This window comes from Ambystoma mexicanum, chromosome 1q (genome assembly GCF_040938575.1).
Source record: "Ambystoma mexicanum isolate Mex_15411 chromosome 1q, UKY_AmexF1_1, whole genome shotgun sequence".
NCBI lineage: Eukaryota > Metazoa > Chordata > Amphibia > Caudata > Ambystomatidae > Ambystoma > Ambystoma mexicanum.
Window position 1 is genome coordinate 1006849058 of NC_090922.1, and position 288358 is coordinate 1007137415.

Consider the following 288358-nt stretch of genomic DNA (forward strand, 5'->3'; position numbering starts at 1 on the left):
GTCCCCTCATTGAACTGCAAATTGGTGCACCCAAGATCACCACTTAAAGGACTTTGGCACACAGATCCGAACAACTGGATCATCATTCATCATCCCCCCCAGTGACTTAAGCCCGACTCAGCCTGGCCCAAATGCAAAGTTATCTTGGGCCCACCCGACCTGCATCATTGGGAGTTCACCTTCCACTGCACAGAGCAGGCAGATTTGCTCCTACTCAACACCAACTTGTTGCTTTGGCCTACATGGTCCAACATGCCCAAACTGAGCTTGATCTGCTTGCATCAATGTGCTGGTAGCCCCTAGCCTGGAATCTTGCTGCTGTAATTTTTGCATTCTGTAAGTCTATTGCCGGTTCACTACAGTTGCGTTTCATCCGCAAGAAATCCCCAGAGGGTATGCTATTTTTCAGGCAAATTGGGTGGGCACTTCCAGCATGTAGCACTGCGTTGGTGCTCGCAGGTTTGTGATAGACTTCTGTAGAAATCGTTTCATTCAAGATTTGACTTTAATGTCCAAAAACACCACTTCAGTGCGGTCATGCTGTTGGGTAAATGTAAGACTTACACTGCGTGCATTAAGAATCATAAATAAGTCTGACCATTATTTTTCAGTACCTTCCCGAAGAACAAAAAGGTTGTCGATATATAGACGCCAAAGAACCACTTTGTTCGTGTGAACCTGCATGTTTTCTTCTGAAAAGACACTGGGCCTCATTACGACCCTGGCGGTAAGGGGTTAACACCAGCGTTAGCTGCGCCGACCCCTTACCGCCAATTACGAGGTCCCTTAGCGCCATGGCGCTTTTAACACCTGCTTTTAGCAGGTGTTAAAATCCATGGCGCTAAGGGACCATGGAGTTAATTACGCCACCGTAATTTACGGTGGCGTAATTAACGCCTTCCCCACTCCCATTATGCCCTATGGGGCAAAAATGGGAATGGGGAAGGGTAAATGGGGATTGGGGACTTACCGCCCCGCCTAGGTCGGAATGGGGCGGTAAGTCCGCCAACCACCATGGCGTAAACGTAGTTTACGCCATGGTGGTAAAGTCACGGCCCAGGCGGTAACTTACCGCCTGGGTCGTAATGAGGCCCACTCTCTTCCCAGGCTCCCATATATATAATTAGTTAGACAACCAAATCCCGATACGAGACACATGCTTATGATCTTGTGGAAAGAGTCTGCGCAGTGAACATGACAATCTGAGTAAAATCCTGGTAGCAAAATACTTGAGCAAGCTTGCAACCTACGACAAAAGGGGTTGTATCAGCCCTCTGAACAAAAATTACGCTGTCCACCCACACATGTCCTTTACTTGTGCCCTGAAAAGCAGCCACAATCAAGGGAAAATAATTGCACCAGTGTTCAGGATTGCAAACACTCTTGCCACATGCTGGGAAAACACTCATGACTTACTTGCCCTCTCATTTTATAGCCTCATCAACCCCATGTCTGGCTTTCAACAATACTCTGCTTTATAAAAAATAACTTGAAAAGTACACATACCATAGTGTCACTCAAATATACAAATACTTATAAAACTATGTTAGGCAAAACAATTGTGGCATTATTCCCCCCATATACACTAAGAGACTACAAATGGCATAATAGAATTGAGCAAAAGACAGAAAGAACCTAAGAAGCCTTGCTCTAAGTGTTCTTGTAACTTGTAGACATTTGTTAGACAACATGGCCTGAGGAGGCCAGCCGCTTGCTCACTTTGAAGCTAGGCCGGTCCAGTCCCGGATGCCTACCAGTTCACTGACCATGTCCTTTGGCTATGGCCAGTGACTTTTCACCCCGACATAACAATATCTGTAAAAAATATTTATTTCAAAATAAAAAACATTATAGCTGTGGGTACAGAACTACAGATACCCTTGGCTATCTGTACCCCTTTTGTACCCACAGCTATCGGAAAAAAAGATAGAAGAAGAAAATGCTTACTGGCCCCCACCGGCGTGCACTAAGAGTCCCCCTACTATGTGCCTGCTCCCCACACCCCCATTATGGCCTCCTCACCTCCCATGCCCTCTCAGATTCCTCCTACAGCACACGCAGTTCCTGTGACACAGTTTCCTATGAAATGTCGGCTATTCGCAGCTATAGCCAAGGCTACAGAAAAGCTTTGTTTTGCACACTCAGTCTCGGGTGGACTGGGAGCCAAAAGAGGCCCTGGAAATAATTGTTTAAGTTGCCCCATATTACACATTCTCACCAAGTCCAAACCTTTTCCTATGGGAACATTTGGAAATACCACACAAAAGAGGCCGAGGGTGCAGAGGCCTAACGGGAAATCTCCAGAGTTCCCTATAGGCCAGTCCACCCCTGCACTCAGTCCCTAGACCCCCCTCCAACTCCCAAATTTCACTTTGCGTCCTCTAGCCACCCCCCACCACCACCTCTAGCCTACAGGCATTTGCATGTTTTTGACCTACAAATGGCTTTTTTTCTGCATTTCATTTTGCAATCTCCTTTGCTAAAGCCACGGATATCTTTCTCATAGAGAGTAAAAAAAGGTGACAGCTGTTTCATTTCTAAAAACACCAGGTTTTGGCAATTTACCCAAAATATGGGCATCTATTTCGTAGAAGCGGGCACCGCCCTCTCCATCAAATATTAAAAACACCACTGGAAGGAACAACCCCAAACCACAAATAGGCTTCAAGTCAACGTTTCGTGCCCTAGTTGTTTCGGACCTTGGCCAAATCGCTCAGTTAAGATGATCATCACTTCCCACATCCACTCAATTTTTCTGGAGTTTGGTTGCTGTCAAGACCAGCTGCTTATCCAGATAACCCCTGTCTCCCAGATACAGGTGTCAGAGGTCTCCTAGCACAGGGAGAATGTTTCATCCTGAGAACGCAGCCTGCAGAATCCGGAGATAACCTGCTAGGCTAGGGGCTCAGGAGCAAAGGCCGGAGCACCAACAGCAGCAATGCTACAGGAGGAAGCAAAACACAAAACAAACAATAGTGTCAAACAGCAATGAAGGGCTAAAGATAGAATACTGCCTCCCCTTTCCTCCGTTGGTACCTCTGCTACCTGGAATTCAGTATAAGGTGCAGATAAACCTAAGATGTTGACATGCTCATACCAGTTGTGTGACAGTCCATAAGACAGGACACCCACCTGACGATAGACGCGAATGGGCGAAGGCGTTGCCACTGGCCATGTAAGAAGGCCATGGCTAGTGACCCCTTAATGTGGTAAAATATGCAGTGGGCATTGCTGAAGGCCTTTGCTAGTGTCCGGTTACTGGTGTAAAATATACAGTGGGCACAGCCGAAAGCTGTGGCCAGTGGCCCCTTAATCTGTTAAAGTATACAATGGACACGGCCTGAGGCAATGGCCACTGATCGTGGCTGAAGGCCATGGCTAGTGGCCTGTTAATGTGGTAAACTATACAGTGGACACAGCCCTCATTGTGGTCATAGTGCACACAACAGGTGGCACAAAGTTAAGGTGGTGGCACAAAGTTAAGGTGGGTTTAGCTGAATTTCAGGGGATGTGTTGCGTTGAGTTTTTACCTTAGCGTCCCTGCATCTAAAGTTTTTTCCTTGAAAATTGGAAGTTGATGCATGTGTGTGGACCAATAGCAAGATTCATGTAGGCAGGTAAATCCATTTTGCTATTTGTTTTTGGCATCTACTATATTTTGTGACTTCCAGGATAAAGCTGGAGACCACTTTTGTCTTTTGTTTATTTAAATACATTCCGAGTTTTGGGAAACATATCATCTGCTTTGGTGCCCAGAATTGCGAGGTTTGATTGTATACATTGGGGATGTTATATCTGTATTGCACTACGGATAATTTATGTCATTTAAACAAATAAAAATAGAAATAGTCCTACAGAAACTCTACCGCCACAATCAACTTACAAACCAACTCCATGCCCAGTACAACCTAGTGAAATGGGTACACAAGAATCACCTGTGCAAAGAAAACGGCTCAGTGCGGCAGACAAATAACAAAGAGAAGCAAACCTACACAAAAGTGTTTACGGTAGTTCTCATCTGCACTCTCCAATAAAACAGCAAAGCTGACTGGAATGTTGCCTTTACTCCCACTAGCCTAATGTACCCCTCTCTGTTTCAGATCTAACAGACCATCTGGAGACCACGCAAATGGCACCCGTCCTATGGATAAATCCCAGTAATACAAAATGAAGCAAATAAAAGAAGCACACATTTCTGCATATACGCAATTGTGTGTCGCAAAGCTTCTACATTCCTGTGTCAGTAACTGTGGTCTGTGCTACAAAATGCTGATGACAGATGACCTGTTTTATGGAGTGCAGGTGAACATTTATGCTGGGGCCTGTTTCAGAAAATACTGCTGCTAGCCTTACGCTGCAGGAGGAGGTTTATGGGCTGCTGCAGCAAAATCAATTCAGGGTCCACAGCTATAATATTTCTGAGCATTTCATTTGCGACTGTGTTCCAAAGTTATGACAAATACAGATTATCCCACAGTAGACATCTGATGAATTGGAAGTGTGACATTTAGAGGCAGCATCTGTTATGCATGCACCGGCCATTACTTGTTTAACAATAATGGTGCTGCCTGGTGGTATGTGCCAGGTCCAAGAAAAGGTAACGCTTACAAAACCGAGAACATTAGAGTGCAAAACTAATGGACAGGTAGGTTTAATAATGCCATTAATCTCACAGTACATAGACCTACGATTTCAGACTTAACAATAACAAGCCCAGGCGAAAGAAATGGTCGAATTAACCATCCCCAAGGCATCACACTGAACACACCAATGGAAGGCTAGCATTAACACATCTGTTTACACGAAACTGCACAAACCAAGAGAAGGTTAGATGTACCTGTCCATTGACACCATAATGCCCACACCAATGAAATGGTAGCCTTTGCAACCCTGATAATATCACGCTGCACCCACTATTGGAAGGCCAGCATTATCGCACATGGCAGTGCAGGCTATCAGGCGGAACACACGTTTCCACAGCACATGCAGGACAAGTGTGTTGAGAGTGACATGTGCAGGATGCAATTTGAGTGACCAAATGATGGCGCAACATAAAGCCGCAGGCATCTGCTCAATGGTCATTATTCCTCAACACAGAGATGTCGCATTGCTTGTTTTGCCAGGTGTTGTTGGGTGGTGGTCTAATTGTCCAGGTCATGCACACCAACCAGCCTCGCCTCGCCACCAGCGGAACACAGTAGGTGGGGGTCTTCCTGCAAGTTTAAGTCATGAAGGGCCCTGTGTTGACTGTACAGTGAAACCAGGATGACGCATCCTAGGTGTGGGATTAACCCACAAACCGATCTACTGCCTGCACAGCAACACATATAGCACATGTAGGTACCATTGTTTTGAGTCTGGCCTGAGAGAGCATGTATCACTCATTCAATAGTACACAGCCATCCCATTTCAGCCATCCACAAATCACACACATCATCTACCCATTCACACCCATCATCACACAAATAACCTTACATCCACCCATTCAATCAGGCTCATCAATCCATCTAATCCCATACACCAATTCCTCATATATCCCACACATACCTGTTTATACCCATACATGCACACATTCAGTCATTTAGTAATTATACCCATCCATCCTTCCACACAATCACACCTATTTATCTTGTTTTGCACATCCCCACACATACACTCACATGCCCATCCAATGACATGCATTCACACAATGGCATCCAGCAATCAACCATACCTGCATGTCACAATTAAACTCATTCTTCCCAATGTCTACCCACAAATAAACCCATCTATACAAGGCCTGACCTTTTGACTTTGTGCCACTTTGCCAATGCATGTTAATATGGTTAAGACCTCACTGCCAGGAATATTGCTATGCGCACATGTATTTCTTAGGGATTTTAAAATAATACTTAAAAGTGCCATTATTTGTTCAATTCGTTCATGTAGTGAACATTAAAATGTTGTTACCTAAAGGGTTGCTTTAATACTTTCCCCATAGTCTTGCCAAATGTTATAATGTATATAACTACTGTATGTAGATCCTGCCACAATTTATAACTAAAAACATTTCAATTATGTTTGGAATTGAATCCATTAGTTCCAAGGCAACTCAATTAAAAGCAAGAAAGACGTTATTTTTTTTTAACACTACTCAAATGAGAAGCTGCCATCCTCGCAAAACAGGTCTCTAGACAATCCACTGCATCTTATAAACATCCATCCTGACACTTTTCTTTCATACAGGATAGTAGAAGGCTGACAATAACTTTGCCAAGTATTTGCCAAATTGACAGCTTACTTGTTTGCTTGGGAACCTGAGGATCTAGCAACTGCTTCGAGAGTTGGATGGCCTGATCCCTGACTCATACTATGCAACCAGTGCGGTCTATTGCTTTGTTGTTGGATTTGTGAGAATGACCTGCTACTGGAGACTGCGTTCCTGTAAGCCTGATGAGCAGTGCTTTCAGATTGTGGTTCCACAGCCTCTAACTGAGAGGGAAACACAATTTAGTTTGAATGCTCAATCTCTGAAGGTCTCCATGGAGATTAACTGTCTACATATTTGAAGCTTGGAGTCACTGCCTGTTGGCTCTTCACTGACAATACTGCAAGATCAGGTAGTTGGCACCAACCTAGGATGCCTACATGTCATAGTCACCTTGGTGGCAAGGGGCTTTGGATTCAGTGTTGCGACTCAAGACTTTGGGACCACTGTGGCAGCCTAAAGCATCAGGATAAGCAGGTGATGCAGGGCACTGGTAAAGAATAGCCAGAAACTGTATTAAGGCTGAATAAAATACTGGATTGTGCACAAAGAGGAAAGGGAGCAGTCAAACTGATTTCAAGAGTTGAGAAATGTCTGTCACTCAAACTCCAGGCTTTGATTGGAGCTTTTCGTAACTAGTGCCTGAATCCTTGATTTATTTTATTTTAGTGATATTTTGAACTTAATGTGGCTGTGTTAGGCTTGTAAAACAATGGCCCTCAATCCGAGTATGGTGGTAGTCATGGCGCTATTTGCGCCTTGACTGCCTCCCATACCCATACCGACTCTGGTTTGGTTCAATGGGGATTTACCAGTCCATTCCCACCTTGAAGTGACCGGTAAATCCCCATTTACCAAACCATTCCCCATTCCCATTGAGCCCTATCGGGCTCAAATGGGAATGGGGGAGGGTGCAAATAACGGGCCGGCGTATGCCAAGCCCGTTATTTGCGCCCAGGTCCCTTAACGGGTCCCGTCCTTAACACCTGGTCAGACCAGGCATTAAGGAAGAGACCCGCTAAGGGACCTCATAGTAGGGTGGTAAGGGATTACTGGCACCGGTCTCCTTACCGGTGCCCAGTATCCCTTACCGCCCTACTCAGAATGAGGGTCAATGCATCAGTTTTCCTTGGAGAAATAGAAATAGAATTTCTGTCAACAGTTCTTCGAGACCATTGGAAGATAACTGACAGTTATTCAAAACCTATTCCAATATGATGCCAAACTCAGGCACGCCCTCTTACTGACATATGTTCTGTGAGCTGCATGCATACAGTCAGTGACAGACTTAAAGTTCTTCATAATCCTTCTTTTTTTGTACACAATGTGAGACCCGTTCTGGGTTTACTTCATGAATCCGAGAAGGCAGAGTTAAAACAAACGATGTTACAACAGTATTAAAGAGACTTTGAAGTCTATAGAGGGGTCGGCTTCCTTTATTACTAGCAAGAGGGACAGATCAATCTGGTTGTATGTGGATTTGGGATTCCTTAATGAAATAATTTGGATGGCTAGACATCTTCTCGAGACTGGATTTGTCTAGTATGTACCATTGGGTGTAGCTTTGTCTAGAGTCCAGGCCACTCAAGTCTTTCATTACCCCTGTGCGGTCGTCACAGTTTAAAAAGATGCTTTTCGACCTAACCCCAGTATTTACATATTGCTAGCATATCATGGAGGAGTTGTCCACTTGCATGCTCCAGTTGAGGTGATTCCTGGATTACATTTTGATATTTGTAGGAGATGGTCAACACCATGATTATGTTTTGATGCAGGTTCTTAACATTTTGAAAGGAGAGGGACTTAGGATAGAGATGAAAAGCGTATGTTTAGTGTCTCAGAGTTTACCTACCTTGGTTACGTGATCAGTGGGACCAGGATCTTGTGAAAGTTAAGTCTAGTTGAGACGGTTAAGGAAGAACTGGCCTCAAGAAACAAGGAAAAATGGTGGGCTCTCCACAGTCTTGCGGAGCACTACTGCAAATTTTCAAAGGATGTTGCCACTATGGATAGTATCAAGGAATCTGATGAAAAAGTGGTCACCATTTGTAAGGTTTGAAGAGCATGAAGTGGTTTTTGTTGCTCATAAAAGATGTGTCTTATGAGGCCCCACTGTGGACATGTTTGATCTGTGTGTCAAAACACTATTCACTTCTGATTCCAGTATTGTTGTAAGGAAGCTTAGTGGCTATTCACTTCTGATTCCAGTATTGTTGTAAGGAAGCTTAGTGGCTTTTGCATTGCATTGTTACATAGGTACACAGATGATTTCAACTGTTGAGAAGGAGGTCCTGGAGTGTAAAAGGGGTGGCAGATTATAGTACGTACTTCTTGTCCAGTTTATAAACAGGATGTCCATTGATTTTTTGAAACTTCATGTTTTATAATGTGTACTAAATAGCTTACAGAGAATAACATATATTGATTGATGTCCATTATGGATAGTCATTGCACCTTACACAGGATCAATAGGTGAGCTTTGGATCTCCAGGAGCACAATGTTCAATATATTCTGGGGTCTGGGAACGTTGTGGCAGACTACCTCTCGCGTCTGCATGTACAGTCACCCAAGGGTAAGGCAGAGGAGTACGGCTGAGCAGTGAAATCCCAGATGGCCGTCAATGCTGCGACGAGTGAAGCACCTTGAAAACAGGAAGGGTACACTGAAGAAGAATGGTAGGTAATGAAAATATGTTTTTTAAGTTTTGCCTGACTCAGATCAGATGTCCTGCGAGGAAAATCCCAAGTGGAGGATGAGCTGCCTGTGAGAAGTGAGCTTCTCTGTTTTGTTAAATACATTTTTATTGAACATTAGAGAAAGAATCACAAAAGATTGGTAAGATTGAAGATGATAAAAAGACCTATGTGTTAACTAATAGTGCAAGAATAGGGAAAATAAATTTAAATCTTGACAGGCAGCGAATAGTGAATGAATACAGACAGGTTAATGGAATAGTCCAGGTGAAGCGTGAAGAGAATAAAATGATCAATTACAGTCCAGTGATTCATATAAGAGTGGATAACCGATTGAATTTTGGACAGACTGGGGAATGAACAAGAGACAGACACAGTACACGAGGAACAGGGAGAAAGGAAGGAGGGGATACAGTTTGAAAGTTTGCTCATATACAATTAAGAATCTTGCCGTGCATATAGTCAATGGTAAGAAACTCATGTGTTACAGACATAAGAGACATTTCATGAACCATGTGCAGACATATTGTGATGATCCAAGCATATCATAAAGGGAGTCCATTTCAAGTTGTGTTTGGGGACAGTATCTTTAACATTGATGCTTACCAGAAACAAATTAGTAAGGGATAGCGGAGCATGTGCATCAAAGATTGCTGTCAGTTATTTCCAGATTTCTTGCCACATCCTGAACACAAACAGACATTCAAAAAACATATGCTTGTAAGAACATGGGGTGTTCCCGCAAGACCAACAGTTGCCATCTGATGGTATTTTAGCTTTTTTCAGTTTGAATGGGGGTGATAAAGGCTTTGTGTGTGAAGAAAAAGAGGCTTTGAGTGATGTTGGCCGAGGTAGAAACATTTCTGATTTTAGATCATAACTGAGACCATGTATGTTCGTCTAAGACAAGGCCACAGTCAGTTTCTCATTGGGATTGTATGAGGCATTTGATTGTAGGAGAGGCGGCTGTGGTCAACAGTTTGTAGAGTTTGGCAGCTCAAATGTCGGGATCATGGTCATGAGATGTAGTTTTGTGGTGTCAGGTGAAATAACTTTATCGCCATGAGCTTGAAGACCATTCAGACAAGCGTTGACCAGCTTGTTATAAAAGGTAAAAAGGGCCTCATTACACGGTAGGCGGTAAAAATCGGATTTTTATGGCATGGCGCCATTAGCGTGTCCACCCTCGCAAGAGACCGCTAATAGCGTCCCATCACGAGTACGCGGACACGAGCATAGCGCCATGCCGTAAATGACCGTTCCGCCCTGCCGCTAAATACCCCAAAAAGCCCCTTACCGGCGCCCGCAAAACCGCCGATAGCGCCTCCGCCCTCCCGCTACCCGTAAATAGCGGACTCCGCCATTACCGCACACCGTTAAAAAGCGGAACCGGAAATTACGTCGTCGCACAGGAACGGGAAAGAGCACAGCGGCCATCTTCAAAAACACAATCCATTGCCATCCTCTGCATCCAGGACATATATCCAGGCAACTCCGACCAGGAACCATACCGGGTAGCTCGAGGATGCCGAAGGCGCTTAAAAAAACTGCTGATCGCCAGCGCAAAGAAAAGTTCACTAATGAGAAACTAATGATGCTGACCACCACACTTGCTGCAAATGCAGGAGTAGTATTTGTGAACGATATGCGGCGGGAGGCCCTCCTTAAGAAGAAGGCCATCTGGGCCGAAGTCGCGCTAAAAGTCAGTGCGGTGGGCACCACCACCCGGAGTGTCAGGGAATGCCGCAAAAGGTGGGACGACCTCCGGGTGCGTGTGCGCAACATTCTATCTGTGAACCACAACACGGCAATGGCCACAGGAGGTGGCGCAGAGTCCCCCTTGAAGATGAAGGAGTGGGAGGAGATATGTGCCTCCAAATAGGAGTCGAGTCGATAGAGGGGGTCGGCGATATGGAGCATGGCGTGGCCGTTTCATCGGATGGAGGTGAGTGTATGCACCCAAAAATGCGCAGTGAAGGGTGAGGGGTCCCACAATCATGTGTCCATATGAATGCCGTGGATCCACCCACAAACAGACATGCATGCATCATCACATACCCACCAACACAGGGCCAATCATGCATGAGCCAGCCAACATCCCCATTCCATGCCTCCACAATGATGACCCCAAAATGCATCAAACTGCATGACGTATACATCTGCCATAATGCAGGTAGACCCATAGATGATGATTTACCCTTCTTATCACCCCTGCAGGATCACACACGGAAAATGAGGAGCCACGCACGTCAGCACCCACTCCCACACCCATGAAAAAAGCCAGGAGGGATGCCACCGGGGACCACGCAACATCCTCTAGGGGACCCAAGAGTAGTGACCGGGACAAAGGCAGCAGGAGCAGCAGTGCCACGCAGCCAGAGGCCATGCCTGGCGCTGTTGTGGTAACCACGGGAGTGTGTCTCCCATCAATTGAAGGCAGCATGGAGGGAGTGCACTCTGCTGCCACCAGCTCTACGGGTGAGGCAGCAGCCACTGGGCCACTTTCCGATGTGGAGGAAGCACCGGTGAATGAGGATCTGAGTCAGAGCCCCATCCCCACACGCCACTTACTCGCATCCCCAATGTTTTCACCAGGTCCGTTCAGCCAAGGCGGATCGCCCGCCCACACACATGATGTGTCATGGAGCCCCCTGGAACCTACGCCTGATGCCAGTGCTATTGATCCAGGCGCATCAGCCATTCCACCGGCAGACAACGAGGAACTTGACCTATCAGCCATCTACCAGAGGCAGACTGAAATGGTCGGTCTGGTAGGTCAACATGTGGCAGAGACAGGGCACCTGAGGGAGGACATTGGTGCATTCGCACGCCAGACGAGGGAGGCCATGGAGGCATGCACCAACCGCATATGCAATGAGATGGGGCAACTCAGGCAGGCCATGATCCGCATTGCGGAGGCGATTGAGCGCAGATGTCCACTCCCTACCCACGAGGAAACAGGCCCAGCCTCCTCTGGGAGTTCGCGGCAGACAAGCCCCCTACGCTGCTCTATGCGCAACCTCAGGCGCACACCATCGCAAACACCCGAAGAAGGAGCAAACAAATAGGGCCAACAAGGAATATCGGCCACATTTGGGGAAGGACATGTTCACGCCTTGGAACTCACGTGGGAGTGTTGTGGGGGAGGGCGGGGAGGGTGTATTCGGGGGTGTTGTGGGGGGAGGGGGGAGGGGGGAGGGGGAGAGGGTGTTTGCACAGTTGGGGTTATGCACTTTCTGTACACGTTATGTTCAAAATACACTCTTCTGCAGTTGAAAAACAGGCATGGTCTCCATCATTGTGTATGTGTGATTTTCTTTGGGAGAGGGCCCTCAAGACGGCCACAAGGGCAACAATGCACGTCTCTCCATGCATGATATTCCACCTTTGTTCCTGATGCTATTCCTGATTCCGATGCTGACGCGGATCCTGTCCCGCCATGCCATCGCCTCTTGCATGTCCGGGCTGGGCATTTCGACAATACTCATCCACATCCACATCATGCTCATCTGGTGTTTGCATGGTGCCATGGGCACATTCTATCAGATGCACATTTAGTTGTGCCTTACACACACCATGGTCATCTTCGCCTTGATTCCGGGGGTTTGTTGGCTGCCCTTGTGGTGTTTCTGGGTGCCCCGGTGGTGCTTGCTGCGCAGGTCTCGGCCTCCTCCTCCTCCTCCTACTCCTACATCTCTTCGGTGCTGCCTGTTGTTGTTGGTGCTGCACTGCAGTCATGTACGCAGGCCTATGTCATGCTGCTGGTGTTGGGACCATCTTGCTGTGGGAAGGGGTGTGGGAAGGGGTGTGGTGTGCTCTTTAGTGCTGGCTGTCTCCATTGACTCCACCTGTGCTGGTTGTGTCCACCTGGGGCAGATGGGCAGATGGGAACACTGCTCAGGACTCTTAACGTGTGGTTTTCGATGCTGTTATTAGCGCTATGCCGGTACATGCTTTTTGGGTCTTTGGGATGCCGGTATTGCCGTGTACGCATGGGTTGTGATTGCGTGCTATTTGCGCCATGGCGCTGTTTACGGTGTGGGGGTTGCGCGCAAGCGGCCACGACGCTATTGGTGGCGCCGTACTTTACGGGTCCACTAATAGCGGTGGGTCCGGGTCGTGATCGGCTTGGGAAAATACCGTTACCGGTATTTCGTTACCGGTAACGGTATTCCCTTACCGCCTACCGTGTAATGAGGCCCAAAGTCTGATAAATGTAGAGAAAATGAATTCTTGAGACCTAGGAATGATGTTATGGTGTGATCTTGTACTATCCTGTAGATACACCTGATACCCTTTGAGAGCCAAGACTTCCTATATAGTACTCTATTATTAATCATAATAGTTATGCAGCAAATACAAATAAGGGTAGCGTTCCTGAGACAGGGATTTGACGGATGAGAAGAGTATTGTTCTTAGGGTGGAAATGGAAGCTCTGATCGGGTCGGAAAGAGTAGTGGAAAAGCGATTAGATAGTATGTTAGCGATATTATGGTAGGAAACTAACGATTTTTCAATTATATAACAGGAGGGGGGTAATTTAGATCAGAAAGGGAAAACCAACACTGGGTTTGTTCAAGTATGAAAGCGTAGTGATCTAGTTTGAAGTCCGGAAATCTGACACCTCCTCTTTCTTAAAGGGGTTTTGAGTTTGTTGAGTGCAATTCGTTTACTTTTGCCTTCCCCCCATAGGAAATTTAGCAAAATAGAGCAGATGGATTTGAAAAATGTGGTAGGGAGAGGTATAGGGAGCATTTGTAAACAGTATAGTATAATTGGGGAAAACATCATCTTAATAGTATCCAGGTGACCGCAACAGGATAAACAGAGAGGGGACCATCTGGTGGATGGATCATTTATCCTGTTGCGTAAGTTGTCTAGATTTATTTTGATAGTGCTACTAACCATGGAATCATATCCTAAGCTTAAATATTTGAAGGAGTTGTTGCACCATTTAAAGCCAAAGACTTCTAATTCATGTTTAAGGCAGTACGACTTGAGAGGTGATAGCTCTGAATTATCTCTATTAAGCTTATAACCAGATACAGATGAAAAATCTTATAGAGTGGCTAGCGGATAGGGGAGGTGTTGTTTAGGATTGTTCATAAAAATGAGAATATCGTCTGCGTAGGCGGCTATCTTGGTTTCATGGATGCCGGATGCAATCCCGGGAATATTCTTCTCGGATCGAAGTGGTTCAAGGGATAGTAAATCTAGAATGGGGGAACAAGAGCATCCCTGCCTAGTTCCTCTTTGTAAGGAGAAAAAGGATGAGGACTGACCACTGATACATATCGAGGATTTGGGATCGAGTACAGAAGTTTAATAAGGTATATAAAACACTCATCAGAGCCATTCCATCACAGAGCTTGAAACATATAGTCCCAGTTGACCCAACCAAAGAATATTTCCACATCTAAAGAAATGGCGGCATAGCCCGATTTGTCTTTTTTGTCCTGTGAAATAATATGCTGGGGGTTAAGTAGGAGTATAGCACTGGCCGAAATGTTCCAACCTTTGACATAACCTACTTGATCTGATTTGATGAGATTGGGAAGGTAGCATTCCATTCTGTTGGCTATTATTTTTGCAAATATCTTACTTTCTGCATTATGAGGGATATGAGTCTATCATTTTTGGGAAGATCCGGATCCTTTTCTGCTTTAGGAAATAGTATAAGGAGGGCTTCAGAGAAAGTTCCAGATAAAGAGCCTTTTTTAGAATTTTATTTTCTATATATATAGTTGAAAAATCACTCTTTAAATATTTTGCACCAAAAAATTAGAACATGTTATACATCAAAACAGATTAAAATACACATTGTAATTAGACTTTGATTGAACAATATTATGTACATCTGTCAATCATTTCCTTTCAATAGTAGCTTTGTGAGAGAAATAAACATGCAATCTTGCTATTTACATGTTGAGTACATGGCTTTCCAATTTGATATATCACAAACAAATTGTTGTAGTTAGTTTAGATTCAGAACATTTAAGTTAGAAAGTTTGTGATTGCAATCCTGATGGAGGTCTGAGGGTTTCTCGCTGTTATTTAGACAAAATCTACATACGTTCCGTTCTGCCGAGATTAATCTCTGGTCTGCCAGGAGATCATTAGTATTCCACAGGTTGAGTCTAAATCTCAGAACATATTTCTATGTCTGGCCGACGGAAACTTTTCCAGATATGATTCTGTTGTATGAAGGCTTTTAAAGCAAGTTTGTGAATATTGGAAATTCTTGAATTTCATACACTGATTTCTGGTGGAGATCCAATAATGTCTCCAGAGTTTTTGTTTTGCTTTGTTAGGATATTGTTTCAGAAGTTCAGACAATATATCTGCCTGATTCATTAATGATATAATCTTTTGTTTCCAGATTGTCATCAACTTGCAAGCCTTGTAAGATGAAGAGCCTTTAGAAATAAAAGACTAGTAAACGGTCTTGTGCCTGTGGGTTACGGAGTTGCAGAACCGATTATAAAATTCAGTGAATACAACATCAGGACCTGGAGCTTTACCTTTTCCCAACCCCTTGATGGCCAGTATGATTTCCCGCGTAGTGAGATCATCATCCAAGCCATTAAGATCTGTTGATGGGTAACATTGTATATTAATGTTATTGAAGAAGGATTTAAGATTGTTCTCTGGGACCAAAGACTCTGGAGAATAGAGGTCGGTGTAGAAATCCTAAAATACCTTAATAATGTCAGAGGGATTGGTATCAATAGTACCAGAGGGATTTGTAATGTGGGGGATAAGTGTTTTCCCTTTCCCAGCTTTGAGATAGGAGACCAGAGCTTTGCCAGATTTGTTGGAGGTTTGGTAAATTTAGTATTTGCCTTTTAAGATAACACCAGCAGCTTGTTCAGTAAGTATTTAGCTAATTTCAAAAGCATAGGGACAGTACAGTATGAAGGTCTGTGTTCGAGGATGAGCGATAGTATTGCTTCTCTGCAGTGGTTAGCCAAAGCTATAGAGAATCAAGGTGTTATTGGTATTGCTTCATTTTAATTCTGGAGAAGGTGATTATATGACCTCTTCGGGCAGTTTTAAAGGCTTCCCTGTTAGTAGTTATGGAGGTATCTTCATCTAGATTTTCTGAAAAAAGATCTGTTGGAAGGACACTTATGACTGAATGAATTGTTGGTCCTGAAGAAGACTTTTATTGAATTTCTATTTAGGGGATGGTCTTTTTAATGCTAGAGAAATCAAAGGTAGTTATGACTGGGGCATGATCAGATATAATATTGTTCAAGATGAGGGAGTCAATAATGATGTTCGTGAGGGATTTAGAAGTGAAAATGTAATTGAGGCGCAATAGGGTATCGTGGGCATCTGAGTGAAATGTTTAATCTATGTCAACCGGATGGGCCAGTCTCCAAGTGTCAATAAGACCAGTTTCAGCTAAGAAATGTGTAAAAGCCTTATGGGACTTGGAATTCTTGAAGGAGCATTTGGACATTCTAAGAATGGGTCTAGAACTTGGTTCACATCACCATATAACATTAGATCAGAGCAATTTGAATTAAGTATGGTTTGTTTGATAAAGTCCCATAAATCGGAATCAGGTAAGACTGGAACATAAAAACACATAACAGTAATGATATCAGATCCAACCAGCAGTTTGACCCATGCCCACATCCCATTGCTCTCAACATCTTGACCAAGAAACTTATGTGAAAGCTTCCTATTAATTAGTATGGCCACACCATTTTTCATCCCAACCGCTGGACTGGCAATAACATCATTGACCTATAGGGTTTTGAGTTTCATGGCTTCTGTGAGAGAGAGGTCAGTTTCCTGTGTACAAGCCACAGATGGGTTCAACCTTTTGAGATGAGACAGATGAGAGATCATTTTGTACCTCTTAATTGGGTTATTACAACCCTTAATGTTCCAGGTGACACATCGAAAAACCATCGCACAAGAGCAGCATGGTTAAAACAGGGACATAAAAATACCTAAGGATGAAGGTTTCATCAAATGCGACACATAAATCAATAGTAGGAGTAGCATCAGTAAATAAATACCTGAATGAGCGTTGCATCTGAAACTGTGAGGGTGAACATAGAAGGAAGACATAAAAGGAAAGAGGGGGAGGAAGGGGATATTTGATCAAGTGAGGTAAGATAACACAAAACAGCATAACTCTGAATGAGATGACAGAAAAAGATATAAAATACATCGAAGGAGCAGATATGATCAAGTACATCAAGGAGAGTAAAAAAGCAAGAAAAAAGAAAGGAGTAGGTGACACCAACAGGGCAGAAAAAAAAGAAAAGCCTGGAAGAAGAGGGGTACTAAGCGATGCCCAGCCCACCATCATTGGGGCCAAATTGGAAAATGCAACACTACAGTAATGTAAAAAAAAGTCAAGACCCAGAAGAAGATGAGTTGGTAGGAAGTGACGTATCCATGCTGTCAGTCTTAAGGGAACGGATAAAAGTCTTGAGATCTGCCGGTTCATCAAATATTGAGGCGCAACCAACATACGTAACCTTGAAAGAACAGGGGTGGTAAAGGCCTTATCTGATGCTGAGCCGTTTTAGCGCAGGTCTATAAGAGAGGAATTCCTTCTTGCTTTGGGCAGTTTTCTGCCACATCTTGGGAAATATAGATCCTTTTCCCATGCCAGATGAAGGTAGTTTACTCTTTGACCTTTGAAAGAATGAGCACCAGTTGTGTGTATTCAAGTAGATAGAAAATCAGAGTGCGTGGTGGGTGGTGTGCCGATCGAGGGCATCTCGATGGGCCAATGCGATCTGTGCATTGAATATTGTGGGATATTTCTTTTGTGATGTGTAGCAGGGCTGGCAATAGATTCTGGAGTAAAAGGTATTGCATCGTTACCCTCAAATCCCTCGGGCAGGCCCGTAATGCGCAGGTTGTATGTTTTTGAAGGTCTTTCACCGTATTTTCTAGCTGGGACATCCTGGGTGAAATGTCTTCCGCAAGGCCTTTTCTATTTTGCATTTTGCTCATTCTATTTTCTAATACATTCCACCTTTCATCAAGCTGCTGCAGTATTTGGTTGGTGGTTTCAAGAAATGGTTTGAGCGACCTTATTTCTTGAAGAATGACTTGAATGGAAGGATCCTGTGAGAGTGATGGTGGCGGTAATCACTTTTGTGTCTTTTAAGTGTAACAGAGAATGATTGCGCATCTTTAGGAGCATTTGGCAATTTCTGGCTATTTTTGCTGGAGGCCATATTAACTGATTAAGTCTTCAATGATTTACCATTGATACAATGCACTCAGAAGTGTCCCACCGGCACCAAAGGAGGAGGGAGGCGCTAATAGTACCCACACTGAAGTGAATTAGGGGAAAGAAAATGTTAGCTCAGAACACAGCAGAAAATGTTGTGGGGTGAAGTAAAATAACTTTCACCTAATGTTCTTCTTTTGAGCTATCCTTTTAGTGCACTCTGTTCTCTTTGTGTGCACTTTTGTTAATTGTCCATTAGGTTGTGCTGTGTAGCATGTGAGAGCATATGAGAGGCCAGACTAGGCACAATCTGGGAAGTTGCATCACTGCCGCGGCTCAGGATCTCCTCACGGGTGATGGATGGCAGCTGTGCTCACCGCCACAGGGCTGTTAGGATAGAGAAAATGTCCAAATGATTGCCGGTGCCCACCGGAGTGTAAGTGGCCGCAGCCGTTGCTGCTATAAGGTGAGGAGAAGGGGGCGGGGTTGAAGAGATAGAACAAGTTGCATATAATTATTAAAATGCAGTGTGCTGGAGCTGCGCTTAAGCCGCCATCTTTATCAGAATCAGGGCACACACATATGTTTTTGTTTTTTATGGTTACTGTTGGAGTACTCTCTATTTTCTGTTTGAGGGTTTGAAAATACAGTCTTGTTCCTCTCATCATGATAATTATTAGCATTTTAAGGGTATTTATTGCACAAAGGCCTAGCTATCGAAGGCAACGGTGCATTTTACAATCATAGGGGGAAGAACACAGTGAGGAAGCAGAGAAACAATGGAGCGCATAAACAACATGGGAGGGGGAGGGGGGCAAATTGGCAGCAAGGGATCTACAAGGAAACAGTGGGGAGCAGATCACCCAGTCACAGGTAGGGTGGGGAGTGGATGGTGTGTGGACCTAGGTGTTATTGAGCAGCCGTTCCTTGAAGAGTAGGGTTTTGATGTCCTTCCAGAACTGTAGACGCGAGGGGGCAATTCTGTTGATGGGGAGAAGGTTCCAGAGTCTTAGGACATAGACAGAGAAGGGCTGTCCTCGGGTTCTTCCCTTCCTGCACCGGTGGAGCTCAAGTCTGCACATGTCCTTACTTCTGGTGGGTCATAGGCCTCTCAATACTACTTCATGTCAGTTTAATAACCGATGCACTGAGCTTTCACTTGTCTCAGGAGTGATGTCAGGAAAGGATGATCAATTCTCTGTGCTAAAAGGGAGCAGTGTATGCCTCATTATCTAGACTTTGATACAAATGTTCATACCTTGCAGGATTATGCAATTTAGCTGCATTGTCTGAAGATAAACAAAGTTAGAAAATGTGAAGTCCCTATGAGCCTCATTCAGAGCAATGTAACAAAGCCAATGTTAATACAGGGGGCTCCAGCCTTCCCTCCTCATCTCTCAGCACCAAAATATGATCCAACTTGTGAAATCCAGAGCTCCCATCGGTTAGCCACACATCCTGCTTTTACATTTTACAGCACATTTGCAGCCCGATTCATGGAATGAATGCGCGCTGAAAATTCCCGTGCAAGCGTGCGAAACCGTGCGAACCGCAGTGCAAGTGCGAAAATCGCAGCAAAACCCATGCACATCGATTCATGGAAGTCCGTGCGTGAGTAAAATGCGGGATGTGCGCTGAAAATCTGCGTGGCGCACGCCGGCGCACAGGTCATCTAACGGCGTGCACTACGGCCACAGCGAAAGCGCACATAGCGCGGCGCACATAACAAAAGTAGGCATAACACGGGGCGTGACACGCGGAATGGGAACAACGCGTGAAAATGTGGGCGTCACGGGGGAAGTACAGGAGGCAAGTGCGCGGAACGCCCACACGCTCGCCTACAACACGTATTCATGGAATTGAATAGGGCAAACCAGCGCACCGCGAAGACGTGCACAGGCCTAAACATGTACGCCACACGAAGGCAGGCGGAAGCGTCCCTGAGCATGAAAAAAATGTGCGCCAAAATGTGCGCTAACAAAAAGCATGTATATACAGCTCTGATGATTGTCCCATACTGTGGCCCTCTAGGACAAATGACGTGCAAAGGGGTACGCGACAAACACCAACAACCACTGTGTCAAAAATAGCGTGTGCGTGTATTTCGGGGGTGCGCGGAAGTTTCACACGCGGCTTGGCCATGGGCGAGCGGGGTGCGTGTAAATCTGGGGTTGCCGGAAGTTTCACACACGATAGGCCCTTTGCGAGGGAGGTGCGTGTATTCATGGGGTTCGCGTGAAGTTTCACCCGCGATTTCAGCAGGTTACGTGTATTACGGGGTTCGCGTGAAGTTTCACATGCTAAAGGGCCCTGTTCGAGGGAGTACGTGAATTTCAGGGGTGCGTGGCAAGTTTTACACACGAAAGGGCAACGCCCGTGCACAATACGTCACAGACGCGCTTACGCGCTAAGGGCCTTTGGTCCAATGATATCGTGTACGTGTGCTGATGCACTTACGTGCTAAGGGCCTTTCCTCGAATAACACGCTGACGTGCAAGATTTCCACGTGCCAAATCACTCTGTATCAAGCTGGCCACACGTACACACAGGGAAGACCACGCTCTTGCCCTGAATGCCATTTTCCTGCCCCCAAGAGCCCCGAGCACGCTCCCACCAGCCATCTGCTGCTGCCTGTCTGCCTGCTTCCCACGTGCCCTGCTATTTGGTGCCTGCACGTCAGCCATCTGCAGGGGTCCAGTTGCTGTGTCCACCCCTGCTGAAACAGAAGACTCCCGACTGGGATTCCATCACTCCACAGCCCAGCCCCAGGACCCAGTTGCCCACCCACTCCTACCTCAGGGGTTGCCATGTCGGCACATCTCCATCTGGTACCACTGGCAACTCCCAGCCAGAGAGGCAGAGGGCCACCAGCTTCACTGCCACCGAAGTTGGTGTCCTGGTGGAGCATGTCCTGGGGCATTATGATGCCCTCTTCGGAACAAGACGCGCCAACAAGGAAGGATGGACCAGGATCTGGACGGACATCGTGACTGCCATCAATGCAGAGGGGTTGGCAGTCCGCGAATTCCATCATCTCAAGAAGCGCTGGGAGGACTTCAGGTCCAGGACCCACAACAAGGCCTGGCGCCTCACGGAGGGGGGCCGGGTCAGCCTCAACATCCAGATGAGGGTCCTGGAACGCGTAGGCCCAGCGCTCCACGCCCAGATCCGTCGGAGGCAGACCCGTCTGGAGTTGAGCGGTAAGTGGCCAAGCATTGCTGTGTGAGACAGGGCATGTTGCAGTGTGCTGGTAGTCTGATACTTGCCTGTATGTGTGACATAGGCCATGTATGGATGTGTGTGTGCAGGGACATCATGGTCATGCATGTGGGACCAGTTATGTGTGAACCACATGGTAGGTGCATGTGTTTTAATGCAACATGGGGACCTCTACGCTTAATGCACACCTGAAAGCAAGGCAGTCTCTGTTCCTGGACATGGTGGGAGGGTGAGGAATGGGTGTTGATGTCATATACATGTATGGTGCACGTGTGTGTGTGTGTGTGTGTGTGTGTGTGTGTGTGTGTGTGCGCGCGCCAGAGAAGTGTGTGTTTGACTTTGAAACGCCATGGATGCATGTGACTTTGAAGGCAACATCTTGGTTTACAGGGGCCCTTGTACATGGGTGTTGATGTTGATTGCAGGCGCCGGGAGTGTTTCTGCATGTGTGTTGCATGCATTGACCCATGTGTTGTGGAAGGACAGGATGGAAGTGACATTTGACAGTGCCACACATGTGTTATTTCTTCCTGTCTAGGGTATTTTGTGCTGTACCCTGATGCTTGTGTTCTATGTCTCCCTCTACACAGCGTCAAGTGAAGAAGAGGGCAGAGATGGCGCTGTGGAGCCAAGCGGTGGGGATGCCTCCACTGGGCGGCGACGCATGGCCCAGCCACCCTCCCAGGAATTACCATCATCCGGGAGCGAGGGGGCTGGTGCCGCGTCTGCCACAATGCTGTGGCGGAAGGGCCGGGTGAGCACCCACAGGGGCTTCCAATGGCGGAAGACGGTGTGGAGACATCCAGGTTGGTGGTCTCCACAGAGGAGGAGGAGCCCGCTACTGAGCCGCACATGGGGCCTGGTGGGGGTAGTACCACTGGTGCAAGTGGTGCAGTCCAGGGCCAGGGTCAGGAGGCAGCCACAGGTCACCGCGGAGGGGCCTGTGCATGTCGCTGTCCTTGACCCTGTGACTGCACCATCATGCACCAGCAGGGAGTCCCGCGACTGTATGGGATCCGTCCTGGTGGGTGTCGCGTTGCGCACGCGTGACATTCGTGATGACGTGCATTCTTCCTGTGCAGGGAACGCACGCCATCATGAAGAGCAGCGTCGTGACGTGGCACTGCTGGGAGGGGCCCTGGTCGGTGGGTTCCTACATGTGACGCGCACTCTGGTGGACCTCTCCTTCTCTGTGGCGGTCATTCTCCACATCGTCTTCCAGCCCAGATTCAACCAGGACCCCCTGTGGACCTGGCCTGACCAACACAGCCAGCTTGGTGGAGATCCCATCCCTGCCACAGTCGGGAGTTGGCGGTCCAGCAGGGGTGGACACCACAACTGGAGACCAGCAGATGGAGGATGTGCAGGCACCATCAGGCAGGGCACATGGACAGCAGCAGCAGCAGCAGTAGCAGACTGTAGGTGGGAGCAATGATGGCTCGGGGCCATCAACATCGGAGGGGCAGGCATCGGCCATAGGGCAGGAGGACCCAGGAATGGGAGTGTCTTCCATCTGGCAGCGGTTGGGCCATGCGATAGATGCAGAGCGGCAGCGGGCGGAAGTGGCACGGCTCATGATGGTCAGGGTGGAGAACTCCATGCGTAGGGCCCTGAGGCGGGCCGAGTGCCTCGAGGCCATTCGCAGGGACCTGGATATCCAGATGTCATCGTCCCTGCGAACCCTCAGGGCCATGGAAGAGGACCACCTCCGGGACATCAAGCAGGGGTTCGATGATGCCCTGGCCCGGGACATCAACAAGTGAACCGTTGGACTTGCCCGCTGCCCTTGTAAATAGTTTGTTAGTTAGTATTAGGTTTCCTTTCGTTTTTTCTTTATTTTGGACCGCTTGGACAATGCACCACATTTTTGTATATAGTTTTTTTTTTATTAGATAGTAGTTTTTGGTAGGTTTCATTTCTTAAGTTGGGCACATGGACCCTGGATTCTTCAATTGTACATAGTTCTACATTGGATTCATCTTTTTTAATTTTTTTTTGTGTTCACCATGGAGCAATGGTTTTTGATTTTTTGAACTGTGACTTTGGACAACATTTCTTTTTGGATTTCTTTTGCTTATGTTTTCTTGATTTTCATTATTTATCGGACATGGACTATTTATTTTGTTATTCCCATTGTTGTGTGTTTAATTTGATTTACGTTCATGTTATCTTTAATATATATATTTTTTATACTTCCATTTGTGGTATTATCTCATTCGTTTCATGCATGTCATGATATGGGTTTTGACATTCACTTGCACCCATTGTGTGTGTGTGACGGACATGTGTTCATTTACATACTTGCCATTGGGGTTGTATCATGTAATTGGCATTTCTATGTGGGTGGATGCAATACTTGGGTAGGTCTTTGGCATGTGGAGGCTGGCCATAAGGGCCAGGGATCTAGATTGTGATGACGTGTTGGCTGGGGGACATGTGTCGGGGCCTGCTGGCAGGTGCCCTGCACTGCTGGGGTGTGGGGGTGCAGGGGACATGTGTGGGGGCCTGCTTGCAGGTGCCCTGCACTGCTGGGGGGTGGGGATGCAGGGGACATGTGTGGGGGCCTGCTGGCAGGTGCCCTGCACAGCTGGGGGGTGGGGGTGCAAGGGGACATGAGTGGGACATGAGTGGGGGCCTGCTGGCAGGTGCCCTGCACTGCTTGGGGGGTGGGTGTGCAAGGAGACATGAGTGGGGGCCTGTTGGCAGGTGCCCTGCACTGTTGGGAGTGGGGGTGCAAGGGGACATGAGTGGGACATGAGCGGGGGCCTGCTGGCAGGTGCCCTGCACTGCTGGGGGGTGGGGGTGCAAGGGGACATGAGTGGGGGCATGCTGGCAGGTGCCCTGCACTGCTGGGGGGAGGGGGTGCTGGGGGACATGAGTGGGGGCCTGCTGGCAGGTGCCCTGCACTGTTTGGGGGGTGGGGGTGCTGGGGGACATGAGTGGGGGCCTGCTGGCAGGTGCCCTGCACTGTTTGGGGGGTGGGGGTGCAAGGGGACATAAGTGGGGGCCTGCTGGCAGGTGCCCCTGCACTGCTGGGGGGTGGGTGTGCAAGGGGACATGAGTGGGGGCATGCTGGCAGGTGCCCTGCACTGCTGGGAGTGGGGGTGCAAGGGGACATGAGTGGGACATGAGCGGGGGCCTGCTGGCAGGTGCCCTGCACTGCTGGGGGGTGGGGGTGCAAGGGGACATGAGTGGGGGCATGCTGGCAGGTGCCCTGCACTGCTGGGGGGAGGGGGTGCTGGGGGACATGAGTGGGGGCCTGCTGGCAGGTGCCCTGCACTGTTTGGGGGGTGGGGGTGCAAGGGGACATGAGGGGGGGCCTGCTGGCAGGTGCCCTGCACTGCTGGGGGGTGGGGGTGCAAGGGGACATGAGTGGGGGCCTGCTGGCAGGTGCCCCTGCACTGCTGGGGGGTGGGGGTGCAAGGGGACATGAGTGGGGGCATGCTGGCAGGTGCCCTGCACTGCTGGGGGGAGGGGGTGCTGGGGGACATGAGTGGGGGCCTGCTGGCAGGTGCCCTGCACTGTTTGGGGGGTGGGGGTGCAAGGGGACATGAGTGGGGGCCTGCTGGCAGGTGCCCTGCACTGCTGGGGGGTGGGGGTGCAAGGGGACATGAGTGGGGGCCTGCTGGCAGGTCCCCCTGCACTGCTGGGGGGTGGGGGTGCAAGGGGACATGAGTGGGGGCATGCTGGCAGGTGCCCTGCACTGCTGGGGGGTGGGGGTGCTGGGGGACATGAGTGGGGGCCTGCTGGCAAGGTGCCCTGCACTGCTGGGGGGTGGGGGAGCAAGGGGGAGCAAGGGGACATGAGTGGGGGCCTGCTGGCAGGTGCCCCTCAGTGCTGGGGGGTGGGGGTGCAAGGGGACATGAGTGGGACATGAGTGGGGTCTGCTGCCAGGTGCCCCTGACTGCAGGGGGTGGGGGTGCTGGGGGACATGAGTGGGGGCCTGCTGGCAGGTGCCCTGCACTGCTTGGGGGTGGTGGTGCAAGGGGACATGAGTGGGGGCCTGCTGGCAGGTGCCCTGCACTGCTGGTGGGTGGGGGTGCAGGGGGTAATGTGTTGGTGATCACTAGTGCAAGGTGACATGTGGCTTGGCTGGGGGGGCATGCCCATGGTGGATGGGCTGCCTGCGGGATATGACCAGGGGTGCAGGGTAGTCCCCTGTGGTGTGGGCTGCCTGCAGGAGCCGTGGAGGGTGTAGAGGGAACACCTGGGAGGACCCACACTGGCAATTCACGTGTCGGACTCCCCCGAAATACACGTACCCCACTCGCACAGGGCCTATCGCGTGTGAAACTTCACACGCACCCCAGTAATACACGTACTCTGCTGAAATCGCATGTGGAACTTCCCGCTCACCCCGGTAATATACATACCCGGCTGAAATCGCGTGTTAAACTTCCCCGCACCCCCAAATACATGTACCCTGCTGAAATCACGTGTGGAACTTCCCGCGCACCCCAGTAATACACGAACACCTGCCAGCAGGCCCCCACTCATGTCCCACTCATGTCCCCTTGCACCCTGCTGAAATCACGTGTTAAACTTCCCCACACCCCAGAAATACACGTACCCTGCTGAAATCGCGTGTGGAACTTCCCACGCACCCCAGTAATAGACGTACCCTGCTGAAATCGTGTGCTAAACTTCCCCGCACCCCAGAAATACACATACCCTGCTGAAATCACGTGTGCAACTTCCCGCGCACCCCAGTAATACACATACCCTGCTGAAATCGCGTGTGGAACTTCCCGCGCACCCCAGTTATACACGTTCCCCGCTCGGCGTTTGCTGTTGGCAGCCCTGTATACTGGTCCAGGGTTAGCGCAGCCCTTTTTGCTGAATTGGGAATTTTGATGGCTTTTCCTTGCGCGAGGGCGTTCTTGGGGGCGTAACTGGCGCTGCTGCAGGGTCCCTGCGCCACTCTGCGCTGGTTTTGGAGGCTAAAATCCATGAATACGCTGTGCGCGGATATCGATTTTAGCGCACGCGGCTGGCGCAGACATTCGCACGCGCACACTTTGCACCAGCCGCGTGCGCCACTTTTGTGCGAAATTCTATGAATTACCCTGTTGATCTTTTTGTCAACATAACTTGTGTTTATGCTTCAAAGAATGTTTCTTCATACATTAGTGAAAGAACAGCCATGCAAACCATTCATGCTGCCCTGTCCGCTTGACATACAAATTTTCATTCCAGCCGGAAATTTTACTGGAGAAGGTGTTCTCTGCAACTCAAGATTACCCAACAGAGAGGTTCAGGTAAGCAGATCTGAGACTATGAAATATACTGTGGCGATGATCTAGTACCGTCCTCTACTAGAATGCACTGAGCAGCAGACATTTTTTACAGTCTAGAGGTGTGGGTGTATGGGACGAATTTAATTTACTTCTGCCCTGCAGGAGTACAAGGATGAGTGGAGACTAAAATGCCCACTCGGCCCTCACACTTCTACAAATCAAGAGCCTACATAATCATAAGGTAAAACAGGAACAGTTAAGAGATACACCTCCTTTGCCTGGTAATGTGGGCTGAGGAAAGGATATACTCTCAAGAGGGGTGTGGATGTGGTTCAGTAGCAACCCAAACAGTGAAGTATGACAGTGCAAAATGAGGTGTGCTCAATGAAGGTTCTATACAATGCATATTTTAAACAAATATACCATGTATAATAATAACTAACAAGAACACACTTACCTCTGTACCTGCTCTGTGCCAATGGTAACGTATGTGCTGCAAATCAGGATCTTGATGCAGCAGGACACAGATGCACACTATGCTTTTGGCATGGAGTTTATGAAAGGGGCATCTGATCAGCAGACCACCCTTTCACAAATGGAATTACCTGCATTATTTTATTATTTACTCAAAACAAATCCAGTGCTTTCACAACCTTGCCAGATAGCAATTCACCATCGTGGCCAAACTTCCATCTGATGCTGTTCTCATCGAAAAGTGGCATATCACAATTCCACATAATTTTTCATTTTCCCAATGACTTTAAGAACATCTGTAAAAACTGATCCTTAAAAGGCTCACTTACCCATTTAGATGGATTACTAAATTTGTATGTTTTTCTTTTGCTTCTGTTCTTGCAATCTGCCATACTGCTGAATGTAGTTAATGTATATATTGTGCTATATCAACTTTGCTACAACTGTAAGTTCAGGATAACTTTAACAGCCTAACACTGTTTTTCATACACACATCTAGTTGACAATTTGCCTGATAACCTAAGTTTCCCAGACATCTGAGTGAGTATTCTAAAACACAGAATCAATGTTATAACCTGTGGTTGGTCAGAAGGAGGAGACAGACAATTATGTGCCATGTTCACAAGGATTTTATTTAAATAATAAGAACATGCCTAACCTTTCTCATACTGAGGGTTTCCGTACCTAATGTAACTAAACTAGGATGCTAGTCATAAGTCATAAAGTACAAAGTAAATAGTCTGTCATCCATCGACAAAGTTAAGTTATTATCGCCCTACCACTAAGACAAAAACAACAAAAGACCCAGGAGAATGAATCCTTCTCCTGGAATGCTTTTCAGCAAAGTTCCTTTTAATAAGGTATTTTTAAATAGTCTATGGCTATTCCTCATAATATCCCTTTTAGTTCCATCAAGGTATCTTCCCAGGCCCTTATAGACTTGTTCTTGGCACAATTCAGACTATTTCTCTTGACATTGAGACATGTAGACACTTTACTCTTGGTCTTCACTATGAAAAACTATTATGAGCCACTCTGTGACTCCCCCACCTTTGATACTCTTGCCGATTTACTGGGATGAGTATGAAGGGCCCCTGAGTGACCTTCACATTTCGTATGCCTTGGCAATTCACTGAGATGAGTATGTAGGGTTTCAGAATTAATTTCACACTTCTTATGTCTTTGACACTCACTGGGATGAGTATGCAGGGTCCCTGAGTGGTCTTCGCTCTTTGTATATGTTTGCCCCTCACTGGGATGAGTATGCATGATTTTGGAGTGATGTTTACTCTTCTGATATCTTTTCCACTCACTCGGACGAGTATGTATGGTCCCTGAGTGATCTTCCCTTTCTTTATATCTGTGCCCCTCACTGGGATGAGTATGTCGTATAGCTAAGTGATTCTCTACACCTCGCTCCCCAGGTCACCCACTCTCCTCTTTACCCATAGTGTCAGGCTTTTGCATCACCGGGTCGGTGTTCTTTTCCTCTTTTCCGTCAGCATAGTCTCTGGGTTCTCTTTCTCACTTCTTCCGATGCGCTTAGCTGTGCCTCTGCGATATCAGCGAAGAAAAAGGGATTCTCCTAGTTTCCCTTATATGCCACCACCTCCTTCCTTCGGTTCTCGGATTGCGGTCCTCTTCCATGTCCAAACCACCTCGGTCTTCTCCTGGTGTGTGGCTTCTCTGGCACGCCGACAGGAGGGTCTTCCTTCTGCCCTTCTTGGATGTCCCGCCAGGGACTTTTAGCAACTCAGTCCTCACAGTTGGTTGACAGTGCATCGCTGTCACTTCTCCATAGCTGCTTTCAAGTGCATGAAGCAACGACTCCCTTGGTTTCCCAGCCTTCTCGTTCCAGCCAGTTTGACACTACCGGGCTTCACTTCCTGCCTCTCTGAGAACACTTCTTCTTATGACGCACTGCTGGGGCTTCCGCAGCTTCTTAGGAAAGTCCTTGTTTTGTGTTTTTGACACATTCATAATACCTCTTGTCAGCTTTTTCGTCCTAGACAAGCACTCCTTATTCCTCATACGCTCTTGCTCGTCACAGTACCAGATATGTCTGATGGTATAGCATTACAGCAATATATGTAAGAGGAGTCTGGATACAGTGGCGTAGCACAAAATGTGGGGGCCCCCCTGCGAGCCATGCTGAGGGGGCCCCCAACTCGGCAACAAATCACGGGTCGTGCCACACTCTGGGCCGGCCTAGATTGTCACGCTTGCGCAATACGCATGAACGTGCTGCTGAAGGGATATGCCGCACACTGCACTAGGAGAAAGATATAAATATGTGTTTTGATGCAATGTACAGCACACTTTCTGAGATAAATTGGCTATAAAGCCTGAGTGTTTGTAATTGTTTTGTAGGGTAACGCAATCCAATACATGCAAGTCACCAACAGTGCACAGGAACATTAATGCTTTGCTATTAAGAATGCCATGCCACAATGAAAACATGTCCAACTGGCTGCACAATGTAGACCAGTGTAAACACGTAATAACATTATAGTAAAGCATGCCAGGCCACATTTAGACATACCTAGACTGTGTAAGCGACTTCAATTCAACACCTCAGCTAAGTCAATGCCTAGTCTGGGATTCTGATGGAAGCCCTTATTGATGTATTTGTATGTCCAGTTTGTTTACTCTGGATGACAACCCTTATATAACACCCCTCTCTCAGAATCCCACTGACCCCGCTGAGCCAAGAAGTAGGTTTGTTTTGCAAATTTAAAAGGTTTATTTGAAAATTAAACAAAATATATATATAATCACACTTTTATAATAAATTAATATTTAATAGCACATTTGTGAAGATGATAGTGATCAACAATGGATAATTTACAGTGGTACACTCTCTTTGATGGCTTAGAAGTGATATAGCTTGAAAGACAATGCAATGATGAATGAATGCAGTACAGAAAATAAACTTGATATGATTTCAACCAAAACAATGTAATCACTTTTCCTCCTGGTAGCAATTCACCCCCCCCCCCTTTATGCAATGTAAAGAGATGGAATAAAGGCACCCAGTTCTCAGGAATGCAATCAAATATAATTCAGTCCCCCCCTAGCAAGCTTAGAGGAAAACAGGTAGGAGTTTTAAACACAGGCAAAATCCTTATAAATGTGGTGGCAATGAAGTGAAAAATATGCTAAAATGACTTGAATTCCCTCTAGAGGTTCAGGGTGGGTGACAGCTACTTTGTATTAGTTCAGGATCACTTTAGCAATGCTCTATGAATGATTGTCAGGTTGCAAATGAATTTCAGTAAAGGAAAGCAAGGGCAAATATTGTTACACGTGGCTGAAATTACGCAAAATGTCAAATCGCGGCAAATTTAGTGGTGTGCGTCGAGCGCAATTATGGAGGGAGTATAAGGAGTAGCAAGTCGGATTAGAGCTTGTTGGAAGGCTCAGCTTCAAAATAAAAGTTAGATCTCGCTTCTATCACAAACGGTTCCGGAGATACGGCCGATTTAGTAAAGGTAGTTTTTCAGATTTGAAATTTGAAAGCTCAGAATGACAGATGACAGTTTTCAGGTTTAAAGATGACAGAATGACACGATTCTAGGAGGCAGTTCTAAATAGTTTTAAATAGTTTGGATTAGATTATTTTAAACCAAGAGATTGGTTTTGGTACAGTGCTAGCTGGGTACTCACACTAGATTTTGGACAGGAATGGGCCTCGTCACGGATCTGGTCAACAGGTTGAATGGGACTTCTGGCGGTTCTGCTCACAGCGTCTGGTCTCTGGTTCTGGCAAAAGTTCTTGGCACTGCACGGATCTCTGGTTCTGGATACAGCGGTCTCTGGTTCTGTGGGTCTGGATCAAGTGGATTCTTAGCAAGCAGCAAACCGCACAGCCCGGCGGTTGAATAGTTTGCAAATGATTTTTTAAAACATTTTTTAGGCCTGCTGAAGAGAACTCAGCTTGTGGATTCAGGCCTCTCTGCTTTAAGTTCTGGTATGGTTTCAAAGTTCTGGTCTCTGGAGATTGATAGATTTGAAGTCTGGAGTCTCCCGGCAAAGCGTTCTGCAAGAAAGTGGAAAGTGAATGTCCTATCTGGCTTCCAGTGGCTCTTTTTATGTGTTTAGAAAGTGGGAGGGTCGGCTCATCTTCTATGCCCAACCCTCTCAACTTATCATTGGCCAGTTCCTCCTCTCTCCCTTGATTGGGGGAACTGGGTTGTGAGCCAGAGTGATGAGGTAGGTTTATGGTCAGAGGATCCTCCCCTTGTCAAATTGCACACAAATCTATTTCTGATTCAAATACATATTTATCTATGTACCATTTTTCTAATATTATACGTCCAGTTAACATATTTTCTGTAGCACCAAACCATCCGATCCCTGTCTTTGTAAGATGTCGTGTCCACTTATGACAGAATTCTGCCCTTTTCATCCAGATCACAACCTCTAAACCTTTCCAGATGTTACCCAAATGTGCACCAGGGATATGGGTTTCAAATGATAAAGTGTCAGATTTTTAACATGCATACATTTGGAGTAACAACCCTTTTTCTGCTACTATCCCCAAGAACATTCCATAGGGTCCTAACACCTCTTAAAATGTGCACAGAAAAATCACAAGAATGATGATGTTATTTATATAATTTTTACAAGTCCACACTATGAATTATCCATCTTTTTAAAATTATGCTCTGGCCCCAAAGGGGTGTGGTTTTCCAAAGCACATGGTGGAATTTCTGGTTTATCCACTTCCCCCAAGCTCAGCTTGCTCACATATGCAGTGCCCTCCCAGTTTCTCCCAAGAGGAAGCCATTTTATGACCCCCCCAATATAATATTTGCCTGAGTCCAGGACAGGGCTTTGTTTAATTTCCTGCAGTCTGCAGGTACCACTCCCCTAATTCAATCAGAGAGGTGTCATCTCCTTTTGGCAGGGGCAGCAGGATGCTGGGAACACAGCTGCTGAATTCCCTCTCCTGTCGGGGGTAGTTGTCAGGCAGAATCCAGTTTCATTAAGCCAGGCTTCAGCTAAATGTCACTTTTGTTTCCAGTTTTTCTTCATTCAAATCAAACTGACAATTTTTACACATGCAGCTAGAACGCTGATTCTAAGTACAAACTATGTGACACTCAAAAGTAGGTCACTCATTTAATTTAAACATTTCGATTTTAGTGGTTTTAAATCCAATTTCAGTTAAGCTGCTGACATCCACAGCTCAGCCCGTTTTGTTATAACATTGTTTTGGGCTCTTCATCTTTTCAGATTTTGTATGCATACAAAACTTCATTCTGCCAGATGTCTGCTGGTGTTCAGTAAGATTTTTGAATATCCTGCAATGTTTGAAATAGGCATTTTGAGCTTGCATTCAGGGAAACAAAGGTGATTTTAAAGCACTTTTTTAGCCAACCGGCACTGCTGTTTTTCCTTTTGGCACACATTTCACTCATGGCACTCCTGGCCCATCATGCTTGCACTGGTGGGTGGCAGGTTAGGCAACCATTTTGGTGTGCGCACAAACTGCGCGGTTTTCCTGGATTCTGGCGCAATTGGGGGCTTTTCCACCATCTTGGATTTTCTAAGCCCACAGCACCAAATGTTGCAGCTTAATAGTCCTTACGTGGGTCAGGACACCCAACAAGCCACCCACCCGACTGCACTTTGATTTCGAGTCGAGGAGGAGTCGGGTGCAAAGGATGTTTTGATCCACGCGCTGGTATGTCCGCATCATCTTCTTCCAATTCCGTAGATGGCACAGTTCAGCATCTTTTCTTCCATCCAGTTGGATCGATCGGTTCTCCTCGCCGGTCCTTATGGGAATATTGGGCGGTACCCCGGGCCCCTCGGATCTTTGCTCCCGGTCCCCGGGTCGTCCTCCTTGGTCAGTGTCCATGGTTTCATCTCTCCTATGATGATAAAGCAAAGCGGCAATACACATTCGTAGACATTTTTCCACCACTATTAATGGTGTGGCGAACATATATTCATTTTATACATCCGAATACATTTTGCAGTATTATTTTTAAAAAACAAGATATAACAGGAAATATTGACATTAGGTTACTATATTTTTGGTATGTGCAATATTTTAGGGTTGGAGCTTTTATTGATCTGGTGCGGCCCTCTCTGGGCTTCCAGAGGATTCCTCCAGTTGTTGCAGAGTGTGCCTAGGATGGCAACACTTTAGCTGATTTATATGGACCCACTTATCTTCCCCTCTGCCAAACTGCCTTTGGCGATGCGGATCTTGTAGGCTACAGGGGAGATTTTGTCTAAATTTCAAACGGTCCCTTCCATGTCGGCAAAACTTTTCGCTGTTTGGCCTGGTTCCTTTCAGGTCATAGTGGGTCTTCATGCTCTCGGCTGATCTTTCTAGATTCCGCTGAGCATAGGCAAAAGCATGCTGAAGGTGTTTCCTAAATTCTCCACATACTCATGAGTTGTGGAGGCATTTATCAATGTCTGCTCTTGGGTCCTGTAGAGCAAATGCTGGGAAAGCACCATCTTGCGTCCAGTCATCAGCTCAAACTGTGACATTTTAGTTGCAGATGAACGGGTAGATCTGATGGCCATTAGGACCAGAGATAATTGGATATCCCAACTTGGCCCAGAATCTGCCACAAACTTTTTTAATATGCTCACAATGGTTCGATTGTATCTCTCTACTGCTACAGAAGAAGCTGGCCTGTAAGCAATGTGTAACTTCCTTTTAACCCCCAGTATCTCCCACATCTTTGTCATTACCTCGCTGGTGAAATGGCTACCTGTGTCTGACTCAGTCCTTTGAGGTAGACCAAAACGGGAAAAGATGTGGTTAATCATCAGGGCAACTGCTGTTTCTGCCTTGCAATTTGGGGCCGGGAGACATTCCTCCCACTTGGTAAACAAGCATGTGACGGTCAACATGTACTTGTTTCCTCTAGACGAGCGAATTACAGGGCCTACGAAGTCGATTTGCAAATCTGACTATGGCAGTGTCATCCATCTCTTTTGGAGAGGTGCATGGTGTGAGGGATGATGGCTGAAATTGTGCACACACCAGACACCCCTTCAAGTATTGGTCGAGGTCCTGCCCCATATGTGGCCAGTATGCAACCTCTCTTAAGATCTCAAGTGTTGTGTGAAACCCCCTATGACCGGCGGTGGCTGCATCATGGGCGTGACTTAACATCAGGCTTCAGAATGAGGTAGGAACCACCCTCTGACCATGGCCAGCTTGGGATTTCCTTACCAACAAGCCGTCTTGGATTCAGAACCTTTTTGGACATTTCATCAACACTCTTAGGTCCTCTTTCCCAATGTAATCCGTATCCGTCAGGGGAAAGTTCTCAGGGTCCTCAATGTGTTGGTAAAACTTACCAATTATTGGGTCCCCCTTCTGAGCTGTAATCAAATCAGCATCAGGGGTCTCCTTACTCCATTGTGCAGTTGAAAGATCATTGTGAGCATTTGTCTGGGAACTAGTGATAGCAGTGACCTGGATTTCCCCCAACAGGGACTCTATTTCTATTAGATCCCTTTGGATGGCCCCGGTTTTGGCCAGCTGATCAGCTAAGTCATTTCCAGTTTTGTCTGGTCCCTCTACTTTGGAATGACCCTTGATCTTTTTCCAATAGATGGTCATCCCATTCAAGGTGACCAGATCATCAATGTTTTGAATTAACTTCCCATGTTTCAAAGGTTTGTTATTAGTACATTGCATGCCTCTGGTTTTCCAGTTAACCAGGTGCTCCACAAACCCATTCCGTACTTAATCCGAATTTGTGATTATGACCAGTTTGTGGAGTAGATGTTGGACAGCAGTGAGGATGGCTTGATGCACAGCCATCAATTCTGCCACCTGACTACTTCGGGGACCAATTTTGTACCCAGCGGAGGGCTCTGGGGACTCATTCACCCATGCATTCCCTTCGCCGGCCACCAGTTCTTTCTCCCCGTTGTTGTCAACATGGTAAGAGCATCCATCCACATAGAGAGTGGGCATTCCCTCACACTTGTCTTCTTCAAACACTTTGTGTGGGGAATTAAGGTATGCCTCTATGTTGTCTTTGAGTTTTAGACTTTCGTCCTCGAGACAGTTTTCTCTGGCACAATCATGCAAGTCAGCCAGACCTTGCACGAGGGGACTCTTCTTGTTTTGGCCATATCTGACCTCCACAGGAAAGCCTTGCATTGACAGAATCCAGGAAGTAATTCGGGAATTACTCACATTTCCGGCCTGGATTCTGTCACTTTGGAGATATTGCAGAGGCTGGTGTGGAGTTTCCACTATGATGTGTTCCCCCTGGATAAACGTGCGGTAATTCTTCAACGCCCACACCGTTGCCAGGAGTGCCTTCTCACAATCGCTGAATTTTTCCTCCACAGAGGATAAAGTTTTGCTCGCATAGGAGATTACTTTATTGACCTTGTCATGCTTTTGGTATAATACTGCCGTCAAGCACGTATTAGAGAACCCTGTCTCCAGGAAGAACTCCTTGTTCCTGACCGGGTAAGCTAGGCAAGGTGCTTGTGAGAGGCTTCTCTTGAGTTGTCTTACTGCCTCGATTGTTCTGGGCCCCATTCCCACTTGACCCCCCCCCTTCAAAAGATGGATCAGGGGTCTGGTGATCTCTGCGTAGCCCTCAATGAATTTTCTGCTGTAATTAGTCAGTCCAAGGAGGCTCCTTAGTTCCCGCAGGGTTGTGGGATCCTTCAGTTTCTGAAGTGCTTCCACTTTCTTTTCTTGGGGACAGAGACCCTGAGGGATAATCTCATGCCCCAAGAAATTAACAGGGGTTCTACACCACTGTGCTTTCTGAAAGGAAGGTTTTGCTCCAGCGGCCCTCAACTGTGTCAGAACATAACGGATCTCTGCTATTTGTTCCTCCACAGATGAACTTTTGATGAGGACATCATCTACATAAGGTTACCCCTCGCACCCAGTTCGGGCATGGCCTTATGTAGGAAAATGTTGAATTCATTGCCGGAGTTGAGGTATGCGAAGGGAGTCCGGGTCCATGTTTACTGATGGCCCCCAAAGGTAAAAGCCAGTTTGTATTGGTCCTCCCTACTGACAGGCACGGTCCAGTATCCATTGGTTAGGTCTATTGCAGTGAATACCTGTGACCCCTGAATCTGGGCCAGCCCTTGGTCAATGTAGGGCAGAGGCCATCGGGAAGTATGGACCCGTTTGTTGAGCTCCCTAAGGTCGGCGCAGAGTCTCCACTGGCCGTATGGCTTCAATATTCCCAGCACCGGATTATTGAAGGTGCTGTGTACTGGACGGATTATTCCCCGGGACTCAAGGTTCTTAATTATTTCAATAAGGGACTCCATGGATGCGAGAGGCAAGCGATATTGCTTCACAAACACTGAAGTCATGCCAGGGTCCATGGGAATTGTTGTTGTGTGGATGTCGGTGCGACCACAGTCATATGAGTCTACCGCAAAGAGATCTTGGAAATCCAAGAAAACTTGTTTCAACTTTTGCTTCTGTTCCAGAGTCACACAGGCATCAGCTAGGTTGACTCTCTCTTCCACCATCTGCCTGAAGCCTGGAAAGACTTCTGGTTTTGCTATCTCAGCGGCCTCCTCCAGCTGGGTGGAGAAGTCCCTGGTCAGAGTGCTGATTTGGACTGGAGGCTTCAGGTGGGAAAGGCAGCCCTCATGGACCTGGAAAATCACCTCATCCCTCCTGAAGTCACAAGTCACATTTTCCTTACCACAAGGGCAAGAAGTGTACACCAGGAAGTTCCCCCGATGTCGGGTGAAAATCCTGTCTGGTGTTGTATTGTCATCACTGTCACTGTCAAAACAGTCCTTGTGGATTTGTCCTAACAGTTCATTTCCTAAATCAATGGAGAAATGTCGGTCATCAACCGCCATTCCAATGATGGTGCCTGCGGCTAGAGTAATACTCTTTAAGTCGCTGTTATCCACCTCTATTGGAATGGTGTCATGTTCTATGTTGACTAATGGTGTTGGGTTTACCCCTAACCCTTGTTGTTGGAGAGAAGCATTTAGATGAATATAAGCATCAGGGTTTTTCAATTTTTGTCCTCTTTTAACTTACACTTCCAGGGAGAATTGTCGTGTCCTTTCTGGGATGGTGACTTCCTCTTTTATCTGAATTTCAACTGCATAAGGTAGCAATTGAGCTGACCTAAATGCCTTTTCTGAATCATCAAAGCCCATGGGATTATCCGCTAATCGGGACCAAGCTTTGAAGTTTATTAGGTCCAAATTCATGGCAAAGCGACTGAGAATGTCACAGCCTAAGTAAAAGGCGGCAGTGACGTCTCGCACGACCCAACAATTATGGACTATGCTCTTGTTGCTAATGGAGATTTTGAACATACACCTGCTTGACAGGAGATGTTTGGAATTGGGTGCTTCCAGGTCCATTTCCCATTTGTCTATCAGTTTAAATGTGGGAATGGCTGGATCTTTTGGGAGTTGGCGGATCATGGCTTCGCTGATGAAGCTCTTACCGTTGTTCACACACACTCGAGCGAGAACCAAGTCCTTCACATCATTTAACTGAACAAGGATGAACAACTGCTCTCCAATTTGCTGAATATCGGCCAGGCTCTGAGCTGATTTCACGTCTTTCTGGACTATAGGAGTGGGAGTGTCTGATTGTGGATTGGTAAAGAATTTCAGAGTGTTTCCTTCCAGTGTGGAATACCACCTTAAACTGGAAGGAAGGTTGATTTTCAGAAATAGAGAGGACCGCCCATCACCAGACTGTTGTCCTACTGCTATTACTGTCACGTCTGGAATTTGGTTGTTCTGGAAGTGAAATTCTACTTGGTCAGATTTTTGTTCAACCATGTGGCACGTGCCGTTTAAACTAACATGGTTGACACTTTGCTTTAATTTTATTGGTCGGCTAGTTTGGGTCCAGAGGACCTTGTTTACACAATCTATTAGGGGTGACAACCTTCTCAGGAGGTCATTCCCTAGTAAACAAGGGGTGCCATCTGGAGTTACTACAATGACAGGGTGTTTAACCTTGTGTCGCCCAATTTGAATGTCCAAATCTGCAGTCCCTTCGACGGGAATTTCCTTCCCATCAAAGTCCTGAAGTTATCCAGGAAGAGAGATGAGAGGAATTTGGTATTTCTCCCCCCTACCTGAATTTAATTAATCAAAGGCCCTTCTGGACAGAAGGGTAGCTTGAGATCCAGTGTCCACCAGCGCCAAAATTGTACCCTACCCCTGTACTTGTACTGGGGCATAGTATCTTCCCTCCTTCTCCTCAAGGGGGCATACATAATGCACATTTTTGGACAACTGGTGGGCTAATTTTCTGGTTTTGGACATTGCGAGAGAAGAGATTTGGGCAGAGTTCGACAGGGGATTTTGGGAATCTGAAAGAAAAAGTTGTCAACTTGAAATGGGTTCCCCTGGGTCCGGTTCTGGGCCGCCCCCCCCTTTTTGGAGACAGTCACCAGGATGGGTTTGAACCAGGGGTTTTCGGTATTGTTGGTTCTGGGATAGAGTTATGGGCGGCGACAGCTCAATCCCCACATCTACCCAGTCTAGATTGGAATCCCTTAAGACCCATTTTCCCTTTGGAGGAGTTCCCCCATCTCTGAAGGAGAAGATCCTTTTCCCAGGATCCTCTGAGGATCCCTCTCCCTCAAATTGGAAGATCTGTACCTCCTCCTCAAAGTGGGTCTGTTTGGGTACTTTGCTTCTCCTACCCCCCCTCTGCTCCTTAGGAAGCAGACTTTCAGGGGCAGGAGATTTTGTTTCCGGTTCCTGGGTTTCCAGGGGCTGTTTACAAGTGGGGAAGGAAGCTTCCTCCAAAGCTTTACACCCCCCTTCCCTTTGTGCCTCCTCCCTGGGAAGCGGTGGGTTATCGGGGTGCTGCCCCCAATATTGTTCTGGAGCACTAGGTCCAGAGTTTGGGGCATTCTGTGCCGGCATGCCCATCTGAGGGTTCTGTTGGGCCCTCAGCAGGTGGCCCAAATCCTGTGCCATGTTCTGAACCTGGCGCTCTAACTGGGAAACCCGCTCAGGCTGATACGGGGTCTGGTTTTCTCCCCTGGGCTGATCCCGGGAAGGGTAGCTATCCCTTCTCTGGTAATACCATGGGTTGGGAAGATTTGGGTACCCCTCCACCCTTGGCCTCCCCTCTCACGGATTAGGTTGTCTGGGCTCAGGGAATTGGGGAAAGCAGAATGGATGGTTTTGGGGTTGGAAACCTTTTGGATACCTGGGAAAAAAGTTCTTCCCAGTGTTTGGGGAATTTCTGCCCTCCTGTGGGAAGTTAGGAGGGAAGTTCCCTGGGTCAGGTGCTTGGCTGGATCCCCCCCGTGGGCTAGAGGAGTCCACACATAACCCAGGATTGGTCTGTTTCCCTTGTAGCGGGGACTTACATAGTCAGGGGAGCGGGGGACCCCATTTGTGGGACTACCTCCGCGACTCCCTGTCTGTGACTGGCCTGAGGGCCTTCTGGGCTGTGAATTATTTGACGCAGGCAGGTTTTTAGGCCCCCCCATCTCCAAATCTAAAACAGGGGCATCCTTTACCTCTGCCACCTTGGAAGCAGCAGGGGTGCTGTTGGTTTTTTTTTTTTTTGCACATTACTTTTATTTTCTATGGGCTTCTGCACCTCATAGATCCGGGTGGCTTGCTCAATGACCCAGTCTAAAGATCTTTTCTCATGAAAATCTCTCACCAGCTGGGTCATTATCTACTTGGGAAGAGCATGGAAAAATGTGTTGATGAATTATCTGCTGTCCGTGCGCACCCTTCTGGTGGTCTGCACAAAGGCACGCTTCAATTCTTGCACGAATTCTTGTGGGGCCTGATCCTCCCCACATTGCAAATTGTAGGCTGCCTTGCGAGCCTCTTGGGGATTTCTATGTACAGAAAAATGTTTCAAGATGGCTGCCCTATATGTGGACCATCTTGAATGGTTTTGGTCCTCCAGCCCCGCAAAGAAACAGGAGTATTCAGGGGAGAATGTCCATTTGATGTACTGGATGCAGCTACTGCTGTCCTTCAAATGGAAAGTCTCCATCATTTGCTCATAGAGCTCCAAGTGTTCCCAAACAGAATACTTGGCGTTCTTATGATAAGGCGTGATGACACTCCTGATTGCCTTAATCTGTTTTAAGGGGTCCTTAAGCAAGGCCCTTTTCACCTTGTTGGCCTTTTTGGTTCGGGTAACCCTGGTCCATTCATCCTCTGATTCAGAAACACTGATCCCAGAGGTGCCCGTCTGATCTTCCAGGTTTTCCCAGATTCTGCGAGCCTGGGAATAGCTGGCAGAATGTGGCGACCTGGTCTCCCGTGTCCTGTGACGCTCAGAGGAGTCTTCAGATCCCTCCTTGCTACCAGGATTTGATGGGTACCCCTCCCCACTGACCTAACTGGGCAGAGGTTTTCAGGATGCCCTTAGTGGGCCTACTCTCCTGGTGTTGCCCACTAAATTGCACTGTACTTAGGTGCCCATATCCGGATGCCCGCCCATCCATTCCTGGGTGGTACTGGCCTATGAGCCCCATCCTTTTGGCTGGATAGTAAACTGCCATCCCTGTGGCCCTGTGCTCATGTGCGCCAGGGGACATGGGGGTGGTAGACTCCAGGGACTGGGAGAGATGAAGGCCTCTGGTACTAGGGCTCCTGAGGTTATGCTCAGGCGTTTCCCTATCCCAGCGAACCTCATCTCTATCAGCCCCTGCTCCCTGTTGCAATGCAAGAGCCTGCGCTTTCAGTTCCTCAGTTAAGGCCTTACTAGACTCTATCAGTCTGTCCTGCATGGCTACCTGTTGCTGGAGCCTATCATTGTGCTGGCAGAGAGCCTCATTCTCTCTCTGTGCCTCCTGATTTGTCCTGGAGTACTGGGCCAGTCTTTGCTGCAGGAGGGTTACCTCCTGAGTCCCATCCCTACTGGCCTGCTCCTTTCTTGCCAGAGCCTCTTCCACCCTCCTGGTGTGCTCTAACAAGTTCTGATGCTATTTTTGGAGGTCACCCAGCCCCTGGAGGGCCAAGTGATTTTCTTCAGTTTTTCTTTTTAAATGGCAGACTTCCTGGCCTAAGGTGTCCCTTTCCTGACTAAGAGTCTGCATCTGTGCCGCCAGGTCGTCCCTTTGCCTTTGGAAGGCACCAGCTTTCTGGCGCTCCTGATCAAACTCTGCCTGGGTATCCAGGTCTTTCAGGATCAGTTTATTGCTCTCCGCCTTTTCCCTATCTAGGTGGCTTTGCAGGGTAACTACCTGCTCAGCACATGCCCTATTGAAATCTATTTGTTGCTCCAGCTTTTTCTGGCTCTGCAGTAGGGAGTCCAAACCTTCTTGGTACTCCTTCTGCAAGGCCAGAAATCTGGTATCCTGGTCAGACTTTTCCTGTTGCAGGATACACATGTGCTCTTTGATTTTAATGAGATGCTGTCTGCTCTCATTTTCTGACTCCTGGCTTCTGTGCATCCTCTGCTCAGAAGAGACCAGGTCAGATTAGGCCTTCTCTAATGCGATCTGTTGCCTATTTGCCAGATCTTGGCCTTCAGCACATTTGTCCTGCATGGCTCCCATATATAGATACAAATATGCCGCTATCCTAACCATCTTGTCGTGTTCATCTTTAGCTTTAGGAGCCATGTATAGTTCACTCAGGGCCACATGTAAGGGACCCTGATCTCTCCAGAAATCTAACCCGGTTGCAGTGACCTGTTGTGTGATTGCCTGCAACCACGCATCCTGGCCCTGCTCAGTCCATTCACCTCTCACAAATAGCTTATGTAAGAAGTGCTCTCTGGCTATTTTGATGTCTACCAGTGTCGTCATTCTGGAATTTGAGTTCCTTCCTGACTTACAGAAGTTTGTATTTTATTTTGCAAAACAGACCGTTTCCTTAGAGCGTTCCTTTGAGGACTGCTTTACAGCGTAACACAGCGTGGTGATCTAACCGGATATGTATCCTGTCAGCTGGCACACTGTATTAATCTGCACAAGTGATAGATCTAATCCAGAATCCCTGGCTACGAGCCCCCACTTTTTAAGTGACTTCAATTCAACACTACAGCTAAGTCAATGCCTAGTCTGGGATGCTGATGGAAGCCCTTATTGATGTATTTTTATGTCCAGTTTGTTTACTCTGGATGACAACCCTTATATAACACCCCTCTCTCAGAATCTCCCTGACCCCGCTGAGCCAAGAAGTAGGTTTGTTTTGCAAATTTAAAAGGTTTATTTGAAAATTAAACAAAATATATATATATATCACACTTTTATAATAAATTAATATTTGATAGCACACTTGTAAAGATGATAGTGATCAACAATGGATAATGTTACAGTGGCACACTCTCTTTGATGGCATAGAAGTGATATATAGAGAGGAAAAAGTAGCTGAGAATGCTTTGATGGCTTCAAAGACAATGCAATGATGAATGAAATGCAGTACAGAAAATAAACTTGATATGATTTCAACCAAAACAATGTAATCACTTTTCCCCCTGGTAGCAATTCACCCCCCCCCCCTTTATGCAATGTAAAGAGTTGGAAGGAAAGCACACAGTTCTCAGGAATGCAATTAAATATAATTCAGTTCCCCCCTAGCAAGCTTAGAGGAAAACAGGTAGGAGTTTTAAACACAGGCAAAATCCTTTTAAATGTGGTGGCAATGAAGTGAAAAATATGCTAAAATTATTTGAATTCCCTCTAGAGGTTCAGGATGGGTGACAGCTACTTTGCATTAGTTCAGGATCACTTTAGCAATGCTCTATGAATGAATGTCAGGTTGCAAACGAATTTCAGCAAAGGAAAGCAAGGACAAATATTGTTACACGTGGCTGAAATTATGCAAAATGTCAAATCGCTGCAAATGTAGTCGCGTGCGTCGAGCGCAATTACGGAGGGGTTATGAGGAGTAGCAAGTCGCATTGTTGGAAGGCTTAGAATCTCAGCTTCAAAATAAAAGTTAAATCTCGCTTCTATTTGAAAGCTCAGAATGACAGATGACAGTTTTCAGGATTAAAGATGACAGAAAGACACGATTCTAGGAGGCAGTTCTAAATAGGTTAAAATAGTTTGGATTAGATTATTTTAAACTAAGAGATTGGTTTTGGCACAGTGCTAGCTGGGTACTCACACTAGATTTTGGACAGGAATGGGCCTTGTCACGGATCTGGTCAACAGGTTGAACGGGACGTCTGGCGGTTCTGCTCCAAGCGTTTGGTCTCTGGTTCTGGCAAAAGTTCTTGGCACTGCACGGATCTCTGGTTCTGGATACAGCGGTCTCTGGTTCTCTGGGTCTGGATCAAGTGGATTCTTAGCAAGCAGCAAACCGCACAGTCCGGCGGTTGAATAGTTTGCAAATGATTTTTTTTTTAGGCCTGCTGAAGAGAACTCAGCTTGTGGATTCAGGCCTCTCTGCTTTAAGTTCTGGCTTGGTTTCAAAGTTCTGGTCTCTGTAGATTGATGGATTTGAAGTCTGGAGTCTCCCGGCAAAGCGTTCCGCAAGAAAGTGGAAAGTGAATGTCCTATCTGGCTTCCAGTGGCTCTTTTTATGTGTTTAGAAAGTGGGAGGGTCGGCTCATCTTCTATGCCCAACCCTCTCAACTTATCATTGGCCAGTTCCTCCTCTCTCCCTTGATTGGGGGAACTGGGTTGTGAGTCAGAGTGATGGGGTAGGTTTATGGTCAGAGGATTCTCCCCTTGTTAAATTGCACACAAATCTATTTCTGATCCAAATACATATTTATCTATGTACCATTTGTCTAATATTATACGTCCAGTTAACATATTTTCTGTAGCTCCAAACCATCCGATCCCTGTCTTTGTAAGATGTTGTGTCCACTTATGACAGAATTCTGCCCTTTTCAATCAGATCACAACCTCCAAACCTTTCCAGATTTTACCCAAATGTGCACGAGGGATATGGGTTTTAGATGATAAAGTGTCAGATTTTTAACATGCATACATTTGGAGTAACAACCCTTTTTCCGCTAATATCCCCAAGAACATACCACAGGGTCCTAACACCTCTTAAAATGTGCACAGAAAGATCAAAAGAATGATGATGTTATTTATATAATTTTTACAAGTCCGCACTATGACTTATCCATCTTTTTAAAATGATGCTCTGGCCCCAAAGGGGTGTGGGTTTTCCAAAGCACATGGTGGAATTTCTGGTTTATCCACTTCCCCCAAGCTCAGCTTGCTCACAGATGCAGTGCCCCTCCCAGTTTCTCCCAAGAGGAAGCCATTTTACGACCCCCCCAATATAACATTTGCCTGAGTCCAGGACAGGGCTTTGTTCAATTTCCTGCAGTCTGCAGGTACCACTCCCCTAATTCAATCAGAGAGGTGTCATCTCCTTTTGGCAGGTGCAGCAGGATGCAGCCAGGCCTGGGAACACAGCTGCTGAATTCCCTCTCCTGTTGGGGGTAGTTGTCAGGCAGAATCCAGTTTCATTAAGCCAGGTTTCAGCTAAATGTCACTTTTGTTCCCAGTTTTTCTTCATTCAAATCAAACTGACAATTTTTACACATGCAGCTAGAACGCTGATTCTAAGTTCAAAACTATGACATTTAACAGTACAAACTATATGACACTCAAAAGTAGGTCACTCATTTAATTTAAACATTTCGATTTTAGTGGTTTTAAATCCAATTTCAGTTAAGCTGCTGATCTCCACAGCTCAGCCAGTTTTGTTATAACATTGTTTTGGGCTCTTCATCTTTCCGGATTTTGTATGCACACAAAACTTCATTCTGCCAGATGTCTGCTGGTGTTCAGTAAGATTTTTGAATATCCTGCTATGTTTGAAATAGGCATTTTAAGCTTTCATTCAGGGAAACAAAGGTGATTTTAAAGCGCTTTTTTAGCCAACCGGCACTGCTGTTTTTCCTTTGGCACACATTTCACTCATGGCACTCCTGGCCCATCATGCATTCTGGCGCAACTGTGGGCTTTTCCACCATCTTGGATTTTCTAAGCCCACTGCACCAAATGTTGCAGCTTAATAGTCCAAACGTGGGTCAGGACACCCAACAAGCGGTTGCAGCAAAATGCTAGTCGAAGCAATAACACTCATCAAGAAGGGAGCACACATTAAAGCATGTGTCTCCGAGGCCTCTAACAACACGGCCAAACTCTTTAAAATCTGCAAGGAACTGGTCAATCCTGTTGTGGTCTATACCTCTCCTGTTCCCTCCCAGGCCCTCTGTACAGCTCTCGCCTCTCATTTCTCTGCTAAATCTCAGGACATCTTGTCCTCTATCTCCTCTTCCTCTCCCTCTCTCGGCCTCTTTTGGCCATCTCTACCTCTCCTCCTCCTCCTTTTTCCTCTTTCTCTCTGACAACACCTGATGAGGTTTCTAGACAAGTCTGATCTATGAAAATGTCGTCCAAACAGGTGCTCTGCTGCTCCTCCAGAACCATCAAAGCCCATATTGACACCCTCGCTCCAGCCTTGGCCGATTTATGGAATTACTCTTTCGCCACTGCAATGTTCCCCTCTCCCTTTAAGCACTCCCTTGTGCACCCACTCCTCAAGAAGCCGTCTGCTGATCCTACCTGCCTGGAAAACTATTGCTCAATCTCCATCACCCCTTTCCTGAGCAAACTCTTGGAAAAGCTTGCCGTCTACCAGCTCACTCTCCACACTGAATCTGTTGGTTGTCTCCATGACCATCAGTCTGGCTTCAGAGCTGCCAGAGGCATGGAAACTGCTCTCCTTAACACCTGTGCTGCTCTCTAACCTTGATTCCAGCATTCCTTCTGTTCTCTTCCTTCACCTTCCCTCTACTTTCGACAGGGTCAATGTCGCCATCCTGATCAATCGACTCTGTGAGAACTTGGGCATCACGGATCAGACCATAGAGTGACTGACCTACTTCCACTTGGACCGGCACTCCGCTCCCAGGTCCATCGTGGTCCCATTCTCTCTGCCACCACTCTCTACCTGTGGCATTCCCCAGGGTTCTATCCTCTCACGCTGGTTTTTCAACCTCTACTTGGCCACTTTGGCCTCCATGATCTCTACCTTCTCCTCTAACTTTCAGTGTTATGCGGATGACTCGGCTTTCCTTCAGTCTCCGCTGCTCAGCCTCCTCTCCTTCTTGCTCATTCCTGACTGTCTATCCACGATTCAGGATTGGTGCACCGCCAGCGATCTCTGCCTTAATGCCAGTAAAACAGAGATCCTTCTCATTGGCACCCTTGCCTCTGCGTTTCCTCTCTCACTATAGCAGACCGCCTTGGGCCCTCTTCCTTTGCCTTCCTGCGAGGCAAATAATCAAGAACAGGACTGCAAGACTTAGCCTTGGCCTCAAGCCCTGGGATTGTATTTCTCCAGCCCTGAAATCTATCCACTGGCTGCAAGGATCAAGTTCAAGAACGTTTGCATTGCCCACAAGGCTTTCTGGGGCCAGTGCCCACACTAAATCCAATGCTCTCTTCCAAAATACCTTTTTTCTCTAGCCCTTCACTCAGCTACCTCCAACTCTCTAAGGCTTAGACATTTCTCCAGGCAGAGAGTGGACGTAGACCTCTCTCCTATGCTGGTGCCTCCCTCTGGAATGGCCCCCTCCCCCTCTCAAACTTGAGGCGGAAAACTTGAAGTTTCGGAAGCAGCTAAAAACGTTCCTCTTCTCCGCTGCTTTCGCTCTCTCTCTCCCCCATGCTGACCTACCTGTCTGCTGTACCCACTGGCTGCTTGGCTACCCTCAGAGTCTTTCTGAGTCCAGGCTCTTACTTGATTGGTCACCCTTGCACTGCCTGCGGGCCAACCATGCACTTAGGGGCTGTAACTGTAACCCTGAAGTCCCTTGTTCTCATTGCACAACCAATAGCTGCTCTGCCTTTGCTGCACTTACTTGGAGCATTGCTGCCCTGTTTTCCCCTCCCCTCTCACTTGCACTTCCCCCCTCCCTTTTCCCTTGCACTTCTCGTTCTCGCAATGACACAAGGCCTAGTGAGATTGTTTGTCTTGTCCTCCCTCTATCATCCCTCCCTTGTGTACACTTGTGTACAGGCGCGTTATAAATGACTAGAATCATATCATATCATTTTATCACAGATGCCCAGAAAAATATACAATGCCGCAGTAAGAAATGGCTAGACTGACAGCACCCAAATGCCAATCTAGCCAGGTAATTAAAGTTAGCAGGACTGCTTTATCAGAAATGGCCAGTTAAAAGAAAGTCATACCAAACTGAGGAATTACTAGACTGGCTGCATCAAAATGCCTCTCTAACCACCAATACCACATATCATGCCTGCTAAGCCTGGACATGGACAACCATTATGATTTATCACACAATCCCGCCCCCCTACACATCCCCTCTCCCTCCCACCCACTACCCCAACCTCCACAATCAGCTCCTAGGCCCAGAATTACCTCTGCGTCCCTCTTCCTTGTCCCAGAGCTTACGTATGAGGCTCATTGTCTCATAGGTAAGTACTGGGATGAGGAACAGTGGGACTAGGAGTGATGAAGATTACAGGTAGCTAAATCAGGCATTACCTCCATGTACCTCTACCTCTTCCCAGTACTTGTATGTGAGGCAGAGTGCCTCACACACAAGTACTGCCTCATACATAAGTACTGGGACGAGGAAGAATAGGGCTAGGAGTAAGCAAGGCATTAAACACAAGTAGCAGAGCAACACCATTGAGTTGACTGGGCTTCAGCACTACCCCCCTGACATTTTGGGCTATATTGACTCAACCTGGCTAACCTTTAGAGCAGTTGCCAGACCGAACAGGACACAGATGTTAAACGGCACCTGGTTTTTGTGGTTAACAAGAAACCAGCAATTACCAACGTAAAGCATTTCACTGTTAGTACCTGCATTCAAATGCCACATTGTTTAGGCAATTGAAATTGTGATGTGGGTTTAGTACTTGCATGCCAGGGGAGTGATTGGAAGGGTAGAGAGGGAACAGGAGACTTATAGGAGAGAGTTAACTGCTTGTAACATTGAATCTGCACTATAATAGTCTCATTAAAATGCGTAAATAATTTGGATGCGCCCACACAAATAAATGTCCCCCTCCCCACCGCATGTGAAGTTAGCGCCTCTCCCAACATTTGAAGGGTTAGCCCCCCGAAATGAAGGTTTTGTTGTGCCCCTGTACACAAGCACACACACCATTCACCATATACACACCCAGTCATCCATACATTTAAGTGTGCACCCTTTCACCATACACTCACACAGGCAGCCAGCTATACATTTCAGTGGGCACCCTTTCACCATAGACTCACACACGCACTCGTCATGGAGTTGAGGGGAGCCCTATTACTTCAAAAATAAATTGGGGCTCATTACGGGTCCAGCGGTAACCGTGCCGGTGCTACCGGTGGGGTGCCGTCGGACCCGTAAATAATTACTAGCGCCTGACTTCCCGGTGCCACTGTGCTATTTCAAGTCTGGCGGCTGGGAAATTAGGTGCCGGTAATTTCGTTAATCCCCAGACTCCACGGGAATGGGGATACGGAAGCACCGGCACCGTTGTTAACGGTGCCGGTGCTTCCATGACGGGTTTGCCTACCGTGGCTGCTGTGCCTGGCAGGGTCAGACCTGTCAGGCACAGCAGCCCCACCAGGCAGACCTGTTATATGCCGGTCCGGAAACAACAGTGCCTGTAAGCTTACCAGCACCGTTGTTTCCGGACGGGCATGGTCAGAATGAGCCCCATTGTTTCTTTTTTAAGTCACTATAACTTCATTAAGAAATTATTTCAGTTAAGGACCGAACCATAACCAACATAATTTCTTTATGATGGCTGAGTGACTTCAAAAACAAACTATTTCTTTTTGAAGGCATAGGGCTCCCTGCCCCCACCCCATGACATGGAGGCCTCCAGCCTAAGGTCTTCCATGTCAGGGGGTAGGGTGGCCCTTGGACTTCAAAAAGACAGTTTCTTTTTGTAGTCACTCTGCCTTCATAAAGAAAGGATTTCTGTTACATAAATGTTCTTTATGAATGCAGAGTGAATTTCAAAAGAAACTTTTTTTTTTAGAAAAAATATTTCCCTTTTTTTTTTTTAACTGGGGCCCCCTCCCAGGACATGTGCTGGTGGGGCCCCCCACACCGCAGGCCACCCCGCACCGCTGGGGATGCGGGGGCCCCTGTTACGCCAGTGTCTGGATATGTGTTAGTCAGTAGTGACGTGTTGGACTGCGGGGGATAACATGAAGCGAGTTCCTCATGGGAAAGGGAGTGCTTATCCCTAAGGGGTGGTCTAATTCTGTGTAGTCCTGCTTACAGCCACCCCTAGGGGGATTATTGCATAGCAGGTTCACCTCCCTAGCCTCACAGGAAGGTGCTCCCCCTTGGGGAGAGTGACTGAATCCCTTGATTTGTTACAAACCTCATATTACTTGTTCCCATTCCATGTGTGGTGATGCATGCAGCATTGACAAAATTTAATAAGCATTAAAATGTATGAACGAGCAGACACTTTACAGTGGTCATGTTACACAGGAGTAGTTCAGGATCGAGGAAACTGAGGCAAGAAGATGACCTATTAAGAAAGAGTGAAAACAAAGGCAGGGCCCAATTTCTCAAAGATATACTTTTGAGCCAGAAAAATGTGGTACATGCAATTTGCAATTGAAACGACACTAAAACGGCACATTCATGGTGAATGACAAAGAATCCCATGTGCATCATTTGCAATTTTTGGCTACAGCATTTTGCAGGATCAAACTGACCTAAGTGACACAAAATAGGAATCACCAGCCGAAGTTGTATTGAATAAAAAACAAAGTAAGCCAAAGTATTACAGACATCCTACGCCATCCTTTCAGTCCCAACCACCTCCCAAAAATTCAGATCAGTTGTCACAACATAACTGGAAATCGAGTCAATATTTCTTCAAAAAGTTTACTTTTCTTCTGCTTATAGAATATGTCCTTCTCAAAACAAGACATTTTCTGAAGTTCGTCACACAGAATCACTTTCTTTGGAGCATGGGCAGCCCTGAAAAACCAACATTTCGGAGGGTAAGAAAGATTATCTGGAAGATAATCCTTGCTGTGGCTTAGTCATAGTAGCTCATGTTTCATTCCTAATGCCTCACACCTTGTTACACTCCCAGATCATGTGATCATACGTGCCCACTTTATGTCTACAGCCCCAACAGACCTCGGAGTCACTCATGCCACGCTTAAAGAGTCTCTCTGGAGCTCAGTATACTCTGTTTAGGATCTTAGTCTGTTTCACCCTTTCCTTGAGATTAAAGGATGCCAATAGTACATTCCTATACATGTCACACCACCTATTCTCTGTCATGTTGGATCAAACTTCATCTGACCAAGTACTAAGCAAATTTGAATTGCCTTCTTTATTGCTTAGTACTTTAGATACAAAGTGACCAGCTATTCTGAAATCTAATAAACTGTCCACTCAGTTCCTACATCCAGTGGGTTTTACATCGCCAATTGCTGTTTTAACTAGCAGTAATAGATGCAGTCATTAAGGTTCTTCATAGACAAAAGCGTATCGAATGGTATCCATTTGTTTTTTAAAGCAGCATATCTTATTAATTAAGCAATCAGAGCAGAAAAGCATCTTTCTCCCAAGCCACACCTTAGGGTTTAGCCAGATGGATGAATTCTCGGAGAACAAGGGATCCTCATTAACCAATTCCTTTAAATTCCGATAACATATCTTTAAAAACTCAGTAGGTGGAGAGGTTGTATTGCCTTTAGTGTTCCTTGTCATCAAGAGAGTGTTAGGTTCAAGGGGTGTGTTCAGGCCCGATTCTGCTTGGGATGGATCATCAGGTGACTCCTCCAAAAAAGGAATCAGATGTCTTGACGTAAATGCAAGATGATAAGCTGTTAAATTAGGGACTCCCAGGCTAACTTTGTCTCATGGGAGCTACAACTTCCATAGTGTCAAATGTGGCTGTTTGTGATCCTGTAAGAATTCTTTTATCAGTCACTCTATATCATTTAATAAGCCTATGCAAGGGGGGAGTGGGATCATGCTTAGATAATATTGTATTTGTTGGGTAACTCATGTCTTTGTCCCAGAGCAATAATCTCATTTCCATCCTTTTGTCCAAATCCATCTTCAAGTTTGATACCAGCGATTTCATGTTCTACCGCATCATTTGGGAAATCTCATTCATGAGCCATATTCCCAGGTATTTTATCTTCTCCAGGCACCATCAGAATCCATAACGACAATCTGATCTGCTCCACAGGATCCTGATGCTGGCAATACTTCTGACTTTAGGGGTCACATTTGGTGTTTTTAGTTCCAAACTGATGCTCCATAGCGCCCCTCTAGCAGTGGAACCTTTTGTAGTCGCCTAGCATCTCTCTTGTTAGAAGTGAAGTAATGTTTCTCCAATTTAAGGCTAGAAGGGTGCAGAGGTTTTCCTTTTTCAGAATGTAATGTATTTCCTCAAATGCATTTTTGGTATGACGCATTTAGTGATTTAATTTTGCCAAAAACAGATTTGAGAAGGAGGGTTCCACAACCATCAATATCCATCTGCAGTGACACATATGGCAGTGGTGTCCATAGAGTGCCAACTGGGGGATGAGCAGGAGGTGCTGGGAATTCTGAACAGTAGTCTGTGGCAGAGCCACACCCACCTGATTCTGCTGCAAGAGAGCTGTAGATGTTTGGGGAGGCAGGTGACATATCAGTCATGGGCGGTTCGTGAGAGTGGATGAGGAACATGCCCTCATGGGACATCTAGGAGGAGTGGGAGTAGCCAGAATTCTCTGATGGCGCTTGTGTGAAGTCATGATCATCTGATTTTGCTGGAAGAAGCAGCAGAGATTTGGGCAGGTGGGTGTCAAAACAGTCAGCATTTGTCTCTTGAAAAAAGTGGATGTGGCATGTGCCGTTGGGTGAGACCTGGGAACATGAGTGAGAGGGGACTGGCATGCTGAGGGCAGCTTGTAGCAGAGTAATTCCCACCAGATTATCCTTGGATGGAGCAGCAGACATTCAGGGAGGTGAGTAATACAGCATTCAGGGAATGTACAGCACATTAGGAACAACTTGCCAGCAGCCAAATGAGCCAAAGATAGCGAAGGCATGCTGCTCATAGTCTTTTCACTTATCCAGCAGCACTTGCTATGTGCACTAAGGAGGGCACAATTGCATGTGTTCAATTAAATGGATCATCCATCTCATGCCCAAACCACTACCACAAGTAGCTCTGGGGAACATGCTTTAGTGCTTGTTAAGACAAGGGTATTGCACAATAGTGATGAAAATGTATCAAGACAAAGAAAGGAGGTTGCATATTCAGTTCTGTTCACTATGTCATGGACAGGACGGGGGGGGGTGTACAGATCTTATCTACTACAAATCAGGTAAGAACAAAATATGGAGTATTTGAACAGTGCGGTGGAGCGTGAGAATCCCAGGTCTCAATCACTATTAATCCCACCCACTAATCAGTCAGACGAAAAGGATGATGATATGGATGCTGATAAAGACAACGGTTATGATCTATCAGAGTCCATACAAGAACAAGTGTTACAACATTTCTGAGGAGGAGGAGGAGAAATAAACTGCAGATACAGAGGCTGTTGTATTATTATTAGTAGCTTTCACCCACCCGTGTACAGTCTCATTGAGAAACAGCCTTCTTGTCACAGATCAGGAAGCACATCATCTCATTATTTAGCATCCAGAGCATCTGGAACACCACAAGCCACCACAAGCACCATGACACACACATGAGTCCAGCTTGGGTGCTTACCACAATGAAGGTTCATATTGTGGCACACAGCATAAACAGGAGCCACATCTGGCCACTAAAACACTCTGATGAAAGCACTGTACTGAGGGAATGCCGGGAGCAGCGTATAGTTGGTCCCATATGCTGCAGCACCATGCACAGTAATGGGAAGAAGTCAAAATATCCTAGGGGCATCCCTCCACATTCCATCAGTTAATCAGCAAACCATGATCAGTCATCTCATAACATACATGAGCTGTGTTAGTGCTTGTGAGTGAGACTCCAACATATAACCCTTGTACTGTGATCGCATCATAGTGATCCCCCATTGCATCAAGCAAGTGTTGTGGAAGCCTTTGAGTGTTACTAAAATATCCCATTACAGACAGAACTTGTGTTTTATGTTAGCTTGGTTATAATGTTGAAAATTGTTGTCTTGACATGATCTTTTGTGAAAAACGTAGATTCAGGTAGCTTATGGGAAAGGCGCATCGCCACAAGCAATTTCCTGGGCACCATTTATTCTCTCGCAAAGAAGTACTAGAATTTGACAATGAGTTTATTGACACAATGGGCCAAGTATTACAGCAGACTGAGGGGAGAAATATACACTTCACCATACACATGTGGACCAGTGCTATGGCCATTTTAGAATGCCACCAAACAGGTTAGACATCAAAATGCATCCCCGAATGGGGTTGTGGCACTTTCTCCCAGCTATGCAGGGCAATGCCAGGTTAGATTTAAGTGTAACATTGGGTTCCTGTTGGCTTACTTTAAGAACTAACTCACTTTTCAAAGTAAAATGGGTTGCTATTCATACACATTTCTCGGGGGAGGAGGGCTCAAAGTAAACAAACCACAAGCAGCGTACACTGTGCAAATGTTCAGGGATGCTTCGCTGCAGTTCTTGCAACATCAACTGGAAAAAGGATGCATACAGTATGAAGAACACCAACCAGCAAAAATGTTTCACCATACACTAGGTATGTCTAAATCAGGATTGATGCCATTGTCGGACAGAACATCAATGACACTTGTGGACATCTCTGTAGGTTATGTGGGTGCATTTTACAGAGTTCAGAATCTGTAGGTCACATCCCTCAGTGTCTCAGGATCTTGAAAACAGATCGCTCATCAACGGGAGCACACAAAAGATCAACAGCCACACAGATACGTGATTCCTTTCTGTTGGACACTCATGAGAAATGATGATGAACCATTACATAAATCACACCGAAGGGGTCCCATCTGGGCAGTCACACTTGTGTGAGTTTGCTGTTAAGTGGCTACTCTGCACCCCCTACAAATGTGAATTCCAAAAGAGCTTTTAGTGTTGATGGGTGTCACAAAATGACTTCTGCTCTGCTGGATTTTAAGACTGAATAGTGGCTAAACTGCCTACTCAGCCTCACACATCAACAAACCAACAGTGATGTCAATCATAAAGGTAAAATATGCATAGCCAAGAGATATAACTCCTTTGGCGGTAGCATGGGCTGAGGAAAGGCTGTACTCTCAGAAGGAATGTGAATGTGATCCAGTATCAACTCTAGCAAAGTAAAAACAGCCCAAAATATATTTTATTTATTTTATTTATTTATTGCATTTGTAGAGCGCACGAAAAATCTGAAGACGTCAAGGCGCTGTGAGCATAGAGACATAGTTACAGAAGTATATAGTTAAACAGAAATGTTTTGAGTTTTTTTCGAAAGGTAGTCAGAGAGTTCTCCATCCTGAGGAGGGGTGGGAGGTTGTTGCAGAGTGCGGTGGCTTGGATTTGGAAGGTGGATCCTCCTACTATGGTTCTTCTGAAGTTAGGTGTGTGCAGGAGGTTGGCATAGGCAGTTCTGGTGGACGGGAACAGAGGTTGGTTTGATGATACGCTTTGAAAGGTATTGTTGAAGAGTGTTATTGATTCAGCGGTTGATCAAGATAAGAATTTTGAAAGAGATATGGTCCTTCACTTGGAGCCAAAGGGCATCTCTCCTGACTTGAGAAATGTGGTCTGATTTTATTAGGCCCAGAGCAGCGGAGGGCATTGTTTTGAACTGTTTGTAATTTGTGCAGGTTACCTTTGGAGGTGCTGGCGAGAGATTTGCAATAATCCAACTTGGAGCAGAGGAATAAAAAGGAATGTCCAATCAAGGCTCTATAAAAATATATATATTTTACTGAAACACACCAATGTACAAATGACTATAAAACACTATAAACATCCACCCCTCTGAGAGAAAACACAGAATATGCAAAAAAAGATTTAAAAAATGCACCAGTCTGGATGAACAGGGGTGAAGATTATTTAAGTAACCATAAGGAATTTAAAAAGACATTCCTTTAAATGGAAACGAGGTAAAAATGACCAATCCAGTCTCTAGGGCCCAAAGATGGCCCACGGAGAGCAGTTATGAGTAAATAGTACCTTTCCTCTCTTATTAGGCAGTTCAACAGCATAAGACCAGGTTTCAAGATGTGCAGTGAAGTAGGTCGAGGGGCAGCGAGTTATGCTGGGGTCAAGTGGCAAGCTGTTGCCTAGTTGGTTCAAATCAGGAGCTTGATGCAGTTTGAATACAGCGTTCCGGTCGCTCACCTCGGATGACTCACTAAAGTCATATTGTGAGTCGAGATTTTTTAACTGTTAGTAAGCACTTCTTTGGGTCGGCAAGTGATGCAATGCTCCAGCAGTTCGAGTCTAGCTCTGTCGGTTTGATGCATTGACCTTGGTGCTTCGTTGCAGGATTCGAAGAAGCCATGGTTTGAGTTTGATCCACAGCGAAAAGCAGATTGTTGGAGCTGAAGAGGTGACCTCCTACGCTTAGCCTGATGTGGCGGCAAGCTGGTTTGCTGAGTGAGATCCAGCGGCAGTAAGAGCTGGATGGACCTCCAAGAACAGCACTGGTTTGAGTGTGTTGAAAACAGTGTGAATGTGGTTCAACCAGTTTGATGCAGCAGAACAGGGAGCTTTGGCTGCTCTGGTCCACCAAATGCTGTGTGGTTCACCTTAGGGGTTCTAGGACAGGATATGTATGTTAGGGTTCTGCTCTCCCAGCCTACGGATGTTTGGTGTAGAATGGCAGACATGGGTCATCAGCAAGAGTTGTCCCCAAAATGCCCTGGAGTGGCTAAGGAGCAGAGCTTGCCTCTGCTTCAGACTACCTCTTCTTCACCTCAATGGATGAGACTTTGGCAAGGCGAACTCTCCCAAAAAAGGTCCAAATGAAATATTTATTTTCTCTGCATTTACCTCTACCCCTGGGATGTCCATGCCCATGCACTTACCTTTTGCCTCCACAATGGGCACCTCTGGCATTTCCTTCCCTAGGGGGCCCTATTAGCACTTACCATCATCCCACCCTCCTCATTTCTTTTCACTGCACTTGCATGCTCTGAATGTCACAAAGCCTAGTAGGACCACGGTCTCTTTCGATGTATTCATTGTTGTTTCCATTGTTTATTTTTCTCCCTTGTTCCTTTCCTGTGTGCCTTGTGGAACTTTGAAACACTATCTTGTTGTATAAGCACCTTATACATGGCCTATAATTTAATAAATACAGTGTTTGTCGAAAAAAAGTGAATCAGAGAAGGCATGGGAGACCCACTCGGGATTGGAATAAAGTAAAACCTTTTTAAGTGGTCCGATCGTTGTCTGTGAGCGAAGTGGATTTTGCCTTCTGGCATCATGCCCAAAGTGCTTTGTGCTGAAGAAAGTGCAATATTTGATGCTTACTCTATCTGATCCGCTCAACATTAAAAATTAAGGACTTTAGACTACATATATGTTTTGTTGATATTTCAGACACGCATGAGACCCTGTAGAGCTGCTATCAATTTCCACTGCATATGGGTAGTCATTCAATCGATTGGCTTTCTTATGCGGATGACACAGCCATCATTGACCACAACCGATAGTTCTACTACGGAGCCTGCCAGCCGTGTATAACTACTCGTTGGAGAACTTAACTAAAAAAATAAACAAAAATTATGATAGTTGATGCTAGAAGAAAAAAGTGAGTAACTTAATATAGAAAACTGAAAATAGACCAATTAAGAATGTTAATGAATATACATAAGTTTGGGTGTCTCTCAATAACTATCCCACAGAAGCCTTTTTGGCTGACATTGTAACTATGAACGTTCTGAAAGAATATTGTGCAGTCAAAGCGTATATTTCTAATCTCTTGAGGGACTCTTAATAAAAGTGTAAATCAAGTGTTGTTTCCAGAGCATTATATGGCCTTGAAGCCTTCCTTGAAAAACACACATTTTTGAGCGCCAGTGTAGAATGCCAGCCTTTCCCTGCCAATATGTCCAACCAAAAAACGACTCCTGAAGAAGCAATCTGCTCGAAATTGGGCCTTACTTCCTTACTCACCTCCTGAAAGGTTGCTCACAGTTCACTATATCTGAAAATGTTAGATGATAAGGATAATACAAATTCTATTTATACTTCATTTGCTGATATACTCTTTAGAAATTCAATTCTCCACTTACGGTTATGTCTAAGGAATTTCTTCTAGCCATTGAAACTTCCCACTTCAAAATGCCATTTAATTTCGGTGCTTCCCACAAAGTATATAAGGCAGGGCTTTCCAGCTCGTACGCCTTTTAGTTACATCATTAAGACAAAACATTATCAAATTCAGCGTTTCATCATACAACTTTGTACCAATGCTTTACTACCAATGCTTGCATCAGAGCATGGTCAAATACACATTATTACCAGTTATTGTAAATTGAAGTTTGAAATCTCACTCAATTTTCTAACTTCTTGTACCAAATTGATAAACATGTATAAAAATGGCTACGTGTTGTTTGCAAATGTATTGATCATCACAGCAGAGGCCTTTAATATTTGGTCTGAAGTAGAACAATTGGCATACGAGCTGTCTTCAAGTAACAGAGAGTGCATTTTACTGACACTTAGAAGTATTAGGTCTAGTCTATTCAGCAAGTGGGCTTTTATATATGTTAAGCAAATTTATTATATGCGTGTAGTTATTACGATTATATGAAAATATTGTTTTTTTATTTAGCATATGCCCATATTTCTTGCTTGTGAATATGTTTTTTCATTCATTGTACGATGTACACCTGATAATAATATATTGTTTTCTTTGATGTAAAAAGTTTCTTTGTAAACCAAATACACTTTTAATTAAAACGGTAGTGGCCGTGTAGTTATGGTTAAGTTGCTGTTTCCATAGGATGAGCACTTTTTGGGCGGCTTATAACTTCGCTCCCCCTGGTCCAGGGGGAGAAAAGTTATAGGGGGCGTCCCAAAACGTCTTTTTTCCCATAGATGAATGGGGGAAAACTTTGCGCACGCCTACAGGTGAAACCGTTGGACGGATTGTTACCAAATTTGCGGCAGGGGCAGTGGCTTGTTCCCGAAAGCGTGCTTTTGTAAATTTGGTGCCAATCCGTCCAGTAGTTTCCTTTAAAACGACCAAAGAATATGTCTCAAAAAATTAGTGATATCTATGTCCGCTCTGCGGTTACACTTCCCTGTTCGCTCCGCGGACAAGATACCGGGGACACGCGAAATCTTCGCCGATTGGCTACAGCGGGCCGTGATGTGCGTCAGAATGTGTGGATGCACCTGACATCTTGGATCCGAAGACAGCGCAGTCGCTACCAGAGGCGAAATGCCGTTTCGGAAAGTGTTTTGCTCTGCTACAGTGCGTGGGGAGGATTACAGAGTAAGAGATGGGTTAAATACTGTACTTGTTTGTGCGGTGGGTGTTAATGATGTGTTCGCAATGCGAAATGGTGTTTGGGAAATTATTTTGATCTCCTATAGTGATTGGGGAGGTTCAGAGAGTAAGAGATGGACAAAATACTGTGCTTGTTTGAGTGGCAACTGTTAATGATGTATTCTCAATTGCTGCCTTGTTCAGGATATTTGTACATTCAGAAAATGAAGGGTGTAATAAGGGTAGTATTTCAGTATGTGCTGTGTGCAGGCACCTTGAAAATGATCAAAGGATATGCTTGGTGTTAGTGGCCATTGAAATTGAGTACATGTCGTTATTACATTACATTTTCATATGGGTCTCTTATTGATTAGTACACCACCATGGTTGTGACATGCTGCGGTGGTTGTGGACAGGGCCTAGAGTTTTGGATACATGGAAAACTGTAGGCCCTGGCCACAACCACCGCAGCATGTCACAACCATAGATACACCTGTAGTATTGATTATGGATTACATGGTTGTGGGAAGTGTGTGCTGCGCTGTGTTGGGTGCTTGGCCAAAGGCCATACACCCAAAAACAAAGTTATAAGGGCTGCAGGTATAAGCCAGTGCACACCAACACATTGTAATATCTATGGACATACAGCTAGGCATGCAGTCTCTGGCGAGATCAAGTGAAGCATACCATTCCTATCAATACACCCCTTCCACTGCACATCACTGAGGTGGTTGTGGGCAGGATGAAGAGTTTTGGCTGCATGGCTGCAGGCTATAGCCCATATACAATTCTTCTAAAACCCGAGGTCCTGTCCAGAACCACCACATCATATTATAGCAATGCATACACCGTAGTATAGGTTAGCATGTTAGATGGTTTTGGGGAGGGTGTACATTGTTGGATACATGGCCAAAGGCCATGCACCCAGAAACGACCTTATCAGCAGTGCAGTTATAAGGCAATGTACACGTATACATTAAAATGTTTGTGCACGCATATCCAAATGTCTAGGTCCAGCCCACAAGCACTGCAGTATATTAGACTGGCATGTTAGTGGCTGTGTTGTTATGGTGCAGTTGCTGTTTCCATAAGAAGAACACTTTTTGGCAGCCTTATACCTGTGGTACCCTTGGACGGTTTGTTACCAAAGTTTGCACAAAAAAAAAATCTAAGACTCTGACTTTCTTTGCAAAGTTTGGTGATGTTTGGGGCAGTGGAGCGAAAGTTATAAGGGCCAGGGGTTCTCAAAACATCTCTTTTCCCCTTAGATTGAATGGGGGAAAATGTTTGTGCCCGCAAACGTGGCTCTTTCCCTGATTGGTTGTAGAACAGCATGAAATACATCAGCTTTCTTTTGTGGCTCCCCTATCTTTTATTCATGTTTTACTGTATGCGCATATCACCAGAAACTCATCCAAAATAAGACAGCATTTGACTTGTCACACTCATGTAATAGTATTTCAGAAGGTGACCTTTGAGGAGGGCAGAATGGGATCTGCAAGTACAAACTGAAAAAGTGGACTTTTCTTGTCACCAAAGAGATACGTTTAAATGGAAGTTTCTGCTCACTGTACCACGATTAATTACGGCGTGTGAGTTACAATGTTTTTGAAATTAAATTGCGGTCAGACTGGCGTCGTAAGTTTAGAAAACTAAGGACACCATCTGCAGTGTTTGCTGGAAACAGCGCTTCTGGAGGTGTATGGGAGTAGCAGTTCTCATAATTGGATTCCAATATGTTGCTTCAAAGAAAGATTGTATTTGGTTTTTCAGTGAAGGCCACATGAGTTGCTTTTTCGGTAGACCGCTCAATACGCCCGCGCATCCGAGTGAATGTATAAGGGGCAATTGTTTTTTGACCTTGCCCGAAAGGGAAAGTTAGTAGCAATTCACGGAATGAAAGGGTCGAAAAAAACAGCAATTCATAAGGCTATGTTTTAAACAGTTTGCAAGGGACTTGCAGTATCAGTATACAAAGATTCTTTGATGCAAATACATTGGCGTGTGACTTGCACAAACAGAATGGAGGCAGTAAATATTATGTACGTTTATTTTTGCCCACTCTACAGCCACCCGTGCTTGATTGTACCATTACCGCCTATCTAATTGTGCTAATATAATTGCCGTATTATCTTTATGCACTGTTACATTTCTCCTGTAACATTGCAGAGTGACCAGGTTGTACGTTTGTAGGTTATGAGTACACTCATCCTTTTTTAGCATTAATATTTTTTATTTGAAACAGTAACTTTGTCCTCATAGCTTTGGGGTAACTTTGCACGCTTTTTTGGTATTCTTTGAAATGATGAGACGTTATTCTTTTTAATTGTCCTTTATAGTTAATTTCATAAACAATGTATCCTCTTCCTGGGTAGTTGGTATTTTTTTTACTCTTACGGCTAGGGTGGCCAACTGTCCCGGATTTCGGGGGATTGTCCCGCAATTAGGTGCTCCGTCCTGCGGTTTGCAGAGTGGCTGAGTGGGACGCAGGTTGTCCCGAGTTGCGTTGGAAGAACCTGCCTCCAGCACAGCCACTCTGAACACTGAAGGGGTCATGTACACAGCACGGCGTTGCCGCCTGCTGCTGTTTTTTGTCCGCGGGCTCTGCAGCCCTGGCTCCTTTTGAGCCTACAGTTGGAACTGTAATGCTCTGATACCTGGCTTCATTGAAATGCTAATGCTTTGTTCCTGGGGTCGTGATGGGCATGTTTGCAGTTAAAAAAACCTGACCATCCCTTCCTAAGGACAAACCATTTGCATTTCAATTAAGCCAGACATTAAGATCCATTGAAAAGAAATTACATTTACAAAGGGACGGGACAAGTGAATAACGTGATGTCATGACCGCCTTGTGGGCAAGTGTCCCGTGACAGACTATGAAAGAGTTGGTGACCCTACTTATGGCGCATACAAAACATCGCCATTTGTAGCCTGCTCCTATAGGTTCTCCTGGAGATTAGTAACATTTTGCTAACATGTCATGTTTGAACACATACATTTGTGTTGTACTTTCCACATTTTTTGTGTCTTTTTGAACATTTTTTAGTAGAGGTTGGTTATTGACACATACTTTCTGTAACTTTTCCCGCCTAGGTATATCATGCCATACTGTGTCTGCTATGGTTTTCAAATCCTGAATGAGGGCTTCTTCAGACGGCAAATGCAACTGCTGGTGAGCGGTTGCCTGTCCATAGTAATTATGTGGAATGAGACTGTAAGCAAGATTTGTCTGTACGCTGAACTCGCTATAAGGAGCAACGTCACTTCATTTATGGTGCTGTAGGCTCCAGGTCATGAGGACTTCTGGGAAATAACTGTGGAAACAAAGCGACTGCTTCAACGAAGAGTTAAAAAATGTTGTATGGCAAAAAACAACGTGCTCCTCTTCTTCACCATTTCCTATGCCACCCTTACAAGCATTGTTATGATCGTATTGACAATGTGCTTACTCCGATGGACTCTGCCAGTTTGTTGTTAAATAAATGTACTTTGCAAACTCTATAATGTTCACGTTTTCTTTTACCTTGCACTGTATTGTTTCCAAATGTAAGGTAGTAGGTGGTACGTCGCTGTATGTTTATTTAGAAGTGCTGCGTCAAGTCACGTACTTGTGCTTTGAGCAGCCTACCATGGAAAGGGAAGAGGGCTTATGTATGCAATAACCGCCTTCCCTTTCTATGGCGGCCATCTTGAAAGAGGATTTTGTTTTGTAATCCAAACTGCGAAAGCTGCCCCGGATTACAAGAAGTAAGAGTACTTTTCAGTAGCACAAGTTACTGCTTTCCTAATTTAGACTATTACTGGCAAAGATTATTTAGCCTATGTACTTCACTGAGAAATACGCAGTGCTTGGAGTGTATGCCATTTTTTTTTCTTACACTGTGAAAGGCCGTTATTAACGCATTATTTCCTTTGTTTATGGGCGCCTTTCTTTTTTGGCACGGCAAGCAATAAGGCAATTTGCAAATGGCAATGAGCAAAAAGTCAACAAACGGTAATACGGGGCGGTAGATGTACGGCGACAAATTTTATCCGTTTGTTATGTGCAAGGTAGCGCCACTGTTTCTTATGCTTTCACATTACACCACTGCTGCTGTTTCTTTGGGATGAAGGATGCGTTTAGCTGATGTGTTTTTCAGATAACCACAACTTTTGCTACCGATATATAATGTGTAGTGCATTGCTAATCGCTGCATACCAATACATGTTGGCGTTTTGTACGGCAAATGTTGGAGGTGGACATTGCTACATGATTATAAAATGTATTTCCACACTGCCCACGAGGCATAGATCGTACAGTTAAGTGTGTACTGATTCTGGGACATGTCACAGTGTAGTATGCCAGCATACCTACATGTGGCATTTTTCGCAAGGTGCATACTGTTTACCAAACACCCCTTGCTAAAGGAACGTTATTGTTACGTTGCTCTCCTGAAAATCTGTGACATGCAGTACACCATTTTGCTCTCCTGAAAATCTGTGACATGCATTACACAAAACTTTGTTAAGGGGATGTTATGGTTAAGTTGCACTACTGAAAACCTGTGAAATTCACTAAACAAACTTTACAAACATGCCATAATACAAACGTGCCATTATGGTTCCAAGTAAAACCGAAAAACCCCTGAAATTCCCCAGTTATGGTAAGCTAAGCAACCATAACTCACGCCACCACCGTGCACTGCTAAGACTAACACCTAGGACATCAAAGATGACATCACAAATGTCATTGATGACATCACTGATGACATCACATGTGCATGTACCTTTCATGAAAAGTCTGTACAAGGGATTCTTATTGTAATGTTAATAAAAAAAGTTTCAAGGATCACTCCATCTAGCATGGGCACGCAACACACTAGACTCTCTGTTTCCAGGTAAGGGGATGATTCAGTGACACGCGGCGCAATTTGTGTGTTTGACATGTTTGCATGTTGATGATGAGAGAAGTGTGCTGTACATTGCCGGAGAAGTGTGGATGTAGGAGGGAAAACGTGTATCTCAGTTGTTCTGTATGATGTGATGTAGCTTCTGTGTCACTTTTATTGACACCTTAGTTAATATCAATGGGTTTGAGAACTCACATCAGGTTAATGTATTTGGGTAGTTAGTGTGCATCACCAATGCTCACAGGAAGCTTATGATAACATCATGAGAATAGGGGGATTAACATGTTTAGGGTAGCAGAGACACACATGAAGTGTGAGGTTCCAGGGGCGGGGGTGGCTTGTGTATGTTCATCAAGGGATGCACTGCCAACCAGGGGAAGGTTACAGGGCAAAGCTGATCACACTGTTGCAGGTAGGGTGGTGAGCGCACGGTGTATAGAGCCTGGTGTCTTAGCTTACCTTTACTTTGCTGGGGAGTCTCAATTGCTCTTGCCCGAACTGCAAATGTGACTGTAAAGTGTGTAGTTGTAGGGTAAAAGTGAATTTGGCCATAGGCTGGAAAGGCCTGTCTGGTGGTTCTTACAATTATGTAGCAGCTGAGAAGTAGTATACTGATATCCTCAATTCAGGTGTGTGATGGGCCTACCGAGATGCAGTACGTGTAGTTAAACCATCTTTCTGACTGCAGGTTGACTGCCTTGTAGAGGATGCTACTGGATTCAAAATGTATACAGGCATTCAATGGATGACAGTGCAGGGCCATGAGGGTGATGTTCACGAGGCCCCATTTGCTGAGTCCATTGATGCTTTGTGCATCTGCATGCTGGTCACATTTCAGGTGTTGTAGGTTAGTTAACTGAAGGCTTCACAGAAGCCTATTGAACACACCCAGGTGGGAGGTCTGCCTGGGTAACATGACTGGCCAGTGGGTTGTTCCAACTGTTTGCAATTGGGGTTCTATTTCAGATCTTGCCACTTTGCCCATTCGTCCTTCTACAACATCCCATAACCAAGCATCTGGGGTTACAGCATGCAGAGCCTCATCAGAGGATATGATTGTCATGTCACAAGACAGGTTAGGCAACGTAGTGCACATCAGTAGGAATGATATTTCAATGACAGGAAGCACACATGGACTTTGCAACCTGCCTGCCAGGAGTCCTAGCCGACTGAAGTGCCACCTGCGGATTGCCACAGCTTATTGGTCCATTAATGGAGATGCGCTGCTAGGCATAGAAGGTGAGGAATGTGGCACAGGCAGCCAAAAGGCTTACACATAAAATTCCAGTGAGACTGGGATCCCCCCAGAAAAACAGTAGGGCAGGCACCTCCTACTTACTGTTCCTGTATTGCTAGAGACACACACTGGACAGGTGCCGGAACTCACAGGCCTCCAATCCAGCTATTGGTGTAGGAGCAGGGCCATCCTCTCTTTGTGCAAGTTAAGTGGAAATACTTCTGTCTACTTCTATTGTACCAGCTGTGACACTTTTGTTAGAGGTTGAGCCACCTCTGTTGTTATGTACAGGGACAAGGTAGAGGGACAAAGAGTTAATGTATGGTGGAATCAAGCATATTTAAGTGTCCGTGGGTATTCCCTACACGATCTGTGTCACCCTAAGGTGTTTTTGCAGGTGGATGAAGGAGTTGAGTTGCATGTGGCTTGCCATTTGTGAATATAGTGGAAGTGGGAGCAGATGGACTGCCCAGTGACTGTTCTTTGAATAATTGTGTGTTTTCATTTCTCATTGGCAACTGCAGGACAGATTTGCCTCAGTCATTGGGTCGTAATTGCTGCACAACAGCAAGAATGCTCTGGTAATACTGATTGTACCCATGTTGGCTGTGCTTCCATGGGTGCATTTTATGGCTATGTTATTGGAATATCTACTTGCACCATTTGTGGTGAAGGAATTGGCACAGGCATGTGTGTTTGTGGTCATATGTGTGCTGGTTCTATGCATGCTTTGCATGTTGGTTCCCAGAGGGCATGCATAGCACTTTTTCTTCCAGGGCTAATTGGCCACTGCACTGAGGGCAAGGAGTGCAGGATGGGGTGTATATGTGCACCTCTGGGATTTGTCGTCTTGGTGCTCCATGGTTTGCGGACAGCAGAGGGTGAGCAGCCTAAACTGTTGTGCTAGCCATTATAGGCACAAGCTCGATAGGACGCCATCTGTTGGTGCCTAAGGAGATGGAGTGTGCAGCTTTGCCGGGAGGAGGCTCAGCAACCTACTATAGTGCAGACCCAGCCACAACAAGAGGGGCAGGCAACGGAGTAGCCATGGTGGAGACAAGCAGCACATGCATTGGATTTTCCCCAGGGTCAACCCATCATGCAGTGAGGTGAGTCTGAAGGCTAATGCACCAGGGGACAGGGGTGGTTATGGGTAGTGGGGAAAGTAAGGCAAGGGGAGTGTACGTTGGGGAAGCATAGCTACACAGTCCACTACGGAAAATGGTCTGTTTCTGTGGGGGCAGACAGGCACAGCAAGTGCCATGGTATATGGGCATGCCAGTGAGGCTTCTGGCGTTGGTAGTGGACGATGAGAAGGGCAGTGCAGGGGGACAGAGGTAATTTACGTGCTGTGGGGGACATGGCACCATACAAAGGTATTAGCTCTGGGGCAAGTGTTGCCCAGTCCCGGGAAGGAGGTTGGCAAACCTCCATATTCACTTTTCTAATGTTGCAGGACATAGGAACTTACCATCAATCCATTTTTGGCAGGGAGAGTGAAAGGGGAACGGGTGCCCGAGGGTAGGGGGTAGAGAAGGACAAGTGTCATTGGGGGGTACACACCTGGGGCCTCTGATAGTTTTGCCCAGGGGCTTTGGGAAGGGGTTGATAGTAATGAAAGGGGGTGCCTGGACATTTGCCTCATTAGTAGGGCCTGTAATTGCCTGCTGGGAATGTAGGTGGCATTTTTCTGGACAGGGGTTTAGCTACATTGACATCATGGCATCCCATAGCAGGGGGGTGCAGCCACACGGAGTGGGTCAGCAGGAGGGTGAGTGTTGAGTATGGGGCTTGTCACATTCAGGTATCTGCTGATGTGGGCCTTGATGGGGGGCATGGGTGCTGGCAAAGTGTGTGTGTTCTGGGATCATGAGCAGGATGACACATATGTATAGGTAGGGGTTGATGTTGGCAAAGGGTCTATGGGGGTGTGGGTTAATCAGGGCCATGTTGAGGGATTGTAGGGGCATGAGAGTCAAGTGTCCATGTTAAGCGGATGATAGGGAACTCTGGGGAGCTGAAGGAAGAGTGGGTGAATGAGCAGCAGTCCATCAACTAAACATGGCCACGGACAACAGGCAACCTGTTCCAACAAAACCAAGGGGTCTTGCCAGGGCAGAAAAGGTGTAGTCAATCTTCACTGAGACAGTAGACACGGATGAGGTCAGCAGGTGGTAGTCTCACAACTGCCATGAACATTAGGTGAGTGGTTAGGCCAGTCACCACATATGTAGGAGAAAAGATGTGAGGGTGTGGACAACCTCCACTGGAAAGATGAAGATGAGGCAATCCCTAATGGCATGGTAGGATGTGAAGCAGTACAGGGTTCTATAGGACTCATGTGGGATCATGCATGGATCATGAATAATAGTATGATGAAGACATTGAGGAGGAACTGAGCATTGAAGAGGGATACATAGTGGATCTGAGGTTGGTAGATATTTGTAACAGGGATAGGTGTGGTACAGTAGGGAACTAGGGGTGAAGCAAATGAAATGAAAACAGGTGCAGTTGTTATGCAGATATTGTGGTTTATCATTGCAGGAGCACAGAAGAGACTGTAGCTGAGCAGGACCTGCAGAAGCGGCGCAGAGGGACCAGCCATCAAGTGTGCACTCAGGTGAGCCAGGTGCTCAGTGGTTCATGCCATGTCAAATGGTTGTGGGGGAGTTTGGTGATTAAAGGATGTGTGGGTGTGTGGGGGAGGCTGGGTGGCATCAAGGAGCTGAAATTATGAGAGAGGAGTGGAGTATGTCTGCAGCAACATCTGTTGGGATGGAGGTGGATGTGGAAGTACAGGTGCGGGATTGTACACGTATATGTGTGTGTGAGGGGTAATTGACAGGGGGAAACATAGATGGACACGCCAAAGGTGGTGAGTTGATGCATAAAGGGTGTGCACAGGTAAAGGGGCAGTGTGCAAGCAGTGACCAGGAATTTGTTAAGCATTAGGATTGGACCTGAAGGGGCCTGACTAAGCCTTTGTGGATGCACTTGAGACATGTGACAAGGGGATGTATGGGATGGATCCTTTCGACATCGGACATTGAGGTCTAAGCAGGGTTCTCATTTGGCGGTGAGGGAACTGCCAATGTGGGCAAGGGCATACATGTCAACATTGTGGAGCACCTAGGTGTGAGATTTGCTCACAATAAGCAAGAGAAAAGAGTTTACACATGGTCTTGCTTTAGAGTTTTTATATTTTTTTGGTCTGTAGAAAAGAACAATTACATTTATTTCTAGTGTAAAAGGGAGTCCCCCACATGAATCTCGAGGGTCTACAGGGTGATAGAGACAGTACAGATTCTCAACTCCCTTTCATGATCTTGGCCACTGTGTCCTGTGGCATTTCACACATAAAGTTCGTGTCACTTTAGAGGTACATGGACAATATACAGGAGTCTTTTGTGGGGTTTGGGGTTGATTTATGTCGTGGGTATGTTGTGGACTCCTGGATAAGGTGGTTTGAGGTTCCACCATTGCTGCCATGGATCTGTGCGTATGATAGATGGTGCATACCACAAGCATGTGTACCCATTTTTTTGCCCAGCCAATACCAGAGGGTGTGAAGAGAATGGTGAAGGGTCTGAGGAGGCCAGCATGCTGTCCTTTTGACAGTGTTTGTTTTCAGAGATTGGGTGTGAGCCCAAACACAAGTGACTCTGGTGCAAGAGACTGCACCAAGTTACACTGTGCTTTGCATTCCGCAATTTGGTGGGGGCCAACAGGGGGAGATCGGTAGGCTGAAAAAGTGTGCCCAGAGGAACATGCACCAGTGAAGTTGTTCCCACTTCTGAGGGGATGGACTTTTAACAAGAGTGTGAAAAAAGACACAGATTTGGCTGAAATTCTAAATTCGGAGTATCATGGACCATGCATGATAATGTGGTCACCAGGTTTTACGCTCGGTACAGGAGATGATGGTACGTATTTAATGTGATTGGTGATGAAGGTTGCAGGGGGCATGCGGATTGCACTTTATTGGAGTGTGATGTAGACATGGTGGTATGGCAGTTAGGTGTGATTGCACAGTGAACTGCAGGGTCCTTTCTAAAGACACCCTGTTGTGGCCAGAAGGGACATAGGTGAATTATGTATTTGTTTCAGAAGATTGCTTGGTGTCTTACACTGGCATACAACCGGTGGTTGCACTGATGAATTAATGTGTGCTCAAGGCTCTGTATTCACCAAGAGGCATTAAGTGTGCATTTAATGATTTGCCAACACACACAGATGATACTTTTATTGTGTGGATGAAGTTGGTGGAGCAATATTTGACAAAAAGGTCTTGTCTATGTTACTTTATGTATTGTGTGCACTTTTTGTGCACTTCTCCTGCTGTGGTCTTCCTCTTTCAGGACAGGTTGTCTGCAAGTTTGGAGGATTGGCATATTTTTGGTTTGACTGCAGAACGTATGATGGGGATCATGACCAAACAATGCTGAATGTTTGGATGTTTTGATGGAGAATTTGGGTATTAGTTTGCCACCATGTTCATTAATTTTTGATATCATCATTCCTTAACTTCTGGTACATTTCTCAGTAATCAGTGGCTATGTCGTGCAGGTTGCCAGCAAGGAAGGCGCAGAAGTTCTTCTGCAGGCTGGGTGTGCTTGTATCTGAGGGGATGATGGAATTGAGTAAGGATCAGCAATCGCTTGCCCTTTTGATCTTTTAATGCAAGGTTTTACCATGGCACGCAAAGGTTGCAACATCCTCGGGTGCGGGTATCGTAAGTTGTACAGGAGAATGAGAAGGTGAATTTGACTTTGATGCTGGGGTTGAACTGGGTGTCCATGTGGAATGCATATTGCAGTTCTACTTTGCACCTGGTCATCACTGGCAGTACAAGTGTGGTTCTTTCCATTTATGGTGAAATCAAAATTTTATCTGTAAATACGGGTATGTTTGCACATGATGGGGCGTGTTTGTACATTTGGACATTGCCTCACTTCCCACACCCATGATGTTCCTCATGTACCTAATTTCATGGGGATGTCTTCATATTCCACCCCTTCTTCCTCTTTGAGCTGGCCCTTCCAGCATGCCTCGCGCAAAGGGCTCAAGCATTGTGCGAGGGACCAGCACAAACTCTGATCTATGAATCGGGGAAATTAGTTTTGCACAGCACAAAGTACACTTTTACAGAGCAAAGTGCATTTTATATGATAAGGTATGATAGTACATTTATAAAGCTCCTATACATAATGTATTTCAAAGCGATTCAAGGCAAGAGAGGGAACACAGGAAAATACAATGACATTCTTACAGGCTATGAACACGAAGGATGTGAAATGAACTATCGCACTTGGCCAGACGTCATTTCAGATAGTGTGTTAGGCAAGATTGTATGCAGTACCCTTTCGGTGCACTGCAAAAACCCTGACCTCCTGGCGATAGGACCCAACCTTTGGTATAAGTATGCACTACACAGGTTGGTAGCGTGATGAGCAGCCAGGCATATCTCAAGAGGGGTCAATATGAGATGTAGGGGAGTTACACAGAGATTCACAGTTATTGTTATTGTTATTTTGCATTTATAAAGCGCCTTATATACCATTGGTATGGTCTGAAGGCGCTGGTAGGTTGAACGCCCTTGGAAACCGAAGTTCAAATCAGTATAGAGAGTAGAGAGAGTCAAAAGGGTGCTTGTGAGCACCGGGTATTTGTGCAGCTCGTGCGGCTATCTGTGTAATAGCTGCTTTCTAGCAGTTAAGAAGTCAGGAGTATGTGTTTGTTCTGGCAGGATTTATCCAGATCAGATGTGGCTGCGTTAGGCCTGAGGAGAACGCCTCGCTGGGGGGGTGTAACCAGCATGATTACTCAGAATGATGTGGAGTGAGCGGCGAGTGTTGGTATGAGAACAGTTATACCGAATGGTGTCATAGGATCTCTGTGTTCTAGTTGAGTGGTGATGTAAGGAGAGAGTAAGAGTGGTGGTGAGATAAGATGGGTTATGTGACATTCTCTGCATCAAATCGTACTATATACGTCACGTGCTCCAGACCGTTCCATGTACTCCTATCCACTCCATTCATCCCAGTCTGCTCCATATATTTCGGTCCGCTCCACGCATTCATGCATTCCGGCTTGCCACTTGCGTTCGAGTCCACTCCGCGTGCTCCAGTTCGCCATGCGTACTCCAGTCATTGTGGGTTATATGCCCTTTAAGCATACTCTGCATTCCAAACCATACTTTATACGTCACGCAATTCTATGCGCTCCAGTCCATTCCATGCCCTCCTATCCACTCTTGTCTGCCCCATGTGTGCACTCTTGTCTGCCTCATGCATGTACTCCTGTCTGTCCCATGCCTGCATACCTGTCTGCCTCATGTATGCACTCTTGTCTGTCCTACACATGCCCTCTTGTCTGCCTCATGCTCTACGCATTTGGCAGCTCTACGTGTTCATCCATTCTACGGAATCATCAGTATTGGATGCAATCCGTGCTTGTTCGTTCTATGCAGTCATCCGCTCTACGCAACATGTCCGTTCACTCTGGGCACTCATTCTCTCTAGGCACTTGTTCGCTCCAGCATTCATCCGCTTTACCCCCTCACATGCACTAGGCATTCACCTGTTTTACGCACTTATCCTTCTACGCACACACCCCCGCTACGCACCCACCCCTCTAAGCATTCACTAGTTTTACGCACTCACCCCCTCTATGCACTCATCCCCTTTACACTCAACCCCTCTATGGACTCAACCCCATGACGCACTCACCCCCTCTACGCATTCATCCCCTCTACGCACTCACCCCCTCTACGCACTCACCTCCTCTACGCACTCACCCTCTCTATGCACTCACTCCCTCTACGCACTCACTCCCTCTATGCACTCACCCCCTCTATGCACTCAGCCCCTCTACGCACTCACCTCCTCATACGCACTCACCTCCTCATACGCACTCGCACTCTATATGCACTCATACATTCTACGCACTCATCCCTTCTACGCACTCATCCCTTCTATGCACTCATCCTTTCTACGCACTCATCCCTCTACGCATTCATCCTCTCTACGCATTCATCCCCTCTACGCACTTATCTGATCCCTGCACTCATTTGCTCCCCACATTCATCTGCTCCCCGTGCTCATCTGCTTTAAGCACTCGTGCCTTTCATAAATTCAACAGCAATATCCTGTCCTATATATTCATCTCTACACTCATCTGTTCTATACCTTCATCCGTTCTGTAAACTCATTCACTCTGTACACTTATCCACTCATCCACTCTATTCACTCATCTACTCTAGCCACTCATCTGCGCTATCCACCCGTCCGCGCTACCCACTCATCTGCGCTATCCACTCATCCACTCTATCCACTCATCCACTCACGCATTCATCCACTCTATCTACTCATCCACTCTATCCACTCATCCACTATATCTCCTCATCCGCTCTATCCCCTCATCCGCTCTATCCCCTCATACACCCTATCTATTCATCCACCCTACCTATTCATCTGCCCTATCTACTCATCATCTCAACCGTTCTATCCTCTCATCCGGTCTATACACTAATCCGGTCTATCCACTTACCCGGTCTGTCCACTCACCCGGTCTGTCCACTCACCCGGTCGGTTCACTCATACGGTCTATCCGCTCAATCCGCTCATCCGCTCTGTCCGCTCTATCCGCTCATCCGCTCTATACACTCCTCTGCTCTATACACTCCTCCGCTCTATACATTCCTCTGCTCTATTCACTAGTCTGCTCTTATACACTCCTCCACTCTATACACTCCTCTGCTCTATACACTCCTCCGCTAAATACACTCCTCCGCTCTGTACACTCCTCCACTCTGTACACTCCTCTGCTCTGTACACTCCACCGTTCTATACGCTCATCCGCTTTGTACATTCATTAGGTCTACAGCTCTCCACACTTCCATATTCATGTGTTATCCATATTGATGTGCTCTACATACTCATCAGGTTCACATACTCGTCAATTCTACACACTTTTACCGTTTACGCTCATCCATTCTGGACATTCATCTGTTTTACACACTTCTGTGTTCTACACGCTTCCCTGTTTTATGCGCTCATCCGCTCTACACGCTTGTCCGTTCTACACACCCAGCCGCTCTACACACTCATCCACTCAGCATATTCATTCATTCCATACACTCGTTGGGTCTACATATTCATTTGTTTCTCACATTCATTTGAACTATAAAGTTATCTGTTCTAAGTAATTCATCCACGCCATTCACTTTGTTCACTCCGCATGCATTCTGTCCATTTCGGGAGATTAAATCACTTTCCTGTTCCCGTATGATTTACTCTTATTAACCATTTCACTGCTTTGATCTAGTTTATTGATTTAATTCTGATTGCCCTTCTAGTTTACATTGGGGGTCGTTAGCTATCAGTTTCTCGTGTTAGGTGGTTTGATGGATTGGTGTCATTGAGTTGCTGTTGGTCTGTTTGGGTTGGTTCAGTATGGGATGGTTTTAAGGGAAGAGCCAGGTTTTCAGCAGTTTGCGGAAAGACATTAAATCCTCAGTCTGGCGGATGTGGGGTGGGAGTAAGTTCCATAGCGTGGGGGCCAAGGCTGAGAATGATGATCCGCCTAACCTGATTGAGTTTGTCTTCGGAATGACTAGGAGGCCGACTGAGCTTGACCTTAAGGTGCGTGGGGGATTGTAGGGTTTTAGCTTGTCTTGAAGATATTGAGGTCCGGTTTTATGCAGTGCTCGATGGGAGATGCACAGGTTTTGAAGTTACCCTTTGGGCTGCAGCGTCTTAAGGGCTGGGGAGATGTGGTCTCTTGGGCCAAGGGCAAGAAGCAATTTGGCTGCCACGTTTTGTGCCCTTTGGAGTTTGTTCAGTTGGTACTCATGGACTCTGAGGTATAGAGGGTTTGCGTAGTCCAGTCTTGATATAAAGATTGATTGGACCGCGGAGAGTCTGTTGGGAAAGGAGAGATAGACAGTGATACGTATTCAAATAAACTCGTACACACAAGGTTTCTTGATTAAACAATTATTAATGTATTTAAAAGTCAGTTCGAGTAAGCCTTCCTTAGAAGGGGGCAATATAAAGCAATACACAAATACACTTCAATATACACACTCTTAGTTTTCTAAATAAGTAAGTACCCTTTTGGGATGGCCCACAGACACTGCCTACACCCTCAGTTGACTTCAATAGTTAGGGTGCTCTGGACAATAATATATCACTGTTGCATTTAGAATATTCTTGAGAGGAGTGTCAAAGAAAAGAAGTTTCAGAATAAGGCAAACATTCACATAATTATTCTTAAGCAGGTAAGTACTTTCAAAATAACCCCCAATGCAAAGTCAGTTAACCCCTTCCTGGAAGGAAGACACAAAACATAAGCAGAGGAGTGAAGAGTCATTGAGGGAGCCAGGCCAGCCAATGGTAAGTTAGCACAAGTCAAGGTGAACTGAAGCACTTCTTGCAGGTAAGTAGAAGGTCTTGCACAATGTTTTAAAAGTCTCGGTGGAATAGAAGAAATCAAATTAAGGCCATAAGCTGATTAGGCTTGTGAGGTAAAGATGATGTTAGCAACCAAGACATGTCTCCAACGAGGACAAGAGAGGTTACACAACAAGAGGTAAGTCCTCTTAGACTGTACATTACCTTTAGATTGAAGAAAAGTGCAGCAGATGGCTTCTTTTCCTGTGCAGCTCTGCAGATCCTGGTGTTCCTGGGCATCAGTCATGGGGACAAGACGGAGGACTTCTGGGGACTCCTGCACTGCAATGGGATGGTCACAGACCGCAATCAGCAATATTCAAACAAGTGGCACCACAAATAGCAACACTGCAGTTCCTGGCTGTTCAGATGGGCTTTCCTTGCATCTGGGGTTCAGCACTCTGTTGAGGTGGCTAAGGCTTAGTCAATCCAGCTTCCTGGGAGTCCAGAGAATCTTCCTGGAGCTCTTTGCCAGCTTAAAAGCAACATATGCAATCTTTTGTGCCTCTCCCTGGCGATTCGGTTCCAGGAGAAACTGCAGTGGAATTTCAACCAGCTCCAAGAGGGTGTCCAGGTGGCTTACTTTGGAGTTGATTGGTCCCATCAGCTCAAGGGGAGAAGTCGTCCATGCAGGGATTCTCTAGTCGAAACGAAAAACCAACGGTCCAGGAGTTGCAGAAGGCATCCTCTTCAAGTTCTTTTTTGGATTCCTTTGTCCAGTGGTCGACTCTGCCTTCCAAGCCAAAAAGCCTTGCCTTTTATGCAGGTTTCTCCCATTAATTCTAGCCCAGCTGTCAGTCACCCAGCAGTCACCGAGCATGGCCAATCACCTAAGAGTGCATTCCTGTCTCCCAGGAGACTAAGCACAGGGATTTTCGGGCACCTCCCTTGCTTCCTGCCCCTGCCAGACACCCTGGAGCCCAAACCTGGTTTGGCGCCGAGAGTAACCTCAAGAAGGACCTTTCCACAAAGAAATGGCAAAAAAAGAAGAACCGGGCCATTGTGACAAAAATGGCACCCTTTGGTGCTTTACTGCAGCTGCGAACACAGTCTGCAGTAAATGCACACCACAGTAGTTAAAAGTAAACCACTGCTACCAGCCATTCATCAAAGAAAGGGTATCATAAAAAATGTTACATGACAAGCTAGACAAAGGGGATTCTAAGTTACCCCTCCAGCACCCTATTGTAAGATAGTGTGTGCTGGGCCTAGAAATTTACAATGTTAGTGAAATCAATTTCACTTCACTGTTCTTGGAAACTGTAGTTTATCCAAGAGAAGGTATTTAAACCCTGGGAAATCTAAAAGACTTCCCTGTTACATTTCTGAGAATTCTTCCTAACATTCGCCCCCCTCACCCCTCAAGACTAAGGGACAAGAGGATTTAATCCACCCCTGGATGAATCTCCTTCCTCCAGTCGGTCATACTTTCTGGAGAGGCCATCAGCATTTTGGTAACTACACCCTGACCTGTGTTTTATGGTAAAATCAAACCCCTGTAAGCTGTTTCACCATCTTAACAATTTAACTGTTCACCCTTCATCTGCATTAACCATTTCAACAGTTGGTGGTCTGTTTGAAGCACAAAAGTAGATCCATAAAAGTATGTTCTAAACTGCTTCAAAGACCACACAATGGCAAAGCATTCACGGTCTATGGTTGCCCACCTTGTTTCCAGGTCCTTCAGCGTTCTACTGATGAAGCAGATTGGGTGTTCCCTCCCTTTCTCATCCAGCTGACTCAGAACTGCACCTATACCTGTACTGGAAGCATCCGTTTGTACAGTCAAGCATTGGTTGTAGGCAGGAGCTCTCAAGACTGGAGCTTGGCAAAGGACTTTATTGAGTCCTTCACATGCCTTAGTGCACTCCTCATTCCACCTGACCTTCTTGGGAAATTTGGGTGCGGGTTCACATTCAAAGGGTTAAGCTATGGTCCCATAGTCCTCAATGAAGTTCCTATAGTAGCCTTTGATACATAGAAAGGCTCTCACATGGGTTTGAGTAGTAGGCATGGCCCAGTCTTGTACAGCTTGTACCTTGCTAGGCAATGGCCTTATTTCACCTCCTCCTACCTCATGTCCATGGTAGCCCACTTTACTCTGAGCAATTTGCCATTTACTTGCCTTTATGGTCAGATTGGCCTGCTCAAGAGCCTGCAATACATATCTTAAGTGGTCAATATGTTTCTTCCAAGTAGGGCTGAACACTTCAAGTTCATCCAAGTATGCCATGCAGAAGTGCTCCATCCCATTCAGAACATGATTCACCATCCTTTGGAATGTGGTAGGTGCATTCTTCAGCCCAAAAGGCATATACTTAAACGTGTAGGGGCCTCATAGGGTTGAAAATGCAGTTTTCTCCTTGGCATGGTCAGTCAGAGCTATTTGCCAATCGCCTGATGTTTGGTCAAATGTACTGAGGTACTTGGCTGAACCAAGTTTGTCCACCAGCTCTTCTGTCCTAGGTAAAGGATGGGTATCAGTTGTGGTGACTGCATTAAGAGCCATATAGTCCACACAGAATCTCAACTCCTTGGATCTTGCCTTTGGCCCTAGTACAACAGGACTAGCCCATGGACTTGTAAATGGCTCTATTACCTCAAGATCAAGCATCTTCTTGACCTCTTCCTTTATGTGGGTTCTTACATGGTCTGACATCCTGTAACCCCTGTTTTTGACAGGTAGACAGTCACCAGTGAGAATCGCATACTGACCCCAAGGGGTCAAGCCTGGTGATAATGAAAACAGAGGGTCCGACTGATTTAACAGAATTTTGCACTCCTCCTGCTGTTGCAGTGTCAGATCAAAAAAGAGATTTACTCCTTATATCTTCCCATTTAAAGTTTATCCCCTGAGGAGGTCAGGTAGAAGCTCACTTTCCTCCTCTTCCTCCTGAGCAGAGGCTAGAAGCAAAGCTCCCAGTTCTGGTCTTGAGACATAGGCCTTTAGGCCGTTGGTGTGAAAGACCCTGGGGGCCGCCTTAGGATTGCCTAAGTCCACCAAATAATTGACCTCTCCAAGTTTTCCCACAACCTTGAAGGGGTCAAATCCATTTGTCCTGTAAGGCCCTCTGCCTTGTGGGTACCATAACTAGAAATAGCTGGTCTTGAGTAATCTCAACCATGTTGGCCTTCTGGTCATGCCAATTTTTAACCAGAGCCTGACCTATTTTCAAGTTATCAGAAGCTTCTGTCATCATGTGTGTCATTCTCCTTTGGAGACCTAACACATAATCAGTGACTCTCAGTGGCTTATGGGAAGGAGTACTCTCCAACTCCTCCTTGATTAGGGCAAATGGACCTATAACCGGATGACCGTAGAGGAGCTCAAAGGAGCTGAAGCCAACCCCTTCTTGAGGGACTTCTCTATAAGCAAAGAGAAGGCATGGCAGTAGAAGGTCCCACTTTCTTCTAAGGGGTTCTTTTAAAGCACCTACCATGCTCTACATAGTGTTATTAAACCTTTCCACCAACCCATTGGTTTGAGGATGGTAGGCTGTTGAGAACTTGTAGATCACTCCACAGTTTTTCCACATAGCTTGCATGTAGTGGGACATAAAATTGGTCCCCCTTCTGAGATAACTTCCTTAGGAAAACCTACCCTGGTAAAAAATAATACCAAGGAGGGTCTTACCACTGCCTGAGCAGTAACAGTCCTCATAGGTATGGCTTCAGGATACCTGGTAGCATGGTCACCACAACCAATATAAATTGGTTGCCTGAAGATGTGGGAGGGTCTAAAGGACCAACAATGTCGATTCCTACCCTCTCAAAAGGGACTCTCACCACTGGGAGAGGCACCAAAGGTGCCACATTCTTGGCTCCACTCTTGCCAGAAGTCTGACAAGCGTGACAGCTTCTACAGAACTTATCTACATCAGAACCCATCTTGGGCCAGTAGAAATGAAGAGAAATCCTTTCCTTGGTCTTCTTAAAACTTAAGTTACCAGTGAGAGGAATCTAGTGGGCTAACTGTAGAAACGGTGGTCTTACCTCCTGAGGCACTATAAGTCTTCTGTAGTCCCCTGGGGTGGACTCAATAGGTTAACTGTAGAGGAGATAATCCTACCGGTACAACCTGTGCTTCCCTGGCTCTTGTCCTTCCAGCTAGGACGCTGCCTGTTGGCAAAGACCTTCAAGAGTATGACACTCACTTTGACCTCTGCTGAAGTCTGCCCTACAAGGGCCACCTTCTGCAAGTAAAGTCTGCAGCTCAGGATGGTTTTTAGGATCCAGATCTCCAATTTGGGGAGGTCTTCTTCCAGCTCTGTGTCATCGGTAGCTGATTCACCATCTTCTGGTTGAACCTCACACTCAGCCTCAGCTGGTGGAGGGGTTACTCATGTGACCTGTGACTGTCCTCTTAGGGATGTCTAGTTTTGTGCACAGGAGTGCTACTTTTCTTGTTTCTGTTTCCAGAGATCTTGGGTTTTCCCTTTGTCCCCTTTTTCCTGGAAGTAGAAGTGGGCTCTTCGTGTTGAGTGGGTGTTATAGGTTCCTCTGTAACAACCCACTGAGAGCCATCTAAAGTGAGCTCTCTGGCCTTCTTAGTCTGGTCCTGATTCCTTTTACTAGGAGGCCTGGGGGTGCTTGCTACAACTCCAAATGTCTTTAAGTCATACCCCAGCAGGACACTTCCAGGCACTGACAGGTATTCTTACAGTCATATTGTTGCACTCTGTGAGAGCTGGTAGTATTGAAACCATCTGGAAAGGGCCTCCAGCAAGCTTAGTGGGGCCTTTGGGTGCCTTAGCAACATCTTTAGGTTTGAAGAAGGTTTCATCCACCACTGTGATGCTGGCCCCAGTGTCTCTAATGGCAGGAGTCTCCTGACCATTCACAAGTACACTGTCCTTGAAATATTCGTTGGTGTTATCTGTTATAGAGTTATACACATCTAGATTCCGCTGTTCGCACAGACCCAGGGACACTAAAGAAAGACTGGTAGAGACTCCAATGGGGTCTTCAGCCAATAGATGCAAGTTTTCACTTGCCATATGAACTTCTCCCTCACGGATGAAGGCTAAGGAGGCAGCTGTGTGGACCCCTGAAGTTTTACCCATACATCTGGGATCCCCTTTCACATGGTCAGATGACCCACAAGCATAACATTTACCAAATGTTTTAACAAATGGGGGTTTATGCTGACCTTCGTCTTGTTTGGCACCAGAGGTTTCACTAGACTGACCTGGTTTCCCAAATGGCTTACCCTTCTTATGTTAGTGGCCCTCTTTTGGATGGGAGGTTTTATAATTCTCTTTTTCATCTTCTTGTGCTGCTTCCCCTCATCCTTTTTGTGAGTGGCCCCAGAATCCTTGTGAGTGGCCTTGTTGGCAACCCACAAGTCAGCATCATTTGCTAGCTTCGTGGGATCAATCTCTTTTGAGTCAGCCAAGTGCTGTCCCAGCTCAGGAGAGCAGGCATCCAACAAAAATAGATTTCTCATTCCTTCAAAGGAGTTCACTCTGTAACCCTTAACCCAACCATCTAGGTTTTTCAAACATTCACACACCCAGGTAGACCAAGGGGTACCATCAGTCTTTTTGAGGGACCTAAACCTCTTAAGGTGCTGGGAAGGAGCTAGCTTCACATTTTCATACTCCAAACTTTCAAGTTCCCCCACCTCCATTATACCATCAGTTGCAACCTGTGGGAGCCTAGACAAAAGCCAAGGTATCCACTGATTCCCTGTGAAACCCTGAATCCCATAGTTATATTCAGAAGCACCCAACCAATCCAAAATATCAAGTTTCACATCATACATACTCACTGCTTCTTTAGGCATGCTAGGTCTCTTTGGACTGGAAGACCTAGAGGACTCTAGGATAGAAACATTTTCAAGAGACACTTTCTTCATTTCATGAGCATGCTGCATTCCCATTTCTTTAAGTTTGATGTCCTGATGTTTGCGTCAACTTCGATTTGTAATCTTTTGAATTCTAACTCAAGTCTCATTTTACAAGAGACACACATGCTGGACTCAGTGATGGATCTTTTTGGGTCCTAGTAGCTAAAGGTTGAGGCAAAAGGGCCTGTTGAGGCAATTAGGGGCTCCCTTTCTGGGACTCCTCTCCCTCTTCTGACTTTTCTAAGACATCAGAGTTAGACTCTGCATTATCATCCCCAATATCATTTTCCACATTTCCTGGTTTAGTAGGTGTGACATGTTAAGGATTTCAATCAGGCGTCACACAATGGTTTTAGCCTAGGATGTAGCGCACAATAGGAATGCTTTCTCTTTATTTTCTACAAATTCAATTTGAGATGGCACACAACCCATCTCACACCCCCTTTTACAAATACCCCAGGTCACAATAGACTATGAACCAGGCCGGTTGGTGGGAATGCAATATTTATTTATTTTAAAATTCAAAGAAATCACACATATTTTAATATTGGCCAGCAATTACCAATGGGGTGATAATTACAATGAAAACAACTGAAATGCACTTGGTTAACCTTCTACAAGAACATATCCAAAGCAGAAATGAATAGGAGCACTTTTTCAGTTAGGATAGACAGCACCCGAGTTAAGGTGTCCCCCTGCAATGTTCACTCAACCCACAATTAAGTGGACAGAAAGAGGCCTCAGGTAGTCAGGAATATGAAGCAGCAAACAAAATCAATATCCAACCTTCCCTCACAAAATAGCAGGCAAATGGCCTAAAATGACACTCGGAAATTGACAAATAAATAATGAATGCACATTCATTATTTATTTGTCAATTTCCGAGTGTCATTTTAGGCCATTTGCCTGCTATTTTGTGAGGTTAAATCTATGAGGCAAATATGATTTCTCACAATAGCAGTAATGTATACACCCTAGCAATCACAAGGCAAGGTATCAACAAAGGCGTAGAGTGTAAAACCAAGTTGAAATTAAGAACATGATGCAGTCGAAATCACACGTGGAAAAGTTGCATTTACATTTTTTTTTCAATTTTAAATGTGAAACTTTTTTTTAAAAAACGGGTGAATTATACAAAATCGGAATGCGTTTTTCAGGCAGGGTGATAGATGCACATCACAGGGACAATATGAATGTGAAAGAGTGACTTTAGCTGAAGAACTGGATGAGATTTTCAAGGTGAAATGAGGTTCAGTGTTGGTAAAATTAAGCAATTAAGAAGAGCAGATCGGTTTGGAAAGAAAGAAAATGTTTTACTTAAAATAGATTATTAAGACTAGATTGTTATAGAAAGGCACGGTACGATCCCAGGTTAATTTGCAACTTAACCCTTTCACCCCGCGTTCAGATCTATGTGGGAATTAATTTAAATTATTCCAAATATTGCATAGGAGTTACAAGATGCGGTGAGTGAAAAAATTGCGCTAACACTAGAAAAACAAGGACAGGGTGCACAGAGAATTCTAACAGTTTTGGACAAGTTACCATGGTATAGATCGGATTAATTAGAGAGTAGAACAAAGACAAAGTATCCAGATGTGGTAGGCTATGGATTGCTATGGGAGGGGAAATACTCACAATCTGCTCTTGGATTTGGGATTAGGAACAGCCAACCGGGTTCTGGACTCCAAGGCTCGGGTCATCAGATAGCGGGCTCTCCTGGCAAAAGACAGCTGGTCAAAGGTCTGGTCATGGCAAAGCCTCAGTGGGATGGAGCGGGTAAAGGGTAAGCAGGTGGCACTGGAGAATCCACAGTGGGCTCAGCCACCTTTCCACTTTCTCCCGAAGTTAGTGGGATTTTGTTATGGGGTTTTAGTGGGATTTCTGGATCAAGGCCTTGCTGGATAGGATCATCTATGCTTTGGCCTGGCTGGGATAGGATCAGCTATGCTTTGGGCTTGCAGTAGAGTCTGGAATCTTGCAAAGGTTGATCTGGAATGTCAGGATAGACAGGCACTGGAAATTCAGGAGAGAGTGTGTCTAGAGTTCTGTCAGCCACCCTTTTTTATAAGCCATGGTGACATCATAGGATTATATGGTGGGGCAGGCTTAGCTGGGCATGCCTCTAAACAACTGGATTGGTCTGGGGTGATTGTTACCACCTTGCTGTCAGCTGGTTGGATTCTTAAGGACTTGAAATCAGATTTCTGATGTGGGTTTACTATGTCCAGAACCTCCCACCGTTAATTTTGCCACAACCCAGTTTTGAATAAAATGGCACATTTTTACAGTTATGGCATTTGAACAAATTACATAGACACCTTACATATTTTACGTAGAGCATGGCAGTCCAATTCTCATGGTTGTAGGGCTAACCATTTTTGGGGATTTTCGGTGATAAATATTCAACCTAAAATCCTATAACTTTATACATGTGTAGAGATTATCATAAGGCATGTAAAATATTGCATTTCACAGTGGCATCATGTACACTTTTCTCAACATGTACAATTCTCTGCCATTTCTGTTCCCAATATGGCAGTGAAGGATACCACGGGCCTCATTACACGGTAGGCGGTGGACCAAGGTGCTATTAGCACCTTAGTCCATGCCGGTAAAATACCGGCACCGCCTTGGCGGAAAGGGGATTTACCGCCCCATTCCAAGGTTGGAGGGGCGGTAAATCCCCTTTCCGCCATTGCCCTTCCCCATTCCCATTTCTGCCCCATAGGGCTCTATGGAAATGGGGAAGGCGCTAATTACGGCACCGCAATTTTGCGGTGCCGTAATTAGCTCCGAGGTCCCTTTGCGGGTTGGATATTAACGCCTGCAAGAAGCAGGCGTTAAATCCTCCAACCCGCAAAGGGACCTCGTAGTACGGCGGTAAGGGTTAACGGTCACCGTTGCCATTAACGGTGACCGTTAACCCTTACCGCCGTCCGTGTAATGAGGCCCCACATCTTGTTTGAAAACTGCAAAAATTACATTTAAACTGTTAACTTTTTACATTCCTGCGAAGTCCTGTTGCAAAGATAAAAGTCTTAAAAGTTTATTAATAAAATAGTCTTTTGAATCAAATGGTCTGCCTTTGTCCTCCAAATATGGTTATGTACTTCCAGGCTACTCTTGAGTTGGCTTTGAAGCTCCCAGTAGAAGTCACGGGGACGTGTTACTTCCTTTTTTCACATGTCTGTGTCCCAAAATCCCTATTGTATGAGGCCTCAGCCCATACAAAAGTCTGATGATCCTAGGCTGTTGAGTGCTTTTGGTCCATTCAAAGTTTTCTAAGGTAGCAACAAGCACTCATGTGTTCTAGAATCTATTGTGGCTCTTTTCGTGGGTTAGGCAACTTCTTGGTCAGCCAAATGTCTCTGGAGCCACGGCAGAAACCTGTTTGGGCTGATTTCCCAGTTCAGCCAAAAACATTTATTTCTTTATTTTAGTTTATTTTGCTTTGAATCAGAAGCAAGCCTGTTGAATAAAACATCCCATATATGTTTCCCTGCAAAACCCCTTTACATTGCTAGGCCAGGACATGTTTTTATTCAACATTGTACTTTGAAAACTGGCATTTTTTTTGTTTGCAAATGCCCATTTTGACACATGGTGAATGCTGCTGGGATTTCTCTTTTAAAATATTTGCTCTTCCATCTGACTTCCCAGTAGAATTACCCGTAGGTGTTTTCAGTAGAAATAACGTTTTAAAGATACTTTAGATAACATAGTAGAAGTGATGTAGACGTTTAACTTTTAGATAAGATCCAGTGTAAACAGTAACGTTTGTTCCATTTCAGTTGTTTTTGTGGTGGGCTGTTATTGTTTTCTAGCACCTGCTCTTGCTTCGTAATCTCATGTTGTCATCCAAAAGAAATTTTCTCTTTCCCCCACATGCTTCAATTTGTTTTGTTTTTTTAAGTTGTGTACTGTTGCATTAGGCATGCTCATTAGATGTTTCTGTATGCTCGAAGTATAAAAGGAATAATTCTTAGACTACCCATGTGCATAGATTGATTTTATGCCGAAAAGGGTGATTTAGAAAGTTTAGAGGATGTTGAAATAGCGGTTAGAATAGACAGATTTGCATGCACTCTTGTCATTTCTCATATTCATGAAATTCTTTGTTCTTTTGACATTTTCCTCGGATCTCCTTGATGTTACTTATTTCTTGTGTTGTCTAACTTGTTCTTCCTGTTTCCCTTAAATTATCTACTTAGCATTAATAATATTAATAATTATTTTGCATTCATATAGTGCTACAAACCTTCAGGCATCTGAGCGCTGCTTCTTATTACCCACGGTGTGTGGTGCTCATTTATCGACCTCGGAAGGATGAAAGGCTGAGTTTGGCCCTGCCGAGATTCAAACCTGCATCAGCAGGGTCTGCACAGATGTCAAAGCAAGCACTCTATTCGCTGTGTTATCTGACCAGCTCTGTTCTGCATGCTGTGGTACTTATTTATTTTCACTTTCTAATGTATGCAGTCATACCTAATGCCCCTTGTTTTGCACTTACTGATCTAAATGGTTCTAAGGCCTGTGAAAAAAATAATTGTCTTTTCCCATTCCTTGTGCTTGCATGAGATATAGAGCAGCTGTGTCTGCAGTTTATGCTGCGGTGTAGTAGTTTAAATGTAAAGTAGGATCCAGTTTAATTTTTTTTATTTAGCTTTTTACATTTTAGTTGACTTATTTCTGTCCTGAATGTTTGCACTGCCCACGTGTGCATAATGTGGACATGTTTAGGAAGGCGAGATGTTTCCTGGGACTAGATACTTAATGTTGTGATGGTGATGTATGAATATATAGGGAAGAAGTCACATGTTGGTCTTGTGCTTTAAGAGCTGTATCTTTGGTGTGAATAATGTGTCTATCAATGACTGACAGCCTAACAGCAAATCAATGAGGCACCAGTGGCAGTTGTTTAATTCTGCAGAGATTTCTTTCCATTTTCGCTTAACTAAATTGATTTGCTTGGATTAAAGTTAAAACAGAAGTATGCTAGTGTGGAGGTGCACATGTGTATGCTCTTCTGAGACATTCGTGGGAGGGGGTAAAGCTCTGCCACCTTTTACATTGAAGACCGCCAGATCATATGCGGCACTTTTGGCACGACTGTACATCAGGCTAAGCGGTTCAATGCATAAACTCCTTGAACTTGAATGGGTTAACTGCCCTTAAAACCAGGACTATTTAGTTCAATATGTCTAATATGTCAAAAAGATATTGGAGCTAATTTTCTAATGAGCCATAATGCCAGTGCCTTCCATTGACGCCACTGCTCATTTTCATTCATTTGTGTGTCAGACAGGAGGGACGGGACGCAACTTGCATTTTCCCCACCTCCCTTCCGCTCTGCCATGCAAATCCCCCAACATTTGCACCGGCATACATGTTAAGGCCTGCACAAATGCTGGGGATCCCTATGGCGCCCGCCAACTTCATGCACCAGAGCAATGCAGTCGGACTCAACACGGATCCATTGTAAATGCTACCTTTCAATTTCGCAATTACAATTAAACACTGCCTACCATGCTCGCATGATAGGCAGCGTTAACTCATTTGCATTATGGAGGGCAAACATGCAGGGCAAAAGCCGATGTATGCTGACTTTTGCCTTGTACATTTGCACTCCGCCATGCAAATGACCAGTAGAACTTATTTTCTTTTCAGATATTCACTAGATACAAAAATTGGTTTGAAAGAGTGAACATTTCTTTAAAGTTTTTTCTGGCAGTTATAAAACAGGAAACGTCAGAATGAAAATAACAGCAGTGAAAACAGTAGCAGTTGGATGAAACACTTTTGTGCACCAAACAATTGCATACAGACAACGCTGCCCCACAACAATTTAGCTCATGCTCATAGTACAATGATAAGCTCTGTCCCCCAGTGCTGGTGTCTGAAACTCACGCCTTTTCAAAATGTTTTCCTACATCTGTTCTCCAACACCAAACTCTGCTGATCCTTCATTTGAGCTTTTTCTATTCCCCAACAGGCTGCCATTTTCCTTTTTTAAAGGCCGAAAACACTATGCAGGCTTTTTAGAAGCTTCTGCATTATTGATATCCAAAGGTATAACTCCCAAGCTTCGGTCAGCTCATTCCACCAGACAGAAAGTGTCACACAAGATACCACAGCTCTGCCGTTCTCCCATTATCTTTGTATTTAATGGACTGACATAGCAAAAACTCAGTACTGTTACTTACCTCCTTTCTAACACCTCAGTACTGTTACTTATCTCCTTCCTCACACCATCTAAATGAATTCTGTTATTTTCAACTGATTAATGATTAAACAGGTCTGTAATGATGTACTCCTACTGTTAATATATTTTCTATTGTTCGTTAGTGTTTGAACTTTTGCATCCAAAATTTGGTTTGTGTATAATTTCATCTCATATCGGTTTCACAACATATTTAGTAGTTTTTTTTTCAGTATATCCTTTAGTTGATTCATTAAGTTATGTATCAGTTCATACAAGTGTTACAAAGATAAATGTTATGCAAGAGGAAGAGGTGTTTGATCATGCATATATAAACATGTACGCGTGTAGGTGCTTAGTGTGGTGAATCCCTAGATGTCATCACTTCTCACCAGTGTGGAGCCCCTTCCCATGATGCCAGGGAGGTGAGGCCACTACCCAATAGTCCCCCTGGGGGTGGTGCATAGCAGGAGGATCTCATGGGGAGAGGCTCCCCCTCTGGGGACAAGGAGGAACATCTAGAGATAACACAGTATATTCCCCCTTCCAAACACCCCTGCTAACCCTACACATACTGTAAATCCCAGTACCATACCCAGTCACCCCATCACCCCATGTACATGTGTAGAGCCAATGATATACTAATGACTTGGACGAAGAAGTGTCCAAACTACCCACTGGAGACTAGTAGTACTAGTACTGAGACAAGGAGGAGGTGCAGAGCCTTGAAGATCATGACAATAGCTAAGGGTGAGCACTCTAGTGCTTAGCAGCAGCAATTGAGGATCTGGAAATAAGAACCAAAGAAGGACAGCAGAAGTGGTAAAATCCAACCAAAGGAGGCAACATTTGCAAAGCATCTCCAGCGCAGGAGATCCGAATCCTATCTTGGAGCCGATGTGGAATGGTGAAAGCAGGCGGGGAGCGCCAAGACTTCTTGAGGACTTCACAGGAGCAGAGCCACATCAACTGCTCAGAAGAAGGGAAGTGGAGCAGCCTGCGAATAGGAGACGCTGAAAGACCACAGAGGCCGCCAGCGATCACCCGGTAAAGCAGCGAGGCGGAGTCCAGCCCCAGGAAGCCCCGGTGTAGAGAAGGAGCCAAGTACCCCCACCCCAACAACGTCAACCATATTGCCTATATTTTGGGAGCCAGAATGTGAGACACGTGCAGTATCAGTAAAAATACTGATACCAAAGAGAATCCTGGAAGCAAGGTTCGCATTGAGAAAACCATAACTGCATACGAGAAGATATGATGGCCATTTGAATAAAATCCTGGAAGAAGCAGAGCAAATGAATGGCCAAGATGAATGGTGACGTCATGCAAAATTGAGCTGACGTACATAGGAGAGATGCAGAGACAAGAGAATGCAGATATTCTATAAGGCATCAAGAGAATAATAAGGATAAGTGAGATCTTGGGACCAAGTTGAAGAAGCTTATGCCACAGAAATGATGAAGATGTCAAGTTAGTTTACACGTGTACAGATGCAAAGAAATGCAAACAGACAAAGTATTCTTGAGGCTAGCTTTATAGTGAATGGATTGAGGCATGCACCAATATAAACATATATGCATAAAGAGTAAAGGATGAATATTTCCAGTACGTGTTATAGCAGAGCTGGACTAAAAAAGGATGGACTCATTTTCAGTGTGTCGCAGTAAGAAAAAAAAAGAATTAAAACGGAATCTTAGAAAGGCGAGGTTGGATGAGCCACCATGAAGCCAAGTCAAGAAGCCAATGTCTTATCAGGCTGGGGTCAGCTGACATTGGATACAAAATCATGTGAAAGAACAGTTCCTGTTGAGAAGGCATGAACAAAACAAGGAAGACATCAGAGGTCTATTAAAAAATAGTATTTTTAATGCACTAGAAGCTTGAAAACATGGTCTTCATTCACATGGACGGATGAAGTTGGACAAACAGGACTATCACACCTATGCATGAGGGCAGAGTTTGCCTTCACTCCCCTGAATTCTCCAGTGCTAATTGAGGCCATTGAGCCCTATGGGGGCTGAAATGGGAATGGGGAATGTTTTTTTCAATGGGGATTTACCGGTCCCTCCAAGGTTGGAATGGACTGGTAAGTCCCCATTGAACCAAGATGGACTTGGTACCGGTATAGGAGGTAGTCATGGCGCAAATAGTGCCATGATCACCTCCATACTCGGAATGAGGCCCATAGTCTTTTAAAAATGTTGCTTGTAAACTCAAGATACCCTTTAAATTGTTTTCTTTTTTAAAGCGTATTTTCTCTGTGTATTCTGTTCACAGCTGTAGAAAAAGAACTGTCCTCTTTTCATTTATTTTTGCATTAAACGTCTGTAATCGATTCCCATTCCATTGGGGATGTGCAGGAAAAATCTTTTTTTAGCTTGGCAATCTTGGTTTTGTTTCACTAAGGACATCAATTTGAACTATGTGACTGCTCAGAAAAGTGTTTCTGTAATTTTCTCACTCCACCTGAATAACAAATCTATAATAACTGTTTCCTGGGAAAGTTACATTTTGTCTAAATTCCGCAAAATATACTGGTTTGATAAGAGAGGTAGAAATATGTTTCTGCTGATTGAAATTGAGTTTTGTGTTGTGCTTTGGGAAGGGGTTATTTTCAGCAGAAACCACTTCAACATCCATTGTTTCTTCTTTCTGAATTCCCAAGTGTGTGTTTTCTTTTCATCCTTGACCCAAGGAGTATTCTTTTAAAGCCTGTAAGTCACACCATAAGTGAGAACACATGTTGAGTAAAATATGAGGGTTCAACTCTGTAATATTTATATTGAGATGTTTTCAGTGGAAATAACATTGTTTTGTCTTTTTTGAGATTCGTATTACAGAACAGACTGGAAGATGCTTTCATGTGACAGGCAGCTGTTTCATGCATGCATGCTCTACAACATTTAGCTATTCTCAGAGGAATTGCCGAGTGAAGTTCTGTGGAAAATATAGAAAGCTCACAATACATTTCAAAAGAAGATAGGCACACCATGGTGCATGACAGTTCAGAGTAGCAGCAATGCACATCCATGTGTAATAGCATTCTGCGTTAGGTTAAAGTGTGTGTGAAGATGTAGATATAGTAGCTTTATGTGTGTGGATATAAACAGTATACTTAGAAAATTGGTGTATGCAAATGTGTTGCACAAGCAGATAACTGGTGGACATGTGAGCAGGATAATCAGACCATGCATCTGATAATGCCATTATCATCGATACAACAGACAGATGTGTGTGTCTTTTTGTGTCAGGTTTGAGTGGTTTAAAGGTAAAATGGTATGCAAGGTAGACAAATGTTTCATTTTTTTTTTAATTGGTGTCCTTTCCATTTTCTATTTGAGTTCTCTTCATACTGAGTTGTTTCTCTTTCCTGGCAGCTGGTCTTCTATAAAAATATCCTGTCTTCATCCACCAATAGTGTCTTCTCCAAAAGGTAAGAACTGTGCTGCCCTGTGCATGCTGTTTACACTCTTTTCATTTAAACCCTGGCTACAACCACAGAATTGTTAATCGCTACATTAGCAGTGCAACAAGGATCCCCCACAGAAACGTTCTGGAATACGAAGCAAAAAGGGCCCAACGTTGAATGCCACAAGTGGTCCCAGACATCAAGAATAGGGATCCCCCTGCACGATTACTCACCGTTTACAACATTCTGGCTTTCCAATGTTCGACCAATCGCAAAGTAATTGTCATAAGAAGAAAAGTCCATCTATATGTATAACACAGAGAATGGAACCATAAAATGAAAAACAAAATATGTTTAAATTATCCGTATATTTACAGTTCAAATACCATTAAAATATCCAACAAAGAAATACAAGTGCATGCCTGTCTGTAACACACCAAAATAGGGCTGTTTAAATTGTCTATTTTTTCAAAATCCTTTTTTGTGTTTGTAATGTGGGGAGGCAACAGGGAGCCTCTTTCTCTTTCCTCCTGACCTCTTCACTCTCCGCCCACATCCCTAAAAAAAACATTCCCTTTTCCTCCCCCTCACTTAACTGCTGGATCGAAGCTTTGTGCACAACCCTGGGGTGTGAATAGCAATCACGCCACAGTTGGGGGGCATACTGGCTGATAACGGCCCGCAGCCCTCGGTGATGCCTCGATGCTTTGATCGGGCACGCCTAGGTGATTGCTACATTTATTGACCTTTCCCAAAATTCAATTGCTAATAATAAAAATGTTCCCCCCAAAGAAATATCTGAAATTGACCCCCCAAATTGGACATGTTGGGGGAAATCCATTAAGCAGTTCAGAGCATTAATCAAAGAATAACATCCTTCAGCCTACTCCTATTCATTTTTCCATGAAGAAAATGTTGCTTCCATTGTTCATGCAGAAGTCCTTTAGGTGGATTTACATCATCTAAGAAACAAATTAAAAACAAAGGATTGCAGATCTTACTGTTTTGGTTTGATGTAAATCCGGTCAATAATGTTTTGAAAAAATGGAAAGTGAAGGGGATTCCCTCGTCCAGAACACGTTTTTTTTATAAAGCCTGGTGCATTGAAATGCTGGCCGTTATCATCCAAGATGTTTTGCACGGTGCAGGCAATTGCCGCCATGGAACCATGGAACGTTAAAACAAATGATGATGAATGATTAAATCAAACAATGATGTTTGAAGGCGGAAAAGGGGCAGTTTTACCTCAGGGTAGGGTGAAAGAGGACCAAGTAATTAGGTGGCCAGTTTGCAGAGGGCTTGAAGCCTGTTTTGAGACTGAATATGTTTGCTTACTGCAGAAATCCCACAGAATTTGGACTGGACAAGGGAAAGGAATATTAGGAGAGGTTCAAGAAGAAAATATACAGCGGGGGGCTTATAGGGACTTCAAAAGAAGGAGGGGTGCACACAGAGAATTGCAGTGGGGATGACTTTTTTAAATTGGAGCTTTGCCAATTAACGTGGTAATCATCAAACACCTCATAACCGTAGCAATGATTACCATTGCAAGGGTTTTTGGCAGTGATCACAGTTATTATCCAATGGAATTGGTGTGGTAAACAATCACTAAAAAGAATGATATGGCCAGTGGGATCAGGTTATTTATTAGTGAGGGTCATATCGGCCCCAACAATGCTCCATGGCCAGTGGAATCTTTTTAATTGTTGCAACCTGAACATGGTCGATGGGAGAAGGTTGTGACAATTGATCTTTGCCGGTGTGATAATGCTTTTTATATGTGAGGGAGAGAGGGGCAACATCCGAAGGCCATGGCTAGTGGGCCATTGAGTAGGCAAAATCTAGGGAGTTCGGTGGGTGTGGGAAGGTACAACAATCTTCAATCAGAATCACCACTGTTCATCAGCCCATGTGCACATGTATGAGATCACAGCAGGAATAAACAAAGAGATAAAAAATGACATAATGGGGGACATCTATGGGGGAATCTGAGTTGAGATTGTTTATTTATGGTGCAAGAACAGTTGTAACATTATTTACTTTAATGCTATATATGTTGACATTGTTAGCATTCTCTAGTCTCTCATCGAAAAAATGCAACCAGTTAAATTACAATTTCTGTTTTGAGGAACATGATAAGCATAGTACCTTTATTATTTCCTATGTCAAGTGGGCTTTTGGGTCCCACTGGGAGTTTTCGGTAGTATTTGGAATGTGAATTTTCAAAGGTCACACTTTTTGAAGTCCGACCATGACTAATTATTTGATTTGTTTGATAGTTATTTTGTATTAATTACTACTTTTAAGTCTTATGCTTTTAATGAAATGCAGGAGGCAATGCACCTTAGAATCATACTTCAAACAAGTTTCACATCTGAAATGTCTCTTCCTGCCTATTAGCTCATTTTGAGGCTCACAAAGTTGGCATTGAAAATACCCTATCTGATCGGGTAATCGTAACTAGGGCAATTTCTGCCTCTTTGTGATCCATATTTGTAATTGGCACAGATTAACCTGGAACTTCCCACATTGGTGTATGAACACTCTTACCAGTTCTTTCGCTAAGTAGATGCAGTTAATTCAGAAACATCTCCCTAGTACGCAATATAAGCATGTGCACAGCGGAGATTTGTGACAGGAGCTACTATTGTTATAAAGACAGTCATAGTGACAACTCCACCATGTCATTCATACTCTGCAAATGTGCCTGTTCTTTGCTAGACTAGAATAACTGGACACAGTGCATGAATATGTATACATGGGAGGACACTATTCTATAGCCATCCAGAGGAACATTCCTCATTTCATAAGCAATCACCAAAACATGGTCCTTTCCTGCAAAGACACTGAATTTAAAAATAGTGGAAATGTTTCTGACAAACCTGCTTTGCTTGGCAAAGTGCTGCTAATACACGTCTCAGAATGAATTTACAAAGATGAATCACTTTTCGTGATCAACACAGCACAATAGCCCAAACCATATTACACCCTTGGCTCTCCATATTTTACCTTCTACTTGGTGATTCATTGTAATCTTGTAAAACACGTGACTTGTTTTCTACTATTCCTAAAATGTATCACAAGTCAAAAAACAAATCACAAACAGATAAATGATTAGCAAATGGTATTTTATTTATTACAGTTCCCACTCCGGGCTTCTTAGTGATGCATTTTTGTTTTTCCAATAAAGTGTTTTCATAATGTTTCCTTATTTTCTGTCAATGCCATTCTACAACAGGAAGATGGGTATGGTATCAAAGAAGTTACTCACATATTACAAAATATAACATTTTGAAAAACAATCCGAGACTATTTTGTTTGTGAAATAATATTATACAAGACTGATTAAGTATTTATTGAGTCATCGATTTTGAAAATGAAAAAATGAAACATGATAACTATAAAAACAACAGAACAGGATCTATGTTAAATATTTTTTTTCCATATTATAAAATGATGTCATAAAAAAGTGTGTTTTTATGTTTTCCACAAAGTGGTGTACTGAGCATTTACAAAACACTGCTTTTAGAAAGAACATTTTTGATTTGCAGGAATATGAATCAAGTACATTAACTAAGACATCAAAACATATGTACTTTTTGCATGTATTTTGGGCGATTTCACCTTTTCTCTGCTGAAAAACAAATTATTAAATTAATTATGAATTGTATTTTTATATCATGTCTATACTAACTTGCAAAATTCAGGAGCACACATGAAAATTAAATATACACTAACCATTAGGCATTATTTTGCAATAATAGTAAAAAGCTTAGTAGGGCAATGTGATGGTTACCATCTTATGACAACAGTGTATGTTGTGCCACTCATTACCATGCATGTTGAAATGTTTTGTTCTCAACAACATGATTAAAAAGGTGTCTTCAAACATTCATGTTTTTTTATGTAGTAGGGGTCATTGTTGTTATAGCAGTGAGCTAACTGGGTTTACCACTTCTCTAAATCTGTTTCAAAATAAAAAAAAAGACGTTGGACTCTGTCAACATTATAAGAACTCAGATTTCGGTGTAATATATTTGGTAAACATTTTAAAAGTAATTAATTGTGCAATAACTTCCAGCTATTCATGCAGACTTATCTGTATGATCTTCACTAGCTCTCACCTAAATGCATTGTTCTCCGGTGGAGATTTCAACTGTCACCTGTATAGATGTTAATGTGTGCATGGTTGGGGGCAAATAAATAAGACATGTTGTGTAGATTATGTAAAGTAGAGGAAGAAACCCAACCCTTAAATATCAGTTTACAAATTGTCAAATGTGATATGTCATATGTCTGCCATTAACCCTATTTAAGGGGATTTAAAAAGCATGGTGATAATCAAATTGCACCAATGCCGAATACAGATAATATTGCATATTTTCAGACTCAATTTTACTATCAAGAATAATGGCAGATTGTTTGTTACATGTTTCAAAACAAATTGTGTTGATGTCTTAATGGATATTTTATGTGTTGTATACACCTGCCATGTAAATGTTAACACGTTTAGAAAAAAAGGTACTACATGAAAGAAATAAAACATAGCATAATTGCATTGTGGCACAGTAGCCCCACTTCAGAAAATGCATAATGTTTACATCCAGAAACAATGGGTTATTAAAAAAGATACATAACTAATGGCCATAAAAAGTTTGAAGATTTGCCACAAAGTGAACCAACTGAGAATTAATATAGAAATCCATTGAGAAAGCAGGAGGTAGATATTCCTCTACAAGAAAAGTCTGCACTCTTAAATAAGATGCTGGAAGAAATGTCTGATATTCACTCTTCAAAGAACTTCTCAGTTGAAAGCCCAAACACGCCAGCCTCCACGACACTGTAAGCCCTTCACATTGCTCTTAAGTCACTATTGAATTTATATGGATAGATGATGAAAGAAATACAAAAACAGAGCATAATGTTTGCATAAGTTAACCACAGTTGTAATCAGTTATGTATGGAAAGAGACTACCCAAAATATATGACATACATCATAATAGCACTGAATTGGAACCAGAGATGTCGCTCATCAGTACCCCAATGAATAATAATTTCAGAGATGGAAACCTTAACAGAGAATTATTAAAATAATTGAATGTGACTTCCAACCCTAATAACAAAACAGCTGAAAGGACTGTACAAGAACCTGAAAAAGAGCAAAACTAAAAGCAGTGAAAGAAAGAAATCAAGGAAAAGGTTTCCTTGCTCACAAAAAGAAAAAACAAAAAATGAACATTTTATTGATGAGAGGAACATTGCAAAAGGTAAATGAAAAACTGTGTATGTGGAAAGAAGTAAAGTATAACTTAACCAACCTGCTGAAAGTCCCTTTGGAGTTAAAAAAGCAATAATCTTTCAAATAAACAAACATAACAGTAAAAGATGAGGAAACAACAGTGTGTTTCGTGGCAGCACTGAATTGGCGTGTTGGTGAAAGGCTGAGTCTTTTTCCAGTATCCATTGACTCAGGAGGACTTGCTTACCCGTCATAATGCCTAACTCTGCACGAAGCACAGCAGCGTGCAACAGTGTTTTTCGTTCTTGAGCTGAGGGGCACTGACAGAGGACACACTACGAAATCCAGCTCACCTGGCCTTCAAATGCTTTTCAACGCTCTCAAGTGACCTCAATTGATCCAGGGCTGCATCGGACAGAGTTCTGCAGTTGTCGGTGAGTCCATTCTGAATATAATGAACAGTGGTGCTCTCAAACCCCTGACAGACTGCTGTTTGTTCAAAGTTAACTTTAAATTTAGCTTTGGCGAAAGAAAAAAAGAACTTGATTAAACGCACTGACAATGGTTTCCTAGTTTGGGACAAATAGCCAGTGCTGTTGCAGTACCCGTTTATCTTTATGGGCGACAAGCCGGGATTTTAGTACCCAGTACTCAGACCCTCAGCCAGTTAGGAAACAGGATCAAGTGACGGATCAGTGCGGATAAGAGTGAGAACTGTGCCATCTATCAGGGGCTATCAAGAGCAACAAGGAGAGGTTGATCATTGACTACTTAGTACTCGTGTTGATTTAAATCAGGCAAATAAGCCTTTGAACCTAATAGGTGGAAACTACATACACATGTACAGTGAATAATTGTGTTGTTACTCTATAAAGTATCTGGCTGGAGGGCAGTTCGAACATGCTGACAGTAACAAAAAGCAATGCTGGTATTCAATCAGAGCATGCGATGATTAACGCAATGATCTGTAGCAATCACACGAGTCATGGAATCCTGCAAAGTGTTAGCCCAAGCTTGTAGTCGATTGTACAAGAGACTGACTCTGTTAGTGGGATGACCTCACCCAGTGAATGAACCCCCTCTGGGCTGTTTGCCAGGGGGTCAACAAATAGACTTGGAAGGAATAATTCAGCCAACAACAAGTTCCAGAGTTTCCGATGTGCAATTAAAATAAGATGAGCCTAGTCAAGTCTCAGATTTGAATTAGGCATGCATTCGCTTAAAGCCCAAGCAGGGTGGAAGCTGATCTCCCTTTTCCGGCTTATTATGATGGCAAAGGATGATGCGCTATATGCAGATATTAAAGCCCACCTCGTGTATAGTAGATATAAAATGTCAACAAATCTGAGTACTTGGGCTGAGGAAGGGATAGAAAAATAGATATGGATATCCAAACACTAATCCAGAACCCATTGAAAGTAAAAAGAATTTGTGACGTAATGGACTGGATAACTCCAATTGATAATCTGCGCTAGCTGGCAAGTCCAAATTCATTTCTGAACGTTGAAAATAGCTTCACCTGGCTAAATATTTACTGAAGTTTCCTGATTGGTGGATCCTGAAAAATATTCTGAGAGAAATTATGATTCCGGTTCATATGAGGGAGGTTCTTGCTAAAAGGGGTCTGGGAGATACCTCCATTACTTTAAACAATGTTTGCAAAAACCCTGAGGAACAATCCCTGAAACATGGGGTTGTATCATAGATGTTTTGGGACAGACTGATATCGCGCCATACCCAGGCACTCACAATAGCAGTGGTGCAGGTGTTGGAGAGATGCAACTTGATATTCTAATATCTAAGCCTTATTTCGGGGGACAATAAGGAGGAATCCAAATACTCTTTTAAAATTGATTATGTGAGATGTTTCAATGGGTTGCCATTGAGATTGAGGATGGAAATTATTTGGTCTGTTATAATAGTTTTACTTTGTTTTTTGTTATTAGATCCTTTTGTGACTAACTGGTTACAAGTTTCTACACTACATGTGAACATTTTTAAATTGAATTATATGTTTTCAAATGATTTGTGAAGATTATGTATAGAAATTATTTTTCTAAATTGTGATGTTGATGCATGTTGTTTTGTAAAAGGTTTGTTAAACCAAATACAAAAAAAAATATTAAATCAGAGAGACTGGCAGTCAATCAAGCAAACCAAGGGTTTGAGTGCCCAGACAAGGCATCGACTGCAAAGCCTCGTATGTCACATCAAATTGTAAACAAAATGACAAAAAATATATCTAGCAAAAGCAAGATTTTGGATAAACTAAAGGAAAGAAAAAGCTGTGAGTGCTCAGCAAAAGGGAAGAGTGATACACCTTTAGGGTTGGTCCCTCTATTTGCAATAAACAATGGACATTTACTGACTTCTACCAAGTAAACAGCCACAATCAGAGTCATACTGCAGCGAGTTGGCAGTACAATGTAATACGGATCAAAGCATTCTGGAGGCAATGTCTCAACTCACTGAAGGTGGTGAAGTTGAAGGCAGGCTCCATTAATTAGAGTGTAAACTAGGGGATGATCAGGCTGTCATGTGAGAAATGAAGGCTTCTTCAGAGGGGTTGGTCTCTATTCTCACAGAACACCTTTCCCTCAGCTCAATTCCCTCTCCTAATGTCATAAAGAAGCGAGTCAGGGGCATGCATGAAACTCTCTGTGAAATGGATAACAGAGTAACATTAACTGCACCAAGCATTTTAGCCCTGAATGTGGTGTTAAGTTCTTTTGTGAGCTTATAGGAAAATATAAAACTAAAGCTCTCTGCAAACACTCTCCAACTTAGTGAAATACAAAATTGCTCATTTTGCTGAAAACTCAATAGAGAATAAAGTAAAGGATGAAGCAAGAGCACAAATAGTGAGTATTGATCATGCATTAAGATCGGAGGTTGAATGTGGCACACGGTACAGTCTTGAATGGCCCAGCGGTGGCCACATTAAAGGAACTGAGCGTAAGACCTCTGGGGGAAAGTCAAAGATTATTGATAGGGGCATGCTCAAACAAGGAGCCTAGCCAGCCGTTAAAATCAAAGGGCTGTACGAGGGAACCAATTGAAAGCCAGTTAGTGAAAAGCATAATTGGTCGTCAAGAGGCGATGCCTCAATCATGCACAGTTGGAATGGAAGTGTGTAATTCGGTTGTGACCAGAATTTGAAGCAGGGCACGGGAGAGCTAGTTGCCCAGGAGGAGGGGACGGCTGATGAAATATGCTTGTCACTTAGGAATGAAAATCCCAAAGGAAATGGATAAAAGCACTAGGAATTAGAGAATAATTTAAGAAACAAGAAAAGAAGAAAGAAGCAAAACTGGAATTCCAGAAAGTATGTGAGAGATATTGACTTGGATGCTGAATTTCCAAGTGTGGGTACAACCTCCCAAAATAAAAGAAATAAAAAACTGAATGCTCAAATTTCGGGGAATTCTCTCACTGAACCCCGGAGGTTAAGCCTGGGAAAGAAAAACGTAACTACCCAAACAACTACCATGATTCAAAGAGAGAGGGCGGATAGTCAAAACGTATTGAACTGTTCCACTGGTCAAGTGAGAGAACATATATTTATAGTGACAATGATTAGCGGAATTTTGTGGATTGTTAATATGAACAGGCTAACAACATTAAAGATGACGGACAACAAACAGAAGTGTTTTTAACTGCACAGCAGCAAGTAATGAACGAGGTGAAGAGAAGTTAGAATGGACCATCAACTGTGCGGGTAATGGATAATACAGTGAGAGCAAAGAATAGTGCCCAAGGGAAATGGGAACCGATCTTTATGAGAGGGAAACACCTGTCAAAGCAGAAGGAGGAATTAAAAACAGTGGCCTCATGCTAATGCAAACGGATGATCTCTGTATGTTGGAATGGTACTCTACAAATCCGTTGACGGTTCCCAGGCCTGTACCCTCTAGAGCTTTGGGAGGGTCTGGGCAATTGGAGGAATACAAACCAAAGGAAATAAAATTACAGGGGGACACTAGGCTGAATTCTAAAAAAATACTATCACACAATAAAAAGCCTTTTGCTATCCAGAGAGTGTGGATTGAATAGCTGAATGTGGCTAGAAGCCATGGGATCCTGAAGAGGAATGCAATCCTAAAGAACAGCAAGGAAATTCCAGACTTATATCTCCTGTCATCATCATCAGACATTGACTACGTCCACGTCCCATTTGGTGATACTAATAACATTGTGGAAGTGGGTCTGAAGTCGAGATTGGGGGCAGAGGCTTTGTTAGATGCGAAGATCAATTTTAAGACCATGGGTTATGATATAATAGACTCTAACCCAGATAGAAGAGGCTTAGGTAGAGGAGAAGATGTGGAAAATGGATGGGAATACAGTAAGGGTGGAAATAAGAAAAAGGCCACAAGAAAGTATGAAGCTCAAAAGAAAAATGAGATGGAGAGGGACAGGAATCTGAGTCGGGAAGTAGGTGATGGAAAGAACAACGTATGGTCACGTCTACCTGACATAATTTCCCAGGTCTTTCAAAAACTTGGGGAGAACGAAATGTTGCTTTAGTTAAGAAGGATCTAAGGATACTTTACTAATATCATTGGTAGAAATTATATATTTGGTAATTACGATTTGATATTGCCTAAAGAAATCTGGCTGTCCTCAAGTTTAGAAATAGATGGCTTCACTATCCTGACTCAAAACATTGTTAATAGTAACAGTGGCCACCCTTCTGTGGCCTATTAGTAGCTGTTCAGAATTCATGGTTTACGAATTCTGTACTGAGGTTAGATAATAACTAAGGAATCCTATTGGTTGTTGTTGATTATGTGACCCAGGGGTTAAAGAGGTTTCTTTTGATCGTAAATTTATACTGGAACCCTGCATGTTCCATCTTATCAATGTTTTTAGAAAATCTCTCGGAAATACTGTTGGAACCGGCAATTGGTTCTAATTGTGTGGGAATTTTAATATCAGGGGACATGCATTTGCACTGTTTAGTTAGAAATCCCAAAGAAATAAGAACTCTATTGCACAAATCAATGGGAGTTGGTGGATGGAGTACTTTAGACACTCAGACCTGTGGCCACCGAATGGGAACATTAAAGGTGACATACTACAAATGCCTATGTGGAAAAATTGAAATTTAACATCTACCATTGATTACCTGATATTGGAAATCGAAACTACCAGTAATAGTGACCATAATATGATCACTGCACAATTTGAGTTTGAGGAACCAAGGACTGAACAATGTTTAAAACAAGCACTTGTGGTTATTAAGGGGGGCAATTGATTCTCCAAATTTAAGGGGAAAGGCTGTAGATTAAACATCTGAGTGAGTCAATATGTAATATGTCAGCTAATGAGCTTGTTAGAATGTGTGTGCCAAATAATGTTATGGATTTCATTTGGAATCAAGATCAGCCTCAGCACATGAATGGACAAAATACCCAGAAGCATACATATGCCTTTGATTTAGAAAACAGACCTTAGAAAATCTATTAATGCCTTAGGTAATCATTTTTGAAAAACCAAAAACAAGGCAAACAGATGCTGGAAGCACTGGTCACAAAAATCTATAGAAATGTCTGGGCCCCGGTAAACTAAAATGGGAGCCGCCAAGTTAATTTGCAAGGGAACATAGTTACAGAGCTAATCTGGGGTGAACACTTCTATGAACTCAATGAAAGTCCTTTAAGCTCAACACAGGTGGGATTTGATAAAGGACATTGGGAACGAAGTGTGACAAGAAAAAACATAGTCTCCTTTATAAAAGAAGCCCTCAACAACAAGAGCGGCAGGCTAAATGGCCTTTCAAATAACATCTGTAAGTCTACTACAGACCTATGGACCTCTGTTCTGTATGCTGAGTCTGAAGCAGTGATTGAGTCCCCCAGCATTCCGCCTAGCTGGAGAACAGCGATCATAGTCAAAATCTACAAGGACGATAGGGCTGATCCGGTAAAATATCACCCTTTTGTCGTACTAGATACGGACAGTAAGTTGTTTGATAGGGTGGTCCTAAAAGAGATAGAGGAGTAGAGAGAGTCCAGGGGCATGCTAAAAAAGGCACAGATAGGTTTTGGATGAGGAATGTCTACAGCCCTGAATGGGCTGATTTTGAATACTGTTAGAGAAAAAAGCTTGGTGAAAGGGTGGCCAAGCGGTGTGTGGAGTGCTAGTGGACCTCTCCAAGGCTTTTGATACTGTGGACAGGGGGCTCCCATGGTGAAAATTGAAACAATGGGGGATCCAAGAGACATTACTGGCCATTATAGTCCATCTGCACTGAGTATACAAGCCTTTGCAACTCCCAAGGTGGGCAAGTTAAAATCTACCTATATGGCATGCACGGATGGCTCTCTCCTTTTAGATCATACCCCATGGAGAATTCAGCATCTACTCACTGCTTTAGGGATATATGCAGAAGCAAATAATTTACTTATAATTCCAGCAAAGTACAACATAATGTGCTTATCACACCCATTGAAAAAAAGAAGTGGGATTTAACTGGTTTATAAATGGCCAGTTGATAAAGCAGATTAAAGAAGCCTTGTGTCTGGGCTTTACCATCACTGCCCACCCAAACGCTGCCCTGGTAGAGGGATGTTTGAAGGCTAAAATTGACCAACTCATTTGCCAAATGCAGAAGCTATCAGGAATGTATTGTACACTTTAGATCATGCCCCTGATAAACTTTTATAAAGGCAACGTAATACCTACTCTCCTCTATGGCATGGATGTCAAATCTCAGGCTTGGAACATCAACTGGGCAAAACTGGAGGAAAGGCTGTGGTTTAAAGTACTCCATCTTCTGCAATTACTCCCAATAGCCAGTCTTTGATATGAACTGGGCTTGAGTTCACTTGGAGCAAGTCTAGACTGGAAACTGGTGGCCTTATATAGGTCTTTTCTGGTTCCTAAAGATCATTCCATGTATGAAGAACAGAAAGTCACATTACAGGAGGACTCTAGTGATTTCCTGTAGAGGTTAGAATGCACTGTGCTGAGGATCTTAGACAAATGTCTAAAGACAGTGGATAACTTAGTAACAAACCCAGTGAGTGTAAAGCATGCATTAATGAAAACGTAGTGGATCCATACAGTCGATGCCATGCACACTTATAAGATACAAACTTTATTCTCCTGTCTGGATAAACCTTGGGGTTCATTGCCAAAATACATGAAACTGTTTCCTAACCCAACATGGTGAATAGAATTTTTAAGATTCCTGCTGAATTTACTGGTGAAATTCTACGAGTCAGAAATCAACTGGACCTATCTGAAGAAATAGGCCATTTGTGTGGTGAAGATCACCGGCAGACACTGAGGCATGCTGTGATATTCTGTAAGGCAGTAGAACAAGCAAGAGGAAAATATAAGAATTGTTTTGTGGATACCGGGGGAGCGGGGTAATTAAATAGAGATGAATTCCGGCAGAGAATATCCTCGGGACATGCAATAATTTTAATGATTGAACTACTAAAATTGCTGGATAGTTTAGGTTTTATAACACTTTGGGGTTGTAAGAAGTTAGATGTCCCGAGGACTGGCTAAGATGGGTAAAAAAATAAATGTTTGTTTTTATATAATTTTATATGTTTGGATTATAATGTTTACTTTGTTTTTGTGTTCAGTTTCCTTGTCCTTTATTGCTTTCTTTTTGTATGCTGTTGTGAATGTGATAAAAAAAAACATGATGATGTTGATTAAGTCACAATACAAATAAAAGAAAATGTTCTCCAAATCTGAGAACCTTAATAAAAATGTGATGATCAGATTTGGTGCTGTGAAATAGCCAGTGGATTTTATACAAAGTTAGTTTGAATTAACATCTTTAAACAGCATATCAAACCTAAGAAGTTGTACACTATTCTTAAAAATAATGTATGATACATCGGCGAATATTACGTGTGATCTCAGAGAAGCTATACTAAAAGCTATACGAACAAACACCAATTTAGTTTTAGGTTGCATTAGAAAACGTACAAAGCTTTTTTTGTGAAGTTGATTTTACTATTAATAAAGATCTACCTCTGCACATTACCTTGAATAACATTAAAAAGTCTGGGTAATACATAGACTAAATGTACAAGACCATGTTATGTTAAATGCTTTACTAATCAACATTTGAGGTGGCTGTACCTGAGGTTTATTTTTGTGATTCTTTGGAAGTAGTAGGTGAGGGGTTGAAGCAAATAGCATGCATATCGTTCTGTAGATTATGTAAGAAAGTGAAAAGTGAAATGAGACCCTTAAACATGTACTATTATTTTGTCACTATACAGAAGAAATTAGAACTACAAAATTGGGGAAATACGTGTTTAATGCTGAATTTCTATCCTCAGAACATATTTGGACGAGAGGCTTGAATATGCAACAGCTACCCCTTTTTATTACATTATTATCCTTATGGAAAGAAATAGAGCTACGATTGACATATAAGTGTAAAAATGTAATTGTATTTATGGAAAATATTTTATCTAAAATTAAATCTATGGTTATCTGAAATTGTCTACAGTCATTTTAAGTGCTCTTCTTTCTCTTTTACTCCTATGATAATATAATATGATATTTTATGATAAATCATTTATGTACACAAGTGTTTCTAGGCGCAACAAGACAGGGAAGGGTAGACAGAGGGAGGACAAAACAAATGATCTTAAAAGGCCTCATGTCATTCAGATTGTGCACGTGCAAGAGGGAGGGAAGAGGAGAAGTGCCAAAGGGGGGGGGTGCGTGGGTGCATCTGCAAAAAGTGCTGCCAGTCGATGGCTGATGTAAGTCTAGAGATTCAGGGGACTGTAGGGCTGCCTATACAGTCCCTAAGTGGGTGTGAGGCACGCAGGCAGTGCAAGGGGCTACTGGTCATGCAGGAGCCTGGTGACCGTAGGTTTCAGTGGGTGGCCAGGTAACCAGTTAGTGCAGCAGACAGGAGCATCAGCAGGGGAGAGACATGATAAAGAAAGCGGAAGCAAAGAGGAAGGTCTTGAGTTGCTTCCAGAACCTTAGGTGGTCCTGCTCAAGTTTGAGTGAGGCAAGGAGGCTGTTCCAGAGTGAGGACCCAGCCGAGGACAGAGATCTACCCCCTACTCTCTGCCTGGAGAACAGTCTGACCCTAAAAGAGTTGGAGGTGGATGAGGTGAGGGCACGAGAAGGAAGATGCTTAGGAAGAGATAGTTAGATGTAGTGTGGTCCCCGGCCCCAGGAAGACTTGTGGGTGATAGAGAGGGTCTTGAACTTGATCCTTACAGCCATCGGGATCCAGTGGAGAGATTTCAGGGCTGGAGAGATACAATCCCTGGTCTTGAGCCGAAGGACACATCTTGCAGTCCTGTTCTGGATTAGTTGCAAAGGGTGAAGAGTAAAGGCAGGCATATTTAGAAAGAGGCTTTTGCAGTAGTCCATCCGAGAGAGAACCAGGGCTCTGTAGACAGTGAACTTCTTGGGGAAAGTGAGAAAAGAAAGAATACCTCTGAGGAGGTGCATCTGGTAGTGTGACTTCTTAGAGATGTCAGAGGTGTGAGGAGAGAACGAGAGGGGGAAGTCGATGATTACTCCAAGGCTCTTTGTCTCACAGGCAGGAGAGGGTAGAGGGCCCAGGGTGGGTGACCAGAGTGAAAGAGGTTATGCAGGAGCAGGGGTTCCAATGAGAAGGATCTCACTCTAACTGTCATTAAGGCAGAGATAGCTGGAGGCAGGCCATTCCTGAAACGCTGATAGACAGTCAGGCATGAGCGAGAGAGCAGAGGAGGCTGAGGGGAGCCTGAAGGAGAGCTGAGTGTCATCGGCAAAACAATGAAAGTTAGAACAGAAGGAAGAGATGAGGTGGGCTAGAGGTGCCAAGTTATGGTTGAAGAGCCAGGGTGAGAGGTTAGAGCCCTGGGGAAAACCACATGTAGAGAGAGAGAGGTGGAAGAGAGAAAGGATCCAAGTTGGACCTGGTAGGGTCGATCAGAGAGAAAGGAGGTTAAACAGGCTAGGGCCTGACCTGTGATGCCCAGGTTGTCACAGAGACGTTTGATCAGGATGGTGTGGTTGACTGTATCGAAAGAAGAGGATAGATCAAGGAGAATGAGGACACAAGGAAGGTTAGCATCAATATTATAGAGTAAGTCTTCATGGATGTTCAGGAGAGTAGTGTCCTTGCTCCTGGCTGCTCTAAATCCAGACTGGTGGTCACGGAGATGACCAACAGATTCAGTATGGAGAGTAAGCAGGGAGATGGCCAGCTTTTCCAGGAGTTTGCCCAGGAAAGGATTTTATATATCATGCAGTAACTTGCCAGAGAGGAAGGATCAGCAGAGGACTTCTTGATGAGGGGGTGCACAGTGCTTAATAATATTGATTTGGTGTTAAGGTTTTATCTTAAATCATTTTTGGCCTATATATAACAAATAAAATAAAAACAAAATTTGAAAAGATATTGCAAGGCACTGTCTCACTGTTTGCCCAGTTTATACTGATGAAACACTCTTGTTTTGTTCCGTGATGTACACTGTACACTGTAAACTATGAATTGTGGTGTCCCACCTTCTAGCAAGACACACTTTAGCACATGTCGTTCTAAATGGTCACAAAAGCTGAACATGACAACGGATAGTGCCTTATTGAGTCCTTTAACCTTGGTATAGAAATGTTTGAAATGTGCATAAAATGTAGAAATATATGTGTTGATAAAGCTGTTCTTTATGAAATATGGCAGCATAAAAATACTGCATATGAATTTCAAATATGGTTACAATAGTTTAAACATGCAATATAAAAACATACCAAGAATATTTGAAAAAAAACACTGAATTATCGAAGGAGTATCCTATTTACAGTTTTTCATAGTTTTAAGTATAAAATGGTTGATCTTGATACAACTTAAATAAAAGTTTATTTCAGAATAACGGATATGACTGTGTCATTAACAGTTACTAATTGCTTTAAAGTTTATCCTTAAAAAATAATGTCTCCAGTTATTATTTATTTCTTTAATTTTGAATGATGCATCCATTTGCCGGATGCATTGCATTATATGATGCAAATAAAGTACATTAACCATATGTGTCCTGTACAGCTCAGTATAATTTGCTTGACTTCGCAACTCTCCTTTATTCAGGCACTATGGCCCAAGGCGGCAACCGATCCTGTCTGCAAAGGCCAGCCACCCTAGTAAAAGGCCCAAGATAATCAAGGGCCCTTAAACGTGGGCGGCGGTGCCATTACCAGTCTTGTCAGCCCTCCGTAGCTGACAGCTCTTTAGAAAGAAAAAAAACAACAAGAAACAAACCGTGCAGTGTTTTGTGAAGCTGCTGCACTGGTAAAGTCTGTTTTCTTTGTTGATTACCAGGAAGTCATTAATGCAGAAAAGGGACCTCACAAGTCTAGGGGTCCCAGGATCCAGTGTGTAAGGCACGCCTCTTTCCCTTTTCTTTTAACTAAAGAGCTCTTAGAACCCGTATGAAGGCTATGCAGGTGCTAAAGGGGATGCTAGGGGTGCAAGCTGCGCCCAAGCTGCTCAGAACGTAGGTTTATGTCAGTGAATACAATCTGTGTTCCAAACTTTCTAATTGGCAAACGCCCTCCATCAAGGTGCTAATATACATTCCATTATCCTGCAAGTTTTATTTCTTTGTCAAAAGCATATTTGAAATACAATAATACCAAAATACTATGTCCACTTCATCGACATATACGGATCAGATAACTGTCCAGTTCGGATGAGTAAATATGATTGCATGTTCCTTCGCCCATTTAGAAAACACTTTCTTTTCTGTGATGAATCTATGACCACCACGAGGGGTGTTTTCATGCAGCAGGTACTCTTCGCATTCACCTTTTCCTTGTTCGTAGTAATGGTACGGGACCATTCTAACACCTTCAGTACTGCGGAAACAAAAACATACATTCTGATAAATGTAATATCTTAATAATCAATGTTACTAGTGTAATATTTCGAAGAACCTTACACATATTGACAACTCCAGAATCACTATTCGGTACAGTGGCAATATTCTCACATTTCTTAGATCAGTGACATGGAATCCAAGGCAGATGGTTAGTGACTCTTTCACTTATATCCCCATTTAGAACATCCTTTTCTGTCTGCCTTCTCGAGCGCGTTGAAATGGAGCAATTTAGTTTAGATATTTTAGTGTTGAAAGAATATAGAACACTTCAGTCAAGTAAGATTGTGGCGTTCACGTTTTTACAGCATGGGGTACATAAAATGTACACCATGTGATAAATACGTCATATCCACCGAATGCATTACTTTCTGTGTACCGTGCCATAAATATCCCATGCTATGAGAACTCAACATTATTGTTTTTCAAATAGTAGGTAGTTAAAATATCATATGGTTTACTGCTTCCTCCAGAGTCATATTGATTCAGGCCTACTCTCATTCCTCAAAGGCCCTAGGAGACTGGTGAATGGCAGTAGTGTCCCAATTGTTACTTTATAAGACAACCTGGCAGCATTCACTCTTTTCAACCACACGATTCTCCTAGGAAGAGTCTATTAAGTAGAGAACAATAACCTGGTCGTCCAAAGAGGTTTCTATTTTTTAAAGAATTGCTCAAACACATTCCAGATCACTCTTTGAATCCTTTTGTACCTCTTTTGAACCCTTAAAAAAATCTCTAATGTGCCCTTCTAAGATCTTTCAGATAATTGACTTACATGTGCTAACCTTCTTGAAATTAATAGTTCATTTCTGAATCTACCTTCATGTTCCATTTTGCACATCTGTGGCGGCAGGTGAAAGATTAAAGCCAAGGGGTAGTATTGCCCACATACCACATGAGCCCCACCCTAAGTAGGAGACTGGATTCCCTTTCCCACTCTCCCCCATCCCACCATCCCACCACATTCAATTCTATACCATACATGGCAGGGGGGAAAATGCAAGACAAAACACCCTAGCAACAAGAGAGGTGGAACAAAGATATGTTACATCAATCATATATAGGTATGGATGCCAACTTGAGACCAAGACTATTCTTTCACATGTCTTTCAATGGATCTGTGGTCTGTATGCTCCTGGATGGTCTAGTCCTGCTTTCTCTGTTGTAGCACCCTATAATAGTCCAAAAAGAGAATCCATTCCATATCTATGTCAGTGTGAGATTCCTGAAGTATAGCTGTCATGATCTCCATTTTGTATAGCTTGTTTAGCTTGTACGCATTACCTGTGCATTTCTTTCATGTGGGAGATAGCTTATCTTCCAATAGATAGAAAGACACACTCTTGCTGCTATAAATAAGTGTCTTGGCATTTGAGACCATACACTTTTTTTCAAGACTAAACAATACCAATAGCAGGGATAGGACCCTACTTATACTATCTATGTCCTTGAAACAGGCTAAAACCTCCTTCCAATATGTTTGTACCAGAGGTCGTCCTCACCACATATGCCAATAAGTACATATTTGGCAAACTCTTTGCAGCACTGATATTGGAACATCTAACCGATTGGAGTAGGGAATCAAACCATCGAGACCATTGGCAAGCGGGCTTTGAGAAAGGATTTGGTACTGCTCTGAACTTATTCCTAATCAACTACATTAAACAGAGAGCTACTCAAAAGAATAACAAAAATATATATTTAGTCTCAGTTGACTTATCTCAAGCTTTTGACTCGGTAAACAGGCAGATCCTGTAGTTTAAACTAAAGGCATGGGGATGCCCACCAGATTTGCAAGAAGCCATTGACGCCCTATGTTCCGGAATAACTATACAAATAAAGATAAATAAACTGGGAGATTTAACAAATCCCGTAAAGACAACTGTTGGCCTCAAACAAGGCTGTCGCTTGACTCGTGCAATTTTTAATTGATACACGTCAGACATGGGAGACACATTTAACAAGATCAGATGTTTTCCACCCATTGTTGCAGGCATACCAATAAATAGATTACTGTATGCCGATGATGTCATACTACTGGATGAAACACCAATTGGTCTGCAGCGGTAATTAGACGCCTTGGCCTCATACCTAGCTGCAAATTACCTCGAGATAAATCCTCCTCGAAATTGGGAAAGCTACCAAATTCAGGGGATGGTATGTAAATGGAGAGAGAATTCATGAGACCACAGAAATGACATTCCAAGGAACATCTATAAACACAAGCAGTAATGACGCTCCCAGAGAAGTGCCATTAAACCAAATACTGTAAATTCTCACTAGTGCCTCTAATAACATTTTATCCTATGACATCTACCCCCATCTTGACCTATGGGGACGAATCTGCACTCCAATTAAGCTGGAAAGTGTGGCAGGTTTTGGAGAGCTTAATCTGGAGAAATGTATTGGGGCTAGCGAATTGCATTCCAGTGGCAATTATCAGGAAAGAATTAGGCCTTACATATCTACTTACAATCATGAATTGGAAGTCACTATCGTTCTACCGAAAGTGCCTGTCGTCTCCATCTGAAGGTGGCTTCACCCTGCTTGGTCAAGCGACCGAGATAAATGGTGAAAGGATACCAACAGAATGGCGTGAAAAATGTAGGAGCCTATTGACTTCAATTGGAGCCGCAGAAAAATTCCTTATAGAAAATCCGGACCAGGTAAAATGGAGACTTTATGATAGAGATTGGATTGACACTCTAGACCTTGTATCCAATTCCAAACTTTATGGGAAATACTGTACAGCAGCAAGTAAATGAGGACTGATGCCATTATATTTGAGGAAGTTTCCATCTGCTATCCTGAGACATCAGTTCCTAAGAATACTTTTAACCTCTACACTACAAAAGAGATCCTGGAAGTGAGGAAACTTAAGGATCTTAGAGATTATGGCTGTAGACTGTGCAGCCATAAATTAGAATCACTGCATCATTTGATCATGAATTGCTCGGCAGTCACTCACATTAGATCTATCCTGTTGCGAAAATTCTTTGCTGAAAATCGAACATTAAGCAAAGGGTACATTTGGTTACTCCTGTTGCAAGGGACAAGGATTTTACTAGCATTTGCTCTGCTGGAATTGGTCCAAATAATTTTGGGGAAACTGGAAGAGAAAAAGAAGGAACTAACCTAGTACTGAAGAAAATTTGGATTAAAATGTTATCTTGATTCCCTGCATCATTCCTCTTCTGCTTAATTTATATTGTTCGTATTTTATTTTGTTTAGTCTCTTTTTCATCTTGTATTTTCTTTTTTTATTTCGTTTTCTCTTTCTTGCTATATTGTGCTATTTATTCTAAATTTATTTTAAATATGTACTATATGTATATAACTAAAAAGTCTCAATTAAAACTAAATGCTAATAATAAATAAGTACATATAGAGTTACAGTTTCTCCAGCAAAAAGGGCTAACGCCAGGGTACATTTTCTAGAGCTTATGGGGAGTCAGGTGTCATCTATAAAAGAGCCTACTGTTGTGCATTTTGTATTGGACATGGTGGATGACCAGACTTCCCTGCACATTACCTGCCATGTGTCTGCTGTCTCAGGTGTCTCCATGTCTCTACTCCATTGTTTTTGTGTGTTTGGAGTGCCTAAACGCCACTGTGCTAGAAGTGAGTCATTCATCTTAGAGATAAGCCCTTTTCTGGTGATGTGCATATTAAGAACCTGCTCAAACTGTGTCAATGGGCAATTTAATGGGAGCAGTTTAGTTGCAAGAATAGTAGGGGGACAGCGGGCCCACATCTATAGCATCTTCTCGTTTGATTTTCTTCAGAAAGTGCCCCTCTTTCCAGACCTGACCTGCTCTACCCAACGCTGATTCATAGTGTGGTTGGAACCAAAGGGGCTCAGTGATTTTATCCCTGTTGGCTGGCACCCAAATACAGCTGAGGGGTGCTGGCCACGATGTAACTTCTTCCATTTCTTTAGAGTTTTTTCCAAAATTATCACCGTCAGTACTGGTTGGGAATAAAGAGTGAGTGGTGAAAACAAGTCATTCTCTAGGCTTACCCATTGTTTCTCCCTGTGTTTCCTAAGGTGATCCATCACTACTCAGAGTTTCAAAGCTCTGAAGTATTCATAGAGATCTGGGAATCCAACCCCCCTTCTTTGGGCAAAGTTAGTGTTTTGAATGCTATGAGTGGTCTATTCCCAGCCATAGGAACGTGAAGAGCGTTTTCTTTTCACTTCCTTAAGAAATGCACCCGGTAGTGTTATTGGGAGTGCTTGAAATGCGAACAATGGCCTCAGCTTGATTTTCATTTTTATAGACGTTAGACGGGCAGCCATAAGAGTCTTGTCCATTTCTGCAAGTCCTTTTTAATCTTGTTCCATATAGGTGGACAGTTTGCACCATATAGGTCATCAAATCGCTTTTTAATGTATACTGGTATGTAAAGACTCCCTCATGTATCCGGAGCCCATGGAATGACAAATGGCATCTTAGATCGGGGCAGTATTCTGTGAGGGACAAGGCCACCATTTTATTTAGGTTCATTTGAAGCCAGAGAGCCTACCAGGATTGGCAATAGTTGCAATGTGTATCGGAACAGAGGTTTCAGTGGATGCTATAAAGGACAATACATCATCTGTTAACAAGGAGTACTTTTATTTCCCCCCCTCAGCCTCACCAGAACTCGTATCTGCTCCCTCAAGAGTATGGCAATGGCCAAAAAGTCTGCTGTCATTGCAAAGATCAATCGGGACAGCGGGCAGCCCTGTATAGTCATGCAACTCAGGCGTAAATCCGGTGATGGCACGCCATTAACTACTACCTTGGCTCTAACATTCTTGTAGAGAGCCATAGCTCAAAAAACCACCTTCAACCCAGACCTGCCACCCACAGGACTGCCTCCAAAATGGGCCATTCAACCCTGTCACAAGCCTTCTCGGCGTTGATTGAAATTAACACAGGGCCAATATCACTTTGTCCCATACCTGCCATAAGGTCCAGTGTCTTCCAGATGTTATTTACCCTTTGACTTCCCCTGATACAACCCACCTGATCATTGTGGTCTAATTTGGGCAACAGCATACTTAACCTTGACGCCATAACATTAGAATAGATCTTAGCATCTACATTAAGCAGAGATACAGGGCAGTATGATCCACATTCCAGCTTTTCATTCCCTTCCTTCACGAGAACTATTATCGTAGCCTAAGCAAAAGAGTCTGGAGCTCTGCCCCCATCGAGAATCTCATTACTAAAAATGGCACAAGCACTGGTCCATATCTCTTGTAAAATGTGAACCCATCTTGTGCTGGAGCTGAACCTGCCTTTAATTTGGAAATTGCATGGAGAATTTCATCACTATTTATTGGAGAATCTAAAAAGGTTCTCTCCTCTATTGTTAGTGAATGGGGTGGGATGGTTTCCAAATTATCATTTTTTATTGTGTTTTAGTCCAAAAATACAAAAATGTACTTTTCACAAGAATAAACGTAAACAATTCGATAATTCATCATAATGCAAATCAGGTTAATACCTTGAAAAAGAATAAAAAAGAGGACGGAAAACAAGAGATATGAATATAAAAACAAAAAACTATCATAAAACAGAACATAACAAATGCAAGTACGTAAACGATTAACGACTTAATATTCTTAAAAGAAGAAAATATATTCCTCCTCACATTTTAACAAGACATTTTTAAGAACAGTGTCCTACCATAAGACTAGTTTTTTTAAAAAAATTTTATTAGTTGGTATAGCTGAATAAATCAACTTTACAACATACAATTATTCTGCACAATATAAAACCAAAATTCATTATACAACCACAAATAGTACAAACCTATTCATATTAACATTTTGTGTCATTTAGTTTGACAAAGATTGCATCTAAAAATCTCATAATAGCAATATACACAGAAATCCATAAAAAAAGAATACATTCCATTTTTCCATTAAGTTAAGCATTTGAAATTGACAGTGTTTGGTTAAAAATAATTCACGTTCTCTTGCAACACCTGGACATGTCATAAACAAATGCCATAAGGATTCTCTTGTTTGCTTATTCCTACAAAGCCGACAAAGACTAATGATTTATCACAGATCTTACGAGTGACCAAAATTTCGCCTGTATTCCATAAATTGCGTCGAAAATGCAATATTGCAGAGCGGAACACTAGGTTTGGATAACGTAACAGATAAGGCTCGCATTGACCAAATTTCTTTTCGACAAAGGGGTTATTTCTATACACTTTATATCTCTGACACCATTGCTGCGTTTCAATCCAATCATGAAGATACAACTTTTTTTTTTGCTCTATCTGGATTTTCCACAAGGGTTTGCAACAAAATGTCTGCGGCTAGCAAAATATCTAAGACCTTATTACACCACTGGACTGCAAAAGAATGTTTAGATCTTAACATGTACCCGGCAAGAACTGATAGCAAGTTTCCAGATTTATCTGCCATCAGGTATTTCCTAAACAATGCATATCGACACCACTGAAGTCTAGAGAAGAGGGATAGCTGCCCAAGTTCATACCATATCAGTGCACATGGCGTACACTGCGGGAAATTTAGCACCCTCCTCCAAAACTTACCTTCAAGTTTGTCAAGAATGGGTCTTTCCAATAGTATCCATGTTTCAAGACCGTATAAGATTATTGGGACGGTCTTCTGGTTGTAATAGGTGATTATTGGTTTTATTGAAAATGTCCCATAGTTATACAATATAATTTTTGATTGTGAAGTAGCTGTTAGTATTCTCTGGTGCAGAAGCGTCAAATGAGGTTGGTTAGGTTGCAGAGAACTAATTTGCATTCTCAGGTAAGTATATTGGCGGACTATTTCTAGATTAGCCCCTTGCAATGACCATTTATATTTATTTGAGAACCTTGGCTGGCCATTATAAATCATTATTTTAGTTTTGTTAGTGTTTATCGTAAGATGATTCTGCAATATATAGCCTTCCAGGGCACTTAATGCTTCTTGTAAGACGCTCAGGGTTTTTGATATTAAAATCAAATCATCAGCATATATTAAAGCGGGAATCTTTACTAAACCCATAGAAGGAGGATCGCATGTCAGATTTGGAATATATCATGCATGTCATGAATGTAAAAATTAAACAAAGCAGATGCAAGAATACAACCCTGCCGCAGCCCCTTTTTGGTAGGTACAGAATCTGAAAGTAGACCCTCCATATTCAGTCTCACTTGGATTGATGTGTCAGAATGTAATTTGTTGACTAGGGCACTTGGCTCGTTGCAATTTCTGTATCAAGATCTCTCGGGAGACTGAATCGAAGGCCGCATGAAAGTGTATATAGGCAAGGTACAAGGGTTGCTTAGTGATTTCGGCATGATGCTGAATTGCATTTAATGATGATAAATTAACACTAGTTCCCAACCCTCGAACAAAACCTGTTTGGCATGGGTCTCTCTTATAGTAAGAGATAGTCCATGAGTTAAATGCTCGCAACACACAACGGGAAAAGATTTTTCCAATAACATCGAGCAGTGAAATCGGTCTATAATTCTGAGGCATATGACGATTGCCCTTTTTGTAAATTGGAATAATCACTGCTTCACGCCAAGAGGCAGGGATTTCCTTTTTTTTAATCACGTTCAAAAAGATGGTGTATAACATCCTGGCCCATTCATGTGGGTGTGCTTTCAAAATGGTATTAGAAAGGCCATCGGGCCCCGGAACTCGTGATCTTGAGGATTTTATAATAAAATCTTCAATCTCCTCTATTTCAATTTTGAGCAACCACTTATCACATATGATTACAGTAGGCGTTTGATGGGGCCATGGGGACACATTATATAACTCATGGAAATGGGTAAGCCATTGTTTTTCTGACAGCCCATTGATCTGAGCGGCCAGTTATTGTTTCCCTGTTATATTATTCAACAGTGACCACATATTGGCCGAATTTTTCCAAGACCAAGTTCTTAACATGATCTCACCATCTCTTTGGTATTTGTAAGCTCTTCTTGCCCTCGTCCAGTTTCTGTAACAGCATTTGATGGATTGCAGAGCCAATTTCCTATCCGCCATGGGAAACAGCTTCAATGAATTAATTTCACGCCGTTTTTGTATCTTTCTTTCTTTTTGTTCTTGATCAAAATAATGAGTTTTGTTTTTTTTAGATTTATAAATCGAGTTAGACTCGATGTTATTTCTAAAATCCAATAGTGACGTAGTGTAAAGCGAGTCTTTAAAACGTTGAACATTGCTCTTCAATATGGAGTCAAAGCGAATCAATTTTTCTTCGTTCCATCGGAATCTCAATTTGTTGGTGTTAATTTCTAGATTGTGTGTGTAATAATCTCTTGGAACTACTGAATGCTTTGATTCCCAGGACCATGATGTTGTTAAAATGTTATGGTCACTGAAGCATTGCTTTATCATTGTCAATTGGTCAATTTTGTTAAATAGAGACATGTCGGTAAATATAAAATCTATGATACTTGCACTCAGGCCTCTAGTCCATGTTGCTTGCGGGGGCATATCAACATTAATCGCACCGTTCAACATTTTTAATTGCCATTCTTCCATTAGGTTCTGCCATTTCACTATTATTGGTTTTAAAGTAATTTTAAAGTAATTTTCAAATTATATCGCAAGCCCGAACCCACCAGGTTCAACTCTTGCAACAATTTCACAATTTCAGTTGTCAATAAAAATTTCATTTCCAGAAACTGACATCTCCCAAGAGAAATCCATGGTCAAACACCAATCATGGGAAACAAATCGGGACAGATCTTGTAATCACATTTTCAATGTACCTGTGCAATTGATCATCAGGTCCCTCAAATATTGTGAATAGGCCTCTTCGCATAAATGGCAAGTATCACTAAGAAAAACATCTCTTTGACTAACAATGCAAATTTCATGAGTGGGTAAAAGGTTCACATTTCTTCAAGTACATGGGAAGAACAGATCTAGATTTGTCAGTAGCAGTTAGAGATGGAGAAAGTTTGGAAGATTGCATAGCAGCTATGGTCCTGATCGAATCCAACCTTTTTGAACACTCCTTAACTTTTAATGGATTTTTGATCAGGGCCTCTTCCGTACAGTCCGCCTCCAATAAAATTCTTGTACAGAGTGTCTTCAAAGTTATTAAGTACTGATTGGAGGAGAACTGAAGAGCAAAAAACACATCTTCATATAATGATAGAGGGGAAGAACCTAGATCGACCTATAGCACGATATCCACCTCCACTCCATCCATGCCAAAATCAATTGTAAACCCAATTCGTAGCTTAAACAGGCAATTGGCACAGAACCAGTCAGACAAAGAACGTGCTTCCAAATCCTGCCCTCCAGTCTAAAAGATGAGACTGAGGATTGGTGTCAAATCCAAACAAGAGCACAGGAATAACTTTACCACCAAAATACCTAATAACAGGCAAAAGAGAGAACCAAACTCCATGATCTTGGCCTCAAGAATGTCTGTTTCGTGGGCTTTCGTTGGGAAAGATCTAATCAATGTTCCCAAAAAAGTAACTTCTTTTGTGATTGGAATTCTCTGATCATCCAAGCACCACCTCAAGAGCTTAGTGCACTAAAGCGGATGCTTGAAAACCATAAACTTTGACTTACGGGTATTGACTTTCAAGTGATTTATTTCTGCTTATTTTTGTAATGCAGCAAGCATATGTTGCAGGTCTATTTGTGTATAATCCAAAAGGACAATATCATCGGAGTAAGCCATCCAATTTATCTTGGTTTTACCAATCTTTGGACTGGCTAATGCTGATTGCCCCAACCACTGTGGAAAATCAGTCAGATATAAAATAAAAAGAAAAGGGGCAATAATGCACCCCTGACGAACCCCCCTATAAGTTTTAACAGGGCTGGATAGTGTGCCGGATCTATCCAATCTGAATCCCTGTGAAGTTCAATGAGTATGGCAAGCAGACTTTCTGGTTAGCCCTACGCTCTCATTTTTTGCCAGAGATACCGCCTATTGATCATGTCAAACACTTGTGGCAAATCAATCCATGCCTGATTTAGGGAAACCCACCCTTGGAAAAGGACCCTGAGCACACAGATCTCAAGACTAAACCATTCAAAGAGGTTGAGAGGCCACAACAAAAACCTATCTGGTGTTTGGAGAGTATACCCTGTGTCTTTGCCCATCTTTCCAGATCTCTCAACCCCAGACCTGCAAATATTTTCCCGTCAGTGTCCAGAAGTGATATGAGACACTAATGTGTTGGAAGCAGGCGGTCACCTCTTTTATAAATGGGTTTTATTATTGCTCTTCTCCATGATTCTGGTATTTGTCTGGTAGTTGTAATTTCTCTGAAAAAGACTATTAGCAAACGGGACCAAATGGCTACTCCACCTGGTTATCTGTTCTTCTATTCTAATAGACAGGAAAAACGGGGTGGAGGAGTGGCCCTTATATTCAGATCTACTCTCAAACTGCATGAATCAGGCAAACACGCACTGGATCAGTGCAAGGAGCTTTTTCTTAAACTTGGTCTTGATTCAACATCCTCTTTTAATATTTTATTACTTTATAGACCTCCCATTAACACACCTCTTTTTGAAGAACAAATATTGGCCTTTATCAGTAACACCTGTAAATCACATTCTCCTATCATTATTTTAGGAGACCTTAATTTATGGGCCAATAACTCACCGGATGGACTCTCTATTTCCTTTGCCGAGTTTTTATAATCTCTTCTTTTTGTTCAGCATATCAAGGTCCCCACCCACACTGGTGGTAACACACTAAACTGGGTCTCATCCAAGAACGCTCCCATTACTAACATTGTAGTGGATAAGTGCATCTTGTCAGATCATCACTCAATACGTTTTGATATAGATCACCACAATACTGTTAGTATTGATAAACAATCACATACACCTTGTATGACCAGGAATATTCGTAAAATTACGCAAGATGCTTTTTGTGATGCAGTTCTTCCTTTGCTGCCATCACTTGAAGAACCAATGTCTCTCGAAGTCTTCGTATCTAATATTAGATCAGCAGTTGATGTAGCATTTGATGCCCTTGCTCGTCTCAAACCCTCTGTAAAAAGGGAAATAATTCTTCATATGTCCCTTTCTCAGCTGAGATAACTGAAGCCCGTGCAAAACAACGTCAGCTAGAACGATTATGGCGAAAGCACCCGACCGAGACAAGCCTTACCTTATATAGGCTTGCCGTTAGACATTACAAAGCTCTTATCCTTCTTACTAAAGAATCACTTTTGAATTCTCAGATTTCCAAAGCTAAGTCAAGCTCAAAGGAGCTCTTCTCCATCCTCCAGGAACTGAAGGTCTGCTCTACAACCACTGTGCCCCATGTTGATAGTCTTTGGTGTCAAGATATCCATAATAGTTTCACTAATAAAACTCTTACTCATCAAAATAACATCAACGCCCAAGTCATACTTATTTCTAATCATACAATTCCGTTATCAGACATCATAGAACCTCTCAAGGATCACCCTGTTTTCTCCTTCAGTTCAGTCTCTGTAGAAACTGTTATACCCTCGCCCCCTGGGTGACTACCTTTATCAACCGGTCTTTTCATGAGTCACACGTACCTGAAAATATAAAGGAAGCGTGGGTTACACTTTTGCTTAAAAAGGAAAATCTAGATCCAGCAAAGGCTGGTAACTATCGGCCGATTACAAATGTTCCCTTTATCTTGAAGATTCTGGATAAAATTGCTTATAATCAATATCAGATGTTTGTTGAGGAACATGATATTTTAGCAACACAACAGTCTGGATTCTGGCCCAATCATGGAACCGAGACGGCATTGCTAGATTTAAAATCCCATATTGCTGGTATTGTTGATGAGGGCAATACAGCCCTGCTGCTGCTTCTGGATCTGTCCACCGCATTTGATCTTGTTGATCACCAACTTTTGGCAGACAGGTTAACATCAGGTGGCAAATGCACCAAAGAAGCAACAATCTGGTTCAAATCTTTCCTAGGCCCACGAAATATGAGAGTAACTAAAGACAATGCCTTCTCCATTGCCTCTATCCTACTATGTGGTGTCCCTCAGGGGTCGTGCTTATCGCCCCTTCTCTTTAATATATAGTCACATCTTCTCTTCTGTCGGCCATGGGCATATATTTTGCCAATCATGCCGACGACACGCAGATAGTCATCAAACTTATAGGCGAGTATCAAAAATATCTTGAGTGTATTAACCACATCTTTAGGGAAATTCCGAATTGGATCGCCTTGGATGGCCTTGAACTCATTGGCCCTCAATAATGCTAAAACCGAGTTGCTCATCTTGGGCACTCAGCAGCGGCTAAAGAAACTAGATGTGAAATATGACTTTTTGATTGGTCAGCACGTTATTCACGTATCAAAAAATGTAAAAACTCTTGGGGTCTATTTTGACCCTCAGCTGTCTTTCACCCGGCAGACCAATTACCTCAAGTCCTCATGCTACTTTTACATCCAACTCCTATGGCAGATTCGTCCTTATCTGTTCAGAGTAAATGTTGCACTGTTAGCGGCTGCAATTGTGAACTGCAAGCTGGATTACTGTAATAGTCTTTTGATTGGTACATCTCAGACACATCTTAGAACATTACAGGTGATCCAGAACAGCGCTGTGCGAGCTGCGCTTGGACTTGGGCGTGATATGCATGTTTCTGAAGCAAGGCGCAGCCTGCATTGGCTGCCTGTCCAACAACGACTGCATCACAAGGGGCTGTCTATCGTGCATAAATGTTTGCATGGTAAGGCCCCATCATACCTCAAGACCAGGCTAAAAAAGAAACCTGTTGGTCGTCTATTACGATCCAATGGCAATATTTATTTGTTCCAACCCATGTCCATGCTGAAGGGGTTTGGAGGAGCCAGTTTCAATTCTTGGGCTCCTACACTATGGAATTCCATGCCAAAACATCTGGCTAATATCAGCTCAGTAACTGTTTTCAAGAAACAACTGACAACTTTTTTGTTTGGCCTAGGCCATGGGTAAGGTCTCCTCTCCTCTTGTTACTGACACTACCCTCATTGTGTCTGCTCTATAACATTTAATGACTCCTTGTCTTCTTGTAGAGTCCGGCTGGTTTCTACCATTTTCGTTGTCCTCTTCATATTCTCTGTTCTCTGTTGTGTGTCTCTTTTTCTCCTGTGTGCGCCCTGAGGCCTTAGGGTTAGTGCGCAATACAAGAACATAGATAGATGGATGGATAGATAGATAGATAGATAGATAGATAGATAGATAGATAGATAGATAGATAGATAGATAGATAGATAGATAGATAGATAGATAACCAGATCATATTTTAAAATCTGATTACTAAGACAATTTGATCTGGCCGCTCCATATAATTTTGAAAAGTGTGAATCCCAAGTGGCCGGCTGGATGACCCCTTCTTGGAGCATGTCATTTGACACATCCTTCAAGTTGAGTTAGGGACCAAAAATTAAGAGAATTTTTCTCACAGATGGCTCTTAATATATATTCACCATCTGTCTGTAGTCTCTGATACATGTTGGACCTAGACCAGTTCCTATAGTTATTCCTTATGGTTTTGGCCTTACTTGCGAGCAACCGTGCATAGCCAAAACATTTTTTAAGCAATCTCAGCAAACTTCTAATTTCCTTTTTTTTAACCAGGTCTTAACATCAAAGGATGTTTTTACCAGTGATTGCGAAATTCCTCTGACAGGAGGATGAAGGTCCCAAAGGTGCTTTACAAAATACCTTGGTTTACATATATATCTTAAATAATTTTCACTCAAAGGAATAGTCATGTAATTCAGAAAATAAATAAGAGTCCTCCCCTCCCTCCAAAATGTAACCACTCTATGCCTTCCATGATTTACACTCAATTCTGAGAGGCAAAAAGCTGTCCCAATGGTTATTTGATGGTTGGAAACAGCCTCCAGGATTTCATGGTCACTTGGAAAGTCGTTAGTGATTGAAAAAAGGCCACAACAATCAAAAAGATTCTTATAAAGGAATAAGTCATCAATAGTGGAAAAACTATTATCCCTTTTCCAAGTTGGCAAGGGGGAACAATCCCCCAAGATATTCCCATTTGCCATGCATACATTCCAATCATTCATAAAGTTGTGCCACGACTTACAATTATTAGATGGAAGTTTACATAAGGACTTTCCAAGGGCATTTACTCTTATGCACTGTGAGTTAACGTCACCCAGGACAACTAGCTCATAAGAAGAAAACTGTACAGAGAAGCTTATAAGTAAGTCTGAAACTGCAAGACGGAAATCAGAAAGAGAGCAACACATGAGATTCCAATAGATGTTGACAATTAACCATTTGCCCCCGCCACCTCCAAAGCCCAAATCCACTTTTACAGCCAGAATACTCAGATGACTATTGCTCAGAACAGTATTTCTGCATACAATTAACAAACCCCTATCACCTGTTGCAAGTTGTTGAAATATAGAGAAGCCGTCCGTCAAGAAGCCAGACTTGAGCCATGTCTCATGAAAAGCAATCAAGTAAAAGCACTGAAATATATTTGCTTTTCTTTGTTCATTACTGAACGATCTCAATCCCCTGGTGTTCCACCCCAGTACTTTAACATTGGCCTTGGTTAGAGCGGCTTCTCAGGTAGACCTAGGTTTAGTAGAATTTGTGTCACAATTTCCGGGACTGCGTTCAAAACGCTTGAAAACGCAGACCCTCTTTGCAAGACACTTTGCCGCAATTGTAAACTCTTCCATTGAAATGACTTGTGTAGTAATGAGTGTATCTGGAAAGTTCTCCTAAACTTTATAGCTTATTTTGAGTAAGTCTGCAGTGGCTCCCATGATTGCATCAACCCACAATCTCAATCTCAATCCCATCTCCACCGAATCTGTATAAGGAAAGTGGGGAAAATAAATAGAGTCAATATCTGCCGAGGTGAAGTGCTGTAAGTAATGAATATCCTTGAAGAGTGATAACATCATGGTCTGATTTAAGGGCCTTCTTCTAGAGTTGGAGGCTATTTGTATTTGGATGAACATTTTGGGGACCCTTCTTTGTGGCGGTCCCTGCAGCAGTTTTCCACGATCAGACAATATAATGGCCGATTAAGCACAGGGACAGGAGAAGGTTGCAGCCCCTTCCTCATGTGTACCCCCAGATATTGAGATAAGGTAGTAGCCTCAGCCTCATTTATTTCAATAGCAACAAAAGATGATAATGGGTAAATCTTAGTTGGATAGTTAATAGGGAAGAACTCGATCGCTACCAACTTTATCTCCTAGTTTCCCTTTAAGGAAAATTGGAGTGATCTTCCTGGGTGCTCGTGGAGTATCAGTTTGAATCCCCATAGTTGACTTTGTTACCGCTATTTCCAGCACCTCCAAATCCTCACCCATCTTATTTAGATTTTTCCCCTTTCTGTTGACTGGAGTCGATGAAGCAGTTTTCAGAACATTCTTTGACGCCTTCTTTGATAGCGTCACTTCTTATATCTCGACAGATTTTAATTTATTTATGAAATGAGTAGGTTCCAAATACCTGCTTTTCTTTAAACTTGAAACCTTTTTCTTCATTGCCTGGCTTTCCCCAGGAACCTGACTCGACTTCAGGATCATTGATTGTTTTTTCTGTTTTTGTTTTGCTTTCCCATTTGGCTTCTTGGCCGAATCTTTACTTTCCATTGACATGACTTCTTGTGCAATATGCGAGGAGCTGTTATATAATTTTTCTATTTGGGGTACTTCTGAAGCCTGCACAAGACGAAAGAACTCCTCTAAAGTAGACGCCGAAAGGGGTGTATCGTCCAATGGGAAAACTGACACCTACTTTGGCAATTCAGCCAAACCCATTGTACACCTTTTATGACATGTACATTCTCCTTTCAATATTTCTCCACCCAATTTCATGTTCAATGACAATAGTTCTTCCTTGGTGCCCTCCCATTGCCTCTGTAGGGAGTCTAGTTTCTCTGCATGGAGCCTAGAGGCCATACTTAACTCTGTCAAAGTGCCACCCATGGTAGAATGAATAGCTGACTTCAAAGCTACTAGCGTTGTTTCACTAGTATACATGTCCTTTGTTATTTCAAATAGAAAGCCTGAGTGTTGTTGGACTTCCATCTTCAAGGATTCAAACACTTTTACTAATAAAGTCAGAACAAAATTAAGGGTGTTGAGCATTGGGGCTGAGTCATTTAAAGATTGGGTCTTATTTATTTCCTATATCACTGAAACTCCCAGGGCCTCTCTTGATCCATTCAGTTCAAGTTGGTCTGTTCCCTCTAATGGGGGGTCCAATAGGGAAGAAATAGCATTAAGTTTGGAGGAGGAATCCATTGAGATATGGGGGGCAAGCAAGCCCTTCTCTTGATTCCTGCCCCCTTGATTATGGTTATGAGTCATATTTAGATTTCCATCCTCCCTCAGATACGGTGGAGGTGTGGCTCAGATGCGTATGTAACATAATTTAGACTGCATAACTTTCTTAAAGGAAGAAATTCTGTAATAGTGTTTTTTAGAGTAGATGTAGTAAGAGCATACCAATTGTTTAGTGTTAATATACTAGTAAATTGGGATGATTTGGTGTTGAGACAGATGATATTTGTACTCCTTGGGAAGTGATAAGTTGCGTACCTGATCCAGAGGGGACTTGGCTGTCCTTAACATAGAGACTTTCAGGAGGAAAGAATCTGCCACCACCAGCAGGATATGGATTGAAGATGGATTTCTCCAGGGTATTAACGCGTTTTTCTGAAAACACAGACCCATAAAATTGTGGGGCCCTTAAGTCATCAGTCATTGCTCCACCTTCATAGGTTGTATATGCGGTCGCTATACAGTGCTGTAGTTCACAGGTGGAGAAAATAGGTGGATTGCAGCAATTACCAGGACGTGTTAACTCCAGTATGATAATGGCCAGCAAAAATGGACTCACGTGTATCGGCCAGGCAGCTCAAAGTCACTGCCGAGCCCCCCCCAGATAACTCGAGAATATCAGGGGAATACGCTAGCACCTAAGAGTTTTCTCCGCTGTAAGGGCGATTTTAATTTCAAAGAAGAATAAGGAAATAAACAAAATGTAGAGTCTAACAAAGTTTATGCAGCCTGAATAAATGGACGTTCCAAATGCTGAAGGTCAGCCGAAGAGACTTAGGATGCAGAGTTCTTTGCTGTTAAAAGCACCAGAGGAAGCAGAAATCTTAAACGCTCAGACGGGTTACGGTCCGGCAGCTCAAACACTAATTTGAAGACCACAGTCGCTTCCCGACCCCCAGCAAAAGATTTCTTTAATGTGCAGAAAGGGTTTGTAGCAACAACAAAAAAAAAATCAGTAGAGTCATAAAATCACTATAGGTCTCTTAAACAATGTAAGTGAGCGGGGGGACCCAGCTTGATGTAATAAAGCCCAACTGGGCAAAAGCAAAAAGACAAGACTCAAAGAGCCCTATTAGCTTTGTTTTCCGGAAAAGCAGGAGCCTGGAGCCTCAGTGTCCAGCAGCACACCACTCAAGCACCGCTTACCAGCTGTTGCAAAGGGTGAATCCTGATGACCGCAGAGGGACACCTGTCACCTCGTACACTATGGACCACCAATGACCACTCTGCCACCACTCCGCTACTGCACTCTGCGCTGTTTGCTGCAATGTATTCACAGCTGCTCACAGGCACCTCCTTTCAATCGCGGAGTGCAAGGGAAAAAGCATCTCCAAATGCCTTTCGCTGTCTCCAACGTTCCAAATAAGACTGTACTTGCATCATGGTACATTCACTTTCGGTCATGTATAGTTTGGCATAGTATTGACCGAACTGCTATGCAATCTCTAGGGGCTTATTTAACACTATGTCTCTTTCTTCTTTAATGCTGTAGACTGACCCTTTTTTAGGTTTGTGTTTTTTATGTTATTTTGTGTCTAATGAGTGACGTCTTGTGTCCTGCACCTTTTTGTCAAGCATTACCTTAGTAAAACGCAGGATTTTCTCATCTGCAATACAGCCTGAGCGTTATCAGCACAGAGCTAATGAACAACAAGAAAGTTTTAAGTTGAGTGGAGGGACAGTTTCCTCTTTAGAATATCCCTGTTTAACAGGCGGCACAACATCTCTTCCTAGGGTTATATTACCCCCAAGGATAGCATAGTCCTTTGTTGAGGGCTAGAGTCAATTTAGTCCATTTATGTGATTCAGTCTTAGCAACAACAATGTTTTCATTGACTGAAGTCACCCTTGTGTGTTACAGTATATTTCTCTGGTTTCAGCGTTACAGAATCCTATGCGTAATAGGTACCCTGTATATGATTGCTGAGCCAGTTGGAGACATGCCTGTGGTCCGATTTGGGATCTGGTGATGAGCAATTGATTTGAGCCGAGCGGATGACAGGCACTACAAGGTACAATGAGGCGTTGAGCTGGTTGAAGTTGCAAGTACACTAGTTCAAAAGGTTTGGATGAGTGCCAAAGTTAGCACCAGCGAGACTTGTGGTCAAAATTAGGTGAACCAGATTCGAAAGCAGCTCGACCAGGTACAGGCCATGAAAACAGGGGTCCTGAATGTCTTGAATCTCAGAATGCTTTGAGTCCCTCTCCAAACACAGGTGAGGCTGATACAGAACTGCAGGGTTCTTTCAGCACAGTGAGGTCCTGGGAACCATTATGGCTGACAGTGAGGCAATTGTATTCCCAGCAGTAGGTCACTGCCAATGGCCCCTGGATATGTTAAGACCGAGCTCGCCTCTGCCCTGGACAGACACTAAGTCTTCACCTCACCGCGGAGGACTGTGGAAAGATAAACTCTCCAAACAGAGGCCCAATTAATTCCTTCTTAGGTGTTTGTCCAAAAGGGAATGAAATAAAGATTGGGAGAAACCTTCCTTTAAAGGCAAGCATCTACAATTGATGGGACAAAGGGAAGCTTGATTTCAGCATCCAGTCCCTGTTCTTGAAACCAGTGGATTTTGCCTTCAGGAAGTGGAGATAACAGGAAGGAAAGCATGGGGCAGAGAGAAAAAAGATGGTCCCTCCATCTGTAAGGACCCCCCTTTGTCTACACTAACCCAGCTCCCTCCCTTACTCAATAAAATCATTGTCTCTTTTGGTATGCAGCACCCTAGTGTGAGGCTCTCCTTTTGTGAATGTGTGTACCCTTTGATTGCTGTTCCCAGGACAGATGTCTGTGGATTGGCTGTCTCTCTGGTGAGGGTGTTAGCTGCCCTCATAAAGGAACTAAGCGACTCCCCCCACAGGGCTACAGTCTTCCTGGCAGCAGCAAACATAGCCTTGCTGGGGGGAATAAACATAATGCTGGGCTCACAGGATGTACACCTACACCCCCCACGTATATAAACACAGACACACACATAGGCACATATGCATAAACATAAATACAAGTGCCTGCTAATATCTCTCTCTCTGTCTCTGTCTCTCTCTCTCACACACACACACACACAAGCACATACACACACAACCTATTATGTTTACCTTGCCTGCCAGCCCATCCTCGGCCCTCTGCTGTTTTGCCTCCAGGATCCTGCTGAGTTCCAACAACAAGGAAACTCTGAATCATGTTTCAGAGCCTCAGGCGTGCAGATATTATGAATGTGGTGGCTATGAAGCTTCAACAGCCATATATTTCCCAGTTAGCCCAATCAGAGGAAGATAATCAGGAGCATCCATTTGCCCAGCAATGACCCTGGCAGTACGTCCAATTGCCCATGCTTGGCTGGGACAGCTTTACACGTCAGTCGTCATTGGCATAGTCCATCGGGCATGCACTATGTCTTCATATTCCTGTAGAAGGAGAGAGCATGACTGTGTGCTTTTCACTTTTTGCTTTTACCAGCTCCTTCATAATAGACAGAGGACGTTAGGATGTTTATTATGGTCAAGACACCCCTGGGGCACATACAGAGATGGAATAATGATTTGCCTTGACAACTAATACAACTGAGATGAAGACACGTCATTCCAGTGATGAAAATCTTCACTACCTTGCAATAAAAGTCAGGAATAATCCACCTGCTCTCTTTATCTATGCATCTACAAAAGCGAGCCAGCATTTCTGAAAATGCACCCCATATTTCCTTACCCTTGGCATATTATATGTATTATATGTATGCCACCTATGGGCTATAAGATATGGGCTATAGGATATTCTCTGTCAAAGCAACTGCACTGTGAATTAACATGTGCCAGTATGTTCATGTCACTTATTAATTAACCTACATTGAAATGATTATTCAATATGTCTCTAAGTAAAACCTTTCAAGTGCAACCTGTTAACAATGGCAGTGCACTTTACAAACACATATTTTGTTTGTTATGATGTATGCCTACAAAGGGTTGCTCATGGTTGGGTGTTTCTTTTTTATTTATTGGTACATATTATGTGCTCATAATACATGCAATGTTCCTATGTGATTCATTGCTTTAATGACACACTGACAATAATATGCCTCTAGACACCTGCCAATCTGGGTTTAGGTTGTTTACCGAATCAGTACTGGCTAACATCTTGGATGGTATTCTGCACTCAGCAAATGAACGGTAGCTAACTTACTTCATCCTTCTTTGATTTTTTGCTTTATTTCACTCTGTTAACTACTCTAGCTTCCTGGAATGTTTGGAATTGGCAGTTTATGTTTCTGGTCAACCTTTGCATTTGCTTTAAAAAGTTCCCACTATCAATGAGCAATGAGTCAGGCTTGAGGACTTTGTCTCAACTTTCTTCTCAGTTCTCTATACGGTCCATCTTTCCATCAAATCTTCTTTTCAATCTGTTTATCAAAAATATAATAGGTCTCCTCCGTGATGACCACACCAACATCCTCTCTGTAGTGGATGATACAAACTCTGTCTGAGTCACTAGAGAAAATGATGCATAGCTTGACCTATCAAGAGGTATGACAGCTCTAAAAACTTGGCTGCTTAAAAACAACATAATTGTCAAGAGTGAAACAATAGACCAATATTTCTTGTATGAACACATCCTCAAAAGAAGCATTCCAACTTCCTGTCCACTAAAGTCAAAACTTGTCACTTCAAACACTGATTTAAGCATGCACAGTTAAATTAGGACATTGTTGAAATCACGCATATTGCGATTTGTTAAGAAAATTGTATCCCTCAACATAAACAAGCTACAGTTATTTGCCTCCTTATATGCCTCAAGCTGCACTTCTCAAATTCCGTTTACACAGACTAGCCCACATAAGACTTAATTTGGTACAAAATGCAGCAGAGCCTCACATCACTGGGATTTATTAGCAGGTACCAATCATACTCCACTGAATTCAAGAAGAGAGACACATCTCGTTCACACACCGTAACTGGCTGAAAAATGCCTACACTGCTCAGCTTCCACATTCTCTCAAGATAGGATTCAGCCATACCACCCTAATGGAAATATACACTCTGCTGATTAACTGTTTCCATAGGTGTTAACCTCTACATACACCAAAATAAGGAACATAATTTTCTCAGTGGCTGAACCAAGCAAATTAAATACTTTAACCATTCACATTCATTGAGCCACTTCCTTATTCCAATTCTGGAAACCTCTAAAGATCTGACTTTCTAAACGAGCAAGATGAATCTCTTGGGCTCCATCCTGTCGTTACCATAAAGCATTCTTCTTCTACCACTTCCTCTTGTCCTTAGTGCCTAGTAACATTTAAGTCTATGGTAAGTGATCTGAAGCATATACGTACATTTGCAAATACATACATAAATACATACATATATACATCAAGAATAGATACTGTTGTTATGTTTGCATACATTTTCTGGGGTTTTAAATACAGTAAATGTGTGTCCGAGCCCTTGCGCAGGCAGTGCGCGAGGCTCTCTGGAACGGAACATCATCTGGACCCCGTCAGGGCCATAAAATACGCGGACACAGTGGAGTTCAATTAAGCATCTTTGTTCTTCTTCACAAGGCGGCCAACTGCCAAAACCCCAACCCACATGACCTCTCTATACCCGCCCCCCTCCCTAGCCCAACGTCCCTCTTCTTGTGATGTGGCCCAAACTGAGAGCCAGCCACACAATGATGTGGGAGAGCTACAAGAGTCACGTTACAATGTGACATCTCCCCCCTTTTTAGAGTACAGCTTGGCTCATGTTTTTACCCCATTTCCTCAATCAGTCTAAGGGGTTTTATGCAGTTGTGTTGAGGTCTTGTGGGGCACGAAGGGTCTTGGGTGGGTAAGTGTTTTCCTACGCCTTGTTCTTCATCTTCAGAGGGTTCACTATCTCCTTGATACGAGTCATCTGAAAATAATCCATCAACTCTGTCACTTGAAAGCTTCCACTTTTCAGGTATGCAACATGGAAGTCTCTTGAAACAAGCTTAGTTGTTTGTGATGTCTTGTAGCCGATCTCCACTGGCTGTTAACATGTTGCCCTTTTTGGCAATCACAATCAGCATTTCTGGGGCAAATGTCGAGTCTTCTTTCCGGGTCCTTGGTTGGCACATCACTACCTCTTCTCTCAGATCTAACGCACACTCCTGCGCTCCCCATCGTGTGTCAGTCCTCTCCTTCATCTTCTCCTTTTGTTCTCGATCACAATCCTTAACTTGTTGTTCAAGGGGTGTTATGGGCTGTCGACTTTGACTCCCTGGCAGTCGTGTTCTTATGACTCGTCGAAACATGAGGTCAGTTGGGCTCACACCAGTAATGCTATGAGGGGTGTGACAATAGTCACATAGTAACTGATATAGTGCTTGCTCAAAGGGTTTGTTGTTCAGGTTGGCTATCTGTAAGGAATTCTTGATGTTGGCCATGAATCGTTTAACAATCCCATTAGCGTGATGCCATCATGGTGTTATCTTGCGGTGTAGGAATGCCATGTACTTAGCAAAGTTCTCAAAATCATGACTTGTAAATGAAGGTCCATTGTCTGATTTCAGGACCTTTGGTATGCCATAAGTGGATAGCATTCGGTCTAGCGCTGGAATGACGTACGTAGCTGCCGTGGAATCAATGAGCTGTGCGTCGGGAAACTGAGAATGTTCATCAATGAGTACTATTACATATTTTCCATTTTGCAGTGATCCAAAGAAATCAACAGCTACCTCTTCCCAAACACCTCCAGGAAGTGTTGACATCTGTAGGGGATTTGGGTGTGGCTGGGGAGCCAATAGTGTGCAAATATCGCATCTGTCAACAACTTCTGCCACCAGAGTGTCCAACCTGGGAAACCAGACCTTCACACGCAGGAGACACTTCATGGAGGCTAACCCCCGGTGACCTTTGTGTGCTAGCTTGATAACACATTCACGTATCGCGGATGGGATGACCACCTTTGAGCCTTTCATCACAATGTGGTTCTCAGCTACTGTTAGACCTTCATTTACAAGTTCCAATGCTCTAATATCATCTTTCACAGTCTCTTCTTCTCGTCGGGCTTGTTGTTTAGCGTGTTATATCCTGTCCGTCTGTATGCAGTGAGTTATTATGACACGTGCTTTGTCATTTTCTGATTCTTTATGTGTGGTGGACCAATCCACCGGCAGAGGTTGAAGCTGATGTATGATGAAGTTGGTGTAGTTGTCTGCAATGGATTTACCTGCTCGGGCTGGTCCAGCAGGGTGTCTTGAAAGGTGGTCCGGCGGGTTGTGTTCCTTTCCTGGGCGGTGTACCATGTTAAATGTATAGTCTTGAAGGCGTATTCCCCAGTGTGCTATTGAAGCTGATGTATGATGAAGTTGGTGTAGTTGTCTGCAATGGATTTACCTGCTCGGGCTGGTCCAGCAGGGTGTCTTGAAAGGTGGTCCGGCGGGTTGTGTTCCTTTCCTGGGCGGTGTACCATGTTAAATGTATAGTCTTGAAGGTGTATTCCCCACTGTGCTATTTGAGGGGGCGTTCTTGTCTTGGGGTCACTGAAAATTGTAAGAAGTGTCTGGTGATCAGTGATGATGGTGAATACTCTGCCATATAAGAAGAGGTGAAAATATTTGCAGGCCCACACCACCGCTAGGCTTTCTTTTTTGGCCTGAGAATAGGCTTGTTCTGTGTGGTAAGACTTCTACTTGCATATTGTACTACACGTTTTTCAAAGGGTTCTGCAGTGTTGAATTCATCAACTATTTATTCGGTTTTCTTATCTGTGTCAAAGTATGCCATTTTATCTGCTTTGGTGATGTTGTTGCAGATTGTTTCAAAGGCATTTTGACAATCTTGAGTCCACTGAAATGATTGTTTTTTCCGTGTGAGCAGATATAGAGGATTGCTTACTGTCGCATAGTCTTATAAATATCTCGAGCAATAGCTTGCCAACCGAAGGAAGGATCGTAGCTCTTATCGGTTTTGCGGTGGTTGGGCAGAATTGATTGCTGCCACTTTTTCAGGGTCCGGTCTCATTCCTTTTTTGGAATATATGTGTCCAAAGAACTTAAGAGAATCTTTTCAGAATTCACACTTTGCTCGATTGAGTGTAAGACCTGCTGTTTCAAGCACTGTACAGACTTTGTGGAGAGCTGCATCATGTTCTTTCGTGGATTTTCTGTAAACCAGTACATCCTTTGAGTAATTCAGACAGTTTGGGACATGGGGGATGACCTTGTGAATTTCCTCTTGGAAAATCTCTGCGAACGACAAGATGCCAAATCTGAGTCTCTTGTATTGGAATAAGCCCGGGTGAGTTATGAAGGTGGTGATGTACCTGGATTCTGGCACAATTTCAATCTGATGATATCCTTTTGTAAGATCTAGCTTCGAGAAGTGTTTGGCTCCATGTAGAAGGTGAATCATATCTGTTATTCTTGGTGCTTAGTGTCTTTCTCTTTCTATTGCCTCATTTGCTCTTCTCATATCCACACATTGCCTGATGGAACTGTCTAGTGATTTCTTGTGTACAGGTACTACAGGTGACACCCATGGAGTGGGTCCTGTCACCGGCTCTATGACATGCTGTTTAAATAGTTTGTTTATTTCGTCCTCAACTTGGTGTTGTATATTAATAGGTATGCCCGGTAATGTTGGGCGACAGGCCTTACTTCTGGATTGATATGAAGGTGGACTTTCTGTTTTTTTTACTTCCCTAATCCTTTAACACATTTTGGGAAAGCTGCCTTGATGTCTTCTGGCCGAGAAAAATACTTGTGAGCAATCAGTTGGTACATGATATGAACTAATCCCATGTCCACTGCAGTCTTAAAGCTGAGTATGCATCCACTTTTTGCTTCGGTCTTGAGCACATGTAACTGCACTTTTGCAAAGTTGGATTTGTGTGCACACTTGGCTGAGATAACCCCTTTGCAGGTCAGTGGTGTGGTGGAGCCATCTTGAGTTTGGGTGCATTGGGTAGATGTCGTAGGCTTATTCACTAATTATGTTGACGGTGGCGCCGGTGTCAATGACAACATCCATGGGCTTGCCATTTATTTGGATGCTAAGAACAGGACTATGTTGAGTTGCAGTGTTGTTATTTAAAGCCCACACGTACACTATTTTACGCTGGTCTTCTCCTAATGAAGATGATTCATTGCTAGAAGGTGACTCAATTTCGATGTAGCGGACATAGCGCCTGCGCCTGCTGTGTTGTGAGGTGTGAGATGGCCTGAGTTCATCTCTCAGATACATTTTCTTATGGTCCCTCTCATCTCGCCTTTGCCACCTATGGTCTGCATCCACGCAGGCTTGTTGGTGCAGATTTTCTTGGTTCCTTGAAAATTCTCCAGAAGGTGGGCTGAATCAGGGCGATCCTCATATAGCTCTGTAATGGTCATAGCCCCCACAAGCAGCACATTTTTGTTCCATGGCAGGGCACTCTCCTGCATGGGGGTGCTCATACCCACATCTGTAACATGTGGCCCCATTACGTCTTGGTAGTGAGTTGGCTGAAGAAAATATTTTGTTGACAACTTCTTGTCTGTGTGGTGACTTTGCTTAAATTATGTAATTGAGACTTCACTGCTGCCTCCATGCGTGCCAGGGCAAGAATTCCATTAAGGAACCGTTGTTTTTGTAGTAGTTTCTTATGAAACCCTTGAGAGTCACACCCAGCTATTACCTGGCATCGGAGCGCCTCCTCATTGGAGTATCGATGGAATTCGCATTGCTTCAACTTTATGCGCAATGGTATTACAACATTTTCTATGGATTCTCCCTTTTCTTGATGTGTAGTATGACAAATGTGTTTGTTGTTTGTTTGTTTATTGAATTGTAATGCGCGCCAGACCCAAGAGTAGCAGGGCGCAGTCTTTCATAATCTGTGTTAGTCAATGGTGTGAAATATTCTGTCAATTTGGAGTGAAACTAATGATATTAGGCAGTGTCAAGATTGATTAATTCTCCTACAATATCTCTTACTGCAGGACGGACTGCCATGTTAAGAGTATTTTTGAGTCTAGTGTCATCTTTAAGACCTATAGCACCTACGGAGCAATTGACGGAGCAATTGAAATCGTCGGGCCAGGTAGCCCATCATGGCCCCAGGTTACTGGTATCTCTTATATCAAAAGCATGTGGTAAATGTAATACTTGTGACCCTCCACTTGTCAATGGCGGTATCTCACTTGATGGGACTGCCCCTGTCTTGGACATGGGATCTTTCTCAGGCATGTTGGCTGACTAGGTTCCACAAGCAAAACAGCTTGTGTGGGTTGGCGACACAGTGAACAGTTCTGTATAACTGCTACACACTGCAATGTTTGAGAGTTCCTCTGTGGTGTTTTTTTTTTATTTTCTCAACAGGGGTTTGTTTGTGAGGCCCTTTGAACTTTATTTCCTTGTGGAGAATGTTTTGCTTGGGTTTCTTAGTCACAATATGTGTCTTGTAAGGTCTTTACATGCATGCCTCACACTCACGTGGGTTGGCTATGGATGCAACACACTTTGGTAACAGTGGTGGGATGACATCACCCTTTACCTTCCTTAAACTCACTGGTTTTTCTTTTTATTTCATCTTAATTTTGGGCTACGCAAGGCTATTTTGGGGTTTTTTCTGCGTTCATGTGGTGCTTTTTTATTATTTAATTTTTTTCACTAACATGCTCTGCTTCCTCCCCACTTTCCAAATCTAGGTCTAGGTTAGAAGGCTGTGCACACTCAGAGGGCACAAGAAAACGTGTGTTTTACTGACGGTGCCCGGCTTCTGGTATTGTTTACTGTAAATACCTGTGGTCTTGTCAGCGACCGGCAACTCATGGATGCGCGATGAGAACCGTGTGCAGTGCCCAAAGCACCCTCCTCGTCAGTTTGTTAAGGATTTTAAAGATGCAATACACTCCAGACCAGGACTCTTTCTACTGGCACGGGATGCAGCACACAATTAAAGGAATGGTTTGGTCAACATTTTTTATTGCCCCTACGGGTCGGCCATGTGTTTTTAAGCCTAAGTCGCTCGATTTTAGAAAAATTTCCTATGGACCTTACCCGAGTTTTCATCCATTAAACGCACGCACAGACAGGCATCAGGGAGCCGCCATTTTGTGATAATCGTATAATTTCTCCCATCGCCCTGGCTGACCTGCTTTTGTGGCACTAAATCATATCCCCCGCCCCTGAGCCTGACATTATCAAAACATTCATATTCCCCGCCTCTCTCCGTGATGTTTCTGTGCTGCGTAGGCAAACACGCCCAGTCGTCTTCTACGCGACTTCACACAGAACCCAGAAACCAACACAGATCAGCTCACAACACAGCGCGCCACAATTCAGAATATGAAACTGTACTTTAAAATCAAACAGCAACACGGTAAATTTGGTACATTTATTTGACATTAAATGTTTATAGAATATTCAGCAATTGCCATATGAACTCCGAAAGTCATTTATTTTCTTTTATCTATATCCGCAAATCCGTAAAAGTTTATCGCGAGTCACGCGCTGTTCCTTTATGGTACACAGGGTGTTGGTTTTCGTTCAAAGAAGCACTTTTGTAGCACGTTGAACCGCAAGGCTGTTCCATAAAGTAGACACTAGGCCAGCGTAAAGGTTGATATGTTGCTTCTAGCCGCTAATACCGCGTAAAGGCATGTGGGCCCTTGGCGATCGTCCCATAAGATCCTCAGAATGGTGCAGTTGTTTACAGTAAGCTGCAGCTGGCGGTTGAAAAAACCATCTGCCAGTGTCTGAAACTGGTGGCTGTGGCAAAAGGGAAGTATATACCTGTTTTGAAAACATAAAATTTATAATTAGTCTCGCCAGCCAATCTTTATTAATATTATTCATTTTATTTATTACGGCCGAGCTGAAACTATTTGCTTTCAAGGATAGTGCAATGGAGTATGTTCGGCTCTAAAATCAATGCGAAAACTAACAAAATAAATTGAGGTTAGTACACAATGAGAAACTACTTTTTGTCTACATTCGTGTGGAATGTGGACCTGCATGCCCATGTGCCTGCTACAAGGACAATCCCACAAACGTTTCAAAGCTCTTCATTCATTTATTTATTCATGCATCCATTCATTAATTCTTCATTCCGGTATAAAAGCTTCTAAAGGGTTACTTACATTATATTTGCAATTTCCATTGTGTCTCTGCGTAATGCAGTCCGTAAATCCCACTGTGCTCTTGATAACGATTTTTCGTATACTGAACTAACATGAAACTCGGTCTACTTTAAGAATTTTATGTACCGTCTCTTACGTTATTGCCCCCCCCACCCCTCCTTCAAATGAATTTCTTTTGGCATGGTCCCTGTCTCTCAAGGTCAAAAAACAATAGAACCTTATACTGCCAGTGCGAGTTGTGGGCCTCTTCAGGGCGCGAGCTGAAAATCAAAGCCGCTGACCTTCACTAGAAATGAGCATACATTCTTTCTTTGCAACATCCCGTAGTAAAGCCATCTGTGAGAACTTGAAGGTTCGAATCCATCTATGTACTGCGCCTCAATGTGCAAATGTGAACTGGCTTCTCTCCCATCTGCAACGGCTCGCTTGGCGCGTTCTAAGGCCCCCAATGTTGTCCTCGTTGTCTGCGAGCTTTGAAGCCCTAAAGAACCATAACTATTGAGACTTTTAATTTTTTGGGGAAGGTCAGGGAAAGTATAAAGTACCCGAGGAGTTGAGTTGAAAGTGAGATTTATTGTTTGTTTGTTTTATTATTTGCAATACGCAAGCCTCCCCTCGGTTAACAGTGCCCAGCATTTAGAAGAGATTGCGAAAATTAGTTACATCAACAAAAATATATACATACACATATGGACAAGATCAGCAATATGAGGTGAATAGAGAGAGAATTCAAAGATGACACCCAGGTTGTTCAGCACACAGGATGGTGAAGGTAGGGGTTAGGGATAGCGTACTTTGTATGCACATTTATTAACATTTATTTACAAAAAGACAATCGTATTACAATTATTTAAACCGGGATTTGTACTTCACAACCAGCTCTCCTTTGGGTGGACATGGCACAGTGGCAATGTTGGGTGGCAATGGATCAGTGCACTGCACAGAAACGTTCAGAATTCCATATCTGTGCTTCTCTAATACAGCAACAATAAGGCTTTGGACAAAGTCGAACTCCATTTCCTCATAGACTGGTTTGATCACCCATTGCTTACTTCTTTTTGAAAAGGCCTTAGTGTAGCGAGGCATCCTTACATTACCCTTAGTCCTAGATTGTTCACGGCCAAGATTCTCGTTATGGGCCAAGACCGCTAGTAGAGTCCTATGTCTCATGCCCTGTATGCTGAAATGCAAGCGCTTTGGCCTGTACTTTAGGCACATATTGTGGAACACCTCCAAACCTCCTGTGTGACAGAATTCTGTCAGTCCCCTCAAATCTCTTGATAGAGTTTTATCGAAAACAATCTTCTCAATGGCTTTGTGTTTTGTTGAAGACGGATTCAACCACTTCTTCTTCCGTGCCTCCACTGGGGACAAAGGGCCATGTTCACATTGGTGTAAATTTAGGTTTTCTGACCAGCGGTGCACGTTGGTAAGGTGGTGCATCAGTGACCGCCATTTTTCAAGTAGTATTTCCACTGACCCTTCACAAGTTTTGGAGCTCCACCAAAGATGGTTGCTGATAGACTGGGACCACTCTGAAATACTTTCCAAACCTTTTTTTTTCAATGCAGCCGAGATTTTCTTATTGATTGATTTAGCAAGATGCCATACGTCAAATTGATGTTTAATATGTGGGAACTGCTCTCTCATTGTCTTGGCAATTGAAAAGTGTCTGCCCGTGGCTATGAGGTCGATGTGCATTCCCCTCGATTGCAGATATTCCACTGATTTTATAAATCCTAGTTTCTCCATGGCCACTGAGGATGTACATTGTGTTACCTGCACGACCACCGAACTCACAATTTTCTTACTATCCATGTCCTGAAAGTGGTAGGTGCAGTACTTGGCCGAAAATCCAGGGCTGTCGCACTGTCCATCGCCGGCTAGCCTGAATCGTTTGCCTTTGAATGTACTTGCTAGAGACAATTGTTCAATTTTCCAAGCATCACTAATGGCCGGAAACAGATAATCATGTTGGGATTTGTAGTACTGCGTTTTTTAAATGAAATGGAGTCCCACAAACTGAAGTCTTTCTAAAACTGGAGCCACTAAGAAGTGATGCAGCTGCACACAGTAGATTGCCTGCTGGCAGTTTCCCCAGGATCGGTTGTGCAGACCATGAGAACGTATGATGTAATCTACTTATAATATCCATCAAACAACTGTCGAATACTATGTATTTGCCCTCTTTCATTAGACTGTCATCCTGCTTCAAAGTTGTTTCGGCCTGTGACGTTGAGGACATTTCACCACATTTGAAAGAAATATTGCTGCTATCAAGTTCTGATGCATCGGTGAATGCTGCTGCTGGTTCATTCTCTGTCATTTCAACATCTGCTACTTCAACATTGATTGGAGAACACAACAATGTCGACAGCTTTTTTGGTGGCAATTTTTTGGCGGGTGTAGATTGTGTAAATTGATCGGCGACTACTTCAGAGCTACCTTCAATACATCCAGTATCATGTTGTTGTGGTGGTGCGGTCGTACTGTAGCAATGGTCCTTTACATCTTTACTGGATTCTCCGGACACATTCATTTCATTTTCTGTACATTGGACATGAGCATCCCGAGTCTCAACACGCTGCGTCTGAATTAATAGTTCCTCCATAGTGTAAATGGTCTGGCAAGCAACATCTCTCATTCGCCTCACTGTCTGTGTATGTATAGTTCGTAGACCCACGGGTAAGTAGAGGACAGATTGGAATGGGATGTTCAGTTTAAACACAAGATAAAGTATAGTACAATTGACTTGAAAAAACATAAAATAGTCCCCAGCACAAAAACATTTCTAAAGTTATGAACTGTTTGTAACTAACCTTATTTTTGTTTCTTTTCTTTGCAACTTTTTTGACTCGACCTTCAACATCTGCACGCTGTTGCTCTGATACGTATCCGCATGTCTCCCCTTCCTCTTGCGCTGCAACGACTATATTTTCTGTATCCGCATAGACAGCACGGAATGAGGCTCCATCGACTCCCTGAAACATAGTATTTTCATTACTGTGTATCAAAATATTGTTAGCATAAAACACATGTGAGGACGAACACACATGTACATCTCAATAGCCAAACACGATTTAAACATTGTGTGGAACAAACGACAAGTATTCAATGACCTAGTTGGAGGAGCTGTAAGTATCCATACCTCTGGCTCTGCATGGACTGCCACGAATGATTGTATTGAAGAGGAGGCATCAGCAACTCCCTGAAACACAGTACTTGCAATAGTATGGTTTTCAATATTGTAAACATAACACACACTTGGGGTCGACGGCACAGGTACATATAAAGAGATAACCACAAATGTTGCATTGTCTAAAAGAATCAAGGAATATTTAAATATGATCAGATTTAATCGACTTATTTCTCCGATTTCTTTACATCTGCATCATCTAAATGGGATCTTGTGATTGTAGTGGAAGCTCCATCGTCTCCCTGAAACACATTACTTGCGTTAATAGGGAAGAAAGTATAGCAAATGGAATCACGTTATATGATCACGCTCGATGGAGCTGTCAGTATCCATACCTCATGCTCCTGAAGAATATCTAGGGCTGTTGTCAATGTGGTGCGCACTTCCGAAAACTGTTGCGCCGATTCGTATCCGCATGGTTCCGCTTCCACCGGAATTACTTGAATGTCAGGCTCCGCATCAAGTGCGTGGGTTGACGATTCAACAACTGCCTGAAACATAGTATTTGCATTAGTAAGGATTACAATATTGAAAACACAACACACGCTTGCGGTCGACCGCACAGGTACATATCAACGGCTAACCACGAATAAAACATGGTATAGAACAATCAAACGACAAGTGTTCCAGTCCTGATGATCACGATCGATTGAGCTGTCAGTATCCATACCTCGTGCTGCTGAAGAACATATAGGGCTGTTGTCAATGTGGTGGACGCTTCAGCATCTCCCTGAAAGACAGTACTTGCATTAGTATGGATAACACTAATTATAACTGAAAACAAAGACCAGGGGACGACAACTAAGGTGTATATCAATTGGAAAGCACTAACCAAACAATTGGTAAAATAATCACACGATACATACAAACTCTTTCTTGACATGCATAAAACAAGTTTGTAGCGGAATAGCCAAGTATGATTACTTGATACGCGCTAGAAGTGGTTGATAACTGCGAGCACGTGACGGAAGTAGAATGTTCTTGCTTCAGATTCAAGGGATAGTCAAGAAGTTGTAAAGGTAAATTGTTTGATAACGAAAAGCCAACTTTTAAAATTGCCATGTAAGGAGACAGAATACTTGAGTAATGCGCAATATAGCACAGTTCCCTGTGCCCATATATAGATTTCTGTTTGTGGGTTATGAAATCTAAAAATAATATATTGATAAATGTCATTATTCAAAAAGCTATACACTCATATCAATGTCGAAAGTATTACAAATTGGAAACAACACTTAAAATATCAATGAATCCATTCGGCTACCTACACACTACCGCAAGGCCTAAAGCTAAAAACTGACACTTGACTCACCAGTGGTGGATTGTGATTAACGAATAGAGTAGGAATAGCGTTTGCGAGCAATTTTCGTGTCGATCGCCGTTTATTCTTCTTTGTTACCCAAGATGTGGTGTACATGTTCGAGGGAAAGTGCCGGCTGCAGATGCGATATCGATCACCCCTCTTGTCCTCAAAGACTTGTTGGACTCTACTTTCCAGCTCATCCAGTGGATATCCACAATGTCTGACCCATTCTCTTATTCGATCAACAGTTTTCGGGAATACATGCATTGTAGTGCCTTCAGATTTAGCATGGGTCTTCGAAGGGCAACCGCTAATCGAACAGGCAGGCATTGTTGAAAATTCTGAAAAGTAAATATCAAGATTATTATAAAACTTTGATGAATAAAAATGTCATAAAAAAGTAAATGAAACATACCATCCTCAATGCAAGGTTTGTTTTGGTCGCTGGAACTATACCAGTTCATCATGCGCAGCTTAGTATTTGCATAAATTTCAGAATTATTTTTTAATTATGTGACTAACTCTGCACATGTGACTCGTCCCTTGGATGTTCTGTCTTGCACAAAAAGGAACCATGCTTACATTATAGACTGGACCCCCGAAGGATGCAATTCGAAGACAATTGACACAGATGAAAATAAATAGATCTATTGACAGCATAACAATTGAAACTCAAGTCAATAGCAATGAGACCAATGACCATAGCTCTATTGAATACTGTAATAGCAAATAGATTGAAATGTAAAAATGACCGAAATATGACTAGGATACATGGCCTTACCTTGACCAACAAACAGTTGGATTCAGCAGGCCGAGCAGTATGTTGCAGGAGAACAGGTAGATGGCCACAGGTTGCACACTGACGAGTTTGCTCGAAGCGGTCACAGATAGCACGGCGACGAGCAGATTAGCATAAATCTCAGCGCTTCTCAGGTCGAAGGTTCAGGAGTTGACTTGCAAAGCACAAAGATGTTCTCATGAGACATATCAAGTGGTTTATAAACAGGGGTGTGTTTGTGAATGAATGACGTGTGTATGTCGTGCTATTATGTTTATTGCAGGGGGGCGGCCTACCTCGGGGGAGGCCTGCCTGGAGACACAGGGTCTGAGGAGGCCATGTGAGCGATGGCCCCTGGGCGTGGGATACCTTTTGAAGTGTACATGCTGTTTGGCACCTTGGCCGTTTGCGCCCGTGACAGCCCCCCATACCAGCACTCATCCCCCGGTGCGAACCGCCTTTGATAGAGGGGGGTGGGATGGATGGGCCTGGGGCATGCAGCTAAGGCACAGGAAGACTGCTGAATGGAGACACACTTATGTGGATTGCAGGGGGCGGCCTGCCTCGGGGGAGACCTGCCTGGAGACACGGGGTCTGAGGAGGCCATGTGAGCGATGGCCCCTGGGCGTGGGATACCTTTTGAAGTGTACATGCTGTTTGGCACCTTGGCCGTTTGCGCCCGTGACAGCCCCCCATGCCAGCACTCATCCCCGGTGCGAACCACCTTTGATAGAGGGGGGTGGGATGGATGGGCCTGGGGCGTGCAGATAAGGCACAGGAAGACTGCTGAATGGAGACACACTTATGTGGATTGCAGGGGGGCGGCCTGCCTTGGGGGAGGCCTGCCTGGAGACACGGGGTCTGAGGAGGCCATGTGAGCGATGGCCCCAGGACGTGGGATACCTTTTGAAGTGTACATGCTGTTTGGCACCTTGGCCGTTTGCGCCCGTGACAGCCCCCCATGCCAGCACTAATCCGTAGGTGCGAACCACCTTTGATAGAGGGGGGTGGGATGGATGGGCCTGGGGCGTGCAGATAAGGCACAGGAAGACTGCTGAATGGAGACACACTTATGTGGATTGCAGGGGGGCGGCCTGCCTCGGGGGAGGCCTGTCTGGAGACACAGGGTCTGAGGAGGCCATGTGAGCGATGGCCCCAGGACGTGGGATACCTTTTGAAGTGTACATGCTGTTTGGCACCTTGGCCGTTTGCGCCCGTGACAGCCCCCCATGCCAGCACTCATCCGTAGGTGCGAACCACCTTTGATAGAGGGGGGTGGGATGGATGGGCCTGGGGTGTGCAGATAAGGCCTCACTGCGATAGTACAGCGCGCAGAGCACATGGCCCACACCCTCGTTCCCACTCTGACTGGAAAACTCCAGAGGTATTTGCAACAGCTAATAAATGTAACACATCACTCTCTAAGATCACGGTCCTGCATGTGAACCAGTCTGAACCAAGCACATAGCTTGTTCATCTCCACAAACGTGTCCTTGCCCACGCACCCTCGCCAGTGGAAACTTACTGCCATTCTGACCCTGTGTCCCTGCAAGGTATTCTCTTCATGTGCCAGACCACTGACCACGCCATGATGCCCACCTAGCAGATCCCCAACTAACATTAGACCCCTACTGCAGTATATCATTGCCTATCAATAACAAATGCCACATACCGGAGATTCTTGTGAGCACAGACCCACACTTCAAACAGTGTATTCCAGTGGTCAAGACCCTTGACCTAAGGCCTGTATAATCCAATGTTAATTGATATTATAGATATATGTGTGACTTTTATAGAGACATAACCGACTGAAAGACTTTGAACAAGTGTTATTTAGTGCATGCATTATTGATAATATATTATGTTAGCTTAGATAGTGACCACCCCACTTCACAGCGACCTGAACTTCACCCATTCCGAGCACAGATGTCTGACGTCCATCCTTGAATGGAGACACACTTGATTCATTTAAAAAATCGAAACAACCGTTGTTAAAATATATGTGGTGTTTTATTTTGTAACTTATTTTGATGACACAAAATTACAAAACTTTACACATTGTACAGTTCAGGTTGCAGCATAGCGAGAGAAAATCCCCTGTACTGACCGCTGTCACTCGGGAACGTTTCTCTTATGGCACGAACGGCACAGGCGGGTATCACTCTTCGAACGCGGTGTCCAAGCCTCCCGTGAAGCCACCATGTAAAGGAAAGATAAGCCACCAGCCTGTACCACCTGTGAAAAGTGATGAAACAAGCTGTTTTTAAATGACCAAGATAAATTTAATAAACGTTTGTTGTCAGCGACAATTCTTGTAACTAATGGCATTCTACTCGGACAAATGCTGTCTAGACACTGCACACTATTGAAAGACTTTCGTGCGTTAGAATGATATATATATGTAATTTTGGATATAGTTGAGGACCAGGAAATAGGAGTGGCATGACAAGCAGAGTATACTTACTCGTTACTCGGATTATGAGGACGAACAGTTGCGCGAAGTTTGTGCATAAGCACCATCATTATCCTCAACACAGACCGTGTGAGGCAGGCTGCCCTGAAGTCTGGCAGCTCAGAGATGCATTGCGGTCGTGGCTCGCCTTCCGAAATGTAGGCCACGCATCCTGAGTTTTCACAGCAGCAGCAGTTCTCGTCCTCGGTTGGCATTAGCTCGCACCGACTGCATGTGCACCAGGTGGAAACACCGTCCATGCGACTAGGTCCAGGCTCTTCAGCTGTTGAATCGTCCTCCCAACTGCCGTCTGAAGACCCATCGTTTTCGCGTGTTTCCCTTTCCAGTAGTTCCTCCTCGGTATACTCGGGCTCGTACATGTAGGGCATTATTGTAGCCATTGTGTGTTAAACAAACTAAAATAATTGATAGCGGTGGTACTGGTATCTGTTCACACGGGCTACAAGCAATAAAGGTAGCTGACCAGAGCACAGAAACGAGTCACAGAATACTCAAAGTGATACAGAATTGAAAATCTGCTGCTGTGTGTTGTGAAACGGTCTGTTTATACTTATTGAAGAAAGAGGCGTCCTGCCATTTCCATGGCGACACGTCATTAGCTGAAGCGCAGCGAATGTTGACACGAGATGTGCTTTGGCGTTGTGAAATGGGCGGTACGCGTCTGCTTATGACAGGCTCAGGGGTGGGGGATATGATTTAGTGCCGCAAAAGCAGGTCAGCCAGGGCGATGGGGGAAATGATAGGATTATCACAAAATGGCAGCTCCCTGATGCCTGTTTTCGCGTGCGTTTAATGGACGAAAACTTGGGTAAGGTCCATAGGAAATTTTTCTAAAATCGAGCGACTTAGGCTTAAAAACACATGGCCGACCCGTAGGGGCAATACAAATTTTCGACCGAACCATTCCTTTAAAACGCTTTTAAGTGTATTGTATTCAGATTCAATCTTTGTGAAGGCATCCAACCCATCTCACACCCCCCTTACGTGCACCTTGTGTCGCAATGGACGATGAACCAGGCCGGTGTGTAATAATGAAATATTTATTTTTAAATTTGAATAAAAATGAAACATATTCAATATAGGGCAGCAATGACCAGTGTGGTGATAATTACACAATAATTTGATAGGATACACTTAGTTTAACCTTCTAACATCAGGTACACAATGCACACGTGAATGAAAGCAAGATTACTATTCGGGTCGTTTTTTCAAATAGCACCACAGTTAGGTATTTTCCCTGCAACACTCCCTCAAACCCCTGTTAACCAAGTTGGGTGTGGGTGAAGAGGATTATCAAGGAGTGAGGTATACTCTGCAAAAATCGGAATGAAAATCTGACCTACCACGCCTGAATGGGATTGAGCTCGCTTAAAAAAATGAGCAAAATGTCACTCGGAATTACTGAAAGGTGATTGTACATGTGCGGTGTAACGGATAAGGCAAGAATGTGTGTGGCTGTATCAAAGAAGCAAGAAAACTTGCAAGCTACAAGGCAAGGTATTAAACAACGGGCATACAGTTTAGAAAATCAACTTTGGAAGGAAATAAACAGTGCAGCAAGAATCACAGGTGGCAAAATAGCAATCGCTTTGTTTCACGGGTTTAAAATAACAAACAGCTTGGAAAACGAGCTAAACAGACATAATCGGAAATCGGTTTTAATGCTAAGGTACAAAGGCACATAACAGGTATGATATGAAGGGTGACTCTTAATGGCGACAGTATGGAAGGTTTTGTAGAAAATAAATTGGATTTTCTAATGAAAGCAGTTACACGGGAGAAATCAGTTTTAAAAGATAAATGGCCGGTTTTAATGAAACAATTTTTTTTAGTGGCTAGATTATTAAAGAAAGCCACTGCCCACGAAATGGTCAATTTGCAATGTTAACCAATTCACACCGTATGCCTCTTTATATGGGAATTAATTAATTTATTCCAAATAGAACTAAGGATTTTATACAACGGACTGAAATGATTTGGATAGAATGGTTCTAACGCATGGAGATTAACATGGATTTTCCTAAAGACAGGATACACAGAGGATTCTAACAATTTAAGATTTTACTAGGGTATTTATAGGATTTCTATGAGATTGGACATAATACAAGGTAACAAAGCAATGGGTGCAGCTTGTTGGTTACTGGGGAAGGGCAATACTTACAAAAAGCACTTGAATAGGGTAGTTTGGACCGCCAGCCGGGTCTTTGGACATCGGGACAGGGGTCTGGTCTCTGCTCTCCTTTAGGGACACAGCAAGGCAACCAGGGTCTGGTCTCAGTGGACGGTGGGGTGCATCAGCTGGGCAAGGCAGGTCTGGTCACTGGATAATACCAAAAGGGGTCAGTGGCCTTCCTCCCTTTTCCCCTCAATTATTGGGATTTTTGTAGTGTTTAATTCTGAATAGGAGGTACTGCATGGATCTGGATTAGCTACCCCTAGCCTGGCACTGGAATCTGGAATCTTGCAGGGTGAATGTGGAATGTCTGGATCTCTGGATGTTATGTAGGCCGGATGACATCAGAGGATTTTTACTATGTGGACAGAACTAAGCTGGACATACCTCTCAGATTGGTTAGGTCATTCTGTAAATGTCGCTGCCTCTCTGTAAGCTGATTGGACTGAAGAAAGTGACTCAGTTTTAGTGTGGGTGTTTTTATGAGGTGCTTTGTTATCCCACAGTTACTTTCCCTAAAAATCTACAAATGGGTACACTGAAGCTTATCAATGTCAGACATATTTGCATTCAAGTTTCAGAACTGTACCATGTATGCTTTTTCCAGACATGCCATTTTACTGGCGTTGGCGTCCCCCACATGTTAGGAAGACCCACATTGTCTTATTTTGATGGCACAAAAATTACATTCAAGCTGTCAAAATTTCACATTACCGCCTTTTCAAATTGCAGAAATAAATGTCTTAATATAAAAGTCTTTTGCATCAAGTGGGCGGGCTTTGTTCCCAAAAGTGGGCGGGCTTTTCAATCCCCCAGCCACATTTCCTTCACTCAGCAACCTTGTACACATGTTGCCATGGATTCTCGTTTGAAGTCCTTAGTTTGAATGCTGGGGATTTCCACACTTCTGAGAGAACACATCGGTTGGAGTCCCCCTTTGTTTTTAAGAGCAATAAATGGTCATTGACAAACGACCATCAAGACTAATGGCAGTCACGCTTCAAAAAAGGAATGGGAACAGCACTGAATTTGTTCCTCATAAACCTGTTCAAATGCCGGGCAAAAGCAACTGGGCACAATAAGATCTACATCGCATCAATGGACCTAACCCACGCATTTGACTCGATAGAAAGAAATTTGCTTTGGAAGAAGTTGACAATGTGGCTACCTGACAGATCCGAGAGAGGCTTTAGAACACTTACATTCAGGAACAACGATAAGAGTTCAGTTGGATAGGGCTGGAACTGTGACAAAAGAAATAAGGACAACAAAGGGGATCAAACAAGGATGTAGACTGGCTCCAGCAATTTTCAACTTATATATATATCTGATGTAGAGGAGATATTTTAGGACGTAAGATGCTTCCCACCAAGCATTGCTGGAACACCAGTGTGAAGACTCATCTACGGGGACAACCTCCTTCTCCTCGATCAAACTGAGATAAGACTACAGCTACAACTGAACGCCTTGTCAACATATGTGGGAATAAACACATTAACTATAAATCCTAAGAAATTAAAAATCCTAACTATTGGCGACTTAAGGGGCCCTAGAGGTATAAAGAAAAGCTGGAGCCTGCAAGGGGAGAAAATCCAGAGGTATCGTCAATGCAGTACCTAGGTCTAACCTTAAACTCCAGCATGGTTGATTCCCATGGAGAAGCCATCGTGAAATAAAAAAACTGGCCACTCAGGCGAGAATAATTAACCGTAAATACGGTAAATTCTCCCTACTCCCGGTAATCATCTTTTATAAGTTAAAGGTGACGCCTATTCTAACTTACGGCTCGGAAGCTCAACTGAAACTCTCAGGGTCCGTTTGGTCCCAAGTGGAGGGATGTTTTTGGCCACGAGTCCTGAACATACCCAAATCACTCCCAATAGAGGTGATAAGAAGAGAGATGGGCACAATTTCACTATACACCAGCATCATTGAGAACGTGTTTAATCCCCCCAGGAAAAGGGGGTTTTGAGGTACTGAATAAGGCCCTGACCACTAACAGTGAAAAATCCCTCAACGAATGGAGGAACATATGTATCGAAATCCTGAAAAGCCATGCACTAAATGAGTAGCTGCTAATAGCAAACCCGGATCTTGTCAAGAGAAAATTGTTTGACTTGGATTGGATATCTACAGGCAATTACCCTTTTCAGCTCTGTCAAGGTCTTCGGGAAACTCTTGCACATCTGATAACAGAATGTGGAGCACTTCAAGACTTAAGAACAAGGTACTTGAGCCCACTTTTTCAGCATTCAACTATACTTTCTCCTTACAAACTTTGGGTTTATTTGAATCAGGGGAGGAGAACTACTGACATTTTTGCATTATTAGCTTTCGTTAAAAAAATGTTTTTGAATATAGCAGAGAAGGAGGATCCTCTAGTGTAATGCACTGAAATATTAAGGGCATTCTTTTATTTGTCTTTTAACTGAAAAAACTGAAGTTATAGTAGTTTTTTCATTTTTTTTGTTACTGTTATTTTGTGTTATTTTGCTTATACAGTTTTAAATTGATAAATATGAAAAGATGAAATTGAATGGATTTCTTTTTTTTTTTAACTTTTATTTATTTTATTATATTTTGGATTGTGGAAAGCATAAAAGGTTTAAATGTAAACTAATATAATGCTTAATAAAAAAATGTTAAAAAATAATAATTGTATGTTTTGGGAATGCCTGGAAATAGGTGGTTATGAATTCTCTACTATTCATGCTCAACTGCCTGGAAGTTTGTGCAAAGGCATGTTTTAGCTCCTGCACAAATTCTCTTGGGGTCTGATTCTCTCCGCACTGCAGATTGTACGCCACGTTGTGAGCTTCCTGGGTGTTTCTGTGTGCGGAAAAGTGCTTCAAGTTGGCTGCCTTATAGGTGGACCACCTTTAATGGTTCTGGTCCTCCAACCCCGCAAAGAAGCTGGAGTACTCCAGAGAGAAAGTCCACTTGGCATAGTCTATGCAATTATGGCTATTTTAGATGTTAAAAGAGTCAATCATCTGTTCATATAGCTCCAGATGCTCCCAGACATAATATTTTACATTTTTGTGATACAGGGTGATTAAATTCCTAATAGCCATAATCTGCATAATGGGGTCTTTCACCAGAGAGCTCTTTGGTTTATTGGCTTTCTTTTGCCACTTCACCTGGGTCCATTCATCCTCGGACTCAGACCTGCTACTGTTTGAGGTCCCCTGTTTATCTTCTAGGCACTCCCTGATTCTTGAGCTTGTGAGTTGCTCTCAGAATGGTGGGGCTTAGTTCCTTATCCCCTGTTGTACCTTGGGCTCTCTGGGTCACTCCCCTTGAACACCTTCTTTCACACAGGAGAGTGGTCTTCTGACTCATCCCTGCTTCCAGGGTTGGTGGAGAATCCCGCCATAGCCCTGATTGAGTGGAGGTTTTTGGAATGCTCTTTTGGGGCCTCAATTCACAGTCCTTTTGTTCTGCAAAGCAAACCACATGGTCCCTTTTTGTAGATGATGCTTCTTCAGGTCTAACTCCCTGTGTTACTCCTCATAGGAGTCTTCCTGCACAGATATATTGGCCATAACATTTTGGAATCTGTACAGGGACGCACGTCCATCAATATCTGATGGGCGGCAGCCTGCCTATTCAATCATGCTGGACCTACTAAAGTCTGGTTGCCCTATGATTCCCGGTTCTTGTGAGCCAGTGAACACGAAGTTAGCAGTACCAGGTATATACAAGGCGGTAAATGGCTTGCAGGCCCCTAGTACAGAGGGCATCACACTGTGATCAGGGACCTGTCCCTCTATACTTGTTCAGGGTCCCTCACGTTGGGATCTAGCTCAGGTTTCTCCCTCTCAGTCCCTATTTCCTGACAATAGGCTAAGGCCTGAGCCTTTTGCTTTGCTATAAGGACTTGACTTACCTCTATTACCTGCTCTTGAGCTGCCACCTGGTTCTGGAGTCCACTGTTCTCATCACAGAGGGCCTCATTGTCTTTTTTGTGATGCCTGTATGGCCTGGGAACACTGAGACAGTTTTTGTTGCAGGAGATTCATCTCCTGATTTTGCACATTTTTAGCTTGGGTGTTCTCTTTAGAGCAACTTCTACTCGTCTTGTGTGCCCCAATAATTGTTCATGTTCTACATTTAGTTTGTTCAGTTCCTGAAGGTCTAACTCTCTTTTTTGTAGGTCTGTTTTACGATGCAAACTTCCTGGCATAGGACATCTTTTTCCTGATGCAAGGTGCCCCTCTGTTCAGCCAGGTCATCCCACTGTTGTTTGATAGCCCTTAATGACTGGCGCTCTTGGTCAAATCCTGCTTGGAACTGGAGTTCCTTAAGGATTCATTTAATATTCTCCTCTTCCAACTTTTTGATCTGATTTTGTAAAGTAAGTATCTGCTCTGAGCAGGTGCTATGAATTGTCACTTGTTGTTTTAATTTGAGTTGATTCTCTTTCAGGGAATCAACCCTTTCCTGACATTCCACTTTTAATGTATCTAATTGGGTCTCTTGTTCTGAATTATTTTGTTGTTGTAGAGCCAAGTCCCCTTTTAGCTGTATGATGTAGTTTTCCAATTCTACCTCAGAATCTTGGCTCTTTTGCAATTTCTCTTCTACTAGTTTTAGTTCAATTTGGATTTGGGTTACGAGATCAGACTGGTTTTGTGCAAGGGTTCTATTTTCTTCATATTTTTCCTCCATAATGCCCACGTGGAGATATATGTAGGCTGCAAATAGGACCATTTTAATCAGTTCCTCTTTAATGCTTGGAGTCATATACAGTTTGCTTAAGGCTTGATGTAAAAGGCTACCGTCTTGCCACACATCCATGTTCATGGCGGTGATCTGTTGCATCATTTCTTCTAGCTAGGCCTACTCATCTTGCTCTGCTCATTCCCCTCTGACAAATAGTTTGCCCAGAAGGTGCTTGTGGGATATATTGAGCCACTCAGATATGCTTTACCACATCACTCTGCTGCATTTGCACGAGAAAGCACCAGGATCTCAAAATTGTGTTTTTACAACCATCAGAAAAGTTGCTGCACCACCCTGCCACACACAGTTTAGGCGGGGGGGGGGGGCACAATGTACACACTGCAGGAATGTGCCAGTGCGCTCTGCGCCATTTAACATGGAATTAAGTAAAAGAGTCAACATTGTCTTGCTGAAAACCCCCAAAATTGCCTTTAAAATGACACCCTTTTCTCTCTTTTAAAAGTGCTGCGTGATGCTAAATCCATCCCTTTACTATGAAACTGCAGTGATTAAAAAGGCCCTGCAATGTCCAGGACCATCCTTTTTGTCTCAGCAAAACCGGGACTAGTTCCTGGATGACAGGCCCAGTCATCGTAGCTTGGAAAGAAATCAACCAGAGGCTTTTCTTTCAGTTTACACGGGAAATACATATATTGGCTTTGCAAAAGTATCTAAAAATCAGCTGTTCAGAGAAAGACTCTTAATAGCTGAGCCATGCCTGTTTCAATGTATCCATGCTGTCGAACAACTCCAGCATTCAAGAGAATACTATAGCTACATGGCAATGTGTGAATCTGCTGGAGATGAAAACCAAATTTAAAAGAAAGAAATGCTTACCGTTTTTAACACATGTGGTAAAATGGGTTTTGCTGACTGAAGAAAAAATGGCCTATTTAAAAGTAAATTATTGAGTGAAGGCCTGATTATTTAGCAATGTAAAAGGATTATGTGGCTGGGGATAATACATACATAGGCTATTTTGATTCCCCAGGTTTGTTTAATGCAAGACTTAAAATGAGAGAATAAAGGTTAAAACACATAGGCTGAGTTTGCAAGCTCTCAAGAAATACCAGTTGTTCAAGTTCCAGCCCTGTAACTTCCTTCAGGAAGAGAGGCACAACATAAACTTCCAGGACATCAAAAGTGCTAATTGCCAGCCTGAAAAAATGTGAATGGACCCAGACAAAGAAACTTCACAAGCTCATCAGACATCCGTCTGTGCCCCAGGCTGGGACAAAAGCAGTCCTGGGACATTTACCTGTCAAGTGGGAAGGGGCAATAAAACCTTCAATTAATCCTGCTTGAAAGAAACTGCCAGTTGGTGTCACCGGGGAAGAAAAAAACTCACATTTTTCTTAAAACTATTTTATAAAGACCTTTAAAAGACTTGTATCTCAGCTGCCAAAATTGGTAAAAATGCAGAATTTTCACAGCGTAAAAGTGGAATTCCGGCCTGTATTTTAAAACTTGGTAGAATGTCTTGACACACTCTTGACAGAAATGGTGATATATGCTGTATTACAAGAAAAGCATCCATGTTGCAAACATGACATGTTGTACATACATCCCTGGGGATAACTCGCATCTGTGTATAAAATTGGGGAATTTTAGGCCAAATCATTCATGTTTAAAATTACCAAAATGTATCAGAAAGTCGAAGCAAGCTCCCACAGACTTGAGGATTGGACTGATATGTGCAGAGCAAAATATGTAACTTGTGTATCTGAGTTACTTAGAGGTTGGAACTGCAGAAGTATGTGTTTTTGGCAGAACCTGATTTTTAGTAAAGTAAATGTGGGAGTTTCTAGATACAGTAAAAATCACCTCATAAACATGACATCCTTTTCCAGAAATCCAATCAGCGAAGTGCTAGGTGGAGACTTCTACCCTTGTCCTATCCTATCGTTAGGTGCATGTGTAGTTAATCCTGCCCCTGTCATATACTCTAATGATGTCATCTGGCATTATATATAAGGGCCCCTTACTAGGCTCAACACACTAATTCCTGACTAATTCCTGATTTCCTGCCCAGTGTCCTGTCTGTTCCTGTCTTCTTGCAATTATCCATCTAGAATCCATAATCCAACCACAAGGCCAAACCTTGCTGATCCTGCATCAGCTAGGCCTCAATTTTTAATTATCCCACTAACCAAAGGGATGCTGCGGTGTTTTGTGAAAGCATTCTGAATTTAACCTGACTTGCTGCTCAATAAATGCAAACCTGCCATCCAGCTGATCCAGTAGCCAGAAGTGCCAGTCCAGTGCCCTCCGGTGACCAAACTTCCCAGCTGTCTCGCCAGGAGCTTTGTCTTGTCGTGACCAGAACCCTTGACTGTCCAAAATCCAAACTAAAAGTGGACTGTGAGTATCAATAGGAACCATAGAAAACCATAGCATACATTGCCTTGCCTTGTCCTATGCCAATCTCTAAACCATCCTATACTTACCTTAATAACTTGTAAAATTGTCAGAATCCGTATTGCAACTCTGTCATTGATTTTTAGTGCAAGCGCTATCTATTTAGTAATTCTTGTAATTTAAATCCTAAACTATCAATCCTATTTCGAGTGATTGGACTGGTTCCGCCAGGGCGAACTCATGAATCAACCCTAGAGCTTTCTGTGTCCATCTTTGGTATTCTAGTCTGAATGCTCTAGTATAGAGTAACACCATTCTTGTCCAAATTGATTTTCTTTTCTGTTTTCACTATCCGATTTTTCTAAAAACCTACCTCATACTACCTTGCATATCTCCCTCAGTTTAATAGCTAGAGACTTAATTTCACCTCCTGATGTTACCTAAGATCTATAGCTACACCACAACCAAAAACGCACAAATCATGAATTTCACCTGTTTTTATCAAAAACCGTTTGCTTAATTTCAGGCAGGAATGAGCATTTTTGCAAAGTTTTGCACGTTATTTTTACTATCAATTGTTTTAAAACTTCAATTCATTTTTGAGTTGTATGCTTTTGGTCACTCTATTGCTTATGATTGCTTGTAACTTTCCAGTATTGCACCCGTAGAGAATTGTACTTATTTAAGGATTTTTGAACACATTCATTGTTTCATTCAGCCATTTCCGAGTGTCATGTTAACATCGCAAGGGTTTCAAATCCGTTTTTCTCTCTTGTTTGGGGAGGGAAGGTTGGATCTGAATGTTGTTTCTTATTCCTCATTTCCGATGACCTGATGCTTCCTTATATCTATATAGAATGTATTATTTGTGGGTTGAGGAATATTGCAGGGGGAAATCCTAACTTGAGTGCTATCTTTCTAAAAATTCAAAAGTGTCTCTATTCTCTGGTGTTTTCAATCTGTGTTGCTAAAGGGTTAATTTATGTGCATTGCCTGCATTCCTATTGTTATTGTCGCCACATTGGTGATTGCTGCCCCATATATTAAAAAGTGTATGATTTTCTTGAATTTCAAATAAAAAAATAAATATTACCTTCACCAACCAGCCTGGTTCCTAGTCCACCGTGAACCGGGGTATTTGAAAAAGGGGTGTGGTATGAATAGTGTATCTCTCAAATATTGAACCTACATATATAACAAAATAAGCATTTCAGTTGTGCTCTGCATACTAGGCTTAGACCAGGATGTATCGCCAGATTGAAATACTTAACATGCTGCCTATCCATGTTTATCTCCACTGTGGTCATTATGAAGAGTGTTCTTCCTTTCTTAAATTATTTATATAAGGATAAACCTGCATTCTGTTGCTGTTTGTCTAGTTCAGGGTTGATTTTACTCTATTTTTACACAAAGGCCTGATACTTAGGGTCTAAGTTTTGGGAAGGCACTTTTACATGGTAACACAGCTTTCTAACTATAAAAAGTATTACTACCCTTTTCTGGGTTAGCCTGCTGTGTTAAGCTGTCACAAGTGGAAACACTATCTCAAACCCAGCAACGAGCCCCCACTGTGTTAAGGATTTTAAAGATGCAGCACACTCCAGACCAGGACACTTTCTACTGACCCGGTATGCAGCGCACAATTAAAATGCTTTTAAGTTTATTGCATTCAGATTCAATCTTTGAGAAGGCAGCCAACCCATCTCACACCCCCCTTACATACATCCTGTATCGCAATGGACCATGAACCAGGCTGGTGTGTAATAATGAAATATTCATTTCAATATAGGGCAGCAATCACCAGTGTGGTGATAATTACACAATACATTGACAGGATACACCTAGTTTAACCTTCCAACATCAGGTACACAATGCACAAATGAATGAAAGCAAGATTCATTTCCGGGTAGTATTTTCAAATAGCACCACGGTTAGGCATTCCTCCTGCAACGCTCCCTCAAACCCCTGTTAACCAAGTTGTGTGTGGGTGGAGAGGAGTAGCAAGGAGTCAGATATAAAAGGCAAAAATCAGAATGAAAATCTGACCTACCACCCGTGAATGGGAGGCCAGAATCGGATTGAGCTCCCTAGAAAAATGAGCAAAATGGCACTCGGAAATTACTGAATGGTGATTTTACATGTGCGGTGGAATGGATAAGGCAAGAATGTGTGTGGCTGTATCAAAGAAGCAAGAAAACTCGCAAGCTACAAGGCAAGGTACTAAACAACGGGCATACAGTTTAGAAAATCGACTTTGGAAGAAAAAAAAAATTGTGCACCAAGAATCATATATGGCAAAATTGCAATTCCTTTGTTTCGCGGGTTTAAAATAGCAAAATGGTTTGGAAAATGAGCCAAACAGACATAATCGGAAATTAGTTTTAATGATAAGTTACAAAGGCAGATAACAGGTATGATATGAAAGTGAAAGGGTGTCTCTTGATGATAACCGTATGGGATTCCTTGTAGAAAATAAATCATATTTTCTAATGAAAGCATTTACATGGGGGAAATTGGTTTTAAAAGGAAAATAACAGGTTCCACTGAACCTTTTTTTTAGTGGCTAGATTATTTAAGGAAAGATACTGCCCGCAAAAAGGTTAATTTGCAATGTTAACCCATTCACGCTGTGTGCCTCTTTATATGGGAATTAATTAATGTATTCCAAATAGTACTGAGGATTAACAAGGGTATTTATATGATTTCTATGTGATTGGACATAATACAAGGTAAAAAAGCAATGGGTGAAGCTTGTTGGTTACTGGGGAAGGGTAATACTTACAAAAAGCACTTGAATGGGGTAGTTTGGACAGCCAGCTGGGTCTTTGGACAACGGGACAGGGGTCTGGTCACTGCGCAGTGGCGGCTCACCTCTAGGGACACAGCGAGGCAACCAGGGTCTGGTCACAGTGGACGGCGGGGTGCATCAGCTGGGCAAGGCGCGTCTGGTGACTGGATAATCCCAAAAGAGGTCAGTGGCCTTCCCCCATTTTCCCCTGAAATATTGTGATTTTTGTAGTGTTTATCTCTGGATAGGAGGTACTGCATGGATCTGTATCAGCTACCCCAGGCCTGGTACTGGAATCTGGAATCTTGCAGGTTGAATGTGGAATGTCTGGATTTCTGAATGTTGCGGGTTGGATTTTTGAATGCTGGATTTTTTTTTTATCTGCTGATTCTTGAATGTCTCATCCTTATATAGGCCCGATGACATCAGAGGATGTTTACTAAGTGGACAGAACTAAGCTGGACATACCTCTAAAATCGGATAGGACAGCCTGTAAATGTTGCCGCCTCCCTGTAAGCAGATTGGACTGAACGAAGTGACTCAGTTTTAGAGTGTGTGTTTTTATGAGGTGCTTTGTTATTCCACAGTTACTTTTGCAAAAATCAATTATGAAACAAAACCCTCATATTTTTAAATGTCACCCTTATAAAAATTAGATAGGCAAATACCATATTTCAAATGGAGCATACTATTCCAAACCCCAAGTTTGTACGATGCTGTTTAGTCCTTATGCCAATCTTTGGCAATTTCTATGGCAAATACTTCCCCCAAAAATGTACAAATGGGTACACTAAAGCTTATCAATGTCGGACATATTTACATTTAAGCATCATAACTGTACCATGCATTCTTTTTCCAGAAATGCCATTTTACTGGTGTTGGCGTCCCCCACATGCTAGGAAGACCCACATCATCTTATTTTGATGGCACAAAAATTACATTCAAGCTATCAAAATTTCACATTACTGCGTTTTCAGATTGCGGAAATAAATATCTTAATATAAAGGTCTTTTGAATCAAGTGGGCTGGCTTTGTTCCCAAAAGTGGGCAGTCTTTTCAACCCCCCAAGTTTGAATGCAGAGGATTTTCACACTTCTGCAGAAACACATGAGTTGGAGTCCCACCTTTGTTCTTAATAGCATCCCTGCCATGCAGTCTGAGGCACCCTGTAATTATCACACTTGGCAGTCCACAGAAGCGGGTCCCTGCCCTAGCAATAGGAAACCATGGGGAGGTGCACGATTTGGGCCTTTGCCAAACTGGTCTAACAGGAATGCCATCTTCCGCTAGACGGTTGAAGTATTTTTGTAAAGAAAAGAAAATACACAGAGTTAAATAAACTTATATTTTGGCAGCTTTTCTTCCCAACATGAATAGTTTTGTTTCAGGGCATGTTAGAGTGTTAGTTCCATTGAGCTTGATCAATATCAACTCACTGCTTTGCAGAGCAGTGCAACACTGGCTCATTTTACTTTCCCTGGTCATTTACACATGCTATTTTCCTCGCATCTTTAATCTGAACTTTTCCATAGCTCTGGTCAATTTCTTATACACCGGGATCTGTTCAAGAAAAGGGTTCTTTGAAACTGACATAAGCAAAGAGAGAGGGAGAGCTTCTTGTGATAAGTTTTGCCTGTGTTACTTTGTTGCAAGAGTAAACATTTCTCTGTTCTTTCACATATTTTACTTGACACACAATGCCTTTCAGGGAGGAATGGCCCTCCTTTGATGGTGTTCATCCTGAAGATAGATGGGCATGAGTGTGTTTTACTGGAATCAAACTGTGTAATGTTGAAAAGATGGAAATAGCACCAGTGCAAAATCATTTTAAACACAAAGCATTTTCTCTTTCAGTTGGAAGTCTTGAGCTGGCAGCATAGCAGCGCTGAGCCAGGCTCCTTTTGAATTCTTCTTTTTGGTGCACATGAAGAAAATAACTGCAGCCATTCTCGCAGTGTTCTATGCTCCATCTAGCCCCATATGCGTTCAGCAGAGCCTGTGCAGCCTTTGCTTTTGCAATTGCTAAAACACAGTTTTGGTGATGCAGGGGAATATGTGCTCAGCCTGTGCAGCCATTCTCTTTGTAACTGCTGAAAATGCAGTTTTATGGTGCAGGGGAGTTCTGCTGGGCTGGTAAATTACCCCACAATTTTCTTCACTGTGTGACACGATCAACTTCTGTCACGTTGTGGATTTCATTCACGTGGTTCCCTCGGCACCAGTTTTCAGAGCCCTTGCGCAGGCAGGGCAAGAGGCTCTATGGAACGGAACATCATCTGGACCCATACAGGGTTAGCGCACCTTCATATTACACTGTATAACACAGACTTGCCTTTAACTTCAATTCAACTAAAACTTGTTTTCTATACTACAAAACATGGTTTATGTTGGCACCTATCCCAATAGTGCATTAGTGCTTTTAAAAATATTTCTGCTTACATAGTGGCTTACACATGCTAAGACTTATAGCACTGTATAATTCCATAAGTACAAATACATAATTTATCAACCTAGAGTACAACAAATAGTGACATTCTTTTTAGCAGACCATTTGTTTTACACAACTTTCACTTCAACTAGTGATTTTCTGTGCTGCAAAACAGGATTCACTGTAACTCATATCACAATAGTTCATTAGAGCTTTTAAAGTACTTATGTGTGCATAGTGACTGCTACATGTGCAACTACTTATACAGGTGCACAATCCCATATTTAAAAATACCCACATTATCGAGCTAGAGTCCAAAAATGAGCTGCATTCTATCAAAATAATACCTTCATATTACAACATATTATACAACTTTTCCTTCAACTTCACTTCACCTGCAAGTGGTTTTCTAAGCTGTAAAACATACTTCACTGCAGCAGCCATCGCAATAGTTTAATAGTGCTTTTTAAAGAACTTCTGTTACCATAATGAATGCCATTTCCTACTAGTGTCCTACTACTTATGGCAGTACACAATTTTCAGACTTGCCAACAATCTTTCTTTTACATTTGCAGAACAAATATTACCAAACAAACCTACTAAACCAAGACAACTCTTCAATTTCTACAAAGTATATTAATGTGGCATGTATGTTATAACAATTTCAATACTATTACTATACTGTATAATATCCTAAACTATACATCCATACTATACTGTATATTTCCCACTTCCTCATTCCATTTCTGCAATCACAATATTTCCATTACAGCACACCATTTCTTCCTATCCTATGACACCACCACCATGCAATCCATAGCACTCCAAACATTGTATCACACAGCCCCCATCACCTATACATTCTTTATTTCACATATCACGTTCCAATCTATATTAGAGACAAAAGGACCTCTCTTTTCTGTGCAGGAGCACGTGGCAAGTTCCATCCAGCCTCCCCCTCATCCACAATGCTCCCTCTCCCCACTACGAGTGAGGGGCATCCAACTGAATAACTCAGAGCGGGCCTAGTACCATGATAAGATGGCAAGCACCGTTTTTAGCTTCACCCTGCAGCCTCCTACTTCCTCTGAGTCCTCTATCATGCCCTGCCTTGATTGGCTGACAAGCTACCAACCACCAGAAAACCAAAGGACCTCTCCTGTCTGTGCCTGTCAGTGCGTGGCCAGGTGCACCGGGCACACTCTGTCTACCCCCTCATCTAATGAAGTAACGCTTAGGACTTCACAATCTTCCCATAAGTGATCCACCCCAGCGGCAATGCAAGCCAGTGACTATCATATCACCATACTAAATATAAGAGGAGTGATGCCTCTGACTCAGGCTGACCCAGCTCTATGCTATCTTATGTAGAGCTTACTAAGCCCCCATTACCTCTCACAACCGGCTTCCTGCCCCCTATATGCTATGCTGGGTGTGGCATTGCCAGCAAATCTCTTCCTTTTTTCCAACTTTACTAGTCAATGCCCAGTACTTTAAACCTTAACCACCTGAGCATCGGAAACCACTCATTACTCCCTTAACCTCCTTGAGGCATCACTCCACGCTGACGGCGCATCATTTTGTTCACTCCTGTATGGTTCTGCCTCTCTCTACTTAATGTAATTTAACCCACCAACCTATGACTTGCACAGCCTTGTGCTGCTAATGTATTCTACTTGCAACCCAGCAATCTATGACTTGCGTAGCCTTGTGCTGATAAAGTAATCTTCTTGCAACCTACCAAATTATGACATGCGCAGCCTTGTGCTGCTAATGTATTATATTTGTAACCTACCCATCTATGACTTGGCAGATTTGCGCTGCTATTGTGGCTTACTCATCGACGTTGTCTGTGTCAACGTTCTGGGACAACTTTCAGTAACACCTTACAATTTCTTGTAACATGATTTCCACTCTAACTAGCGCCTAGATGCCTCAGGGCTTTGTTCCGCTGCTATAAATGTGAAATAAATCCAAATATAATTTACCAACACCACACAGTTCTACGACCCCTCACTCTATACATATATTCTACCACACCTCCTATACATTTATCTGCCTCATATTACTTCCAAAATTGAATGCATATCATTTTTACAACAACCTTCTTCCTCATCTCAGTACCCAGCATTAATCTATATCTTTATGCGTTCACCCCTCTCCCTCATCTGACTTCACTAACAACAATGCATGCATTGCTGTATTTTCCCCCTAAACATTCCTCTTCCGCATCCTACTGCACAATTATAATCAATTATATGACTCTAACACCCCTCTTGCTCATCCCAATACCCAATATTAAGCCATATCTTTATCCATACACCATTCGTCCTTATCCTTGTACAATAACACCCACAGACCCCTATATAACATTAACGTGCAAACTTTCTTTTCTCCCACAGAAACAAAAACAATTCCAACCTAAACTCAGTTCCATAGAAAACAACAAATGATAAAGCAGATACAAAGAAGGGAACATCATATACTCACTCTCCACTAAAACAATGCATAGAAAATATACAAGAGAGAGAACACATACCTCTGTTCCTGCAAAAGACATAGACAATCAACACTAACAAAGGTATTGCTCCTGCATCAAAAAGAAAAGAGGCTAAATAGGTAGTAAAACATTTACCACTGAAAATGAACCTCAGACTTCACCTAAAAATCTAAATGTAGTCACATTAAAACATATTTTAAAAAGTCAGTTTTACAAAATGTTTCTGGCACAGAGTTCTTACCAATCTCATGAAAATATCTGAGAAGTCACTTTCCTCACTTCAAAATTTCCAAAGAAAACTGATACTTGAAGCAGTGATTGGCAGCATATTCAAAAGATAACTGTATTTGTTTTAAGCAAAATAATACTACTAACTAAATTAATTTAAAAAACTACAAAACAAATCTATACATGCGTAATGAGAACATGGATAACTTGTATAACTTCTGTGGAGGCTAATGGTTTCACACCATTAGCACAGAACTGTATTTCAATGTAGAAGTATTCAACCAAAAAACAAACAAACCCAATTGTCATAAATTCTAATAGAAGAGTCTATGAATAGTAGTAGATATAATTATGGCAAAAGTAACCTTAATAAAAAATCTTCCCGAACAAACTTTCAACAACATGTTCCTCATGTCCTCGCAGGCCGTCCAGTGTACAAATTGACATGCAGCTCAATATGCAACGTCCGCCAACAGTCGTTCAATTGTTTATGACAATTACTCAATCAATATGTTATGATAAAAACAAAAGTAGAATCAAAATGTTATAAAACATGGACTCCTGTCCAGTGTGCATCCATACTGGACTACGAGGACATTCATTAGCCTGCATTTCAGAAAACCGCTTGCAAAAGCACCTTGCATCACATAAAAATGTTAGCGATACACCATTCTATAATGTGAAACCTTGTCTATCGATTTTACAATGCTAATGGCCCCAGTATAGAATTGCAAAAATGCAATGACAATCATGTAAATGGAACAGCCCAAGAAGACCTGAGACAAATAGAGCACATGCAAAGTAAATATTTTGGAACTGAACAAGAATTGGAAAAAAAAACGATTAGCTTACAAAATATTAACCATCATCTTTCAAACACTACCCTTCTTACAAACACATACAAAAATGAAATAGCAAAGTTTGTTTGCTGAAATTCCAAAGTATGTGGCTGTTGTCGCAGAACTTTTTGTAGGAAAAGTGCACAAATTGTAGATATGCCCTACAAGATAGAAGACAATGAGGAATAACAATGGTTCCATTTGGCCTTTCATCCAACAGCAGAACATGAAAACAACATTACTGATCCCTTAATAGTTTGAATGTACTGCAATAGTATGCTTGATGAGAATCAAATGCCATCTCCAGCTATCAATAATAACATAGACATATTTACACTTCCAAATGCTCTCCAACAAAATAATCTGTATGAGAGTATCATTATTCAAACAGTACACCCATTTACAGGCCATAATACATCTGCAGCCCAGTACTGTCAAATTGCCTACATCAGAATAACTCATTGGCATTCATGGGATGGTAGTATATTTACCATTATACCTTAATGAAAATGTGGAATCACTAGGAGTAGGATTACCAATACAGCAATCTTTGATTGTGCTAGTTAATGATGTTCCAACAAAAAAATTAAAATACATTTGCAATAAATAGTTGACTTAAACAAAGTTAAAGAAGCTCTAGAGTCTCTTCAAAATAACAATGAATACTACAAAGATATATGCATTAAGGAGAAACAACACAAACAGATGCATAGATGAAGATGCACCACAAACATGCAAATCCTTTCACTATGGAGACATTTTTGACCAGTGCACAATTCACCCACTACATTCCAGAGCAGCATGGAAGATCCATTAGAAACATATTTTTTTCCACTACTCTTCCCTACAGTAAAAGGAGGAAGACACAGTGAAAGCCTGTGAAAAATAAGTGCATGAGAATATCGTTCCCTACGAATGTATTCCGAAGATCCAAAATACTGGCAAAATGTTACATACATTGTGCATCTCTTTTTTTAAAGGGAATTAGTAACTCTATGTTGAAAAACAGGCACCCACTTTCTAAACATGTTAGCTACTGAACTCCTTCAGAAGATAAAAGAGGAAAATGAAGTGTTGGAATCAAGTATTACAAATCTCTTGGCAAATATGCATGGTATGAAAGAATACTGGTACGCTGCATGTTAAGGAACCTAGGCCTTCCCCACATGGTTTGTTACTCTGAGTTGTGCAGAATATGCATGGGATGACTTACATGACTTCCTACACACTTCAAGCAAACCAAAAATAAAAGGAATAGTCATAAAAAGTGCAGGAGAACTCTGTTCACTCAAACCTGTCAATTTCTCAAAGATACTGTTAAACGGTAATTATGTAGTACCACCTTAGTAGTATTTATATTGGCCTAAACCTACTTGCGCTACATGGAAAACCGTGTTACAAAGTTCCGATTTTGGGTTAACTTTGCCTCCATTTTAAGATTCATCTGCCATTTTGATTTCTACTCGTGTGTTCTTCGTTCTAAAATGGTGGACTATGTTTTCAACTTGCAACCAAACCTTCTGACCTTTGAGTTCTGTTAATGTTTAGCCTGTCTGAGAGCCAACTGTTTAGACTGAGTAATGAGACCTTGTGCTTCATATGAACTGTTGTTTAAGTGTTGTCTACACTCACAAGACTCATCCTTATACAAACATTGGGACAATGAAGAACAAACCTCAAGTGCATGCATTGGTCGAACTGTATTGTAAAGGAACTTGGTACAAGGCTTACCGCGGGATCCGAGAACATACATCACCACTGTGTCTCCTTGGAAATGCAAACCTATGTGATCCTTTGCATAATATTGTATAATCTGTATGTGAACGAGGCACGAACTGTAGACCATGAATTATTAACGTGAAGAGAGGCTGGACAATATTACACGAATTGTATAAAATCATAAATGTTTAGATGTCCAGCACTCTCTCACTTCTCCTTGTCGGCTGGTACACATCACAAGGTGGTGGGAGCCAGATAGCTATTTGTTTTGCTTTGTAAACTGTACAGTAATAAAAGATCTGTGAATCTTTTTAGCCTGTGATTGGTGTATTTCCTTTGTGGTACTCAGCCTCAATATTTCTTTTTTCTTTCAGATGGTGCCCGAATAGGGACCCTCAAGATTGATGCCACCTTGTTGAAGAGTTGACGCGGCTAACAGACTGGGATTGGACGGTGAGAAAAGGGCGTCCCTTCTTGGATGAGACGTGACACCTGAACAGTACTGCACGAGCCAATCCCTGGATGATGAGCACCTCGTCCGAGACGGCATCTTGACGAGGGTCCATATATCGAGGTGGGAAGTTTTGCTGAAATCACCAACCACGAGGAGCCTTTGTTGTCCTTTGTAATCCGATCAGACCTCCCTTTGTCCTTTGAATCAGGTGAGTCATGCCCCGATTCCTACGTTTCCTGATATTTGGTTTTAGTATTGTACTCGCGAGCACAATCGGTGCCAGGTAACACCAGTAATCAGACAGACAATCTTTGGAATTTGGCCATCCGGCACCACAGTAGGGGTCGCTGGCATGTACTATAAGTACGGCATTGGTAGTATAGTATTCAATTATATTTGGCACAGACAATCTAGACATGCTTCCAAACTTCAGTGGCCAATCAATGATAGTTTTGAGATTGCCCGAATAGAGTATTTAGAATTCATATTGTTAAAAAAAAGAGCTAGACCTGCAGCATTTGATGTTATACAAAATTGGAAAAAGGAAGCTATGCAGCAATTTAAGAGTAAAGAGAAGGATACACGTCGACACGTGTCAAACTCAGAAAAGGCATTATTGTATGATCAACAAAAACAGTCAGAGTCAGTTAGAAACATGGATAGAGCTTTTCAACTTGGTATACAGAAATATATCCGTCTAAAGATTTTCATGCCTCAGATGAGCTAATTGATAAACTCTTAAATGAACGTAGGCCTGGTGCCACTGCAGCACCTCCTTATGTACCTATTCCTGCTGTTTTACCTCTTCCTGTTGTCGTTCCTCCTCCCTCAGCAATTCCTGTTCTTCCTGTTGAACCTCCACCGCCAGTTATTGCTCCGCTTCCTGTTGTTGTTCCTTCGCCTGTACCTCCACCTTTACTGACTGTTACTATTCCAGTCGATTCGTCTTTATTGCCAGTAGTAGTGTCTCCACTGCCTGCTGTACAGGATTTGTCTACTGTCTCTTTCCCAAGCGGTTCTGCTCCGCTTTTAGCTGATAAAGGAGCGAGTGTTGAATTGAAAGTTGTAACTCGGAACACAGTTTCCAAAGAGAAGAGAGATTTGAATGCATGGGCTAGAAAATGTATAGAGAAAGGTGAACAATCTACTATCTTAGCTACACTCTCTAATCTAGAAAGTATGCCCAATCAGAATGTCTTTATTGAGGGGATGGGGATACATTTGCTTGTAATGTGGAATAGATTGGCAGACACAGATGTCCCAAAAGGGTTGAGGGATTTGATTGTTTTAGCTTATTCAAGGGATATTGCGGAGAAAGTACCTGAGCATGTCAAGAGGGTTTTTGAGTTTAGAATGGAGTTAGAACGATTGCAGAATGATGAAATAGATGGTGATAGTTTGGACACTTTTTTACGTGCAGAAACAATTCCTTCCCCCTTGTAAGTAAACGAGTGAAGAAACGCGAATTTGCACAAGGGATGCGCTTAGATGGATTTCAGATATGTCGATATCTCCCATAGAAGTATATGATACGTATAGTCAGTATACTCCAGAAATGCAGAGGAAAGTGTTACAGGTAATAGTAGAATACCTGCAAGATAAATGTATAAAGAAAAAGATTTGTTGTCCCGCAGAATTATTAAATATCTATAAGAGAGCTTTTGCGTCTGATACTACTTCCACCACTTAAGCGCTCAATTTGGCTCTTTTGCTTAGTAAATGTTCAGAGTTGCCTACTTCTCAGTTACCTATGAGAGAGGTTCCTCCGATATTTGTTCCCAAAGTTGAGATTCCGGCTAATGTTGCAATGGGTGCAGCAGCCTATGATATTGCAGCTCACTACGTATCACAGTTTGTTCACGTCCCGTTCTCAAGACAGGAGGTGATTACTATTCGACAGTTGATTCCAGACATTAGCAAAAATCCAGCAGGGTTTTACCAATAAATTACATCTGTCTTGCAATCGTCAGTTTTCACTCTGGGTGATGTAGATTTGTTGTTTCCTGTGCTCCTACCTGCTGATTTATGGAAAGAGATTAAGACTGTAGATGATCCAGCAGGGTAAGCCGACATATGGGTTAACTTGGTTGGTTTAGATGGAGAAAGGACAGCTGGTGAAAGACCACCGCAGGTGATATTGACTTTGCCAGATAGAATAGTAACAAAATTGAAGATTTCAATTCCCGAGAGAAGGATTGTTTGGGACAAACTCACTGCTTGTACCCAAGGAAAATCGGAAGGTGCTACTGAATTCTTTAATCGGTTCGAACAAGTATTCTCAGATTTTAGCGGACAGGATTTAAACACAGAGTCAGGAAAAAGATTGTTTGTGGACAAGTTTGTGCGTGGATTGTTGCCTGATATCCAGTCATAAATCATGACTTCTGAGAGTGCTTGGCAAGCTAAATCACAGTCCGAAGTATTGCATATGGTTCAGTATTAGAATAGAGTCAATAATGAGAAAGAAAGGATTGAAAGAAAAGGGGAGATCTGAAAACTAAGGTATTATTGCAACAGATGGTCGGAGGGCCTAGAGGCAGTTGTACACAGTTTCGAGGTAAGTTCGTTCCACAAAGCAATGTGCCATTGGGTCCTGTACACGCAAACCAATGTGCTTATTGCAGACAAGAGGGTCATTGGCGAGCACAATGTCCGATCCTCCCGAAATGTGGTGATGGCATAAGCAGCAGTGGATGTACCATCCGGACGTTTGAAGCAGGAGCCATTGCAAAACAGCTCCCCTTGTGGATCATTCAGAGGTGTATATTTCAAATCAATCCTGCCTTTAGTTTCTTGCTCTGTGGTATAAAGGCAGTCGTGTGACATTTCGTCACTGCAAGCAATATCTTGCGGAAGTGGTAACAATTCAGCCGGATTCAATACACAACACCTTTTAATTTGAATATGCGGTGCAAATACGATCAGTTACTATCTTGTTAATCAAGTGGAAGTAAGGTGTTAAGTTTGCGTTTGTGTTAAGTTGAAAAGGTTGAATACCACATATGGTGTCATAGGTAGACAATGCAGAGGCCACCCCGTTGTCCTGGTAGAAGCCACTTTGCTCAAAATGATCAGTCTTGCTCGCAAGATAATCAGCAACCTAGTGTAGATGGCAGAAATATCTTTGATAATCCTTCATCTGCCTATCTTTCTGAAGGTCTTGTCTTCGATGATATATTGTTCCGTTAGGACAGCCCAAAGCAGGGTCTGGAACCGGCGGCTATTCCCGTTAATCAGAAAGTTCCTTACGTTGAGATGATGGTGGGAAATAGGACGCATCTATTTCTGATATAGACACAGGAGCACAGAAGTGCTCATTGATCATTCACGGGTTCCAGACATTCCACTGTCAGGGCAGAATCATGTTTCTGTAGGGTTTTCTGGTACACCAGTGGTTAGTCCGGTTTCTCAGCCTGTACCGATTTCACTGGGTCCATTTACGGATCACTGTCCAGGAAGTTTGCGCAATAGCCCTATTTTACCGGTGTATAAGAAAGGGGATAATGCGATTCCTTTCCATTTCATTATCGATTTGCGCACTATCAGTAAGATTGTTGCTCCACAGTTTCCAATTGTGCCTGATGTAACAACACTACTAACAATGATTCCAGCTTCTGATACTCATTTCAGTTTGCTGGATCTTAAGTATGCCTTCTTTAGCATTCCCATATATGTGGATAATAGATATTTGTTAGTGTTCACCCTAGGGGGACGCTCGTTTACATTCACCCGTGTACCACAAGGGTACACGGAGAGTTCAAACATTTATAGTAGGGCTTTGAAAGAGCAGCTCGATACACTTGAGTTGCCTTCTACTTGTACATTGCTACAATACGTCAACGACCTTCTCTTAGCTGCAGACTCAGGAAGTGTTTGCAAGGAAGGCACTGTGTTATTGCTTATTCATTTAGCAAAGCATGGGGATAAAGCTTCATTGAAAAAGTTTCAGTATTGTCGAAGGAGGTCGCCTATTTAGGCTATCTCCGGTCAAAGTAGGGAAGAAGATTGACACCTGAACAAATTAAGAGCATTTCTAGCATGTCTGTCCCAAATACACAGAAGGAAGTCAGAGCATTTATAGGAATGGCTTCTTACTGTAGACAGTGGATCCCTAATTTCTCACTAGTGATCATAACAATGTTGGCATTGACAAAGAAGGGCATTTCTTTGCCACTGCCGTGGAACTTGGAACACTAGAAAGCTTTTGATCTGCTCAAGACTGCACTGTGTTCAGCACCGGTTTTGGGCACACCAAATTATGATAAGGCCTTCAAGTTGTATGTGCATGAACGTGATGGATGTGCTTTGGCTGTGTTAATGCAGGAACATGGGGGAAAGAATAGACCGTCCGGTTATTTTTCCTCCACACTTGATCCTGTTGCATGAGCTTTACCGAGATGTTTGAGAGCTGTCGCTTCTGCTGCTGCGTTTGTAAAGCAGAGTGAGGGTATGGTCCTAGGCCATACTTTAACCATGTTGGGACCTCACTGTGTAGACGTTCTATTAAATAGAACGCAAACTTAACACCTTACTTCCACTTGATTAACAAGATAGTAACTGATCTTGTTTGCACCGCATATTCAAATTAAAAGGTGTTGTGTATTGAATCCGGCTGAATTGTTACCACTTCCGCAAGATATTGCTTGCAGTGACGAAATGTCACACGACTGCCTTTATACCACAGAGCAAGAAACTAAAGGCAGGATTGATTTGAAATATACACCTCTGAATGATCCACAAGGGGAGCTGTTTTGCGATGGCTCCTGCTTCAAACGTCCGGATGGTACATCCACTGCTGCTTATGCCATCACCACACTTAGCACAATCGTAGAAATCAAGAGAATTTCGAATAACTCCACGCAGGCCGCAGAAATGATTGCACTGACTCGAGCTTGTGAACTTTACGAAGGGTTTAGAGTGAATATATTGACTGACAGCCAGTATGCCTTTGGGGTGGTTCACAACTTCAGTAGACTATGGTCAGAACGAAGTTTCTTGACCTCACACGGAACAAAAATCGAACATGGCACTGTGATAGTTCAGCTACTCTCAGCACTTGCGCTTCCTACTCAACTAGGAATCATGAAGTGTGCGGCACATCAGAAAGTAGTAGATGATGTAGGGAAAGGGAACGCTTTTGCTGACAGGAGAGCTAAACAGACTGCTACTGATATTGGATTGCACTTCTATTGTAAGACTGGGCCTTCCAATGTTTCGGTATCAGGAATGAAGGCTTTCATCATATAATATGTTTTAGAAAGACTTCTGAATGTGGTCATTATCTTCCTTGCGCTCCTACAGGAACCTGAAGGTGTAGGTGTTGCACATTTTCGGGTGGAGTTTAGTAGCATCTAATGCCTACCTGTTATTTTGTGAGCAACCTGTTTGTATATTGAATGACAATTGACAAATGCCTGTTTCTGACAGACATTTCTTCCAGTTCTTCCACACAACCCCTTGACAGGTATAGGTTTACCAGCAATACCAAATCTGTCGAGGTATCTCCAGAGATGAGGGGACAATGAGTTTGGCACAAGGAGATTTGAGGAGATAAAACTTTGAAATACAAGAATGGGAACAAGTGCATTTGGATTCAATGTTATCGCATCTGGGATTTTGATTGAATCTGACTGTGATGGGAATGGAAATGTAGTGACAAGAAATTTCTGCCCTCTTCGATTGAGTATGGCTTTGCAAAATTGTGATTAGCTGTTGTTTGTTACTCTGACGCTTGTTAAACAAGGCTTCAATGGAGTTATTACATGAGAAACGGTGACATTCTGCTTATTCTGGGTTTTGGATCGTTTAAGTCTGTTCACACACAATCGTCTGGGTTTCTGATCACATGTGCAATTTCATGTCCACATTGAAGATGTATTGGTCTGATTGTTAACTTATTTATTATGGGTTCTTGTTGGGAGGATGCCTTTAGAATTGATTGGGAATTCAGCTTCGGGTAGATACATATATGCAATTATACTGCTGGTTGTGCTATGGGTGAACAATGATTTCGTCCCTGTGCTAGACAGGTTATGGGTGGGGATGGATTTTGTGCTTACTAATATGCTTACGTTATGTGAAGATATTTGCAATGGTGGATATAAGGGTTGGTATTAGGTCTTATGGCTGCTTAGTATAGATTCTGTAGTTTAGAGGAATGGGTCATCTATTGGTTTATGTTTAGGTCACGTTTTGCGTCACAAAGAAGTAGATGTGATATGTTGTGGCCCTATTGGTCTATATTGTAGGGATTTTACCTGTTTTTAATGACAATAGAATACTTACTACACAATATTGGAATAACATTCGGTGGGGAAATTAAACTGAGTGACGGGAGATATAGGATATGAATATAAGTAAGGTTTGGGCCAGGTTTCTTTTTATTTTGTGGTTGGGACATATATTGGGAGAGGTTATATAATTAATGTATATATCTGGGCATGGGATTCTAGGGTTACAGTTTAGTAGTAGGGTTTAGTGCTTGTATATCTTAGCAAATTGCTCTAGTATGGGCAATTTTCAAGTCAAATCGTTTGAAATTGTTATATGCTTTGTGTATGTGTGGGGTGTGTTATGTGTATGGGGGGTGCTTTCAATGTTCTACAACATTATTGTTCGGAGATCCTCCTTTTTTGTGATTTATGGGAGACTAATTGTGCAACGATTCAACTTCTAGTAAGTCATTGGGTGGAATTCTCTCAACAGGTCTTATTTGGTATCAATAATCTCACTTTTCTTTTTTTAACTGATTCAGATGGGATCCTTGAAATTTATTACATGGAATGTTAAAGGGCTAAATTGCCCTAGAAAAGGGAGGAAGATAATGGCTAAACTGCGACGAGAGAAAGCAGATATTATTTTTTTACAGGAAACTCATCTAACAGATACTTCGGAAAAGTTTTATGGGGCCTCTAACACCATGAAGGTTCTGTTGAATGGTTATTCAAGCAGTTCGAGAGGAGTTGGTTTACTAATTCGGAAAAGATTGGGTATGGTGGTAGAGAATGTACTTATGGATGCGGATGGTCGGTTCCTATTGGCGGATGTTAAATATGGAGGGAAAGTCTTGACATTGGGTTCGGTATATAGTCCATGTTCTAATGGTATTGTTTTTTTTTGGAGAACTGAAAGATTCTCTGAGGAACAAGAGTGGTGAGTACATTATTCTTGGAGGTGATTTTAATTGTATTCTGGATGCCTCCTATAGGCTATCATCATGTAGGTTTACAGTCATAGGCTGAGTGGTGCCTTTCAGGACTCTATAGATACCTTTGCTTTGGTTGATAGTTGGAGATTATTGCATCCTACTGAGAAGGGGTTCTCCTTTTTTTCTCCTGTCCATAATTCACATTCAAGGTTGGATTATCTATTGATGTCGGAGAGATTGACTGACGTGGTGGATGATGTGGAAATAGGGGATCACTCCTTGGTTCAGCTAATAATGAGTCACGGTATGTTCCGACCGACCAATATTAGATGGAGGCTTCAAACTTTAATATTACAAGAAGACACGGCATGCAATGAAATTAATGCTTTGATTGTTCGCTTCTTTGGGGAAATTGAAGATTCTGCTGATTGCTTGGTGGAGTGGGATGCTTTTAAAGAGACTATACGTGGAGGTATGATCAATTGGACAGCTAGGATGAGGAGAGAGGGTGAGATGAAGGTTAATCAGATGAAATTGGACCTTAAGAGATTGCAACAAAAATATGCTTTATCTGGTAAGAATTCAGAGAGGTGGAAGATGGAAAGTGTCAGGGATAGATTGAGGAAGACTTTGAACGAGCAAGCAGAGAAAGGTTTATATTTTATGAGGCAGAAATGTTGGGAGGAAGGGGATAAGGGTGGACGCTTGCTGGCTAGGAAGTTAAAGGGTGTGTCAGAAAGATTGTTTCTCCACAAGAACAAGGATGAGACAGGGACAATTAAAAGTGTTGATATTTGTGAATGCTTTAGACAGTTTTATGCTTCTCTCTACTCGGGTGCATCACAGGTGGAGGCAGACAAATTGACTGAGTTTTTTGGCAAAATTGAAGTTCCCTATTTGTCTGAGGAAGGTAGAGAAGCGCTTGATGCTCAAATCTCAGAAATTGAAGTGGGGGATGCTATTCGTCAACTCAATTTGGGTAAGTCTCCGGGTTCAGACAGACTACCTGTGGTCTGCAAAGGTTATGGCTATAATGTTACAAAAATAAATGTGAGATTTGATAGGTGGTTTTCAAGTGGGATTTATGGACAACCGACAGCGATATGATATTAGGACATTTTTAAATATAATAGGTTTGTCCCGTGAGAGGGTGGACAAAGTACTTCTTATTTTTTGTTATACTAAACAAGCGTTTGATTGCGTGAATTGGTCGTTTATTAATTTTACTTTACTTCGAATGGGCTTTGGCCCGCAGTTCTTAAATGCAATAGGAGCACTACAGTATACTATTTCAGCAACAATTTGGGTTAATGATGTTTTATCTCAAGCTTTTTGGTTGTATAAGGGAACTGGACAGGGCTGTCCGCTTTCACCCTTTTTATTTAATTTGGTTCTTGAGGCATTGCTGATTTACCTTAGACAGGAACAGAATATTAATGGGTGGAAATTAAGGGATACAGAGCTGAAAGTTCTGGCATATGCTGATGATCTGACAGTGGTTTTGCCAAATCCGGAGATAGGGTGGCCGTTATTAAGAGATATGTTAAGGGAACTAGGGGGATTACTTCGATATAAGGTAAATTGGGGGAAAACAGTAGTCTTTCCACTTAAAATAAATCCATTACATCGAAGATTGCTAGATTGGGATTGTCATTGGCCTGAGGTTTCAGTGAAATATTTGCGTATTTATTTTGTGCGAGAAATTAGAAGAATGGTTGAATAAAATGTGGACAAATTAAAAGAAGTGCTGGTCAAGGATATTCAACGATGGGATAGGTTGCCTTTGGGCATTTGGGCTAAAATTAATGCGATAAAAATGATGTTATTGCGTAAGGTTTTATATTACATTCAGTCTCTCCCTCTCCGGTTTACCAAGAAGATGCTCAAGAGTATCGATAGGCTTTTTATGGATTTCTTATGGGGAAAGGCAAATAGGACAAAAATTCCATGATTTATTATGGTACGTAGGATTAAAGATGGGGGTTTTGGCTATCCAGAGTTGGATAATTATTATAAGGGCTTCTTATTAAAAAAGGCATCCTATTACTTTGGGGAAAAGAAAAATGTGGACCCTTTTTAATTTTGATGGAACGGGAGAGATTATACCCTTTTTCAGTGAATTGTTTATATTCCTATGGAAGGATACCAAACTCGGGGATACAATTGGAACCTATGGTAGTTTTGAAATCTGCTTTAGTTTCTTGGATTGAAGCATGTGGACAATCTTTTTTTTTTTCATGATTCAGCATCAATTTGGCTGAATCCAGGCCTGCAAATAGACAATAAAATACTTAATTGGAGAGCATGTGCCAACAAGGGTTTTTTGAAGATAGGAGATGTTTGGAGAGAAGGATTGATGGTTCCATTTGAGGATCTGGTTAGCTGTTATGGGCTGCACAAAAGGGAGTTAGGAGATATAGATCTCTAGAGCAGTTGCTGAGGGAGAGATTACAGATGTTGGCTGCACCCTTACATTGTAGACCTCAAATCTGTGAATTGTTCACTACACCATCAGGGGTAGTTTCAAGCTTTATTAAGATGATGCCTGTACAGGAATGTGTTTTGAATTCTTGGGATAAATTGAGACTGGAGTGGGAGGCAGAATTGGAAGTGGAGTTGTCTGAGGAATCATGAAATTATGCGTGGAAAGCTGCGGTGAAAGCTAAAGTTGATTTAAATCTGAGGTACATTCATCAGCGCGTTTTAGGACATGTTTATTGGGCACCTGTGAGGATTAATAGGAGAGGTTTGGCAGATACAGATTTATGTTGGGGGTGTAATTGCCCAAGAAGGACATTCAAGCACATGCTTTGGGAATGCAATAGGGTGTTAGATTTTTAGAAGGATTTTCTGGATCGGGTTGATTTAGTGGTAAATGATTTATTCCCTCAAACTTTAAGTCAGTAATATTTATGTCAATTGATAACAGGAGTGAAGGTATGTGTGAATCCCGAGATTGGATTGATAGAGCATTGTTGATGGCTATTAAACACATAATGAAGGTGTGGAAATCTAGGAAAAAACCACACTATGAAAATTGGTTGTCAGACATGCGAACGCTTTCATGGTATGAAAAGACTCAAGCTCTGAAATGTGATCAGGAGTTTGAATATGTTGAGATGTGAGGATTGTTCAATGATTTGTTTGACTGAGTGTAGGACTTGTTTCATAGGTGTGTCAATAATGTTGTGGATTGGGTGGTCTGAGGGTGTTTGCTTGTAGTTGAGATGAAATGTGGGGGTGGGTGACTTATAGTATTATAATATGGTAAATTGTTGTGGCATGTGTTATGTAGATACTGATTCTATGGAATACCTGTGAATTTGCTCCTGTGTATATATATATTTCTGTTTCTTTTTCTTCTGTTTTGTACTTTTATGTAAAAGTTATAAATAAAGTGAAAAACATGTATGTTACAAAGGAAGCCAGAAACACTTGTACTGTAGGTGAAGGGATTGACTTGATAAATAATATTCAAGCTGATGCCACTCTAGAAGAACTTAAACATTGGGCTGAGGGTTCGGCGAAGTTGGATGAGGAAGGGTGTTGGGTAGATAATTCAAAAGGAAGATGGATGTTACCCAATGCATATGTCACTGCCATGATCACAATGGGCCATGGTCCCACTCACATATGCGCTAGCAAAATGTTAGAATCTGTCTGGGTGAATGTTAACATCTCAAAAACGGCTGAGAGTTTGGTCCAGAATTGTATGGTTTGCTTACAGCATAATGCGGCGAAGGGTACAATGACACTGGGGGGTAGTTTTGATCCTCCGTCTGTACCTCTTGAAGTAATTCATTTCAACTTCATCGAGATGGAGCGCTGTAACAACTACAAATATGTTTTGGTAGTAATTTGTGCCTTTAGTAAGTGGGTTGAAGACTTCCCTGTGAAAGATGCTACAGCAATGACAATGGCGAAAACCATGCTTAAGGAATATTTTCCTAGGGTTGGTTTGCCGAGGGTCATCTGGTCGGATAATGGTCCACATTTTATCGCGCTGTTATTCTGCAAGTATTCGCAGGATTGCAGATTGATAAACGGTTCCATTTGGCTAGACACGCTCAAAGTGATGGACTTGTAGAAAGCTACAATGGTATCTTGAAGAATAAAATTGCCTAGGTCTGTGCTAGCAGTAATTTGAAATGGCCAGACGCTTTACCTATAGCACTACTACCCATGCGGACAACCCCATAGACTAGAACTTGGCTCCCCCCATATGAAATTGTGATGGGGAGGAAAGCTAACATTTGGAGCCTTCCCAGGCCAAAACAATTAATGGATGTTCCGACCCGATGACTTGGTGCTCACAAAGTCTTTTGAGACAGCATCCAGCCTTGCACCATGCTGGAGAGGACCATTCCAGGTCCTGTTGGCCACACAGACTGCTGTACGAGTAGCTGGTAAACAACATTGGATACACGCAACACACATCAAGAGGATACCTTTCCTTTTGCCACACGACGGAGAAGAAAAGAAGAAAATGACTGTTTCTGATGACCAATCGGTCTTGAACTACACCAAGGGTATTTCGGAGACTCTTCAAGAGACCGAGGGGCTAGGGGAAACTGCTGCTTTGTCTCTGAATTCTTCTTACGATCTTTCTGCACCTTTGAATGACCTTGCCTCTGTTTCACCACTTCCATCAGGAAGCAATGACACACTGTTCGCAGATCATGCAGTACCTGGAGTCTTAAGGTACGATCTGCGTCCACGGCACTAGACTTACAGCACAGCATGGCTGTGCCCACAGGAAATGACTGTTGAGCTCGTCCTCTGCCACTTTTGCGCTGAAACATAAGTGAGTGGCTGGGGACCGGGAAAAGCTATCTTCGATCAAGATCACGTGATCAGGAGATCACCAGCAAACAAACTACGGTGTTTATCGCAGGAACTTTTCGGGAAAGAGATTCGAGGAACAATGCCTGTCGCTATCTCTACTCGTACGGAGAAACCCATCGATTGTGTGGCTAACAAAGACATTGGACAGGAAAATACATGGTCCTTGATGACGTATTGTTTCTTTGTAATTATGTTAACGGGTCTAACAGTAGTAACTGCTTTTGGGATTTGGCACATTGAAGGTGTGCGTCCACATGAAACATTTTTACCTACTGAGAGTACTCCCACTATGTCTACACCTTTCGTGCATCTGCACACTCTATCTCCTAGGGATTCCCAACACAGACAGAGTTATCACAATAATACGCTTCTGTTAATTATGAATGCAACTCATGCGATCCTGAATAGAACTAATTGTTGGATCTGTTCACATCTGCCACAACACAGGGAAAAAGGGTTGGGCCGGTATATTCATCCTTTGCCTATAACTACTGCATGCTAGGCCCCTCTAAGGGCGTCATTCTTTGGTCGTTGGAACAATAGCATCTAAGGGAACTTTGATGGGACTAATATGAATGAGTTTGAAAGGCGAGTCCTGATGCCTGCGGGATGCTCTCTTTTTGCAAATTGGAGCAAGCTTAATGTTGCTTCTATTAGGCCTTCCGATAGACTATCTAGACCTTTTCAATCGTTAATCTCTTTCAAGATGGCTCCCGCGGGCAACCAGGATGCTACGCCTCCTTCCTATAATATCGACCACAGCCCCATCTCTGTTTCCTTCTGCATACAAAGGAATGGTTCTCAGTCAATGGGTACTTTTGAGTGTTGTACTAATGTTGTGAATTTGACTAGTGAGGACAGACCTTTATATGTAGGTGACCATGTTTATTTCATTTGCAGTAATGAAGCTTATCCATGGCAACCTAGGGATTATTTGGGTATCTTGCTACCAGGAATATATGTAGCTAGCACCTCTGAGGTCTCTAGGGCACGTAAAAGGCAGGATGAGAACAGTGATACTCCTTCACAAGTCATGGGTGATGGAGCGAAATCCTTTGTGCCATTTTGGGGTCAGATCATGAATTCCAAGGATATTAGGAGACTAGCAAGAGTATTGGAGAAAACCATCAACCGGACCACCGATATACTCTACAACATGAAGCTAGAAAAGAAAGCAATTAGATTAGTGGCTCTACAGAACCGGATGGTGGAGACGTCAGTCTGGCTGAGCGTGGTGGAGTATGTAAATTGTTGGGATCTGCTTGTTGCGTTTTCCCACCTGACTCCTCCTTGACCATATTCAAAATCTGCACGTCCTAAGTACAGAAGTGCATGTTCCCGAGGGAAACTGGAATCTTAGTACTTGATTCTGGGACTTTTTATGGTCTTGTGGATGGAAACTTCTTTCAGTTTTAATGATAATCCTTGGTGTTTTGTTGTTCTGTTGTTGTTGCATACAATGTCTTCCTGTCATATGTTCGATGTTAAGGGGATGTTGTGCGTAAACAGTAGGAACATTAGGACTGAAAATACACACACCTGAGAAGATGACTAATGTTTTTGTAATGAAGGATATTACTGTTAAGGATTTGATGGCAATTGATATATCTGATGAATGTGATTCAGGATGTACGGACATTGAAATGTGACGTTATGAGTAAAGCAAATATTTTTAGTAAGTTCTTGGCTTAGGCCAAAGGAGGGTTTGTTAAACAGTAATTATGTGTTTTGCCTCATTAGTATTTATATTGGCCTAAGCCTACTCACGCTACATGGAAAATTACTTTACAAAGTTCAAATTTTGGGTTAACTTCACCGCCATTTTAAGATTCATACGCCATTTTGATTTCTACTCGTGTGTTCTTTGTTCTAAAATGGTGGACTATGTTTTCAACTTGCAATCAAGCCTTCCGACCTTTGAGTTCTGTTAATGTTTAGGCTGCCCGAGAGCCAACTGTTTAGACTGAGTAATAACACCTTGTGCTTCATATGAACTGTTATTTAAGTGTTGTCTGCACTCACAAGGCTCATCCTTGTATAAACATTGGGACAATGAAGAACAAACCTCAAGCGTATGAATTGGTCGAACTGTATTGTAAAGGAACTTGGTACAAGGGTTACTGGGAGTACCGAGAACATACATCACCATTGTGTCTCCATGGAAATGAAAACCTATGTAATCCTTTGCATAATATTGTATAATATGTATGTGAACTAGGCACAAACTCAAGACCATGAATTATTAACATGAAGAGAGGCTGGACAATATTACACAAATTGTATAAAAGCACAAATGTTTAGATGTCCAGCACTCTCTCACTTCTCCTTGTTGGCTGGTACACATCGCGAGGTGTTGGGAGCCAGATAGCTATCTGTTTTGCTTTGTAAACTGTACAGTAATAAAAGATATGTGAATCTTTTTAGCCCATGATGGTGTATTTCCTTTGTGGTACTCTGCCTCGATACTTCTTTGTTCTTTCAATACTTTCACCATTGTTTCATTTCCATGTTAAACATCATCTGTAATACAACTGTACTCTTCCTGGAGAAGTAGCACACTTCTATTGGAGGAAATAATATCAATCCAGGGGAGCACCACACATTCTCATGCTTTTGTGTATTAAAAATGTGCCCATTACAGTAATTATACTGTTTTACAATGTATTGAAATGTACATTATCTGTGATATGCGTTCATAATGACCTACAGACACAAATCTTACATTTCCAACAAAATAAGTGTGGCTAATAGTGTGGTGTTGATACAAAAACAAAGGGAAATACTGCACCAAATGATGATTAATCCGCAGTACCTCATCCGCAAAGTGATGAGGGAACCTGTTCAGTGATGAATGACAGCATTGTCTTTGAGCAGACTGAATTTAGACAAGGGTGATGGGATGATAGTCCCACTAGTTGGAACCTAGACATGTCAGATGAGGAAAGAGAGTCCGGTTTTGGGGCAGAAGGAGGGAGATAATTTGCCCCTGAAGGAAGCCCGCAAATGGATCAGGAAGTAAATTGATCTAATCTGGAACAACCTAAAGATAGAACGCCAGATCCCATAGCATATTCTGAGCCTACCCGAGGACGATCACAAAGTGAGAAAGAAGAAGGAAGAGTCTCTACCAGGTTAAGGTCATCGCCGACAAGGAGACAGACAGGGACGATTACCCCTGCCATGGATAGACTAATAGTGGAATCAGACTAAAGGATGGGGTTTACACAGATCCCCTTGTTAGAGAAGGGGGGAGCAAGACCTCACTAGATTTCATGGCCAAAGATGGACAATGATAACTTATAATGCAAGATCCCTAGTTTGACTTCAGGGGCTGGGAAATGGATATGCGAATTAGAGAAAATGACAGGAGAAAATACGCTGGCCATAGGGGTCATAAAAGGAGAAAGATGAGAATAGAAAGATTCAGGAAGCAAAGTTAGTTCAGAAAAGGTTTTCAAAATTTGCCATAAAAGGGATGGTATGGACAAGTGGAGAAGGAATGGGAATGCAGGAAACAATGGGTACATCACAGGCAAATAATCCACACCCGATAAACCAAGGTGGGTATGGGTTTACGCCATGAGGTAGAGGTTTGGGTTATTGGGTAGGCGGAGGCGGATTTCAGAATAACCAAGGTGGGTTTCAAAATACACAGAATGAGAACCAGAGTGCTGAGGGAGGATATAATCAAGGAGGGATTAAAAGAAGGGTTTCTCCAGTATGTTGGAATTGTGGAATGACAGGACATATTGCAATCATATGTGGGAGCTAGAGGAATGTACAAAATGGCAAATCTTCCAGAGGGGGACAGTTTATCCTCTGCCAAACAGCACACAGATCAGATGGGGCTTTGCCAAAGATTACACATTGTATCAGGCACAAGTACTGTAAGTAGAGCAAGTGCAACAGCAGGAATAAGCACAAATGAATACAACACAAGGGCAGTCGCAATAAGCCCCTATGCAGACACAGCAGTATGTGAATACAGGACAAATATTGACACCTAAAATAGGAGGTGTCACTGCAGTAGGAGGAAATCCTTTTGCATCGACAGGGATGAGCTTTTATCCACAATAGGACAGCTCACAGGGTGACTTGATGTGTTCAGTACTATCTGTGACACCAGACCCTCAAGAAGAACCAAGGGTCGATGTGACGATAGGAGGCAAATCCTTTTCTTTTCTTGTAGACACTGGAGCAACTCGTTTGTGTATACGAGAGGGAACATTTTCAATGTCAGGTATTGCCATGAATGCTCAAGGGTTCTTTGGAGGCACAAGTGGAGTTCCTATTACTTATAAATTACCAGTCTCCATAGGAGAATGTGACATGTTCATCCCTATGTATTCATGACCGACACCAGTTAATATTTTAGGAAGAGATTTAATGACAAAACGTAACATGATGATTTCATTTACTGATCAAGGAATAGTGTGCTCCATCACAGGTATACACTATTTTAATGCGGGAGAGTTTATATTGGCATTCACAGGGCAAATGGCTATGTGAGGCGTTCAAGTAGATCCAGAGATTTTTCTATATGGGGTAAGCATTTTACTGACATGGCTACCTGGCCTGGTGGGAAAGACTGTGAGAATACCTGATGAGTTCTTATTTATAGCACAAATCCTATGGATAAGGAGGATGGACTGACTATTCCTTGGAGTTGGAAGCAGCCACAGTACGAAAAGAAATGGCAATGCTCGAAGGGATATATGATGAGGGTAGACCGTGGAGAACAGTGATAGCTCTTGAGGAGGGGTATAGACGGACTGACATAACTGATGACAATATGTTCAGGGAAGATCAAAGCGATGATGAAGTGTTGTTCTTCATGAGCATTACATACTGCATAAGGATAGAGAATGGGATAGTCCCACAGCGAATGGCGGTAGTGCGGCAGCGACCAGCATTTTTTCAAGAGGATCTTGAAAAATTACTGAGCGCCCTATAGACCACAGACCCTTATGACGTAGGTTTATTGAAGGGGATAGGTGAGGTCAAAATTAAGCTTATGCCAGTACCCTATGTCTTGAGAAGCTGTTGAAGGTATATTTCACACTATTTCGGCACTGGTGAATGAGGGGATTCTGGTGCCATAAGAATCAGCATGTAATACTGCAGTATATCCTATAAAAAAATCTAAAGGAGGGTCGTGGAGATTTATCCAGGGTTTGAGACCTCTTAATCAGATTGTATATGCTGAGTTTCCTTTAGTTCCTAATCCGGTGACAATATTGTGCAGTATCCCTGTAAAAGCTCAATACTTCACAGTGATCGATCTGAAAAATTTGTTTTTCTCGATCCCGTTGCATAAGGACTCCCAGGATTTGACTTCATTTACGTTTTGCCAAAAGAGACTAAAACATACCTGTTTGCATGGATTTAGAAAATATCAGGCTCGAAAGTGCGGTGATAGTGTACATAGATGACCTATTGATTTGCAGTAAAACAGAGGATGAGTGTAGACGAGACTCTATCCGATTAAGGACTATTTTAGCAGGTAAAGGATACAAGGTGGACAAGGAGAAGTTACGGTACTGTCAAGAAGAGGTGTTACTTATAGGTCAGTTGATTTCACATGAAGGAAAAGAAAGTGACAGCTGGGAAAGCAGTGGAAATCATGAAAACATCAAAACCAAACACAGTGAGACAAATGCAACAGTTTCTGGGTTTGTGCAATTACATAAGAGTCTGGGTGTTTGATTATAGCATATACAAAAGGCCACTTCTGCAAGCATTAAAGAAAGCACACGTTGGTAAAACAAAACTAGAATGGACCAAAGAAATGAAGGCGGGATTTGAAGAATTGATAAGAGCTATCTGTATAGCTCCAGTTTTAGGAGTTCCCAATTATGGCGAGGAATTGTATTTGTTTTCACACACAAATGGATCAGTAATGAACCACATTAGAGTACAGACCTTTGGCATATTACAGTTGTATTTTTGACCCAGTTATGAGAGGACACTTCTCTTGCCAATAATCTTTGGCAGCTGCAGAATTTGCAATTGAGAAGACCTCAAATATTGTCATGTGCTGCTCAATTCTAGAGAAACCTGAGGGCACATTGACATCTCAAAGAGCTTCATCTTATGAGGTAATTATTTCTAACCGAGCGATCCAAATTGTAAGATTTAAAACAGTGAACCCAGCCACATTTATAGCTGAACCCATAGAAGAAGGTGATCATGTGCATGACTGCTAATTAATCTGAATTATATGATGATATACTCTGCATGAAGGAGAATGCTTTAGCAGGAGGGAAGATTATTTTTATTGATGGTTCTTCAAAAAATGATTTGACTAATGGGGAAAGACATTCAGGTGCCACAATAGTGAGACACAGGTTAAATTTAGTAGTAGCAAGTGCAAGACTACGTCTCACATTTCAGTGCAAGCAGCAGAATTGATAGTGCTCGAGAAACATGAAGGACAGGAAGTGACAGTGTACAGTGACTCCACCTATGTGTGTCAACTGTACACGCAGGATTGGCACGTTGGAAGAGGAGGGGCTACCTCTGGGCAGACAGCACTCAGGTGCAACATGCATCCTTATTGGAGAGATGCATTAAGGCACTACAACTCCCAGTAGCCATAGCGGTCATAAAATGTGCAGCGCATAAACAGATTATATCACTTGTGGGAACGAAGCTGCAGATGTGGAAACAAAAGGTTGCATATTCTTCAGAAATTTCGAGTTTTGATACTAAAGATATTAAACAAAATTCAGCTACAACCATGTTTTTACAGGAAGGGTTTAATATGCTGTTGATAACCCAATTAATAGAGATTCAGGGAAGCACCCCACAGGAAAAGCAAGAACTGTGGAAACGGAGGTGTTATTCTTTATCCCCTACGGAAGATTTATGGTGTCAGGACAGCAATGGAAAGCCAGTGACGCAGTACATTTACTCAAGGTTGCACTTGAACAACTACATTACCCTTTGCATGATAAGAGAAAGTCTTTCTGCCAATATTGCAGAAGACTGGTTCATTCCTAATTTGTTGGAACATGTTGCACTATTTATGGCAAATTGCATCCAGTGTCAAAAGCTGCTGGGCAGACACTGAGAATAATTAGAGGAGTAATTCCTTGACCAAATGACCATTTCAGCATCTACACACTGACTATGTTGATATGCAGCAGGCATTTAATGGATGAAGGTATATATTTGTGGTGGTGTGTCCCCTTTCTAGGTGGATCGAGGCAGGTCCATGTACACACCCTGATCCCACTTGCGCAGAAAAGCTTTTAGTGCGCAAAGTAGTTCGAGGTGGGGTGTGTGAGAAGTACTGAAATCCGATAATGGGCCACATTTTGTCAATGAGCTGAACAGATAGGGCTTTCATTAAGTACAAAGCACAAGTTGTCTTCTTTGTATCACCTGCAAGCAAATGGGATATTTGAGAGACTCAACATCTTCCTCAAAGAGAGATTTGCCCAGATTAAATTGACTTTTGAAAAAGGTATGGCTGTATTGCCTACCCAGGCCTTACATGCTCTTTGGAATCAGCCACCTCACCCGCATGAGCTCGTTACAGGGTGTCGAATAAGAAAACCCCTTACACCTCTGTCTAGGAGTAAGAATGATGCACAAAGTGTAACAAAACCTTTAGGTGATGAAATGCATGATTATATGACTACCAGTATTTTGTTCATGTCAGATCAAGTCAAGCATCAGGGGGGACAGTCTAAGAACACAGAAGAAGATAATTTGGCAACCTCTCCAAGTGAACTATTACCACCACCTAAGTTATATGTTGGGGACCTAGTGTTAATTACAAATTTCACCAGGAAGGGGCATGAGCCATGTTTCAATGCACTCTCGTTGTTGAGGAAGTGTCCCCTTCCGCTGTCAAAATATCAGGAAGAAGAGCTTGGTTGCAACTAAACAACATGAAGATTTATAAAGGCAAGTCCTTTCCTCCCACCGTTTCTGATCCAGTAGCAAGACAAGAAGAAGAATTTCCACGTGTGCAGACCCAATCAATGTCTAAGAAGAAGGACGTTAAAGCAACGAGCGATTAACGCATACTTTAAGACTTGCAGAGATTTTCAGAAATTTGAAAATGAACTTTTAGAAAAATATTTAAGCAGTAAATGATGCACCAGAGTATAGCCTAAACGTCAGTTCTTGATCAGAAATTTGAAAAGAGACCAGTATCCAGATTCATTTCATGGAGAACATTTGTTTTAAATGATAAAGACACATGATACCCGTTGACAGTGACGTTAATCAGCTTGTGGTTGCTGTCTTTGTGTGTATACCTCAATCTTATCCTGCTCTTGTCAGAATAGACGTTAATATTCACACCTTTTTACAGGATGCTGTAAATGGTCCAGTGATAAGAAGACTTCTTATTGCTATAATCGAACACATTGTACAGTTGCAGACATAAAAGAAACTTGACGATTGTATTAAAAATGACTAATGAAGAATATGGCATGATCATAGAGAGTGAACAAGTTCAGCAAGCAGTAGGATGGTGCGAGAAATGGATTCCCAGACTTTTATGCATGATATATATTTGCATGATGGATCTCGTTGTCTTTCTGTTCCTTATCTTTTATAGTCTATATCATCTTAATGTTTCTACTTAAGAAAGAGTTCGTGTGGTCCTCCCCACTATGAAAACAAATAATGACAAATTCCTTATTTATTTATTTTATTTATTTGCTTATTTATACATCTCTACATCTCTACATTTATACTTGATCTCTACAAGTATATTGGGAAGATAAAAGATGATGCAGCTCACCTTGGGAATAAAATGTGGTATCAACACATGAACAAGGTGGGGGAAAGAGCATCTGATGAGAGTTGTTATGTCTGCTCTCTCATCCCCTATGCCAAGAATACAGTAAGGAATTTCATTTCAAAGGAGGTTTCAGCATACAATGTGAGGTGCCTCAGCCATCTTGCAGCATGTACTACTCAAGGACATTTTCAAGGTAGTTGGGCGACCTTGCGATGGAGATCACAATGGTCGTTCCCATACCAGGAAGCCCACATGAAGACCACATAATGGAGAAGGAGCCTGGATGGAAAATCATTATGCTTGTATATCCTGCTGCAGGATAGGATGAGGTGATCATTGAAGAAATGAACAAAATTAAATTGTCCTGATGTGATAGAAATAGCAGGATCACCTGTATGTTCGGAACAAACTGAAATGATGATCAATGGATTGTAAGTTATTTCAATCCGGCACACACCCAAGTCAATGCCTAGCGTGTAATGCACAAATTAAATCCTTATTTATTTTTGCCTAAAAGTTCTTTATTCTGAGCGATGTACCACTCATATCACGACCCTCTCCTTGAAGACCCGCGCCCACCCCCGGTCACACTGAACCAGGAATCAGGCTGGTTTGCAAAGTTAAAATATTTATTACACTATGTTTTAATGGGTACACAATAATCACCAATGTAACACTGAACAATCTATTTAATACACAAGCAGTAATAGTAAGCAAAAATAATTGAGCACAGAAATAATACATTTTGTGTGTGTGTACAGATCAGATAGCACTGTGGTTAAAGGATCCCCCTGCACACCCCTTAACCCCCCTGATAGGCAATGTAAAGAGATAGGAGGAGAGAGCAGGTATTCAGGAATGGCAGGATTCAAACAAAATAACAATCCCACTTTCCCCCAGTAAAAACAAGAGAACACAGAATTGACTGTCAAGCTGTCTGAATGGCTTTTAAAGTTATCTTGGAAATGGATTGGGCAAAAACACTAAATATGGTTTAAATTGCTGAAATTTTTATAATTCTTATGGGAGCCGCTTTGGATAGTTGCACACAAACACTAGCAATGATTTAATACCAATAAAAATCTTACATTTTAGGTCGGGAGCAATCACAAGCTGTTTTACACGTGTAAGAATTTCCCTAAAACGAAATTCATGGCAAACTTTTCACTGCGTGATAATCGCGATAATGGGAAAACTGTATGGATTTGGGATGTGATTTAAAGCTGTGGATGTTAGCTACAAGCAGACGTTTACATTTTGTTTCTAGCACAAAAACTAAGGAAGTTATGGACGTTTTAGTGAGGTCTTTTATTTTTTTTTGATATGCGCAAGAATGGACAACGGGAATGCACTTTTAAAATGACAAAAATGATTTCTTACACTAGAGGATGACTATGAATACAACGAATATCACACAGGAACACCGCCGCTTGATCAGGGCGACTGCCTGCAGTGGTCCCACCTTCTTCAGATGAGAAAAGATCAGCGCAGAGATAGTTTTAACAAAACTAGCACAGGAGGAAGATAGAAGGGATAGAATAGAGGGTTCGGGCAATTCAAAAATACTCCTAACAATATAAGGTTCTGAAGACAAGATAGGATGGATTTAAGATAGGGATTGGACTAAGCAAGGTACATATGCTAGTGAAACACTTCTATCTATAGATACTCACTAGATATGTTTTAAATGGAACCGTCAGAATTCTGGTCAGAGATCTGGTTGGGGATTCTGATCAGGGATTCTGGTCAAGGATTCTAGTCAGGACAGACTGCTGGGCACATTGGATTTGAGCAGCGTCAAGCTGCTCTGGACACCGCACAGCACAGGACTGGATCTGATCTACAATGGACTCTGGTCACAGCATGGCACCGGACTGGATTGGATCTGCCCTTTTTGGTTCTGATGATAATTATTTCAGCAGGCAAGCAGTACAGCGCAGCCTAGCTTTAGTTTAGTTCCCCTTAGGTTTGTGGGGTAGGTTCTGGTTCTGAAAATGAGGCCTAGCTGAAAGTGGTTCAGCTATGCAATGGGTTCTGCTTTGCTAAGTTTCTGGAGTCTGGAGCAAGTAAGATGGAAAGTTCTGCAACAGGGTGCTCCGCCAGCATTCGGAGAGTGGGTGAATCTGTCTGTCTTTTTCTGACCTCTGCTGTCTCTATTTATGCTATGATAAAGGGGGTGTGTGTGCTGGTTTAGCCTAAGCCCGCCCCTTTGACAGGGATTGGTCAGCATCTCCTCTCTGCCTTGATAGGAGGAGAAAAACAGGGTGTCACCTTTATGGCTTGGGTTTATGAGGCTTATGAGGCTTAGAGTCCACCCCTAGCCTCTTGAACACAAAATCGACTTTTGAAACAATACATATTTCCACATGTGCAACCTCTATAACAACCAGATATACAGATTACATATTTTGTACAGCAGCTACTCCTCCAAACCGCGTAGCTGTGGGATCTTGTGTCTGCTTTTCCAAGAATTTCGCCCTTTTCATCAGGAACACAATGTCCCATTTATCAGCAATTTTCTAAAAGTGTGTGCATATAACATGGGCATAAATGTATAAAGTTTCATACTTCTAGCAAAAATACATTTGGTGTAAAATCACATTTTCTGCCGTTTCCTTCCACAATATGTCACACGATCTTGCCACCTCTTGAAATGTGCAGCCACAAATTAGATTTACAATTCTGTTATATTGTCTTTTTGACAATTTAAAGTGGCAGTTATATGTATTTAAACAAAATGTTCTTTGTGAATGTTTAGCCACAGATGGCTGTTTGTCTCTGCCTCTTTTTGTTTCCCTTCAGTTCAGGAGCAGTCTCCTCCCTGTGCTCTTGGCAGAGGCCATTTTACGACAGTCCTCACACTTAGCCTTTCCTGATTTGCAGCTGTTCATTGTTTCCTTCCCCACTGCAGACCAGGTTCTTCTCACACCCTATAATTATCACTTAGGTGTGATTTCCTGGTAGAGGGAGCTGGAGGGGGAGGCCTTGCCTCTGTGTGGAAAGATGTTATTCCAGTTTGGTTGCTTTAGCCAGGCTTACATGTAAATGTTAATTCTGTTGAATTTTCCCAGCTAAATACTTCTTCAAGATTTTAAACCATGGAATCAAAACAATTACAAGATGGGTTACTCTCAATAACAGGCCTCTTAGCTTGCAAACATTTGATTTTAGTTTATACATGTTTAATGTTTTAATCCTGCAGGCCCCTGACAGCTGTCAATCAGGCGGCCGAGGGTACTGCGCCCAGATTTTGACAGATCCACAGAGCCACTTTTGCTGTGGAAATCCCTTGATGCGTTCAGCTTTTCAGGACATTGTATGTTCACAATGATTTCTTATACTAAGTGAATTGTAGCACCCAGCAAGAATTCTGGATGTTTGAGGGTGTTTTGTGCCGACATTCTGCAGTTTCAGCAACAAAGAAACAGGGTTTAAAGCAAGATTCTGGGGTTTCAGTTAGCAAAGCACTGCTTTTCCTTCTGTACTCCATCTTCACATGTTTTGGAGCCCAGTGACATGTTTCAGGAGTGAGATCTCTGTTCCACCACTGACAACATGCATGACAGATTGGGCAGCCATCTTTGTGTGTTTTGCAAAGCGCGATTTTCAGAGGTTTTGGCGTGCACAAGGGTTTTGCGGCCATTTGGATGTTTCTGGCACCATCAGAAGACAGGGATGCCGCATGGCAGAGCAGAACTGGGCTGAGACATCCCACAGGATGAGTGCATATCAAGAAAGGATGGGAAGAAGGAATGGTGTCCTGTGCAGCTCATCTGCTAAAGACAGACTACGTACAAGAAGTGCAGAAAGTGAATGATGGATGCTTAAAGTCATGGGTCAAGCACTACAAACTGCTGACATGGGTAGAAGACGAATCAGGCCCAGTAGTTGGAATCTAAATGGTTAATGCAACACTGTGTTTCCTAAATCATGGAAAGAACCATGTGGGATGTAAAAAAGAATATAAAGCTACAATTGACGTTGCAGGGATGAGAGGTTGGACAGCCGTCCTTATGGATCGATATTGGGATTCTGGATCCAGAGCCTATATGAAGTTGCACAAGGATTGGGGCGAAGTGTGTTCCCTGGTGCTCATCCATGTTCCAGCATAAGTGATTCCTCAATGGATCTGAACATTGGTGAATTTCCAAAAGTGGATGCCCATTTGAGAAAAAGAAGATCGCTTGAACTCCTCCGATGGACGAAAAGAGAAGATTATTTCTCAGCCAAATCAATACCATTCCTGTGGAGCAAAGGTTGTTCAGTAGGTCTACTACTATAATGACGACTATATTCATGCCGGGACTCCAAAGGGTGGAAAATGCCAAGTGGTTACAAATCACCAAATGGGAGGTTTTGAAGACAATAAATGCTACCATAAAGGTATTTAACAACATTAAAGAAGAGCTAGAAGGGCCATACCATACCATTGATGACCATTCAGAATAGATGTATCTTGATATGATCACAGAGATGGAAGGAGGAGTTTGCACCAAAATCAGGCCATCATGTTACACATTTACACCTTCTCACCATGACCAGAATGGAACCTTGACTTAGGCCATAACGTTTTTTTGACAGACCTGCATGCCAGGATGGAAGACAAGACAGATGACATTGAAGATGACAGCTGGTTTGCCTCTTTGTTTTCATGGATTCCACAGTGGTTGGCAAATATATTCAAGGTTCTTGGAGTAATACTGGTGCTAGTAATCTTTAGATTCTGTGTGGTAAAGATGGTGATTTCCCAATGCATGAAAACGGCAAAGAAGGTGGAAGATGTGAAGATCATGATCGATGTCAAACCTGAACCAAACATCAAGGAGCTGACTGATAACGCTGTTAGAAAATACATCAAGGTTAGTATCGAAGCACCTAAAGGAACCAAGTTTCTGTACCCAAAGAATCATAAGAAGTAAGTCGGTTGATGTGTCTTTTTTTTACCCCGAATGGACAATGTAACTACATGACCTGGAGTGTAGATGAACATGTCAAATCAGCATGTACCCTGAGGTGGGTGATGAAGACATGTGCAGCAAAGAAACACTTCTAAAACAGAAAATACCAGGATGTGCAAACGATTGAGGAGGTGGCCGAGGACTCGACCAGAGGGGGGAATGTAGAGGAGCAGCTGCATGCCTCTGCAGGAAACCCTGCACTCCTACCACCCATAAGTTGAAAGCCTGAGATTGTGCTGTGCTTGACACCAGCAGTTGTGCCAATACCACAACATGTGTTTGAGAGAGGATACCCATTCAGACAAACCTACTGAAAGTATCCCCAAGGGATGACAATTTGAGGGAGGAAAGCCCTGAAGGAATATGAGAAGGAGCAAAGAAAAGAAGCCTGTGATGTCACAAAAGAGTATGAACAACATCTCAGTATACTGGCTAAAGAAGATGTATAGATCCTGAAGAGACTAATGACGAAGTAAAAAATAAAGTGAACTTATAAATATAGAGACATTCCAGAATTTGGTCATTAAAGATCTTAAGAATATAAGATTAAGAGAGGCCACAAAATTTAAATCTAATATGACTAATGCACATAACAAGGCCCTCAAGGAACTGAGCCTCTTACCTGAATGCATCATTAAGTCATCAGACAAGGGTCGGAATATTGTATTGATGGATAGGGTACAATACATTAAAGAAGCCAATAGACAATTGAACGATAACACTTGTTATGAAAAACTAACTGGGAGTTCCATTACAGACTTGGAATTGAAAGTGCAAGACTTCATAAATGAATGGACAGAGAAGGGGATGTTAGAGGACCAAGAAATCAAGTTTCTCTACAAACCATGTGCAACCATGTGCAACCATCCCGACTATATACTTTCTTCCTAAAGTCCATAACTGCATTAAGAGACCTCCAGTAAGGCCGATCCTGTTACACTAACAGGATCGTTGTTAGAAACTATGTCTAAATATATCGATGAGACACTCTTCCCATTTGTATTATCCCTACCATCTTACATAAGAGACACAAAGGATTTTTTACTGAAAATCAATGAGTTACCATGTGAATCGGACTACAACCTGGCCACCATGGATGTAGTATCACTGTACACTTCTATAAAACACAATCAAGGTTTAAGAGCTTGTGCACATTACTTGAATACCAGATCACTTAAATACATCAGGCATTCAGAGATGATTTTAGAAATGATCCATCTATGCCTAACAAACAACATCTTTCTATTCGACCAGAGGTACTGTTGGCCGAAACAGGGGATGGCGATGGGCACGACATTTGCCTCTGCATACGTCAACTTAACTATGGGGCACTGAGAAAAGTATGAGGCTTTCAAAGAAGAACATGAAAGGTTCATGCAAAAAGTGGTAATGTGGCATCGCTACATCGATGAACTTTTCATTATTTGGAAAGGGACATCAGATGAATGGAAGGACTATGTCAAATAGTTAAATATGAATGACTTTAATCTGCAATTCACTGAGACACATAGTTCCAAAAAAGTCGTTTTTGTTGATCTAACTGTGTTTATAGAACATGGAAAAGTCAAGAGTGAACTTTTCTGAAAACTGACTGGAGTGAACATGCCATTACATGCAAACAATGCACATTGTAAACGTTTGGTCTGGAGTATTCCCAGGTGAGAATTCATCCGATTGAGAAGAAATTGCACTAAGATCGAAACATATGACAAGGAAAGTAAGATCACTGCCTGGGGATTTAATAAGCAATACTATCCCAAATGAATAATTGAACGGGTTTATCTGAAGGCACGGAAACGCGATAGGATGTCATTACTACTCAATCCTAATGAGGTCAATGAGATACCAAGAAGAAAAGAGACGGCACTGCTGGTACTAACATACGGACCAACAGCCAAGTCAGTAAAAAACATCATTAAGAAATACTGGCATTTACTCATGATAGACACAGACTTACATGACACACTTGGATCATACCCTAACTTCTCCTTTCGGAAATGCAAATCCATAAAAGATATGCTAGTGAGTAGCTACATGGCACCTGAACCCAAAAAGAACATATCCACGTGGCTGACACAAAGAAAGGAGGGTTTCTTTAAATGCTCAAATGCAAGATCTGCAAATAAGCAGACAAATGTTTCACGCATGTCCACCCTATTCAAAAGATGACTGTGACCATCAGTGAAAAAATCGCCTGTGAGTTATAATACATTGTGTATGTTCTCAGATGCACTTGTAGCAAGTGGTACATAGGGAGCACGAAATGCAGACTGAAAATAAGGATCTTCCAACATATCAGAGCAATACAAAACAGAAACTATACGTATCCTATAGCCAAGCATTTTTGGGAAGAACACGAAGGAAAGCTCTGTGACTTCTCATTTTTTGGACTAAAACAAATAAACATTGGACTGAGGGGAGGACATAGGGAAAAAATATTGAGACAGCATGAAACACAGTGTATTATAGATTTTGAATGTAAGACCCCTTCGGGACACAATTTCGACGAAGAACTTTACACCTTTTTGGGAGAGTAATGACAATCCATGCCTGATTTCGGAAGGAAAGTGATAGTCATGAGTGAGATCCAGATTCTTTATATATCGAACATTGAAGTTCTCCACATTATAGACAACTATGTGGGGTATATCCAAGAACATGATTAGAAATGTGTATGAATTTTATCCATGAGAAATAACTCTGTTACTTCTATTTTTTGGATGTTGAAAGTAATGGTCATGTGAGACAAGTATTCGGAACCCTTGCAGTTCATAACTGTTTTCAACATATGTTTCTCTCTCTAGCTGTGTCTAATGCAACTGCATATTATTTTAACATCTTCCTTAAATTGATCAGACTGACGGGAGCCTCTTAAAGATCATGGTTAATGGCGACTATTTGAACCTGCGTAGATTTGGCCATGTATGTTGGGCCACATAGAATGACTAAATAGGCAGTGACATAACTTGAATTTCACTCTGAGTCTCTATAGAGCGGTCTTTATTAACTCATCTTGCAAGGTTAAAATATGGCAGGCCCATGATGGCACTATGCTGAAGCACCACATGAGATCCCATCTAATGTATTGGTTCATAAATTAAGAGGTAACTACGGGGAGAAAAGATAATGTACACTTGTAGGTTATGCTGTGGAATCAATTTGGATTTAGCTGTATGTACTTTAGAGTAGGAGACACACACAAGTATAGATAATGGCCCACATGGGATCCATTGTACAGCAATAATTGCATACTGTCTTGGGAACCATGTCCTGACAGAATAGCAGTAGCTTGAAACCACATCGTGTAATTCAAACAACAGTGCTAAATTTGCCATTCCTAAGTCTGTTGAATCAGGAGTTGTGACTCGTAGTAGATATTACCTAACAGAACCATTGTCGCACTGTGCACTTTAAATGGACTAGAATAATGTATTGCTGCCAAACTGAATGATTGATCAGATCTATTATGGGATCAATTGACAATATGTGTAAGAGAGGCACTTGGCACTTTATGTACGAACTGTTCAAAGTAGAGCACTATGCATGTCTCATTGGGCCACAAGCGTGGTTGTCATATCAGTAATACTATGAATAATACTATACATGCCTGATTATCACATGATGGGTGATACACAGAAGTAAGAGAGTAATTGTTTTATTGAATTTTGAATGTTAATGCATATGATGAGCATAAGATATTAGAGACTTGTTGGAGATAATAATCAATATTACCACTAGTGTTGAAAGTTCCATTGTGTTAGAAGCAGTTCAGTCAGAAAAAGAGGCAATGCTATAGTCCTCTTTCTATGTAGATGAACGTGAGAAATCACGGAGTTCAAATATATGCCTAGACCAGGGGGAGGCAAAACGCATCATCCAGTTGATGGCCTCCCGTGATTAGATGCCGGGCGCGGGTTGCAAACCCATGATTTTAAACTACATTTTTTCTAACTAAAGGATTGTTTTTTTACAGAATGGAACTGCTGGTTTTCAATGTTATTTGAGGAAACTTATCAATTGAAACCCTGATTTTGTGAGTGCCGGTCAATTTCCCAAAAAGCTTTTTGGCGGAACGAAGCTGAATAGTATTATACACATGCATACTATGTGAAAAAAGGTTAAGGGGGCAAATACAGATCTGCCACTCAGTAATAAGTAATAAACCAAGGTAAATTTCCCACAGCTAAAAGAAAAGCTACAAATGCATTCCTAACGCTGTGCGTAGAGACATTACCATCCCTGGAGGGTGAGAAGGGCATAAAGGATACTAATTAGGCGGTTACTCCTATTTGGAAACCTCTCTTTTCCTCAAGATTTAATTCTTCTTCATGGTCGTTCCATTTGCTTGAAAACTTCTTCCCAGGAAAATGGGGCCTCATAACTTGACCTTGTCAACCTATTAGTGACAATACCACAAGAGGACATAGTTATATGAACCACCATTAACAGCCACCTGGTGGAAGTTCATGAGATTTATGTCAATGGATTTAAAATGAATTATGTGAGTTCAAAATGATATAAGCAAGTTAAATAAATATAGAATAAGAAAAGGATGCTATAAAGGAACATGAAGCAATATGGGAAGCACACAATATAATAAATAGGTAGGAAGAACAAGGTAGGAAGAGCAATGACTAAGGAAGAGTATGTCGTTTGACTTCACATGGAGTCAGAAAAACAGCCCAATGTCAGAAAGAACACGAAGAGGTTTCCTCTGTTTGACTTAATGATTTGAGAAATAAATGATATCGGGGCTTTTGAGCGAAGACACTGAGGCTGTGGGTCCTGAAGAGGCTGACATTGGGACACACATGCATTAGAAAAGTGGGCAGAGAGATGGCAGAGAGATGTGCCACCCTTACTTCTTTTGGGCACATAATTGTTCTCTTTCAATGTCTTTCAAGCCTGTTTTGTTTCAATGCTCAATAGGCTGGATGAATGTTGCTTATTTAGGTGTGCTGAGTATGACTTCTGAATTTCAGCTTTTCAAAAGCTGGTCTTACATGTGAATTTGGAATAGCATAGGCAGTCAGTTGCATTGCACCATCCTCGTATTTGAATAATTTACACTGTATTAAATGCCTGTGATCATATCACCTCTTATGCAAATCTGTCCCAAAGCCAGAAATGTATACTGTTTTTGAATACTCTCCATTGATTTAGACATTGAGGATGTATTTACATGTATAATGATTACATTTAAAAAAAATGATCATTTGCATCTTTTTAGTCTGATGCCATTTGTATGTATTACCCCCTTAAATAGCACAGTACCTCCACTCTTGGTAGGCTGCCCTGGTCTCCCACCCTTTCTTCTGCATAGGGTTTTGGGTGCCGTAGATCAGCTTGTGTCATGGCTGCAGTGGATACAGAGATGTGTTTATAGTCAATTAACCTTCTCCCAGTGATCTCCCTCCTGCTCACATTGGGCTTTCCAAATCTTTTGGCTGTGGGTGTTGGAAGGCTATTTGTAGTCTGCCCTGATGTGTGGCATGACACCATTCCAATAGCAAACCCCATTCACCTAAAACCACTCAAATTCAAGTTATATTAGTTTTCAGATGTGCTGTCACTGGGGGGAAATAGAGTGTGGTGAACACATTCAAGTCTTATGGTGTTGAGATATCCTGGACAGGTTAGAATACCTTGGCTTCGGGGTGGATGGTTGTTTTTCTCACTAAATATTTTTCTCTTCTTGAAAACTCACATAATTTTCCTGGGATTTACTTTCTTTCATTTCTAGTCAGCATTTCTGACCTTGGGATTGCACTCTCGCTGTGGCATGAGGCCTTGTTTTTCTTATCTAATTGTGTGTTGTCTGGTGAGTCACTTCATTTTAGCATGAGCAAGAAGTAGCTTCTGGCCAAGACAAACTTTTATCTTGCTTTCTACTGCTAATTTGTGTATTTTATACAGCATTTTCAGTGAGAAAGGGAGAAGACAGAGTGAATGAAGATTTGTTGTGTTTGTGAATAAGGTACTAGATCTTACCAACCCTTTTTTATTGATGTCTCCTTCCTATTTCTCAGTTCAGTTTTTCAATTTTGTGTCTGCTGGGGTTCTTCTGATTGGCCCTTCTTGGTCTCTGTGAGCAGCCCTATACAAGCCCACTGGTTTATGAGGTTGATAATTGAATTATTTGAGAGACCTAGATGGTGGGGGGATGACTGTGCTACATTCTTATAAGCCTACTACTAGGATTCGACTGGAGTACTTTCCATCATCGATCTTCTTCCCCCGATGTGCTCCATAGTCACTTCTGAAACAAAACCTTTTTCCAGAAAACAATATCTGATTAACTTTGTAGGATTATGTCGAATTTAAAAAATATGAAGTAGGAACTCCTGTGGAATCAAGCGCAGCATGAGCATGTCTAGAATGTAACTACTGTATTCTTTGCCTGGGCTGCCAGGTTTTCAGCCTAACAGGTGAGATAATATTTAAAATAAATAACTGGTCTCTATGGATGTTTTGCACAAATTCATCACTACCGCTGAACACTCACTATTCTTCATGAGATGGGAAGCAGCACCCAACATTCAGCAATCTTCCCTGGTTCACCGCTATATGTTGCACCAGTATACATACTGTGCCTTATTGTGTTTGTCCTCATGAACTGCACTACAATGTTGAAAGGAGAGTGATATACAGTAGACTTTACATGCTACTATGCCAAGATGGGTCTTGCAGAATAAGCCGAATTGTCAGAGCCAGCACTGGAGCAAAGAGAGATCCAACCACGAGACAGTTCTAATAGCAACTTTGATCCGTGTGTGTGTGTGTGTGTGTGTGTATGTGTGCATCCAGGTTGCTTCTGCCTGGTTGTCATCTGCCCATATTCCTGGAATGCCACAATCCTCAAAACATGGTCCCTTAAACTGTGGTCATTTTATATATAGAGGAAAGATATACATGAAGAATCAAGAGTACATACAAATCAACGTGGGAGGCAGAGACACGTACATGTACCCCTTGAGCGATTGAGACATTGTTCAGGAGGAGAGGAATTCACTGACGGGCCCATACGTCAGTGCTCACCCTCCAGAACTTGTAAAGCAAAGTAATCTGCACCATGTGAGGACAGGGTGTGCAGGATTCACTTACTCCAACACGACTCAATAATGAGGACTCAGTAAGTTGGCAAGGGAAGTCCGTTTAATGACAATTACATCAAACAGAGAAACAAATGGAAATCAGCAGCATTGTGATCACCTGTCTTACTCCGACTTCCTCGAACTTCAGTCGAACAGCAATTCTTATAGGCAAAAATCGTCATCACTGACATCTAATTTCTAGAAAAAATCATCATGCAATATAATTGGTTAGGAAAGGTAGTATAGGTGTTATATCTGTATATAATAATAGGGCATGAGGATTGGATAACTCTTATCGGGTGGGCGTCTATGCCCATCCCTCTACATTACGTGTGATAGAGGTCACTACAACTACGACGTCCTATTGGTTACAATATCTATAGGACTCCAGATAACTTGGTTCATTGTGATTGGGCAGGTTACACCCCTAGACATAAATTTCCACTTTTAATTAGCAGCATGCAGAATGGACACCCCTGTGCCTGGTGTCCCAAGTTTCACCCTGTCTCGTGTCAATTAGTTGGCTAAGGATGGCCTCGAAACTGTAGTCTCTTGTAGGGAAAAGTTATGGCATCTTCGGGTCCTGGATGACATCAGGCGATGGTACTTCTTCGCGCCTGGCTGGTCACATGTAAGTTTCCAGCTTTTAGTGCATTTAATTCTGTGTCACCCTAGCCACCTGCATGGGCCCCCCTTATCTTGATCTTCATGAGGCAAGCTGGTATGCTTTGAAGTTGGAGTCTTATGAGCTGACTCTCTCCTCCCCTTCTCTGATTGACCTCGATTTCCTAAACATGAGCCGCTCTTTGTTGAGTTTCGATTCCGCTCCTTCTCTTGCCTTTGGCTGGGTTTTGAAACTTGGCCTGTCAGGCCTCTGGCCGCCTGGGTACATTTCTGCTTTTACATAATGGAGTCGCACTTGTATAATGTGCCTTATTGAGGTAGATATATGGTTGGCACTTGCCGCTCTATTTTCTACTAAGCATTGCAAGCAGTATCGATTTCTTAGCATCTTGCATTTCAAGCCTATTTACACACGTTTAACAGGACGGTTGCTTCCATCTTGACTCGTAGCACTGTTTCCTCACGTTGTAACATTGTCTCCTCTCTGTGTCTATTCCATTCATTTTCGTAGTTACTCGCACTGGCATGTTATCTTCGATAGCTGCTTTTGTTCATTCACGGGTCTTGTTCAGGCCCTTGTGCAATTTCCACTGGCCTTCCATTAAGGCTTTTGGGGTTTCTTCGTGGACCGTGTGTAGGTACTCCTCATTTCGTATCAGCAGCTGGTATGGCTGTCTGATAGGGTACCGTGCTGCCCAGGTTTGTCTGGTTATGGGTGCTTCAACCGGTATGGATCTTTTGATGTATACTGGACAGAGTCCCAGTGCAGCTCTTTGTAGGTTCATTTGTTCTTCATACGTCACATACCTTGGCGAGTACGCTCCTGATACCTCGAAATGAGGGGAAGGGGTGCAGACCATGTCTGGGACCTCCTCTACAACATGGCTGATGGGGCTGCACGTGCAAGCTACACAAATGGATGTCACATGCTTCCATAATTAATCTTTGGAGCTGCATATTTCGAGATGAAGGCCCACAGAAATAGCCCCCATCATTTCAATCATAACTCAAACTATTTACCCCATTCCTTATCTCCCCCTGCACACTTATCCTTTCAACTGCTTTTACTTATGTCTTTACCCATCACACATCCCATACTCACATCGCTCAAATACCCAACTATACCACCAATGCTGAACTTTCTACCACAGCTTTCACTACAACAACACAGTCGTATTTCTAATGTTCACCTTTTATGTCTTTACTTCTAACATATTTTACTGCACTTCTATTCAACTTTGCATTGCAGTATTATGGAATTTCAGAGAAAATAGAAGTCAGTGTTTTAATGATATGATAAATAATGCATAGGCTATTACTTCTACTACTACTAATACTACAGCTACTACTAATATTCATCATACTACTACTACTAAAAATAATAACACTTAATAAGATTAATATCAAAATAAGAATAGTATTTCAAAACATTATAAATTAAGCAGTATCTGAAGATGAAGACAATTATCCCTGTAAGTAGGGAAACGTAGTTGCATAAGAGTGGAAGTTATTTCATAGTGCACAACCTACTTCACAAATGATGCCATCATTTTAAAGCTGGTATTGTAGAACACATTATATATTCCATATAACAGTGGGTACAGAGATGAACGGTTTGCTGCCTGACATTTCTGGAATTTAAATATTGTAGACCAACATTAACAAGTGGAAGAGTAAATATATGTTTACATGAATCCAGTTAGTCAGTATACTTAAATCAGAAACGTATATCTGTGTGAGTTATGTCACGGCAGTGGATTATAATTGACCCAATCAATTCACCGGAAGAATACTGCTACTATCTCTACTGGCCATGCACTTTGCTGAAACTAAATAAAAGGAAGCACTTCATAATCACAGAGTTTGGGGGGCTTCACAGACCACTTCCTCCAATGTCATAGAAGATACACGCTAAGGGCATGCCAGCTCTCCACACGCTACCCTGTCCAGCTTTATGGAAAATACACTCAAATTTGCAGACAAACACCGTCCCAGGACCTGCCTTTATGCCCCTACGTTAAGCAGCCCATCTATGCTCCAATCAGGGAACTAAGGACTTGGGTGAAAAACCTGTCTCCTCCTACCACCTGCTCAACCAGTTCTATTTACATTAAGGCCTCACCTCAACAACACCCACACAGATATAACTAAAGCCAACCCAACCAGACCTTAAGGCATCAAATCAAGGTTTCATACAAAGAAAACACATAGGCCTGGACACCTGAGGGTAAACCAATATACACATTACACTAATAACATGTCCACACTACAGTAAAAAGGAACAGAAACAAACACTTGATTCAAAAATCATATTAGCAGCACTATTGATGCTTGCAGACAAGCAACTTACTAGTCAAAGCAAGAAAACAAACAAAACTCAAAACACTGCATTACGGGTACAAATGCTTCAATACTAGCTAACAAATCTGAAAACAGTAAAATAAGTGACATACTGTTTCAAAAACTGGATGAGCTTTTGTCAAACTTCATTTTCACACTAAAGCAATACAAAAGTTCAAGTACTTCTCTATTCGAGTAATTATAACTGTATGCATGCCTCTGAACACAAAAACGTAACCTATTCTGCATGATGCATTGTATGTATGTACTTTGCTTTACTGCCAAGAAACCAGCGCCCAGGTGCCTTAGGGTTTGGTGTGCTTTACACGTGTCAAAATACATACATAAATAAATAAATAAATACATGCATAAATACATAAATAAAACAAGCGCAACAAGCACAGTGTGGGATAGGTTTAATAACCACAATCAATTTACAATAATATGTAAAAAAATATATATATATATATACCTGAAAAGCACTGTCAAAGGAAACAAAACGGCCACGCAAGGCTGAAACCATAACAGACCCAGGAACTGAGCTACTACTTGAATCTGTAACCATCAGACTTAACAATACCACAGCTCTGCTCCACATGATGTGCTCTACAATATCTATACGCATTGCATTGAGAACAAACGAGCAGGGAATACTTGTGCATGTCTAAAGACTATAACGTTATGAAATTCTTGGAATGCAACACGTGGTACACAAAACATAAACAGGCACAAACACCACAGATTTACGATAGACAAATCAAACCACGTATGCATTAAAGTAAAACTAGCTCAGAAAGAGACACAATTGCCTCCTACACAAAATATGCAGCAACCACACTAAAAGAACAACAACCACAAAAGCTACTCTCAAACTCGCACTAAACACCATTTGAACCCATCAATCTCTCTATGGTACAGAACTATAACAAAAGACGGAACAGAATAAAGTTCATAATGAAAGAGCTAGACCTATCAGGTGGACTCCCTATAATAAAAACTATTATAAACAAATGAGCAGACCACACGACAAATCTCCAAACGACGTGTCTCAACATTCAGGACAATAAATCGTCCAAACGTTAAACAACTATGTGAACTTTTCTGAAAAAGCAACATCAAATATACTAGATATTACAACTTCCTAATCGTCTTGCAATCACACACTTTATAAAATGCTGCCTGTCGGAAGCATTCATTAAAATGTTCACTTTCATTGTCTCATCAAAAGGGGTGGGTAACCTCCCCAAAAAGTGATCCCGACATTTCTTTGGTCATTGGTTCAAAGGTTGCATGACAGGCCACATTTAGTGGGTCACTTTTGGGGGTGTGAACCTGCAGTGGTAAGCCCTCAAACTGCTCACATGGCTGCCCTCAAACACCCAGAACAATCTAAGAAAAGTTTGAAAGGTTTTACACATTTTTTAAACTTAACAGCTCTTTTAGAACTTGCAATAGAAAACATAGTGTAATGTCCTCCTTTGCCATTCAGGGAACTGACAGGTCCCAGATGGGCAGTGGGGCACATTGAAAGGACTACCTCCCAGACCCCGAATGCCTCAGCCCTGCGTAACTGACACTTTTCCAAACTAATGCCAGAAAAGTCGTAAATGTTTATGGCACTCAAACCACCCCATGATTATGTGATTTGTGTGTGTCTGTATTGGTTTGCACATCCCCATCAATGTATTTCACTAAGAACCCCTCAGGGGAATGTGTTAGGCAGAATCATATGCAGTACCCTTAGGGAACACCACACATGATTAAGACAACAAGTGTAAGTACAATTTCACCTTTGGTACAAGCCTGTACTACAAAGTAAAGTGGTAGCGATGGCTGAGGAGCCAGACTTATCTCAAGAGTAAAGTGAGCAGTACAAGAAGTTACACAAAGGACAACAATTACTATGATTCTTCCCACTGGCTATCCGATCTACTGCAGTGATGCACAGCAGATTTGACCAAGATGAGGACTGGTGTCTGGCGTTTGGCAAGCTGGTTGTTCCCACCAGGCTCAAGGGAAGAAGATTTTTGCAGATCTCCGCTGTTGTCAAAGTTTCAGGCGATTCGGACCTGCAGCAGGGCTTCACCGGGATGTCAAGTAGTTCTAGCAGTCGTCTTCCTTCAGCTTCTCGTCGGCTCTCTCGATCCAGTGGCGACTCTGTCTTCCAGTCTCAGAGACTGGCTTTTTATGCACCAAATCCCGCATTCACACAGACTGGCTGTCAATCACACAGCAGGGTGGCTGTCCTGGCAGGACAGTCACCTAGCCTATCAAGCTAGAGTGTGACTTGGGTCTCCAAGGAGACCCTGTGCAGGGGGCCTCAAATCCCTCCCTCACATCCTGTCCAGCCAGACACTCAAGCTCCTAAGGGGGGCTTCTGGGCAGAAGCCCGCCAAAGGACGGTGAACAAAGGAACCAAACCTGGTTTGGCGCACATAGTAAAACACGAGAAATACCTTTACAAAATGAAATGGTGAATGAACTGAACCAGAACCAAATAAAAATAAAAGGGGTCCAGCCGGTTAGAGTTTGAGGCTACCACCATAGCCTCTAACGTTACCAAGGCTATTTCCATAGCTCGTGGTAGAATAAAAATAGTAGATACCACTGCCACCAGCCAAATCTTAGAGAAAGGGGAACATACAAATGTCCCATGAGATTTAGACAAAAAGGGATAATCATTAACCCTTCCAGTACTCTATTGGAAGATAGGTTGTATTGGGTCTGTACATTTAAAAAGACTAGTAAAGTCAATGGCAACTTTACATGTTCTGGTAGACAGTAGTCAGTCCCAGAAAATGGAGTTTAAAGTGGGAAGTCTAAAACGACAACCCTGTGTCACTGCACTAAAGGTGCTGTGGACACACATTAAAAAGATGATGCCAATAGAGTGGGTGAGACTCCATAGTCCATGAGCCAAAAATTTAACAACACACAGCAAAACACATGTAGGAGTGGAGAAAAAGGCTCACACTCTTACCAGGTGAAAAATGTCAATCCTAGAAATCCAGAAAAGCTGCTGAGGGACTCAACAGGTAAGGGAAATTAGCCATTCTGGAGCATTCTCCCTAACAGAAAGTATACTCACGGTTTATATATATTCACCCCTCTATAACTCTATTATGGGCCTCATTACGAGTTTGGAGGCAGCCATGCCCTTAATAAGGGCATGGCTGCCTCCAAACTCGGGTCCGGGTCCGTGGTCCATGAATGTGGAAATACCGGGCCATTCCGACTTTGGAGGGCCCGGTATTTCCCCATTCAGGGAACTCAGACCCGGCCATCCCCATTCCCATTTGAGCCCCCATAGGGCTCAACGGGAATGGGAAGCATGTTAACAACGGGCCCGTCAATGACGGGCCCGTTGTTAACAAGCTAGTCCCTTCACGGGACCCGCAAAGGACGTCTGGTCTGACCAGACGTCCAGAGCGGGTCCCGCAAGGGGACCTCCTAATAGGGCAGAATGGGTTTAACGGCGCCGGCACCTTTAGCGGCGCCGTTAAACCCATTCCACCAGGGTCCTAATGAGGCCCTATATGCATATAATCGAATGGACACAACAAATGGGAGAACATGTACTTACCGGCAAGCAGTAGTAAAGTTACCCCTGAATCAAGCTTTGAGCTGTTTACAAGTCACGGGAGGATAGTTCAGGGGCAACGTGCTCACCTTGGAAGCATGACGACACAGAGCAACACAGGTTGGATCCCCGGGTCTGTGCTTAGACACCTCTGGGTATTAAGTGTGTTAGAAATAACCTATCAAATCATACAAGGGAGCACATTAGGAATGCTGCCATTGAAATAAATGAGCAGTGTCCTATATGGTCACTGATAGTATGTAGGTCTTAAAAGAGCTCTGTCACATTTTCCAGAAACCCCTTATCATAGGCCCTTTCTAGCGCCTTACGCTTTACGCATTGCTTAAATAAATCCCTACTTGTACACATACATTCTCATAACAATTACACTTCTGTAAACATTACCATCAAGTGTGTAAATCGATGAAAATAAAAAGGGCATCCATACATCATTGTAAAGGTATCTAAAGTGGAAACTGTGAATGCAACAGGCAACCCAGTGTTCCCCTCCTTTTCATTAAAACCTAAATGGCAATACTGCGTGTTTCAACGCGTTTGTCAATGCCCTTCTGTTGACTCCAAAATTAAAATCATAACTAAATGAACTGACAATACGGTTTCACGCCAATGGAGAATGATCGTGCACGGCGGCTTAATCAATCTCTTAGATGTATGGCATTGCAATGAATTGTGAGAAATTGACACATGTGGAGCATTTTAGATGCATGGAAATCATTTCCTGTGATCTTACTAGCAGTAGGTGTCATTTATCATCCCGTAGACACGAATGCCATTGCAGGCCTCCATTGCCAAGATCAGGGTGAACCACCCGGTGCTGAGATATGTTCCCGACTCAACTCTGCAAAACAAAAAAACAGGCACGCGTCAAGAGTCACAGTGAGAAATTACAGAACCTTTATCAAGGCGATGATATTTGTTACTCGGGAAAAGAGGCTTTAAACAACTTGTCACACCGTCCGAAAAATGCAATTACTTTGAATAAGTGATGGAGGAATTTCTCATTCCTGCCAAGAGAGTGACTGAACTTGTGGCACGCAGAAGAAGCTACGTTTCGGAAATCCCTGATTTGAAATACTCTTTACTGCTTCTTTTCCACACATAGGACCACTGCGTGCTCATTCATTGATATGATGAAGTAAGAATTTTTTTGTGCATGCAAGAACTTGAAAACGAGCGCCACATATGAATATCAGTGTTTCATATTATTCACTTTTAGACTGTTACATACATAAAAAAACCAAGTCGGCTGACATGTTTAGCACACACCGCCATCTTCCTGACATTTTACTATATATGTCCCGTGTATTTTGCTTGAGTTTTTCTAGTTGTTTTAACAGAGTTCATGATACAAGTAAACTAAGCATGCACAAACCTTTCAAAAATGTATCCCCACCATCTTTTAGTGACGATTCGTACCTACTATGAGAATGGGACAGGTTTATAGTGGTAACAAATCCCAGACACATTTTCGGTGGGCTTCCAGGACACACAAAATGGTTAATTGTCACGAGATGTGTATCTTCTGATGAAAAATGGGTTCATCTAGCAAATCAGAGCTCTCTCGGGTGATTTGTGGAGTTTGTCCGAGTTCGCTCAACCAGCCAGAACCATGAAGGAAGTTCTCCCTCTATCTAAGCCCAACTCACTTTCAGTTCCTCTGTGGATTTTGACAGTCTTTGAGGGAAGGTGTTGCATAGGACAAGCTTATACTTGACGGGTTGTCCAGGCATTTTGGAGCTTTTGAAATGTGGTTTAGGAGTTTGAAGCAGATGCATGTGTTTGGTGTTGGTACTTTGTATAATATCTTGCTGTTTAGTGTGCTTTTGAAGCCATTTTTTCTTCCTCTTTCTTGTAATATTATTTCAGCGTGTTCTTTATATTTTCTTCCCAATTTCATTACTTATAAAATGTGTCTGTTTGTTAGCATTTTTTATAATCAATATGGTTGAATGTCTAATGAATACTTGATATTTATTGGCTAAACTCATGTCTGTAAGATCGCTCTAATACAAGACATGATTGGTGTTATTTTGCAAAATGCCTCCATTCTCACACATTCAAACGCAACCTGTTGTGTTTAATTTGCATGGATAGTGGCAGAATGCTGATTTTAAAAGCAGCATAATCTAAGATGCAAATTTTGCAAATTATTAGATATATTTTGGCTTGCAATTTGGCTAATAAGTACACTAGCATTGAATAAGTTTGATGAGTGAAACATAATAGAAAGACAGAAGGAAGGTGCGACATTCAAAGATCTTCGAGCCAGGTAAATCTATTGGTTGCTCTGATTCTCATTGTTTGAAACATTGAACAATGTATTGAGCAAGTGGTGTAGTATTTAAAATATCCTCCCATTACCGCATCTACCTGCCTAACATCCAACAGTTGCAGAATCTGTGGGTAGATCGTAAAACAACGGTTGATTACAGCACATCTTACTAATGAAAGGACCGGACAAGGAAATCGAGTTGAACAAACAGAACCAACACAGATAATTGGAAAACAGACCACCGTCTGTCACAAACAAGAAGAAGAAGAAGCGAGACAACAAGCAGAACGAATAGATCTCTCGCTACACGAAGTCACCTCCGATACAGACAAGTCGAGATATACACACCAATCCGGCAATGAAGAGATGATCATCATAGATCAATATCCCGACATAAATTCGCCAGATAACCACATACTTGATGTCACCTGTGAGGAAATTTCAGTTGAGGAACTGGAGGATTCTCATGAATCAGAGAGAACCAGTCCGAAGGAAACAAGACATAATCATTCAGAGTATTCTCAAAAACTGCCAAACCAAGAGTCAACAGCATCAAACTCACCAAAATATCTAGATTGTGAGGAGAGACAGCTAGCATTCCCACAGTTAAGAATGCCCACATTCATAGATCCTTTGAAAACACACGAAACATTTGTGATAACACTGGCCCAGCACAAAAATGCAAAACCTCCGGTGATACTTAATCGAACCAACATACTAAGTCTACTAGAAGCTATCCTGGAGCTGAAACACCTAAGAACTCAGGACATTAATCTGGTCAGATTCACAGATGAAGAGACACTAGACAGAGTGGAAATGGAATTAACAACCGCCAACATAATGCAGGAAATCTTAAAAACATGAAAACAATTTGAATACATAGGATTTCAATGCATCAAAGGCACGATACACCATCATAAAGAACCAAAGATGTCAGATGACAGAGACCCCAGAAATCAGAGAGTATTCGATCGAGAATCAAGCAAGCACAGTTTCTATGCAGATCAAGAGACCAGCAAAGCCTCATATGTATCTAAAGCATGGTAGAGTCAAAAGATCTTGGACAAGCCCATATCAAATGAAAGAAATGGAAAACAACTTACTCGAAAGGAGGCACGTGCTAACTATAGTGCAGGAAAAGAACAGGGTCCATGGTATCTATAACAACTAACGCAGAGAAAGCAAGCAGATACGAAATTGATCTCATGGAACACAAGGGGCCATGAGCACTTATTTCATCAGATGCATCCGATCCTAATAGGAAGTCAAATAATCTGTTTACAGGAGATTTGGTTAGCCCACCCCCCAGTGTGCAAAGGGTGTAATATTGAACGTTGGTCAAAATAGACTCCATATGGTCTCCCATTGAGTCAAAATATCTGAATCTATGGACCCAATACACACTACTACAGAAAATAGACAAGGAAACCACCCTAACTAACCACCCAAGAGGCACACCGACCCTAGTAGTGTTCAATCTTTATTGCAACCCAATGGCAATCAACAAGTTGATATTGATAGACACAGTCATGAGTGAGCTTGACATCATGCCAGCTAAATATAAAAGGTTAGACATTGTGATATGTGGTGAAATGAACATTCGTCTTGTGGATAAAATGGGCAATCTGAAAGACAAAGCCAATTTGACAACAAAAGAACGACAATGGGTTTGCATTTTTTTTTTAAAGCACTCACACAGCCCAGGGCATCGAGGCGCTGTGTGAATTTTTTTTTGTTTGTTGTTGCCTTAGTTGCATATTTAGAATGTGCTTAAATACACAGAGGTTTCTAAGCACAGACCTGGGGATCAAACCTTTGTTGCTTCATGTCGTCTTGCTTCCAAGGCAAGCATGTTGCCACTAAGCTATCCTCCCGGGACAAAAGAAATAAATGGACGTGAGTTGTTTGTCTAGTGTGGGAAATTATCAAACAAAGCAAAAACAAATGATTCCGACATGGACGCAGGGTTCATCGAAAGCCATCCTTGATTACATATATGCATCTTCAACCATACAATCTGCAACGGGTCGGATGGAGACCTTGCAGACAGAGAATAGTGACCACCATATCTTACTATTAACCTGGGCAGACCATGGAGTACAGCGGCAAAAACAAATATTTCCAGTGCTGGACCTTAACATACAACAAACACGGTTGTGAATAAATCCCGGACAGATGGAGAACCTTGTGGGTCAATTTGATCCACAAAGCAAAGAAAAAAGAAAGGGAACTCAGAAAAATATGTAGATTATAGAGGAAAAGCTCCAATAAAGGAGATCTGATTGCAATTAGAACCGCAAAACAGAACTACCAAAATTAGATCAGGACCCATAAAGCCACCATGATACAGAATTATGCTGAATCCATGCTCAAGTGTTTGAAGAACCGTAACACACATGACCTATGGAGTCTACTGAACACACCATACATGAACCAATAACCCCTCACACAAAACGTGACAGAAAATATATGGGAAAACTATTTCTCTGAACTATACAGAAGAAAATCGGATACAGTGGAAACCCACTAACAAGAACCATCAAACTGGACAATCACCAGAACAAAGGAAGAATTTGTAGAAATCATTAAAAAGCTAAATCCATCAAGAGCACCTGGTTCCAATGGCCTGTCCAATGAAATTATCAATAACTCACCTGAACACTGGGCAGACATCATGGGTCAAATTCTACTCATAATCAATCAGCACAAACAAATGCCATCAACATGGAGGTTGGCAACACTTATACTGAACTAACAGGGGGATAAAGAAAATCCAGCAAATTCAGGCCCATCGCTCTCTTAGACACACTGGGTAAAATCTTCACAACCATGCTGCTACGTGAGCTTTCAACACGGGCCTATGGACAAAATAGTTTTTCTAAAAGACAGACTAGTGGGCACGAATATTAATCTCTTCCTTCAAAATCTCCTGAAACAAGAAGCCTTTAACAAAAAAACAGCAGTTTGGATGGCATTTGTGGATCTACACTTGGAGTTTGACTCTGTAAATCAACAACTATTATGGAATACACTTGAAAAGTGGAAATGCCCAAATCACATCCTACAGCCTATCAAATCACTCTACTCGGGGACCAAGATTCGAGTAAGACTGACCAAAGAGGGGGTGCAGACCGTACTCATTGAAACATGGAATGGTCTCAAACAAGGCTGCCCATTGGCAGCAACCCTCTTCAATCTGATCACTGTAGATCTAGAATAAGAAATGTGGCAGACAATAACAAACCCTCCGCAACTAAATTCCACTCCAGTACCCTTAATGATGTACGCTCATGACTTTGTTTTGCTTGATCAAACCCCTCAAGGACTACAACACAGTTTGGATGCAATGGAAACGTACATGATCAAAAACGAACTGAAAATAAACGTGTCAAAAACAAAAGTAATGTCCATTACAAAGCCCAATCCGAAAGGGTGGAAACAAACCTTTAAAATCAATGGCCTTACACTAGATAAAGTCCAGTTATTCAAATATTTGGGTATTATGATCAATCAAACAAAGGATGAAAAGGAATGGACTGAAATACTCCACAAAAAAGCATATGCACTTGCTAGACAAGGATATGCTATACATCTTTAATTTGGAAAGTTCTCCTTTTTACCATTCATGATTTTTTATAGGAGTAAAGTCATACCAGCAATAATAAATGGAAGCAAAACCTATACAAACCACACCCAAATATATGGCCAAAATTAGAGGCCATGTTTTGGAGGAAAATCATGAACCTGCTAACATCACATCATTTCCTATTGCAAGGATACGTTTTGAGTTGGCCAAACAATCTATGCGATCAATCTTGATATGGAAGAAATTGCATATTTATCGAAAGATTATTAGCAAAGAAAAAATCCCAGCAATTGAGATACTGAGATTAAATCAAAATTCCATAAATGCGAAAACATTAATTGAATGGAAACAGCAGATGGCTCAACTCTTAACTCTACTTAATCAACCACAGTATGCAAAAACGAAAATAATGCGGAATGACTGGATAAAAACATGCAAAGAAAATGCAACCTATAAAGAAAATGTGAAATGTGGCACAGAAATAAGAGCAGTTAATCAACTACCTCCATATCTGATGTCATTTCCAGATAATAGAATCAGAACCCTATTTATGAAATTCCGATTGAACATCCTGCTAACGAGTGCCGGTCTGACCATAATCAAGCAGGAAAAGAATGGAAAGCAATACTGTAGGTTCTGTAAAATGAAGAAACCATAGAAACACTACATCACATGATCATGACATGTCCAGAATTGCAAGACGAAAGAATGCTGTGCAGATCATATTTCAGCATTTCCAATGAAAGTCTCACCCAGGAAGCGAGATGGGCACAAATAATGTCGGAGCAGGAAAAAAAGCTGATATACATTATCATAAAATTCTGGGAAAAGATGATGACCACGCAACCGTTATGAACCAGGACAATGAAATAATGTTTGAAGTTCACAACGTGTTCTATGTGCAAATACTTAAGACTGACCATGAAAGAATGTATATTTAACATGAAATGAAAAGTTTATATATAAACAAAATCATTTTAAATAAAAAAATAAAAATAAAAAAACAATGGTACTATGGCAACAATATGCATTCCTTTTAATTGTATTTTGTCTTTCCTCACCATATGTAAATACGTCTTCTATTTTGATCTCTACGGAACTTGTTACAAGAAATGGGACCCCATTATTTACAACATTGGCATCAACCTATGCCTTGTTCCCTAAGTCATTGCATGGCCAGGTCTGGACCGAAAAGCAAATGAGGCCCTGGAATTCATTTTCAAAGATACCCCATATTACACATTCTCAGCAAGCCCACCCCTTTCCCTATTAGACCATTAGATAATTCGATAGGTTACCACACAAAAGAGGTCCAGGGTGCAGAGGCCAACTGGGAACTCTCCAGAGTTCACTATAGGCCAGTCATCTCATGTATCTTCCTTCTTTGCAACCTCAGGAACATGCTGCACTCATTCTCATTCCACCACAAATCCTCCTTCATTACCACACTCATCTCTTCTGCACTCAACACTGGCAACAATGCTTACCTAGGGCTCCATGTCCTCCTTACCCGGAGATTGCCTGCCCACCTCCTTCTCATGCCCAAGAAAGTAAATATCATCCCTCCAGCCATCTATTTCCTACACTGGGCTATCTGTTGCTAAATGCATTACATTCAAATCATTATGTATGGGTCACTGAGTCATTCATCACCTGGGTCTCACTTTAATTTGCTTGTGCACCGGATCAGTATTTGCCATCTTCAGCCTTCTCTTCACCACTTCAGGCTTCAATACATACTGCTGAAGAAGACATGCATTCTCTGTCATCACTTCTCAATTCTGTATCTATCTTCCTCACAAAATGTGCCCCATTCCAAGACATCTGACCTACAGAGACCAGAAGACCTAACTCTTCAATTTGTAAATATCCCTGCTCATGCTTCTTAGTTAGAAAATTGCTAAGTGATGAATGATAATAATACTAATAATAATGACAATAAAAACAATATTGTTAGTATTAGTATTATTGTTATTGTTACTCAAATTGCCAGCTTGAATAAAACTAATTAGATCAATGTCTCTTCCTAAGGAGGATCTCCTCCACTAGCAATAACTTAGCCTTGTGTCCAAAAAAGAACAACACTACTTTGCGTGTCTCCACAAGAATTCACACACCCTTTCAATCAGAGGAAATCATTTTATCATATGTGTCAGCTGCCATGTGTTTGATGTTTTATGAGTGTGACGAAATTACTTATGGCCAAACCTCCTTCTAAACCCCACACTTCTTCAAACCAACTGTGATCCCAATGATAAGGGTAAAACCTTTTGTGGTAACGTGGACATAGGGGAGACATTTTTCTCAGAAAGGGTGTTAATGGGACCCAGTAGCAACACAAAGAGCAAAGTACAACAGTCCAAAACAAAAGGAATGTCCTATCATGTTTCAATAAAAATATATGCACTTTAATTAAACAGACCAGTGTTCAAATAACAAATAAAAACACTATACAAAACCCAACGCTGTAAAGAACAGCGACATGCCAAATGAAATTGTGCATTAGATGGTGTGTACAGCAGGGAAGAAAATCAAGATATGTAATAAGGAATTTAAAATTATATGTTCTTGTGTACAAAAGGTGCAGAAGGAATTTAGGCAGTCTATAGGGCCCCAAAGGTTGGACAAGAGGGACAGGGTCATTACAAAGTACCATAATCCAATGTTTGCTGGTTGATGGCATCGAGCTAGGCTTCGAGAGGTGGTGCCTGTTGGTCAAATTGGGTCCAGAGGCATTAAGTCATGTTAATCCGGGTGGCGAATCAGCATAGAGTTGGGTACATGTTGCAGGAATCACCGGGAGCTACTTGACAATTTAGCATTTTTTGAGATGATGACTACCACTGGTTCATGCCGATGAGTGAGGCGATAATCCAGTGGTTCCCGGTTGAGCTGTGATGCAAAGTCCTGGTTCGATGGTGTTTCAGCTACGATGATTGTTCGATTGCGTTGAAGCAGTTTGTTGATGTAAGTTGAGTGCCATAGGCAGCACTGGTGGTTCCCATTGGGAACAGTGAAAACAGGGATCCTGGTTGCTGTGGCTCTGAGGATATTATGAAACCCACCTCAGGGCTCTTGGACAAGATTAGTCATGTCAGTCATTGCTCTTCCAGCCTAGGGAGATTAGCAGCAGAGTGTCAGGCCTTGGTCCTCAGCAAGAGTGACCCCAAAGTGCCCTTAGATGCATAGTGAGCATAGCTATCCTCTGCCTTGAAGCACCCCTTCTTCACCTCAATGGCCAAGGGCCTTTGAAAGGTCACACTCTGCAAGATAGGTCCAAATGAATAACCCCCCCAATGTCCTGGGTGGTGCAAAGGTGAATCAAAGAAGGTGAGGGAGACCCCCTCTTTTATAAGCAAAAGTGCAGAGGTGATTAGACAAAAGCATACCTGCTTTAAGTGGTCCAATCCCTGTTCTAGTGACAAGTGGGATTTGCCTGCTTGTATCATACCCAAAGTGATTTCTAATAAAGGAACAGGATGAGACAGATAGGAAAGCGAGGTACATAGATAAACACGATGGTGAAACCTTTCCCCACTTGTGTTGAGCGCCCTCTATCCACACTAATCCTGCCCCCTTCTCAAATCCATAGCATTAAAGGCCCTTTGGTATGCAACACCCTTTTATGAGTTTACTCCTTTTGTATATGGTGTGCCCTTTAATGCCTGTTTCCCCGAACAGCTCCTGGTGAGAAGCTGTCTTCGCAGAGATAGGTGTTATCCGACCTCACATGGAGTTTCATGAAAGAGAGGAGTGGTAGTTGGTCAACCATTCTTAGACAGAATTACCCACTTCATTGAATCAAATCAAAAAAGATAGGGTGACTACACCCTTGCCAGATGGTAATCTTTTGCAATGACCTTAAAGTGTATTTGTGGCAAGCACCTTCTTTTACCACCCTGCACAAATCTACTCTCTTAATCCTTTAGTATGTTGTGGCTTCTACAACTAGCAATATGTGCATCTAACTAGATGGAGCACATTCATATCAACATTTCCTCACTATTGCAGTGGTTGAGAGAGAAAACATTGTGTGATAAGCCACAGATTTAAATAATTGCAAACCTGGTTAGTGCACCTAGCAGGAGCAGTTAATTACCAAGCAGGCTGAAATCTACCATGCAAGATTAAAGTTCAATAAGTGCTCCATTGCCTCCAGATCAGCGTCAACTATATCTAAGGGGGTAAAAAGTACATTCTCTGTAGGCTCAAAACTAGGTTTTCAAGGTAGCATTGTTGTCACTACTCTATATCTCCTCTGGTTGGTTAAATGTGCAAAGGACATAAGGTTGGGTAAGAGTGGGTTCCTGTGTCAAGATCAATCAGGACTTTCCACGTTAGGTTAATTCAGGTCAATCAGTGCCATTTATTGTTCTTATTCTTTCAGCATCTTATTGTCTTTTTGGCCAGTCCCTGCTCATGGCAAACACTTAATACATATCTGATCAGAATTGTTTTTGTGACCCTTATTTCTTGTATCAGTGGGTTTTACGTGGGGTATTCTATTATCCTGGTATTAATTTCGTCATCATGATGTACCTGATTCATACATACTCACAGTGATCTGAGGGACGTTTATCCTGTTAGCGAAGCTCATTTTACTGGCTTTTGTGAAACGTGACAAGATAGTGAAGTCATAACATAGACATTACGGACTTCACCTAGCACGATCCCAAACTGCTATGCAATTCAGATGAATTTTGCAGAAAATGTAAACTTCCTTACCATGAAAACTAAATCTGGTATACACTGTGTAGTAGGGAGGCAACATATTGAACATTATTGGTACAATAGGTTTTGGCTGTCATATGTTCAGTGCAAAACAGAATGCTGCAATCATACTGTCATATAGCTTGCATAGTCACCATCTGGTAAGGTGTTACCCACATGTGGCTGTTACCATTATATGCTGCATACAGCCTCAAAACAGACCATCAAAGTGAAATGCAAAACCTATGAATAAAAATATAAATCTCTGTGTAGTCAAGAGGGAAATCCTTGAGTTGAGTTGTGGGTCACATGGGCACCTTTTCCTCTGTAAATCAAGTGTTGTATTCCTGTTTGGCTTTGTCTTCACATGCGCTTATTATGTAGAAATTAGCTTATTGAATCTGCAATTACATTTTATTTTTCATACATTACCATTTTTCATCTCAGTAAGCCAGTGGAAGAAACACATGTCCTTATTGCCTACTGATCTGCCAACTAAATGTCATGTCTGTATTTCATGATCTTGTGGTTATTATTTTAAACTAGCTGTTCCCGGCGTCCTGCTTCCAGGAAGGGGGCGTAGGTCCCTGTGACCTATTAATGGTCATTGAAAAGGCTAAACATATCAGACGGAATGAGGGGAATGTGCGGTATAAAAACAGTATCTAAGTGCCACCTATCACACAGGCCTCTATGATGTGTCTATGTAGATGTGTAATTGTCAGCCTTGTTCCATTGCAGAGTCCCCGTGATGGCATAAGATTGCTTAGTAGTATAATTACTGCACCTAGTTTTGGAACATGAGGAGGCATGAAATGTTGAGCCGGTAATTAACTGTTCGTTGACACTGGAACCACTGTGCCCTGAAATGAAGTGGGGTTGCAAAGAAGTAACTTTCAAATGTTTGCGATAGTGGAAGGTGACGGTAGCCATGTAGAACCATTGTTGAAATGGTAGCTGTTGTTGAAGTGGGTGCACGTTGCCATTTTGACAGCAGGTGACGACCTAACACTGATAAATTGCATCGGCTGAGTATGAAATATACCCTACCCATTTTATACATAGGTGTCTCTGTGTGCAATATTGCAGAACCCTTCACACAAGTCTCAAGACCGCAGCATGCTGCTGCAGTATATACATTGGAGTCAAGGAAAGAAGGCCAGTGAATAGGTAAGAACTGCCATGGGAGCCGCCTGTGATTGTTCTGTCCGGGCAATGGAGTGAGGTGCCGTGCACAAGGAGGGAGACAAATCACCACTGAAACCTTCTTCATGGTGCTTCAGGAGATTTGCAGAAAAACAGTATGTGAGCAACTGGATCTAGTAAAAAATATTTGGAAATAGTGAACTGGAATTTGAACTAATGCAGTCTACCTTGAGGTGAAAAATATAGTCGAGCGAGGACTAATTAGAGAAAAGGTGGGATATATGAATGGCTCCATGACAACATTTAATACGAACCTTTCAGGCATTTGGCACTTGAGACAATGGACTATATTTATGTATTTATTTATTTTTACATTTGTAGAGAACTCTAAACCAGAAGGCATCAAGGCGCGGAATATGTGGAGCTAATAAGCAATGTAGCATCAGCTCATACAATACCCATACCACTCTTACTTCCTTCATAGGAATTCACGAGATAATCTGAAATCCATGTAAAAAACAATTATTCAGTAGAATTCAATGAAAACACTCACATTAGCCACATTGAAAGAACACACTCTATATATATATCCCTGGTGGCAAACACGTCTTCAGGGAGTTTGTGCCAGGTGAACTCCAGGCCTCGATTCATGCAATGTTTGCCCAGTTCAAAGTGAATTTGCACTGCTGAAAAGTGAATTTGCTCTGCTGACACAAACCCTGATTCATGGAACCGTGCAAAGTGTATTTTTGCCCTGCAAAGTCCAGGCAAAGTCATTTTGTACTGCAAAAATTACTATGTGCTGACTTTGCTCGGACTTTGGACTGCAAAAATACACTTTGCACGGTTCCATGAATCAGGGTTGCTGTCGGCAGTGCAAAGTCACTTTTCAGCAGTGCAAATTCACTTTGAACCAGGAAAATAATCCATTAATCGGGCCCTGGATGTTTTCAAATGGGAGGAAATACTTTTCTGAAAGGAAGTTGGGCATATAACAGCCCTTGCATGTTCACAATAAACTGATAGGGTAGTACCTTATGGAAGAGGATTGAGTAAGGCTGGCGAGAATGTGGCGTTCTGTAGGGTGGAAGCCTGCTGCTCAGCTTCCCAAACAGATAATGGAGGACATATGTTCTAGGACTAGTATCACGAAAAATCCCCTCACATTGTCAGATTAAGAATCACTATAGAATCAGGGAGCAGGATATTCATATTTCATAAATCATCAATTATTAAAACTGGGGACGCAAAATTAGTACCTGACCTGATAATGGCAGGGTACAGAGAAGAAAGGGAAGCTGTGGCGCCATTACAATAAAAAATAATAGGATCTATGTTCTCATTACTACCACATAATGCTCAAATATAATTATAATAATGATCACATATGTGGTAATAATGTATTAGCATGTATGCGAACATAGGGGGGTATTTTGTTTTAAGAGGATAGCATTTTTTCCTTGTTGGTGATTCCTTGGCCAAATGGTTGAATGCCAATGAAGTGTCAGACATATGCCATATTTGACTAATGAATGCTGTACCTTTTTGCCCAAAATATGTATATACGACTATCTATGCTAATACTGATCTTGGAAGTTGGGGGTTTCTTCAGGTGATACATGGCATCAATCACAAATAATTGGACATCTCAGAATAGCATATCCTTTGTGCCTTCTGAGGATGCCTGATTATGTGAAATGTGCAGGAAACTAAATTCATGAAGATGTACCGTGCTCTTAGGCACAGACTGGGGATCAGAGGCACTGATGAGCAGCGCGGACCCCTGGAATGCATAGGTTGCAGGTGTGCTCGCTCCACTCTAATGTATTCATTGAATGCCTAGGATGCGAGTAAAAGCCAGCATGAAAGGCATTCAAAGGCTTGGGGTTTGAGTAAGACAGATTCATATCCCTCACACATGGAAAAAAACGTATGTGGGAACACAGTGGAAGGTTGGAACACTGCAGACGTTCTCTTCTGTTCAAAGTGCATTCTCCTGAGCCTGGCATGAACAGACACACGAAAATGCAAGGGCTTCTCCTGCATCTTTGTGCACTTTCCATTTGTGATGACATTTTATTTATTGGACATGTGTATGGCGCCTATACACAGGTATTTCCAGGTGCCACAAGACAAGATGGATGGGGTGGGGGGCATGGGAATTAAAAGTAAAAACCGAAAAACGGTTATATTGGCCATGTGACAATCCTACTGTGCAAGTGCATGGCAAGGGGGTAAGTGCATGGGGAGGGGTCGAGGAATAAGTGCAGGAGTGGGGGAAACCCTGAGGGTGAGGGAGGGCAAGTGCTGGGTGACCTAGGCGGCAAGTGCCAAGGGATAGGGGGTGAAGAGTGCAGTGGACAGGAAGGACCAAGTTGGGCTAGTCCGGAAAAGGGGGCCTGGGTGCAAGCGACAAGAATGCAAATGACTAACATGAGGAGTATGCAAAGGTAATTCCATGCAACCACTTCCCTGTACTGTTATGTTTGTGCAATTGCCCACAAAGCTAAACATGTGCATATGTCATATTACCTTGCATTTGTATAGTGACTGCTGCCATAGATTATGGCATTGAAGCACTTTGCCTGTCAGAGAGTATAGTAGAACCTGCAATAGCGTCAGGCAAGAGTAAAGTCATGTCCATATTAGGGAAGAGGGCAGAGGATAAATAAGATGCTCAGGAAGGCATGGGAAGGAAAAGGTGGGGGATCTATGTGTACAATTAGAATTCATTTATCATGGGCTCCAACTGTAATCTATGGGGCGCAGCCCTGAAAGGAGAGATAGCTGGAGAGAGGTGTTTGCCTTGATATGATATTATAGGTTATTTATAATGCACTTGATACCCAGAGGTTTCTAAGCACGGACCCAGGGATCAAACCTGTGGTGCTCCATGCCGTCTTGCTTCCAAGGCGAGCACCTGTGGTGCTCCATGCTGTCTTGCTTCCAAGGCGAGCAGGTTGCCCCTGAGCTATCCCCTGAGACTGGTATGCCTGGAATGTAATCACCTCATGGTAAGCCTGGGCAGCCTTCATACCCTGGGCTGCTGTTAGTCTGTCCTGTTAATAGAGGGCATCATGCACATGTTAGGTCCAAACAGGAGTGTAAGGTCTTGATAACAGATTCGATTTAGAGGTCCACCTTCTGTTCCTGTTTATTTGTATTTGCCTGTTCAGGGGGTGCTGCTTGCTGCCTTATGGCTGCTACAAGGCACTGGGACATTGGAGATTTAAAGCACAGCATCATAATACACCTCAACGTAATATAACATGAACTAACCAGATATTACAAAAGGAAACAGATGTCATATTCTCCCACACCCCAAGAAATAGGTAATTAGTACATACAAATAGCTCTGGTTTCTGCTTTCGACCTTGCAATCACTGGAGAAGGGATGCCTCAACAGAGACCATCAGCAAGCTTTGTGGTAGGCAGACTTACATGGGAAACGCATATTTTCTGCTGAACCATATATTATACTGAAACAGTATAAATGGCCAACAAGTCATTTTAAATTATTAACGTGATGTTTAATTTAAGTTATGCATTGTCACTTAACAAGCATTATTATATGTTTGCCTTCCATCTGTGTTGGCAGCTTGTTTACCTCACTATAGACAATTCCATGGGAGCTACAGAAATGCATTTGCCATGCATAGAAATAAACTACATATTCTGAAGGCCAGGTTGCCATTTGTGGGGGTGTTATCACACATTTTATTTAGACCTGCTTATTCCTTTGAATTATGGGATGTGTAGAGGAGCTGCTCCCATTATAAATGCATGACTGCAGTTCCTCAAATGCAAAAGAAAAAACACACAACAGATTGAATTATTCATGCTTGTCAGCTGGCAAAAAAAGTGCTCTGATAATGTGATTACTCGATCAGTATATACTGTTCCCATTTATTTCTGTGAAATCACCCTTTTTCTGAAACATGTTGGGGGCTCAGGAAAGAGGCACACAATGTCGTCTGGGCCCTCAATATTTCTCCAAAATAAATCAGAATCTGATTGAATGTGTATGTTTACCTCAAGACTGAAATTGTGTAAAACTGCAAAAAATGTTTTACTGGAACCACATATGTTAAACTGGGTAATTCATAGAATTTCGCACAAAAGTGGCGCACGCGGCTGGCGCACAGTGTCCCCGTGCGATACACTGCACCAGCCGCGTGCGATAAAATCCATTTCATCGCACAGCGTATTCATGGATTTTAGCCTCCAAAACCAGCCGTGGCGCAGAGTGGCGCAGCGACCCTGCAGCAGCGGCAGTTACGCCCCCAAAAACACCCTCGCGCAAGGAAAATCCATTTAAATCCCCAATTCTTCGCAAATGTCTGCGCTAACCCTGGACCAGTTTACAGGGCTGCCAAACAGCAGACGCCAAGCGGGGAACGTGTATTTCAGGGGTTCGCGGGAAGTTTCACATGCGATCCCAACAGGGTACGTGTATTTCAGGGGTGCGCGTGAAGTTTCACACACGATTCCATCAGGGCACGTGTATTTCGGGGTGCGCAGGAAGATCCACAAGCGATTGGCCTGGGTAGGTGTATTTCGGGGTGCACTTGAATTTTCACACGCGATTCCAGCAGGGTACGTGTATCTCAAGGTGCGCGGGAATTTCCATACGCGAATTCAGCAGGGTACGTGTATTTCAGGGGTGCGCAGGAAGTCCCACATGCGATTGCCCTGGGTACGTGTATTTCGGGGTGCGCGTGAAGTTTCACACGCGAATCCTGCAGGGCACGTGTATTTCGGGGTGCACAGGAAGTTTCACACGCGAATTCAGCAGGGTACATGTATTTCAGGGGTGCGCAGGAAGTCCCACACGCGATTGCCTTGGGTACATGTATTTCGGGGTGTGCGTGAAGTTTCACATGCGAATCCTGCAGGGTACGTGTATTTCTGGGTGTGCCGGAAGTTTCACACACGAATTCAGCAGGGTACGTGTATTTCAGGGGTGCGCGGGAAGTTCCACAAGCGATTGGCCTGGGTACGTGTATTTCAGGGGTGTGTGGGAAGTTCCACACGTGATTGCCCTGGGTATGTGTATTTCAGGGTGCGCGGGAAGTCTCACACGCGATTTCAGCAGGGTACGTGTATTTCAGGGGTTCCGGGAGTACTACACATGAATTGGCCATGTGGGTCCTCCCAGGTGTTCCCTCTATACCCTCCACGGCCCCTGCAGGCAGCCCACACCACAGGGGACTACCCTGCACACCTGCTCATGTCCCGCAGGCAGCCCATCCACCATGGGCATGCCCCCCAGCCAAGCCACATGTCACCTTGCACTACTAATCAACAACGCATGTCTCCCAGCACCCCCACCCCCCAGCACTGTGGGGCACTTGCCAGCAGGCCCCCACTCATGTCCAACTCATGTCTCCCAGCACCCCCACCCCCCAGCAGTCAGGGGCACCCTCCACCAGGCCCCCACTCATGTCTCCCAGCACCCCCACCCCCAGCACTGTGGGGCACCTGCCAGCAGGCCCCCACTCATGTCCAACTCATGCCTCCCAGCACCCCCACCCCCCAGCAGTCAGGGGCACCCTCCACCAGGCCCCCACTCCTGTCCAACACATGTCTCCCAGCACCCCCACCCCCCAGCAGTCAGGGGCACCCTCCACCAGGCCCCCACTCATGTCCAACTCATGTCTCCCAGCACCACCACCCCCCAGCAGTCAGGGGAACCCGCCACCAGGCCCCACTCATGTCTCCCAGCACCCCCACACGACAGCAGTGCAGGGCACCTGCCAGCAGGCCCCCACTCATGTCCAACTCATGTCCCCCTGCACCCCCATCCCCCAGCACTGTGCGGCACCTGCCAGCAGGCCCCCACTCATGTCCCCCTGCACCACCACCCCCCAGCATCCAGGGGCACCCTCCACCAGGCCCCCACTCATGTCCAACTCATGTCCCCCTGCATCCCCACCCCCCAGCAGTCAGGGGCACCCTCCACCAGGCCCCCACTCATGTCCCCCAGCAGCAACCCCCCAAGCATCCAGGGGCACCCTCCACCAGGCCCCCACTCATGTCCAACTCATGACCCCCTGCATCCCCACCCCCTGCAGTCAGGGGCACCCTCCACCAGGCCCCCACTCATGTCTCCCAGCACCCCCACCCCCCAGCAGTACAGGGCACCTGCCAGCAGGCCCCCACTCATGTCCCCCAGCACCCCCACCCCCCAGCAGTGCAGGGCACCTGCCAGCAGGCCCCCACTCATGTCCAACTCATGTCCCCCTGCACCCCCACCCCCCAGCACTGTGGGGCACCTGCCAGCAGGCCCCCACTCATGTCCAACTCATGTCTCCCAGCACCCCCACCCCCCAGCAGTCAGGGGCACCCTCCACCAGGCCTCCACTCATGTCTCCCAGCACCCCCGCCCCCCAGCAGTGCAGGGCACCTGCCAGCAGGCCCCCACTCATGTCTCCCAGCACCCCCACCCCCCAGCAGTGCAGGGCACCTGCCAGCAGGCCCCCACTCATATCCCCCTGCACCCCCACCCCCCAGCAGTGCAGGGCACCTGCCAGCAGGACACCACTCATGTCCAGCTCATGTCCCCCTGCACCACCACCCCCCAGCATCCAGGGGCACCCTCCACCAGGCCCCCACTCATGTCCCCCTGCACCCCCAACCCCCAGCAGTGCAGGACAACTGCCAGCAGGCACCCACTCATGTCCCCCTGCAACACCACCCCCAAGCATCCAGGGGCACCCTCCACCAGGCCCCCACTCATGTCCCCCTGCACCCCCACCCCCCAGCAATGCAGGGCACCTGCCAGCAGTCCCCCACTCATGTCCCCCTGCACCACCACCCCCCAGCAGTGCAGGGCACCTGCCAGCAGGCTCCCACTCATGTCCCCCTGCTCTACCACCCCCCAGCATCCAGGGGCACCCTCCGCCAGGCCCCCACTCATGTCCCCCTGCACCCCCATCCCCCAGCAGTGCAGGGCACCTGCCAGCAGGCCCCCACTCATGTCCCCCTGCACCACCACCCCCCAGCAGTGCAGGGCACCTGCCAGCAGGCCCCCACTCATGTCCCCCTGCACCACCACCCCCTAGCATCCAGGGGCACCCTCCACCAGGACCCCACTCATGTCCACCTGCACCCCCAGCCCCCAGCAGTGCAGGGCACCTGCCAGCAGGCCCCCACTCATGCTCCCCTGCACCACCACCCCCCAGCATCCAGTGGCACCCTCCACCAGGCCCCCACTCATGTCCAACTCATGTCCCCCTGCATCCCCACCCCCAGCAGTCAGGGGCACCTGACAGCAGGCTCCCACCCCCACAGCAATGCAGGGCACCTGCCAGCAGGCCCCCATACATGTCCCCCCAACACCTCATGACTATCCATAATCATGGCCCCCATGCCCCCTCAATACACTGCCCACGCCACCCCAGTCCGAACACACCACCAGGTATGACTTCCACCCCACAAAGAAATCACCAGCACATGATGCATCCCAAATGGCTAGTCTGCACATCAACATATATCCGTCAAACCCACACAATGACAGCATGTGAATGATAAAACACACATTGTGACATGCATGAAACCAAAGAGAGAATACCACAAATTGAAGTACCAAATGATAATGTATTAAACAGAAAAGCAAGGCAATGAAATGAAACAGAAGAAAATGGAAATAATAAATTAAATCCAGCATGTCCAATAAATGAAAAAGATGCATGAAATCCAAATGAAAAGCAATCCAAAGTCTCCAAAGTGTCAGTCTGAGAAAATCAATCCAAGGTGCAAAATAATAAAAAACCATTGATCCATGAAAAAAAAATCAACAATCCAAATCCACTGTCAAACTATGTACAAAGTGAACATCCAGGGTCCATGTAGCCAATCCTTTAAATGAAACCTATAAAATAAAATCCTACCTAATGAAGAACTATATACAAGAAGTTGGGGCATTGTTCAAGCGCCCCAAAACAAAACCGAAAGGAAACTTAACACTAAAGAACTATTTACAAGGGCAGCGGGCTAGTCCGACGGCTCACTTCTGGATGTTCCAGGTCAGGGCATCATCGAACTCCTGCTCAATGTCCCGGAGGCGGTCCTCTTCCATGGCCCCGAGGGTCCACAGGGATGACGACATGTTCTCCTCCAACTCCCTGCGGATTGCCTCAAGGCACTCGGCCCGCCTCAGGGCCCTCCGCATGGAGTTCTCCGCCCTGACCATCGTGAGCCGTGCCTCTTCCGCCCGCTGCCGCTCCGAATCTATGGCGTGGCCAAACTGCTGCCACACGGAAGACACTTCCCATCCTGGGTCCTCCGGCCGATGCCTGCCCCTCCGATGTCGAAGGCCCCGAGCCATCATGGCTCCCACCTCGTTGCTGCTGCTGCTGTGCATGTGCCCGTGCCCTGGCTCCTGCTGCCTGCACATCCTCCACCGGCCGGGGTGCAATCATTGATGTGGCCACCCCTGCTGGACGTCCGACTCCCGACTGTGGCAGGGATGTGTCCTCCACCAGCCTGGCCGCACCGTCAGAGGCAGCTCCACAGGGCACCCAGGTGGCAAATGGGTGGAAAGATGGCACGGAGGATGACTGGCGCATAGGGTGTTCAGTTGAGGAGGGGGTCGGAACAAGCTCCAGCAAACAGAGGAATCCGGCCTGGGTGACCTGTCCCAGTAGGCCGACGCGGTCAACAAGCCATTCGAGATGATGTGCAGTCTCCTCATGAAAAGACTGCAGGTCACTTCGCATGGCCCGTTGATGCAACGCCACACCAGTCAGGACAGGCTCAACCCGTACCTGGATAGCCACGTCCGCAGGCAGAGGAAGGCCAGTTGTTGTAAGCTCATCCCCTGCCTGAAAACGGGTCTGGACGTAGGCATCCCTGCTGGTGCAAGATGATGCAGTGACAGGATCAGGGACAGGATTGCACACAGGCACCTCCGCGGCGGCCTGTGCTGCCTCCTGTCCCTGGTCCTGCACTGCACCACTAGTACCAGTGGAATCCCCACCTCCAGACCCCGTCTCTGTCGCTTGCAGTGCCTCCTCCTCCACCAAACACACCACCAACCTGGATGACTCCGTGCCATCTTCCCCTGTTGGGCCCTGTGGGGTCCCAGCTGCCCCTTCTGCTGCCGAGGAGTCCAACTCCGACCTCTGCCTCTTGGACCTCCCCCCAGCAGCTGCGACTTGGGACGCGGCACCGGACTCCTCACTCCTCGACGAGATGACAACCTGGGAGGGGAGCCGGGCCTTGCGTCTCCGGCTGGCGGTACGATCCCTGCCGCTGTGCTCCAAAGCACCTTCTCCGCCCTCTTCATCAGTTGACGCCGCAGACAGGGAGAAATAAAACACAGGCATCAGGGCACTGTGCAATGGACACATACACACATGACAGTTGTACATGAGTGGCATTGGCAAACCTCAGACATGGCATCACAATCACCAACACACATGTCATTTCAACTCGCACACATGAGCCATACCACAGCCCTATCGCAACAGCCAGCACCATCCATACACATACAACAACATACAACAGCATGAGCAGGCAAAGGTGAGCCAGACATCACATGCAACAAAGGGAGTGCACTACACATGCACACACACCACCACACTTGCATGCATGTGTACACCTCTGCCAACTGTCGCAGTGTTGAGATCGCCATCCATGTCACATCTGCCAATCAGTCTTCCACATCCCGGTGTCACATGCATCCATGTTGCATCACTGTTGCACCCTTGTCAAATACACACACATGCACATGTACACAGTGCAGATACATGGAGCTGAAACCAACATCCATGTGTGATATCACGAACATGCCTACTTACATACACATTCATTCAAACATATGTGCCCACACATCTGCATTTGGCATGCAAGCCTACACACACAAGCACCATCCATGTCTCACACATGAGAGCCCTCGCATGTGTTAGCCTCACGGCCCTGTACACCCCCCCAATGCTGGGCCCCATAAAAACACATGTGCAACCTGCACACTACTGGCACACCACCACACGCACAGCTTACAATCAGGATGCATGTACACTTACCGCTCGACTCCAGACGGGTCTGCCTCTCAAGGACCTGGACATTGAGCGCTGGGGATATGCGTTCCAGGACCCTCATCTGATCTTCCGACAAGTGGCCCCGGCACCCCTTAGCATCCGCTGCCTTCAAGAGGCGCCGGGCCTTGTTGAGGGTCCTGGACCTGAAGTCCTCCCAGCGCTTCTTGACATGATGGAATAGTCGGACTGCTACCCCCTCCGCGTTGATGGCAGTCACGATGTCCGTCCAGATCCGAGTCCGTCCTTCCTTGTCGGCCCCAGGACTTGCTGCACCAGGACACCAACTTCGGTGGCAGTGAAGCTGGTGCCCCTCTGCCTCTCTGGCCGGGGGTTGCCAGTGGTGCCAGATGTTGCAGTGCCCGACATGACAACCCCAGAGGCAGGAGTGGGTGGGCAACTGGGTCCTGGGGCTGGTCTGTGGAGCGATGGAATCCCAGTCGGGAGTCTTTGGTTCCAGCAGGGGTGGTCACAGCAACAGCACCCCTGGCTGATGTGCAGGCAGCAAATGGCAGGGCACGTGGGCAGCAGGCAGTCAGGCAGCAGCAGATGGCAGGTGGGAGCGTGCTCGGGCCTCTGGGGGGGAGTAATTCGGCCTTCTGGGAAGGAGCATGGTCTTCCGTGTGCTTACGTGTGGCCAGCTTGATACGGAGTGATTTGGCACGTGAAAATCCAGCACGTCTACGTGTAATTCGAAGAAAGGCCCTTAGCGCGTAAGCGCGTCAGCACACATACGCAAATTCATTGGCCCAAAGGCCCCCATCGTGTAGGCGAGTCTATGACGTTACGCGCACGTGCGTTTTCCATTGCGCGTAGAAAAAATAAGCACGTCAGAGTGTCAAAGCGTGTAATTGGTGGAAAGGGCCTCAGCGCGTATGCGCGTCTGTGACGTGCGTGCGCGGGCCTTTCCCTGTACACAAGTGCATGTTACACATTCAATGACTGCACGTCAGAGTGTCAGCTCGTGTAATTGGAGGATTGGGCCTTAGAGCGTACACGCGGAAGTGACGCTGGACCTGTGGGCATGTTTAAAAGGTACGTGTAGAACGCCATTTCCTTGTACGTGCTTTTCGTGGAGAGCGAGTGGGTGAAATCTGTGCTTCTTGTCGGTTCACACGCGATTTACTACACGAAGTTCCAAGTTCGTACTCCCTGTTACCTCTGACAGGTTTTTCTCTTTTTGTCTTTTTCCTGGGCCTGTTTCCTCAAACAGCGTTCACTTCTTCTGTTGTCCTGTCTCCTCAGACAGCGTACAATTCTTCTTTTGGCGGGGGTGTTGCCAAGGCGCACACGCGCGTCTTTTTCACGCTATTTTTCCAGGCAGACGGTGAGTCGCGCACGTATTTAACATCTGTGCTTGCCCCGTGTGTCGCGTACCCCTTCAGAGGTCATTCTAGGCTGCGTGTGCAACGCATACTTTCATTTTTGTGTTTCTGGGCGCCACAGCATAGTGCAAGTTTATTTTTCCACGCACGTGGTCTAGGAGGGGTTGCGTGCACATGTTCTCCCTTTTTTGGGGTGCCTGTGCGTTGCGTGACCTGTCATCTTCCCCCAGGGGTCACATACAGCCTTGCTAGAGCACTAGGGTACGAATTCCATCTAGTACCCTACCCCTTTGACCACCAATTGCCCAGGACAATAGTTTACTTCAACTCCCATACGCACAACAACATCAGTGCCATGGTTGGGAGGCGAGCACGCAGTAAGGGTGGCGAAGGTGGCCGAGCCTCAAGAGGTGGGCGTGGTGAATACGGTAGGGGACGTGGCCATGACTTGCAGGGTGCCCCTAGCCCCCCATGTGTGGATGACCAGTCAGGGACACCCATGCCCCCCCTGGTTGAGGGTAACGTGGCTGACACCATCCCTGCTCAGCCCTTGTTGGACCAGCCCATTGTAGCATCAGACCTGGCACAGGGTGACTCCATGGCTGACTTCCAGGTCAGCAGGTCTAGGCCACGTGTGGCAGTGCACGTTGGTGTCACCAGGCCACGTGGATCAGCGGCAGCTATGTCATCTGCTGCTCCGGGTAGGCAGGGTGAGGAGGCTGCAGGGGCAGCTGTGGCTCCATCCACCCCAGCTCTGAGTCTCCCAGCCAGGACAGTGTCGGTCCCAGTCCATCCTGCTGACGTTCCCCCTGACTACATCACACTTCAGCTAATGCTTGTACCAAGTCCCATGGTGAGCGTTCATTCCCACACTCCTAGTCAACAGTCCACCGGGGCTCCTGCCCCTAGTGTCCAGAGCGGCGTAGGACACTCAGGATCCCCAGCACCTTCCAAGCGGAAGAGGAAGAGTGCTCGTCCAGTACAGGCTGATGCCCCAGACACGGCTACACAGTCCGGCCCACCAAGGAAGCCCAGCTTCAATCAGGCCGAACTTGATGCACTTGTGGAGTATGTGTCCGCACATGACCACAAAATGGTGATTACTGCAGGATGCAAGACCACACATGCACAACGTCTGGCACACTGGCAGACCATCGCGGACATCATAAGTGCCCTTGGATTCGTGAGGCGCACAGCTAATGATTGCTACAAGCGCTGGAATGACCTGAAGTCAGGGCAAAGAAAAAGCTGGCCTCAAGTCATGCCGCTACTCTAGTGACTGGAGGTGGGTCTCCAGAAGAGGACATTGAACTCACTCCACATGAGTATGTTGCTGGGACCTACGTCACGGAGGGACAGATCCAAGGCGTGGGAGACCTGCCAGATTACGAGGCATTGTCCCGTGAGTGCACATGCATGTGTGTGTCATCCATGTGCATGGTGTGTGTGTGTGAGGGCTTCTGATTGAGTGGCAGGTGAGGGTGTGTGTGCCTGAGTGGTTAGGGTCACCCATGTGCTTCATCCAATACATTCTGTGCACCAGGATTTGGGTATTGCAGTATCCCTTCTGGCAACAGTAGACATTTAGCCCAACATCACGCCAGTTGCCCTTGAAGTGTCATCTTGCCACAACATTGTTTCGTATTATTCTGTGTTCATTCAGGCTGATTGTTTAATTTCCACCACTTTCACTAGGCATTTCTCAGTCCTATTTTCACATGTGTGACATGGCTATGGTACATCTGTGACAATAGGACTGGTCCTATTGGTCCACACATCTGTGTGACAATAGGACTGGTCCACACATCTGTGTGATGGCATGTGTCATGTATGTGTATTGGACATGCCAATCACAGGCCAATGTGTGATGGCACCGCTAGCCAGCATGCAGCAAATGTGTTGGTCTTCCATCTTGGTGTCATCAATGTGTGCCATTTGCCTCCCCTTCATACGTAGTGACGGTACATGCATGGGAGGGTTATAGTCATGTGGGACATGTGTCAATGAAGTACTGGTTCTGTTGCTTCTCAGCCCTAATTGTGTGCCATGGTGCTAATGCCTGTTCCCATTTCTTTTCTTTCATGTCTTTGCAGGGGATGACACACTTGATACTGCTGGGGATGTGGAGATGGTGCAGACCCAGGAGGTGTCTCAGGCCCGACCGGGCACCAGTGACGGACGTGGTGGTGGGTGAGAACCCACACTTGCTGCAGACCATTCTCTCAAGGGGTGTCTATGGGTGCACCTCCCCCGAGCTCTATTCAGGTGTCGATTTGGATGATGAGACATATGTGCCGTCACAGGTAAGTGTTTCTGGGAGGGATTCTGTACTGTCCAACCCACCTGCACCAGGGGTAGAACCCTCAATGGGGATGTCAGTGTTGGTAGGTCTGCCTTTGGTGGTTATGGATGCAGGGTCACACTCCGCAACATCTGATCATGTTCCTGGGCCAGCAGATCAGAGGGGGAATGCAGTCCTGCAGCCTCAGGCAGTGCCGGCACAGCAAGGCATAGTTCGCCTTGCCCCAGACAGGTGTGGTGCCCGCCAACGCGGTGGCCGTACGCCACCTGGCAATACCGCATGGGAGCAATCCATATACGGTATGGCAAACCAACAGGCAGCATCATCTGAGATGATGGCTCAGGCCATGGATAGGGTGGCCACTTCCATTGTCCCCCAAGAAAGGCTGATGGAACAACTACAGCAGGCAACAGACTCCATTTGCCAGTCACACAGGGAGGACATGTTGGCGTCCAACAGGGACAGATGGGCAGCACTGGAGACTCTGCGGGAAGCCATTTCTATTGAGTCCCAGGGCCACAGGGAAGCCCTGAGGGTGGAACTCCGTTAGCTCAGGGTGACTCTTGTTGAGCTTGAGGCTTCAACTGACACAAGGACAGAACAGCAGCTGGAGCAGCTCACACGTACGCTCTCAGCTAAGATGCAGGCAACTCGGGAGGAGGTCCGGGCATCCCGTAAATTGTTGCATGGGGACCTCCGCACGATTATCCTCCACAACCAGACTTTCCACACCCGTATGCTTGCTGCCATGGAGGACCAGACTAGGGCTTTGCGTGGGCTGCCTCCCATAGTACCACCACCTCCTGATGCAGCTGCAGAGGGTGAGGAGAGCGACAGCAGCGATTCTCTCACAATAGGGTAGCCGTGCAGGCCATGAGCCCATGGAGGTGTTTCTCTTTCCCAAAATCCACACAGGTGGGTTTTGGTGTGCCCCCTGTCCTCGGACCTCCTGGGTGGCCTCCCCCACCCCCCTGGCCCATACATGGCCATTTTTGATGTTTGATTTTTGATTTTTTTTACAGTGTGTTGCCTTGTGTGGCTCCCGTGGGCATACTCTGTATTGTGGCTGGGCACATGCAGGCTTGTCCTGAATTTGGGTTAGATGCTTGGTTTTGTGTGACACACACCCCTCCTGCTTCCCGTTTCCATGGGCTTGCAAAGGGTGTGCCCAAGTGACATTGACTTACACAGTGACGTTGGACTCCCATTTGCTGTGTGGGCAGTCTGTAGTCAATACTGTGTATACATTCCTAGTGCATATTGTTGTTGTATTGTACACTGCGTGGTGTATTGATATGTGCCTCTGCATCCATCTCATCCTCCTAATTTGCAGGTCCATTCCTCATGTCTTCACAAGGCGGTCTACTTTGGAAATGGAGTCCATGTTGTAAGCAGTGCACCTACACTTTTGCGTGGCGCTAACACTGTACAGTTGGAAGTGGTCGAAGTGCTGGCATTATCAGGTAGTGAGACTACCAATTTTTTAAATCTGTACTGTCATGTTTATGGTAGGTTTTAGGTTGTGTAGGTGATTTGTATTATTGCTAAATATTTGGTAATGTGTGTTGTTGGTCCTGCATTACTGTGAGCATTTCATGTGTGGCCAGTTTCCATTAGGGACACTGTACTTTGTGACACTATGTCATGTTGTGGGGATTACTTTGTTTGCTCTCACATAGCATGACATGCCATGGTGTGCTGTTTGTCGGTGCCGGGGAGGGGTTGGGTGACATGGCACTGTTTTCATGTTGTATTCATTTTTGCTGAATAGAAGCGTGTCTTTTGATGACACTGCATTGGTGGTGTTTGTGTAGGTAGGGATGCACACATTGTGACACTTCCAGGTGAACAATCTCAGGCTGCTATGGTTCTGACAGTTGACTGTCCCTTCATTCATCATCATTGTCAGATTGAGTCATCATTGATTGTCAGATGGTATGTGCCAGGGCTGTGTGCACTCCACAGGGGTGTGATTTCTATGTGAAGTAATTAGCCACCAGCTGCGTACGGGATGCCTCACCCCGTGCCCTTTCCCCTCCCATGCGAAGCAGGCGTGCATGTGGTTGGGGATGTGGGGGCACCACCATGTCCACAGCCAGGCCCCGGCGTGTTGTAATATTGTGCAGGACACATGCTGCCACTATGATCCTGCACACCACTGGGGGAGCGTATAACAGCTGCCAGCCAGAACGGTCAAGGGAGCGAAAGCGTGACTTGAGCACTCCGAATGTGTGCTCCACTATGCCCCGGGTTGCAATATGGGCTGTGTTGTATCTTACCTCGGGAGGCGTGATGGGGTTCTGAATTGGCGTCATCATGTGGGTGCTCAGACGGTAGGCACTGTCCCTTGGGGAGGTGGTGATGGGTATCATTAGTGGGGTTGTGACATTACTCTGTATCTGACATGCATGCGTGTGCAGTGGCATTTATACTCACCAAGCAGCCATGCATAGCCATGCCGCCCAGCTTCCATGTCCCGGTTTAGGGTTGACATCCTGTAAATGACCCTGGATAGTTGTCATATACTGAGGTGATGATTCCCTTGGCATCACATACTACCTGGACGTTGATGGAATGCCAGTGCTTGCGGTTTCTATAGATGTGCTCAGATGCCCTGGGGGGACGTAGAGTCACATGGGTGCAATCAATGGCACCTAGCACTTTGGGGAATTGTGCCACCCCATAGAAATCCTGGATGACAGCCTGCCTTTCTGCAGGTGTTCTGTTCAGGTATATGTGCCTGCGGACTGATGGGCGTGCAGTAATGATGGCCAACACCTGGTGTAGGCACCGTGACTGCGTGGCCTGTGACACCCCCCCACTATGGCACTTGTCCGCTGAAGTGATCCGGTAGCCAAGAAGTGCAGTACATTGAGGATCTTCTCCAGGGGGCTGAGTGCTTGGGAGCACAGGGTGGGTGATGTGAGGTCATCCTCCCACTCACTGACCAGGTCGAGTATTATGTGAGGTGGAAACCTGCACCTCCCATACACCTGGTCATCAGGCATACCAAAAAGGCTGGTTCTGGGTGTAAAGATTCTGGCCCTGACTATCCTCCTCCTCCTGCGGTAGCCCACGGCCACTGCTGCTAAGAACGGTATATTCATCCTGGCGTCTGAGCTTGTTTGTTGTTTGCGCACAGTTTTATGCTTTTTTTGGCGCGTTGTAGGCGACCGTGTAAATCTTCCCGCCCACCCCAGGAATACACGTAACACGCTCTCCCAGGCCCAGTCACGTTTTAATCTTCCCACCCAGCCCAGGAATACATGTACCCGACTCTCCCAGGCCCAGTCGCATGTGGAAGTTCACGCGAACCCCGTAATACACGTACCCTGCTGATATCGTGTGTGGAAGTTCACGCGAACCCATAATACACGTACCCTGCTGAAATCGCGTGTAAAACTACCCGCGCACCCCTGAAATACACGTACCCAGGCCAATCTCACTGCTGGGGGGTGGTGGTGCAGGGGGACATGAGTTGGGGCCTGCTGGCAGGTGCCCTACAGTGCTGGGGGGTGAGGTTGGAGGGGGAACATGAGTGGGGGCCTGCTGGCAGGTGCCCTGCACTGCTGGGGGGTGGGGGTGCTGGGAGACATGAGTGGGGGCCTGGTGGAGGGTGCCCCTGACAGTTGGGGGGTGGGGGTGCAGTGAGACATGAGCTGGACATGAGTGGGGGCCTGGTGGAGGGTGCCCCTGGATGCTGGGGGGTGGGGGTGCTGGGAGACATGCGTTGGAGGGCAGTAGTGCAAGGTGACATGTGGGTTGGCTGGGGGGCATGGCCATGGTGGATGGACTGCCTGCGGGACATGTGCAGGGGTGCAGGGTAGTCCCCTGTGGTGTGGGCTACCTGCAGGGGCCATGGAGGGTGTAGAGGGAACACCTGGGAGGACCCACACGGCCAATTCACGTGTAGTACTCCCCGGCACCCCCGAAATACTTAGGCTGCTGGATTCGCGTGTGGAACTTCCCACGCACCCGAAGTACACATACCCTGCTGAAATTGCGTGTGGAACTTCCCGCGCACCCAAAGTACATGTACCCTGCTGAAATCACGTGTGGAACTTCACACTCACCCGAAGTACACGTACCCTGCTGAAATCACGTGTGGAACTTCACGCGCACCTGAAGTACACGTACCCTGCTGAAATTGCGTGTGGAACTTCCCGCGCACCCCGAAATACACGTACCCAGGCCAATCGCGTGTGGAACTTCCTGCGCACCCCGAAATACACGCACACGCTATTTTTCACACAGCGGGTGTTCGTGTTTGTCGCGTACCCCTTTGCACCTCATTTGTCCTAGAGGGCCACAGTATGGATCATTCATCATAGCTGTATATAGGTGCTTTTTGTTAGCGCACATTTTGGCGCACATTTATTTCAGGCGCAGGGACGCTACCGCCTGATTTCTTGTGGCGGACTTGTTTGGCCCTGTGCGCGTCTTTGCCCGTGCGCTGGTTTCCCCTATTCAATTCCATGAAGACGAGTGGTAGGCGAGCGTGTGGGCGTTCCGCGCACTTGCCTCCTGTACTTCCCCGTGACGCCCATATTTTCATGCGTTGTTCCCCATTCCGAGTGTTACGCCCCGTGTTACGCCTACTTTTGTTATGTGCGCCGCGCTATGTGAGATTTTGCTGTGGCCGTGGCGCGCGCCGTTGGATGACCTGTGCGCCAGCGTGCGCCGTGCACTTTTTCAGAGCACATCCAATATTTTTCTCGCGCACAGACTTCCATGAATCGATGTGCGCTGGTTTCCCTGCGATTTTCGCACTTGCACTGCGATTCGCACGTTTTTGCACCTCTGCGCCGGAATTTTCGTCGCACATTAATTCCATGAATCGGCCTGAAAATGTCAAATGCATTGTAACAAAGTCATATGTCTGGGAATTAACTACTTGGATAAAAGGCTTTTATTATGCCTTTATTTGTTCAATCACTGACACAGACCTGGCAAGCAAATCTAAACGTTCCCACATGCAGTTGCCCTTTCAAATGAAGGTTACTGGAGTACTCTGATGCCTAGCCCATCCAGAAAGGGCACCAGCGAGTTGTACTGTTTGTTGAATGAGCAGTCACTATCAAAGGACCATGGAGAAGGGTCGGCAGACAGGTCAGGACAATTGATGTCTGTTTTGACAACCCTTCCACACAAAGCGCAGAGTGACGCAAGAGCCAGACATTTCATTAGTCTCCGGTTCAGCCTTTATTGGTTTGCCCACATCTAGTGTACTCCAGCAAGCGACATATGCACACCATGCCAGTGATGCCCTCTAGTGCTGGATGTACATATATGTGTTTGGTTGTGGATGTCAACTGCCTTGTATTCACCTCTCACCCCCAGAACATCATTATGTTCATGGTTTTGAAATTGTTATTGGTTATTTATAATGCGCTTAATACCCAGAGGTTTCTAAGCGTGGACCCGGGATCGAGCCTGTGTTGCTCCACGTAGTCTTGTTTCCAAGGTGAGTGTGTTGCCCCTGAGCTATCTTCCCGAGACAGAAATGTTGTTCATATTCTTCAATAAGAAGTACAATACATGGAGCCACATACTTACAGTGGGGCCAATCCCTTTGCAGGGCACCTTTACAAAGTTTCATTGTATTAGTGCAAGTGTGCCTTGTATTGTAAGGATGGCACCATGGTAAGTGAACAGGGGACAATAGGGACAATAATAGCATAAATGCTGGTCTACAAATATTTATACCATAGTCTCTTAGAAAGCTCAGAGGATAGTATTTTCACAGGTCATTTATACAAGGGGCAGAAAAGAACAAAATGGGACAACGTTTCTTGAGCACCATAAAGACAGCAAGCATCAGCATCAGTCCATTTGCTGAGTATGACTTTTAGCTTTAAAGCATTAAATCTGGTACGGGTCAAAAGAGACCTATAATAAAAAAAATGGTGACCATATTAAGGTACAAGGCCATTCCATGGAATGGTGAAAGAGGGTGTTATTATTGAACTGAAGAATTCCGGCGACTCAAATCCTCCCTATCACTGCCCCAAAGTGTCTTACACTTTATTTGTATTGCCTCAGCGGATACTGTGGCATTACTAGAGGGGTTTTCAAAACCTCGGCCTTCACCCATAGTTTCAAGAGTCTTTTTAACATGGGCCAGCCATTCAGTATTATAACAAGTGCCTAAGGAAAACAGATGTCATATGAAAGATTCTGTTAAATTGTCTTCTTGTGACTGCCACAGTGAATTCCAAAATAAAATGGATTTGAGCAACAGAATGTCAGAAATGTGAATGTATGCAGTCTCGAGGTGTGTGATATATGCAGCAGTTGTTGAAGGCCCACTTAAGAGATGGGAGAGAAAAAGGTTCTCCCCATAATTCACTACCATATAGTCCTACACCCACCCCCCCCCCTGCCTCTTTAGGCAATTAGCATATGGGTAACAGAAGATTTCACCAATAACCTGTTTCATTTTTTATCTCCTTGTGCTTATATTGTCTCTCCAGCGAGGCCATCCATTAGAAATGAGTCCCAGGTACTCAGAGATCCGACAGGCCACTAATCTTTGACCTCCCAAAACAATCTTAGGGCCACACTGGGTTTTATTTGTAAAAAACATTACGTAACATGTTCTAGTATTTACTTTAAGACCTCGTTGGACACTAAAATAAATGTGCATAGCCCTCAATTAGTATTTTTAGGGATTTGGAGTTTTTGGCTAAACGTACTGCATTTTTTTTGCATAACTCAGAATGGGCAACTTTAATATAGAGGTCAAACAGATGGGGAGCAAATATGCATCCCTGCTGAACTCCCTTCTCCACAGCTACATTACAGTTTACCCCCAACCCCCATTTCTGTGTGGAAAAAAGACCTTGGAGTTGGTATGTAGAGATTCCAATACATGCTGCAATGCTCTTGGGACACAAATATCATCAGTCCCCATAAGAAAAAAGTACTTGGAGAGGAGCAAACACAGGTTGACATATTGGTTTAATGTGCCCATGCCCGGCCTAAAGGCCAGCTGTGTATCAGGCAGTCCATTTGGCTCATTTATCCAATCCTTCAATCTTTTCATAAGAACGCCTGTACCCACATTCAAAAACTGGTAAAAAACGTGGCTTTTTGACAAATATGAGTGATACCATCTACTTCTGCTCTTATGACTGTACTTGTAACTGATAATATGCTCTAACAAACACTGTGATACCCCTGGGCTTGAGCGTCCAACCAATTGCCATAAATAAATACATAAATAAATAAATAAACACCATTTCGATGTTCCATCCAAAAGATTGATCAGGCTATATGAGGACCAAATTTTTTATAGATAGCTACGATAGTCCCAGATTTCCAACTCTTGCGTATAGAGTTGGTCACCAGGAAAGCATGCTTGAGGAAAGGCGCCCATAGGTCAGCCGTAACTGTACGAAAAAGGTCATTGGGCACCCCATCGGCCAGAGGTGCCTTAAATTATTTCTGTCATCTAATGGTCAATTCAAGTTCTCTTACTGAGGTAGTATATCCAATGATCCAGTTGCCTTGATGCTGAGGGAAGAGCATTACATTGATGGAGAATCAGTTGAAAGCCGTGGCAGAAGTAAGTGGTAGCACAGTGGGCTGGGAGACAGAGAGTTTGTTAAAACATTAGTAGTAAAGTTTGCTAGAAGTATAGACAGATACAGTCAGCAAAGTATTGGGGGACAAGATCGTGGATACATTTGAAGACAACCAGAAGAAGGTAGAGGATAGAGCAATTTTGCATTGAAAAGCAACCTGCATAGTTGTGGTGGTAATATGAGGTAGGATATGACTGAGATATGTCAAAGAGTGTGCATGTGGCAACAATAAGTAATTTGATAAGGAGAAGAAATGATTAGAGGAAATGCCTGGAACAGGATGGAGTACCACTCTAGGTTGCTTAGGCCCTGGGTCCAATACCCTGTATATGGATTACAGTTAGAATTTGATGTCAAAATGGTTCAGCAACAAATACCAAGGGCTGAGGGGCTGAATTGGTGCAATGTGCTGTAAATACCAGAGTGTGTCCCGGTCCCGCAATATGACATAAATTGGGCCTTCTGTCGATATACCCTGTTGCACCCTGGAGATCACTATTTATTCATCATAAATCTTATTGCCACCTGCCTGGTCCCTAGATGAAGACTTATTATTTTTGGTGTTTAAAAAGAATGTCAGACTCATTCTGGCTTTTGTTAAGTGCTCTGAAGATATTTTTGGACACTTGGATGCTACAAGGTCCATTTATTGGAACATCCTAATCTATCTTAAAAGCATACATATTGTGAATTTTGTTAGAGCAAAGTGATCAGCTATCATCGTATAGGTTATGTATTAACTGTATATGGATATGGCTAAAATTGCATCTGCAACAAATTATCAAGAGAAATCTCCTTGCCGTAGGATGAGCCTTGGGTTTCAATGATTTAGTTTTAACTTGCTGCCCATCGGTGAGATTATAGGACTCAGAAACACACTTTTATCTGATAATCTTGTATTTGTTGGTTATATCGGTGTAATGAAAAAAAGAGAAAATCTGACAAATTTGATGTTATTTTACCAGGGTCATATTCTTGGAGGGTTACTCACATTGGTGGATCTGTTTACTCCATAGCAACAATATCAATGGAAACGTTACATATGTTGCTCAGGTCCCTTTGATTTTAATGGTATCAATATTCTTGTCAGGTGTATTTAAACTGTTGAATGAAATTACTCAAGGTATGGATTAATATGTTGTACGTGAATGTACTGTCTATCTGTATGTTATATTTAAGACATTGTAACAATATATTGTTCTATGTAAGATTGTGAAATATTTTAAGTCAAACGATGGCAAAATTAAATAACTACAAATATACAAATTAAAAATGCATATATGTATATATAACTGCATGTTTAAGAATGTTTTCTTCTGTCTCCTGTATTTCTAGATTATTTTGTTATTATAATGTATTATCAATTTACTGTCATTTATGAAAGGTTGTATGAACCAAACACTTGGTAATAAACATTTAACATAAAGCCACATTGTGTATTTTGACTGCCTGTCTCTCTAGCCAGCAGGACAATAGACAGCAGAAGTTGTCTCTCTATATCCTTTGATGGGGCCTTTGATGGGGTTGAGAAACATCTCTCTCCAGCCCAAAAACGTTTTGGAGGCAATGAAGCGGCTTCAAAGATGCACACCCTAAGCTAAAGAGCCAGCCTCACACATGGGTGTTCCACACCAAAGAGGCTCTGAAGTTGAGGGTTGGGGAAGCTGGTGGTATTAGACATTTAGACAGAGCAGGAACGCATGGAGGAAGGGTTCCTCCAATTTGGTTTTCTGTTGCCTTTTCCTACCGTCATGTCTCCCTTACTGCCCACACAGAAAAATAAGTTCAGTACAATGCAAGAAGGCAAGAATCACTTGTTATATTAACAGAATTTGGACCCCTTAAAGCAATTCAAGTTTATCTAGTCCCCTGTTCTTGCTGTGTTTATAAGGAATGACTCTTTCTTTCATTCACTTTTGGACCTTGAAGGACATCAGGAAAACCATGTTGGGAGAGCAGTCTCCTTCAAAGCCTACTGACAGAGGTGCAGACAGGTGCGCCAAGACAGAGGTAAGCTCTCCTCCTTACCCATCCCCAGGGAACAAAGGTAGAGAACTGCCAGTTGAAGTGGTACCCAGGCCTTCACTGAAGGTGAAGAACTGTGCAGGTGCTAGCTAGCCTTCACCGGGGGAGTGAAAAGGGAAAGGGCCAATCTTCTCCTGGAGCCCGCTGATTGGGACTCAGAGCACCGGAAGAAGTAAAGCAGATGGATGTCTGCATTCTATAGCATCAAATCACTTTCTAATCACATCTACTGTGTTCTAGCACCTTTGAACCACTGGGATCTGCAGTGCTACATTTGGCACATCTTCAAACCTTCTTCAAAGCACTGTTAATGCAATCAACAAACAAGCTCAGTGCCACATTGTACTAAATAGAGCATGTTACCTGTTGACCCAACCGGCTCTCTGCTGCAGATCACTTCGAACCACCAAGTCTAGAACAACACTTTGAACCTGCTTCATCTTCGCATCGAACCAAGCTTAATTGTCGAACCAACCCAGGTGGGCTCACTGAATTGCACAGTTGAATACCGCCTTCAAATTTCCCAGTGCTCCCACTTCAAATCATCTCAATGCCACCTCACTGCTTGGGGGACCAGCAAAACTTGCGGACCTTTTATCTGCTTCAATTCTTTTTTATCTAATTTGCTTACACTGTTATTCCTGCTGTCAGAATTGCTAGTGCAGGGCAAGGAAGATACTTCATCTCCCAGTTTGTTCTGTCGTCCTTCCATGTAATCGACTCTCCCCAGTCTCCTTCATGTCTTGTGTATTCTTCTCAAACATCCCTTCCTTTTTTGCTTGATTCTCTTTCCTTGCCTTATTTACCTTCTTTCCCTTCCTCCATGTCCTCCATTTTTCCTCACTCATTTCGGTTTTTCTTCCGCCACTCTGCCAGCAAAAGATCTCCTTCTAAGGTTATTCCTACCCTGTTTCCATCCTCTCCCACCCAATACATTAAACTCTCCAGCCAGCATATTTAAATCTTCAGCAGTGATCAACTATTCTGGACCAACACCACCCTTACCCAGCTCTTGGGACTCTTTTTGGGTAGATTAACACTTTCTGGTTCACAAACTGGTATGGCTCAAACTCTTTCTGTCCTCTTTTTCTTCTATGATTCTACATTGTACTTCTGCGGACACTGGGAGGTCATTTTGACACTAGGACAAATAGTGTCAAATATTGCCGACTTCTTCTTAGGTACAAATACCACAATCGCTTTGCTTTTGTCCCTGTTGTAAGGAAGGAGGGGATCAGTTGAGCCCCCCCATATATTCTACGAGGAAGGGACCACCTGCTCTTGCACTGGAGGGATGTCTTCCTTGCCCTTCTGAGGCCTTAGGGGACAAGGCCCTGGCATAAGCAGAGGAGGGGCTAGCACAAGACACACTTGGACTCCATTGTGTGCACCCTCAACTCCATCTTTGGGCTAGCCCGCATTGTGATATTGTGAAGTCTCCTCTCCCTTCAGCAGTGCCATGCCCAGTGAGCACTGATAGCCCCCACCTTTTTCCTCCCGCACCTGTGCCTCCCAAGTCCCTTTCTCATGAATGCTCTGAGACAAGATGTTGCAAACAAACAGTGCACTCTTTTCACCCTTCCTCTGAGATCACTGTGTTGTGTGTGACCGGGCCGAACAATGACGTGTGGCTCATCCATCTCAACAAACCTGCTTCTGCCCCTCTCACGGCCACAATAACTGCCTGTTCAACCCTGTGCCCCTCCAAAGCTATTCTTTTGATGTAACAGAAGTGTGAGAACCGTCCTAAACTAACATGTGTCACTCCACCCCCTCCCACTCTGATGTGCCAGACCTGACAGCTATCACCACTGCCCCCACAGGTTACTTGAGGGGCAAGACCCCCATACCCTTCACCTCACCAGTGACCCAAAGTGAGATAATGCAAACACAATGTACAATTTATAGGCCTGTCATAAAAATGTTAAAGGTTTAGTAATGATCAATATTTTCTATATATCTAAAATAAGTGTGTAGATTAGTTAGCAGAACAAGCCGCCTCTCGGACCTGGCCTAACCTTCACCTCGCAAGGACCGGCCCAGATGAACCACGTGATGTCCAACCTCCCGCCAAGTCATCAGCCAATCTCACAGAGCCGGCCCTTACAGCGCTATACTCACCCCTCTTCCCTATCCAATGAAAATGTAACTTGTAGACTGTATAGAAACCGTCACTGATGACACTGTAACCCTTTAAAATGTATTGTTTCTGTATTGTTTGCCAGTGCGTTCTCAAGGCAGCAGAATTCTCTGAATGCTGACTCTTATATAAACATTTGCTGATCTCTTGGTCTCATTCCCTACTGGGATGTGTCCTTTATTCTGAGTTTTAGTGGTGATGTGGGGAGTGAGCGCCTTCACTGGTCATACATTACTGTCTTCCTGTGGCATTTTTATCTTGATCACCTCTTACTTAACACCATCTTTGACAGGATTGCACTACATGCATCATAGTGAGACATCTAGTGCAGGTGATTATGTGTGGTGTCTACCAGTGTGCATTGCAGTAAAAGGACAGTTTTAGCAAACTGACTAGCATAGCCTACCATGAATGCCAGTGTAAGTGATAGGTAAGGGGCTTGGTGGGTGAATGAAATGATTCCATGGTGGTTGCCACATATCAAACAAATGCATGAGTTTACATTGCATGGCACCTTAACACGTGCACAAGAGGCATAAGGAGCCAAGAGCAGGGATGAAGAAGTGGGGTAAGCAACACTATGTGGAGTAACAACTTCTAGAGCCCTCATAAGGAACATGAGGAGAGATATAGGCTGAAAGTTAGCTAGTAGAGATGGGTCTCAAGAAGTATTTTTTCAATAGAGGAAAAACCACTGTATGTTTAAGAGCTGGGGGGGTATAAACCAAGCTCAAAGCATGGGTGCCATTTTAGGGTGTGGCAAAGGTGTTTGTCCCCTCCAACTTGTGTGGCATGTCATTTCGGCCCACTCATTTGGCAGGGGCCCCTTTCATTTAGATGTCATGTCCCTCCAACATTCTCAGCAAAGTCAGTGCAATAACTCAAGGTGTAGTTCAGATCTACTGCCAAGGTAGGTTTTAACTCCATTCTGATCTGTTTCCACACCTTTAAAAGAATAGAGGCAACAGGGGAAGCAGATCTGAGGTGAGAGATGAAGTACAAACCTGATCCTCCGAAGTTATCCGGACGCAGTGTGGATGCATTGTCAGAGTTCTTAACAGTGGGAGCATTGATGAGATTTCGTGTTTCAGTAAGCCAATGTGCTGTATACGTGTTATGGTATGTGCTTGGTATGTGGCATTGCCCATTTGGGTCAAGATAGATACAAGAACTACTGATCATACATCAAGCCATGTTTTGAAATGATGGCAACACCATTTCACTGCCTTCATACTAGTTGTTTGAGCAGCCATCTTGGGTGTGGCTGGGTGTTTATATATGCATGGTTACTCAATACTTCTTGAGATTCAAGGTTCTGTCCTGAGTATCCTGCACAGTTGTTTGCCTTTGTGACTGGATCATATTAACAACATCTGAGTTAGTGGAAGCCTGCTTTTTATTGCAATAAGTTGAATTATTTCTGGATGCTGAAACTGAAGCATCAAGTCTGCTCTCTGGAAGTTTAAGCTACTGACACATCATGCGTTTGTTGTACACCGGCTATCCTATTCCGAGAACTTCAGCTGAAAGGGTATGTTCAACCTCCTCTATTGGCCATTTGAGTTCAGTGGATCGGTTCCATCAATACATCTGGCTAACATGTTTAAGGCAAGCAATGCATAAGGATTAAGATAAAACAAAAATTCTAAATACTGACACAATGGGGAAGAAGTAATTTTGTCACAAGTATGAAGAAGCACCAGGTGAATGGAGGGAGTGCCAAACCAATATATTTTTGTTTTAGCACCAGTTTTGCATGCGTTACTATAATACATCTCTTTGTGGATCTTTTTTAAGCATGCTGTGTTGTTGATGGTTTGTATCTTCAGACAAGGCCATTTATATCTAACTATATGTCATCCACATACAGTTGGAAAGGAGTTTTAAAACATTCTAGATGTATCAGCCGGTCTATCATTTAGGGTTTGCCTGGTGTATGTCAAATGGAATTATTGATGGTGAGGAATGTGATGCTTTTCACTTGTATTTTGGTTTTGTGACATTGAGATTTTATCAATTTGAGTACCTTCTCTCTCAGGCCCATCTTATGTTGAAGTATGTTGGTCAGTGTATTGCTCTAACTGTGCAGTAGGCCATTTAGAGGTCCAGCTGGCTAGCCATTTGTGGTGGCTGTTATTCAATGATGTAGGTAGTCCATTCCTTTTTTTTTTTTTTTAAACTTCTTTTTATTATAAGCGTGGCAGCAAAATACAGGCGAACAGCGCCAGGCAGAAGCATTGTAAAAGAAAAGTGTACATAACGTAGGTATACAGAAGTTACTACACATATTGGACAATTGAAGAGCAAAATGCAGTAAGATCATGAAGAGGGGCATCAGGGAACTATGACTGGGCTAAGGACCCAAGCTGGCTGGGGGAAGCCGGGAAGGAGGGGGAGGCCTGAGTCTCGACTAAGTCAGAGATGTAGGAGCGGAACCTGAGCCAAATATTTCTAGGTCTGGAATGTGTGGGTTGTAGGTGGGACCAGGTTTCTTCCGTATCAGAGGCCCACGTGACCGCTCTCAACCATTGGGCATGTGTGGGAGGGAAGGGGCGAAGCCAACAGAGCAGGATAGAGCGCACCGCAAGGACTAGGCAAAGACCAGCTAATTTCTTGGAGTCTCGGGGGAGGCCTGGGAGATCGTGAAAGAGACATACCAGCGGGGAGAGAGCAATGGGGTGGTCTATCACAGCGGACACCGTCAAGCAGACAGCCTCCCAGAACCGAGCGAGGCGGGGGCAGGACCAAATCATGTGGATATAGTCGGCTTCATCCCGACCGCATCTGTGGCAGTTGGCAGGATAGTCGGCAGACATACGATGTAGTCTGATCGGGGTATGGTGGAATCTGTGAAGAACTTTGAATTGGATAAGTTTGAACCGAGAATTGAGAGAGACCCGCTGCGTGCGGTCGCATAGGTGGGTCCAACGATCATCGGACATCTCCACACCGAGGTCCGCCTCCCAGGCAAGTTTCAGTTTGGCAAAGTCTGGGATCGATCTGGACTGCAGCATGGTGTATAGCCTAGAGATCTTGCCTCTCCTAGGGGTGGGGGAAGTGAGCTCCTCAATTGTGGGGCGGTCAGGCGGTAATGCAGGGAATGTTTGGTAATGTCGTTTAAGGGTCTTTTGAAGGGATGCGTATTGAAGCCATACGCTCCGGTCTCTTCTCAGGGATAAGGGGAGGTCAGGCCACTCGACAAATATACCCTGGTCAAACACGTCGCGTAGCAGCTCGAAGCCCGAGTCCGCCCATCGGCGCACCGTTACCAATGGGACCCGCGGGACCCCGGGGAGAAAATTCCAAAGTGGGAGATTGCCATGGAAGGCATAGGCAGTCCCCAACAGATTCCACGTTTTTGCTAGTGCAACGGCTGTGCAGGCGACCGGGTTCTGCGAGTTCCGAGCCAAGGGGGCGGGTTGTAGCGCCAGGGAGCGGATGTCTCGGTCAACTACTGCGAGCTTTTCAAGTCGGACGTGTGGGGCAGGATCCGTGGTATCAAACCAATAGGAGGTATATTGGATTTGTGACGCCATCCAGTATTTAAGAAAGTTAGGGGCACCGAAGCCCCCGTAAGACATGGGGGTGGAGAGGGTCCTGATTTTAAGGCGGACCGTGCCCGAGTGCCAGAGAAAAGAGTTCACGGTGCGGTCCAGGTCGCGGAAAAAGGCCCCCCCCGGACATAAGGGAGCATTAGCGAACCTATAGAGCAGCTGGGGCAATACCACCATCTTCAGCAGGCCAATTCTGCCAGCCAGAGATATTGGGAGCTTGTCCCAAACCTGAATCTTGGCCGTCAAGTGTGTGAGATACTTCTGGTAGTTTTCATGGAATGTCCGCTCATGTTGGCGAGTCACCACCGTCCCAAGGTAAATAAATATGTCTTGGGCCCATGTGAAACCGAAGGTGTCGGGAAGGTGAGAGGTACATTCCGTGAGTGGAAAGAGGGTGGATTTCGAACAGTTCACTTTAAGGCCAGAGATCTGGCCAAAACGGCTAATGTCTGCCAGTATAGGGGGTAAGTTGGCCGAAGGAGAGCGCACAAACAGCAACGCGTCATCCGCATAGAGGGACACTATATCCGTATGTCCCGCGGAGCGGAGCCCTCTGTGAGCATGGAGTTGGCGGAGCAGGTCGGCAAAAGGCTCGATTGCTATCGCAAAGACCAGGGGAGAGAAGGGGCATCCCTGTCTCGTTCCCCTGGCGATCTTGAAAAGGGGAGAATAGCGGTCACCAGTGCTGACCCTGGCAACCGGTTCAGAGTAAAGCAGTCTGACCCAGGAGATAAAAGAGGGGCCGAATTTACAGCACTCGAGGACTCGCCATAGATACCCCCATGAGACCGAGTCAAATGCCTTTTGCATGTCAAGTGCAACAGCCACAGCGTGTGTGTCGGGACTGATTCTATCGATAATGTTGAATAGCCGCCTCAAGTTCAGAGAAGTGGAGCGACCCGGGATAAAGCCGGCCTGGTCTGGATGGATAATAGATGGTAGAAGGGGAGCCAGCCGGAGAGCCAGGAGAGCCAGAGCCTTGGCAAATATTTTGACATCGCAGTTTATGAGAGACAACGGGCGATACGAGCCGCACTGTGAAGGGGGTTTACCGGACTTAAGTAGCACTGCGATCGTGGCTTCACGGAGAGAAGGAGGGAGCACCCCAGCCCCAACGGACTCCTCCCAGAGAGCCAGCAAGTGAGGAAGCAGTTGTGACTTGAAGCGTTTATAGAACTCGACTGGGATACCGTCCGAGCCAGGTGCACGGCCCGAGGATAGGGAGTCAATTGCGGTCGAGAGCTCCTCCCGCGTGAGTGGGGAGTCAAGGGAACCCGCGGCCTCTGGGGACAGAGTAGATAGAGGGAGGGCATCGAGAAAGGAGTCAATCTCCGCCAACGAGACCTCATCAGCGTTGGAATACAGAGATTCGTAGAAGGTGAAGAATTCCCGATTGATCTCTTGTGAAGAGACCGCCATAGAGCCATCAGATCTCTCAACCCCGAGAATGTGCGGGGGCCCCGTCTCATGCCGGATCAACCTAGCTAGAAAGCGGCCGGGGCGCTCCCCCTCTCCATACCTCCTTGCCACGCCAGGGTTATCGAGGAACCTCTGCTCGCGGTCCGCAAGGGAACGGAAATTGTCCAGTTCCTCCCCAATGTTAGCGAGGTTACCAGAAGTAGAATGTAGTGAGCATGTAGCTTCCAGAGATGAAAGTCTAGATTCGCTGGTGGCAAGGTCCCTGCGGATCGACTTAAGGACCCAGTTCTCCTTAGACAGCGCAATCCCTCTAGTGTAAGCCTTGAATGACTCCCATAAGGTGGCGTGGGACGTTACCGAGCCCGTATTGGTCTCGAAGAACTCTTCAATCGACAGCTCGAGTTCGGAGCAAAGCTCTGGGTCCAGTAGGGAAAGGGGTTTCAATTTCCAGTATCGGGTGCGGGCGGGATCGGGGCCCCATTCTACTGTAATGGTGACAGGAGAGTGGTCAGAGAGGGTTCTCGGAAGGATCATTAGTTGTGTTACACTCTTGACTAGTATGTTAGAGATCACCCACCTATCAATACGAGAATAGGAGTCGTGAACCGAGGAGTAAAAAGAGTAGATGCGGGAGTCCGGGTAAAAGAACCTCCACGCGTCCACCATGGCCAAGCGGGGAAGGGAGGACAGTGCTGCATAAGCCGCCCTGGAGAGGTGACGGGGCCTGGAACCCGATCTATCCAGAGCCACATCGAAGATCGCGTTAAAGTCCCCTCCCCAGAGGATTGGAACAAGGGGGAAGCCATCGAGAAGGGAGGTGACCTGCACATAAAATTCCGGGTCATCAAGGTTAGGGCCATAGATGTTCAGGAGAATCACCTCCTTATGGTGCAGCATGGCGTGAAGAAGTACATATCTACCCTGGGGGTCAATTGTTGAGGAGATGAGGGAAAATTGGAGGCTCCTATGAATGAGGGTCATGACTCCTCGGCTCTGGGAAGAATAATCAGTGAAAAACCTGTGAGGACCCCAGGACTTGGCAAAGCGCATGCAGTGTACAGAACGAGCATGAGTCTCCTGAAGGAAGAGAATCTTGGATCGGTGGCGCTCGGCCTGCAGCTGGAGCTGTCTCATCTTCCTATAGTTCCCCAGACCACGCACATTCCAGCTCATAAAGGTCAGGGCACTCTCAATCACAGTATGGCGGTATTAAGAATAAAGCAGAATGTCAGTGACCGAGAGGTCAAATTAACAGTTCCACGGGAACAGATCCAAAATGCCTCAGCGCAGTTCGCCTTCGCTGCCATCGCCATTTTTTCGATAACAAAAACCCAAACAACCCCAACATAGCCCACCCCCACCCACACCCCCCTCCCAATCAGAGGGATGATCAGCCCATCCCCTAGTGAACAAAACCAAAGCAGAGGCATCATCGCCTGGGGGTCTGAAGGCCCGACTGGCCGTAACGCTCCGGGTTGCAGCAGAGCAAATAGTACATGGGAGGCCCGTAATGGAAGAGAAATGCAGATTAGACAAAGTACTTGCCAAAGGAACTACGGGCGAGCACTGAGGTTTGAACTGAGCAAGCAGGTTGCAGGATAAAGGATTGACATGGACCCGGTTCCGGGAGGGCGAGAGGACCCATGCGCCTCCCGTCGGGGACCAAGGATCACCGCTGTGCCGAGATCAGGGGAAAGGGATCAGCCAGGAAAGTGTTCATCAATGAATTTGGAGGCCTCCTCTGGAATCGTGAAGAACAACACCTGATTGGCGTGCTCTATGCGAAGCTTGGCGGGATAAAGCATAGCATATTTGATGGAGTGGTCTCGTAGCCTGCGTTTCACTGCCTGGAAGGTCTTGCGTTCCCGCTGGACCGCGGTCGAGAAGTCGGGGTAAAGATGGATCCTAGCACCGCCCAGAAGTAGCTCACCCTTGAGTCGCGCAGCCCTGAGGAGGGCGTCACGGTTGCGGTAGTTTAATACGCGGGCTATGATGGGTCGAGGAGGGGCACCAGGCCTAGGTTTCGCCACCAGGGCGCGATGAGCCCGCTCAATTGTGAAGTGTGGAGAGAGCTTGGGCTCGTCAAGGAGCGACAGAAGTGTGCGTTGAACAAAGTCCTCCATCGGCTCATGAATTTCATCCTCGGGGACCCCGATGATGCGAAGGTTATTGCGCCTCGAGCGAGATTCCAAATCTTCATTTTTCTTTTCCACCTCAGTGACTCGGTTGGAGAGAGCGACGACCTCAGTGCGAAGAGCCCCCAGCGCATCCTCAGCGGAGCCAACCCGCGTCTCGACCTCCAATACACGGCTGTCCGTCCTCTCTATGTGGGCCTTAATAGAGGATATGGTACCGTTCATGTCGTCAAGTTTGGAGTGGAGAGCGGTGAAACCCTCACGTATAAAATCCATCATGTTCCGGGGGTCCGGGGATGTGTCGAGGGGGGCAACGGAGGCCGGTTCGGTGGCCTCCTCAGATGGCTTCCCCGCAGCCCTAGCAAACATATTGATAGAGCTCTGCTTCCTCGCACCTCCCTTGGTCATCCTGGCTTTTACGTGTATCAGGTAGAGAGAAGAGGGAGAGATGAGAGCCAGATATTAGAGCCAAAAAGCGTCCTCCGGGATATCGGAGCCAATGCGTGCACCGGGGCAATGTAGGTAAGGAGCAACCAGTGGGCTCACCCCGAGTCCGGGGGGCGGAGAGTAGAAGTTGTGGCCCTTCTAGGGCTGGAGGGTAGATGTCACCAAGGTAGGCGCAGTGGGCACAAGCGCGCACCGGCGATGCGGCACACAGTGGCAGGTGCGCAGTTCAGGGAATCCTGTGGAGGCAGTTACGTGGTGTGTTCACCAGCGCCGCAGCCCAGGGCGCAGGCAGCCCGGGGGGAGATGGAGCGCGGCCCAGCGGGTCCCAGTGGCTAGGTTGGCGCAGCCGCCTCCCAGCAGGAGTTAGCGGCGTAGAAAGAGAGGCAGGGGGGCAGAGGGGGGCAGCGGCGCCAGCACAGAGGAGACACCCGCAGGGTGTATTAGGTGCGAGCGATCCAGCCGGGACCACAGCGGTCAGGCGCAGTCCCCCCCCGCGCCTCCCCTACCTCCAAGCCGCCACGGAGTCGAAGTGGCCCCTCGGGACACAGACCAAGGGCCCGGGGCCAGTCGGCGCCCGCGAGCCGCGCCAGACACGAGAAGAAGCAGACGGTCCAAAGAGGTCCCGGCTGAGCGGTCCACAGGAGTGATGAGAGGCCCGGCTGGCCACAGTAATCCGGCGCGCCTCGCCGGGCGGGCGCCCCTCCCCCAAGCGGCCCGCAGCGCCGCGGCCTCAGGTCAGAAGAGGGCCGACGCTGCCGGAGCCGCGGGGCGGGGCGGGGAGGTCGGAAGGCTGCAGCCGCAGGAAAGGAAGAAAGGCGCAGCCCCGTCTACAGGGCTTGCAGCGGCCCCAGGCCGCGTCCGGTCACGGCAGTAGTGCTCCCGAAGGATCGGGTGAAGGAGGCAGGTCCGCAGGTGGCGTCGGGCAGAGGAAAACAGGATCGAACGCTCTGCTGGCCCGGAGCACGGCGTTTAGGCGGCCATCATGATCGCCGCGCAACAGCGCCCCCAGGTAGTCCATTCCTGATGTTTAATAGAGTAGCATCAGTGCTCCTGGCTGGGCCAAATCTGGATGGGTGATCACAGAGTCAGATGTTCTCATCACAGGACTGTGTAACAACTGTCCTCATTGAGATTATTGTTGTAGTGATAGATTGGTATTTCAAGAGGATGGATGGGCGAGCTGTTGATTTTCAACAGTGAGATGAGTGTGTTTTTCCTCAAGTCTTTGGGGGGGCATTCCTTGTTTCACAGTGGCATTGGCAGATGCTGTTAGGTCTGCTGCCAGACATTGTATGTTCTCCTTTATAAAGTAGGTGGGCACTGGAAAATATGTCCACATGATGCAGTCTTGCCATTCACACATTGTTTGTTCTTTTTTCAAAATGTTGTTGAAGGGATTCAAGGAGGGAACAGCACTTAGCTTGTTGTGTTATAATCTATTTTAAGTGTGTATATGTCAAATCTCATGCCTTTTTTGAAAAGGGAGGAAAGGTCATTGCATCATTTTTGAGAGGTTAGCAAAGTTTTTTGTTTGTTTTTCTTTAGCTTATATGGGTTGATCTAAAGTGGTTAAATTTGACAGACACTGTGGTTTTATTAGAGGCTGAATACAATCAGCTTTGGTAATGCCACTTTTGAAGTACTGGGTGGCCTTGGGGGACACTCTCAGACAGTCATTCTAGTCTTCTACTAGCTCTTTTTCGATTAGCCAGGTCTTTGCTGATCTGTTTACAGGATGGCTTGAGAAGAATTTTGTTGCAAAGCCAAGTAACTTCCAGGGCGTGTGTGATGTTGAAATAAAGAACAGTGTAATGGAATTGCGGCTTTAGCAAAGATTTAATCTGGGACTTTCCTTAGAGTTGTCCCTTCTGACAATGTGACATGGTGGGGTTAGTTTGATTTTGTAGTTGGGGTTGGTGATTTTGATCTGTACATTTAACAGAGATTTTGAAACAAACTGTCTGAAAATGTGGCCAGGTCCATACATTGTTTTGTGAAATCCTTTGTTGGTCATGGTTTGTTAAAGTAGTGTGCCTATCTGTAGGCCAGAAAATTGCATTACAATCCTTTTATGGACATGGACATTCTGCACTTCAAAGTGATATTTGACCATATGGCTGTATTTGCTCTCCCCAAACAGCATCTTCATTAACACTTATAACCACTATTTTCGTTACAGAATCTCCATGGGATTCACCTGATAAAGACACAAAAGTACCCTTTTCCACATGTAGCCTTCAATTTTAACCCAGTGCAGTGTTAGGGCCATGGAATGTAGCTCTAAGCCATGTAATATCTTTGGAACGACTTTTCCCAAATTGAAGGTAATTAACAGCCGCAACGAGTACTTACATTTTTTTCATGGATTTTCATAATTTGAAACTTTAGGTAGTTACATCTACATCTTTTGTGGCAATAACATGTTTGCAACTGCTCGCCCACTGATCATATTCTTGCAAAATGTCTTCTAACCCCCTACTATTCAATCTGAGTTGTCTCAGATGGTAACCAAGGTTTTTCTTTTGCAGCCAAATTTATTTGTCAAAATCATGTTTGTGCCTCTTCTTTATCACTGTGGGAATGTGTGGGTTTTCTCTTTGATGAATACATTAATTTAACCTCTTCACAGTGCACATAACAGCCAAGGTATCATCCTCCTCCGAAACCACAAAATGTTCCAATTTAACAACCTATGCTACCTTTGCTCATGTATTGCACCCATTTAGCCCATCAATTCATTCTTCAGGAAATACATAACCCCTTTCAACAGCCCAGAGTATTATGTGGTTTTGGTATTTGATGTCACATTTCTGGACGGACCCAGTCTTACCTCATCTCTTTCTATTTCCAGTTTCTTTAGCCTATTAACAGAGGGAGCCCCTAAGGATCTACTTCTCCTACACAGCAATGTTTTACCTCTTACTTTTCAGAGTAAACCACACACCTGAACTTTAGAATGTCTTCCCTTTGCTCCAATACCATTCATTTTGCAAACGATGATCTCCAGCATACTTCCACCAAATCACATCTTTCTTCAAAAGAAAAACTCAAATACTTTATGTCTTGTGTAGAGATTTTTGCTAAACTACCTATTTGTCTCAATACTTTCAATACATTCATCTGATTTAAAATGATATCTAATTCGATATTGGGACACATTTCAAAATACAGCCCTGATAATTCATCAGTTCTCTTCCTTTCCCCTGGTTCAAGAACGCACATTTTATAGCAGACCCATACTCTTCTTCCCTTTTCTTTTGTTGCATATTCTGGTTCCTGTCCTGGGTGGCAAACTGGGTGCACCAAAGAGACTAACTAAACAGTCACGTACCCCCCCACGGCTTATTTTTCATCAACAACATGTTCAATGTTCATGCAAGTTTGGCCGGGGAGTCAGTAGTGCAAGCACGTTCTTCCCAGTCTGCTCGACATGGGTCAGCCGCTTCTGGACTATTTGCGGGGTGTTGCGATTGTTGCTGATGTGCCGCTAGCTGATAAATAGTAGCCCACATTTCCTTAGCCAATGTGAGGGGTGATTTTACTGTGTCCTGGACTTCTATTGCTACTTGGGCAACTTTTCCATGAATATCTATCTCAAGTCTTGGCTATTCCAAGCTTTTGTGAGAAATATACATGCCGCCCTTCTGAGTGGAGCATGTCAGAACTGCCATCTGCCTGAATTAATCATTTTATATTTGTGTAGACTCTTCATTTCCTGCAAGCTGTTTCCTCAGTTCCTCTCCATGACTTGACACGCACACTACCTTCCACTGGATAGCTAAGTCATCCACCACTAATACATCAACAGGTGCCGGAGTCTCCTTTAAAGTCGTTAGATTAATGCATGGCTGAATTTTTCTTGCCATATTCTCCATTATCATCTTAGAGGCTATCTCTTTTTCATCCTCTGTTCTCTCTCTTTCTTCCATCTGAATATCCAGATTTCTGAGATATTTCCTTGGGTCCTTTCTCAGTTGCTTCTCCGACCATTTTTAAAATTTTTGCAGAGCCTTTTCTGATGTTTTTGAGGCAAAGATGCATCATATTTCATTGTCTTTGGTTATACTCACTGCTATGTTTATGTCATCCATACAATTTCTCACTGGTATTTAAAGATGGCTTTCTAGAATCAAAGACTCTAGAGATCAGAATGTCTAGCTTTACATTCAGCTCTGAGAGAATTAGTCTGTGGGCATTAAATTCGTCCCTGATGTTGTTGTGAAAGTCCACTTGTGCACTCAAAATTGAATTTATATTCGAGATTGATGGAAATTATACTTTTATACAGTCATTGGCTTCTCCTAACGTATGATGCATTAGGTTGGACCAACTAGTATCTGGTCCTTGAGAAAGCCTTCTTGATTCTCCACTGAGGTATCCCGATCAACCGCTTCCATTGCACAACCCACTGTGCTCGCTCCCTCCAGAAAGCTTATATCACTCATATTCCCTGGGTCCATACATGGAGGTATCTGTGCAGTCTCTTTCCTAACCAATGTACTGGCCCTCACTGGGGGATAAACATTTGGGACTTTTGTGTGGCCTTTAGTGCTTGAAGGTGGCTCGCTGCTAACTGCTGCGCATCGGTTTTCCCCAGAGCTCTTTGAACAAAGGCTTTGAGAATTACGGCCACATGTCCCCTGTGTGTATCCTTCACTTATTTTAATTAAATACATAAGAATACACAGGACTATAGTCAGTCTGAGAGCTATAGCTAAGAGCTACCTACATGTTATCATCCGACCTCTGCTCACCCTCTCCAAGTAAGTGTGGATGCCTTGGTAAATGTGGTAAATATTACTTTCCTGATGTTAAACCATCTACTAATACATATTGCACATGTCTTCTGCAACCATTTCAACAACATCAACAACGTATTGGAGGAGATATCCAATCAACAGCCAATCACTGCCACAGTAAAATTAATATCTGTTCTTGAGCCCCTCCTCCCAGCCATGGGAGGCACAGCCCAGCCTTTAGAACACTGCATTGTAACCAAAATATAGTGTAGGACTCCACAAGCCTGAAGTTTTTGTCTTGTTGCAATTTCAGGAGTCTTTCTCCAAATCAACGCTGCAACCTTCAGTGTGAAGTCTGCCCTTCTTACATGGTGGTTTCAAAAGCGTCCACATATATGTCATGTTCATACCATTGCTGTCACAGGGTTTGTAACAAATGGACGCACATTGTGGAAAGTATTCATTCTATGATGGTGCACTGCTACATATGTCTCAGCGCTCAGTTTAGCACAACACTTTCAATATCCTGGTCATAAAACATGCGCTAGCCTACCTAAGCTTAAACCGAGCACAGTGTGCCATTATTCTTCTGTGGTAGAATGATTTCCAAATATTTTCCATAAACGCTATGGTTACTTTTGTTGAAATCAAGGTTGTGAGTAATGTCAACATCAATGAAGCATTGTTCAATGTACAGGATGTCAACGCTTGATTGCACATCTGTAGAGGGAAGAACAGTCATGGATTCAATGGCATGAAACCAAGACATCACTGAAGGTTATTCACCCCAGAGGCAACACATAACATGGATTGATCAAACATGACAAGAGGCCCAGCTTTTTTTTAATTTTTTTAAATGGCTGTATTCAAAATATTCTTTCCCAAGATAAAGCATATATTCTGCCTTGGCATTGGTGGCATAGGTTAGAGGCCATAGAATCATGTTCATCCTTTTCTTGAATCAAAAAGTTGACTCAATGTTTTCCCTCCTAGATGGCCAACACTCATTGGGGTACTTGTAAAGAGCTGGGCATCATGAGACAGCATTCGTAAAGTTGTCTTAGTTTAGTTATCGTGTGGTAGCGGCAGTCTAAAACCTGTGGTCGAAGTGAGCGGGAGCGGTCGGGAGCGGTGCTCCTATACTTTTTAAAATGACCTTGTACAGCTCCTATACATTTATTTTAAAAAGAAACCGTTCCGGAATGGTTTTGTTTTAAAATAAAAGTGTAGGAAGAAGTTGAAACCTTCACTTTTAGTGCACTGCACTGAACGTTCCCTTAAACAGCAGGTGCAAGTGTTTGGGGGGTGTATTGTGTGTGGGAGGGTTTGTGGCAATGGGGTCTGTGGGGGAGAAGGGGCAGGCCAGCAGGGTACATAGTTCCACTACTTCTTTTCGTACACTTCGACCACTGTCTAAAACAGTATTTAACAAAGGTCAGAAGAGCCTGTTTAGACAAATAACTTTGTTTCCAGACTTCTTCAGCTGATTGTGACTATATCTTATATTTCAGGCCATGCACTAACTTTTTTATACTAAAAAGGCTATCCTTAACCGTATTAATTCTTGTAATATAGTGTGTTTGAAGTACACTTATAAATGGAAGTGATTTTGAGTAAGTATATGTCTCTATGTTTACTGAGCAGGTCAATTTACAATATTCATTTGGATCATCTTTTTTAGTGTGAATTGCTAGAAGGGGTAGTGGTCCACGAATTGCGTCAAGCATACATTTCACTGTTTGGACTCCACATGGTTCATGTTTGAAAAAAAATATTTGTGAATATTTAAACATTTGTGTCATTTTATCAAAGTTGTTATGACTCACCTATGAAAGATATAAGTCTTAACTGATTTTCAGTTCTAAGGAGTGCAGGGGATGGGAGAATCCATAAATTGGACTCTTTGACTTCAATATCCTAATTTGAAACATTTTAAAATGTTGTAGTTTCCAGCATCTGCATGGTTAAGATATTTTCTTTCTCTGATTGTACTAGTGTTTTGATGTTCATTTTTAATGACTATATTTTAATGTTGTATGTATTTTATTAAAGGTTGAATTTGTATCAATCATATAATAACAAAAATTAAAAATAAATAAAAAGCAATGTACAAGTAACATTCAAGGATCCAGTGAAGAAAGGATGTGCTCAGGGGAGGGGAACACGACAGTAAGTACCAAGACACACACAAGTATACTGTTAGTTCAATTTTAAGCATCACAAAGGTGGGTTAAAAAGAAGTAAATGAGGGAGGTAGCTCACCAAGATGCAAGTTACTGTACAAAGCAAAGGAAGTACTGCATGACACAGAAATGTAGTCCAAAAATGTGGTGATGTAACCTGGTGAAGCGATGCATCATGTTCACAGGTGGATGATAATGATATGGTGCAGGGAGAATCAACAAGGTAACTTCAGGGATAGTGTTCATACAAATGAACTGGCACAGCCAACCCCACCCTTTAAAACGAGGTAGCAATACTTTGAGATGAATGGGGATGCAGAAGTTACTCAAACATCAATAATCAAAACGACTCAGGAAGTCGGCAAAGTTGACTGTAAGATCTAGGGGATCATTCAATCCTAAATTGAAGTCACCCATAATGATCACTTTAGAGTGTGGTTTCATGTTGTGGGCTACGAGTGATGTGATATCATCTTCAAAGGTAGAGATAGCGCCAGGGAGTCTGTAAATGATATGAAGTGTGAGTGTACAGGTGCGTGTGAGGTAAAATATTAAGGAAATAACTTCACCCAACATGAAAGGTAATTCAGAAGATATTCTAATGTCTAAAGCTTCTTTAGCTAGTAGGGCAACTCTATCTTTTCTATAGATGGTATAGCCTTCCGGAATAGCTAGGGAAGGAGAGGACCAGAGGCTGTATGGAGCCAGGTTTATGTGACTAATACGAAGACTAGGGTCGTTAGTTTTTATGGTGTCTGCAATGTCTAAGACGTGAGCTGTAATGGACCTGTCATTTGTGAGAGCTCCTTTTAGTGAGATCATATGAGGACTAGTAGGTTTGGTGGTGATAGTTGTGATGTGGTTATAGTTTTTGGTTATGTTAGGGTGTGAGATGGCGGTGTTGTTCTGAAGTTGCTGTGCACCTGGCAGTTGGGGTTTATTCAAAGGAATCTTATGTATGAGAGTAGATAATCAATGTCTTCTCCATTGGCCAGTAATAGGTTGTGATGGCCACGGCAGCCGTGGATTCTGAACCATAGGAGTTGAGACAGTAGCTGTATTCGAGTGGTTAGGTGTAGTTCTAGTAGAAAGGAGGTGGAGACTATTGGGGTTATTTGGAGATAAGATATTCAGAGGAATCTTGTGCATACTACGAGAAGATAATCAATTTCTTCTCAATTGTCCGGTGATAGGTTGTGAAGGCCAGGGGACCAGTGAGTTTGAATGATAGGAATTGAGGCTGTAACCGTATTCAGATGGTTAGGTGCAATTCTTGTAGAGAGGCGGTAGATTCTATTGGGGCCATTTGGAACAACGGGATGTAATGGATGTCGAATGTTGACGAGTCAGTGTTAGTATAATCCTTAGTAATGGATGTATCGTTAGTTGGTGGTGGGAAAAGAAGGAAGTGTGCAATCTTGTCATGGAATGGCATAGGACAAGGAATCATATGGTGGCAAGTGCACTGAAGGCAGGCTAATCCCTTACCAAAGTGGATATATGCACCTGCTCTGCAAGACGGATCCATGGATATGGTAGGATGTGGTAAAATATTGGAATAGTAGTTAGCTAATAAGGATAGTATAGAGAACATAGGAAGTAGGATAGGAGTCAACATGTCCTCTGTATTGGTGAGCAGTGTTTGGGAAGTGGCTAACGTGAGAGGCGATAAATAGAATAATATGATCAACACATTGTCATAGTATGCATAATACAGATCAACAAGTCAATACATATCAATAAATTGTTATAGTGTTCACAGTAGAAGTCAAGCCTGCTGTATCAGTTATTCAATTGTGCAGTTTAGATTAAATTAAGCCCACTATAGCAAAATAACAGGGCACGGGCATGACATACAGCAACGGTGCAAATGGCAAAGTGCGCTAACGGCAGTGATCTGAGCGTGGAGCAGGTAAGCTCTTATCTATAGCCCATTATCAGTTACGAGGTGCAGTTGAACCTGGCTAAGGTACGAGAATAAAGCGTGAAGCAAGTCTATATGCAACCGTACATTTGCGGTGCACAGGAACTCAATGAAACAGTCATCTGGTTAGCGGGATATGCATGGCAACAGTGGTGTATGCAGTGGTGCATGGCAGGGGCTATGAACAATCCTATATTGGCTGCTAATGGAGTGCAGATAGAATTACTGACAATACAGTTGAACAAATATGACTGAACTCAAAGCAGCGTGTACAGTACGACAGAATGCAGGTGTTCCACAATGGGTCTATCAGTAAGTTTTACGTGCTTATTAGATTTCGCTGAAGTTTGAGGGCCGGGCGAAAAGACGTGGTTGGCAATTTTCGGATGGTAAAGGGAGGACAGATTTGCTGATGTTACGTAGAAGCGGAGATCAGGCCGTTAATGGTAATAGTTAATACTGGATCTGTGGATGGACATGATTAGAATGTGGAGATAAAGGTTTTCAATGCAGTACCTGGATCTTTTGAGGGGGAGCACAGGCACACACCGGTGCAAACAGGGGTAAACAGGGCCTTGTGTGTGGTCCTTAGGTGGGAGGCCGGCATTTGCTGGCCAGCTCCCAGTTGGCTAGTTTTCAAGCTAGATTAGCCAATCACGGTGGCTGTAGATTCAAATCAGGAAGTCAGACTTGGCTGTGTCGTCGGGTGGACTGTGCAGCCATTTTGTCAGGCTGCAGCATCAGGCACTAGCCTAATATGATAGGACAACATAGAAAACAGCTGGATTCGGTACCTCGTGGCACACTCAGCTGCAGTAGATAAGATTACAATGCGGTTTCACTCCGGATTAGTGAGCACTCTAGAAGCTCAAGGATTCACAAAAAGAATTACATCATCAACCCATTATAAATGTCGCACCTTGGATTGGTTAGCTGATACTAACTGTGCTACCATCATCCAGTCTAACACCCCTTCACCATGGTCTGATCATAACATCATCTCATTTACCACCACCATTACCACTAATGACCTGAAAAAGCATCATATAATGATGATGGATCCATCTAGAAATCTCAAAAATATTAGCCAAGACAATATGCTACCTCTACTCACCCCTATCCTAAAACACCTATGGGGATAGCAACCCCTCAACATTGGTCAGCCATTATAATGAAACGATGACAGCAGCTCTCGAGAAAATTGCTCTACTAAAAAGTAAAAAGTCTAAACCTCCAGCACATATCAACCAGTGGTTTACCCCCAAACTTAAAGCTCTACAGGCTCAAAAAAGATCAGCCGAAAATAAATGGATCAAATTGCCATCTCAAGAAAATAAAACCCTATTCAAAACTATAGCCAACAACTACAAGCTTGAAATCATTAAATCCAAAAGTGAAGTCTACAATCAGAGAATCTTTAATGCCCAATCTAACACCAGAGAGCTATTCACAATTCTCCGGGAACTGGAATCCCCAGCATCCACCTCAGACCATATGATTAAAGATGATCAATCGTGCTCTAATATTCAGAATGCTCTTGCTTACAAAATCCCACTCTTACAGCGTAAAATTGAAGAAAAAAATTCTAAACTCAATCCTAACCTAACTACATCAACTACATACCCCACAAAAGATAGTACTAAGGCAACTAAATTCTCTTTTTCTCCTCTTACAATGTCAGACACAATAAATATCATCAAAAGCCTAAAACCTTCCAGATGCAAAGGAGATATTTGCCCTGCAACATTTGTAAAAGAGTGTGTGTTGGAACTAATACACTAATAAAGTTGCAAATGACTTAAAAACTGCTTGGGTTTTACCCTTGCTTAAAAATCCAACCCTAGATCCTAATATTCCAACTCATTATTGCCCCATCACGACTGTTCCTTCCTACTTAAAATATTAGATCATGCAACCTACCTGCAGATCCCAAAACACTTTGAAGACAATCATCTTTTAGGATTAAGACAATCTGGCTTCAGACCAGGCCACGGCACAGAATCGCCCTTGCTTGATTTGAAAACACAAATGGATCAATATAAGGATAACGGAGAGCTGTGTAGCCTCTTATTATTAGATCTCTCTTCCGCATTTGAATTAGTTAATCATGATATCCTATGTCAACATTTGGACACTGCAGCCCAATTCTCCCCAGGTTCCATTAATTGGATCAGATCCTTTCTATCCAACCGGACTATGAGAGTCTTTTCAGACTCGGCAGCAGCCCATTCTGTCCCGGTAACCTGCTGGGTACCACAAGGATCATGTGTTTCACCCACTCTCTATAACACATTCACTAAACTTTTATTCGACAAACTTGACAATATGGGTATCTCGTACACAAACTATGGGGACGATACCCAAATTCTCATACCAATTACCGGATGTTACGATACAGATTCCGAAAACTTAAATAAAATATACCTTGCAATCCAAGCCTGAATGGGACTCAATTAATTATGCCTTAATAATGATAAAACAGAGCTTATCAACATCGGCAATAAAACAATCATCATCGGCAATAAAACAAAACTTAGCAACCTCCCTCAGCAATACAAATCATGCATCATCGATGGCAACACTATCCCAGTAGCTAGTGAAATAAAAACTCTTGGTGTCTACATTGACTCTGCACTCACGCTAAACAGACAGATCAATGCTGTGGTCTCATCAGCCACGTACACAGCCAAACTGATAAGAGTGAGCCGCCTTTTCTTTCTTCTGAAATACTATTACACTGGCAAGAGGCTTGATACTGTCCAGGATTGATTACTGCAACTACCTGTTTGCTGGAACTAACACCAGAAACATCAAAAAGTTATAAACGGTACAAAACAATGCCATAAGAGCTGCTTTAAATATTCCAAGTCATAACCACATCTCCACCACCAGGAGGAACATTCACTGGCTTCCCGTGCATGGCAGAATTACATTCAAAATCCTAGCAATAACTCGAAAATGTATCACGAAGAAGGCACCCAAATACCTTAGCAAACTCATTTGTAAAGTTAATTCCAATAGACGAACCTGAACTGCGTACACCAACCTGCTCAGTACCCCTAGAGTCAGAAGAAAGAAAGCAAGATGCTCAAGCTTCCCAGTTATAGCTCCCAAACTGTGGAATGCCCTCCCTCACCATTTGAGAAATGACACCTCATATTGGTCATTTAGAAAAAAGCTAAAAACCCTCCTCTTCAGATCTGACCTATAGTAATAGACTACTAACCCAGTAATTTTGTACATACTAAAAGAAGGACGTGTAATAATATATAAAAATGTAAATCTGTGTGATTACCTGCCTTGAAATCTATGTAAATATGATGATCAATGTTTTATATGTAACATAATGTCTGTTTCTGAAGATCTGTAAATATGTAACCATATTCGTAAGCTTAAGTACCAATGGAGCGCCTAGATGTCTATGGGCTATGCGCGCTGTACAAATGAATAAATAAATAAATCAATTACCTAAAACAGGGAGTACAACAGACATTAACGGACGTCTCATAGCAGGGTCGCTCAATGCGTTTCTCAAAAAACCTCATACTTATAGTAAAAACTGGCCATTGATGATGTTAACCTACGTATTCGCAAGAGTCATCCTACGTGGCAAACTACAAAAACCTAGTGGCAAATGTGATAGGCTTAGAGGGAACACCTAGGTATACGTTCCATACTAGTCTAAGAAAGTGATAGGCTCCTTAACATCAGGTGAGACTACTAAGCCCATCCTACAAACAAGTCACTATGAATGTCACAAAATACATGTCCTATTGTTTAAACAAACTATAGGGCTCTTAATCATGCTGCCCCCTACAATTGGTTGGCACTCTTACATCCGTCAGTACTTTTCCACCCATGTTAGCAGCACGCAGGCTGGAATTCCAGGTGATGGTGAGCTGGTCATAACCCTAGCTTCCCACCAGTTAGCATATCATCTATCATCACCTCACTGGTCTGCACGTCAATTACGCCTTTGAACCTGGCCTTGGAAATGTTCTTTGCTCTGGAGAATACAGGGGAGATGAGGCACGCTCTGCCTCTCTGTGTAGGTGTGGTTCATCATGTCTGTCCAAGTCCATCCATTCACGTGACTGAAAACCACAAATTTGAGTTCTGGTGCATTTAAAATACTACTATTAAATGAAACTCTGACATCTTTCTTGTTTTTGTTAATGCCTTCTGAACAGGAGTTTCATTCTTTCACACGATTGTAACTAATGTCTGCTCATCCCAGTCCGATAAGACCTTCGCTTCTTGGGGCTGATCCAGCCTTGCCTTTCTGAGATTCACTTCTGTAATTTTGTTGTTTTTCAACTGCGCCACACTGGAAAAGGCATTCCTTTTTTAGTCCAATATGCTATAATACATTGTGGAAACATCCATTATTTACTTACTCCTATATATGTATACATTGACGCATGTCGCAATCTGTTCACTACATAGCTAGCCTCAAGAATACTTCATCTGCTTGCGTTTCTTTGCATCTGTACACGTGTAAAATGACTTGAAATCTTCATCATTTCTGTAGCGTAAGTTTCTTCATCTCGAGCCCGATATGACACTTATCTTGATACTGTCTTGATGCCTTATAGATTATATTCACTTCTCTTATCTCTGCATCTCTTCCATGTACATTAGTCTGGCTTTGTGTGAAGTCACCAATCTGCTTGTTCATTTATTGGTTCTGCTTCTTCAGGGAAGAAGTGGTCATCATACTGTCTCGTATGTTGGTGTGGCTTTCTCAACAGGATCTTTGCCTCCAGAATTCTCCTGGGTATCGGTATTTTCATTGGTACTGCACGTGTCTTTCACTCTGATTCCAATCATATAGGCAATATGGGCTAGATGCTTGAGGTGGGGTTACTTGAATCCTTCTCTACACAAATATAATCCACCTTGGCACCCTGCAGCTCTGCGACATTGGCAATGCTGCAGACCTTGCCTCACATGTTCACTTGGGGGAACATTTTGTAAGCAAGAGGAGTTGGAGGTTCAGAAGGGGTCTTGGAGGACCAAGCGAGGAGTAACTATAAGGGCCTGATTCATGGAAATATTTGCACGGAAAATAGGGTACTTGCACGCCAAACTGCGTGCAAAATCCTGTTAGTCAATTCATGGAATCATATGCACTCGATATTCCCTGGACTTGCATACATTTTGTGCAGGCTCGGCACATCTCTGCGGAAGCCTTGCACAAGACTCCACGCAGGTGGGCGAGGCCTGCCCAAGTAGGGGACGGAACATGGTAAATGAGGAAGAACAAGGGAAAAATTGGGTGTTACAAGCGACCGGTCGCAGGCAGTTCATAGTAGGCCTGCAAATGTGCATGGCAAAGTGTATTCATGGATGTGACCGTAAATAACTCTTTCTTGCGAAATGGCCACGAAATTCACTTGATCTCTCTGCCACCCCAAGGCAGGTGTAAGTACACTTGTGCATTGGATTCGCAGCACAGAGGCGAGTTTCCATGTCAGATTTAGGGGTGCGTGTACACAGACAGGGTTTCAATAGGACTTAGGGGTGCAAGTACGCTGCTTAGTGGGGTGCTGAGCCTGTTTACAGGAGCTCATATGCAGATATTCTGAGTTAAACTCAATTTACAAAGTGTCATATGCATGTTGTTGGGGTGCTGGCAATAGCTACGGGGGAATCTGTGCAGGGTGCCTGAGAAACAGGCCTGCTTGCTGGGGACCCCATGCACTGTTTGAAGGGTGTCTGTATTTACACTAGGGTGAGCACGCAAATGTAGCTGTTCTGACTATTTATGCTTTGCGTGGGGGCGTGTCAGAGACGCTCTGGGTGCGACTTGCAAAAATGGTTACTTTGCACAGAAAATCCCATGAATACCTGGTGCACACATTTTTTGTTCTGCGAACAGGCTTGCGCAATGTTGTTCTCTGCGTGCTGCAATTGCCGGAGTAATGCGCACTTTTCCATGAGTCGAGCCCTAAGTCTACTAAGATGAGTCAGGTGTTTGGGTTGTTTGTGGTATAGAATTAAAGAGGGATCGTTTTTAGAGAAGTGTTCATTAATCTAATTTCTGGGGAGGGAACATGTAAGGAAAGTATAGTTTACCAAACAGATCATAAAGATTTTTAAATGGGTAGACATTAGCGTTATATGCACAGAATGCTGACGTGGATCAGCAAAGATGGTCATCCAGTATCAGAGTTAAAGGAATGCATTCAGGAAGTGAGCAGCAGTGTTTACACATTCATTAAAAATAATGGATGCAGAATGAATCAGAGAAAGATATGGAACTTGTAGTAAGCAAGTCGCATTCAAACTAACTATAGCCACAATATTTGTGTGCAACATTTCTGATTGAACAAAACATACGCCCAATCTGCAGGGACAGGATTATAAGGATTTACATTTAAGAGGGCTATTCTAAATGGTCAAACTTCAGGTAATTCCGTTCAAAGTAGTATTTAGGGAGGAGTGTGGTTGTCCTTGAGTTTGAAACTCAATGCAATAGAGAGGAGGGAGGCTAGGTGATGATCTGTACCTGTAGCCTTAAGAGTTAGCAACCACATGTTTCAGCCGAGGAAGAAGGATGTGTGCCTCAACCTATTTGTTTTCAAGCAGACAAGCTAACACATTTCTCCAACATTCTTCACAGAGCGCCATATCACAGCCTTTGTAGGAATGTGTTGACAAATTAGGGAGGGCGAGAGTCAGGTGTGGCAAGGCAGACAAGCAAGGTTATAAGTGTCATGGTGGTGGAGGATGATGAGATGAGGGTATGCTGGCTGGGAAGGAGAGAGGGTCAAAACAAAGATCTGGGCAGAGAATCCTGACACCACTTGAGATTCCATTCGCCTGTGTGGTCCAAACATTTCTGCCTTCTCTTTTCTATACCTCAGCTTCTCTTCTCTTCTCTTTTGAGGTGGGGTGTGGTGGCCAATCAGGGCTGCAGGAGTCTGTGGCAGCAAGATAGAGAATGAATTAGGATCAAACCAAGTCCAGAGAGTGAGAACTGAAACCCCTCAAGCTTCCAGCTGTGTGTGTGGCCGCCTTTCTTTGTTGTTGTGTATTGCTTGACCTATGCCTCTTCCTGCTCACAGTCACCGAGGTCAAGTAACGCAAACTGCCTAGTTAAGAGTGTGGGAATGTCTGGCAGCAGTACCTAAGAGGATAGACGTTGGCAGGCTTTGAGCGAATGTGGGACAACATACATAAACGGGAAGATACTTGGAAATACTCTGGTTCCGAAACTAATTTACACGAATACAGGCAATGAATTTTGCAACATTCTGACTTCAATATTTTTGCATGATTTTCGGTTCCTCTCTAAAATGACCCAGACCTACTTCCAAAAGCTGGAGACACATTTATTGTTCACAAACAGTGACTAAAACTGTTAGGATCATTTAATTTTGGAAGTTTTCCTTCACGCCTTATGAGTGCCAATCAATGGGGCTGGGCCACGTTTTGTCCCTTACACAGTTTCTCCTTCTTCGCAGGGATAAAACAAAGACTATAGCATGTGTATTTGTAGAATGCAACGTTTCCTTCCAGCGGGATATTGTGGTTCAATGGATAACAGAATGGTACTGTTTCCCAACAGTACTTACATAAAGGATGAAGTAGGGTGGCACTGCTGAGATTCGAACCTTTGACCATAAGGTCAAACTTAAACTGCGGTAGTGGATGCAACACTCTGCTTATCCTCCGACCCATCACAAAAAACACTTTTTTGATAAGTATACCCCATTCATGTTGTGAGATTGATTACAAGGATTGACACTGAAGTGTTGTGTCTCAGAGTTCATGAACTAAATATATTTCTGGAACTTTGGTTTAGTGTTAATTTTCCTGCTTAAAACTCATTACTGGGTGTGCTCTACTTATTCAAATTAGAAACAGGCATATCCTTTCCAGCTCTGTTGTGATTAACACCTTTTGACTGTTCTAGAAAAATGTTCACAACCTTGTCACATTGGACCTCAGTTTTGAGGTCCCTGTCAATTGCGTGGAGTTAACCGGAACATTATGTGCACAATCGCCTCTGTGCAATTCTGATCCGTTTTGCAAGAGCATGTAAATGAATGCATACATCTGCGTTGGAGTATGGAAGGGGTCATTTGCAGCGAGTCTCGGGAGGATAGCTCAGGGGCAACGTGCTCCGCTTGGATGCAGAACGACACGGAGCAACACAGATCCCTGGGCCCCACTTGTAAACCTCTGGCTATGAAGTGTGTTATAAATAACTAATCATATCATATAATTCCTATGGACTCTGCCAGCTTTCATGAGTTGCAAAAAATTGGAGCCTTCAGTAGGAATCCTCAATGTCTATGCCTGCATCAAAATCAGTCCCTAGCAAAGATGACCACGTGTTTGACTGCAGCGCAAAATGGGGCGGCAGGATCGGACATTTCTCCTTGTGATGAGGAACCACCTGCCGAATACTGTGGACACGTTTTATGCATGTCGTTAACAGTCTGCTTTGCCACTCCCAGTTGATTTAAAATGATGCCCATGGCGTTCATGTATTCATTGTTTTACTTGTTTTTTCTAACATTTTACAGCTCCGAAATACCCGTGTATTGCAATCATTTGCTAAAAAGGTAAGTGTTATCAATGCAGTTAATGTGCTTCTAGAGAGGATGTGACCGCCACTTGGGTTAGTAGATGCTGCAGGCCCCAAAGACCTCTGTGCCCCCTGCACCCTCGGCCGCATTCCGCCCGCCGTCTACCTGAGGCTGCTAAAAGAGGTAGTACCGAGCTGGGTACTAGCAACCTCTGAAACAGGAAATGCATAGTAGCCAGTGCAATATATATGCAATCTGCCACCAGAGTTACCCACAACAATGCCACCGGAACATGGGCCCCTTGGAATGGATATTTCACCCCCAAGCGTAGCATACTATCCGATACCATTCAAAAACGTGACAAATCTGGCTGGGGTGCAGTCTGTTGGCAACATTACACCAAATACAAATACTGCTACCAATATAATACCTCGCCATAACTCAGAAATACATCCTTCACACCAAGATGGTATTTCCCCATCCCCGTTATAGAGTCCCATAACACTCCATGGATGTTTTAGGAGAAGTACCACCGGCGGTAATTATGCTGTTGGTAATTTCTCTATTTTACCAGTGAAGGATAGCTCAGGGGCAGCGCTCGGCTCTCGTAGTACTGCGCCTAGAGGCTTGAGTTCAGCATAAAGCGCAATATAATAAACCAATTCCTTTTTTTGTGTGTTTCTTATTGGGGTAAAGTGAACGAAAACCCCAATTCAAGAGCTGGAGGTTTTTCATCAAATGTACTTTCGAACTTACTTCATTCAAAGCAGTGATCAGTCCTCTGCTGCTACTTTGTAACCTCATGGCGCCTAGTATCTGGAATCCTATATATTGGCACAGACGGACAGCATGTAGCTGAAAATGCTTAATTTAAAATGTGGGTGATTCGGCTGGCAAACGAGTGCCACCAGTTGGACAATACAGATAACAAACCAAGAGTTCACTTTTCTGCCACGCTCGCGCGAATTCGCACTGTTCGGGCGGAAAAGAAAACGTCTTCAGCAATAACCCTGATGTATTCGATAAAAAGCAATTCAAAGCGAATTAGTGGAAACATATGCAGCAATCAAACACCTGAATTCAAGGGACCAATACAAGCCGACAATAGATTTAAGTGAAATGATTTGTTTCCATGTTTCATTAAAAGCATTTGAACGCTCTGCGAATGAAGGTAAAAGAAAAAAGCAGGCATTAAAATGTACCTCACTTCGGCGCATGTTGAGAATCACAAAACCAAAAACTGCAGGTATTGCAAGCCTTGGAAAAGTGCCAGGTGTGCACTTTCAGGGTGGCATGCAAATCACCAGCTTTGCAATCTCATAAATATACATTTTATGCAACATTGGATGAAAACACTCGTTTTCAGTCTGTGTCCCATCTGTCTAACAGGCAGCCTGCAATTCGTCAAAAGGAAAGCACAATGCAATCCGAGAAACACGCAATCAATTTTTTGATATCCTTATAGCCGCCTTCCTCGCAGAAGAAGCAACATATATGGGGCCATTTCACGATCATTTCTCTTGAAGCAAGTGTGACATTGACACATAAAAGTCATTTTATGATATATATTTGTAGTGCAAACAGATCTCTGCTGTGCAGTAATAGGCTATAATAACACCATTGAGGGCAATATTTTCGGTGGATGGGAAAGTAGTTAGTGAGCGAATTAATGTGTTGATTTCTGAAGGCACATGATTTCTATGTGAGGCTGCTTAAGGAAAGGATAGCTTACTCTGAAGAAAGGGTGGTTTCATTGCCTACCACTGGCATTGTATGCATTGAGGAACCAACCAGGTTCTGACCACCATCTTACACCTCACCAAATCATGACAGAAATGCGAATGAGAACACCTCTAATTCCTCCATCCCGAGTTGAAAGTGATGCTCAGCCGACATCCGAAGTATTAGGATTGGAATTGCAAACCTATTTGAACTGTATGACTTCCAGTCTTTCTGTCATTTCAGGACAGTTGAAGAGACGAGGGTGTAGGGCAGTACAGAACACAGAAAGAGATGCTTCAACAATTCAACCTCCGGAATTTCGTCTTCCTCAACTTTACCCTGGAGATGCGATCCTAGTGCGTAACCACATTAGGAAAAAGTGGGATGAGCCCTGTTTCAACGGTCCCTTTGTTGTTGGGGACGTAATGCCGTCTGCTGTCAAATTGCAGGGCCGGCGCGCTTGGATCTTCCTGGGGGATGTAAAGATCTACTCTGGAGAAACTCCTCTGCCTACACCCCTCCGCAAAGAAGCTACATTCATCGGGGAAGAACCACAGCACATGCAGATGAGATCTATGATGAAGAAGAAGGATGCATAACCTGACAAGTGGAAAGATTAAAGAACATTTTACTTGGACTGTGGCTTGGCTTTGGAAACTCCCTTTTGAGCTATTCATAAAAGGGTCAAAGAAATCATTTGAACACTCTATGCATCCTAGTTGCAGAGTTAAGGGAATATCTGCATTCTTAAAGCCACAATAGCTTATTGAATTTGGACTGAGGCATATTTAAAGCCTTGATAAGAAGAGGAGTATGCCAGACTCTGATCGTGGATACAGCAATTGGAAGAGGGTACAATACCCAGATTCATTCTACACTGCGTTCTTGTTTGGATCTACTTATGGTGTTATCCAGTGATGACATTTCTAGGAACATACACATGTATTTTGAGTTGGTGTTGTGCTCTTATCCTTCACTGGTGGGGACAACTTGCCACATTCCAGCTTTCATACGAGATCCTGACAATGAGAAAATGATAAGAAGATTGCTCATAATAATCACTGAACAATTCTTGTAGTTACCTGAGTACAGTGAAGAGAATACAAATGCCCTTATCAGCCGACAAAGCACATAGACTAGTCAGGGTGGTGTTCTTTTGCCTAATTGAGGAATACCTGCATCTTGTTGGACAACACACTGATGTGGTAACCATTCTGAGAGATCCCAGAAACACTGCAAATGTGAATGTGATCTTGGAGGGAATTATAATCCAAGCGAGCATGTATTCTGAAAGAAATCACGGAGCAGTGTAGAAACCTTCCTCTGAGGGACATCTCGAGAAAGTGTATAAAGGACACACTTTGTTAATGCTGACAGGGAAGCAACATGTTGTCTGGACTAAAGCAGATTCAAAGCATCGTTTGGGAGATGATCTATGAAGTAGAGCGCGTATATACTTGCAAAGCTCATTTTTATTCACAATAAAGGAACATTTACATCTTGATTGGTGGAAAAACTGGTTCCAGACATAACAGATAAAGTCGTTCTTAGCATCCATTTAGCAGACTGTTGATCAAGGAGGAGTTACTGGATCATGACAGCAGCTTCCAGAAGCACTCTACAATGCAGAACCATTAAAATACCTTTTTCCTTCCTTACAAATGATCGAGATCGGGGATTTTAACAGCAACGTTGTGTTGCCCCGTGAGAACAGACACACACATTGTCTAAGAAGTAAATGTTGTAAGGTGACATATCTTTGTGTCATCTACACTTGTGAACTGAATGATCTCCAAACAGCCCTTTAAGATGAGTAGCAGTACCCTCGAGATAGATGGGGATGCAGATGCATACTAATGCATCAAATAATTAAGACAACTCAATAATTTGGCAAAGGGAGTCAGTTTAATGACAAGTTCATAAAACGGGGAGTACAATGAACATCAGCAACCGCTCGATCTTCTTGCTCTCTTTACTTTTAGAAAATACACAATATTTATAGTAAAAACTTGTCATTGCTGACTTACAACCTGCACACATACTAACGTCATTCTACGTGGCAATCTTAAAAACCTAACATGCAACGTGATAGGTTATAGGAAGGTAACTTAACACAGGTACTATATCTGTATATGGTAATGGGAGCAGGGATTGGATAATACATGTCAGGTGGGGCAACTAAGCCCTCCCTTCAAAATGGCCACTATGAACGTCACTAAAAGTACAACGTCCTATTGGCTCTACTTACTATAGGACCCTACATTACATGGTCCACTATGATTGGGTTGGCATCAACCCCGCTCATACTTTTCCACCTACGCCTAGCAGCATGCAGAAAGAACATCCACATGCAGAGAAGCCTGTCTGCACCTCAGCTTCCCACCTATTATGCTACAATTAATCATAACCTCAGTGGTCCTGTGTCAATTACTGCTTTGTAGTTTGGCCTTGTGTCTTTTCTGTACTCTGAGAACTTTCAAGGAGTATGGGCATGGCGGGGATCCATGCGTGGGTGTGAAACTCTCACCTTCCAGCCTGCCTTTGTCACGTGACTGGACACCATGAAATCGGCTTTTCTCTGTGTCCTTTCGTATATTTGATTTAATTCTACCAGTCTTCTGACGTCTGTGGCTGATCTTGACCTTTATGAACAGGATCCTCTGTTCTTTTCTCTCCTTAATTGTATCCAATGTTGGCTTATTCCAGTCAGATAAGACCCTGGCTTCTTGGCATGGTCATCCTTTTGTTGAGTTTTGTTCTGTCTTGATTCTCGACTTTCTTGCTGCAACATACTCCATCTGTGGCCTTTTGTAACCTTTGTTCATTCTGCTTATGTGTGTAGTGGACTTATATTCATACATAATGTGCTTATTGAGGTATATCCTTGTGAACGTTGGTGCCTGACGCAATCTATCAACTATAAAGTATAAGCAAGCTTCACAATTTCTTTTCCTCTTGCAGTTACTTGCATCTGTACACGTGTAAACAAACTAAATATCTGCATCATGTATGTGGCATAAGTTTCTTCATCTTGACATCAACCTCTGTACCTTGGCTCAAGATGTCACTTATCCATGGTATTTCGTCTCTTGTCAGTAGTCTCAGTTCATTATATCTTCTATATGTGCATCAATCCGATTTCTTATGATGTCACGATTCATCTTCCTTCCTTATCTTCTTTGTTTCTTCAGGTATTTCATTCAAACAACCATCATATTGTTTAGAATGTAGTTATGGCTTTTTTAATGCATACCTTACTATCCAGGTTTTCTTAGATGTCAGTGTATTAACAGGTGCTGTCATCCTGATAGGTATGGGGCAGTGCCCATATGCTGCTCTTTGCTGATTAAACTGTTCTTCATACGTCACATACTTTGGTGTGAACTCAATAGGTAATGGCAGGGGGGCGACTGGAGTGGGGACGATACTTGACACTTCCTCTTCACTTCCCCTCTGGGTGATTCACCGACCACTCTCTCTTCTTTCTTTGCATCCACTTTTTCTTCATCCTTCACTTTTATTTCATCTTCTGGATCCAGACATTTTGGTCTGAAGAGATGCTTCCTTGGGGTCCATATCTTTATGACTCCTTTCAAGCATCCTGCTGTTCTCACATGCTCATCCTTGTTCCATGTCATTAGTTGACATGCTTGACATTTTCCACTTGGACTGCAATAGATCCATCTTCTGACATATTTTCTATGATTTCTTGGATACAGGAACTTGATTCCCTCTGGTGGATAAATGCTGGTCTTCACACAGTTTCTTATTTCTTCATCAGTTAGGTCTTTGGGTTCCATCCTGACTCAGCATCAATCATGATCTTCATCGCTATGGCTTTCTTTGCAGTCTCTGGCATTGTGAGATTATTAATTTGATCACACAGAATCCAAGTAATATCATAACCAACAGGGCTCCTAAGAACTTGAATGCATCTGCCATCCATTGTGGAATCCAAGAAAACAGTGCTCCAAACCAACTGTCATCATCAACTTTGTCAGCTTCATCTATCATCTGATTCTGTCATTTTTTCAACATGTTTATGGCCTCTTTTAAGGTTCCATTCTCGTCATCGTATGACGCTATAAATGTGCAACATGATTCTCCGATTTTTGCACAAACACCTCCATCCATAGCTGTGATCATGTCTAAGACATATCTGTTCTGGAGTGTCATCAGTCTGATTGCTCTCAATTCTTCTATGAATGCATTGAATCCTTATGGTTGTGTTGATGATCTGCAGTAACTCCCATCTGGTTATCTGCAACCATTTATTATTTGCTCCAACCTGAATTCTTGGCATCAGGATCATCACAAACACTGATGAGGTCAGGCTGAACAAACTGTGTTCGTATGGGATAGCATTGAAAGCCTCTATGGATTTTGCAGAGAAATCATTTTCCATCTCTGTTCTCCTCATAAGCGCCAGAGATCTCTTCTTTCTTAGGTGAGCATCTGCTGCCGGGAAACTGTCATTGTTCACATCACTTTTTGGAATCGCCAACGCTGGAACATAGACATTGACCAATGTACATATACCTCCCCAATTTTTCAGAAATCTTATGTATGCCTAGGATCCACATGCTCAATAGTGATCCATGATCACTGCAGTACCATGCACCATTCCTGGAACATCAAAGACTCAACTACAATTGCGATTCTCTCCCATTTATTTGTGCTATTATTTCTGAAACAGAATTTTGGGCTCTCCAATGGTATTATCTGCAAGGGTCCTTCTCTGTCCTCGACCCATGTCAGTAATTTGACAAGCTTTGGCCATAGTGGCTTGCATCCATTTTGTCAATGGTAGCCTGGTAACAACCTATTACTACCCATGCTCTACAAATCACTACTCTTTTCTCCCATCCGTCTGGTGAAAGCACTGTTCGCCAGATTTGCATTTGACCTCTGTTCTTCCATGTGCAAGATTCTTCTGAAGTCTTTCCTGTAGTTTCCAATTTTTTGTTCACTTTTATTCTGATCTCTGCTCCCTCTATTCCTGGTTTTTCATATCTGATCACAATATTCTTCATTTTGGCATTGTTTCTTGTCTTTATGCCTTGGACATAATTATCTTCATCTGGATCTGTTTTTCAGTCGCCCTTTTGAGAGAAGCATCACTTCCCTTGAACTGACCTCTGGTTTTGCACATTGCTACATGTGACAACAGATTGTTGACTTTCCTATGCTGTAGGGCAAATGTGCACACACAAAGCATTCCTCATCTGAAGTTGGACTTCCAACTTCCTTCATATGTTGGTACCATATGTTGTTTCCTAAATGTGCTGTGCTATCCAGGTAATCATTTAGTTTATTACTGTCCTCTTGTATGCTTGTTTTCATTCTCAAAGTTTTTTTGCAGTTTGCTATAACCATATCTCTTAACAAATCGGTATAACTTCTTCTGGCTGGTGGATTCTCAGGCACATCCTTCCGGGTTCTCTGAGTAGAAGAAAGTTCAGTAAGTCTTTCTTCATCCCTATGTCTCTTTCTGGCTCTGTTTATAAATGACCATATTGATTTTGCTATCATCTCTGCACGTGATTGTATTGTGGGACTTGTACTTGGGTTTTTTGTCATTGGATCAGGTGTATCTCCATGCATTATTTGTGTGGGTGTAACTTTCATCAATCCCTTGTCTGGTTTACTTTGCCAATCCTGTCTCCGGCGTTTCGACTCGTTTGCTAAAACAAGTGTTGTGTGTGTGTCATTGCTTACCAAATCCATGTCAAGCTCAGTCACTCTGTCATTTTTTCTTGGAACAGGAATGACTATATAAGGTCTGGGTGCTCTTGTGGGTATCAAGCGTGCATTCTCAGGTGGGTGCACAGGAACAACACTTTGTGCACCTATAAAAAATTAAGTTCTGATTGTTAATGACAGTAATACAATTATGAATATAATGCATGCCTAAACAATGCATTGGTAGGTTATCTTACAGCATTTGTTTCTTGGGCAATATTAATGTCTCTCCTCCTGAGGGAGAACAATGCTAATGCTCTGGCTTTCCATCTCGATCATCTAAGGAAGCAAAAACGGGTTCTTTAATATAATTATCACTTTTTTCCTGGAATCTGCTGTCTCTGCTTCACGGATCAATAGTTCTGGACCAGTTTTCCTCTAATTCTGGATAATGAACTGTCTCTTGTCTCTGGAAACAGTTCTGTTTGCAATGTAATGTTCCACCAATGAACGATGACCTTGGTAAGTCTATAATACGTGTTCCATATTGACTGGTTCCCAATCTACACCTCGAATCTGCTTCCCTCCAGATGACATGTTGCTTCGCTGTCAGCAAGTGTATTTTTTGTCAATACTTGGCATGTCTCCCAACAAGGTCTGGAAAGTCTTCAATTAACCGAAAAAATACTGCATTTGCCAGTCTATGATTCTCTGGTGATAGGGGCATTTGTCTTGTCCTCGCTGTATTCTGGAAGTAAAAGAAACTGTTTTGCAATTACTGTGAGCAGTCTTCTTATTGTTTTCTCATTATCAGGATCTTGAAGAAATTCTGTTATGCTTGTAAGTCTCCTCACCAGTGATGGATAGGACCTTAATACCAATTCAAAATAGGTCAGTATGTGCCTAGTGAGGTCACTATTGTGTGACACCATAAGTAAGTCCAAACAAAGGCTCTGTGTGGAAGGACTCAGGATATTGTATTCTTTTCCAGTTTATATACAGCTGGTCAAGTGGCCCAGCGAGTGGAGCGCTCGCTTTTACATCCATGCAGAGCTTGCTAATGCAGGTTCGAATCCTGGCGGGGCCAAACTCAGCCTTTCATCCTTCCGAGGTCGATAAATGAGCATCACACACCGTGGGTATAATAAGCACTGCTCAGATACCTGAGGGTTCCTAGCGCTATACAAGTGCCAAATTATTATTTAGCCTCAATCAAAATGTGGCATAGATTTTCTTATCAAGGCTTTAGTGTGCCTCAGTCCAAAGTCAACAAGAAATTTATGGCTAAATAAATGCAATTCTTCTTCTACTTTGCAACTAGGATGCACAGAGTGTTCGTATTTGTGTCCTTTTTCCCTTATTTTGCTCAAAGGAAATGTCTTATAACTGGGCCACAACCTTATGACGAAGGTTTCCTTGCTTTTTTCACTTGACTGGTCATGTGTCCTTCTTCCTCCTCATAGATCTTGTCTGCACGTGCTGTGGTTCTTCCCCATTGTCTGTATCTCTCCGAGTTGGGGTGCGGGCAGAGTGGTGTCTCCGATATATGGCTTGATGTCTCCAAGGAAGATCCAAGCTCTTCTTCCATGTAACTTGACTGCAAACAGCATAATATCCTCTACAATGAAGGAGCATAATATCCTCTACAATGAAGGAGCTGTGGAACCTTGGCTTGTCCCACCTTTTCCTTTTGTGATTCCGAACTAAGACGGTAACCCCAGGGTATAGTTGAGGTACACGTAACGCTGGAACCTTGTCAGCTGTAGTATCTGCTTCTGTGTTCTGTACTGCCCTATACACTTCTTGTTGTTGTTGCAGCTGTCCTGAAATTAAAGAAAAACTTGAAATCATACAGTTCAGGTAGTTTTACATTTCCAATCCCATCACAATTTCATGTGGCGTAAGATGGTGGTCAGAACCAGGCTGGTTTCTGAGTGCATAGAATGCCAGTGTAAGGCAGTGTAACCATCCTTTCTTTAGAGTAAGCTTCAACTTGGCTATCCATCCTTTCCTTTAACAAGCCGTTGAGCTTCTCGCATATACCATTCTCTTGCGGATGATACAAAGACAAAAACTTGTGCTTTATATCAAGCAACAAGCTGATATGTTCAAATGCTGCGTTAACAAAATGAAGACCGTTATCTGACCTCATTACTTCACAAACTCCCCATCTGGGAAACACCTCCCTTACCAAGAATTTGGCCGCACAGGGAGAGTCTGGGTGTGCATATGGACCTGCTTCTATCCATCTAGAAAATGGACAAACCACAACAATTAGATACCTGTACCTGTTATATACTTAAATCATATCGACATAGTCGATGTGCAAGTGCTGAAAAGAACCATTAGGCCTTGGGATGAATCCTCTGATCGCACATAGTTTATGCCCAGCCGTGAATTTCTGAGAGATAATGCAACATGCTACTCTATGTTTGGTACAAACCAGTCTTCAGCAATTGTTGCTGCCAGATTCTCTCTTGTTATATGCATTGGATAGTGTAACTGCTCTAGTGTTATTTTCAGTAGGGCTATAGGCATTACTGGTTTACCAGTGCTGTCCTGACACCATAAAGCCGCAGAGGGGTTTAAAGAACACCCTCTTTGCTTCAAAAGATTCTTTTCTTCCTATGGTGCTTGCCCTTGGAGCTCCCTTAACTGAGTATTTGGCATGTTACTGTAGCCTTCCGGCTCACTCCTTACAACAATCATTTTCTCATGCACATCAGGCATTCCCATATCCCTCATTATTTCGTCTTCAGTTGCCACATGCTTGCCTTCAGCGTCTGCTGCTTGATTTCCACATGTGATAAAATCTGTCCCTTTCGTGTGGGCTGTGCATTTCACGACTGCTATGCCCACTGGGAGTTGTAGTGCCTTGATTAGCCTGTCCAATAAGGCTGCGTGTTGCACTGGTGTGCCGTCCGCTTGGAGGTGGCCCATCCTTTTCCAATGTGCTAAGCCTACGTGCACTGTTGACGTCACATAGGCAGAGTCACTGTACGCCTTTACTTCCTGGTCTGCGTGATACTCAAGCACGAGTATCAAAGTCAATAATTCTGCAGCCTGTGCTGAATAATGAGAGGGTAAACATGCACTAATAAGAACTTGAAATTTCCCATGTGCTGTGTGCTTTACCACAACGGCACCTGTATATCTTTGACCGTCATTTTGATTAATCCTCGAAGAACCGTCAATGAAGACAATTTCTCCTTCTGCCAATGCATTTTCTTTTACTCTGGGGATCTCTTCATAGAATTCTTCATAGTTTGCGCAATCATGTATTGGCTCTCCTTCAGCAACTGCTCTGCTATAAACATAGCTGAGTTCACTATTCTGCATCAAATTATTTGAATTGCTGGATTTGATATGACCACTTCATAAGCAGAAGCTCTTTGTGATTTCAATGTACCTTTAGGTTTCTCTAAAATGGCAAATAATGCATGCTCAACGAATAACGTCATTGGGCATCCCATTACAATGGTTGTAGCTTTCTCAATGGCGAATGCGGCGGGAGCCAAACGTTGTTTGCACGGGAAATAACCTATAATTACTGGCTCTAAAATCCCACTGTAGTATGCCAGGGGCTTGTACCCCAGCATGGTTTTCTGTGTAAGGACTGCTGTCATAGCAGTACCATCTGTATGTGAAAACATGTAGAATTCCTCTGCATAATTGGGATCCCTAAAACTGGTGCCGTGCAAATGGCCTTTTTTAGTTTATCAAACCCCTCCTCCATGGCCTTAGTCCACATGATTTTTCTTTCATTGCCTGTGCTTTCTTTAAGGCTTGTAATAAGGGTCTGGTATAAGAGCTGTAGTCAGAGACCCATGGCATGACATAATTACATTATGCTAGAAAACTTTGCATTTGATTTACCATGTGCGGCTTAGCTGTTCTCAAAATAGCTTCAGCTCTTGCAGGAGTTACCTATTTTCCATCATGTGAAATCAATTGGCCTATGTACAACCCCTCTTGTTGACAATACTGTAACTTCTCCTTGTCAACTGTATATCCCTAGTCAACAATTATAGTCAATAACTGAATGGAATCGCTCTGCACTCATCCTCTGTTGTCCTGCAGACTAAAATGTCATCCACGTATTGCAAAACAACACTCTCTAATGCAATGTTGCTTAAGTCCATCCGCAGGACTCTATTGAAATCAAAGGAGACTCACAATAACCTTGAGGCAGCCTTGTGCTTTTCAGACAAATCTTGTGAGTCTTTGTGCAATGGGATTGAGAAAAATGCATTTTTTAAGTCAATCACTGTGAAATAACGTGCCTCAACATGTATGTTACATAAGATTGTAGATGGGTTAGGGACTAGAGGGAACACAGCCACTACTATCTGGTTTATCGGGCAAAGATATTGTATTAGCCTCCAAGACCCCCCTTACTTTTTTCATGGGGTACACTGACATATTACATGCCTCTGATGTCACTAAGGTACCTTGATCCATCATGCAGAAATTGTCTTGAAAATCTCTTCATCTGCCTCCCCAGACATGGGATTCTGTCATGCTCCTGGTAAAATTGCTCCTGGTTTCAATTTAATCTTCACTTCTCCAACTCCCTTTAGTAGGCCTACGTCATAAGGGCTTGTAGTCCATACTGACACAGGCACCTTTGCCATGTCATCATCAAAATATTCAGGATGTTTTTGTGCCATCATCATCCTCTGGGTCACCTCTCTTTTAATCATTTTCACCCAATAAATGAGATTATCCTCAAATGTCATCTCATCCTCACCTATTTGTTCTTCAAATAGATCGTCATCAGTGATGTCAGTCAATCTGTAACCTTCCCCAATGGCGATTGTAGCGCACCATTATGTGCCTTCATCATCACAGCCTTCAATCAAATCCATCTCTCCTCGCCAATGGCTGAATGTATTGTCAAGGGAAAAACTCATCCCTTTTCCTCATGCATAGGTATTCTCGGCCTGAACAGAAACTCGTCTGGTGTTTTCATTGTTCAGTCTGCCAGGCCTGGTAACCATGACATTAATATGGGCACTCCATTTGCGAATATCTCAGGTTCTAATGGAATAGCTATCATAGCCACTTGTCCTGCGTATGCTCTGATCATTTCGCAAACGTTTATATAATGCATTCCTGGAGTTGAACACACTATGCCTTCCTCAGTGAACAAGATGTCATATTCAGCTTTGTCATCAAATCTCATTCCAATATATTGACAGGGATCTGTCTCGAATATAATAGTGGCACTTTCATGTCACATTCTCCTATAGAAACTGGATGTTCTTTGGTGAAAGGAACAGGGCTTGTGGCTCCTGTAAAACCTTGGGTATTCATGGTGTTGCAGGATAAAGAAAACTTGCCTTCACGTATACACAACCGTGTCACACCAGTATCCACTAAGAACAAATTGTCTTTATCCTCTATAATGACATCTACCCTTGGTTCCTCGTGAGGGTTTGGTGTCACTGATAGGATTGAACACATCAGGTCTCCCATCGTCCCACAATTTTGAACAGATTTCCTCCATCACCCGTGGCATTTCCTGCTCTAGAGTTCAATACCTGTCCTGTGCCTGTGGTATGTAGGAGTTGCATTGGAGACTGTTGAGACTGCCCTTGCGGGAAATTGGTCACAGTCTGTTGTGGCTGTAAGCTTTGCTGCACTCTCAGCGCTTGCTGCTATACAGTTTGATTCTGCGCAAATCCGTCTCCACCCTGTTGCGAAAACCCAGGTGGATTCATCATCCCCCCTCTTGTAAATTGGTCATTTTGCACCATCCCTTGACTTCTGCCCATTTTGCATATTCTGATTTCCACCTTGCATATTCTGAAAACCTCCATGATTATTTTGCCATTCCCTTCCACAGTAGCCTCTTCCTCTTGGGCTGAACCCATTATTACTTTGATCGAACTGTCTTTGGTTAGTAGCCTGTTGCGCATTGGATCTATCTGTGCTAGTTAACATTGCCGCTTCAATGGCATATTTTGATAATTTTTTCTGCACTAATTTGGCTTCTTTGCTTTTTCTTGCATCTTTCTTCTTTCGATTTTTGTCTTGTAGCAGCCTGCAATAATGTGTAATGGATAGTTGTATTTCAGACCATGACTTAGCTTCAATTCCTACCAACTTTTTGAGCTGCTTCTGCAGCTGTTCTGGCAGCCCTTGGCATAATATATAGTAAAACACGGGTATAGATTTCCCCCAAGATTCATGAGTTTCCAGCACCCATGCGTCTTGGAAATTCTGAATGTAAATCAACGGATCATCTCCCTCTTTCATCTTACCTGTCATTATAGCTCCCATGTCAGAAGTGTACGGGTATAGCACTCGAAGCACTTTCCACACCGCGGTTCTGCAATTATTAAATGGCGCTCCGTCATGTGCAAAATTAACTGTAGTCACAACTGGGTAACCTGCTTGTGCCCAAACATTGTCAGCTCTGTCACTCGTGTATCCATTTCCCAGCTCCAGATTTCAACATTGGGAGCTTGTTTTTTAAATTCTCTCTATCCATCTATGGCCATGCTATATACTGTGGCCTTGTCCCTCCCTTCTCTAATAAGGGAAACTGTGACACACTGAATTCCTTTTCTTCTCTCATCATTTGGCTGTCTACCACAGGGGTAATATTCACACATCGCTGTCTGCCTGGCAATATCCTTAACCTGCTTATGTATTGCGGGGGAGACACCCCCCTCTGATCATGTGGCAATCCTTCATGCCGGTCTAACTGTGTCACTGACTATGGCACTTTAGATGTGGATGCGGTTGAATCCGACCATCTTATTCCCTTTCCCGTAGAGAAACGTTTCTCGCGACCTTGCTCTGTGTCTCTTTCTTCTCTTTCTTCTCTTTCTTCTCTTTCACATGCTTCCCTTTCTTCATCCGATATTGCCTGTGTCCAACTCGTGCCGCTTCTCTCATCTTCCTCATTTCTATTTAGTTGTAGCCGATTTAACGATAGCTCTCTATGTCTTCTGCTGCATGAAGCATCCTCAGTGTCATACAACTGAGTGCTTTAAAGCTGCTCATCCTTTCCTTTCCTTTTCCTTAGGGTACTTGTTGTAGTCCAATCTCACCATACACTCTATCGATTGTCTCTCCGACACTTTGGGTGTTGAAATCATCTTCTAGATTTACTCTAGACGTGCCTGGTACTGAATCGTACTCAGGAAAGAATTCTTCTATGTCTTCCCATTTCACCACTGGATCAGGCTTTCTAACCTCCCTTTCCAGATCACGTGTTCTCTGTCTTTGCTTGCGTTCTATGTCGTCATCAAATTCTCTATGTTTCCTCGCTTCCCCTCTAATCCTAACTTCATATTTTTTCCTATTATCTCTTTGTTTATTTGGCCTTTGTATTTCTTCATCTTTCCGTCTTTTTATTCTCTTCTCCCGTATCTTTTGTTCTTCTTCTTGTATTCTCCTTTGTTCTATTCTTTCCTAATCATCAGCTGTTCTTTTCTTATTATCAGGTTTTCTTTGTTCTTCCTCCTTTTCCTGTTTTCTAGCCTGTTCATCATGGTATAACTGCTCTTGTTTCTGCCTATCCTTTTTTTCTCGCTTCTTCATCTCTCAATCGTCTTGCTTTTTCCTTATCCCTTCTTTCTTGTTTGTCTCATTCTCCCTTTTGTCTTATGTCCTTAATGCATTTACCATCGAGTTTCAATAAAATCTGACCTCCCATCCATTCATTCTGGGTGAATGCCAACTCATCAAGTATATCCTCATTTCCTTTCCATCTCTTTACCTCTCTTCCTGTACCTAGAGATGTGCTTGCTTATGTTTGATCACCTTTTTCCTTTTTGCGTCTCTCCTTGTCCTTTGGGACTTTGGAGGTCATATTCCTTTCTCTGTCCTTCTCTGGGCTTTCGCTACTACTTTGTGTAGGTGACTCATATGACGGGTTGCTTTATCCTGTTGCTGCTTTGAGTTCTCTTAGAGGGTACAATCCTTCGTCTTTACTAGCTTCATTTTTTATTTCAGACAGAATGGGTGGCGCAGAATGTAAGTTATTTCAATCCGGCACTTCACCTAAATCAATGCCTAGCATAGAATGCACAGCTGAAACCCTTAATTATTTATTTATGTCTATAAGTTCTTTTATTTCTGAATGATGTACCCTTATATCACACCCCTCTCTTTGAATCCCCCCTGGTCACACTGAACCAGGAAGCAGGCTGTTTTGCAAAGTTAAAAGTATTTAGTTTATGTATTTGCACAACATATATAGCACACTACTTTAATGGTTATACAATGATCACCAATGGGGTGATGTCACGCTAAACAATCTCTTTAATCAGAAGGAGTAGGATAGGAAAAAATAATGCAGCATAAAATAATACTTTGCGTGGGTTCAATCAAAATGCAATATGATTACTCTTTCCCCCTGCACACTACTCAATCCCTCCAATACGCAACATAAAGAGATGGAAGGAGAGAACAAAGGTTTCAGGAATACAAAATTCAACAAAATAGTATCAATCCCAATTTCCCCCCAGCAAACACAGAAGGAGAAACAGGAATGATTGCACTAAAATGGTTTCAATACTAGTGGGAGCCACTTTGTATGGCATCAGACAAACACTAGCAGTGATTATTGAGTAACTAGAAGGTTGAAAACTTAATTCTGAGGTCGGATGCAATGAACAGCTGTTTCACATGTGATAGATTTGAGCCAAACGAAAAATTTGCAGCAAACTTTTCCATGTGCGGTAAGTGCGATTGCGGAATAACTATAAGGAGTTGGGATGCGGTTCGTTGGAAAGCTGAGGATGTTAGCTTCAAGTAAATATCGTTTCCAGCATAAACGGTGTAGAAGTTATGAAGGTTTTTCTGGAGATCGTTTTTTTCAGAAAGAGTCAAAATAGAAAAACAAGAATGCGCTTTTTAAAATTAACAAACAAGGTTTCTTTCCACTAAGGGAGACTATGAAGATGCAAACTACACGACAGCGCAGCCACCATCCCAGGATATCACCGGATGGTTTGGCCTGCCGAACCGCTCGCCTTTCTTCAGAAAATATATAAGCACAAAGATGATTTCAACACTACTATTACAAAAGACTAAAGGGTAAGAGAAAGAGTTCAGGCAAGACAAAAGGATTTCTAGCAGTACAGTTCTGGATATAAGAGAATGGGTTTGGGTAGGGATGACTTATGGACAATGCATTTGCTGGTGACAATCCTATGCTATGGATACTCACTACCAATGTTTGGAATGGACCGTCAGGGATCTGGTCAGGGATCTTTCTGGACAAGAATTCAGTTAGCACACCAGACTGGACTCAAGGCGCTCTGGTTCCGCAATCAGCAAGGCACTCTGGACACCGCACGGTGGGACAGGACTGGATCTGACAGTCTCTGGTTCTGGTTCACAGCTATCTTGTCACAACTCGGCTCTACTGGGTTGGATCTTTGGATTCTGGCAAGAATTCTTAGCAAGAAAGCAGTACAGCACAGCCAGGCTGTTTCTTTGTTTCCCCTGAGAGGTCTGGGGTAAAATCTGGTTTCTGGATTTTTTAAAGGCCAAGCTGACAGAGGTTCAGATTTGGAAATTGTCCTCTCTGTTTTCAAAGTTCTGGAGTCTGGAGTCTTGAATATGGATTTCTCTTGCAAAGTGCTCTGCCAGCAATCGGTTGGTGGGTGAATATGTGTGTTTTTTGGTCCTAAACTGCCTCTATTTATATATTTTCTAAACGGGTGGGTATGCTGAATTATACTAGGCACACCCCTAGGTATCATATTGGTTAGGGTCTTTCCTCTCCCTTGATTTGAGAAGAAAACAGAGTGTCATCATGACGATGTGTTTTATGATGCAGGGAAAGCTTCCTCTTTGTCTTTGCACATGAAATCTACTTTTCCCATAATGCATATTTACAATTTTACAAATTTGATAGCAATAGCATATTTATCTCACAGATTTTGTGGAGCAAGTATTCATCCAAGCCCTGTCATGGTGAGAGCTTGGGTCTAGATTTGGCAATTTTTCACACTTTTGGTCTGGTACCCAATGTCAGATGTGTCCACAATTTTACACATATGTGTGCATGATATCTGGGCATAATCATATGAAGTTTCATGTTTCTATCATCAATACAATTGCTACAAAACCACAAATTCTTTTAAAACGTGACCAAATATTTCACATTAACAATACTGTAATTTTACAATTTTTACAAATTTACACAGTCCTTTGTCAGTCCTTTTCAAAAATATACTTTTCTGTGCTTTAAGAATAAACAAAACTGTCTGTTCCCGCCCCCAAAGTTTCTGGTGGCTCAGGAGCAATCCCAGCCTCTTTCCTCTGGCAGGGGCTTCTGTTGACACGCATCTGCATATCTTTTCAATCAAGGAAATCCTTTGTCTCTCCCCGGAGTAGCAGCCCGAATCCCCTCCCCTCTTCATTAACACCTGAATGTGAGTTCCGGGCCAGATAGCAGAAGAGAGGTGCCTTTTGTTGGGGCAAGCTGTGGAATTTGCTTTGTAGTTCTGTGGCTTGCCTTAGGTTACTTTAAACTCAATTTGTTGAAATTTTTCTTTGATGAAAATAAATTGACATTTTCAAATAGGCACACAGAACTCTAATTCCAGTCTTTTAAAACCTAGAGATTACATTGTTACAACCTATATTACTTTTTGATGGCAAGTCACTTAATTCCAACCATTTTATTTTAACTGCACAGGTTTAAACTTCTAATGCAATTAAATGACAGCTGTCATACAGGCGGCCGGTGGTTATGCGACCATATTTTGACTGATTTTCACAGACAAGCACACTTTGTAATGTGGATATTCTTATGATGGATTCTGCTTTTCCTGACATTGGGCCTCATTACGACCCAGGCGGTAAGTTACCGCCTGGGCCGTGACTTTACCACCATGGCGTAAACTACGTTTAAGCCATGGAGGTTGGCGGACTTACCGCCCCATTCCGACCTTGGCGGGGCGGTAAGTCCCCAATCCCCATTTACCCTTCCCCATTCCCATTTTTGCCCCATAGGGCATAATGGGAGTGGGGAAGGCGTTAATTACGCCACCGTAAATTACGGTGGCGTAATTAACTCCATGGTCCCTTAGCGCCATGGATTTTAACACCTGCTAAAAGCAGGTGTTAAATCCGCCATGGCGCTAAGGGACCTCGTACTCAGGCGGTAAGGGTCGGCGCTGTTTACGCTGCCGTAAACCCCTTACCGCCTGGGTCGTAATGAGGCCCATTGTGTGCTTCTATTGATTCCTTGAATGAAGTGACAAGTAACACCCAGCAAGGATGTTGGATATTTTCTGGTGGTTTGAACCATTATTTTGTATTTTTCAACAACCAAGGAAAAAGGGATTTCAGAGCACTTCTGGGTTTCCTTGCAATAAAGCACTGCCTTTCATGTAGTTTCCATTTTCACTCTGTGGGCAGCCTAGTGACAGGTTTCAGCAGTGTGGTTTCCTGTTCCACCACTGACACAGGCAAAGTAGTTTGGCAGCCATCTTTCTGGTTTCACAGTGCAATTTTCATAGGTTTAGCACGCATAGGGCTTTTTGCGGCCATTATGCTGGTTCTGGTGCCACCAGCACACAGTGATGTCGCAGGGCAGAGCCTAGTGGGTCAGTACATACCACAAGAAGGTTCTTCACCCCACTCTTTGCATATATTCAGTATCCGATCTAATGGTGGCTCCTCCTCTCTTTCTTCCTGGTGCATCTTCCAAAGTTCTTAACTAGCCAGGCGCTTGTCTAACTTTTTACCAGTGTATTTAGGGTGAAAATATGTTGTCATGTGCTGTAGGATCGTTTTAGATAGCCATCTGCCTTGGGGCCACAGCATACACATTTTGTCCACGGTCCCGCTAACCCATTTCGCACTGTACTGTTTAAGTTTAGATGCGTGTTTCGGCAACTGGTTGCACATGTGTACTAACAGAGTGATATCTTCCATGCTTAACTTGTGCATCTCTTATTCATATAATATTTGCTTATTTTTTCACTTTACACTTTGTTACAATTGTATCTCAACAATCAACAATATGAGCGAGCACCAATCGTCACAAGCTCCAATCCCATTATTTCAACAATATATTTTTTACTTTACTCTTGCTAAAAAACAACCATCAATCCATGTCATGCAACAATTTTCTTTTACAACTGTGCAATTTTCATGCTCTTTTTTCACAAAAAACAGTTTTAAATTATGACGTCACAAGCTCACTTAAACACATAAGAGAAACAGACAAACTCTGGCCAGCTACATGAACCTTATGCTGTCTGCTCTCTCAGACGCATCTTACCCCTATGTTTATTCTGACATGGAATTCAAGCCTATCGCTTTCAGATCATCTTTAATTGATCTGGTCTTCTACGTCACCCTATTAACAGGACTTTAGATAAGGGCTTCTTCTAGCGTTCTTTAAAACCTAGGCACTGGGCGTATACTCTTATCGCAGCCACACTCACAATAACTCTTTATATTGCTCGGCCACACTCGAGTCAATTTCTTTCCCCTTACATATATTTTACACTCTTTTTCTGACGTCATATTTTATCCCACCTCCCTCCGTTACCTTCCCTTTACTTGTTTTCTACGCATGCATGCTTTGCCAATGCAGTCAGTTTTTTTACTCACCATTTGCATGTCTTTCAACTAGGGACTCTCAGGATCACTGCCTCCATTACCGCCTCTACGTGCCGTTCATCCGATCCGCTACTCGTAGAAGTGGGAGGGGTTTTTGGGGGAAAGCAAGGAACCCATCCCACCTAACCTGCAGGGTTTTTTAATTAATCTAACCACTATCTACAGGGAGCTTCTCGTTCTATCAGCCGGATGGAAAAGGACCTGTGATATTGCCAAGGACTCAAAGGACCCGAAGTTACTTATGTCGACGGCCAATGGGTATCTTTATCTAATCTAACCATCTAATCTCTGCTACTAAGTGAACTGGATGATCTCCAAACAGCCCTTTAAGATGAGTAGCAGCAACCACGAGATAGATGGGATGCAGATTCATACTCATGCATCAAATAATTAAGACAACTCAATAGTTTGGCAAAGAGAGTCAGTTTAATGACAAGTTCATAAAATGGGGAGTACAACAAACATCATCAACTGCTCAATATTCTCGCTCTTTACTTTTAGAAAAAACACAATATCTATAGCAAAAACTCTCATTGCTGACGCACAACCTGCGTACATCATTCTAAGAGGCAATCTGAAAAAAATAACATACAACGTGATTGGTTATAGGAAGGAAACTTAGCATAGGTACTATATCTGTATATGGTAACAGGGAGCGGGGATTGGATTATACATGTCAGGTGGGGCAACTAAGCCCTCCCTTCAAAATGGCCACTATGAACGTCAATAAAAGTATGACGTCCCATTGGCTCTACTCACTATAGGAACCTAGATTACATGGTCCACGGTTACATGGTAACCTACATCTTGCAGCACGCAGAAAGAACATCCAGAGACAGAGAAGCTTGTCTGCATCCCAGCTTCCCACAAATTATGCTGCAATCAATCATCACCTTAGTGGTCATGTATCAATTACTGCTTTGTAGTTTGGCCTTGTAGTTCTGTACTCTGAGAACTTTCAAGGAGTATGGACATGGTGGGGATCCATGCGTAGGTGTGAACGTTTCACCCTTCCAAAATGCCTTTGTCACGTGACTGGGCAGCATGAAATCGGCTTTTCTCTGTGCCCTTTCGTATATTTGATTTAATTCTAACAGTCTTCTGACGTCTATGGCTCATCTTGACATTTCTGAATAGGATCCTCTGTTCTTTTCTCTCCTTAATTGTATCCAATGTCGGCTTATTCCAGTCAGATAAGACCTTGACTTCTTGGCATGATCATCCTTTTGCTGAGTTTTGTTCTGTCTTGATTCTCGATGTTCTTGCTGTGACACACTCCATCTGTGGCCTTTTATAACCTTTGTTCATTCTGCTTATGTGCATAGTGGACTTACATAAAGTGCTACTTAAGGTATATACTCAAAAACATTGGCACTTGCCGCAATCTATCAACTATAAAGCATAAGCAAGCTTCACGATTTCTTTGCCTCTTGCAGTTACTTGCATCTGTACATGTTTAAACTAACTAAATATCTTCATCATGTATGTGGCATAAGTTTCTTCATATTGGCATCAACTTCTACACCTTGCGCTCAAGTTGATATACCGACACCTAAGAAAACCTGGACAGTAAGGTATCCATTAAAAAAAGCCATATCTAAATTCTAAACAATATAACGGTTGTTTGAATAAAATACGTGAAGATACAAAGAAGATAATAAAGGAAGATGAATGGTGACATCATAAGAAATCGTATAGACACACATATAGAAGATATAATGACCTGAGACTACTGACAAGAGAAGAAATGCCATGGATAAGTGACAAAGGAAAATCCCAGATGAAGATCATGAGCAATATTTATGTGTGTAAAGGATTCGCTGAGGGAATGAAACTTGCCGAGAGGAAGAGTCCTGCTGAACTTTCTTCTACACAAGGAACCGGATGGACGTTCCTATAATTAAGCCAACCAGAAGGAGTAATGTTGATTCATTTAGAGATAAAGGGCCTGATCACGACTTTGGCAGTAACGGCGGCGGTATTACCGCTGGCGGGTATTAGCCCTACCGCCGAACTCCCCGGTGCTAATAGCACCAGATCACGAGTTCAGCGGTAATGTAATTCCCCATTCCCCATTGAGCCCATTCGGGAATGCCCCACTCCCCATTGGGCTCAATGGGGAAAATGTGCGCTCTTACCGCCGACGGATTTACCGCCGGCGGTAATAGCGCAAATTTTCAGCGGTTTTCCCCCCAGCTAAGAGCTGGGGAGAAATCCACCAAAGTCCTGATTTGGCGGACCCTTAAATCCGGCAGTAATAGCGCGACTGCCGGATTTAAGGGTTACCGCCAAAGTCGTGATGAGGCCCATAGTCATAGAAAACTACATGAAAAGTTTGAGAACCAAAAGAAGCACCCAAGAAGATAATTATGAACTAAATGATTATCTGGACAGCACAGCACACTTGGGAAGTAACATATGATACCAACGCATGAAAGAAGTTGGAAGAAGCACGTCAAATGAAGCATGTTTTGGATGTGCACACCTGCCATACATCATGGGGAAGTCGAAGATCTTCATAGAAATTGAAATAGATGTCCGAACTGCACACTGCATAGTGCACCTAGCTTTCTGTAATACAAGAGGCCAGTTTCTGGGTCGGACTGCCTCTCTCGAATGGGCAACTGAATGGACAGATCCAGATGAAGGTGACTATATCCAAGATATAAAGGCAAGAAACAGCACCAATACTAAGAGTCTTGTGATGAGATACGAGAAACCTGGAGTAAAAGGAACTGGAATAAGAAGAGAATTAAATAAAAAATAGATGGAAAAACAGAGTCCAGATGCAGATTTGGGGAACTGTCCTATCACCAGATGGCTGGGAAGAAGGAGTAGTGATCTGCAGCAACTGGGTAATAATGTCACTACCAACCAACAATTGATAATGCACAAATGTTGTGTAAACCATTATGGCCAACACGTGCTAAATTACTGACATGGGTCGAAGACAGAGCAGGACCCTTGCAGATAGTACCATTGGAGAGATCTAGAACTGTGGGTGAATCTTCGATGCATATCAGGACAGCAGCAATCATAGATCATTATTGGGCTTGTGGATCCAAAGCCTATATCAGACTGCCTAAGGATTGGGGAGGAATCTGCACATTAGTAAATAGCCATGTTCCTGAGTTTGCGATTCCTAAAGGTGACCTGAACATTAATGCTCATCTGAGGAAGAAGAGATATGTGGAACTCATAAAGAGGATGTAGAGCGATTACTACTTTTCACCCAAACCAATAGAAGCTTTTGACCATATCCCATATGAACACAGACTGTTCAGCCAGACTTCTTCAGTGTTCACGTTGAACTTCATGCCAAGGATCCAGGTTGGAACAAATGCCAAGTGGCTTCAGATCACCATATGGGAATTACTGCAGACAATGAACACTACCATAAAAGGATTCAATGCAATCAGAGAAGAACTGAGAGCCGTAAGACTGATGACTCTCCAGAACAGATACATCCTGGATATGATTACAGCTATGGGCGGAGGTGTTTGTGCAAAAATTGGAGAAACATGTTGCACGTTCATACCTTCTCACGATGACGAGAATGGTACCTTGACAGAGGCCATAGACATGCTGACGAAACTCCATGGCAAGATGATACCCGAAGTAGAAGACATTGCTGATGACAGCTGGTTTGGAAATCTTTTCTCTTGGGTACCGCAATGGATGGCAGACATGCTTAAATTTCTTGGAGCCCTGTTATTGTTAGTGATACTTGGATTCTGTGTGATGAAGATACTAATCTTACAGTGCAAGAAAACAGCAAAGAAAGCCATAGGGATGAAAATCATGATTGGTGTTGAACCAGGATGGAAGCCTAAAAATCTGACTGATGAAGAAATCACAGACTTTGTAAAAGCCAGTATCTATGCACCTGAGCGAACAAAGTTTCTGTATCCAAAAAACCATAAGAAGTATGTGGGAAGATGGATCTATTGCAGTCCAAGTGGACAGTGCATGCTCATGACATGGAATAAGGATGAGCATGTGAAATAAGCTGGATGCCTGAAGGGAGTCATAAAAATATGGA

The 288358-nt window shown here is 43.6% G+C and overlaps 1 long non-coding RNA gene across 1 annotated transcript; it reads right to left on the reverse strand.

The window, feature by feature from the left end:
• Positions 1-92552: 92552 nt before the first annotated feature.
• LOC138540360 (uncharacterized) lies at positions 92553-203075 on the reverse strand. The gene is made up of 2 exons (XR_011288416.1): positions 202967-203075; positions 92553-106520 (listed from the first exon to the last, which is right to left on the reverse strand). It is a non-coding gene; the product is annotated as an uncharacterized lncRNA (long non-coding RNA).
• Between the last annotated feature and the right edge of the window lie 85283 nt (positions 203076-288358).